General features: G+C 31.0%; 2 protein-coding genes and 1 pseudogene across 2 annotated transcripts; all 3 read left to right on the forward strand.

Moving 5' to 3' along the window:
• The first annotated feature begins 22,672 nt into the window (after positions 1 to 22,672).
• On the forward strand, positions 22,673 to 166,409 carry LOC147063908 (uncharacterized). Its single transcript, XM_085959110.1, has 8 exons — positions 22,673 to 22,709; positions 160,879 to 160,948; positions 161,780 to 161,930; positions 162,739 to 162,828; positions 162,922 to 163,020; positions 163,790 to 164,004; positions 165,439 to 165,541; positions 166,380 to 166,409. The coding sequence occupies exons 1-8, from the start codon at positions 22,673 to 22,675 to the stop codon at positions 166,407 to 166,409; spliced, it is 795 nt and encodes a 264-aa protein (XP_085815236.1).
• A 31,411-nt stretch (positions 166,410 to 197,820) lies between these two features.
• Positions 197,821 to 204,016, forward strand: LOC147063909 (proton channel OtopLc-like; annotated as a pseudogene).
• Positions 204,017 to 207,816: 3,800 nt separating this feature from the next.
• Positions 207,817 to 211,537, forward strand: LOC147063910 (proton channel OtopLc-like). Its single transcript, XM_085959111.1, has 4 exons — positions 207,817 to 207,930; positions 208,639 to 208,791; positions 209,872 to 210,121; positions 211,223 to 211,537. Exons 1-4 carry the CDS (start codon positions 207,893 to 207,895, stop codon positions 211,535 to 211,537), a joined length of 756 nt encoding a protein of 251 aa, XP_085815237.1. The 5' UTR covers positions 207,817 to 207,892.
• Positions 211,538 to 288,358: the final 76,821 nt, after the last annotated feature.

Here is a 288,358-nt window from a genome sequence, read left to right on the forward strand (position 1 = left end):
CTGCTCGACTTCTAAAAAGGTATATTTTTAATTTAAACAACATATTGTATTTTCACATTATAATTGTACACAAATTGCAATAATAATTAGTATACAATTATAATTTCTGAAGTTTAAATAATTAAACTAAATTATTTTTTTTTAAATCAATTTTTTTCGTTATCAGACATTAAATTTTATTATGGAGAAAAGATGAATATCGAAACTAGATATTTTTTTACTACGTGTCAATGCAGCTTCCTTTGAATATTCATTTATATACCTAATCGTTTTATCACTCTAAAATAATGGCGCTTGATTTCGAATGAAGGCTCTATTTGGATGCATGGTGAATAATTCAACATGCAGTTACTAAATGATTATATTGAGTACATTTTTTTGAAAGTTTTAAAATATTTAAAAGGAAAAATTCTTGCGTGTATACAGTAAATACTCAATACATCGTCTTGCAATAAATATATATAACATTATCATTAAAATCACAAATTAATTATATTTAAAATAACACCTTTTATTTTTGACATGTTAAATTCAATTTAACTAAATGTAAAAAGTATGATTTTAATTAAAAATATTTTGTTCATATTTATAGAGTTTAGTAAAATTTAAATAATGATAAAATGAATATCGGTAAATTGTATAAATGTATAAAATAAATTTAAAATATTATCGTTGAGCTTATAATATTTATATCGTATAATTAAATTAAAATCGTATTGTGTACATTAAATTTACTTTAACTAGGTACAAAATTGTTAAGCATATTGCATACGTTATGAATACAACTTTTATTTTAATTCTGAAAATTTTTAATGCTTATTTAGTTTGTAATTTAATTTATTTCCGTATGTACTTTAACTAATTGTTTTAAAAAGAAATTTTAAAAGCAAGATAGCAAGCTTGTTAAATAAATATCACGTAAAATAATAACAGTTTATAAAAGATTTAATATATCGTGGCCTATATACAAAATAAATTGTACCGTTTATAATATTATTCTCGTACTTAAAAAGACTATCATGATGGTATGAAACAAATAAATATTTTGTAGTGAATAGATAACAGTTTTACGTATAAATCGAAATAAATATGTGATGGAAATTAAATTATTTATTAAAAGTCAATTGTGAGCGACTGCATAATTTAGTAGACGTGTAGAATTAAAAAATGTTATTTATTGTCAATTATTCTTATGATTGCTGTCTATCTACTATTAATACGTTAATTACGTATTATAATTTAATAATTTTTGAAACACATAGACATACAAAGATTTATATTCGGTGTTCACAATCCCAGATCACAATTAAACAATAAAAAATTTATTACTTTACTTACAAATTGAAGAGCTAAGTAGAAAAAGGTGCCATCCTATAGTTTTAAGAAAGATGCGTCTAGAAATGTTGATACCCATATACATTTGTATAATTATATAATCAGATCAAAATGATTTTTAATATAATGGTGCCGCAACATACTACCTAAGTATTATCTATCCCCATTTTCTATATAGCTCTTAAATTATGCAATTGAATAATATGACAAACATAAGTATACATAAATACATTTTTTATCAAATAATTCATTTTATTATTATTATGTACAATAAATGAAATTGAATTAACATAGGTATTGATTTGTAAAGTGGTAATGTAAAAATTAATGTATTTTTTTGTAGCATTTCCCAATGTCATGTACCTATATCAAAGATTGCCACAAATTTACAAAAAAAAAATGTACTTAGCTATATTTTCATTGTTGTAATTTTTGATTATTTCATGTAAAGCTCTTAATCTGAACTTTAGCCGATATTTTGTAAATAATTGATTATAAATAATTTTATTATATTCAACAACATTATAATATTGTAAATTTTTGAAAGACAGGTTTAATTAAAACTTTATATTGATTTTAGTATATATACGATAATAACTATGACGCGTAGAAGTTGTGTGTTTTTTAATTCAATATAAACTCAGTTTCACAAAAATGGACCTCAGTCCAGTACGACCCAATAAACGAATCAATTTTAAAATTTTGGGTCAACAAAATTTTGTACGAAATTTATTAACACATCAAGAATAGTTTATTATTAATAAAAATAAACATTTTCAATTAATCAATGACTGAATTGAAAAGATTTGAATATAAAAAAAAGTATACTTATAAGTATAACTAGTATTCTTATGTTATTTGATAAATAAAATTATAAAAATACTCCAAAAATAAATATTACTATGAAATGATTATAAACGTGTTATAGAAACTGATCCCCCATCGTGTAGGCATTTGATGTCGCTTTCTATTGCCTTGTAAATAATTATAATAAAACTCATAATACAAATGTACATAATCATAGAAATTGTATATAAATTTGCAGTTTAAATATATGAACCTGAATAAACTGTTGAAAAAAGTGTTTTAAATTATTTTATTTAACTATTATTTCAACCCTTGTTAACCAGTACCTACAATTTTCTTATATTAGTAAATTACTATTATCATCGAGTGACAAACAAACCTGCTCTACTAAAATCAATGGAAAAAACAATACTCTGAAATTATACTGAACCGGAAGTATAAAATTTTCCACATTGTATTGAATGTGAAAACATAAATAATATATTAAAAGAAATGCTTATTATGGTTGCGTGAAATATAAGATAGGTACTGGAAGAGATTATTCAAGAACCAGCACGCATGAATATGGGGTAGCAACAACATAGAAGAATAATCATTTTCTTCTAGGCTGTGTGCCTAGTGGGAGTAATCACATGGCAAGTAACGCTGGACCGAAGAGAATGACACTTCTACTTTCCCCATTTTCCGATGGTGGAGTGTGAAATGGATACAATGTGTAAATAATTCTTGCTAAACTCGACATAGGAAGCTTTATCGATGGCTTCAGCGCCATATTTTATTAGGAGTTTTTCACCGAATTAGAAAAAAATGTGACAAATTCCACCTATATTTCGCAAGAAGATTCCTAAGATAATCGGTACAAGCTCAGTTGGGAGTCACAGCTTTAGGACTAAATTGTAATTATTTATATTTTTTTAAACCTAATTTATCGAATTAAAAATGTACACTGGTTCAGTAAAACTTATCACTATTTCCTTAATCAATAGACTTTGATATGGCGATCTCTAACTGTTGGTCAGTGAGGAAATGGGATAATAATATATTCCTATTGATAGTTTTTAAATATGTATTCATACAATGATAAGAGTATGTAAGTATGCTTAAAATCACGGGAATAAAAACCTTCGACAACTTTTACGTATTCTAACTAATAGGATCAAGACCAGAAAAGACATAATAGACAGAAAAGCATTGAAATGAAAACACTTAAGTCGGCACACACATCAAAACTCGTCTCGTATGCAAAATGTCGAATATATCAATGTGACGTCATTGTTATTCACAAACCATACGTTGCCAGATGGATCTCCGCAGATTGGTCGAATGTAACTTTTTATTTTGAAAAAATATCTAGTGCTGCTATCAACAAATCGCACACCTAAGAATTGGTCATTCCTACACCGGCTGGCCGGTCTCCGCATTCAAATATAAAATACGTTTCGAAAGGTTACGCGCAAATGTCACTAGATAGATGTGCGTGGTCTTTATATGCAACATTGAAACGACGTTCCTAGAAAATTCGATTTATGACTATGTGGCAGACGAGGCGAGTTTAGATGAGAGAGCCGGCTAAATGTACGGTACACAGAAGTTAAGAATACATACAAAGCTTGAAATGGACCGGAGTGCCGTTCCGGTTCGTGAAATTAGTAAAATTATCGCTTCGACTCGTGGAAAAAAATAGTTTGACCACCTGAGCTAGATAGGCCATATAATAAAAAATCTAACACGTGTATTTTTATACAATACAGATAAAATTTTGGTAACTATGTAAACATCTTCAGAAAATTGTGCAAAAGTGAAAAGGTGCTAGATATATACATAGGGAACAAAATTCCAAAATGCGCAGATAAAAATATGAATGATCTAAGCTTATATTCTACACTTCGCGTTGACCAGATGGCCGTCATTCTCTCGACAGGCCTCCCAAAAAAATAAAAGATATCTTTTTTGCTACTAAGCATTGTAAAACAATGTCGTGAACAATAATATAAGAAGAAGATGCAATTTAACATAATAACAGCTATATTGAAATTATTCAACTTGTATACATGAAAAAAAAACGCCTATTTCAGACGGCGGTTTTTTAAAGACAGGTAAATCTGTGTAAACAATGCTCGGCTCGAGACGTCTTCGCAGTGTTGTGAGCTAATGCTCCGTATTAATGCGACACGCTCGCCCGCTGTGAGGCTTAGCGGATCTTTTCGCTCGCAATCCTCGACGCCTAGTTATGTCGTTGTTCGAGATTGTACCCTCTGCGACTTACTTTAAATGTTTGCACACTTCAGACTGTGTTATTATAGGAGAGATTTATTTCAAGTACGTACTCTAATCGATAAATATTCAGTGATTGCAACTGGATGTGTGATTCTTCTACTTTATTTAATAACTTTGTATATGTATAAATATCAGTTGAGTATTGCAGTAGATTGTATTTGACGTTTATAATATGATTACAAATTATTATTAATTGTTATTGACAAAGTATAATTGGACGGATAATGCAATGTTTTGATGGATATTTGTGTCGCCTTTTGGATTTTTTTTGGTAAATACCTGTTTTATAAATATTATTCATTTGAAAATGTCCCTCTGAGATGGACAAAACCGGTCCAGATTTATTTATTAAAAGTGGAATAAGTACTAAAAAAATTTGCGTTTTATTAATTTAATCAATAATACAATACCTTTCCACTATGAATTCATAGTTAACACAATAAAAGAAATGCCAATAGTAGCTCAATTTCGAAAGCGCTTCAGAGAATAGGTACTATAAGAGCCATTAGTTAAAATTTGTCGTAATTAAGTATGGTATCTTTAGCATAGTGGTCTATGTGCGTGGGTGTGTAACCCGAGAGATGCAGGTTCGATTCCTTCCTGGTTAAGACGGTTTTCAAAAAGATTTTATCTATTGGTTATAATATATTTTCACAGCAGTGTTTTCGAAGTGATGTATGTGCAACAATTCTAATGTTATTTTTTCTTAACTTAACTTAACTTAAATCATGTGAATTATTCGTTGAATAAAATAGTTACTAAGTAATTAAAAACATGGTTTAGTATTATATGTATATTTAAAATCGCAATAGCATGAATTTAAAAGAAAGATAACAATGTTTTATGATATTATGCGGTTATAACATTAGATTATTTTGTAACCTATATATTATGATTTCTTTTAAACATGAACTAAAAATATTTTTTATTTTTTTAATAAAACTTTCGATTTACGAAAATTTACTATTGTAAAAATTTCTTTGCATCTCTTATGCATTTTGGAATGAATCTTCGGTTCCATCAGCATATTGTAAAGTAAACTTGCTCTGATTTTTTATTCAAAGAAATTATAAGTGAGACAATACACATTCTTTTGGGTTCCATGAAAACAGCAAAGTTGAATTCAATACAATAATGACGTTAGTCTGTTGATAAAATATGATTTTTAATTAACCATTAAAACTATATTAAACTCATAACTACCGAATGAGCCAAGAGTTTTCTGTGTCTACAATATAATTTTACTATCTGCTTCCAACTATTAAAGTATAATAAATACCATTCATATTTTTTTGATTTACCCATATGCATACTAAATTTGTCTTATTGTAATATAATTGTTACGATAAAGAATCTGTAAGTACATTTTATTATATATATATTATACTTACATAGTTTTATGGTAAAATATATATTATGGATATAATTTATGCAGGCTATGGAAAGCCCTCCCTTACTCTGAAGCGATGCTACAAAGGCGATCTATGCGTTGCAGGTCTGGCATGGCGAAAGGCGTGAGATTTGGCGATGGATCGAAGGAAGTGACGTAAACTTGTGCTTGCTCTATGCTCTTATACTGCGGTGTGACAGGATGAAGTGAATGAAGTGAATGAAGTGAGGAAATTTATACCATTTTTATCTATTAAAAATACAAATGTTTTCAATATATGTATTTTATTTTATTATTTATACCTATATAAAATTAATTACAATGGTTTTGTTTTCAAAATCATATTTTTCAATTCGAAAAAAATCATTGTGATTTCTGTTACAATCAAAAACTTTTGATGCAAATTTTTATTTCAATTGATCATAAACAATAGTCTAGCTTAAAAATATTATATCATCAATAAAAACTTCAAAACTGAGCGACGATTGTAAAACTTAATTTAAAAGCGTCATTCTATGAAAAACATTCCTCTCTATAATTCCCATAAAAGCTCCTTCATATAATACACAGTCTATATTAACATTTCGAAATGAATAATTTATTTCTCTCTCCTTCCGTGGTACGCTTTGGTCTGATTCTTCTTTTGTGTGTGCTTCAAGCCAAATTGTACGGATTAACTCAATAAAACAGGACTTAAGTGTTATAATTATTACAAGAGGGTTTAGGGAGTTATTTTATACAAAAACTGATTGTTTTTACTTTACTGAATCAGGTTTGCATTATTTGAAAGCTTTAAATTTCAATAATTTTAATTGTGTTCCATAAATTGCGCTTAAATAATTATTTAAATAAGTTACTTAAATTTTAGATAGATATCTACGTCTATTTAAGTCACACGTATGCATTCTCACAATATATTCATACAATTTTGTCAAGCCTACGTATATGTGATTTTTTGTTTCGATTACTACAACACCACTGCCAGAAAAATATTTTTATTAAAATAGAAAAAAATAGTTTTAGTAGGTTTAAAAAATAAACATAGATATTTCATATTATTACGAATAAAATTTAAGTATAAAATTAATATAATTTTATTTCGATATCCGAAAAAGGTCTGAAGTTTTTCTTTGTCTAAATAAATAAAATGACTTTGAAATAATAGAAAAAAAATTGTCATGAACCAAGTGGGTTTTTCTAAATGATTCTCATATTTTTGTTAATAGGGTAGTTTTTTTATATGCCCTAAATAACACAAAAAATAACGTTCTTCTAAATAAAACTATTTTCTTCTTATTGTTCTTGGCATCATCCAATTTTGGCTTTTGACCATATATCACAAATACTACGAATAATATTAGCTTTTAAGTCGTCAATTGTTGCTGATTTATCAGCAATAACCAGTAACTTCACTTATCTTTGCAGAAAACAATCTAGAGGTATTAAATCGCACGACCATGTAGGCCAATAATTATTGACAGGTCCATTTCTCGAATTTAATGTATCGCCAATTTTTAATTTTAATTAATCGATGGTTGCGGTCGTCATATAGCACGCAGTGCCATCCTGTTGAAACCACATCTTGTCAGACAATTTAATGAAAATTTTCAATAAAAAAAATCATTTTCTGGTAACGATCAAATTTTCAGCGTCACCTTAAAAGACGACATTTTTGTATAAAACTCATACCTTTTACAAGTTATTATAAAAAAAAAAGTTACATAACAAAACCTAACGTTGCGTATAGTTTTGTTTTATTCCGTAGTAAAAGAACTCTTTTTCATAGCGCAGGCCTTTACAAATCTTAATTTACTGAAATTTTATTCATCACACAGCCATAATACGGCGGGTTTAATATCCCTAATCAAAACAAAATCGTTGGCATAGAGAAATTTCAGGCTTTTCATAGACACTTCAAATTATTTCAGCGATTAGTAGCCGTTTCGAGCGGGGGTAACTAAATTAGTTTTGGATTGCGTTCGCCTAGGGTGCACCGAAGAAATTGTTTTCTATTTCCGCTATGCTATAGCTATACGATTCCTAAGATTTTTTTATTATGATAAACATTAAGCAAGGTAAGTATAGTAAATTTATTATTACGCCTTTGAAACGTGAGTTTTTCTATTTCTTAGAATGTTTTATTAAGTTAGTTGCTATCATAGACAGTATGTATATTAAAATCCATTAGAATTTAAATTCAAATTCCATCAAGTACCTTCGGTCGAAAGTATTAATAGTATGTATATTAAATAATATTAAACTAATTAATACATTAGTGTCGATCTTGGGTGAATTATATGAATACAGGATCGAAAAGACACTTTTTTTATAGAATTTTCACCATATATGCCACTTACATTTTAGTTACCTATTGCGATTTTTCCAATGTTTATACACTAACTCACTTTCACAATAACTTAATAACAATCAGTTCCATCCGATTTTAAACTACTCACATTTTAAGTCAAACATGTTTTAACACGATTACTGACGATATTCTGATTATTTTATTCAATCATTTTTACAAATAATCAATGAAGATATACAACATTTTGATCTGGGGGCGCGCTCTACTACCAAACCGTTCCATTTCTATAAACATCCAGTCAGTACCTTTATATACATACACCAGTATCACACTCAACTTGATTGACTGCAAGCTATCGACAACAATTGGGTATAAACGTGAGCTCTCAACCTATACCCCATCTCACCATACCATCGATATTATCTTACAACTTTAAATTGCTGCATTGCATACATAGAACAAAATAACGTGTAAATTAAGTCCAGTTACAGGATCATACTAATTGACTCATCGATTTAGGAGACAAACATTCAATCCACCGTAAATAAAATAAATACAATATAATATGTAGGTATATTACATCACCATGTTCGATGCTGATATGCCTCCACAGAGTGGAAGTTGTATTAACAGAATTTTATTTTTACGAGGAATGGATCTTAACCACTTGCTCAACTTATTAGGTCTATACTCTAAATCCAAACACACATTGAAAAACAGCACGTAAATTTTCCAGACTCGGGATTTTAACCCGAAACTCTCAATATTATAGGACGACACGTTACCGCAATACTGATAGAATATGGTTATGCTGTACAATAATAGTATCTATACTCAAAAAATGTTTTCTCTTCGATCCGAATATAGAAAAATAATATAAATTTTAATACATAATATCGTATTTCAATTATGCTACATGACAATTAAAATCCTTGACTTTCTTTAATCGGCCTTTATTTGAATTTTGCGTCACTCACAACTGTGACCTCTTGACAAAGCCTACTATTTCGTGGATTTATATCGAGAAAATATTTTAGTACTAGTATCTCTGGCACACGGTAGATATGGCCTGCCCAGTTCAGCTTCGGGAATTAGAAGTTAAAAAGATGTAAGTAGCATAAATGATTAAAACACTTATTATTGTGATACAATAAAATTCATCATTATACCTGAGTCTCCATTCCATGCCATCACTTACACAAAGTTTGTTGTTTTTAATTTTTTGTTAATTAATAATATGTAATGACGAACTGATTTATAACGGTTTCAGTTCAGTTTTTGAATCATATGGAGAGAACACGTAATATTTCTTATAAAAAACGGATATGTTGAGATAAAAAAATTATCTTGAATTTATTACTTTAATGTCAAAATGTTTATTTTAAAGATTGCAATGTAAACTTAAAAATGCATAATATTAAACATTCTACGTATAGGTATTACGTACATCTTTATACTAAATTATTCAGAATAAAATAAAATATTTTATGTGCAAATACGGAAAACTAATATTATATAGTTTGCGTTACTAAAATATTTTATTCCGGAAAATCTTAAATTCACACATAAATGTCATTTGCGGTGCATTACGCCAGACATGTTTTTCCTTTGGTTTAAGGTGGTTTTACTTCCACTAATTCAAATTCAAATTTTAAAAAAAAACATTAATCTTGTTTTGATATTTGAAGACTGTGAATCATTTTTGTTTTAAAATACAAATTTATTAAATTTAACTGTTTTAACATTTTAGTCGTTTTGGTAATATTATATATAATATCTTCCAGATTGGTGGCAGTTTTGTCATATCATTTTTTTCCACGACTATTCTTCTTTTGATTTCAGCCGTGCACCTTTTTTTGTCAGAAATGCTTAACATAATGTATACAATTATATTCAGTGACCATCTCTTTATCATTCGGCAGCAGACTGTTTATGGTATAGATTATTAAATTTGTGACCATCAGTTTTATCTTGGATAATATTTTTATCGTTACACAAGATAGGGTTATTTTCGATGATAAATATAATATCGTCCGTGTATCTTAAATAGCAACGTTGTTTTTATAATTCTCCAGTGATATTCTCATAGTCTTTGCTATACACATTGAACAGATCTGGAGAAAGGAGACGTCTTTGGTAAAACCTCTTTCCACGAGGGATACAATATGCTAAAACTCTCATAAAAAAAGTATCATTATCACTGAATGAAAACGGAATTGGTGCCGATCATTATTATATTAAGGCTCATTTAGATGAGACACTGCGGATGATCATCCACAGGAAATTGCATTTAGGCATTCACTTTTTGTTCACACGTGTTACCGAAAGTGAAATACTCAATTCATTCCAAAATAACGTCAAATGAAATTGTGGTGTAGGTTAGAATTTAAAAAAAAATGTGATTATTTGTTATATGAATGCAGAAATTTCATTGATAGAAAGAGGGATAAGAAAAAAGAGGCGTTAGTGAATAAAACCAAGGATAATGCGACGTAATATCATGGGGAATGTAATGACAGTACTCAAGGGCGCAGTGCGCATGCGCAAAATCATCCGTAGTGATAAAAAATGATCAAATAGTAGAACCAGTTGATTTTCATTCACTTTTGATTCCGGATGATCACTTTTGATGATTCGTTGATGTCTGTGCGTTTAGACGGGTCACTGGGAATGATTCCTCCGCGATGATCATCAAAAATGAACCATGTTAACGGGAATTTGTATGTGAATTAAGTAGGTACTGATAATTACTATAATGTTTTTTTCGATAGGTATAATTTCCTATGTAGTTTCTGTTGAATTGGTTTTATATTGACTAACATGAAATGAGTTAATCAGAATCTTCAGTCAAATTGCTAGCATACATGACACCATTTTATGAAGATTGCTTAAAGAAAATGCTGGGTGAAGTAATATTTATTTAATATTACAACCGCATATAAGAAAATGAAACCTTTTGAATGTGTCCAAGAAAGTGTGCAGGAGATTTCACGACATCTCTTGCACGATAAAACAAGCTTGTCTCGTAAAAGAAAATATTATCCCTGCAAAGGAATTTGCCCGACGTCGAATCCAGATACTCTCTTCCCTTTGCCAAGTATATAAAACTGTTTCGTATAATAATAAGCTAAGAAAAAACTTTTACCTACCCCATATTTATTTCCTCTAAGCTTATTTTACTGAATGAAAATATGAAATACGAAGTTTTTGAAACTGAAAAATAAATAACTGTAAAAACGTGTAGTAGAATATTATCCTTATTAAATAATATAGAAAGATATGTCTTCTATATTTGTGAAATGTACCCAATTAATAATACATCAAATTTATAACAAATCACGTCCTTTTTATAAAAAAAAACTAAGATGCCAAAATAGTCATTCATTTTATGCATTCCAATTATCATATTGTCACCCGGAACTGAAATATTGTAGTAAGTGATATATTATATTATTAAAATTGAATCAAAATACATACGAAATTAGTATATATATAGTAAATCAAAAGTCCAGATTTACTTAAGCCGATTGCATATCATTATGGTAATGGAACTTCGGAAAGGTGATTTTTTTCCCTGGCAATAAGACAGAAATAGGCACAGAAAAATAAATTCCAAACTTTATTTTTTAAAGGAGACGTCGTTTTTTCTTTTGTATTAAACCAGTATATTTTTATGATTCATTACGATAAAAAATCAATCAAACAATCGGTCATTGATAATGACGTGACGGATGAAGTGATTTTAAATCAAAAACTTTGCTATCGTATCTATACATAAATGATTTAGTTTCACATGTTTGATACCTTGCTAACATGTCTGATACCTTAATATGATATGACTTAATGGTAGACATATTTTAATTCCATTGATATAGTTAATTTCCATTCATCATTTATGGCACTACATACAACCCTTGGTGGGTCTTGGTTTCCTTTAAAAACTTCCTCCATCCTGGACGATCCAACGTCGACACTCTTCAGTTGCTTTGACTGAGCATTTTTAAAAATCTTCCGTGGCGCAGTTCAGCCATCTCAATTTTGACTGTCCAGGTCTTTTGTTGACATGGGAGGTTGTACCTATACATGGCCCAGCAGTCAATTTCCATTACTATAAAAATACAAATATATTTTCCATGTTCTTTGTATAGTTTAAAATTAAAAATTGTTTATTTCATAAATATACTACGTATTTTTTCCAAAGCTATGATAATTTATAATGCAGATTGATTCACAATTTAAATCAAAAGCTCAAAAAACTATAACCTAGTCCTGATGTGATAAAAAAACTAATATTCACCATTCCATTTTAAAAGAATTATACTATATTTACCGCCTTCTATTATTCACCACTGATAACGTTTAGTTAATCAAAAACTACCTTAATCTTGAGATGTTTATAACTCAGTCAAACATCATAGCGTTTTTGTGTATACAAATGTTTCAGAAAAAATGTTGTAATATGAATATAAAACAAGGTTGAAACTAGCATGTAATATAATATATCGTCATAATTATTATAAATACTATATATTTTTTATTCTTTATTATAATAATTACACTTACATAAACGTAATAACAGTGTATAATTTTACATCTTAATAAGCTCAGCTAAGACTTCACAGCTAAATAATAAAAAAAAAACTTTAAATACCTAGCACGGATTGGTAGTTATTCAATTTTACAACTAATTGAATTGAATGAGTAATATTAATGCACCAACTCAAATGTAAACAAAGAAATGGTGAATTAAAATATAAGTTTTTGTCTCTTACTTATTTATGAATATTCATACACTAGATTTTCGTTCATCATCAATAATTTATTTTAATATATATTAATATTATTTTACAATAATTATTTCAGTTATTTATATTCTTTCATATTGTATTGATCACTGTACTAATACAGCACTATTTTCTTCACATAGCAGTTACTGCATCCACACAAGCTATAATCTTACCTGAACATCTTGGGTTTGTATTTTACGTTTTTAATTAAAACTTGACGTTTTCAAAGGACTATGCGCAATGCACTTGCAACGAAAAGAAGCGGTCTTCCGCTGACTTATGCCCAAGGCATATTTTAATTTTGAAAGGATAATATGTAGATTTTATTTACTGTATTATAATATTACTAATAATTTTATTTTATTATTATAGCTATACTACCTACTACTATTTACTAATACAAACAAGGATGAATTAAATTAATTATACATACATACACGTAGATCACTGCTTCTATTTATAATTGAATAAAAGTAATAATTACTAGACTTTGTCTTAATTAACTGACGGTTAAGGCTGGTTCAGATTTGTCGAGTAGTTTAGTCAAGTAGTGGCGAATGATTTAGTTACAACTAAATGACTGAGTAACTGAAAAGTGTCCGAACACAGTACGTTAGTGATTGATGTGTCAAAATGAACAGGGCACAGCATAACAAAGCAAAAATAAATTTTTAACTATTTTTTTATCCAACAAATAATTCTCAAGATTTAAGAATGTAACATTCTTTTATAGAATATTTGATGAATAAATAAAAAATAGTTAACGTTGTGCTCTGCTTTTTTCTATTGGTGTATTATGTATGTATGTTCAAAAAATAAATAAGTAAATAACATCATTTGTAATGGCAATATTAGAAGAATCGGAGGAAGAAATTCTACGACAACTAATTAGCTTGACTAAAGATAACGTATTTAGACTTGTATCGCGGCGTGTTTGGTATTAAGTGAAATGTGGTGGGGGCCGCTACTCGTCCGAAAAATTAGAACAAAATGGATTGACTCGACTAAATGATTTTACTAAATTTCTCGAGTAAATTTGTCTATTAATACACGTTAAGTTACTAAATTACTCTTCACTCGACTATTCCGATCCGGCCATTATTCAGATCATTTGAAAATTATGATGGCATCATAAGAATTACATCACATGTAACACATAATGCAAGGAGTAAATTATTAGACAATACATAAACGTCAATAGTAAAAATAATCAGTCAGTACAAGAATGGTGTTGTTATTATCTCAGCATCTTATTGAAGTTTTGGTAATTATGCTGTATTGATAAACTGTGTCGTATACTTTGCGTTTTGATGCCAATACAGGCTTCGTTATCAGATATCCCCTATTTCACTATATTGTTTCTAGAATGTCATACAATACTTCGCAAGTATGTCACGAGCTTAATTTAAATTAGGTATATGAGACTGGATCCACGAAATAGACACTCTGTTGGTCTTAAATATTCTTCGAGGCCTACAACAGTTAAATCGCCAAAAGCGTGGTAGTAGCCGTAAAGCTTTTCCTATATTATTGATTTTTGCTTCATTTACGACTTTAGATTGTTGTTTTGCGGCTATAAGATTCATATAGTGCATGAAAAGTTACAGCAGGACGGGCTATATACGCACCAAACTGAAATAGCTGGAATGCGCCATAACGTATTGAAGAACGCTCGATGACACCAACTGTAAAGCATCGACGCTGGATCGTCCAGGTTGGAAAAAAGTTTCTTGAGGATGCCAAGACCAGCCATTCTTTAGTGTCATAAATGATGATTTATATTTGAATATTCCATAGAATAAATAAATGCTATTTTTTTAGATATCCTAGCGCCGTTTGTGAATCAAAGTTTTTATTGCTATAACATATATTTCAAATTGCCAAAGCTAGGTAATTAGAGTAAAGTTGACATAATTTTGAAACACTTAGAGAAGGCTTAACTTTTTATTAGAAAATATTCATATATATTTTTTTAATGTGCTTTTCGACCTCACTCGGTAAAGGATGTGTTTTTTTTTATAATTTGATTACAGTAAATGCAAATTGAAAATAATTACTTTAGTTATTTTTGTACGCCTACTTTAATGCTTTCATTAATAATTTTAATGTATAAACAGTAACAATGATGTTTTAAACAGCTATGTGTGTGTTTTTCAATAATTGTTTGTAACATTTTCGAATGCATTATAAATGATTTTATTTTTACCGAATGCATTCGTGCTTATGCAATGTACCTGTAATTATAGTATTAAGGGGCACCAGTCGCCTTCAGGTGTTATTATTTTAATGAAGCACAGTTTTATTATTTTTTTTCAATTGTATAATAGCAAAGTTCTATGATGCATAAAATATTACTGTAGTACATTTACAAAAGGTAATTTTCAATAACTACCATAGTTATAAGAAGGCTTGATAAATATTTATAAAAAATACTTGTTAGCCATTTGCTCAGATAATTAAATCTTTCGTCCTTCAGTGTGTGTTTACCTTTGGTGAGTGTATACGGCGCCTGAAGATGCCGAAAAGCGAAACCCGGGTTGCAAAAAACGACTTAAATGGAATAGTACAAAGCTTGAATCCATTAATAATTAAATCTTTGCTCTGGATCGTAAGTATAAAAACATGTGAATTAACCCGACGCGGGATTTGAACACGTGACCGAAAGCTTCAGTAGAGGATGTCATACTACGTGGATTTAACAATATTACTAAGTATATAATATGCACATGATGATATTTTAGAAGGTGGCAGTATTGAAAAATAACAAATAAAGGAAAACAAAAATAACCTACCTATCTTGAAAATAGTATTCAGTTGTACCAAGAAATATATTGATATTTACAATCTGAAGGGTTGAGCTTTGGGTCACCCCAGATCGAGCAAGGGGGATGCCTATGATCGGCGATGTTGCTTAAGGCTTAAGAATTCTAAGCGGAACAGACGTTGTCAATATATTATATTGTGTTCGAATTATTTTTAAAAGTAAATACGTATTTAGAATAATTTATATAATTATGTTACCTAGATTCAAAACTCACATTTTTCAATCTTCTCATTTTTAGTTAATAATTTCATGTGATTCTTAATGCATCAATATATAATAATATAGCGGTATAAAACATCACTTTGAAGTATGTAATGTAAATCCCATTTCCAAAGATCACTCTTGGGTAAATTCTGCCAAGTTCCTAAATTTCTAACCAACCAGGAATCTCCATATTTTTTCACACTCTCGTAAAGAATTATACATCTTAAGAAGGAGATATAATGAGATATATATTGTATCTACTTTAAAAAAATCAAATCGACAATAGAATTCATCAATATTGATGATATTTCATTACTATTTTGTGAATACGACAAATAGTGCTGTAATGTTTTTTTACATCAAGTAAATTGAATTCAAAATTAAATTCGCGACTATAAATATTTATAATCCAGCACAACTGTTTTTAAAATTCTGAAAGCAGGGTATTAATTGGGATCAATTTGTCTACTATTACTATTCCAATAAGGAAATGATATGTTTTGTGTAAATTATTGGTTTTGGTGTTTGTACCAAAACATTAAAAAAATTACCTTAATATGAAAATAGAAAATAAGTTTTTTTAATCTTGTTTAAAATAAAAAGCTTAAAACTTGTCATTAAAATAATTACAAAATTGAATACTGCTTCACGCATTAATAGGCATGTGACGATCTAAAACGTTCTCATAATAATTAATAGCCTGTCAACTAGAATATTTAAAAAAATGTATTTACTATAATTTCTCAGTCATATTTAGGTTTTACTTAATTTTGCAATTGTGTTTAAGTTACTTTGTCATATTGACCATAATAATATATTTTAAGTCGTTTATGTGGCCACTCACTCATTTATTTTAAAGTTAACCACATTTTGTTATTATTTTCTAAACACTTACATATGTTACGTCATTATCCATATTACATTACATCCTGTAAATTTGTATTTCTATTCTTTTAGGTTTCGAGTTTTGTGCTGACTTACCTACATACTTTGTCGATTTCATGGAGACCAAATAGTCACAAGTATGTCAGTTTTTTTAATAAGGTTTAGTCTTAGATTTAAGTCAACTTTGTCTTGAATCTAACTCAAATTTAAAGCATTACTAATAAATTCAACAAGAAGCTCACTTTTCGCATCATCATACAAGTCAAATTTAACAACGGCATTTTTTTAACCCAATGTTGACACGTCTTTCTCATTCACCTTCAAAATGTTAATGTAGATTTTTTTTAACTCCTTTCATGTTAAATTCTGATCGAAAATAAAACGACGTAGAATAATATATCTGAATATTGGTAGTCCCCCATGTTTAGGGAATCCAATCCCGGGATCCCGAGCTATTTTCGATACCTATGAATCCCGGGATTGATAAACATAATCCCGGGATTTCGGGATTGATTTTTTATCAATTTTTATGGAAAATATAACAGAAAAAATATTTTTAATACAAAATAACTACATTAGAAATAAACTGAGTTTGAATGAAGTTTGATGTGTAGGTTGCCGATTCATTTTATTTTTTCACATATATTATTAAAAATGAGAAAGATTGGTAAAAAAACAATGCTTCGCACTTTTAACAAAGTAATTCCACCATGATATCATACGTTTTACTGCAGTTTTATATTTGGCTGACTAATTAGATTTATGAAGCGGAAAGGCCATAAGTACGCCATGATTATTTGCTTTACTATTTTAAATCTCGCTGATCTATTCATTATGTCTTTACTATCAGAAATAGCAATCTCATATTAAATTCACATTATTATTTATATTACAATATTATTTACTCCATTAAACTTGTGTATTTCCAAGATTTAACGTATACAATATTAACAATAAATGTCTTAAATAGTATAAATTATACTAGATTTATTTTTGACCGATTTTATCAATGTTATTTGTAAATTTAAAAATTTTATATTAACAATGGAAAAAAATCCCAATCCCGGGACCAGTCCCGGGATCCCGGGATTGTCAAATTGTAATCCCGAAATCCCGGGATCAGAATTTTGGCTCGGGATTGGATTCCCTACCCATGTTGTTTTGAGAGTATAGAAACTTTTTTTGTTCCACAATCTGATTTTTCATAGTAAAATAAGTATTCACAAGTATTGTTAGATGCGGAATTTTAACTAAATTTAAGTAACTTTAAAAAATATTAACGACTTATAAGTACCTACCCTGTATCTAAAAATGACAATTACTACATATATAAACATTTTCCACCACTTCTCCGAATTATTAAATAAAATCGAATATTTTTAAAAGTAATAAGTGAAAGTATCAAATATTTTTAACATACATAATTTTGAAAACACTTCAGAGAGAATATAATACGAGGGTGGGTCAATAAGTCCTTAGAAAAGCCGACAGGTGACGCGACTAGTACTGTAAGCGGTTTGTTTTCATGCAGCGGCACTACCGATTCAGTATGCTGCGAAGTTTCAATCAGATTGGTCGGGTTGTTGTGTGTTTCTCGTACATTTAAAAAAAAAATTGCTTGTGGAAAATGGAAAAATGGAAAATGGAGAAAATTGAGTTTAGAGCTGTTATTAAACATTTTAATATAAAAGGGTTAACAGCAAACGAAACAAAAAATGAGTTGGATTTAGTTCACGGCATATCTACTCCTTCACTTGCAACTATTTATAACTGGTTAAATGAATTTAAACGTGGTCGTACATCAACAAAGGATGAACCACGCTCAAGACGTCCTGTAGAGGTGACTACACCAGAAATGATCAATAAAATCCACGATATGGTGTTAAGTGACCGAAGATTAAAGTTGAGTGAGATAATTGAGGTTACAGGGATCTCAAAAGGTAGCGTCATTTCTATTTTACATGACAAATTAGGCATGAAAAATATTTCTGCAAGATGGGTGCCGCGTTTGCTCACAGTCGACAATAAACGCAATAGGGTGGTGGCCTCTAAAGTCCTGTTGTCGCTCATGCAACGCAATCCGGATGAATTTTTTCGACGCTTTGTGACTATAGATGAAACATGGATACACCACTATACTCCCGAGACGAAAGAACAGTCAAAGCAGTGGATTGCGAAGGCAAACCATGTCCAAAGAAGGCGAAAACCGTAAAATCAGCTGGTAAGGTTATGGCTACTGTATTTTGGGATGCACGTGAAATTATTTTCGTTGACTATTTGGAAAAAGGAAAAACAATAACAGGGGATTATTATGCATCTTTATTAGACCAGCTAAAAAACAAAATTGAAGAAAAACGGCCTCATTGAAACAGGAAAAAAATCCTCTTTCATCAGAACAATGCCCGTGTTCACACATGTTTACGATCAATGGCTAAAATTGAAGAATTGAAGTTCGAATTGGTCGACCACCCACCGTATTCGCCAGATTTAGCCCCCAGTGACTTTTTCCTTTTCCCAAATTAAAAAAATGGCTAAGTGGACAACGTTTTTTTTCAAATGAAGAAGTCATCGATCGGACAAATGCTTATTTTGAGGACCTTCCGAAAACTTATTTTTCTGACGGTTTAAAAAAAATTGAGAAACGTCTAACCAAGTGTATTGAGCTCCAAGGAGATTATGTTGAGAAATAAAAAAAAAATACAAAAATAAAAACTGTTTTAATGCTTTTTTCTAAGGAATTATTGACCCACCCTCGTATTATAACTAATAGATAAAATCTTTTTGAAAAAAGTAAGACACCCCGCAGGAATTGAACCTGCATCTCTTGGATATCGCGCCCACGCACATTGACCACAATGCTAAAGGAGTCATACTTAATTACGACAAATTTTTAGTAATGGCTTTTAATACTTTTAATAATCAAAGTAGGAATTACTTGAAATGAGAGATGCAGGTTTGATTTCTGTGGCGTGTTTTACTTTTTCAGAATGATTTTTTTTCTATTGGTTATGATATTTTTTTACAGAAGTGTTTTCAAAATTATGTATGTTCAATAATTAGAATGTTACATTCTTAAATCTTTTGAATTATTCGTTGGATAAAAAAATAGTAAATTATAAAATATTTGTTTAGAAAGGCTTTGAATATCTCTGCTTACAGCTAAGCGTTTCGATCGTCGATCGCGTGCAGAGGCATCGCAATGCCGGGCCGGGCGTCGCGGCGCTCGCTGTGGAGGTGGGAGTAATTTCGTAGTACGATGATTGCACTTTAATGATAGGTGCTACAGACGCCGCCAGTGTAATTTTGTGACGCCAGGTAGTGGCAAACTTAGAGGTCAGAGGTCTGAAATCTCTTTGGTGAGTTTAATAGTTCGTGTAATGGAGGAAATAAAGCAACACATCAATATATTATTTAATAACAAATAACACAATATAATATAAAAGATACTTAATAACAATAATTAGGGCCAATCTTATTTGTTTATTTAAGCAATATCAACTAGTTAAAAATTACATTCTTACAGTTATAAGACACGAAAACTAATTATATCTCTATATATATATATAAATCTCGTGTCACGATGTTTGTGGTCGCACTCCGCCAAAATGGCTCGACCGATTTTTATGATTTTTTTTATGTATATTTGTTAGGTACAATAATAGGTCAACAAGTATATTTCATACCGCTAGGTGATTAGGGTATCTCTATCGAGAAAAAAATTTCTTTTATTTTTTTGAAAATTTCTTTTTGTATTTTTTTTATTATTTTGCATCAAAAAATACTTATAACCCCAAACTTTCACTCTCCTACCCCCACCCTCTCATTTTTTAATCGCGATTTTATTATTTTTGTATGAACAAATTTAACCGTCGTTCGTATTTCAAACAGAATGAAATTATTTACGTTGTTGAATGACAGATGGCGCTACGTCCGAGAAGAATTCAAGAGAAGCGTCACGTCATTTTGACATTTCATTCGGCATATCACAACGCAGTGCGTGCAAAATTTTGTATGATTTATTTTAATTTATCTATTTTTGTGTGCGTGTATTACAGTGCACAATGCCAGCAAGACGCAAGGGGGGTCATTTGGGCCATCGAACGAATAAAGCAACAAACATGCAAAATAGTAGCAGAAAGAACAGACGAACAAATCCAACAAGATAATAAAAACATGCGTGTGAGCATGTCGCAATTGCGTGCATCTCAATCACAAGAGGCACGAGCTGAATAAAATCAACAACGACAATTGTAACGGAGCCAAGTGCGCCGGTTCGTAGTTAACACACGCATAGCAAATGACCGACAATGCCAACAAGTACATCGAACATCTACATCCGCTTCGTTCCTTCGTCTCGCATTCGAGTACGAGCCAGATATTGAATATTCCGCTCATCCGAAAGTGCTGATTGGTGCTATGGACAAAGAATGTCCCCATTGTCATGCTCTCAAATTCAAACATGAGTCAGCCGGGATGTGTTGCGCATCAGGAAAAGTGCAACTACCAGAAATTGAGATACCAGCAAAACCATTGAACGGCTTGCTCATCGGCACGGTTCCAGATTCAAACCTGTTCCTGAAGTCCATTCGCACATTCAATTCATACTTCCAAATGACTTCGTTCGAAGCAACAGAAATAGTTCACAATACTGCGGCAAATGGTCAACAATTCCATTCTACGTTCAAAATCAAAGGCCAAGTATACCACAAAGTAGGCTCATTGCTGCCAATGCCAAACAAACCACATAATTTTTTTACAAATCTACTTCATGGACGGTGAGGACATCAATCGTGTGGATGCACGTTGCGGCTACAATAACCTCAATTCGCCTAATGCCAGGCGCATCGTCGGCAAACTGGACGCCCTATTGAATGAGCATAATGAATTATTGAAATTCTTCAAAGCACACATGCACGAATTGCAAAGTGACAATCACGCTATTGTCATCAATCCTGATAAAACACCAGCTGGAGAGCACGTGCGTCGATTCAATGCGCCTGTTGTTGACGACATTGCTGGAATCATGGTTGGCGACCGCACATCGACGCGAGAAATCGTGATTCGAAGAAGAAACAATAATCTGGAGTTCATCGCTGACACACAAGGGACTGTAGGGACAAGACGGTTATTGCATAAACATTAAACAACGAGATCATATCACAGGTAATTCATTCATTATGAACATCATTACTCATTTTGAATTGAGAAAATGAATGTTTGGTGTTTTTTTGTTTTTATCGGCGGTCATCGTCTACAGCGCTCTATTCCTCTTTCTTTCATAGATCCCATCTCCACACACTTACGATACATTCGTTATTTTTTATTTAACAACCAAAATATTCACTAGAAATAATTTATATGGCAGAACAACGTTTGCCGGGTCAGCTAGTATTATTATAATATACAATATTCCATCAATAATCTGTGTTTAAAGAATATGAATCAATGTCATTTACCTTACACACAATATATTGAATAGTATTAGTTTATATTAATCAAATATTTGATTTTTTTAGTGAATAACCTGATATTCTTTCATATTTATAATAATCCATTTTTCGTAGCGATGTAAATTAAATTAATGTTATTTTCTCTTGTAATATGATATAGAATAAGTTCCATGTGTATATGAAAATATTGTAATAATAACATCAAATAAATTTTCAACTGAATGGAAGGGAAATGACGTATGTTTTGAATAAATCACCTGAATAAATCAGTTCAATCGTCAGGTTCAGCAGCTCTTTTAGTTGAATCCAACAAAACCAAAGAATACGACAGTCTGTTACTTAATTATTTTATCTGCCCCAGGGTTTCGAGAAATTTGAACATAAGGATCCCCTGCTTTAAATTCAATGACTGAGATTGATCGTCGCTTGACTGATAAAACAGGTGAGTGCCGTTCAACTGAATACCTGAGATGGTGAATATGCATAAAAATTCAGAGAGGTAATGCAGTCGCTGTTTTAGGTACTCTTGGGGTATCCAGGGGGCTAAAAGAGGTATTTTATGTACTAAGGGAATCGTAGTATATTAATAGTTCTATAATTATTAGTTTATGGGTTATATTTATTATTTATATCGTTTAAGTATTTCATGTTGAATTCTCTATATAATTCTAAAATGTTTATTTTCTATTCTAATAAATCTATACTATATAATAATATATTATATATAATTATCTCTTAAAAAATACTTTCTGTTACTAATAAAAATATCTCTAAAAATGCGAACGTAGGGATTTCCATGAGTAGATGATTTATATGAAAGGATGCGAAAAAACTGTTTCTGGTTAACAACTTTTGACTGAGGATTTGTGAAGAACTTGGTTTAATAGCAGAGACAAAAAATGACGAGTCTAAGTCTTGATTAAAACAATATTGTGAAATATTTAAAAAAAAATATATATATATATATTTTATTAAGAGTTATCAGAGTTGTTGGTGCCTCTCGTTTCTTTCTAATGGACGTTAAGCCAGTAAATATCATGGGAAGTTGAATTATTTGTGACGTGGTTGTACTAATGTAGCCTAATTTTTTTTAGGCTAAGTGAGAATTTTAATGCAATAAAATGAATGGGAGAGCTTCAAGAATTTATACATAATGTTAAAACAATAAACTAAAAAAAATATTATATTACCCAAGAAAGACCAACGGTATATGTAGCATATGAAGACAATGCATTTCATGGTTTAAGAACCTCAGAGATTGGTACTACTATAATAGCTATTCCAAAAAGCCGATTACATTGTAATAATTATTGCCCTAATTATAGCCTACCTTCGTTAGAGGGTTTCACCAGAAGAAAAAAAATGTTAAAAATAATATGTCTATGAGATTTGATACCACTGTAATAAAGCCAATGGAAAAATTATTACGATCAACTTTCCAACTGAAATATACCCGTATTGTAAATGAACCTAATCGCTACAAATTTCTTCTGCGTGAACACTTTTCAATAACAATCAAAGTTTTGCTGATCTTTTCATTTCAAAGTAATTATTTACATATTAATTCCAGCTTAACATGAATACCAATATTTAGTTCTTGAAACTTAAAAAATGTAATGGTATTTTTTATATTGTTGTAAAAATGTTCAAATAAAACTTAACGTTCAGCAAAGCTAAAAAAATAAATACATCTAATGCCCGGACCTTTTGACAATTTAATATTTTAATCTAGTATAATATAATGATAGCAAAATAATTGTAACATATCGCCATATAATAACATGAGTCCTGACTTAAAATGCCGGGTCTGGCAAAAAAAATATTACATTTTTTTCAATGTGTATTTGGACCTGGACCTAATAGGTTGAGCATGTAGCTAATATTTATGTCTCGTAAAAACATAAATCTATCTATACAACTTCTACTCTGAGGATTGAACATGGTAAAAAAGTAACTATAATCTAATTATGTCAGTTGTTTATTAACTATCAATTTGATGATACTGAAAAACGAAATATTTGACAAGAGTTCAATTGAAATTAACAAAATTAAATCAATCAGAACTCATATTTTTTAATTGATTACAGTTATATTATTATATGATACAGAAATATTTCAAATTTAATCATTTCTTCTTCTTCTTCGATGTGTGCTACAGCTCAAGTCGAGCCCTGGCCTCCTCCACCGCCGTCCTCCAGCCGGAACGGTCCTCCGCACGTCTTTTCCAGTTCCTGATTTTTAGCAGCTGGTTGGCATCTTTTGTAATGTTATCACCCCATCGTATGCATGGCTTTCCCGCTGGCCTTTTTTCCCCTGGGTTTCCTTCGAGGATCTTCGTCGGTATCCGTGACTCAGGAATGCGGTGGACATGGCCTGCCCAGTTTAGCATCTAGAGTTTTATGAAAGTGGAGAGTTTTGAATCTTGGTATAAGCGGTATAGTTCCGTGATGTACCTAATTCTCCACTCCCCGCCATCATTCATGAGTCCATATATTCACCTCAGGATTTTTCTATCAAAGCAGTCCACTATTTCAGCTGCTTTCATATTTGGCGTCCATGACTCGCACCCGTATGCAACGACTGTGCATATGACGGTTTTATAGAGCCGGATCTTACTTTTTCTGTGCACATTTCTGGATTTGAATATGGGCAGCAATGAGAAGTACGATTTATTTGCAGCGGTTATTCGGGGGTTTATTTCTTCCAGTTCCTCGTTCTCTTTTGTAATATTAGAGCCCAGGTATGTAAACCAGTTGACAACCTCAAATTGATGGTTTCCAAAACTGGAACTTTGGCCCAGTCTACTCTGATTTTTTTGGCTTTGTACCATGACTTTAGTTTGGTTTTCATTTACTCTTAAGCCAATCTCTAGTGCGGCCCTTTAGAGGTGGTCAAATTCTTTCTTCACAATCTGTATGGATCTGCCCATCATATTGAGGTCAGTTTAATCATTTACCTTGGGCATTTCTATGGAAACAAAATAGTCTTAAGATGCCACTTAATTTTATATTAAATTACTCTAAAATCCTAGAAAAATAGTTTTACCGAACGTACTGGAACTTACATCTTTCACTTTCTGGTGCTTTATTGTTTGCTCCCGATATATCTATGATGTATGCAACTTATTTTTAATGTAGTTTAAACTGCACCAATTGAAATTCGGAGAGCTTTGAAATAAATTAAATTAAATGTCATTAAACTAATTACAGCTAACTTCTGGCATTAAATTTTATGTTATTAATCATGTTTTTTTACTCATAATTGTAAGTTTTGGTCCTTCTCGGTCCAACTTTTCTTTTAGAGTTTTATCTAATATTTATATTTCTGAAGTTTATCTAAATTACATATTTTCTGTAACATGTAACATTCTTAAATCCTGTGTATATTTAGTAGATATTTAATAAAGAATATTAACAATTACAAACCGATTTTTTTATCTTCAGTAAAAAAATAAGCTTTTGTTATTTTCCAGGAAGAAATATTTTAAATTCTGTTAAATGCCTAAACATGAGTTCATTTTGATGCCGCAGGCTGGGTATGTATTTTTCTTTCATAAAAAAGCAATCAATTGCTCGATAAAAAAAACACTACCAACGTCAAATTACTCTGAATACGGAACATCAACAGCTCGCGTAATTTCATAAGCAATAATTTATTTACGACTAGTAATAAATACTTTCCTTTTATATTCTTTAACAGTAAGATGAAAATATTTCGCTATAATACACGCAATAATAAATTATTTTTCTCCAATATCTCACCCACAAAAATAAATTTATTTATTGACATACCTTTACCTGTAAACTATATCTAAATTAAAGAGCTACAAGTAAAAAATCAACACGCAATAATATTTTAGTTTAGTTTAGGACTGTACGCGTTGGAGTGAATAAATATCTAAGTAACATTTTTTTTTTTGTAATATTATTTGTTATTTTTTTCTTTTAGTGTGTCATAGTAATAAGTTACAGTTAATGTTGGTATAGAAGTAAAATAAATGTAAACCATAAAAGTGAAATGTAGAAAATTTTGTTAATGCTCAACGGTTAAGCTGGATTAATTAATTGACTCTTAATATCGGGGCGTGTGATCGCGCTGTTACGTCGATTTGACTATCAATAAAACATGAATCTATAGAATATCAGTAGAATATAAAATATGTTATATATAAATGCATTGTAAGAGTATGTATTGATAATCAGGGCGCCAAGTGTGATCTAAATATGTACGTCATGAAGAAAAACTGCAGATGTAAAGAAAATACTTGTAATATAGATAGATTAGAATTATTTATTAGAAGATAAAAGACATATTAATCCAATTAAAATAAATTAAAAAAGTAGAGACATGATATTTTCTAATGATGGAGACTCGTGATCCATGTTCATAGAGACAGAGATTTTTAAAAAAATATATATATATAGATAGGTACACATTGATACTCATATGTACGTCCTTCGTCCTTTGATATTAACTGATTCGATTAACGTTCAAAATTAAGCTACGTATTACACTGAATTTAAAATTGGATGCCGTCCGAGCGGGAACCGTCAAGGTAACGTACTGTTTATCAAGGAAATCTATCCAACTGTGAAGTCAGGGTTAAAGTAATCAAATCAAATGGATCTAGCGCCATTTTTCTCTGTCGCCGGTGTTACACTTTGATTTGAAACAGAAAGAATTTCTTGTCTTTGTCAAAACTTCAAAGTGACGAAGGATACATCAGACATTATTATGCTGGTTTTTTTTTCAACCAGGGCTTGAATAATAGTAAGGCCACAAAACTCATTAAAAATATACGCAGTCAACAGATAGACGCAATGGTTACGCAAATTTCAATCGGGCAATAAATGTTTAAAGAAAGTCCAAAAAATGTCAAAGATAATATGGTGCTATCGCAAATTGAAACATATTCTAGGACAAGTATTGAGAAACTATCACTGACATAATATCTCTAAAATGAATGAGCGTTATTAACCAGAATGTAATAAGCATTCATCGCGACAATGCGTACGCTTTTGCAGTTTGACCGCAAAAATTAGACATGAAAAATTAGAAATTAAACTGGAAAGTTCAATCAAGTTTTCTATAATCCCCAAATAGTTATTACCCATTTGGATTACCTATTATCTTTTCAAGTCTATGAAGTATAGAGTAAGAGATAAATGATAAATGTGGTATATAGGTACACTTCGGCAGTGGATAGTTGTTGCAGATGAAAGACGGTAGCAGTTGTTTGTGATGATGGAGGAGGTCCTTAATAGTATTTGTGTAAATTATATTTTAAATAATTGAATGCTATCAAAAATATTGAGTTCAGATTTTAAAAAATAACAATATAAATAATTTAATGTATACCAAAATATATATAAATATTAAAATTATTTTCAAAAACAAATGTTACGATTCTAGTTGAAAAAAACCAGTAAGGGTACCTAAAATAATTATTCTAACAATGAACGTATTACAAAATACACGTGTTATTATATGAAAGTATTTTTAAATTATAACGTAAACCAATTTATTTTCAGATAACAAAGCTTCACAAAGCTTTCGAGTAGCAAAGTAAGAGTTTTGTAATAAAGTTGTTGACATATCCCTCTCTTCAATTTCCCTAATTTTCCTGACGTGCCAAGCAAACATTAAAGGTGATTTTAGTTTTCCATTCGATGGAGGTTCTTGACTGCACAATTGCTATGTTTTATTTTGCCATTAGCGGTAATTTGTTATGATTCGTATCTGCCGCGCAATTTTTGACACGCGTTGCCGAAAATAATGATTCAGTAATCACTCACGAAGGCTTTCTGAGGGTATGTTTCTATTAAACTTTCAAGGAAACTCTCCAACAAAAAGTGTTTTAGATTGTCCTTTATTAAGTTTTTCTGCATCGATATAGTAGTTGTAGAGAACCGGTCTTTTAAGCTGTGAGCAAGAAGCTTCTATAGTGTGACTGAGATTGTGATTTTTTAATAAATTACAAATTATATTCTGTATTTACGTGGCTTATGAAAAATGCAGCCCACGTGTATATAAAATACCGGATGATATACTGGCGAAGCGAGCTATGTACGCAATCTCCGATGGCAAGAGAATACCTGTACGGCCAAAATTGAGATGGCTGGACTGTGCCACGGGAGATTTAAAAATGCTCAGTTAAAACAATACTTGGAGAGTGTCGGCGCAGGATCATCCAGAATGGAGGAATATTTTGAAAGAATCTATTACCCGCCAAGGGTTGTAGTGCCCTAAATGATGATGATGATGATTTAATATTCAATTAAAAAACAATCTTTTTGGTGGGTAACTAAATTGTGTATGCCTTAAAACCTTTTCATTTTTTATCAAATCAAACTTCAGAATCATGAGCATACTGAAAGTCGATTCAATATAAATATACTGACATTGTATACACAGAAATTAATGGAATTTATTCCAATTTTAGGACTCAAATACTTATAAGTTATAAGGAAAAATGTGTGATGTAAAAATGTATGATAGTTATAAAAAAAAAATTATATTTTACTATAAACATCAAAATTAAATATTATGTACTTTTATTTCATTATAAAATTGATTCTTTTGTCCTTTTTTCTTGGAAAAAGGTCTATCAGCTTTTCGTTGCTCACGACAGCTGTCGCGCTTAGAGCCACTGCACCCGTACGGACGCATCACGAAATACTTCCGGAGTGGCAGTACCAGACCAAACTTCTAGCTGCAAGCCCTGCTCCCTGCATCCTCCTTCGCCCACTCGAGCATATTCCATCGAAAACGGTACTACACAAAATCATGAAGGTGCGTCACTTTCTGATATTAGTACTGCGGTGTATGATAATTATTGGATGTATCGGTGCGCAGGCGAGCTTAATACACGCTTAAATAATATTGATATTTTCATATAATTTACATAAGTTTATGTATATTACAATATTAGATTGTTCTCAATTTGCTTGTGGGTGCTACAGTTCCACAGTGCATATGGACGAGCCGCCACTGCTTATAACCCTTGATAAAAATCAGTGTCTAATCATCTGACTTTCAGTTGTATTAAACATTAAAAGTTTTACGACCATATTGTGTTTAAATGTAGACAACGTTATTTTACTTAATGAAATACCTGCCGGCTATAAATCCACATAATATAATTATTTCTGTATTCGTATGTGTGTGTATAAAATATGGGTTACTTTTCGGTAGGTGTATATAGTGCAGGCGTTCGTCACAGTTAGCGAGCAAACTACTCGCAGTATCCTTAACAAAAGCCAATTAAGCACTTTCCTCTTGCGGAATTAGCACTCCGACGCCGACGCTGGAAACGCCACTACGTCCTGTCGAGGACGCCGCTTCAACCGAGACACTACACATAACTGACGGCGTACGTGCCTACTCAATAAATATTTCATTGAAATAAAAAAAATTCAGCGTGAACTTGGTGATTTTTCGTGATAATTAAAATAAGGATTTATTACCTAATTACTTAGGTGCCTACTATTTTTAATACCAAAGCCATGATAATTTTCGATAAGATGGTTATTTTAAAATTCTTAAATAATCTATTACTATTTAAGAATCTATTAATTGAAGTCCCGGTGGGGTTTTTCCGATATAGATCCTATCATGGTCATTGCATTCGAATTCATATATAATACGAAGATCTTGTCGTATGTTTTTACGTAGAGTTTTGTACAGCGTGGAGTATTCGAGATCATTTGCAGCTTGTTGCTCGCTTTTTATACTCCTACACAGCTTCATAAGATCCAATGTTTCCTTTGAAAGTTTTCTTACTCGTTCAACCACAGCAGCAACTGTCTTTTCTGAAGATTCTTTAATGATTTTTGTTATTGCCATGGTGTTTTGTAGGGAGATGGGATCATTTTCAGCCTGGAAGGCCGCTAGCCTGTTCTCCAGCTCTCGTTGGAATTCGACTCTGCTTCTGAAGCTTCTGCGGACTCTGGGCTTCTGCATCAGTTTGGATCTCTCACTTTTGATGTTAAATCGTACTTTACACCTTACCATTCGGTGGTTGCTGCTAGTATTAAATCTGTGAATGACTGTGCAGTCAAGAAAAATATTCTTCTTGTCGGTGAGGATGTAGTCGATTTCGCTGGTTCGTTTTGCTGGGCTTCGCCATGCCTATTTTCGGGAAGGCTTCTTTTTGAAGATTGAATTCATGATGTAAAGATTACGGTTTTCCGAAAACTCCACTTGGATTAAATAGTAAATATTTTAGTTAAACAAGCTAGTTATATTTGAAGCGTAAACTGTAGGTACAAGAGTATGTTACAGTAGTTATGCTACAATACCTATGATACGAGGTCTGAGTCTCAATAGAATGAGATGTTATGCGGAGCGATACAGAGATACTAATAGGCCAGGAACTTATATTCAAGTGAGATGTCCAATGAATTATGATCCGCTATATATTGACGTAATCACAATTAAAATAATATCTTGAAAAGAATATTTAGGAAATAATTATTAAAATTGAGTCAGTTACTCTATATGAAATTTACGTCATTGGATATGGCTGACTCTGTGAAAAAATGGATATTGCAAAAATTACAATTACAGTAAGCTATTAACTGAGTTTGCCATAATTGACCACCACTTGAAATGGGTATTAACGAATTTATAATTGCGGTCAATTATTTAATATCGCCAATCAATATACTGACACGGATTGAGTTGTTTATCTCCATATATATTTTATATACTGTACAGTTATATATTATTAAAACAATATCATATGTTCGTTAACAATACAAATAGTTTCTCATTTATTATGACAAAATGACCAAAAATTATTCTAGGTAATATTATAAACTTAGTATTTTCTTAATTTGTGTTTAATTTTCTTTATAGTTTACGACCCCTCGAAGCTTACTAACTAAGGTGTACACGGTCCGATATTCACACACAAACATGTTCAGTGAAGGCTTGTAGGCAGCCGCGAGGCTTAGGCGGTAGGCCAATGACTCGATTAACCGGAAGTGATGTATCACCTAACTCCTGCCTTTGCATCAATGCACTGCTCTCCGAGACAATTCCGTTATGAGTTTATGATGTTATCTCGCATTTGCACTTGCAACAGTGGCATACCCTATCTTAGTCGTATATAATCAGAGGTGAAACGATCTAATAATAAATGATCAACAATGTCTCATAATATTATGTGGCCTGTAAATAATTCATTATTTAACATACAAAATTTTGAAAATTGTGAGAAATCATTATAATGTATAACCAATATAAAAAAATCCCAGCAGGTATTGAACCTGTGTCTCTCGGGATTCACGCCCACGCACATCGACCACAATGGTATAGGTATCCTATCTAATTGCGACAAATTTTAACTAATGGCTCTTACAATAATCTCTGAAGCGTTTTTCAAGTTGAGTGATTATTGGCAATCGGTTTTTGTATTTTAAATCAAAGTAAGTATTAAATACTTTAATTACTAACCGACGTCACGGATCACTCTTACATTTTTTAGTTTAAGCTTTTATTAAATTTAGCAAAAAAAAAACAGCTAATTACATTATTTTTATTTAGTACTTAGGTATCTACATTATATTTTGTAGGTAAATTATAATATCTTATAACCCCAATATACTTATACAGTTTATTCATAACAAAACATGAAATTCCGAAAATCGTAAAGCCATTAACATTAAGTAATGTTTTCCCGATTTTTTTATTTTTGTAGTTGAAACTGATCGGTTTTCATGTACAGATAGATATATAAAGATAAATATAAAAAATTGAATAATGTATAGTAATAAAAATTATTTTTTTAATATATGTATAACATTTTTCAATGAACGCTCCGCACACTAGGCGCTCGAATGGACGCGTTTGGTCCACACGATATGGCAGACGCCGATGCTCGTGTGATACTAGTGTACGACCGTTTGCATACATTAAACAGAAACGCCATCAATTTTCAGTCTACCTGCGAGAGTTGAAAAGCTTGCGAATGATGCCTTTTCTCATTTTTTCTTTCATTTTCATTTTTTCATTCATTCTTTTGTGTCATTGTGTTTCAAGTAATCGTATAGCATTGAAAGTAATTCATTAAATGAGCTCATACTCATCCTGAAGTAATGAAAGAATTTATCTGGATGTAATTTGTGCTATTCAAAAGTGCAAATTGACTACGTTTCTATCTAGAAATTAGAATTGGATGAGCCCAATATCACCAATGAACTAGACGTCTTTATTTTTGGCGACGTTTTCTTTGTCTTCGTAAAATTAATATTAACGCAAGTGCTAGCAATATAGAATCCATTTGTACACACGTCCTCAATTTTCTCTAATGAATAAACTCAGCTAGTGGTCGCGTTCTGTGGCTATGTATGCAGTAAGGCTTAATAGCCGCACATATCGAATTGAACCCTTTTCCGGAAAAGTATCATACTCCTAAAATTGTTTCGTTTCTTAAGTCATTTGCTGCTGACTAGATAATGATTTTTTTTAATTACCACCTGTAAAATGCACGTTAATTACATCTATCGACCGCTTGTTCATTACGCGCCAGGTGCATCTTCAGTGTCCAAAGTATAAATTTTTTGATAATTAGTAATCACAACATCGTACTCATACATCTTCCGTCGAGATTAAATAATAATTTTGCATTAATTTGAACTAATAATAACGCTATTGTTATAGTCATAACTTGTTTTTAGAGAAAAGCTCACGTATGCGTATTTTGAGTATGTATAACTCGTATATAATAATATATAAGATAAGCTCATAACTCAACTTTACTATTGCCTTGGCATCCATACTCAACTCTCTAATGAAATTTAGTTAATGATGTTACGAGTACCTTACATTTAGTTGTCTCTACGATCATTTACGAACTATACAGACCTAATACATAAGGATGCTAACTCATTCATACAGTGCGTATATCCAATTTATGGCAACTTACTTTTATTCTTCATGTTCTGAACGGTTTTAATTCAATACAATTTTTAAATTATTTATATTGCACTTTTCACGTTAACCACTATTTACTCGGTAAACTCGATTTTTTTTTTAAATAATTTATATTGTTTTTTTTTTTAACTATTTCGTTTTCGATGTGATTACTCCGACATATTGTAGTTAAGATTATATAGAGATATAGGTAGTTAAGTTATATTTATAATGATTTGATAACCAAAATAGTTTTTCACAAAAATAAATATTTGAAATTTAAAATTATTAGTTGTATACTGTTTGTAATATCATTTTGTTTATAGAAAATCTTCAATTAGTAAAAAACCTACTATAAATAGCTTTTTGCAAGTATTCTGAGTTCTGTTTATTATTTATTATAATATTATTCAAACGATGTCCACAGTGTTCTCATTATATAAATAAATAAAATTCAATCATATTTTACTATGCTTTTATGTGTATCTGAGTATGTGTATCTGTATTTGAGTCGTTTTTGTGACCCGGGTTTCGCTTTTCGGCATCTTCAGGCACTGTGTAACGTAAATACACACTGACAACGAATATTATTAACTCTAACTTATACAACAAATCAATACAATAAAATAGGTAAAAACTTTAACACCTAAATATTAAATCAAGGATAAAAAAAATATAAAAAATATAAATACAAATTATGAATACTTGAAGTGTTTGACAAAAACCCGCTACTTTAACAATAATAATACACTCTATAAACGTATAATAAATCTTCAAAAACCCAATAATAAATCATTAGTTTTAATAAACAATAAAAATACTACACTCAAGAGGTGTTAAATCGGCCATTCTGGGAACAATGGTAACGTATTGGGAATTAATGGAGTTAACTAATGAGATATATCTATGATATCAGTATTTAAAAGTTATTAGTTAAACAATTATTATTCAATAATATTCTTACATACCTATGTACTTTTTTATATTGGTAATATTATTGTAAATATAACAAATCCACAAATAAACCCACCTAATATATATATATTTGTATACATACGTATACATACCTATATCCACGTACACACATCAACATACATACATCCACATACATACATGTAAATGTATATATCAATACCATTGACCATTATAGTCTCGCATGTAAACCATCATACAGGATATCGCATTTTTTTAGATATTATTACTGAATCTTTAACGATTCTTTTTATTTTAAACAAAAATATAATTACTGTTAAAAACACATACTTAATGCCTTTCCAAAAAAGTACTTCTTTATATATCCATTTTTTTCTGTATCTACGGGGGAAATATTTTAAAGATTTTAAGCTTGAAATTGCATTTAGTTACTACAGTACTTTACTAAATTCTAAATATCACCAAATAATACGTCATATTATATTATATTACTCGTACACCAATTTTGTCACACTGAATGCCTTACTTGTGTTAAGTACATGAAGGCTTGCAACAGTTCTCATAATTCAAACAATGCGTAAACTGTAACAGCATCATAAATCCATCGAATTACAAAGAAACCTCCAGAAGCGATGTGTACAAGGAGATTATGTTCTACGCATTGAATAGCGCTCCCTTATTCCTATTAACTTAAATTATACAAAATTCGTAGCACATTTGCTTCGAGTGGTGGCGCTAAATCCAGCTCTTGGAAGGATTATGCCAACAATAAATAATCATCCGCAGATTTATGTGACATATTTATCACGGTACTCTACGCCATACTAGCCGTATACAATTCAAAACTCATAATTTCCAAAATTTACACGCCATTAAGTTTCAGCGAGAGCTTTCGAGGCTATTTTGAATCTATTCTCAGCTTAGACAATTTCCCTTGTAGACCGCTCGCGTTAGTCCATCTTCATAACGCGTGTTCTCAAACTTTGCGTAGATAATATCTGTACCTGATTAACTCAAATAAGAATACTGATTGAGCATTTGTGGACTGTAATTTTTTGGTGAAGGATGCTGGCAATTCCGGATATAGGGGATTATCCGGAATTCCCGAGTTTGATGTACAAGAATACCAGGCACTGACTTTTTGATGTGATGAGGGCTGATACTCATTGGCATGGGTCACGGGTCATATACTCACGCACTTGGTAGATGAATTGTCATGTCAATGTCTCACTCTCACTAGTACACGTGGATTGATTTCAATGATGATAATGTTAGTAATAAATGATAATGATGTTTGTATTGAATAATGATGAGGTTGGTATTGAATGATGATCACAGCTTGAGTTAAGGTTCTGATTGTGTTTATTGAGTTTTTTCTAGACGATCGTAGCACTATATCAAGTACACTTACTCGCTGTTGACGAACAACTGCCGGTCATTGCATCATCGTTGTAAGAAGACCCGTGATTGTCATGCCTGGTTGACGAGAATGATTAATGATGGGATTAGGGATTACAATCGGCCCAACCAAATACTTTAAAGAAAAAGCAATAATTTCAATTATTCATTCAGGTGCAAAATTTTATTGAAATTACGGCTATGACTTACAGTGACTAATTTACAAATTATGATATGAATATTAATATTAATATAAGTAGGTTTTAAATATTGAAATTACAGAACATTTACGTAATTAGAATAATTAATTTATTAAATTAGATTTTTACCTTGACAACACTGCCATTCATTCAAAATCGTAATTCAAAATAAATAAATTGAATGCTTTCATGATAAATTAATATTTCAAAATAAACAATACATGTTGACTAATAATTTTACTTTGTTTAGTTCATATTTATAAAACAATCGTTAAAACTATTATTTAGGTATATATATATATATTGACAACGTCGTAATTCTGAATCGAATTATTCAAAAAGTTTCTTTGAGCTTTCAGCATCGCAGGTTTCCGCGCTGAGCTTTCGTCGGTGACAAAACAAGCGTACGCAGATAAAGCAAGACGTCCGGTTCCTCTCGCGAAGCCGCCGGAAACGAATCCATTTAGCCCCGCGAGGAAGCCTTAGGATGGGTGATGCAGCTTTTGACTTGCGCCGCTGTATGGTAACTTGAAAACTTTACTAAAATACTTCGGAATAATTAAGTATAATCATATTAAATATCAAAAGACAATTATAATACATGAACATTTTTTGAATTTGAAAACATTACTATGGTACATTGTAAAATTTATAAAATAAAACACAATATTATAATATTACTTCATTTGATAATCGTGACCACAATAAATTAACAGTTATTACCATTATCCAGATGGTTCCTGGTAACCAATGAAACATTTTGAAAAGGTGTATTAAAATACCATTTTTCTATGGTTATATTGTAATTATAAATTGAAAACTACCCGAAATATAATATAAACAATAGTATTCTAGATAAATGGAAGCTTTATCAAGTCGCATAGAAATATTATAAATACATAATATAAGTAAATAAGTATACCATCTTATATTGTGTTATTAATTTTAGTGATAAAACATACTAATCCCTTACACATTATAACAATAATAACGAAAAATAAAATAATGTTCTGTTAATATAATCAACATTGTAACACCAATATTAATGTGATGTTAACTTTCAATACTTGGAAATACAATGAAACATAATGTAAAAATTAGTCGAAACATCCAGAAAACCGGACTTTACCCAATTCCTCACGCTGTTTGCCTCGTACAAACTGTGAAACAGTACTAAGTACGAATGCCTTATGAGAATTGGATTTATCCTCACATGAATTTAGTGCGAAGGAAACTGTCACTGTACCATGATTAATGAACGGTGCAGGGGAAATACGATTTAAGTCATCAGTGAACGGGGATGCTTTTGTGGATCACGATTTACTTGTTTGAACAGTAGGCGAAGTGGTACTTGTCAAGTCTTAGAATGCGTCCTATAAACGATTTCATGTATATTCTCATTATTTTCAGGACTCTACACAAATTCCATTGAATTCAAATATTTATTAAGGCAATCAACTCGTCATATTCTGCCATCTTCAAACAATTAACATTAACTCTATAGTAAGTGATTAGGATTAGAAGATAAAAATTGTTCTATCGTTTGTGACAAATCCAGCCAATATTTTAATAATGTTATGAAAAAGGATTCAATTGAACAGCTATTTAAATAAATATTATAAAAGACAGTATAAAATACATGAAACACATAATTGAATAGTAATCATGACTGATATCGTCTGCTTAGAAGACGACCCCGTAGCATCTTTTCATGTATATAGATTTTTAAAGAATCAAATGAACATGATGTTATTTATTTTATATTATTGCTATATTTGGTAAGCAGTGAGCAGTCATGTAGAACTTATTAAAAAAAACAGCTTCCCAATTTTGACAACATTGAATAAAAAAGGGGGGACATGGTCAGCGTAGGTCAAAATGAATATTTTGTTCTATTTTCATAGCATGATCCTGGACATACCTTAAACGTTGTAGATAATCTATTTATATAATTTTGAAGCCTTATTATTATTTTTTATATTTATTTTAAACATTTGATGACTGCATAAAGTGTTTTTATTACATAAAATAGTATTCTTTTAAACCTCTCGCTCTAATGTTTTAGAATATAGTCATATTTCAGTACATAGCTGTGCAGTGGTGTTAAGATTTTTTACATTTATTAATTTTTACACGCATTTATAAAACCATCAGTATATAAACTTTATGTAGTCATCAAATGCTTAAAATAAATATAAAGGATAATAAGGCTTCAAAATTATATAAATAGACTAGCTGACCCGGCAAGCGTTGTTCTGCCATATAAATTATTTCTAGTGAATATTTTCGTTGTTAAATAAAAAATAACGAATGTATCGTAAGTGTGTGGGGATGGGATCTATGACAGAAAGAGGAATGGAGCGCTGTAGACGATGACCGCCGATAAAAACAAAAAAAACACCAACCATTCATTTTCTCAATTCAAAATGAGTAATGATGTTCATAATGGATGAATTACCTGTGACAGGATCTCATTGTTTAATGTTTATGCAATATCCGTCTTGTTCCTTTAATTATAAATAATTTAAAATACAATAAATTAGCGGATATTGGAGAGCGTCGTATGAACGGTGTGTGTCAGCGATGAACTCCAGATTATTGTTTCTTCTTCGAATCACGATTTCTCGCGTCAATGTGCAGTCGCCAACCATGATTCCAGCAATGTCGTCAACAACAGGCGCATTGAATCGACACACGTGCTCTCCAGCTGGTGTTTTATCAGGATTGATGACAATATCCTACTTTGTGGTATACTTGGCCTTTGATTTTGAGCGTTGAATGGAATTGTTGACCATTTGCCGCAGTATTGTAAACTATTTCTGTTGCTCCGAACGAAGTCATTTGGAAGCATGAACTGAATGTGCGAATGAACTTGAATTGAATCAGGAACAGGTTTGAATCTGGAACCGTGCCGATGAGCAAGCCGTTCAATGGTTCAGGTGGTATCTCAATTTCTGGTAGTTGCACTTTTCCTGATGCGCAACACATCCCGGCTGACGCTGAGCGCATGACAATGGGGACATTCTTTGTCCATAGCACCAATCAGCACTTTCGGATGAGCGAAATATTCAATATCTGGCTCGTACTCGAATGCGAGACGAAGGAACGAAGCGGATGTAAATGCTCAATGTACTTGTTGGCGTTGTCAGTCATTTGCTCTGTGTGTCTTAACTACGAACCGGCGCGCTTGGCTCCGTTCCAATTGTCGTTCAGCTCGTGCCTCTTGTGATTGAGATGCACGCAATTGCAAAATGCTCACACGCACGTTTTTGTTATCTTGTTGAATTTGTTCGTCTGTTCTTTCTGCTCTACTATTTCACATGTTTGTTGCTTTATTCGTTCGACGGTCCAAACGGCCCCCTTGCGTCTTGCTGGCATTGTGCACTGTAATACACGCACACAAAAATAGATAAATTAAAATAAATCGTACAAAATTTTGCACGCACTGCGTTGTGATATGCCGAATGAAATGTCAAAATGACGCGACGCTTCTCTTGAATTCTTCTCGGACGTAGCGCTATCTGTCATTCAACAACATAAATAATTTCGTTCTGTTTGAAATACGAACGACGGTTAAATATGTTGATACAAAAATAATAAAATCACGATTAAAAAATGGGAGGGTGGGGTTAGGAGAATGAAAATTTGGGGTTATAGGTATTTTTTGATGCCAAATAATAAAAAAAATACAAAAAAAAATTGTCAAAAAAATAAAAGAAAAATTTTTCTGGATAGAGATACCCTAATCACCTAGCGGTATGAAATATACTTGTTGACCTATTCTCATACCTAACAAATATACATAAAAAAAAATCATAAAAATCGGTCGAGCCATTTCGGAGGAGTGCGACCACAAACATCGTGACACGAGATTTTTATATATATAGAGATTATCTACAACGTTTAAGATATGTCCAGGATCATGCTTTGAAAATAGAAAAAAAGCTCCATTATGACCCACGCTGAGCACGTCCGCCCTTAAGACATCTGCATGCATACGTTCTACTTTATCATAAAAATAAAGTAGTTTTTTTTATATAGTTTTTGATAATATTCATAAAAAATAGTAAATTTCCATGACAAGTTATTCTTCTATGTATAATTAATTAATCTTATAAAGCCAGTCATTCTGGCAATATAAAAATAGCAAATAAACAAGTTTTTGTCCTAAATGTTAGCATTTTATCAACCTAGAGTAAAAATTATTTATAATATATTTAACAAGGAATGCTTGTTAGTTATTAACTCAACCCATTAAAGCGATACTACAAATAAAAATATGTTAATTTGATTAAGCTACATGATTTTATCAAGTTACTCACTAATTTAAGGTGGCTGATCAATTCATTACACTACTAAAAATACTCAATTACAAATAGATTATTTAAAAAAAGAAAAATACTAAATAAATAATTCAGATGGCAGTAAAATCTATCATTCCTTCTCTGGAAGAACCGCATGCATTTATCTTGAATTTGATATTAAAATAAAGAGAAGCATTAATCAAAATGTATTTGTGTTTACTGCAGAAACCATCGCTTTGAACAATGCGCTTGATATAGCTCTCAAACACATTAACTAAAATATAATGATTTTCACCGACTTATAGTGCACTCTTTAATTACTTTTTTCAAATTCAAAATTTTACCAAAAACCCAGTTTATATATTATATTTGAGATTATAAAAAGACTTAACATAATTATATAAACAGCAATAACAGAATTACAATCTTTTAGTCACAAGAAATGAGGAAATATAGCAAAAACATCGAAATGAGCATAGATAAACTCCTCATACCGCATACAGACCGTTTTGGATTATTTAAGGAAACAGTTAAAAATATAATATTCTTGATAAGGAAACAATTGTATCAGTTTTATTAATAATTTCTGCATAGCTGATCACCACAGCAATGTCCGATTTATAAGTCAAAGCCAAAGTCTCCTTGAAAATCTATGTAATCAAAATTATCAATTACCATTTAATATTGAGATGCTTATAGCTCAGCCTAACATCAAAGAGTTTTTCTGTATCCAAACTGTTTCTGAAAGAATGTAACCTGCAAGTATAAAATATGGTTGAAACGAACATGATATTTTATCTAGGCAAGAACTCCAAATTATATAAACGTAAGTAGGTATTACAATATTTTAGCTTTAAAAGTGTTCCTACATTTTATATAATTATTTTATTGTTGAAGTTGGCAAAATGTTGGGAACCGTTGATTGACTAGTTGATTCAGCGATATTGAACTATTAAGTTTTTCAATCAAATCAGTATTGTTCAATTCTAAAACTTACCTAAAATATTCTAAGAAACAACGTCTCGTGGCCCAGCTAATCGTTCTTCCAGTCTAGGAAAGAGCCATATTTGCAGTTGGCGTCAAAAGTTTAGCACCATCTGACGTGAAGTTGGATACACTTTGCGGCACAAGTTCGGCGACGGAGGATGTGACGTAAAACAACCCCGTCTCGTAATCTCGTGTCTCGTAGGGGTTCCCCTCTCAAGTGTTTCTGTTTTGCCGATTGGTAATATTGTTTGGCACTTTGGCGCCCGCAATGGAAATAAATCATATTTCGTTCGCGACGATTATTATTATTCAAAGTTATTTTTAATAAATCAATCACGTGCTATATGCTAATTTGTTGTTCAGTTCTAACTGTCTAAACTTATTTGAATTAATATTAACCATACATTATCTTTACATTAAATTTATTTAAATTCAAAAATTCTAAATAATTTATAGAGCGAATCCTTGTTGAGCTGTTAAAACCTCCGATGTAACAAAATTTAAATTTTAAAGAAAAAATATAAAGTTGGTTTTTATAAAAATTTATTTATTTATATTGTTTTATTATTTATTTATATTTGTGTTTATACATAAATGCGAAGATCGACTTTTAATAACTTATCTTAATTACAGTTACCTCGTATTCATTTAGTATTTGTAATACCGCCGATGTACATTAGAGATATTAAGGTTTTATTGACATAATTTATATATACAGATATTATACATCAAAGGATTCTGTAATTAATCAAGTTTTAATTTTGGTGTTATTGTACCATATACTCAAGGATTCCCAAGCCTTTGTGCGCGAGCACTTTTGCGTATGCCCAATGACATCTTTGTCAAATCACTGCTGAACTTTTAATTACCCTTTAATTACCACATTTAAATAACACGATAATTATATCTAATGGTCAAGTACTCCAAACGCGCCAGTCGCGGTGTAAGCACTAAATAAGTTAATAATAGGAATATAGACATACATTCTTAATTATGAAAATTTGATTGAAAAAATCAAATGCCAGAGATCGCACTAATTAAATTGTCATATTTAAATTGGTAAATATAAGAAATATTTTGCATACGCATATAAAAAAAACATATTTAAACATTTTAAATGATATTAAAAACGTCATTAATACAAGATTATTGACTAAGAAATGTATAAAAATATACCAATTATCAAATACCATAGCCATCATCAGGCTGGCATCTAATGATGCTGATAGTGAGTCAAAGCACCTAATAAAGCCTCAGAGAAATCGTGCTGATTTTGGTGAACAGATGTTTTCAATGCATACTCAACGTGTGGTTTTATATATCAGCCTTTCACCACATTTAGAGTGAAGAAGCAACGTTGGACCTGGCTTGGCTATGTGCTACGGTTACGTCAAGACCATGTTAATATGGCCTACCTATTTCTCAAGTCTGGTACATCCATGTGCAGTGGCGCACCCAGGGGGGGGCAGGGGGGCAGGGGGAGGGCAGGGGGGGGGGCAGGGGGCCTTGCCCCCCCCCAAAAACATTGAAATTGAAAGCCAATAGATTAGACAAATAATAACACGGCAAAAAAATGATTTGAAATTCTCCAGCACCCTCTTTAGAAAAATTTCTTAGATATTAATTTCTAACACAAACATGTCGAAACGTGTCGGGTTTTTTTAGAAACTCAATCTCTAATGGAAATGTCAAAAAATTCTCGGTGTCCACCCAAATTCTGGAGTGGTGTACACCAGTGGCGCACCCAGGGGGGGGGCAAGGGGCCCTGGCACCCCCCAAACATGAAAATTATCAGAATGATTTTAAACATTGACATTGAAAGCCAATAAACTATACCTTTGGGCTTAGACAAATAAAAACATGGCAAAAAAATGATTTGTAATAATTCTCCAGCAGCCTTTTTAGAAAAAATTCTTAGATTTTAATTTTTAACACAAAAATTTCGAAACACTAATGTCAGGTTTTTTTAGAAACCCAATACCTAAGGAAACGAAGGGGCTAAATACTATCAGACGATTCTATAGGACGAAACTACGGTATGCTGGCATATCCTAGGAAGACGTTAGAAGACAAGCGAGAAATTGGAATTCTTAGACGAGCCGCGTGATGTGCATATTCTCTACCTGATGTGCGGACATGGGCAAAAAATTAAATAAAGCTTGTTTTCTTAACTGTTATTAATAATAACTGAGCCTTGCGCATTTCGACTTCTTCGATAATTATCGACAAAATGACATTTACACTAGGTATAATATTGTACAGTCTGTAATCATGCTCAATATAAAGTAAATTGATTAAACCACAAAAAATAGTACCCATACAATAAAGATGACTCATACATTCATTCTGACAAATTTCCACAATTAAACCGTTTTTCTACTTATACTCTGCCTAAATAATCGAGCCTCTCTCAAGCGTTCTTCAAACTGAATGTAAGAAGTTTTGATGAATTTTTAAATAAGTGTAAAAATACTGTAATACCCAAATAAACTAATGATACGAGTACCTAATGTGTTATTCATAAATCGTAGAAAATAATATATTTATTAGATTATTGCAACAAAATAAAATAAACCGCTTAATATCGTAAAATGAAAATTATCTGAGTAAACCTGATTATAAATTATTAAAATAATATAATGTCATTTATAATGATATACCTATATGTCGATACGAGTATATAATAAACACTGAGACGTGTACTCTCAAATGAAAATTGTGATTTTGTTGTGTATTTGTCGCGCTTCGCCTTTCGGTATATACAGACAATATGCATACTCACCAATGCTGCCGTCCTAAGCGAAAGAGCGGTATCTCAAAAATGTTAACTTTTGGCTATGAGCAATTATGTAAAGATTCAAACCGCACCACTTTGTAAATTCTTATTCGATGTTTATATGCGATATAATACCTCTTCGCACACTTACCTAACTGCTTATGGGTTAATTTTAATCAAAAATTAAAAACTTAAGCTAATAAATGAATTACGTCGATTTTGCTTAGTAAATTTGGTTTCGAAATAATAGATACGACCTAGGCCTTTATGATATTGTAGGAAAACTAACATTTATTTTCAAAAACTTGCATTCCTTTTACACTTTTTTACAAATAGATGTTTTAAATATCATGTTAATTATATCTAATGGCCAACTAATGCAAACACGCCAGTCGCGTTGTCAGCACTAGTGTTATTTCTTCTAAAATCGTTCTCAGCACACACTACTAACTGTCATTTTGCTTGACAGGAACGTTGGAAACATGATATAATATGAACAATTTTCTTGCATTAGAACTGTCTATTTTCCAAAATTATTTGTTAAGAAACTGCCTCCTTTCTTCAGATATCTTTTCAACGCACTTATGAGCACATTTTTTCATTATCACAACCATTTTTTACTGCATGCATTTCTGCTATTGATTGCAACTTTTGTTTTTTTCGTTCTTTTAAAGACAAATCAAACTTTTCCTCTTTCTAATTAATCCTTTTTTTGTGTAAAGGACATCACTGTTGCGTTCACGTTCACTAACAATTTCACCTGTGCCATTATTCTCATTAATCTCACCCTCATCCAATATTTGTGGAATATCTTCGGTGACAGTGTTATTAGAACTGACAGAATTAACTGGCGCTCAAGTTCTAATAATAATGAAGATTCTTCAACTATAACATCATTATTGAAGATTCTGTTTGATTCGAAGTAGTAGCATTATACATAATCGGAGTAGTAGTAGCAGGACAAACTGGCGGCCTCCCCAAAAATAGTTTCACATTACATCCATGTTGGTCTGAAATAATAAAATCACCTATTATAATACGTGATTTTATTATTTTATTGCTTGGCCTTTATCTAATACAAATACACTATAAATACGGCCATAATATTGAATTATATCGATTAAAACAAATGCTGTCAAGTTACCTTCAAAACACATGTTTTCATCCTAAGGCATTTCCGAAACCATACCCACCCAAATTGTTCTGCATTCTGCTGATCAACATCAGGTTCCGAACATTTAACAGTTTAAACTGTATAAAGAATATAAATGTCGACAAGTGATTGACATAACCTCACATGCATTTTTTCGATAAATTTAAATGCATTGTATTTGAATTAATGTCTTACCTAATTTCTTCGTATTTTCTTGGCACATAATCATCATTTTCATCGCTCTTGAATACATTCTTGATATATTTTTGATAAAAACACGCTTGTAAAACCCACAATAATACACGCCAAAACGTCAAGCCGACAATAATGGCATTGTCGCTAGCGAAATATTGTGAGCTTTGCCGGTCATAATGGTAAGCGAAAAGAGCGTATCTCAGAGATACTACTAAACCGCTTAGGAAATTGAGATACTGCTATTACGTTTAGGATTTCATTGTGATTTTGAGATACGCCATATTTAATTAGCTTATAATACCTATTTAAAAATTAGATGCGGCTATATCGCTTAGAAAAATAGATCGGGAGCCTCCTGAATGTACCTAAGGCAACAAAAACCAGAAAACGCAAAAAAATGAGATACTGCTCTTTCGCTTAGGACGGCAGAATGGCAAACCTATAAATGGTATATAAAACAATAAATTACTTTTTAATATTAACAGAACAAAACATAAATCAATTATTAGAATTTTAATTCAAATTTCATCGACCTCCCTTAGTCAATAACATTATTTTTCTAAAAATGATTTTTGATAAAATTATATTTAAAATCACCGTTTTATTATATAAATATTTCATTTTATAGATATAACCTAATCATTATTGCTATAAAGATAATATAATAAAATAAAGTGTTTTTACATTAAGTATATAATATAAATATGTTATACTTACAACTTCAAAAAATGAATTAAAAGTTACTTAAAACTATTTAACTTGGAAATAATTTAAAACGCCATACTAAACACTGATTTTTAATTATCGTTATTAAATTTAAATAAACATCTTCAACTTATACACACTTAAACCAAGTAATGACAAACAAATGCTCATAACAATAACAAACATTTAAACATTCGATTTCCATCAAAATATCGCTCGTCAATCTTAACTACAGTCATAGCAATTCCACTAGCTTTCAAATTCATAATAAATTCATGGAAAGCTTTCACTCAGGATTGTATTTTACTTCGAATTCTAGTTGAACATTTCAATTTCCTTAATACACAGCTGTTATTAGGTGCGCGTACCTTCGAATAGCTGATAGGATCAACGAAGGGACTTGGTCGGAATCCCTGGCCCCATTAATATTGGACAAAGGGTCCATAAACACATGTCAATAGGGTTTCCTCGATTATCTGATTGAAAAACTTGTAAACACATTATTACTTAACATTTAAAATTGAATATTTCCATTTGATTGTATTATTCACAGCTTTATAATAAAATCAATAAAATATGACAAAAGCATTGTGACATAAATCATTTACTAGGTATAAATAACAACTCTGTGTTATCATTGTTGTAGTTACCTACCTACTGTTATTTATATATTTACCGTAAGTGAAATATTCATTTATATTGAAGTTAATGACCCCACCAAACCACATCCGGCCTTAATTGGGCGTATCACGGAAACCTACGTTTGATTGTGAAGCATCAGTTTTTTTGGGTTCGGTTAAAGCGGATACAGCGGAAAACGCATTTTGAAAATAGCCGATAAACTGGATTATTTGTTAGGTTAACCTAACCCAACCTAACATAACCTAAACTAACCCAAACTAACAAATAATCCAGTTTATCGGCTATTTTCAAAATGCGTTTTCCGCTGTATCCGCTTTAACCGAACAGTACCGTTTTTTTTACTTGGAATGTCTCAGGAGCAGTTACCCAAGACTAAGGTCAACATGCATTCAAATGTGCCTTGACTGAATTTACGTGACTTTAAGTTAAGGTAATGATTCACACATCATTTTTTTTATAACTGCAAATGTCTCAGGAGCAGTTATTTAAGACTGAGGTCGCCATGCACGCAAGTGTGCTTTGACTGAATTTACATCGTTGATACTTGATCAAGAGTTTTCTCAAAGAAAATAAAAATTAAAATGTACAATAACCTTATCAGCGCATCTATTCTATACACAAGACTACTTTCGGCCTTTACGGCAGCTAACTAGGGTAGGAATGTATTGAAATAATAACACTTATTGTAACAATTACAGTAAGTTAGCCATCTGAACTGTCAAAACTGTAAATCTCACTCTAAAAGTTATCGCAGCCAATAGAGGTGTTGTTAAAACATAAGACTTATTGTAACAATTACAACTAACTTATTGTAATTGTTACAATAAGTCCTAATACTTGGATTCTTCCCTACCCTAGATAGCGGCCGAAAGCAGTATTGTCTATAGCAGTGCTCCGCAACCAATGTGTCGTGGCACACAGGTGTGCCGCGAGACGATACTAGGTGTGCCGCGGATCATTGCTAAAAAAATTCAAATAATTTTGTATATTATACAATACTTACTTAATAGCCGAATTTGCGTACATGGCTGGTAATAAATACATTTGAGCACCTGCATGAACTTAATTAAACAATGCAAGGTCATAATGAAAATATATTGACGTGATCTGATAAATTAGAAGGATTTAAGACAAGGATCCCTACAAATGTACCAAAGAACCTACCAGACTACCAATGAAAACAAGCAATTAATTTTGGATCCGTCTCAAATACATTTAACTTTTGTTCAAAAGAAATTTCATCATTACTTTCATACAATCAATATGACTGGATTCGAAACCCTTTTGCAACCAATGCCGAAAATTCCATAGAAGCGCTTATGATATTTTCTGGATTTTGGTTAATAAAGAATATCCACGTATTTCTGACAAGGCCACCAAGCTACTCGTAAGTAACGCTAAAAACTCTTACGTTTATTGTAGCAAGCTCAGGTATCATATTAATTATATATTTTATTGATAATACAAATACATGGGAATATGTACATTTGGTTCATCGTCGTGTATCATGTATATTTAATTATTTATCAAATAAGTATGTAATGTAATTTTAGTGCAGGTCCCCCACATGTTAGGGGGTTCTAGCCTGGGGGCCCAAGCTTAGGGGGGCACGCGGTAGCGTGGCAGGTCAAGAAGATAAGTGAGATAAACACAAAATACAAATTTGCTCTGACTTCGCTGACATTAATATTTTAACTAGGATTATGGGACACATTTTTTTATTTATTTATTTATTTGAAAAAGACACGTTGAGTACATAACAAATTATTAATTCAGGACGTTCACAACATGACATTTAGAATAAAAATTACAAGTAATCAGTTCGGAAAATCAGAAAAAACAAAGTGGAGGAAAAAAAGAAAGCAAAAATAGTTTTATACAAAAGAAATAAAATTTAAAAAAAACAACAATGATTCAAAAAGTACAAATTAAACAATAAAATAGAATTTAAAAAACAGAATATACAATGGATCGCCAAAAATATCTACATCTCTAGGGAGTGCATTGACCAACCGCACAGCCCTCGCTATTGGTGCCTGGTGAGCCTGACATGAGGAAACAGCTTTCACCCAAAATAGGTCATGGCTGCGACCACGCATGTAATTGACGGGTGTGTAAAAATTTAAATTTTCTAGAATATCGGGATTGAAAATGATACCACGTGAGAGCAGGGAAAAATGCTTTAAGAGCAGAAGTGACCTACGAACTTTAAGAGAATGAAAGGCGAGCATGCCTTGAATAAAGTTAGTCGGAAAATACTCGTTTGAGAAGGTGTCAAAAGGAAAATAATTATAAACTTTAAAATTGAGATGACGAAGAAATTTTTTCTGAACACGCTCTAAAACAAGCTTATATGAAACTTCATAAGGACTCCAGATGATGGAGCCATACTCAAGAATACTCCGTACTAACGACACATAGAGTGTACGTAAAACAGTTGGATTCTTGAATGACTTGGCTTGTCTCATGACGAATCCTAGAAGCTTGCTCGCACGCAATGCCGTAGAAGTGATGTGCGAGCGAAATGATAAACGTGAGTCAAACAATATGCCAAGGTCTTTAATTTCTGATTGACGCTTCAGTAATCTATTTGACATATTGTAGTTGAAAATAATTGGAGATCTTGATTTCGAAAAGCTACTACACACACATTTTTCAGTATTAAATTCGAGTTTATTTTTTTTCGCCCAAAATTCAATTGAGTTGAGATTATTTTGTAATATGTGACAATCTAATTCACTGTGAATTGACGCATATAATTTTAAATCGTCTGCAAAGAGTAAAAACTGGATTCCATTTATAACATTGACAATGTCATTAATGAATATAAGAAACATAATTGGACCAAGATTTGATCCTTGGGGAACACCTGAATAAGTTTGAAAGACGTCGGATCTACATCTTACATACTCCACATATTGACAGCGATGCGAAAAGTAAGATTTGAAAAAGTTGATAAAATTTATAGATCCACCTACTGCACTTAATTTGTTAATGAGAATATCATGATCTACCCGATCAAAAGCCTTTGACATATTCGTCATCATACAAGTGCAAAATAGTAAATTGTTCAGGAGAGCCATTTTAACATTTGTAATCAATCTAAAAAATCCTTATATTGCATTCACATTTCTGATTATTTTTGTGGGTGTAGATATGATATTTACTTTTAAAATGAAATTATAATATTTGAAAAAATCACTTTTGTTCTAGCCTTTAAAAATACGAAATGAAGTTGGTCAGTTTTACCACCCATGAATTAATGGAAAAATTGCAGATAGTCACTTTTCATTCTTAGAATACAGGTATTTTTCTTTTAATTGGCTTTATTTTGAGTGCATTCTGAATAGAATGGCGAAAATAGAATACATTTTTTTAATTTTCTATGGAAAATACCTATACCTAGTTGCTTTACATGAAAAAGTACAAAAGTTACAAAAATATAAGTACATTAAAATAAATTAATGTAAAAAAATACTCTGCTTCAGATTGAGAATCCATGTTGGGTTCTTGTGCCCTGTCTGGCATGTCTGGCATGTTATTTTCAGCAAGTTATCTGTACCATCCATGATAATCACGAGGAATTGCTCCAGTATCACACAGCTTTACAAAGTATCTCTTTATTAGTCTGGTTATATTGAGTTCTTCTTTGAATAAGTATTTTAATGGGGGAACAAGTAGTGGCCGACCTCGCCCAAACACTGACAGGTTTTGAACGTCGTCGATATAAGATTATTTTATGGAGAATGTGTCCTGGTCTGACACGCTCATACCGATTTTTCATTATTTTGGCAGCAAGTAATTTAAGATCTTCTTCGATCATATCAGCCCTTTAGTTAGAGCATATGGACACCAGGCGCCTCCAAGAATACCTGTGGCTCGCCAGTCTTCTTGCATTGTTCCAGGTCAAACTAGCATCTCGTAGCTCTGTTGTTTACACTTTATAGATAGTATTTAGCGGCCTTCCATGACGCCGGAATCCGGTTGGCTTAAAGAACGGGCATGCCATGTTGAAATTCTGGTCCAAAGTTGCCTCTTCACTCTCAGGCTACTTAGTGCGATCTTTTATCTCCTCGTTGCTCATAAAGTCCTACCACTGCACACCCAGTATCTGTCGCACACATCTGTTTTCTAAGTTCAGTATACGGTAATACGGTTGCTCTGAGCCTTCTTAAAGTGCCATGATTTGCTAAAGCAGCACCGTCAGAATGCAAGCATCAAATAGGCAGCATTAAATTTGGTTCCTAACTCATTTACTGCATATGGTATCACTATTTTTATTTTTATTTCGTTGGGATTGAGCTGCTCTGAAGATGTTTATGTTTAAACAATGGATAAACAAATAGATTTCAACTCACACCTGAATTGGTTTTGACAAATTTCTACCATTAATTTACTTCTACAGCTCATTTTATGAACGAACTCTACCACTTTACAATGAGAGAAAACTGTTTCGTTTCGTTGTTTTGTTCGAAAACGTTTTGTAAGAAATATATGACTAACTTCACGGAGTTGAGAATACCTACTACAAGGAAAACTGTCACTTGGTCATTTTTTATTGTAAAAGATTACAAAGAGCAATGACCATGTGTCTAATAGTCAATTTTGCTTGGCAAAAAATGTGCCTTAATGCAGATAGTCATTTTGATAAATTCGAGATAGTATGTTTCCAGGCTGAATTTCAGTTGGTCATTTTTTCCAGACAACCATTATGTTAGTAAGATGTCAGATATTCAATAAAACCAATTTCGTAAAAAATGCACTTGGTCACTTTCTCTTGTATAACGACGCTGTATAAATTGCGTCCACTTGACAATTTACGTTCAGTGAATGAGATATGTACTCAGTATACGTCATAAGGTTTGTAACTGTTGATCGAGCTGATCGAAATCCATGCTGAGCGTCAGTCAGTTGACCGTCTACATGTTTATAAATATACCTTTGCAAAATGGACTCAAATAATTTAGCTGGTGCAGATAGAATAGCCACCGGGCGAAAATTTCTTATTTCAGAGCGCGAGGCTTTTTTGTGCACCGGACGAATACGGGTTAGGCTCCAACAATCTGGGAAGACAGAAGTACTTGGGTTGAGATTAAATAAATATAGTAGGGGGTCAGTTAACAACTTATGACAGCCCTTTAAAATCCAAGGGGGGATACCATCAGGACCTACTGAGGATTTTGGATATAGTCGAGAGAAAGCATACACCATGTCAGTCTCATCCAGAAGACCAATATCTAGTACTGGCCAGGAAGATGAAATAATATCCGGGTGAGGTGTGGCCAATATCGAAGGAGCTTTAGAATATACAGACATAAAATATTGAGCGAAACCGTTAGCAGTAGACTGGGAGCCACTCAAAACACTCTCTTCCAGAGACATAGATGATAATTGAGCAGTAGAGTCGCACGTACTTTTAACGTAATCCCAAAATGATTTAGGATCTGACGCTAACTTCCCCCCGATACCATCAATGTATGACTTATACGCAGCACCGATGGAACGATGCACACTCCTACTATTAGGGAATGGGACGATTTGGCACCGCGAACTGGCCTCCGCCGATTGGCTTCCGGTAACTGGCCGCCGGTACAATCGGACGCCGGCCCAATTGGACGCCGACCCAATTCGACGCCGACATAATTGGCCTCCGGGAGGATTGGACGCCGCATAGTTGAATTAAATGCGCAAAGGAATAGACGTACGTTACGATTTGTTGGAGTAAATAAGCAAGCCAGTTTAATATGCTTCTATCTTCTCAGTAGTTGTACCTCATACATTTCGCGCTTGACACATTTTTAATATAGATTGAGAATAATTATTATGCCTTATGATGTTTATTAAGAGAAAATAATTCTTCACTCGCTAAAACTTAAAGATGTGCATAATCAATTAATTTAATGTCTATACATGGGTAGTTATTTATATTTACAACAAATATTAAAAATAATGTTCGATGTTAGAATGAAAATAATATTATATTTCAGCGTTTTATCGACCTAATATTATAATAAAGCTTAAACATGTATATTATTATGCATAAATGCGTATTTTAAGATAGTATGATTGATAAACTACTTAGGTACTGGGTGCCGGACGAAATCCCGAAGGCCAAAATTCCAAATACTGAAATCCCGAATGGCCGAAATTTCGAAAAATAAAAAAATACAAACATCAATAATTGTGCAATTTTTGCAAGAAACACAAAAACCCATTTTTTGTGGAAATATAAAAAAATGTAAAATACAAACATCAATAATTGCGCAATCGTGAGCGCAATTTTTGTAAGAGACAAATCCCATTTTTGCGGAAAATGGGTTTTTCCAATTGCGCAATTTTTTTTCAGGAGAGACCATTTTGTAGAACGAATGGATGTTGTGTCTCTTGCAAAAATTGCACAATTCACGATTGCGCAATTTTTAATGTTTGTATTTTACATTTTTTTTATATTTCCACAAAAAATGGATTTTTGTGTCTCTTGCAAAAATTGCGTAATTATTGATGATTGTATTTTTTTTATTTTTCGGGATTTTGGCCTTCGAGATTTCGTCCGGCACCCAGTTCCTAAGTAGTTTATCAATCAAACTACTGAAACATTTATACTTAGCAGATAATTTACTTAATATTTTGTTTGTAATTTTATACTACGAGATCTTAAAATACGCATTTATGCATAATAATATACATGTTTCAGCTTTATTATAATATTAAGTCGATAAAACGCTGAAATATAATGTTATTTTCATTCTAACATCTAACATTATTTTTAATATTTGTTGTAAATATAAATAAGTACCCATGTATAGACAATAAATTAATTGATTATGCACATCTTAAAGTTTTATCGAGGGAAGAATTATTTTCTTTTAATAAACATCATAAGGCATAATAATTATTCTCAATCTATATTAAAAATGTGTCAAGCGCGAAATGTATAAGGTACAACTACTGAGAAGATAGAAGCATATTAAACTGACTTGCTTATTTACTCCAATAAATCGTAATGTACGTCTATTCCTTTGCTCATTTAATTCAACTGTGCGGCGTCCAATCCTCCCGGAGGCCAATTGGGTCAGCGTCGAATTGGATCGGCGTCCAATTGGGCCGGCGGCCAATTACCGGAGGCCAATCGGCGGAGGCCAGTTCGCGGTGCCAAATCGTCCTAGACCCAATTTATAATTATTGTGTCAATATTGACAAATAATTATTGTTAACCCGACAACTAACCATAAAAGTGGATGTAAAACGTATAATCAATACGATTAATTTAACCCCGAACATTGAAAACCTTAGCAATAGGTAGGGAGCGCCGAAGATTCTGGCCTGGGTTCTATGTTTTGGTGTATAAATTGTTTTACGTGTGGTGTGCTGCGGAATTCTGGGATGACCTTAAGTGTGCCGTGGGTAAGAAAAGGTTGTGGAGCAAGAATAGATGCGCAGGCCCATTTTTACCTGAAATCGGAATGCTGAAGCTTATCAGTAAAAATAAGAGGATACTGGATATATTTGAAAGTAAAATATTAAGATCGATCTACGGAGCTGTATTGCAATAAAAATATCGTGCGACGGCGAATTAATAAACACTTAATATATTCGTTTTGCAATGATCCCTCTGTCATCTCACACGGAAACGTGAGACAATTATTACTGAGTAGGCAATTTCTCGATTTTATGAAAGACAACCAACTACCCAAAAGGCTTATATCTTGATAAATCGGAATAAAAACGAAGGATCAGAAGACTTATACTGTGTATAAAAATACGCAACATATTTAAGACTAAGGCGATGGAGGAAGCTTTCTGCAGATAGAAAGAAAGAGACGCTTCCTGGAAAGGTCCAAGACCCACACTAGGTTGTAGTGCCTGTTATAAATGAATAAAAATATCAATAATATAAACAAAATTATACAGAACTTTACTTCGGTCACAATGTTCACATTACTATTAAATTTGTAATTTGAAAAATGAAATAAAAGTTTATAAAAAAAATCTTTCATCAAAATAATCATTTACTAAATTCACATACATAATTTTAAAACATCTCAGATATATTAATATACTTGTACACACTAGAAAAAATCTTTTCAAACAAATATGTTGCCTGATGAGAGATGAACCCGTATCCACTGGATTTGCACAAATATGCCAGTGGTTTAATTGGTAAAGCACAATAATTGTCATTATCGTATTTTTTCAAAGATTTTTTCTAGTAGATGCTTGCAACAATGTTGCAAAGTAAGCATTTTGGTACCGAACCACCAATGCAAATAATATTAATTAGATATTTTCAAAAAAAAACATTTTTGATTAGTTATAAAATATTTGGAAAACTATATTTTCGAAATAATATGAATTTTAAAATGTATTACTAACACAAAAAAAAACAATTTTAGGAGTTATATTATTGTTTAAAAGCAATTGCCTAATTTGACCAAGTAAAAAATAATTATAAATCGGTATTATTGTAAAAGTATCACATCAAAATAAACAGTAATAATTAGAAGTTAAAAAGAGCTTTTATATACAACGTTTCTAAATTTCCTGTTTAATCATATAAACTTAACTTGAACGATCTAAACGATCAAAAAAAAATGTATTTGATAGAAATAATACTGAAATGTCATTTTTACATTTCATATTGATTTCCATAATAACGCACGTATATACTAATAATTTTGTTGCTAGGACCCTAGAACCCTTGCAACAACAAATTAAACATGCATTGCAAATTAATGCAAAACAAAATTAACTGAAAATGAATTCAATTCTATTTGACGATGGTTAAAAGAATTAAAAAATGCATTGGCATCGCGTTCTGATATATTCCAAAAGTTTCAAATATCTAGCAAGTCGGGAAGTTAATTAAAAATCGATTGCAAGATTTCTACCGAATAAAAAACCACCGGACCACCTAATAAAAACGTTGTAAAAATGTATTACTTACTTAAAATAAAAATTATAACATAATGCTATATATTTACACATAAAACAGTAATATTATATTTTTTACAATTATAATATTATAAACGTACGTAAAATATTATTTTGAATTCTCGACACAGTACGCGGATCCTACAACCAAAATTTAGCGCCATAATAGTTCTCTCGGGATACATGGCGTATGAGCGAAATTCCTAGAAAGAATTTATGAAAATGTTAAAGTTGTGAAAACGTGGCGTTAACTCGAGCGCTATCGACTACTTTCTTTCGTTTTTCACGAGCTCGAGTGCCTCGGCCAATCCTTTTTTATTGAAAGGCTTAACTTTCAGTCTGCCAGCGAAATACACACACTTATTATTATAGCGACGTAGAGAAAGTTGTTGCACTATACTTTTATTTTTATTTTCACTCTCAACTCTATTACTAATTGTTTCACTGAAACTTTTCAAGTTCACCATTAACGTTCTATTAAAACTTTTGTTTTAAAATTGATTAATTCAAAATAAAAGAATGCAACTTCGTTTAATTCGAATTTCGAAAATCATTCATTGTGAGATGGATTTCACAAAATTTATCAAATACTTAAAATATTGAGATGTATATGATAACACAATACTCTTAAATCGAAATCAGCTAAAAAAGTGTTCATCTAGTAACACAAACATATCTTCCAAACAAAAATACACCCAATCCCAATATCGAGGCAATTAAGTTGTCATATGTGGTAGGTATCCTCAGTTTTTTTTCACCAAATACTACAGTCGCTTCGTAATAAAGGGTGCTTTGATCGAAAATAGCTGACTAACCACAAAGTGTCCATACAAGAAGAGGACCACACAGAAATAAACAAAACAAGAGTATAATATAATACAAATAGCTTTCTCGTATTGTGACATCGCAGTTATTTTTAATGCAATGAATGCAAGGAGACCAGGTTGGATGGGCTCTATGTGCGCAACAGGTGTTTGGACCAATATTAGCAACTCTTTCTAATCCATATACATTTATCAGAAAATGTCATTTGCATCCTGTAATTCTCTCTAGATTGATTCAGACTATAATTTACAATGGCTACGTTTATATCATTCGTATTATTAATGGACTAACAGTCTGGTATAAGCCTTGGCCGCCTCCAACAATGTCGTCCATCATCTATTTTTCTTTGCCATGGAGGTTTATTTTTCCTTCGTCCAGCACCTAGATTCATGATCTCCCAGCGTGTCGGTATCTCTCTGGATTTGTCGATCTTAAACGATTCGTCGACGAATGGATGGTCAATAGTCCATCAATTTTATTTTATCCATCAAGTGGAGTCTTTTATATCAAATATACTAATTACGCCATAAAAGAATAAACAATTTGGTTGGTATTTTAATTTGTTAAAGTACTCACTTAGCTAGCGATATACATGACATGTGATCGAATCCGACTAATTTTAAATTGTTTTCGATTTTTTTCAAGCACCATGGAATTATATAAAAAGAAAGGGTTGCAGCCTATTGGACGTTGTTTGATAATGCAAGACAAATTTTAAGTTCTGTATTTAATACTCTAAGGAAAATAAAAAGAAAAGGCAGTAAATTAAGTGCATGGGAAGAAGACAAAGTACATGGATGAATAAGTTAGGAAGCAGTTAGTCGTTGCCCAGGGATACTACCTTAAAAGTGATGATTACCATCATAACAGCCAAGCTTCATCAAAGAGACGTATTGTGATCGCGAGCAATGTGGATAATTATAGCCTAATTTATAATTGAGCCACATTTTAATCTGAAAGATAAATTTCATGTTTCAATGCAATTTTATTTCTTCTTTATTTGTTCAAACAACTTCAATAATTTTGACTTTACTTTTTTGCTACCTATAAAACATGGCAGAGGCCCATATTAAGCTTTGTTTAGAAATGAAAACACATTTTTTTTTTACTTATCGTAACAAAATAGTTCATAGAAATTTTGTTATGATAGTAAATTGCAAATGTGTGCTACGAGACCCGTTTAATATAATGTAGTAATAAGTTTATTATACTTATATTATAACTTTCCATGCATTCAATATATTATTAAGTATTATATAATCGGCCTAATAAATCAAAGTTATACGAGTTATTTATTATTAGAACATACCTAAATTTAACTATTTTTGGTAATTTTCATAAATAATATAAAAACGTAATTTTGTCATTAAACATATTCAAGATTTTTGGATTGGATTTATCCTATGTATATTCAAAACTTTTACTAGTTCTACAATGATTTCACGTCTATGATTGTGCAATAAGTGCAATAGTTAAAATCTAATACTTGAACAAATAAGCTAATAATGATAAAATATTCCATTTTAAAAATTCAGCTATGTGAATTCATTTGAACGTCAAGTGCATATACTTACTTAAAAATGGTGCTTTGAAAAGTATTTTTCTCGACTTAAGTAAAATCGCTGGCAACATAGCAACACCATGTTCCATTAAATTTTGCAGCGTTTTAATATACCGAAAACCTTTTTTATGTTGTGGTTATATATTTGTCATCGGGTTTTGCGGTAGAATTTGTTGTTATGACGTTTTATTTAAATATTTGCTCTCGTATGCAATCATTGATAAAATTTAATAAAAAAGGTTTAACCAATTTACGGAGTTCAACCCCATGATCCGTGACAATATTCAGTCAATATTAGTAACCATTATTTAACATGTATTATTAAAAATATATTAAAATAAATATTTATTAACTTTTTTAACAAAAAAGTTTCACATATAAACAATAGTTAATCAAATAAAAATCATTGAGTGTATTTATATTGAAATGCTCAATCAGTCAAGCATATTGAACAAATCGTGTCCGGAAATTTGTACATATCAAGTTGACCATATCACAGTTTATCGTGAGATATTGTTTCGGAAACCGATGGCCAATATAGCATTAAGATCAAATGTCGTGTCTAAATTTATATAAAAAATACTTCAAAATACATAGGTAGCTAATAAAAACCAAGGGGAAACAGAAGAAAAAAGGTAGACAAGTATATTAGAAACACAATCATGTCGTATAAATTATTTATACAGAATTCTAAATGATTCCAAATTAGGTCCTTGTAAGTGTCAAGTTGTACTTATCAAATTAATGTTTTTATTAAATCTAATAAAATAAGAACATAACTGTCTGCAATACTCCACAAAAAACTCGTCATTTTTTATCTTAAAGCTATAAGTACAGCAATCTCTTTCCTATGTGACAGCTCAGGAAGATGTGTGAAAGAACAAATATTAAATTAAATTCTAATACAAGATTTACAATATTAGTAGACAAAATATAATACTCAATATTGGAAACCAAATACACATAGACTATTAGTGTAATTTTTTTACGGAAATGTTTAAAGTATACATTACCTTAAAAATATGTAAACTATAGCAATAAAATTACTATATCACTCTAAAATCTTAATTATACTTCAAAAAATGTCTAAACAATCTAAATTTGAAAAACTTTACACACAAAAAAATACTATCAACCTACTACTGTCTCAATTTTTCTCACAACAGCCCCAGAGATATTTTACAAGGCTTCTTACATATTATTTCTCTATAGTAGGATATCGTATCTTATAATCTGTTGGATGACACAAGCAACTTCTCCAGATAGTCAAAAATCAAGTATTCTGAACCTGTCCTATTCTTGGTAAAAATTTCATTACTCATTTGAATAAACACTACGTTCCGAACAATACTATATTTCAAAAAATCAAGGATAAAAACCTGATTTTTTAAATCATACTCTAGTTGTTTTTGTAATATTGAGCATATTTTTATTTCAAACTATTAAAATACATTTATATTGTATTCAATACAATTTACAGAAAATTTGATTGTTAAATTTGTATCAAACTCTCCCTAAGCCGCCGGCGGAGTCCCAAAAAGGTATTCAAAAGGTGTGTTAATACTCAACATCACATTGTGGCCAAGACGCACCATATAAGTAGGGACCGGCCGCATAGATATATAAAGCGGTCACTTATACTCATGTGGCAGTACTACTAACACACCCCCCCTTAACATCTGGAAGTGTGTTCTCGCAGAGATAGCGCCGGATGTGGGGTTTATGAAGACATCCAGGCCCTTAAGGGGTGGGTGGAGTGTGCTCTGTCAGATAATGCGTTTATACTGATGGTCTTTGGGTATTTATTAGGCCTTGTCTTCCAGGAGCTTTTTTATCATTTTTTTCATTCCTTATAATATTATTATGTCACTATGTTGCAGTTTTCTCTCACATACTATAAAAATAAGATATACATTTTACTGTATTTTCTATTATATAATAACAATTATGGTTCGGGGGTTTCTAAATATATTATGGAAAAGTTTGATAAAAAAAATATTGATTCAACGTATTTTATCTGAATTGATTTTTAATTTTAAATCACCTAAAAATTGAGGCTTTCAAATAAATGTGTCGATACATCTGCCATGGATGATAATTGTGAAAATTTTTATTCAATGTAAATATAATGCCTCTCGTGGTGCAGTGCGTAAGGCGCTTGCCTTCCACCCAAGAGTTCTGGGTTCGATTCCCGGTCAGGACACAATATTTATGTGTTTTTCTCAAAGCCTGGGTGTTTGTTACTTTAAATTTGTTACGAAAATTACTAACAACCACCTTGTACGAAAAATCAAGGACATGGTTATTGATAATTCTAAAAAATATATAATGGATTGCAAGTTAAATAGTTACCAATTAAAACATATCAATTGTTTTGGAGACAGAAATGTCTCCAAAGCAATTGATATGTTTTTAATAAAAAAAAATATTATGGTCAACTATGAATTATTCAAAATTTTTCACTATATCTCTAAATAATATAGAGAATAATAGTAATTAAAGTTTTTGTTAATAATTATAAGTTTGTCTTTGAATATTAAAAAAAAAATTCTTACTCTTTTAGGATACATATTGATATACTCATTACTAGATCTCTAATGTATCTCCACCTCAGTGTGTTATCATTAATTACTATTTCTACTCATAAGGTTTGAATATAACATTAGAAACATACCTTCAGTTGTAGGACTGTTAATTAATTTTGATGATATTGGACAGGGTGTATATAGATAAATTGATAAAACACGTTAGCTGAAATCCTATAGATGCTAGTTTGACTCGTACCTGACACCATGCTTCTAATATGTGTGATTCTTATATGTGTGACCGAACTATGGATAATTAAAAAAAATATCCATGTTCGCTTCTAAGGCATAAAGTCCACTAAAGCGGACTTGCGGGGCGCTCGCACATATTCTATGTGAATCATCGAAAATACAACGTAATCAAATACGCCAGCACATACTGGATTTGACGACGCATTGTGCCCGCGTGCCCCATGATTCATCGTTTTTTGGCTTCTCAACGATACGAATTAACGAAAATACAACGTAGTTCATTCATTGAACACGGCAAGCAAAATCACGCTCTTCGAAGCGTCGTCGATAGACGGGCAAGAAGCCATTATTTAATAATAGTGAACCCATTGTTTAGTTTGCAGCATGTCCAATATTTCGCTGGTAGAATTATGTCATCGTGAATATTAATTACAAGCCCCGAGAAATAATATAATATTTTTATTGCTTTGTTATGAGAGACGCTGATAATAATAATTATTTTGTGCTTCTTGGGCCCCTTATTACATAGGTGAAGGGTAATGCGCGGGTAGGAGGGGGCCTTCTCAGTAGGGAGCGCACCGAGCGCTTTTTTGGTGGGCTTTATGCCTAAGACATAGCAACATAGAATGGATTCACTTATCAATTTAGCTCCTTTCACTGTATCAAATACACACTTAAATATTTCTCAAACAATATCCGCGTGTTCATATTATTATCTATACAAAGACAATCACTTCACCAAGTTAGCTAACATAGTGTACTAAATACTACCTGAAATAATTACAAGATAAAAAAAACTTGTTATATACAACGTTTTTAAATTTTCTGTTGAATCATATAAACTTGACTTGACTAGCTTAAACGATCAAAAAAATTTGTACTTGATAGAAATAATAATGAAATATCATTTTGACATGTCATATTGATTTTCATAGTAACGCACGTGTATATTAATAATTTAGTTGCTAGGACCCTAGACCCCTAGCAACCAATAATGGTGTCGTAATAACTTTTCATACAAAACAGAATTAACTGATAATGAATGCAATTGTACTTAAAGATGGCTAGAAGTATTAAAAAATGCAATAGTATCGTGTTCCGATATATTCTTAAAGTTTCAAATGTTTAGCTAGTCGGGAAGTTAGTTAAAAATCGATTGCAAGATTTGTACCGGACAAAGAACCACCGGACAAATAAGAATACGAGCTAAGAAAAACGTTGTAATAAAATACTGTGGCCTGAAGATACTTATCTCATCATCGTAAAGTAATCCTGGAATAAATTAACTTTTCTGCTATTTCGTTATACTATCGCAGTATATTTAGGAAAGAATAAAAACTTCCAGGGCCTATTTTTTTAGACCCTACAACTAAATCATATTAATACAACCATCAGAAGAATTGGAACCGTTGATCTTCTTTTAATATCCCATTCAATTTGTCGGGGTAAATTTTTATGTAAGATCTCCCTGATCTCCCCCTTATTCTTGACCCGTCCCTGCCCCCCCCTACGCTCGTTTCACATGTCCCCTCGTTAAATAGATGTCCCTAAGAGTAAAAGATGTAGCACTATTATTTTAACGATGATAAACCACCGGCATTTAACGTTTCGCTTCTATTTTATTTCTGTGTACGCTCTGCCGGGATATTCAGGGGTGGTTATTCTACTAAATAGTTGCTGTTTCACTATATTTATTTACGTCATAATTCACTTGATATGTATTAATCTATCACCAATAAATCGCTATTAGAAGATAAAACAGAGGGTGAACCGAATATACAGATTTTTATAGCGTGATTTTTTTATTTAAGACGTCGCTATACAGTGACGTCCCGTGGGGGTAGGCAAGTAATGCGTTACTTAGGGGCGGCACATTATAAAGGGCGGCAAATAAAGGAACTTATTAAAATATCGTCAGTTTTGATAATAGTGGCGATTTTCCATAAAGCAGACGATGCGATCGCTTTATTTAAAAGTATCGCCATTCTAATTTAAAAATTATTCGCAGCATAAAAAATCCTGACAACATACTTAATAATATATATTAATAACTTAAAACCTATTGTAATACATTTTATAATGATGGTTTATCGTAGAGGCAAAATTGGGTTCCATACTTCCATACTTAAAACCACCATTTTTTGAGAGTGGGATTCGTGGAAATACTCATATTCTCGGTATGTGTTGTGTTTGTGAATTTACATATGTTTGGTTTATTCATCTGTCACATTCACTGCTGACTAGTTAATTACTAATTAATTGCCACATTTAATTATCATGCTAATTAATAGTAGATATCGGGTCTAGGACGATTTGGCACCGGACAACTGGACGCCACGCAATTCGAAATTAAATAGACGATAGGTACTTATAGGTACATTTAAAAAAAAATATTAATATGTATATTTAAATTATTATATTATAATTTAATAGTTGATGAGAATTTAAATATGCAGACGTAAATAATGATTAAGTCATGCATATGTTTAAGTTCCCATGAAAAAAGAGTTTTTTTTATTTTATATAAAGCCTTAGGCATGGTAATTTTCAATCTGGAATAAAAAAAACATTATGTTAAGAGTAAAATGAATTAAAACTACTAAATAGTTTAATATAGAAACTGATAAAAAATTCCTTGTCTACGTTCTGTATACGTGTCTACGACAATGAGGCGTCCAATTGTCCTGGCGTCTAGTTGTCCCATACCCTAGATATCGAATGGTCATCTAATGGCAACACGCCAGTCGCGTTGTCAGCACTAAATGAGTTTTAATATAGCTTAAAATAAATAATATAACAAGTAAGCAGGAAAATCAACAACTTTGCAGATAATTTGGAATTAAAAATTAAAGGGGGTGGCATTATAAGTTTTAATGGCGGTACTTTGCCTATGGATGTCTCTGTCGCTATATCAAAAAAAAACATAACACTAACCAGCTCATCTGTGCTTAATAAACCTTTTTTTAAACAGTTTATTACATTATTGGCAAGCACAGTTATAACGAAAATTTTGAGAGATCCTGATACCGATAAGTAATTAAGGTAATTGATATATAAGATAATATAACTATAATTATTAGTAAACTAATGTAAATTATTATTATCATTCCTAAACTCAACATATCGACCTATCTCCGTTGATATTTTGTGACATTTCACGAAAAGCATTAAGTACATATATAAGTTAACAGACGTTGGGATTCAAACCGGCACCCATTATTCACATAATTGTCATTTAATTTAATTAAATTCCTTTAGATTCGCTTCTTATGGTCGACATCTAACTAAGGCAACTGTGTCACCCTCAACGACTAATTCATAAAACCATTGGAAGAAAAAAGTCTTTATTATCTGTCACCTAGTCACACCAACGAGCCGGAAAACTTCCACGCCCTCGTCGCCTTTTAATTTCATCAATAACCCCCTGTATTTTGACACTTCTACTGGCAATATATATATTTAATAAAAGATTAGGCATAGCTGGTATAAAAATAAATATAAATATGAGCCTCACTTATAATATCAAGAGCCAACCCTGTGACATAATATATTATGGTGGAAGTACATAGCACCAAAGAACTAGGTAGGCACCTACCAAAAAATAAGTTAAAAATATATAAGTATAATATATTCTTTATAACAGCCCAAGAGGCCCAATGACAGTAGTGTAGTGAAACAGTGGTGTATTTAATAATATAAGTGAAACAATCATAAACACCCAGGTTTTGAGAAAATTACATAAATGTATTGTGACCTAACCGGGAATTGAACCCGTAACTCCCGGATCAAAGACCAGAGCTTTACGCACTGTACCACGAAAGTCGTGAGTTAAGGACAGTGTTTAGTAGTGGACCGATCCTGGATGATAATGATGATGACATCAAATTTATTACAATAATTTTCTAAGTTTCAATTAATGTTAATTCAATCAAAAATGTTCGTTATGATGAAGCCCGTCTTCTCTTAAAATAATAATTGTTTAAAAAGTGGGATAAACCGGTGTGTGTACTTATGTACGCGCGTAAGAAGTTATACTTCTTTGGCGTAAGAAAACAAAAACAAAACTTGTGATAACCTAGATTGTTTGACTAGCTCTTAATTATCTCGTTAAATGACATACTCAAGAAAAAAATCGTTTGTTTACGTAAATAATTGCAAATGGCCGACAATAATAAATTCGTTGCCTAGGTAACGGAACAATTCTACTATCAAACTTACGTTTGTATACAGCTAACTGATGTGCAGCTAACTTCATGCTGTCGCGCACTTTCGTAACGGTGTGTGCACGCAGCTCTCGATTTCACTCTCTACGAAACGCCCTAAAAGAAGTAAAACTTCAATAAATAATAATTTACTATTTAATTTAAGAAAATAATAAATTAAAATTATGACCATAAAATCATTATTCCTATTGTAGAAAATTTAGTTGAGCTTTTGCCTCTGGAACGTATTGATTTTTTTTAAATATGTGTTCGACCCGACCACTAATTCAAAATGTATGATTTACAATCATTACCGTAATTTTTTTATAAAATATGTAGTTCATTGTATGGGGGGCATTATTATACTCCGTTAAGAAGTGAAAATAATGATTTACTTTACAAAACACATCTTAAATAAGACATAACAAATTAATTTTTGGGCCAATAAATATTTCTAACACAGAATGTGTTTAACTCATGTGAAGGAACAGTGCCATCTTCCGGGTGATCCGATAAACTAAAACAAACTCCAATCGCAAAAATGACGGCATTCAATATTCAGTTTATTCTTCGTATATCCTTCCCTTTTTCGTTCACGAAATAAACTTATACTATAAACCTTTATTACAACCACATTGAATCACGAACCTATTTGCATACGCTATCTTCCATAATATGTAATAAATCTACTGACAATGAATACATTTTCTATCACTAATTAAAAATATAAATATTATATCAGATTCTATATTTTCATTTAGGCATTAATATAGTTTTATGTACAGTTAACTTGAAAGCATTTTTTTGGACTGATAAAATATAGAAACATTTTACATATTTTTCAATTTATTTCTCAGATACATGCATCCTTCAATACTATGGTTATTGTGTATCAACATTATTTATTTTTAAACATACATAATTTTGAAAACACTTCTGAGAAAATATATTATAACCAATAGAAAAAATCTTTTTTGAAAAAAAATACGACACCCAGCATAAACTGAATCTGCATCTCTCGGGTTAATATATATTCTCAGAAGTGTTTTCAAAATTATGTAGGTATGTTCAATAATTAGAATTTCAGGAACATTCTTAAATAATATTGTGAATTATTCATTGAGTAAAAAATTGTTAAGTAATTCTTATCACTAAAAGTGCATTCACACAGATGTGCTATCGAAGTGCCATTGGTGTAAACATCGAAAACTAAAATATCCGCAAAGAAATATGTAGAAATATTTTTTTAAAATAAGGTCATATAATCAATGGGGGGGGGGTATGTCAAATGCGCGTGTCAAATTATATGGCGTCTCAACATTTTATAGAAGTATACCTATTAACATAAGTATAGTTAAATAAAGCCGTAACCAACGGATATTCACTAGAAAGGATTGAGAAGAGTAGAGGGAGTTAGGGGAGGCTTTCATCCAGCAGTGAATTTAACTCGGCTGATGATGATGATGATAATCAATAAAAAATGAGTAAGTAGATGCTTAGCTTCATACCAGTATATTTTTACAATATCATCGCTTCGTATATTATTGATATATTCCACTTACATGAGGGTGAATTTAAGTGTACGTTGTCTTATAATACTTCATTCTGTGTGTATCCATGTACTTTTATTATTTTATTTTTGTATTATTTACTCATATTACTCTGTATTTTTATTTGAAAATAATTGTAAAAACTTACTTTAATTTGTAATATTCATATTCATTATAATATGGAAAGTAAATAAATAAATTTGAATTATAATGAAACGGATGCGAAATTTAAGCTATATAGATTTTGACTTTCTCTTAGACACGCTATCATAATACAATATCTTAATAGATATGCGATATCTCTTTTTGTCTACATCATAACTATGTAAACGCCACCGACTTGTAATTTTTAATGATCAGTTATTTAAGTAAATTAATTTTAATTTTATGACAGATATTTAAAAAACAACGCCATGCAAGAATAATAATCATAATATTCTGGTTAAGAAAAATACTACAGCAGTTTCGTAGAACTATTCAGAGCTTTGAAAAATAAAATTTATATAATAATCGCAACGCGCACGAGGAGTTGAGGAAAATAAATAAGAAACATTATTATTACTAGGTATATGTAGGTAGGTACTTCATTTTAATAATAACCAGCTGACCCGGCGAACTTCGTTCCGCCTCAGAATCAATAATCTTGTGTTAACTTATTAGCTGAATTAAAATACTCAAAATGAATTAAGTTCAATAAATGTGCAAAAATCAAATCAAAATGAAATAAATTACATAGTTTTGGTTGGCTTAGATTTCGAAGCATGATAACTACCAAGTCAATCTTCAGTTGTAAATTGTGCGGTGGCAAGCCAGGCAGATCCAATGAGTTTAAAAATTCAGTTGGATAGTTGGTTGCTTCGTCTTCGTTTATTACACAGACGATAGATTTGAAAGAATGCATTAGACCAACGATTTGAATTTGAATTGTGAAGTTTAAGTGATCCACATTTTTGTTCTTTGCCGCAAAAATTGCTCGTTCACTCAACCAATTGTGATTTTTGTGGTTAACGATGACGTTCGGGAACACTTTGTTGATGAGGTCGTCCTTCGCTGAGACGAAATTTCAAAAATTCTGCGGAAACAAAATCAATCCATTCGATTCGTTGACAGGAACACGGCAGTTACCGATAGTCAGCAATTACTTAGAGAAATCTTCGGCAGCTGGATCGTTTAGCAATACAACTCGCATGTTTGTTGTCAGCTGAAATTTCTTCACATAGCGCCACAGAGTCTATGATTTGAGGCAAGCGTTCATTTCATCGGCAGCGGTCGATCTTGGAATGACCGGTAGTGTTTGGCGGAAATTGCCAGATAGTAGAATCATTGCGCCACCAAAACATCTTGAGTAATTGCGCAGATTTTTCATAGTTCGATTGAGTGTTGCCAATGCGCATTTGTGCGCCATTGTGCATTCATCCCAGATGATGATTTTACTTGCTACTAAAACTTTGGCCATTGCTGAGTGTTTCGCAATACTGTTTGTCGGTGTTTCAGTCATTTGAAGGTTTAACGGCAATTTCAACGTTGAATGAGCCGTTCGGCATCCTTTTAACAACGTGGCCGCTATCCCAGAAGAAGCAACTGCTACAGAAATTTCGGATCTCGCACGAACAGTGGCAAAAATCAATGACATGAAAAATGTCTTCTCAGTTCCACCAGGCGCATTGAGAAAAAATAAACCACCATTTCCATCATCAATTGCCTTCATTAACGTATCGTACACTTCCTTCTGTTGGGGGTTCAACATTGGTACATTTGATCAAACCGATAGGTTCAATGCATTTCGATTATATTCACGTTCACGTTCCAATTCTCGATTAAAAGCGTCATTCATTCCACGATGTGGCGTTGGCATTCCTAACCTGACTAACAAACTGCCGCACATGAGATAACACATGTCTTCGATCAAAAGCAAAGCCTGGTTATGTATCTCCTCATTCACTTCGAGATCGGGATTCTCTGAACTGACACAAATTCGATGTAAAATTTCATCTGAAATGTAATCCTTGTACTTGTTCCACAGTTTAGGTGGATTTGATGGGAAGCATGTCGAAATAATGATAGCAAATAATCTGCGTATCTGACTTGGAGATCGACACCTCCTACGTAAAGTATTGTAACTTCAAAATCGCAACTTTACAGGAGAGCGGTTTAAAGACACAAAAGCTTGGTGTAAGTCGACCTTTTGAATGTTTTGCACCACATTTGGGATGTTTATTGTCAATCATAAATAGATTTGTTTTGCATTAAAGGATATCTAATATTTTTTGTGGTTTATCAGAAAATGCAGTTACAACACTACACTGCGGAAAAGAATTTCTTCGAAATATTGTATAAAGCACATACAATAGTTTACGACGGAACCTCTTACATGCATTTAATTGTATGTGATACTTATTATAATTTACGTCGTCATGGTATTGGTGAAATATATTGTATATGCTAGATACAATTCTTCACTTAGGATTTTTTGCGTATTTAAAATTATAATTCGGTAATAACAATAAATAAAAGTTATGGTATGGGTCATCAGGTAGGTTGGAAAAAATATTCTCTATATAAAATTGCTTTTATTGTCATTTCATAAAACATAAAATAAATTTAAGACTTTCATGACGTGATAAAAATTAAACATACAGAAAAAAAATAGAGAAGAAACAATTTCAATCAAAAATCCATATCAAGGAAGTATGAAAATATTGAAATAAAATTAAAAGAAAAATTACAATCACTTCAAACCAACGTTCTTACGAATAATTGGTACAATAATTTATCAAATATCAAAGTAAAATCAGACATGGGAATAACAATGGGTGATTAGGTGAAAGGGTGTAAGGCTGGTAAGGTGAAAGACTTCAGGTTAGAATATACGTGAAATTGGAAAAAAAATCATTTTGCAACTATATTTTTAGTTTGGAACTAATTTTCAATTATATGATGCGAAAAAAGAAGCATGCAAAATTTTAACATACAACCAAAAATAGATTTTTTACACTGACATATTAATTATTAAGCTTATTTTGTTTTCATCCTACGAAAACACAATTTGCTATAGGTTTTCACAAATAATGAAATCAATCTTCCTCAGAAACTGCTGGTGGAATTTCAGTGGTAGGTATTAACAGGTATAAAATTACTGAAAAACTCAAGATAACGCTCAGGAATGATTTCACTATTGCACATATCCAGTAAATCATCTGTCTTAGCTTTTGGAATTGGCAATATTTGTGAATAAAGAACCTTTACCGAAAATGAAGTTTGCTGTGCTGTTGCGTGTGCTAGGTGTTACTTTTCACGGCCATGGTCGAGAAGACAGTGCTGGACAAGTCGCACTGTAATTAATCTTAAGCGGATCATTGTGATTTATATTAATTTGTATTAGTCCATATATGATATTTTAATAGAGCTCTGAAATCAAACATATCTACGTAATTGATCTCTACCACATTCTCTGGTTTTCCCTCTTGTTTTGCTCACCCAACTAGACAGTACCCTTCTGGAGGTGCAAACATTTGTTTATTTTTCGAACATCTTTCAATCAGGGCTTGAACGTAGTCCTCTTCATTTTCCGTATGTCCCCTTTCCAAAAATTTGTGCTTTATAATAACATTGTATTTATGGACCACATACAGTCATGTTAAAGTCATAAACAATGCGATTTCTGTTCTGGCCTATCGAGACATTGATGACAACTCGAGTTCTCATTTGCACCTCGTTTGCCTTCAGCCTCCTGCCATATGTATTATGTAGCCACCTTATATGTGAATTGAAAAACTGTGAAATTGAAAACTGATAATTTACGTTTATAATAAAATATACTCAAATTTCCGTGAAGGGTATTCAATACTTTTTGGAAGTCAAAATTCACAGATACAATTTTGCCGTGTGATGATTGAACATCATGTTTATCAAATAATTTTAACTGATGAGAAAGGTTCTTGCCATAAACTAGGAGTTATTCCGTGGATGCTACTCGTACTTGTAAGTTTTTGAAAATATGACATTGGTCATACTAGTCTTTTTAGGGACATAGTGACACAACACAATTTAAAATTTTCATTGTTTATGAATAATTGAGACTGCCTTTCTGTTTGAGCTTTATGTGTGTATGTTATGGGTTTATACCATTCATTATTTATAGTTTAAGCAAAGGGGTAAAATCCAGGTCGCCATCTAAGTAAAGTTTGCTTGATCGCTGTCGAACATAACCTGATTCGACCGGTTGGATGGACTTAACATGGTCGGAAAAACTGGTATTCATATCATCAGTTAATACAACATTGTAATTTTTGTGTCGACTTCGTTGATCAGGTGTTAAAACGCCAGTTTTATTATCCACCTTGACCAAAGCTGTAAATACGAATTGATCACAAATAGAAAATATAGCTAGGAACTTTTTTTGCAGACTTTAACCAGCTCCATGTTATTTTCATTTCGATATTTCGTCAGATGATATTTAATGGTAAAACTTCGCCACAACTGAGTTTCAGTAAAAACTCTGCGTTGCTTTTCATTTATCGCTAATTTAGCAAAATATTACCACTTTTATTTCGATCACCCGTAACCTTAACCATTAAAATTGAGGTTTTTTTTTTTAAACAACATGATTATAAAGCATTATAAATCTCATAGTTTATGGTAACAGTACCTCTTGAGGTGATTTTTCATAAAAATAGCTCTATATTTTATAACATATCCAATTACTTTTACAGTTAATCTTTTCGAGAGAATGTAGTCTGTTTGTATCAGCAACGCTGGCACTAGTCTCATCATCGTCACAAATAATGTCTAAAAGTTCTATTATCATATTTTAATCAGCACCTGGAGGCAGTTGTGACTCTGTAAAAAGCAAAACAACTAAATAAACATGAATTTTTAAAAGTTATCATGCGTATAATATTGTAACTAAAATTGTATGTCGCTGTAGAATATGGTAAGTACTACATACAATTTATTTTACTAAAATAAGCACGACGTAAATTACCATAAGTGATAGATACAATATTTTTTTTCAGTTTTTTCCGACGTAAAATATGGTAAATATTACATACAATAATAGTTACAAGCAAAGAAACGACGTAGACAATGGTAAGTATAACTTACAATACTTTTTGTTGTCGTACGAGAAAAAGATTAAAAATATTAACTTACTTTGAATCCCAAAGTCACAGTTTCCCTGGGTAGAATTTATTTCGTCCATTGTTGTTTTACTATTATTATCCGTTTCTATAATATTATACGCTGTACTATTAATTGTCCCATCTGGCCTAATCACACATTTTTGTGCACGCATAGATTTTCTATCAATTTTTGTATTCTTGACACTAAAGTCCTGTAGGGGCGGGCATATTGCGCAATATTTATTGACATTGTCTAGATCTCTTCATTATGGTATTTAATATTTACCAAACCATACAAAAAATACAATATAACCGAAAGTTCACAGTGATAGCGGTGTGTCACCTCCCGTCCGAAGTGAAGTATCGTAATTAGCAGTAACAATACACCCGCGCGGCAAGTTCTCCGTGCGTTTCCCGCGTATAGTGTTGCTAAATACATTACCATACTTTACGTCGGAAAAAATTCAAGAAATTTGAGATACAATAATATGCAATGCTTGAAAATCGCACTTATAATACGAATTTTGAAATTCTGTAAATGGCATCATATGTAATACATACTATGGATACGAAAAATGAAAAAAAGTGAAAAACACCATTTTGTTAGTTACAATAGTATACGTAGGAGGTGTCGAGATGCAGAAACAATTGCTACAGCGATTTTTATGTCCCAATGAATATTGTTTTCAAGCAAATTGAGCTGTTGACATGCAGCACAAAATGTTGGACACACTACACCATTAACAGTTCGAAGTGATTCAAATTATGTCGGCCCACGAACATTTACCATCAATAACCGAAAGTAGAAGCATTCGTCATTCTTCGGATGAACTGTGTTAATGCGACCAAGAGCATCATTAGAATGCGCATCCAGATGATCAGGAACCGCATCGCCTTGCTTCCGACGTTGAAATTTCTTCGATGAAGCGTTCCAAGTGTAATAACGTGGCATCTCAGAGTAGAACAACGTTCGTGCAAACGGATCGCTTTGACAAATTGAAAAGAAACTGGTCAATGTTGTCGCTGGAGGTGTTACAGCACGTTGAGCAATAATCGATGCAATAAATAAACTCGTTGACCATTCTCCAGATGCTCTGCCAAATGTATAGCAGTGGGATGACGTTCATGAATGGGGAATGAGAAAATACGCCAAATTGCTTCATTGCAGCTCACATATTGACAAAATTGATAGTGCGTGATTTCATCGTTGGTATTAGGAGTTTGAATGCCAAAAACCACAATATCGCTGCCTTTGGTGACATATTTGCAGATGTATTTGATGTACTTTACTGAATTGCAATACTGTTTCTATCGTTTGAAAATCACGATCAAAATCGCTATTTGTCTACAACAAAGTCTTTCGGTATTACCTGAGACTGAACTGAATCAACTGTCAAAAACGCCATGTTCATACTTTCTTTTGTTTGTTTGTTTATTGTTTCTGTCATGTATCAGAATGGCGTTGTATACGGATTTAAATTTTTTGTGATTTTCTTTTGTTTTCGTATGCGCGAGCTCCATTTTTTAAATTCATCGATATCAGTCAAAAGCTGTTAGATACAAAATGTATGAGAAAATGAATTTTTTCTTCATATTTTATTTTTTCTGTGATTTATCCGATGTTTTAATAGTTATTCTGCTATTCGGAGCGGAGACAAATCCAACAAATCAAAGATTATAAAAATTGGTCCAGCCGTTTTTGAGTTATAAATGGTGTAACTAACCCGAATTTGTTTTCTATATATAGATTATGAAAAAGGAGAAACTCCAATACCAAACATGAATTAACCATTTGGCAACTACCTTTTCCACAATATGACTCTACCTTTCTAGGAAGAACGCAGAACTTATACCAGTGGAAAAGATGACGTATTCTTGGGTTAGTTTGTCTATTTGAAGGAAGATCGTTCACATCATTTACAACCATCTGGTGAAATAATCAAAATAACGCGATTTTTTTCCAAGTTCCATCCTCTCTTTTTTATCATTTTGGCCGTCCATGAGACTCCTCACATCCGCCTCTACCACATTTAAATTTGTTTATCTCATATAATATATACCGTTCAAGTCTTTGATGCATATAATACAAATTGGAAAAACAAAAGATATTATCAGGTTTATTTTTTGTTTTCTAATTTAGTTATGGTGTATTTAACATAAATATTTTCTGATCACATATCATAATAATATGTCGTTTGACAGTAAACTAGATAACACGATATTATTAAAACAATATTCATAAAAAATAAAGAGAGGTTGGATACAAAGTTGCATTACAAAAATAAAATACTATTCAACCGATACAATATTATGTAAATAAATTGGTTGAATATTTACTTTTAAAATGTTGTAACATAATTTTTATTTTGTATACATATAGTGAGTTTTGTTTCAATAAATGGATTTACCTTACATACGCTTGCATCGCGAAAAGTATTTTAAACAGCTTCACAGTGCGTTGTCCGGCTTTTACGTTTACATTTTACGACCTTTTCGATGTACGCTTTATGTTTTTCGCTATTTGTTTTAGTTTTTTTAACGAGAGACGACAATAAACTGTCGTGGTTTATGTTTATGGAATCTCGATACGTTTTGCGGATTTACGAGTCGCGTATCAGTTTATTACAATCAATTTCATTTGTGAATTGAAAATTTATTCTTTGCATTCAGATACACTTACTAAATTTCCTTGGGCAGTGAATTCAAGTCAATAAAATATAAAACATTTCTTCTTTAAATCTCCAAATAATATAGACTAAGCAATTAAAAAAAAATGGTAAAACTATAATCAAATGCACTCAAATCAATGATTTCAGTAAATACATTAATCAATCTCCAACAATAAATAATATAAAAATGTATAATTTATATTATGAGAATAAGCTAGATACCGCCATGAAGATGAATGCTCTGTCTGCAATACGCAAATAACGGGAAAAAAAGAAACTTACAATTTGAGACAATATATTGATAATTTTAATTTTAAGTCATTTTATTTAATCAAGTCAAAGATAAACTTAGGAATAAAACAACGTCATTACCACGTTTTTCTTAGCTTATATTCTTGTTTGTCCGGTGTTTGTTTATCCAGTACAAATCTTGTAATCGATTGTTAACAAATTTCCCGAAAATTTGAAACTTTTCGAATATATCGGAACATGATGTCAATGCATTCATTTAATACTTTTAGCCATCTTTAAGTAGAATCGAATTTATTTTCAGTTAATTCTATTTTGTATGAAAAGTTATTTCGGAAAAAATCCGTAATCCAATCCACTATTATTGGTTGCTAAGGGGGTGGTCCTAGCAACTAAATTATTAATATATACCTACGTGCGTTACTATGGAAATCAAAATGACATTTCAGTATTCTATATTTGTTTGTTTGTTGCAAAATAGCAAAAAAAATGATTTGTTGACAATTAACTGCTTTATTTATCCTAAATTATTAATACATAGAATTGTCAAGTTTATATGATTCAACAGAAAATTTAAAAACGTGGTAAGTATATAAAAAGTTCTTTTTATCTTGTAATTATTTATTATTTTATATTGTTATGTTTATCATTATAATTTAGTTTATTTAATTTTTTGAATCCTAATATAACTATTGTATACATATATTATGTGGAGCTAGGTGGTTGATCTTTATAAAAGTGAGTCACGACTCTAAAAATGTTTTAAATTCACGGTCTAGGCATGTAATACTAATTGTGTGTTCAATTACTTAAAAATTAAATTAATACTGTGCTCTGGGATTATTTTATTATAAAATTAATTGATAATATTTTAATAATATACCTATTAATTATTATTACACTTATCATTAGTTAGTTTCACGACTAACGACTACCGTATGCTTAGGTTACTGAATTAAAAAGCATGTATTTTGAATATGGATACCAGAAAAGGACTATACAGCCACATCTCGAATAACAGTGAATCATACGTTTGAATTGTTTTAAAGGCTATAGAGATCTTCATTATACCGACATCTTGTAGTATAATAATTACAAGATAAAAAGAACTTTTTATATAAAACGTTTTTAAATTTTCTGTTGAATCATATAAACTTGACTTGACTAGCTTAAATTAAAATTAAAATTAAAATTTGTACCTAATACTGAATTATCATATTGATTTCCATAGTAACGCACGTATATATTAATATTAATAATTTATTTGCTAGGACCCACTTAGCAACCAATAATAGTTTTACTTTTTACGGATTTCTTACGAAATAACTTTTCATATAAAACAGAATTAACTGAAAATGATTTCACTTATACTTAAAGATGACTAAACGTATTAAAAAAAATGCATTGGCATTGTGTACTGATATATTTTAAAAGTTTAAAATGTCTAGCTAGTCGGGAAGCTAGTTAAAAATCGATTGCAAGATTTGTACGGGACAAATAAGAATACGACCTAATAAAAACGTTGTAAAATACAAGTTATAATAATATATGGCCAGATAGGAAACTCACAGTGCTCATATCCACTCAATTTGTTAGTTCACTAACTAAAATATTAATATAAGTAATCCATTTCACTGACCACCCTCAACAGCACGCATAAAAATATCTGTGAATAATAAATGAACGTAGTTATGCAGAATGTAGTCAGTCCACAATAATGTCGAGCTGAGATAATGGCACTTTAGCAACAACATGGTATTAAAAATACATGTAAAATTCTTAATAGTATTTTATTTCAAGAATATTTTTTTTGCGGCTTGGTTATTTTCAGCAGAACGTAGAGAAAACATTCTCGCATCTAATCTATATCATATCTAATTTTTTTTGTGGACTGGCTACTTTCTGCATAACTATGTCCACATGTAATGTCGTTAATAAATAAATAAATATTTATAAAAAATTTGAAGTTTTTAACATGAAAATGCTACATTTTAGAGACCAACTACAGCATAAACAAATCATCTTATTTTGAGAAAGAGCTTCTTACATATTCATGTTTAAATTTCTTGATACTGATCCCATTTTAAATAATCAAAATATGCAATTAGTTTAATTATGTAATATGTAATTCAGAAAATTTAGTACGGTTCTCTGTGACAATATAACAAGTAAGACTTAATTTATAATACACATTAGATTCTCACCTACATTTACAGTCACATATTAATTCTGCGTCACTCCTAAGTAATGTTAAGTTAAATGAAAACCTTACTTAGACAATATGCTCGCGAGTAATTTATATTCGCACATAATTTGTCGTAAATGTGAGAGCATAGCTTCCTAACCAGTGGACCATGGCAGATCAGTACGCTTTCGTTTATCTGAAAGCTTGCTACAAGATAGTATCCGATACATTCAAATCCAAGTGTCTACTCAATTTCGTGCAATCTATTACAATTTCGCAATGATATCTGTATTAGATTTTTTTTACTCTTCAATTTCTATCTGTAGTATCAACGCACGTGAGATTATTACGTTTAAAATATTTTTATCATGAATTATTACGATAGCTCTTTCAAACATCGAGACAAATAAAAATAAGTATTCTATCAATTGAGAAACATTTATGTCATATTTATCTATTTATTTCTTTCAAAAACAAACTGATACTTGGAGTTCGTATGCAACATTATACTATAAATTATTGTTATAAAATATATTCCTTCCAATTTACAATTATCATACGTTTGAATATTAATTTTTAAATACATCGGTAAATAATTTATAAATGACTAAGAGACTGGGTGATACTTTGGTGTTTTACAAGAGAGCAATTTGAAATTTAACAAATGGTTTCATCATACTAACTACCATACTAAAAAATAGTTTTGCTGTCGGAGTTTTGTAGCCATTCCATACAAGACGTCAGCGACCATCAGAGTTATCCTTTTTTACCGCCTTATACCCGAAACAGTTCGATGGAGCTGCATTAAATTAATACAAATCACATGTTTTTCTTTACTACAGAAACCATTGATTTTCCATAAAATTCTTTACTTTTCTCCTTTCAATCTCTCACGAGTGAAAAAGATATGAAATATGCAATGTAGGTATATTATTAATTTAAGCGTTCTAAAATGTAATGCACCCACGGTGGCCGCGCGGCTTAAGCATTGGAATATAAAGCCGTGGGTCCAAGGATCGAATCCTGGGTCTGGCAAGTACACATATTGATTTTCAATTTGTGTCTGTCAGGGTATGGACCTAATAGGTTGAGCAAGTGGCTGACATCCATTTCTCGTAAAAAACAAATCTGTCAATATAAACCTCCACTCTGTGGAGGCCTATATGATCCTATCAGGATCGGACATGGTCGGATATGGATAAATGTGATGAATAATCTTCAATTTCTAAGTATATATAAATTTATTCCAGTTAAGTTAGGTATGATAGTCATTTTATGCAAACTTGTTTTGTTTATTTATTAATTACAATCCGACGGTCTATTTGTACTAAAACCGGTAAATATTAATAATATTCGGTTATTGAAAAACAATCAATAGAGATCAATAGAAAAAATCTTAGCTGTAACTCAATTTAGAGAGCGCTTATGAGCAAGTAATAATAAGGCATATAGTTAAAATTTATCGCAATTAAGCATGACAGTCATAGCATAGTGGTAGTACACAGGGAGCGAAACCCAAGAGACATAGGTTCGATCCTGCCGGGTGTCTTACATTTTTCGAAAAAGATTTTTTCTATTGGCTATAGTTTCGCATGTGTGTTTTCAAAATTATTTTTGTTCAATAATTAGAATGGTACATTCTTAAATCTTGTGAATTATTCATTGAATAAAAGAAATAGTTAATTATAAATATTCTGTTATATTTTTAGTGATATTTATTTGAAGGTGAACCAATTTAGTAGCCGCTATAAAATTGTAAATTACCGGCACATTTGGAATAATATTGATGATGTTATGATAAACTACGGTTATATTTGCCAGACAAGTTGTGAATATTTAAAGTAATGTGACATAACGCACGAAAGGTTTGGAAACCACTGTGTTAGATGATGACGATAATCGTTTACATGCGCGTATGCTCGCTACGTATGTAGGTATACCCGCCAGCGATTATTTAGAATTTAATTTCGAAATACCTGCACGTTATTCAGTGTTGCAATTAGTTTTATTCTTTCCACCCTGTCGTGCATTTAATTATGACGAGGCAGTATGGAGGAATTCCGTTATCTTCCGCCACCCGCGAGACAACTTCCCAGATTCCAAAAGTTGCGCAATATATCTTACTTATTAATAATTCTGCTTACTTAATGCGAATAGTTGTAATGAATACTTTGTTTCTTGAATGATAAGAAATTTCTATTTTATGGACATGGTAATTAAAAGCATCCACGTTTAAACTACTTGGCAATGTATTTTTTTTTTTCAAAAACAGTACAACCCTCTTTTAAAAAAATCATTTAACTACATATTATGTGATTAGAAGATATATGATAGATACTAAAGCTTTGGACATGAAAATATAAAGGAAAATATTTTTAAATTATGACCGAGAGCAGTTTCGTCCACTTAGAAAAACATTACCAATAATAATTAATATACACTTACACAAATAAGTTTTTGAACATACATAACTTGAAATCACCTTAGATATATACCTAGGTATTAGAAAAAATCACATTTGAAAACAATACCACGACCGACGGGATTTGAACCCATATCGCGTCAATATGCTTTAAAACACAAAAACCGATAGTCAATAATAACGCAATTCGATAAGCATTTCATGTAGGACCTACTAGTTTAAATTGTCAAAATTAAGTGGGAGGCCCGTAACTCAATAATAGCGTAATTGATCAAAGCATAATGTGCGCAATACCAGTGGATATACGGGTTCAAATCCCAAATCTTGTGAATTGTTCGTTGAATAAAAGAAATGCTTTATTATAAATAAAATTTTAATACGTCGTGGCGTATGTTTTTTGTGTAATTTTTTTGTATGCAGTATTGTAACTGTAAAAAACAAACAACTCCATTTTGTCAAAAAATAGTTGAAGCTATTTATTTAATAAGGTCAGAGTAGGAATTATTATAGTGTTACACTCATTAGCCAATGCGCCATAATATACCTACAGTAATAGTGAAAATACAAAGTTTGCAATAACTATAAAATAAATAGTTACGTAAAAAACATGCAATAGCCAACGAATTTGACATAATTACTAATTACAATACATAATATAGGTACCTACTATAAAAGAGTATTAAAGTAAAATTCAAAAATATTAATTAAATAAATTAAAAAATACTAGACGCATTTATATTAATTATTACTAGCAGTATCACCCGGCGCTGCCCGGGAGTGGAATGGCTTAATATTTTAATATTGCATTTCAATATCTTAAAAAGTAGTACATATTCAATTTATTATTTTAAGGCTTTTCTATATAATTTAAATATCCATCCATAATATAAATACCTAATCCATCATTCCAGGGCTTTTCGATATACAATATTTGTGGCTTTTCCATTTGGTGCGAAAATATGTAGATTTTTACTACACCCCACTCTTGATGCCGCTACATACAATTGTCCGTGAGTGAAGCATTCCGATCTAATGTGGCAGCACCGTGTTACCCGCGCCGCTTCGGATCGGTTGGATCCCTACCGATTAGCGATTCTAATAACACAATTATTTGCATCTAACTTTGCCATTCGAGCGATCGAGCTGAAATAAACACCAATATTTTTCAAATGTATACATTCTAGCATCATTTTCAATAAAAAATGGGGGTTGCAACATTAACATCCGCGTTTCAAGGCCTTTTCTCGAAAAAACCGTTAAACTGTTCTTGGGGTAAATCTGAAATTCGAGACCCCAACCATGCACTCCGGCTCGTCGACCTCCGTATACTCTTCAAATTTTGTCAAAATCCGACTAATTGTCCGTGAGTGAAGCATTCCGATCTAATGTGATAGCACACCGTCGCCCGCGCCACGTTTAGCGATTCTATTGACACAATTATTTGGATCTAACTTTGCCATTTGACCTCCGATCGAGCTGAGATAAACGCCAATATTTTTTTTAATGTACACATTTTAGCGACATGTTCAATAAAAATGGAGATTGCAGCATTAAAATCAGCGTTTCAAGGCCCTGTACGCGACGGCATTTTCCGCAAAAACCGTAATAACTGTTCCCGGGGTGCAACGGGTTAAATCTCGATTATATATATAAAATTCGAGACCATCACGCACTTTGGCTTGTCGGCTTTCGTTCATTGTCCAAATTTTGTCGAAATCCGACTGCGCGTTTTTAAGAAAAACCGACACTACGGTACAAAAATTAAAATTTTCGAAATTATACCTAGTATATAGATATCAGCACCGAGAATTGACTGATGCTAATTTATATTAGGTGAGGTTTATTTTCAAATCTTTATTTGTAACCATTTAAAATCACTCTACAATTATATTGTGAGTAAAACGTTGTCATATTGAAGAAATGACTTGAATTAAAAATCTTCATTCGTAGGTACCTACCCATTTAAAATCACTCTCTAATTAAATCATATTTGAATATTTTCCGTTTGAAAATACTACTGATTCAAGAGTTATTATTTATTTCAATATTTTTAAAACTAAAATTATAAAAATATTTTTTAATTTGCTTTTACATTACAATATAAAAAAAATACGAAACAACATTAGCCACGAAAACCTGTAGTAATTCAAAATGGCCTAAAGGCAATCCCATACGCCCGGCGAAACGTACCAATTATAATTAGCCGGGTGAAAATTACGTCCATTTCAGCAGCTACGAGGCGTCATATAAATCACCTTGTGCTTTTGAATCGAATACAACCTTTATTAAACAATTGTTATTACACCATTTTGAGAAGTGTTGTTCAACTTGGAGTAATTTGCGAGCGCAAAACATACTATGTCGACTGCTCTAATAAACATATGTCCCAGCTCTGTCGCGTCTCGTACCTCGATAATTAAACCAGCAACACTTCAAAACATAAATTATTTTTATTAAACGAATTTAGTAACTACGGTTTAACTATTTAAAAAAAGGTTAATATTTTTTTAAGATTAGATATTTTTACAAACCAGAACATATATTTACATATAATATATAGCTATAATCCTGAAAAATACTATCCTCGAAATAGTAGTAAGCATTTAAATAATTAGCAAAACAAACATTATTAATAGGACTATATACGAATATATTCCACTTGATTGAGCTTCATTCAGTAATCTAAAATACATATTCTACCACAATACTTTGATCAATATGTACCAGTGGCAAAGGCTCCATACTAAGCGATTATTTAAAGCCTACCTAGCCTAGCCTAATATTTTTTAATTGCATATTGACATATTTATAATATAATCACTTGATAATTTTATATTCTATAAAAATAATTTAATTTTCCATCAACAGATGTCGTATATGTAGGAATGTATTATACAGATTACAAAACAATCTGCAAAGGTTTTAAAAATATACCACAATGCGCCATCATTTTTGACGTAAATAAATATTGGATTATTTGTCAAGGAATTGTGATATTTTTTCGTATGGACTTTACGTCACGTAACCTCACTCAGTCTATAGAATTGCATAAAATATGGTAGGCTCCTATCGCAGAGCCTAAAACCTTCGAGCATAATATTGTTGTCATTACTGCTCACTTTGTCCATAAATAATAATTATTCTATTATACAGACATTCAACATCGCATCGCAAGAAGATGATTATTGAGAAATAAATGTTTTAGAATGAAGGATTCAAATCGGAATTCAAGACAAGTATTGAAAGACTTCCTACTAAATAGACGGATGTCATCGGAAAACACGTGACTGGATATAATGGAGATAAATATAATAGGGTTAACAGTGGACATCTGTTGGTTAAAAAAGAAGACTTTTTTTAAATATATAATTTGGAATATCTATTTCAGAAACAATCCATAAAATAATGATCGCTCCGAAATTTAATAGCGACTGAGTGTCCGATGTATATTGTATTATTTCGAATTCCGATAACATTGGTGATGTTATTTTGTTATTTTATGTTAACTATATTATATTATAAATGACAACTATGACATTCTGGGCAGCATTGACCAGTGTGTTCCTGACACTATCTTAGAAGTAGAGAGCATCACTTATATATTCTCTCAAGGTGCAGAACCAACCTGCCTCGGGCAATGCCAATTGGGAGGGCGATAACTATATTCAACCAAATTGCTTCGGGTGTTGATATATTCCACTTGCGTGAGGGTGAGTTTGGGTGGACGCTATTTTATAAATTCTTAAAATAGGGCCTCCTTAGCAAACTTGCTGTACTTCTTTGAACTTAATTATACAGATGAATAATTGTATTTTCACTGCTTTTGTATGTTAATAATATATTATAATATTATTATGTTCTCTTTTTATATTATCAGTTTTATCGCTTTTTTTACTTTTTTTCCTTCTTTATATTAATATTTCATGTCATTTTGCGAACGTACTTATAATTTGTAATGTCCGCAATATGTTAAAAAATAAATAAATCGAAATTGAAATTGAAATGTATGTATTAAACAATGTGCATTGCAAACATTATATATATATATATTAGAAATATCAACCAAGCCCAGAGATATATATAACCATCAGTACCGAAGGGTGGAGGTAGGCTGTTAAGATCCGCCATAAATATTGCATATTAAACTTTGTTAGTCATACGTATTTTTTGTTTTTATTGAACAAAGACTACATTTACAGATGGTATTGGTTTGTTTTTAAAAATCAATTAAACCCTGCCTAAGCCAAACCATAATACTTTTGGTATATTTTTTGGGCGATACGACAAATTTGCGAACACTTTTTCATTCATAGGTACGTCTTATTAGTTTTCGTTTAATTAAGAATACGTCATATTACATACATTGTTGGTTCATTTCTTTAAATTCATTAAGCCCTGACTAAACGAAACCATAATGTAGAATTAGAGCATAAATATTCTATCTATAAAATATCCAAAGTCATTTATGATTTAACTGCATGTTTTTAGATATTTTATAGATAGACTAGTATTTATTCACAATTGTCGATTATGGGTTGTTTTTCGCAGGGTTTAATTGAATTTTAAAAACTAACCAACACTATCTGTGAATTGTAGTTTTATTTCAATGAAAATAAATACCTTTGACTGACAAAGTTTAGTGTGCACTATTTATGGCGGATCTTAATAGCCTACCTATACCTTTCGCCACTGATAACTATAATATGTTACTATGTCTTTACGTCAAAATAAAAAGAAGTATCGCACACATTAGATTTAAAAAATATATTAAATTAAGTACGAAAACTCAGACTGTTTCATTTCCTTTGACTGGAAAGTGAAGGTATTCCCACAGCCGAGTATACTGACTCGCCTGGCGCGTGCTTTGGGCTAAATTATTTTCCTCGAAGTTAAAGCTCTATAAATCGTAAATAATTAGACACAACTCTACAAAATTAAGGAAATGGGAAATTCTGGCATGCGATCGTGGAAAAAGGCTTTTAAGGGACCGGTTGCTTTTTTTTATTTATGGCACTTCACGTCCGCCGCGGAAAATATCGCAGCGAGAGTGTTTGCGTTTTGTTCGGTCAATATTTACCGTTATTTGCGGTAGATCAAAGCACAATATTTTCTTTCAGCACTGGATTTGTCGCGGCATATTTGCTGCCAAACTTTCAGCGGATACACTAACATATTATTATTTATTCTAATTTATAATACTGTATTTTTGACATGTAGTTACTTATTCTAACTGGCACTTTATTAAGGCTATAACTCAGTTGAGGCATGGTCTAAAAAGATCGTGGCTATGCGCGGATTCCGGGTCGCGGGTGAAAATGACGCATGCCGAACGAAGTATAATTTGTCATATAAATCCATCATGCGTCCATTTAATGTTCTGTTTATTGTTCTATTATTAACAATAATAATATATTCATTGACATGTTTTCTTTTTCATGTAAATGGGTAACGTTTTTAGTCATCTTTACACGATGTAATAATTAATACCCCCGTCGCCATCACGAAACAAATTGACGTATTCACACATAGACGTTTGCTCTCCAAATGCCAGCGAGTCCAAAATTTCTTCGTGCTTATAGTTAAAAATTATTTGCCGTTTCACTGATGTATCGTCTTAATAATTGAAGCTACTAGAAACAAATGCACAGAACAGCAACTGGAAGTAGATGGTGGCGCTTTTCGTAAGTGGACTTAATTTCTGAAGGTGATCCTGGATGGTGGATTTAGGATATAGGGAGGGGGGTAATTATGTACACGCGAATACTAGGCACTGACCTTAGATGTGGTGATGATGACTGGCGCGCACTGTAGCTAGTTCGGTGTTTACGCACTCACACTGGCAAACTGACGGTGCACTTTTGATGGATGATATATGATTTATATGAATGATGATGATATGTCGTATGAATGATGAAGATGCGACGTTCACTCGAACCGTGTCAGGTTCAGTGCCACGAAGGTCGAACAGATGAGATCTATCTGGGTCACTTTATAGTTGACGCTGTGTTGCTCCTATCATATCAGATAGAGCGCTAGCCCCGTCAGCTGTCTGGTAGTAAGTTTTTGAGTCACGCTGTAAGTAAGAAGCGACCGAAAATTTAACAACTTTCTCACGTCCGCTTGCTGCCTATTTATTGAGATAACTGAATATTGTTTGCAATTACATGCGTATTTGACTCGTAATTGCTAATAAACAGGTTTTGTAACAACACTAATTAAGGGGATTTGAGTAAGGGGAGACTAAGGATGAATGCGACCACAAGTTGGCCCAACCAGTAGACTTTCAGTTATTTTACATACTTGTTCTTATTTTTATTTATTCTTATACAATATTTTAAGCAAAGATAATTAATAATTAAATTATTTTTCATTATTTATTAGAGATTGATTATTTACAGAATTTTAAAATTTAAGATTATTTTTAATTTTCAAAAACAGAATGGAACAACTGGGAGCCAAGACAATTGGACGCCGTACTGTCGAATGGAATAAATAGACGTTTGTTACGATTTTATACAGAAAGTAGACAAGACATTTGAATCAGTTTCTATCTACTACTTAGTATTTTGAATTATTTTTTTTTTTATTGCGGATTGATAATTATTATCATGCCTGAGGCTTTTTATAAAAATAAAAGAACTCTCTTCTAGTTGGACCTTAAACATATGCACAATTAAATCATTATCTACATGTCCATGTTTAAATTCTCACCAAGTATTAAAGAATAATATAATAATTTAAATATAAATAATAATATTATATACTTATAATAATATAGTAATTCACGAACGTCTACTAATTTCCGAAATCCATTCGATTGCATGGCGCCCAGTTGACCCAGCGCCGAATCATCCTAGCTAGACCCCAAAAACCTACATAACAAACTTATTAAAAAACTCCTGAAAAAAGGTCGAACCTCACATCTTTCACAATCCGTGTGAGTGCTCTTGTCCGTCAAGCAACCGATCTGTATAATTATGATTCGTGCGAATAAAGAAACAATAAAGCTCATTTATACAGAACTGATTAATGCATATTAAAAAGGATCGTCAAGAATGAAATACACGTCTTTCACCTACATACTCACCTGGCGAATATTTTTTTATAACTATGGTACATATCTGACTTATTTTCAAATTAAATTATTAATTATTATTATAATCATTTAAATTTTCTTCACAATAATAGCATTTTTAGCTCATGATAATAACACTAGGTGTCATAGGTACGTTAAAACAAAATTTAGAGAAATTTCAATACCATCTAGGAATCAAAATTAATAGTTACCTATTTTTTTATTCAACGAATAATTCACAAGACTTGAGAATATAACAATCTTTTATTTAACATATATAATTTTAAAACACCCTAGTAAATACTGAAACACCTACTAGAAAAATCTTTGACAAAAATACGAAATTAAATATATATATATAATATAGTTATAAGGTTGCAAAATATGATTGTCAATATTAACAAAATTTTAAATAACATCTCAAATGGATAATAAAATTTCTGCGTAATAAATAAATGTATCGTTAGCTTAATTGGTAATGCCTACCTAATGATTAATGGTGATGAATTTGGGCACAAATTCCAACTGGATTTTTTTTTTAAGATTTTCATCTGATATGACGAATATCTTCGGCTATATCCGCTCCTTAGTTGGAGCATATGGACACCACGCGGCGCCTCCAAGAATCCCTGTCGCTCACCAGTCTTATTGCTTCATTCCAGGTCAAACCAACATCCTTTTTATATATAGTATTTAGCAGCCTCCCAGGACGCCGAAATCCGGTCGGCTTAAGAATAGGCAAACCAGGTTGACGTTCTCTTCTGGCATCCGCAGTACGTGGCCTAAGCGTAATGAGAGGCTGCTTGGTGCGCTCCCTTATCTTCTCGTTGCTGCTAAATTCATACCACCCTACCGCACACCCAGTGTCCGTCGCAAACATCTGTTTTTGAAACTCAGTATACGGTTGCTCTGAGCCTTCATAAGGTGCCATGATTCGCTACCGTAAAGCAGCACAGTCAGAATGCAAGCGTCGAATGGGCGGCATTTGGTTTTGATCGAGTAGAATCGTGATGTATATCATCAGCCGGGGTCAATCCACTGCTGGATGAAGGCCTCCCCAAGCTTCTTCCAACTCTCTCGGTCCTGTGTCGTTCTCTGCCACGTATGTCTGCCGAACTTTACCAGTTCGTCAATCCAGCGGCTTTTAGGGAGACCCTGTAGCCGTTTCGTGCCCCTTGGGTACCACTGGATGACGGCATTTGTCCATCGGCCATCCTTTCGACGAGCAATGTGCTCCGCCTATCTCCATTTCAGCTGTTTGGCAACGTCTATTACATCGCGTAGTCCTGTCTGCTTCCTAACCCATTCGTTTCTCTTACGGTCCTTTCGCGCGATGCCCAACATACACCTATCCATGCCTCGCTGTGCGACTCTTAGCCTTTGGACATCTCTTGTGTTGAGGGTCCACTGCAGCCATACGTGAGCACGGGTAGCACACATTGGTTATGTTGAAATATATATTTTTTTAATTTGCACCAAACTATTAATTATGTTAAATATTAAAATGATGAAATCAGTCCAACACCTAAGGTATGTTTCGGTACAAAATATTGACCGACAAAATCGCGTCTATTTTTATGAACTTGGAAACTCAATTACAAAACTGTCCATTGAGCGATCAATTATTCAGTCGGTTTTCAATAGTCATAATTCAACCCTCTGAATGGCCAGTCTGACACGGTAATCAAATAAGGGCACACAGTGACGTCATGTTACCCGCAATAGAGGCGGCGGAAATAATTTTCAAAAAAAAAAGCATTTTCGTTAAGCCGAAAGACTAATTGGAAAAAAACCTGTATATTGCATTATGCCACAGTGGTTTTTTTTATTATTTAATTTTTGCGCTATTGTTACAATTTTTAACCTTATTATGGTCGCATTAATTCTTAATAAATTAGTATAGGTACCCCACAATGGCAAAGGATGGAGGTAGGCTGTTAAGATCCGATATAAATAGTGCATACTAAGCTTTGTGAATTACACATATTTGTTTCCACTAAACTAATACTACAATTTACGACTCTTTGTCTGATCAAACGAGATTCACTTGAATTAATATATTATATTATGTAAAAAATATAACATATATCATATAACACTACCAAACTGTAAAGCAATGAAATAAAACCATGAAAAAAAAATAATAAAACGGTTAAACCATCATTTTAGTGGGGCTTAATAGAAAGTATAATGTGCGCGATTAGTGTTCTAAATTAACTAAAAAAAGCATCCAATTATCGCGATAACATCAGGTCGCTTGCTATATTGTCGACAGACACCAAGAGGTTTCTGCCTTGATGAACTCACGACGAAACCAAAGATCGACAGATTTACATCATTGATCGCAGAATGACTACTATGTCTCCCAAATTTAGGAATGATTAAATAATTAAAATTTTATTAATAATAAATAATTAAGTTTGAAAACACTTCTGAGAAAATATATTATAACCAATAGAAAAAATCTTTTTTAGAAAGTAAGATACCCCACAGGTATCACGCTCACGCACATAGTCCACTATGCTAAAGGAGTCATACTTAATTACGACAAATTTTAACTATTGTCTTTTTAATACACACTGAAGCGCTTTCCAAATTTGGCTACTATTGGCGATCGGCTTAGTATTACTTACTTAGGCAAAGTATTACTTTAATTACTAACCGACGTCGCGGATCACTCCAAGATTTTTTGTTCGATTCCTGCTTAATTACTCTTTTCAAAAAGATTTTTTTCTATTGGTTATAAATTATAATATATTTTCTCACAACTGTTTTAAAAATTATGTATGTTCAATAATTAGAATGTTACATTCTTAAATCTTGTGAATTATTCGTTGACTAAAAAAAATAGTTTATAAAAAATAATTAAGTGTTTGTTATTCCATGTATTTCCACTTAAAAATATAGGTACATTAATTTATAGATAGGCAATTTAAATTTAAAGCTGTGCAAGGTGAACTGCATTAAGGCAACGTCGGTTTAAAACAACGCCATTACCGTTATCAATATACTTAATTGTACATAAAAGAAAACAAGTCTTTAGGGGAAATGTTGATCTCTGCATATATTAGAGATTACCGGTGTTTTACGAGGTAGAGTATAGTGCAGGTGGAAGGAGTACTAGTAAGGTGCGAATACACCGCATGCCTAACTGACACCCAAGACAGATATAAGTCTGCCGAAACGGCTGGAAAATATTTAATTAAATCCAAAGAGAGGCATTGCTATCAAACAAGAGGTAGACGTAGTGAACAGTTTACTTCTCAGGTGCTTTTAACACTTGCACAATCATAGTTGTAAAACATTTATAATATAAAATTACACAGGTTTAGTTTTTGGTCAATAGCAAGTTCGGCTGTAACACCATAAGATTACTGCAAATCAGTGGATGAATAAAATTAATCTAAGTAAAACAATATTTTATAAATTTAATATTACATATTAGCAGCGCTTTTCAGTGGACTGTAATTTGGTTTGATTCTGGATGCTGGGGGGGTTACACATGGTTTCAATCCAAGTACTAACCTTCGATGTTGTGATGTCTGGCACGCTGAAGCTGGTTTCACACAACTAGGATTATCACGGTTCGGTGTATCACTCTCATGGTTACACTGTACTTGCTTGGGATGATGATGGTACTGAGTACTGTACGCGCGGCGATTGACGCTCAAAACTAGTGCAGATAATAACGTCTTGATGTTCTACAGGTAACAGGTATTTACGCTCACATGGATGTAAAATGACTAATTGTCATTTATTTATTATGTATTACAGTGCCTGGATGGCGACAATAATTACGATATCTAGGTAGCGTATATTGGATTGGGTTAGGGATCGGATTAAGATTATAATCGGCCCATACAGTAATATTATACTATTGTTAATTGAAATATGTAAATGCTACAAGAATAGGTAATAATACATTTCATAGTTGTTTAATAATAGTTGTCAAAACATTTAGTGTATCATCAACAGCATATCCTTACAATAACGAAATAAATCGTCAGCATGGTTTGTTTATTCTGAAAATTTCTAACTAATGTAACATTGAAGATAGCAATAATTGCGAGATTAATAATTATATTTATATTATCTTACTTAATAAAAATTAATTTGGATATTTATATCTTCCAATTACGTGCATGTAATTTTATCTAAAATGGATGTTATTAACATATCTTTAATGAACTGTAAAATTCGATGGTAGTGCTAGTTATTGCTTTGAATGAAATTTGGTAAATCGTTTGTATAATATAGTAATTATTGTTGCATATTTAAATATATCGTAATAAATTGCTCGTATGCAATCGAAAATCTTCATTCATGCAAAGAGATTACCATATTGTATTCGAAGATAATAATTATTAACTAACACTACCATAGTAATTCGCATATCTTTGCGATGGCCTGAACGTAGTCGGTCTTGACATCACCTAGGAATTGAATCATGTAATCTTAATTGATAGAACTGCGCTGGAATCTTCACAAATACCTACCATAGAGCTCAGGATTGTAAATCTTCTTCTCCAATTATTGCATCCCTGGAGAATTTTTCTTTTAACAATATTTAGGGCGTGTTCATTTTATCAAGTCAATTTTAAGATTTATAAGACATATATTTATATACTTAAACTTTACAATGAGTTGTCCCATTTCCAACATGTCATAAGCAAAAAATACTTGTTTGAAATTCTATCAGTTACCAAAAATAATAATATGACTTTAGTAAGCAAATCGGTTTCAGCATTTGCTAAACCTGACCTTTTTTTATCAAGCCAAACAGATTCTGGAATTCTAAATTTCACCCACAGGATGTATATGGTGGAGCTTCAGGATACTGACTTTTATTATTTTTGAAGATACAGGATAACTGGCAAACGTCACGAATTCTTGAAATCTCCCCATGATGTCCATAATATGATCCATCTAAGCCAGGGGGGGGCAAACTTTTTGGATGGAGGGCCAAATTCAAGAATTCAAAATGAGCGGCGGGCCGCAAGTAAAATACCATTTTTAGATATACACTATTTATTATCACGAAAAATAAACATTACAAAAAAATTAATGAGAAGAATAAAACTGTTGTACATTTTTTAACATTTTTTTAAAATTCAGGTGTTATTTTGTAGTTGATATTCTCAAAACTGCTTGTAAATGGGCATCGGAGATATTTGATTGTAAAGATTTTTTATCGAGGTTCATGATCGAAAATGTTTGTTCATATATATAGGTTGATCCAAAAATAATGAACATTTTTCTTGCATAATCTTTAAGTTGGTCGAATTTTTCTGAATTAAGGGCATTGTAAAATTTGGAGATTTCTTCACGACGATGCAATTCTCTTAAATCAGTGTCACACTGCAGATCAATAATCTCAAGTTGTAGCTCTGTCGGTACACAATCGATATCTATTGATAATGGATCGCGTACTATTGTTAAACTTGTCTCAATTTTATCGCATATATTTTTTTTCCTTGCAACGCGGAGTTAAAAGTATTTAAATGTGTCACGATGTTCAACGTAGAAAATATTGGTTACATAGTGTGAGACGAGACGCAAGGAAGACGTACTGGGATAATACATTTATGAAACAACAAATTCTTCAAATTTTAATTTATTGTCAATATTTTTTAAAAACTTATAAAAAAGTTATTCGTAATCAGAAGTACAATTAATGATGGCGGGCCACAAAAAAACATTCGGCGGGCCACATGCAGCACGCGGGCCGCAGTTTGCCCTCCCCTGATCTAAGCCCTAAGGAGTAGACAATGAAAAGTAAAAAGAAAAATAACTTGGAATTTTCCTCTGCTATTTATATCTAAAAACTCGATTGACTCGGTTGAAACAGTAAATTGATAAATCATAATTACAATATGGAACTAGGATGACGGTTCATTAAATTCATTAAGTTCATTAATAAATAAAATAAACAATATTACTTTGTTCAAAATATTAAACTTGAACTCTCCTGACAAACGTGCTTCTTGTCTAGTACTAAACAGGTGTAAAGATATATTGAATTAGTCGGATGTTAATACCGTGTATAATCATTAGAGCCATATATTATGCCTCGCTGTACGCAATCTTGTTCCTGCGCCTAATTTATTATTCTTTCCGAATGAAATGTGTTTACTATATTGTTTTTGAAATAGTTAGTGGAAAGTATTTACTCACCGTTGAGACTTTGAAACGTGTACTAAAGTCGCATTATAATACTAAACTTATATTAACTGTACGTGACCTCTAGAGATATAATAACATTATCTATCTTCCTGGCAATTATGACGTCTATAATTAATATACCTACACGACTTTTCTAATATACAAAGCGCGTCAAGTGAAAATATAAGCATAAAATATGAAAATTTATTTTCTTATCTTTCAAAAAAACTGGATACAATAAGTGTAATTTTCTTCGTTTATAAAACTGGTATACCAGCTTAATACCATCAGCTGTTAATTTTATAACAAATTGTTATTTTTTTATCGATAATTTATTGGTTTACGTTCACAGCAAGAGTCTTTTTTCTATAGGCATATAATTTTTAAAATTTCACTTAATTGATGGGAAGAATAGTGCTTTCTAATCGAAAGATCGATCCCTACAGCTGACTTTAATTTGTATAACGTCAGTTGAGTTCGTCATAACGGTTATTTGTCATAGATCGGTGAGATTCACTCACCCAAAAATGTTGTATAGCTAACGTAAAAAAAATCGGTACAAGTCGATTTACAGGAAGCCAGGCGGCAACCGCCCTAATTTTCATAGCCGATTTTGGAAAATTCATGAATTCAAGAATGAAAAATTTACCTTAGTTAACCTATCCTAATCTAATTTAACCTAACCTAACCTTACCTAACAAATAATTCAATATATCGGCTATTTTCAAAATTTGCTTGCCGCTGGCTTCCTGTAAAACGACAAGACCCGAAAATTCATTATAAAAAAAATAGGTTATATATATTCTAATGGATTTAAGTTTTGTACGATTCCATTTGAGTCGTTTTTTGCGACCGGGGTTTCGCCTTTCAACATCTTTAGGCACTGTATACACTCACCAAAAGGCAAACACACACTGACAACGAACCTTTGACCTGCTAAAAATTAGTATATATTTTTTTTAAATATAAGTATATACATATAATATGCGTAGGTACATATTAATTGAGACCTTTCAAACCGGGTTAAGTCGAAACCGACTAACCGACTATCCGCGCATTTTAATATACCCAAAAACCGGCTAACCGGCATAAATTTCGGTAGGTATTTGAATATGCTAACGAAGTGACTAACATTATATTATTATAACAGTATTAGGTGTATACTTTGGGTCCAAACACACATTTAAAAACATGTGAATAATATTCATACATAGTAATTTATAAAATAATGCTAGGAATGCCCCTCATCTGCAGCATGTATGAATCGCATGCCACTGGCATAATATAATAATATCTATATTATAGTGTTTTTATATTTCTAATGGGTATATTATTATATATAATAAACTTATTTAAAAAAAAAAATCGTATTTATTAAAAAATCCTATAAAGGTACTTACAGAAACTTATAGAAATACCAAATTAATAAATTTATTTTTATTTAAAAAAAAAAATCAATATTTTAATCATTAAATTTATGATAGAAATATATCATATTTCAACATGATTTTTTTTTGTTAAACTTGACCGTATAAACCGGTTAATCGGTAACTTACTCCTAAATAAACCGGGTTCTATTTTCCCCCCGATTAATTTGATGCCTAAGAGCGGAATGCAGAAACATTTGTCATAACTAAAATTTCCTTAGCAGAAAACACTATGCAGAAACATTGTCCTTAGTTAAGATCATTTCTATTTAAAATAATACCATATTTAAAAATTCTCTTTCCTATAGTTTAGGTAAATTATTTTATAATTGTTAAACGATGACAAAAATATGACAACTGCATTTCATAAATGCAATAACTATAAATACATATTAATATTTAATTATAATACTCTTATGTTTCCGTTATAAGTCATCACAGGCACCGCAAGATATTTTTTTAACATGGTAACACTAGCGTCAAGTGGCATTTTACCATCTGGCATCTTGTATTTCTGCGGGCTGGCGTATACAAGTAAAATAATATTCTGAAAGTACATTCCAAACGAATTAACACTATCAATATCCATATTGAGATAAATTGTTAAATGAATATGAGTGTATGGACTGTTTTATTGCACGCGAATTTATTTTGACAGCAGCTGTCAGTGGCAAAATGGTAATACTGAAAGAGGCGTGTTCATAACAAAAGTTGTCTATGGTTAAGGATTCCTTAACTCTATACTCATTATAGTCTATAGTTAAGTCATCCGTTTCCGCGACTTATCCTTAGGATCGAAATCTTAGATTGTTCATGCCGCTCTTATAGTATATCGTCAATATACAATTACTAAATTTCACTTTGGCCCTTTACTAAAATTTTAAAATAAAACTCACCTCCACGGAGAAATCTATGCCTACCTTCAAAATAATTATGTATGCTTTATGCAAATCATTTATTTTTGGCAGCATGTATAAATATTAAATTTGTAAGTAACTATTTGAAGGATTAACCACATGAAAAGTATAATTTGAAAAAATATCCAACGACCACCTCAAGAACTAACTGAGTATTGCACCCACTTCAAAAAATTTTGAACATCAATGATCTATATTAAATTACTCACTTTTACAAAGTAATAAAAATATAGAGACCTAATAAATAAATATTTATTCCATTATCGTGAGAGTGATAATATTTCACACTGAGAATAATTCATACTAATACGACGAATTTGTGAAATAAAATACCTCTGGCATCTCTCGCTACACATTATATTGTGCAGATTTTTATCTCTTGAGAAAGTAGCCTCGTGGCGTAAAGTGAATAGAGCTGCACTCTATCAAACTAAGAAGTTTTACCTTTTGGCCCGACTGAAAATGTACAGGTAAAGCTGGAATACTCACCTCGAAGGATAAACACAGGTCGCTACGGTGGCTCTACGCCGGTGGAGCTACGACGAGTAAAAGCTTCATTCACCCACCGTGAAAGTCCGAAACGCGTAGATACAATGAGAGCTTATGTTAAGTAGAAGGGTTACCGTAACTGTACGTTAATGTCACCGGTATAGAGTGGATAGCTTTTAGGTTTGCATGTTTGAGAGTGTGTGGTTTGTATATTTAACAACAACTGCCAATCGAAAGAATATAGAATAGTTAACTAACTCAATATAATATTATATCCTAAAATATATTATGTTGGTTATTAAATGGCTATAAATTTCAGTTTTTACGCTCTTATCTTAAAAACAATATTTTTATGGTGTAATATTAATATTACATTGTTCTTAGCTTGGAATTAGCTTGCAAACTGATTTTAGTAATTAGTAATTAAAATTATAATTGATTTAATTTTTATTCAAGTTCCAACAAATAAGTGGATAGTATTAACAGTAATTACTTTTTTAAAATATAACCCTTCATCAATGAGTGCAGCTTACAATGACATTATTAATGGACGAGTCACTCAGTACAGTAGCTAGCAAGTAAATTCAAACGTAACATTCGCACTGCATAGGTAGACGTCACGCAATATCCATTATGCGATATCACGCATCGGGAATTTATAGCAATATCACCTTTATTGTAATGGCGTTAGAACAGTATTTCTAGTATCAATGTTCTTTTGAGCGAACCCGTTCGAACTGAACCATTCGGCAGACCCGACAAGAAGCTTCGAGAATTTATAGCAATATCACCTTTATTGTAATGGCGTTAGAACAGATTATGCCATTCGGCAGACCCAACAAAAAAGTGTGTTTAATCTTTTTCAAATATTGCAATTTATTAATATTTTAATAAATATATAATACAGCGGAATCTCCACGGAGTAGAGGTTTTATTAGTACTAATTTTCATCCACGATAACCGAGTGGCTTAAGCGTTAGCCTATAGCATCGTGGGTCACAGGCTCGAATCCTGGGTTTGGCAAGTAGGCATACTGTTTTTCAATTTATGTTTGAGTCAGAGTATGGACCTCATAGGTTGGGCATATGGATTGCTATTGGTGAGTGGGCATACCGTCACTGACTTCGCGCTAGAGGATTTCGCGTTTGAATACATTAATGTAATTTTCACAAAGCCTGGATATTTCTGTGTTTGTTTTACCACTACTATATTACCGTCATTAGTATTTTGTTTATGTTTGAAAAGTTGTGCCCTATTCAAATTTTTTTTTTACTAGAAATGTGTTTTTAGTCAACCTTTTGGCTACTTGATTTTAATAAAATACGCGTTAAATCCAACATGTATTTTATTCAAACCACTTCATATGCCCTCTACTTACTATGTCATTGATTAATAAAATCATCATATATACTTTTAAGTACCTACCTTGTTTAATACGAGGGTTTTACATTTTTTTATTGCCGTGAAGTATCGTCTTGATTATTCGAGGGCTTAGTGTCAAACAAAACTATCTACAAAAGTGCAACTTTACAGGAGAGCCAAAATTCGTTATTTTAGATTCTTGTAACTCAACAAGGGAAATGTTTATTTAAAACATAATGCTATTTTTTTATAATTTATTGTATATTGTACATTTATCTTGCTTATGATGATGTTAAAATTTATAGGGATAGTTTAAAAAATATATGAAAACAAGGGTAACTTATGTAGTTAGCGTTAAACTTTACTGACGATTTAATAAGAAATTAAAAAAGATTGACATAACGTTGTTTGACTATCATGTAGCCGTATATGTAAAATAACGTTATCTCAAAAAAAACGCCTTTTCGTAGATAACGTTGTCTGACTTTAAGCACTATATATTATGCTTAGTTGAAGTCTGAAGTGACTACCGACATCTAGTGATGGAATTACATAGCATAAAGTTTACTTTTGACAGTAGATTTTTTTATTATGCTATACTGAATACACAAAGTTTAAGAATGTTAGATTCTTAATTTTATTTTACTTTATTTTGAAAAACCTAAGAAATATTTATTACAGATAGACAAATCAATAAGCTTCAGTACTCAACAGGAAAGTGGACGATATGAGATCTATTCCCAGTCCACCTTTTTTAGGATTCTTCTTATAATTTTATTTCTGATGTTTTTATAAAATATGATTTTTTAAGATAATGTTATGAATTTCCTTGTGTTTTTAGATAATTATCGTCAAATTAGGACACGTATAAGTGTACATTTTCAGTAATTAATTGTGTTATAATATTAATACTATCAACTTGATCAATCTTGATGGAATTTGAATAATAAAATACATTCTAATGGATTTAAGTTGTATACTATTATACCAAAAGGTAAATATTTTGGTAAGTGTACGGAGTGCCTGAAGATGCTGAAAGGCGAAACCCGGGTCGCAAAAACGACTCAAATGGAATAGTACAAAACTTATCCAATAGAATTTAAATTGTGTTGTATTGAATGTTTCCTAATTCTATAAATAGCTGTCACTGAAAGCACTACAGTGTCAGTTCACTACAGCTTTGACATACATAAATACTCAACATTGTGAGCAAAATCTAAAATATGGTAACACCGAGTAAATTCAGACGCAAATTTAGTGATTTACCATTTTCAGTGTCGGCGGTAAAATGAACCACCCGCTTAGGTACCTCCATGAATAAGTAACGAATAAAACAGTGGTGCACTCTAGCGGTAAGTGTGTCTCACTCTGACCTCTAACCTCTCTTTTACCCCTATGCTACCCACACCTCCCCATTTCACTCCACGAAACATCATTCCTCAATCAACAAACCCCGTTTTAGAATGTCTATTAATGAAGCCGGTCTGGTGATAGTTTTGCCTGCTTAATCGCGATGACTGATATTAAAATAGTAACGAGAGGATTAACTATTTAATAAATACGTTAATCCTGTAGTACAATAATGTATGTATTTAATAATGTAATCAAAATAGACGGCGACCAACTGACTATAGGTAATATTAACATTTTTGATAATTCGGATGAGAATTCAGTGCAAAATAACAGAGCTTTGATGAATAATTATTTTCTTTAGAATCAATTAGATACTTCAATCTATCATCTTCTACATAGAATGTTTATCATATTATATGCCTTTCGCAAATCACGCAACTGATTCATCAGATAATTAAAAAGGGGGTCACCGCAGAGTTAAAACCAATCACAAAATCATTAAATCATATTTTTTAAATATGCGCATACTGAGTAGAAAATATTACCCAAAGCATAACAAAATTCCTGCAAGTATTATTTGGAAAATTTTAAATACATTGCCATTTTTTCTCATAATCTCTTAAAGGCCTCTAAATTAGTCACTGCTTTGGGCCTCTACGTATATAATATTAATTTACTGGTCATAGTTAAAGTTTTGTATTCTTCAAATTGAATCATTTTATGCAACTCGGAGTATGATGGACCCAACAGGTTGAGTAAGTGGCTAACATAATCTCTCGTAAAAACAAAAATCTGCAGAACTCCACTCTGTGGAGGTCCATATTATCTTGTTTAGATCGAACATGGTCTATATATAAATATATATAATATATATTATGTACTAGGGATTCCAATCCCGGGATCCCGAGCTATTTTCGATATCTATGAATCCCGGGATTGATAAACATAATCCCGAAACATTTGGGATTAATTTTTTTATCAATTTTTTTGGAAAATAAAATAAAAACGAAAATATAACAGAAAAAATACTTTTATAACAAATAACCACATTAGAAATAAACTGACTTTGAATGAAGTTTGATTTATACCCATGTGTAAGTTGCCGATTCATTTTATTTTTTAACAAAAATTAATAAAAATGAGAAAGATTGGAAAAAAACAATGCTTTGCACTATTAACAAAGTAATTCCACCATAATCTCATATGTTTTACGGCAGTTTCATATTTGGCTGACTAATTAGATTTATGAAGCGGAAAGGCCATCAGTACACCATGATTTGCTTTACTATTTTAAATCTCGCTAACCCATTCATTAAGTATTTACAATTAGAAACAGCAATCTCATATTAAATTCACATTATTATTTGTATTACAATATTATTTACTCCATTAAAGTTATGTATTTCCAAGATTGAACATATACAATATTAACAATAAATGTCTTAAATAGTATAAATTATACTAGATTTATTTTTGACCGATTTTATCAATGTTATTTGTAAATATAAAAATTTTATATTAACAATGGAAAAAATGCCAATCCTGGGACCAGCCCGGGATTGTCAAATTGTAATCCCGAAATCCCGGGATCAGAATTTTGGGTCGGGATTGGATTCCCTAGTATGTACCACATAACTGATCAATAATTAATATAATTCCGATAGGCTATACCCCAATACATTACATTTTGAAGCAGGGTTTTAAATGTGTGAGTGTCGTATGAAAATGAACCACACATTATATACGTGCACTAATGTGTATTGCAACCTTCAATACACCAATATTAAATGAGCGTTATTGCATAAACCGAGAGCAGTTGTCAGTAGTCGACGTATGACGTATTATTGACACGTGTTTAAGTTTATCCCGTATTCTTCCGCACTTGAGATCGGTTGCCAGTTTCTTCACACCCATTAGGTATTTCAGTTCCCATTATTTCTGTGTTCTCTGGTATGTACAGATATACTAGATTTATAGATATATAGAGTTTTAAAAAATCACCTATTTAAATATATTTCAATGTGTCGCAAAAATTGTGTCATTTTATTAGTATATTATTAAATAATGGGAAAAAAATTTCAATATACAAATAGTAAACGGAGTGAATTGGGTATAATTTATACTAATAATTAACGTATACTTAATTATTTTCATGAATTGAAACAAAAAATATATTTTATTTTTAATTTATTGAAAAATAATAATATAAGGCTAGAGTTTATTAAATATGTAGGTATAATTATATTTAATTTATAAAATAAAGTAATTACAAAGATAATTTATTTTAATTTATACCAAAAAGTCGGTTAAATAAATCGTAGCGTCACTGTGGTAGATAATAGGATGACCGTAGCTAGAAACTGACCAATCAACCACACGTATATACAACGTTGTAGTAAATATATTCAACCACTCTAGATATGCATAAAGGAATTCTAAACTGCAGTAGTCTATAAACAAGGTATGCGGATTTATCTTTCGACGATAATGATTCTTCGTGCAATTTCAAAATGTTCATTATAGCTTTTAATATTAAACTAGCAGGCTTCCTGCTAGTCGTATACTCACATTATATTGAGTCATAAATTCGAATTGAATTGAAATAAAATAGAACTTATGTAATTACTTGTTAATTAATTAATGTAAGATGTGATTAACTTAGTCAAATCTATTTTATCTTACAATATGATTTGTGAGGAATGTTATAGTGAAATTTTCCAATTTCATCGTATTGAAGTGATGGAATCAATAATTTTAATTTTAATTTGCCGAGGAAGATAAGATACATCTGACATATTAGTATTTTTCATCAATCTATAAAATATACTTAACAATGCTGTCCTTGGCCACCACAAGGGGGGGGGCTGACAGGGCTCTAGCCTGGGAGCCCGGACTTAAGAGGGGCCCGGCGTGGCAGGTCAACCAGTTAAGTGAAATAAACACACACCACAAATTTGTTCTAATAGTAAAAAAAGTATTGACCGACCTGCGTGGACGCGACACCCGAGAGACGTAGGTTCAATTCCTGCTGGGTGTCGTATTTATTTTCAAACTAGATTTTTTCTATTGTTTATTTATATTTTCTCAAAAGTGTTTTCAAAATTATTTATTTTCAATAAAAAACAATGTTACATTCTTAAATCTTGTGAATTATTAGTTAAATAAAAAAATAGCTAAATACATACATTCATTTTTTCTATTGCGGCACTTAAATTTTATAGTATTTTTCATAGTTGCCATATAAATTTGCATTAACCAAATGAAATAATACTGAAAACAATTTTAATAAAAAGTTTATTCACCCCTTTATCAAAGTGTCTCCTTCCAGGTTTCCACCCTTATCCCCCTCTGCGGAGGTCCTGACGCGGAAGACCGTACAAGAGAAGACCAAAGAGCCGTGTGACAGACAGGATTTCCTTTGGAGATCACGGGATAAGGAGGGACAGGTCTTGGGAAACCCCGCTAATACAGCGATATCACTTGTATTTAAATGAATCTTATAGTATCCACTGCAAGCTTTCAAAATTGACACGCGAATGTTACGAGTACTTCAAATAAAATGCATCGTTTTCTTTATTATTTTAGTATTCAGAATGAATTAAGTAATTAATATTTTTACGTACTTACATGAGATGAAATAAATATTCAAGTGTTTTTTAATAATTATTTTTATAAAAACAAAATGTATGACGATAATTAAATTATAATTGATAACCAATCCGTTAATCTGGGTAGGAATCCGTATAGCCCTAAGTGAAGACATCTCAAATATTAGGTATTACCACTCTCTACCTTAAACCAGTACTGATATTAGGTCTAAATACGTATTATGCAGACATTTTACATAGAGTATAGTTGCTTACTGTTACATATTTTGTGATAGCTGAATGTTTATCTGTGGTGAATCTGTGTGTACTAACTACATTTCCAAAGGGTTCAGTTTAGTATTTTTTCAGACAGCAGAAACAAATTTGTATATAATATCTGATTGTGAAATATTGCACTTTAGTTATATTAAATAATAAAACCAAATATATAGTATAAAAATATCAATACCTTTTTTTTTAATTTTCTTTATAATAAGTGTGGATTTCAAGTATTATTTCTGGTAAAAAAAAGGTTTTGTAACAGGTTTTTTTTTTCAAAAAATGAACGTTAACCATTTACTCAACCTGTTAGTTTCATAATGCTCTGAGTCCAACACACACATTGGAAAAAAACATGTAATTTTTTTGAGAGCCGATATTTAAACCCGAGACCCTGAGTTTACCAATCGGACACGTTAGCGATCGGCTAATCACTATTAAAACAAAAACCCTAAAAATAATAGTTTTTTTCAGTGATCGGCAACGCAGCACGCGTGTACGCTATAAATAGCGCCCGTGTGCGATTTCCGATGCGCCCTCGTTTAGTTTATGATCGACATAGCGATCCTAGTGGTCTAGTGCGCATGACGCTAGCCTTTCATCCGGATGCTTCATGTTCAATTATTTTACTAACTACACTACTGTCATTGCACCTCAAGGCCTATTGTAGTGTTAAAAAATATATATGTACCTACATTAACTATAATGGTTTTTTTATTGCCATTTTTATATTTTGACCGAAAGGTCGATATTCAGTTTTCTGATCAAAATATCAAAGATATCACAATAAAAAAAAACAATTAAAACCATGACACAGACATATTATTTAAATTACTTTTAGTACACGAAGATGTAAAATTTATAAAATATGGCTTATCAGAAGTAAGGCACTTGAGCGATTAAATATTTTGTTATTAAAAATAAAATAATTTATTATAATACAAAAATTAATACTGCTTACGTAGGTATATATAGATTAGCCAATTAACACTGAGTAGAGCAATGAATTAAATGAAACTTTCGATATGTATTGTATTTAAACATCTGTTTACCAATTAAACCGAGTAATTAACAAAACTTAGTTAAATAATATTATATGATATCAAAATATCAGTCAAACGTTAATAACTCTTAAGTGATTTATAAATAATGAGAATCAGTTAAAAATTATACCGATTTACGAGACTCAAAATAAATTTGTGTTGTAAATAAAATTTATATTGACATTTTACCAAAGTGATATATTGCACCCTTGATGATAAAAAGGTTGCCAACCCTTGCTCAATTGACTCTATACCTTAAGTCCAAATCTACGTAAATGTGCGAACCCTTATCATAAATATCCTTGCAGCGATAAAATCAGACATGACAAGCGGCAGATTATAACCCTAATATCACGGAAAGCCATGCGTCACACATTATAGATCAGTTATCTCGTATAAGCGATTTGATGGCTCTCATTCACCGCAATAACTCGCAAATTCCTATCAAAGTTCTATCAGTGCGATATTAATACTCGGTCGTTATCGCACCGCCCGAAGATGTCGCGATTGCCTCGGAATTGCCCGAAAAAAGCAGTCCCTCCGCGCAGGAGTTATGGTGAATTCGGTTTTGATTCAATTACTCGGGACATAAATTTGCAAAGGTTTTTGTTCCTCTCGGCTGCTCCTCTGCCTGGGGGCAGATATAAGTGTCCCGCTAAAGAAGGGAAAAGATAAATCGTTCCACACTGGCGACTCATGGGGACCTTTTAAGCTAGAATCTTTAATGTAATATACACACTATAACATTTTATATCAACACTTTAATATTATAATATTAAATATTTAAAATAATTAACATGTATTTTTAAAAAACATTCTAAATTAATAATTATAGACTAAGAAATCATAGAATCTGAGTTTTTATTAACAGCCTATTCCTTTGAGAGATTCGATTATCATCTATAAATAATTTAAATAATGATAATGCATTTTTAATAATAAATACATCATCGTCATTTATGAAGACTTTTATTTGATTATTTTATGAGCGAAAAGAGAGAAGAGTCTGAAAAAGGGGTTAGGTTTTTGAACACACATAATTTTAAAACATCCCATGTATATACAATTGAAGTTAAATGACAAACCACACCCGCCCCGCACCACATCCGGTCTTAATCGGGCGTATCACAAAACCCTACGTTTGATGTGAAGCATCATTTTTATTTTTATGACTGGGAATGTCTCAGGAGCAGTTACCCAAGACTAAGGTCGTCATGCACTCAAATAATGAACTTTGACTGAATTTATGTGATTTTTAGTTAAGGTACCCATGGGAGTGATGAGGACGTAGGTCGTAGAGGCAATACTAAAAATTGTAGTAAGTAACAAATTAAAGCTCATACAAAACTGCCGAACATTCTAAGTGAAGAGATCTTCACGTTGGCAGTATGACGCCGCAAATTTTCTAAATGTAATAAAATTGTATTTACCAGTAATACATATAATATATACCAGTACACATCTTTAAAAAAAAAACATGATACCTAACGGGACTCGAATCTGTAAGCTGGATACGCGGCAGTGTGTTTTCCAATTAAGCTACTGGCATCCTGCTTAACTTCGACGATTTTAACTAGTAGTCCTTACATGAAATGCTTATAAAAAAATTGTGGGTATATGCAAGAGATGTTTTCAAATTATGTATATTCAATATATTTAATATTATATTCTCAAATTTTGTGAATTATTTATATATATTTTTTTTTTAATATTTATTATAATTTATATTAAAATAAATAGTTTATTTGATTAGTTTTTTGGCAGAACATCATAATATAGTATGCATGGAGCACTGAATCACACTAAAAGAGTGTATTGTTACCATTTTAGCACATATACCTATACGTGTCTATTTTCAAGTTTTTGGCGTAGATAGAATACAAATAGGCAAAAAATTCTACGAAAAATTTAAAACGCATTATTATAGTATATTATACCTATTATACAAAATAAAGGCCGATCAAATTTTATTAAAACAGTGGTGTCATATTTCGTGGGGTTTTTACAAAATTACTAAAGTCCCGGAATCTTGTTATAGAGTAATTGCATTTTAAGTTTGATATCTTCTCTAAAATCAGGCATAATGCTAATTTTTTTGTGCTTTTTGTGCATGTCCTATATATCGGATGACCTTGATTGTTTTCTTGTATACATATTTATATAATATATATATATAATCCGTTGTTAACTACTTTTGGCACCAACCCCACAATATAAGATATTTAATTAGGTAAATAACTAATTAAAACTAAAGTATTTTTGTTGTAGTAGTTAAAAATTGATTATTATTATTTTTTAATTATTAACACAAGATACAAAGTATCATTAATTGGTCTTAATGATACCAAGAATATTAAAACAATATTTTCTTCTCGAGTTTTAATGCAACTATTATAATGATGATCTTTCTCCATTTAATGTTGCCCACCAATCAATGAATATATTTAATGTAGATAACTGTGGAAAAAATACACTATTACACTGATAAGTAATTACGAAAATGTTTCAAGTGTTCGTATATTTTAAAAATAGAGTTTAACCAGCCGATATAACTATTATTTCAAAGTACGCCCATGTCTACCCCTATCACGTTGAGGACTAACGTTCTATACAAATTACGATCATGCGTGGCTGGAATTTAATATTGGACACATAATTTTCCCTAAGAAAACACTTAATGGGCCCGCAATATTTCTAGGTGCAGACTGAATGTTTTTCCTCCTTAAAAATATACCTGCTCTACCTGTGCAGTTAGTATAAATTTGAATACTTAGTATATATAAAACAGTCTTGTTAAATAAATTCAATAGACAATAAACTCAATTAATACTGAATAATATATGAAATGTTAAAGAATGTTAGATTCTTTATTATAAATATTTTTTTAAAATACCTCAGAAATATTAGATAACATTCTAGAAAAAAAGTTGTACCTAATGGGGGTCAAACTCACGTCTTTCTTTTTCTGGGTGAGTACTTTCGCCATTGATTAGTGAAATTTAAAGTAGCTTAGTTAAAACGTGGCTATTAGAAATAATTCACATGATTAATAAACTTATCGATAGCTTGGAAATGAAAGCACTCACCAGAAAAGTGAAAAACTTGACGGCGGCCATCGTGGTCGAGTTACTGCACTCTTAACCGAAGGCTCCGGGTTCGACTCCCGGTGAAGTCATAATAAATTTTGTGGTTATCTCAAAGCATGTGTGTTTATGTGATCGTTTCGCTTCTAACACTGCTGTTTGACTTCACTACCGTCATAGGGCCTCATGACCTATTATAGTATTGAAAACAAAAAAGTTTCTGTCTATCTGATTTGTTTCTATTTTTCTATGTTTTTTCTAATTTTTATGTTTTTAAAAATGATGTATTTTTATTTACTTATAGCTACTGTAACATAAAAATTTATTTTTAATCTATTTAACTAAATTGGAATATCGGACTGCCTGTGTCCATTTTCATTATGTAGTTATAATTTAAAACTATTAGACCAATGTTTATGAAACTTACACGCTTTTAGACTACGTTATTGATGCTCCAAATCCGGGATCTCTATACACAACCTTCTTAATATTAAATGTAGCTTTATTTCTTTTAACTTAAATAACAGTGATTGCTGACGATATCTTGGATGAATCACATAACCAATGTATCGATACTGCATAAGCTGAATATTAACGAGAAACCACATAGCATTCCCCACAAAGCTTTCAGGAGATAAGGAACAATGAAATTGTCCAGAATTTGGTAACAGAGTTTTCATAATTTTCAGACATAAGAGCAGTAACTAGGAATAGGAAATATCTCTGACAAATAATTTAAATATTTACTATTAGTAGTAGGTATAGGGTAGATAAATAAAGCTTCAATTATTGTATTTTTATTCAGATAATCAGTTTAGATAGATATGTTATTTAATTAAATTAACTGCTACATAACTCTTTGCTATCATCACTACAATACGACTAGGTAAGTACTAAAAGTTCAGCATTACCTGTGAGCTTAAAGGCCACGGAGGTAACTGTAAACTATTTTAAACTACAGCAGCTGAAGAACTTAACTAGCCAAGTCGCGAGATGCGAGGCACTAACATTCTTCCGCGAGCCTTTTTCCCTCGCCATTATTGTCTAACAAATTATCCACTTGATATTGTGGTACGTGAGATTATGCGCATAGTATAAAAGAAAACATGCTGTCTATTTCAAGTTAATAGCTTGTCTGCATTATAATAAAAAAAATGTTTCTTTGTATATATTTAAACGTCCTATTATCTATGTTGTATTTTTTATTGAATCATTATTGCAATCTGGTTGTCATATAATTAATTAAATGACTGACAATGTTTCACACACCCAGACTAATTAAATAAAAATCGAATAAAAAATAATTTATTGAGCCATTTTTATTCGCATTTATCCCATCTCCAAATTCCTTGGTATTGTCACAAGACCAGGCAAGTGTGGAGTTACAGTCATAATTCAAGCATAAATGCAAGAGACATTCAGTAAGATCGGCACAGCGGACGCGTGCGGATTTCTAATAGCTTTCCGTCGCTAAGTGATTGACTCAATAATATAGACTGATTCAGAAGTAGTTTGTCAACTTGAGATAGTGTAACCGTCGGATACTTCTGAATACCTGGCAAGCCGTGATACCGGCTCTTATCATTCATACAACCTGCCATCATCATTCATATATCATTAGCATCCATCAACAGTGTACCATCAAGTGCCGCGCACCGGGTAACCCCAACAAATAATACCGCGCGAGTGACAGAGCAACCAGACCACGGAGCCATCATCAACATCATAAAAGGTCAGTGTCTGGCACCCTGTTCAATCGCCCCACCCCTAGATCCGGACTCCACATCATCCCTAAAATTACAGTTCACTTACGAAAAGCGCCACCAATAACGATTTTATTTATGCGAATTCCATGACTGATATACTTGACAAATTGACTGCTTGATCTGCAAATCGGTTAACTCCATTTGGGCAAATGGTTCTGGAATAAGAAAAAACCTAATAATTAATTATCGAGCAGAATTTAACAATTCTATAAATACATTCGGATTTTTTAAATTAAAAATTAGCTATACCTACTGCGAATGAATACTGTATTTAGCTTCCCTTTTATATAATATACTAGCTGAAGTACCCGGCTTCGCACAGGGTCGCTTCGTGGTTATATTTATCTTAGATATTTAAAAAATAATAAGAGGTCATTATTTTTTTAATATTAAAATATCTGTGTTATACAATATGGCAATATGAAAATAATTCTAATAGGAGTAAAGGTCAAACAAAAGACCACTAAATTAAAATCGAATCCAAAATATGCAAACGTTATTAATGTTAATATAATAAATATGTAGTAAAAAAATCTAAATTGCATGGAACAAACAAACAATGAACGTTGTATTTTATATAATACTAATTTAGAAACCTTCGCAGGTGTGCGCACAACAACTGACAAAATTTTCATCGCAATCGGATGAATGTTATAGGAACGCATACGAATAGAAGAAGAAGATGATTTTCTAATTCAGAAATCTTTGTGGGCATGCGCACGACAACTCACCAAAGTTTCATTGCGAATTGAAGAAGAAGGATATGGTTATTCTAATTCAGAAACCTTTGCCAGTTTTAGCACAATTATTGACGAAAGTTTTATTGCAATCGGATGAATGGAATAGAAACGCATACGAATAGAAGAATATAACATAAAAGAAGAAGATGGTTGTACTAATTCAGAAACCTTTGCGGGTGTTACCACAACAACTGACGAAGGTTTCATCGCAATCGGATGAATAGTGTAGGAACCATACGAATAAAAGAAGATATAATGAAGAAGAAGAAGAAGATGGTTGTACTAATTCAGAAACCTTGGCAGGTGTTGGCACAACCACTAACGAAAGTTTTGTCGCAATCGGATGAATGGTATTTATAGGGACCATACAAATAAAAGAAGATAGAATGATGATGAAGAAGAAGAAGAAGAAGAAGATGGTTGTACTTATTCAGAAACCTTTATGGGTGTTACCATAACAACTGACGAAGGTTTCATCGCAATCGGATGAATGGTATAGGAACCATACGAATAATGTATAAAGTATAGGAACCATATGATATAATGAAGAAGAAAATGACGATGGTTGTACTAATTCAGAAACCTTCACAGGTGTTGGCACAACCACTTACGAAAGTTTCACCGCAATCGGATGAATGGTATAGGAACCATACGAATAAAAGAAGATATAATGAAGAAGAAGAAGAAGATGGTTGTACTTATTCAGAAACCTTTGCCGGTTTTAGCACAATTATTGACAAAAGTTTTATTGCAATCGGATGAATGGAATAGAAACGCATACGAATAGAAGAATATAACATAAAAGAAGAAGATGGTTGTACTAATTCAGAAACCTTTGCGGGTGTTACCACAACAACTGACGAAGGTTTCATCGCAATCGGATGAATAGTGTAGGAACCATACGAATAAAAGAAGATAGAATGATGAAGAAGAAGAAGATAGTTGTACTTATTCAGAAACCTTTGCGGGTATTACCACAACAACTGACGAAGGTTTCATCGCAATCGGATGAATGGTACAGGAACCATACGAATAAAAGAAGATATAATGAAGAAGAAGTAAAAGAAGATGGTTTTTCTAATTTAGAAACCTTTGCGGGTGTGTGTACAATAACTGACGAAAGTTTCATCGCAATCGGATGAATGGTATAGGAACGCATACGGGACAGACAGAAAGACAGACAGACAAACAGGCATACAGACAGACAGACATTCATTTTTATATATAAAATATAGCCTATACTCTTCACGAAAGTGCAAGCAATAAGTTCACAAAGTTTTATCGCAATCGGATGAACGGTATGGCAGTGCATACAACACGAACAAACAAACAAACAAACAAACAAAAAAAAAACAAACAAATAAACAAACAAACAAAAAAATATTATTTTTTATATATTAGATAAAGAAAATTTATACAACGAGCGGAGTTGTTCCAATTTAGATATTAGAAATTTGGTATCTGTACTGACTATAATTAGATTATGTACTGACTGACTGTACCTACGTGAAAAATTAAAATTTAATAAATAATATTATATTTGAGATCTAAGTTACATGAATACGATTACAACCACATATTTTATAGGTACCTAATGAAATAGTTAATTTATTGAAAAATACATTTTATTGTATAAGGGAAGAGAAAAAAGACATGGTTATTATGACAAATAATTTCAAAATGTTAACCACAACATAACAAGTTATTGAATATAACATAAATAGTTAATACCATTATTATATCCTAATTCGGAATTGAATTCAAATATAACCATTAAAATATAGAATGTTTTATATTATACTTATCACGCCTTTGTAATGACAAGACGCTTTTGTTATAATTATCACAAAACTTTGACGTTAGTTTCAGACGCCAAGATTCTTGGCGGTTGCAATAGTTTCACCTAAAAATTCCTACCAACGAAACATGTATCCGCATTTATTCCATATTGTTATAGTCATATAAATAAATATGTTCATTGAAATCATTTTAAATATTTTATTACTACGAAATTCTATTATTTTTTTATTTAAAAAATATTTAATTTTTTAAGATAAGCAATATTTCTGTAATCTTCAATGTAACTATTCTATGAATCAACGTGTTGGTAGATGCAATTCCTATTCAGGTGCAGGTGCGGTTTTACCTGCGTCGCCCCAACAACTTTCATAATCTACATCAGCGTGGGAGATGGTACTGCACCTTGTGCATTATGATTAGTGCCTGTGGTTTTGTGGTTGTAATCGTTTTGCACAATAATTATAACGTTCGTAAGACTACTACATATTATGACATCTCAAGTTGCACGCACTGGTTACTTTAGAATTTATAATATGACAATATGAGAGTGACTCAGGAAGGTTTAAAAAAAATTCACTCGTTGATCACTATATTTATGTTCTGTTGATTTTCCAGGGTTGTACCTACTCTATTTTTATTTTATATTTTGTGTTTTGTGTTTTTTTATATGTATGGGAATAAACAACTCAACCCGTATCAGCATATTGATCGGCGATATTAAATATCCATTCCCCGTAGTGTCCAATGATGGCAAACTCAGTAAATAGCTTACTACAATTATTATTTCCGCGATATCCATTTTTCCACATAGTCAGCTATATCCGATGATGCAAACTCCATATAGTAGCTGACACAATCATAATAATTATTTCCTAAATATGCTTTCCAAGATATTATTTTGATTGTGAATACGTCAATATATAGCAAATCATAATTCATAGGAAATGTCACTCGAATATAAGTCCACGGTCTGCTAGTATCTCAGTCTCTGTGTCGCTCCGCACAACATCTCATTCTACCGAGATTCGGACCTCGGAACAGTATCATAAGTATTGTAACATAACTACTGTAACATATTTTTGTAAGGAATGTTTACCCTTCAAATAAAACTCGCTCCTCCATATATCGGAGCAACCACCAAATCTCGACCCCTTCATCCACAACACCATGTCACCCATAAAAGTAACCTACTTTTTTTACGATTAAAATTGAAGACATGAGTAGAAATATAGCCTCATTCAAATCAATTTAAGTAAAAGTTATTACTAACATACACGTTTCAATAAACTCATTATATTATCAGTTATAATAATGTTATGGCAATAATAAATATATAATACTGTTACGATTCTACATTGTATTTTTTAAGTTGGATTGAAAAGCCTTTCGTTTATAGGTTATTTTCCCGCTGACATCCTTAATTGTATTTTATGCAATTCGTATTTTGGAATCTGTAGATTTTTTTTTCAATGAGAAATATTAACTCTTTAGTGCCAGACCCAATTGCTCACGTTCCATATGGATACGCAATTATTGTAGTACAGTTTACTTTGCCTAATTGTTATTTTAAAATAATAATTTGGTTTATAAACGTTAGTTAGTTGAAATAAGTACACTGCTTCAACTGTTTGTCATTTGAATGATCTAGCTGACATAATAAAAGTAATATCAAGTGCAAAGTGGCCATTCATTTTATAATCATAAAATGATGGACTTATGTTAAAGGTAACCGTGGTTTTCTGATTATATTATTTCAAAGAATAATATTTCTGTCATTGAATGCATTATAAACGTGTTCAGTTTCATGATATGTAATTACGAAATGGAATTATTTTTGTTTATGTGGTGTTATTGCATAATGAATTAATGCGTGTCCATATGGACACGCGTGTCACTTAACACTGCAAATTTAAATTATGATTTGTTATCATTATATTTTTTTATAAAATATATTATTCTCATTTTGTCAAATTATTTAGCTTCTGGGATATGTATATTATTGAAGAAAGAGAAATTCTGGTAAATAATGCAGTGAATGCACTTTATGAAGCTAGTGATTATGATAATGTCGACGAATATAATAGTATTATTTAACGAAGTAATTGCCTAGAGGTAATATACAGTCTCGGGCCCCAGGTTTGAATCCCGGATTTGGCAAATTTACATTATTTCGATGTGTATTTGGACCTAGTTCTAGAGTTTGAATTTAATCCAAATGCAAAAGTATTTACTTACATAAACGTGAACTTTACAAATAAAAAATTGAATACGTTGACATCATGATATTAAGCCAAAAAAAGTATTAAAACAATAGTTTTTTTTAATAAATAAATTGACATGGGATATACGACAAATATTATCCTAAACTGTAAAAATGTGAATTTTTGTGTATGAAGTGTCTAAAATTGTAAATTTACAACATACAATTTTTACACCCACGGTGGCCGCGCGGCTTAAGCGTTGGACTATGACGCCGTGGGTCCCAGGTTCGAATCCTGGGTCTGACAAGTACACATATTGTTTTTCAATTTGTGGCTGAGTCAGGGTATGGACCTAATTGGTTGAGCAAGTGGCTGACATCCATTTCTCGTAAAAACAAAATCTATTAATAAAAACCTCTACTCTGTGGAGGCCCATATGATCCTAATAGGATCGGACATGGTTTTAATAATAATAAATAAATTGTTTGAATTATTTACCAACTCAACATTTACAAAATGTATTTCCTTTTATTTATTGATATATAATTTTACTCATAAATAAAAGTTGCAACATCAAGTCTTTACCCAACCGGCCCAAGCCACAGCCCTCAATACCATAGCTGAAAATTACAAACCTTCAGCAATTAAAACACCCGAACGTCGCCGCGCAAAATAAATTATGTTGCGTCGGCGGGCAAAACTTCCGTCCCACGCCATATTAATGCGTTACATTTGCGCGCGCAAGTTCGTCCCACGCCAAAAATACACTCTGATCTGCTTTTCCAAACGCACCTAAAGAAGTAAAACTTAAAACACAAAACAACAAAATGTGCGTATTTGTGACTAAATCAGTAAAGTTCACCATCAGGGTTACGATGGACGTCCTATTTCGTACATTTTTTTCTATGATTTTTTTCTAAAGGGGATTCTTCTGATGTCGTTCCAAATTATGTGTATTAAACTTTAAAGATATAATAAATTGGTACTTATTTACTTCAGAGCAGCAAATTTAAAAAACCCGGGAAAATGTTTGCAACGCAAAGTTTTTCCGTCGATTCCGTTTATTTCGCATTTACGAGTCGTCGCAGACTCAAAATCGCATACGAGTCGAGAAAATATAGGACATGTAAGAGTGAATTCGCGTTTGTTGGTGCATACAATGTCATATCCGTTTTATATGCAAGTTTAACTTCATATCAGCCACAACCACCATGCAAGATTTAACACTACCGTTCCTATATTTCTCTTTTCACTTTGCTGCTGGCGTTAACGACGTCATAAATATTTCGGCGTACTTATTTAGAATCGCATGTCATAAAAATGGACTTTTGCTTTTGTATAGTCAATGTCCGCTACTTAAGTGGATCATTTTGATACCACACATCGCGATCAAGAATCTTTGTCGCTCACCTTTCTTATTGCGTTTTTTTTCAGATCCCATCAGCAAGTGGTAACTACACGGCAGTGGCAAAGACTCCAATTTCATCCCTTATTTAACATTTACTTTGACTCGTATAGATTATAAAATAAAAATGGTAAAAATATAAACAGAATACTACAAATACCTTGAGTTCGTTGATTGTTATTGTATCCGTAAGTAATGCAATTATGACATGAATGACATCTTTAATTACTCTGGAATTATTAAGTCAGTAAATACTTGAAATAAATATATTTTTTTCCGACCATGTCCGATCCTAATATGATCATATGGCCCTCCACATGGTAGAGGTTTGTATTAACAGATTTTGTTTTTTACGAGAAATGAATGTCAGCCACTTGCTCAAGCTATTAGGACCATACTCTGACTCACACACAAATTGAAAAACAATATGAGTACTTTTTTGCCAGATCCAGGATTCGAACCTGAGACCCACGGCGTGATAGTCCAACAAAAAATACAGATTAAGACTTCTGAAATGTATTTATAGTATTTGAAAGAGTCAGATCTAACATTGCATCTTGAACACGTATCTGATGAAAGGCAGTACTCACTTATACTTTTGTTTCTAACAAAATCCATTTTACACACGTACGTGACAAGGTGCCATAATTCGATATCATAAAGCAGCACCGTCAGATTTCAAGCATTGAGGAAGCGATAACTCATTCGCTACTGACCTTTTGATTAATAGTTAATTACCACATTTAAATATCATGCTAATTATGCCTAATGACCACCTGATGAGCAACACACCAGTTGCGGAATTATAACCAACAAGGCGGGCACATCTCAAAAGAATCTATGCAAAATCTTAAAAAGCGCAGATTTCAATAAAATAATTATAAATTATAATTAATATAATATAATTATTTATAATTATATAATTATAAATTATAATTATAATTAAATTATTATTATAATTATAAATAGTACATTTCTTTTGTACAGATAAAAATAAATATTTTTTGTAATACTAATTAATAAAATGTTCAATTCCAAAATAGATTAATATACGATATATTTGCTATGATTGTGTAGCACCTTTGCTGGGTGACAGGTACAGGTGTCGATCATGACTGCAAAATCCGTGCGACTGTGCGACAATGGTGTCCGTCATGTCCAAGGCACGTAAAGGACCTCTTCCATACGGGTTCCTAGTACTTTTTAAAGATTTTTATTGTCAGTTATTAGTGGCACTTAAGTATTTTAATTTGATAACTAACTATCTCGATGGCAAACCATAAATCTGCGGAGAAGTGTAGGCCTCAATTCATGCAGCACTGCACACGGTTTTTGTTGTCGCTACTCTCAGATAGGTCTTCCTATATTAAAATATTCAGTGACCTCTAATAAAGAGTCTAATCGCAGTCTCCCTTCAGATAAGTCGGTTGCGATGTTGTGAGCTAGGCATTTGCTAAATATATTTAAGTATATGAAAATAACGTTATCTGTCCAATGTATCATCAAAATCAACACAATTTATATATTTAATTAACTATTTCTTTTATTCAACGAATGATTCACAAGATTTAAGAATGTACCATTCTAATTATGTATGTTCAATAATTAAAATAGTACATTCTTAAATCTTGTGAATTATTCGTTGAATAAAAGAAATAGTCAATTAAAAATTATTAGCAAGTTCAAGTAAGTTACATCATAAAAATATTGGTGAAAGCCGTGACGTCGGTTAGTAATTAAAGTAGTAGGTACCTACTTTGATTTAATAAACAAAAACCGATTGCCAAAGCTTGATTTCGAAGAGCGCTGATCAACAGGTATTAAAAAGGCCAATAGTTAAAATTTGTCGCAATTAGTACGTCGTCTTGTAGCATAGAGGATAATGCCCTGAGAGATGCTAGTTCGATTCCAGCCGGGTGGCTTACTTTTTTTAAAAAGATTTTTTCTATTGGTTATAATATATTTTCTCAGAAGTGTTTTTCAAAATTGTGTATGTTATATAAATTTAATATTAATATAACATTAAATTTGTAGTTTGTTAATCCAGAGCTTGGTAAGTATTAATTAAATTAATTACATATGTCTTTTTTAATTTTCCGAAGATGATCTGATCGTTATTGAACTTTGCGGATTAAGTATGTCACGGTGTGTTTATTTTAATAATTAATATAAAGTTTTTTACCAACAATTGACGGCTAACACTGTCAAATAATTAATTAATTTGCTACATTGTATTATATTTTACGTAAATGCTTAAGTAGGCATTTGTTTTTTTTTAATGGAAAGAAAATCAAACGCTACACTTTCTATTCAAGTCCATGCAGCTCAATGACATTAATATGGACAACGCACTCATTACAGTAGCTAGCAAGTAAATTCGCGCATGTATAGGTAGACGTCACGCGATTTCCATTATGCGATATCACGCATCGGGAATTTATTTATTGTAATGGCGTTAGAACAGGGTTTCTAGTGTCAATGTTCATTTGAGAAAACCCGTTCGAACCGAACCATTCGGCAGACCCGACAAAAAGCATCGGGAATCTATAGCAATATCACCTTTATTATAATGACGTTAGAACAGATTATGTCATTCGGCAGACCCGACAAAAAAGTGAGTGTCATTTTTTTTCCAGACGCTTCGCCTATATTAATGTCATTGATGCAGGCAGTTATGTATTCATAAGTAGCTCCACTTTTATGAAAAATTATAAAAAAAGTATTTTTAGGCATTGTGAAGGATTGAGTAGATTTAAAGAACTTTTACATGATACTGTTATAATATCGCAATTTATTGTTGCCAACTGAGTCAAAATGTCAAAAATTGCAAATAGCTTTCTTGAAAACAGCTTTCAAGTTTCATATATGCGATATACAATGTATGGAATAGTCCTCGATGCAACAGTTGAGCGATAATTTACTTTTGGTGAACAGTCTTGTTTTCAAAAATATGGATTTTATCTAGACTATGTACTATGATAGTTTTCATTAGAATTTACAAGCTAAGCACTATTCAGCAAATAAAAAAAACTATGATTAAATACGAATTTGAATTTGATACAGATTGGGAAAAAATGTCTAAAATCATCTCCGATATGCTACAACATAAAACATAACAGCTTCTTCTTCTTTTTCTTTGGCCATATCCGCCCATTAATTCTAAAGCCTCCAAGAATCCCTTTCGTTCGCCAGTCTTCTTGCTTCGTTCCAGGTCAAACAAGCATCCCGTAGCTCATAACATAACAGCACATGTACATTATTATAGTTTCAAGTGCCGTTTTATCAATAAGACATATTTTATAAAGAGACTTTCAGGGATGCCGTATTTTGAAATTGTATTTGGTATCTAAAAATACAATAATTTATTTATAATTGTTCACATTGGCTCCTCTATATTTTATTTTATTGTCAACTAAACTTTTTTTAAATCACGGCTAAGAAAAAACAGAATAGTTTCGACTGATTATATTATTGGATGGCTCGGCAAGTATGAACGCAAACTATTTATTTTGTCACAGTTATAGCAAAACCAAAACCATAGACTAAATATAGCAAGTCTCGTTTTTTTGGAAAACAAAAAAATGCCGCTTACAATAAATATATGGCAAACTGAAGAATATGTTTTTATCAACCATAACAATAATTTACGAATACCGACAACAGTCATCGTTATGATTATGATTTTGGTAAAATTATTTGCAGACAATGGGTGAAAAATTGAGAAACAGTATTTCAAGTTTAAAGAAGAAAGACTCCCAGAGTCGACCGAAAAAAATCTCGAAGTACCCCTTGTGCATTACTGTACTACACTCTACAGCCATAAAGGCTTAATTACATTGTCAGACGCGCAGATCCAACCAGATCCAACGATCCACGCCGACCGTCGTGACCAACGTCTTTACACTATTTGCAATTACACGCCACGATTTGATCACGTTGTTCCTTGTTTTTGATTGGTTTAAAATAAACATTATTAAAAATGCAGGTTGACCGAAAACTATTTCTTCGTTAGATTAGTGGCTACACTGAACAGTTTTCCCACGCAATTTTGCACGTGTTCGGATATTTTCGTACGTTCTCGGCAATCTTCGCTTGCTAATGAATGAATGGTGACAGACGGAAATAGAATTTGTTCCAATTTGCTCACGTTTCCGGAAAACGATAGATATTAGATTTTGGCAATCGTGGCAGACAATCGGGCCAGACGCAATCTGCCAATGTAATTTGAGCATAAGAGTGAATGTAAATACCATCATGGAATCTGTATAGCTAGACATTGCTCAGTTGTCGCGGCTAGCAGTAAATAAGCATTACAGCGTGCTTAAGTCCCGCATCTAAAATTTAAATTCGCAGTTCGGGTCTCGAAATTAGCTGAAACTCATACGCGAGTCTGAGGCGAGGCGACACAACCACGTGCTTGGGGATCGCTATGATGAATTATAAAGTAAACTCTTCCCATACCAACAATTAACATAAAAGTTACACAACTCCGCGGCTAACTACCTGAAGCAACGGCTTAACTATCTTGACAACCTCAAACTTCGGTCTTGTTTGTTTAAATTTAAATTAAAAAGATGCCTACAAACAGCTCGCGGAGTTATTTATTATACACGTGTTTTGCTGTATACGCTGAGCTTAAGAATGGAACAAGCATTTAAAAGGATGTAATGTATTATTTTGTACGTCTTGTTTAATGCTTTATGACACCATATAAATTACATTAAATATGAAATTAGCATGTGCATTATAATTATACACTTCAAACTACGAAAGTTAAACAAATAAAATAAATATCAAGGATTAAATTATTAAAATTATGCTTTTGTGCTACAATTTACAATGATTTACAATCGTTTTTATCGTGGCCTGCTGTTGTTAGGGATTGTAAAAGGTACCAAATCAAAATACCATTACCAGTATTCGTGAAATATATTTTGGAAAAATACCAATAAATATAAAAATAAAAATATTTTAAAAATATTAATATTTTATAGCAAACATATTTAAACATAATATGTAAACCTTTAAAAATATGTAAAGGTGAGATGTGGCAGAGACGCTGATGTTTGTTCTGATAAACCTTTTATGTTAATTAATACATTTTGTTCCCACTTTCAATAAAGAATATATCGGTATTGTATAATTATTATAACCGGTATTTCGGTTTCGAAAAATACTGTGATTCCAGTATTGCTATCCCTAGTTATTTCAGTATTACTTTTTTTATATTGTGTCTCGTTATAAGGCTCAATAAAAGTAGTGTATTCGCGGAACATAAATAGGTGTTCCGCGAATTTATCAAAAGAGTACCTCAGTGTGTCAAAATAAGCTATTATTGTTTTACTTTCGTTTACTACGACATATTATGTGAAGCAGGATTTTCATATTATGCTGCAATGAAGTCAAAGTCCAGGAACAGGCTCGACGCTACACCAGATTCAATTTTCTAATAGGTACTGTGTCTGATGTCCAAAATATTTACAATCCAAGGATCTAAAATTATTAGAAATTTCATTCACTTATATTTTTATGCGTTATGTTTTAAAAATAGTTACCAAATATTTTTTTTTTAATTTATTGATCATGTATTTACCTACCTTACAAAACAAACAGGTTTGTTAAAATTTCAGGATTTGCGTAGTGTTCTATCTTAGTGACTGTTTTTAGTAATAGAAGTGAAGCAATCACAAACATACTTTGTAAATATCACATTAATATATTGTGACCTCACCGGAATTGAACCCGGAGCACCCGGATGTAAGGTCATTATTTTACATACAGGACTAAGAAGAACATGAACCCAACAAAATAAACAAATGGATAATGAGGCAGACAAGAGAAAGCGGTGTGATAACGATTGTCAACTTAATTACAAGTGAATGAGCCGGCATGTCGCTCGACAAGTAGACAACCGCTGGATAAATGAAATTGCACAGTGTTACCCTTGGAATATTAAATGACTACATGGCCTCTTAAAAACCCGCTGTATCGACTAACTCACCGAGTTCTATAGATGCACATGGCAACGAAGAACATAATATAAACATAGCTTTATTATTATTGTAGAGTTTTAATTATAATAAATAATATGTGCAAGATATATATTAATAAAGGTACCTGCTCTTTTCAAATTTAAAATGAAGCTAATCCGTTATCTCAGTCTCTAGTCTAGGCTAACGCTACGTGCCTACACTTGACAGGAATTTATATTGGAAAAATATCCCCGGCCCACCAGGCGCACTGAAAAGTAGAAAACGAAATACTTGTTAAAATATTTCAACTTTCTAATAAGTACATAAATTCTGTTATGAAGGAATTTCTCGAAGACAGTTTTATAAGGAATCGTTTTGAAGTGGCAGAAGTAATAGCATTTGCAATTAGTAAACTCACATTTTAAAACATTTAGTTGAACCCGTCTGACTCGCCATCTTTTTACCAACTTTATATTATATTTACTTGAGCTCTATTTGTATATCAACCACTCTTAATCCACTCGGTACTCGATAAAGTAACTGAACTTCTTGCTATGTCTATACTAATCAATCCTTAGTATTTCGATGCCACATACCTCCACTAAACTTGATTATCTGAACGATCACTTTAAGTGGTTTGCCTATGTCCAGTAAGATCCATACGCTTTATATATTAGTCCAACACTTTTGTTTTCTCCCTTACACGTTTTTTTAATGATATGTAATATACTGCCCAGCTAAGTAAAAAGGCAATATTTTTGATTTCAGTAAAATGAGAACCTAAGTTTTAAGCTACATTTTCTCTTATAGTATGTTAAAGTATTGGATTGTTTTGACCTAATTTCAAAATATACAGTACACAGTATATATTTAGAGATTAAGTATGTCAAAACATTACAATATGTTTACATAATTTAAAAGTTCTCATTTCACTTAAGCCACGAACACTTCATTTGTACTTAGCAGGGCAGTAGAATTATACCCACCAATAATTTTAATGTATATTTTTTTATAATCATACGTTATGCTCGACACACATTTTTCTATACCTTGTCATTTTTTTTACAAAAGGTTAACAACCGAGTTATTGAAAGGTTAGTGAACTTTATAATAATTAACATAAAAGTACCTATATTTTTATTGTGTCTAAATAACTACAAATAAATAATTACATTTGGTTTTGTACTACTTAGTTGATAGATTTTTACAAAATAATAGTTTTTGAATGCAGTTTAAGTACATCATGCGACAATTATTAAGAGATGCAACACAAAAGATACTATTGATTAATATACTAAATTGTATGTGAAATATTTAATATAATCATTAATGTAGTTTATTAGAAGATTCTGTGTTCTAAATATTTTTTGAATGTTTGTATTAATATGTTTATTAATCAAAATAAATATGTGAAATCATAATTACTCAATAAAACAACAAGTCCTATCTAGATCCTAGTGACAATATAAAACAACCTACTTCGAGGTGATTATATTAAAATTTAATATTATTTCTCATAGTAGCACTCATTTTCCGACGCTTTTGTATGGAAATAAAAAGACAACACGAAGTAAAGCAGTCTTTCTAATTAAGTATACGTTTCCCGAGAGTTCTGCACTTTATTCTTTTATTCATGAATATTTAAAGTACACTTTCAAGTGTTTGTATTTTTGTTGTTCTTTGCTTTCTATACATTTAGTATTATCTATAGATTCAAAAATAAAAACGGAAACATGTATTGAATACCTTGCTTACAGTTACAAACAAGGCCGTTTTAACCGTTAGGCACAATTAATAGGCACCGTACTGAAGACCTACAATATTTTACTAGAAAAGTAATTTTAAACATTTATTAATTGCCAATTTTAATTTAAAAAAAATATGAATGACGAAAACAACAATAATTAATATCCTTTTTTTATAGACACAGTATTGTATCATTTAAATACTCAATTGAAGAATAAATTATTCTGGTCAATTATTGAACAAAAGATTGTTTTTTTGGATTTTTAATGGACTTTTGAATGAATGAATATAGTATAAATTAATTCATTGAGCAATGGATTGGTTAAACGAATAAATATAGTATAAATTAGTTGATTTTCAATAGATTTTTTGAAGAATGAATATGGTTGAATCGGTTAATTGATCAATGAATTGGACGTATGTATGAATTGATTAATCAATGGATTAAAAGTATTGATTTGGATAATATTATATGAAATAATTTAAACTTCTTAATGTAAACTTAAACTTCTTAATTTAAACTTAAAATTCTTTGTAAACGACAATACGCAAGATCTTTATTAATAATATTCTCATGCAAATAAACAATTACATAATATAATATTATTATTACATCGAGAATGTATGGATTACACATGAAGAATAATTTAATTGTTGAGTGGATTTATATTGGACTGCTTTGGACTAGTTGCTCCTGGTCTTTTCTCTGCCATATACTTTTCTTTTACAAATCGATTTTTTCTTTTGTGTTTTTATATTTATTGTACAATTAAAAAAATATTACTGTTATTAAAATAACTCTTCATTGCAGTTGATTCGCCTAATTTTAGACTGTGGGTCGCTCGTAGAATCTATTTGGCAAACTGTTTCTTTGTGGGAAATTTCGTTCAGTTTCGAATCATTATTTTTATTGCAATTTGCTGAACCGTTATCGCGTTCGATAATAGTTGATCAATATTACACAAAGTCATCATTCAGTTCATCGCTACCACGTAAATTCAGCGACCTTGGTAATTTTATGGCGGTCTTGTGGTCATCTAATTTACATTAGGTGCCACTTAGGGATTGCAATACTGGTATTTAAAAATCGGTAACCCAGTATTTTTCAATAACGAAATACCGGTTTTAAAAGTCAGATAATACCGATACATTCGGTATTAATCAACATAAAAGGCTTACCAGGACTGTACATTTTTGTCGGATTACGCTATGTCTGGTTTACTTCCGTAGTCCTTCATCGTCCTTGGTGACCAGCAATGATACGTGCTATAAAATATTAATATTTTAAAGAGATTTATATATTTATTGGTGGATACTACTGTTTATTCTATATAATTCACGAATACCGGTATTCAATATAAAATACCGAAATACTGACATTTTTATTTTCATTCGGTTTTGCAATGCCTAGTGCCATTGACCATTATTGCATAGCGTGCTCTTATCTGCGTTCTCAACAGAAAGTTTATGTTGTGGTCTTTCCGCGTTATGCCCAGCATAAAGCATCGGTATACCTTTATATACCGCACTGCGCTATTCGGAGTTACTATGCAAGTTACAATAATGAAGACTTAAAAAACGTCTTGCCTAATTGAAGGTATTAAAGTCTATAGGACCTAAGTGCCAAAAATGTGAAACTGAGATATAACAAAAAAAAACCATACATATACGAAAACTTACATTTTTATTTTTACATCGTTACAGAAGAACATTAGAATAATATGATAAGTTTACATAATTCTTAAGATAAAATAAACAAAGAAAGGACAATATTGAAATTTTCTATGTATAGGGGCACATAGACCCTGCCCGTATTTCAATGTATTTATGCGACTAAAATGATGGATCTTATACCCTTCAGAATATCATTAGGCTTGGCATATAGATTGTATTGAAGTTTAAAAAATTGTTATAGAATTTTTTGGTACTTAAACCATATAGAATTTCAACCCTTTAATTTCTAATAATTAGTTGGTTCACAATAATTATGGATCAAGTCCATCAAAATGGATCCTGAAATATTTGGACCTAAAATTAAAACTCCTTTTGTAAAATTCAGGAATGTTTTCACTGTATATACATACCATATTTTGATGGTACATAGATCAATTTAAATAAATAGTCGAAACATATTCAGGCTTTATTAATATTAGCAAATACTTCTTTATACTGCTGAAGAAACTGTCAAATGGACATGATTCACATTCAATTTGATGTCTTATCAATAATAGTATTGTCATTTATGCGGAAAATTTTAGAGCTACGATTTTGATATTAACACGCTATATAGAAATCTGTTTTATCTAGCCACTGAAACAATTTTTTTTTATGAAAATTGGACTTGATCCATAATTATTGTGAGCCACCCAATTATTACTTTTAGTAACGAAAACAAGCTGTATCAATAAATAATACGTTAATATGTAACAGATTAAATTTTAAAAGACATTCTCAACACAGTTTTAAAAAGACGATAATTAAAACACGTCTCATAACTGTAGCCGTAAAAGTTTCTTTTCATTAACCAAAAGCGCAACTTCTTTCCTTAGCAGAATTCTCGAGCCGGTAACATGACGTTTTTAATATCTGCATACCTTCCGACGAAGTTTGGAGACTTCCATAATAAAGCATCGCTTAGTAGTAAAAGTAACTAGCATGGTATGTATGTACCACCACTACCACGGTTTAGTCTTATAAGTAATATTTAGGTCGGCAACGGATTGAAAGCTTGGAAATACGCATTAACAACTTGTATGAAACAGCTGCCCAACTAGAATTACCGACACAACTATGTATTGTAGTGGTAATAGTATGTTCCAAGAAATAAAAGATAAATTATTAGAATTAAGCTTATTCTTTCATCGCCTTGTTTTCTTTAAGTTTTATATTTGCTCTTAGTGACAAGTATTTACATGTTATATTTTGTTTTTCATCCATATAAAATTATAACGCCTGTATACATGCATGGATTTCATCATTATTTATGGCACTACAACCCTTGGTGGGTCTTGGCCTCCTTCAAAAACTTCCTCCATCCTAGACGATCCATCGCCGACACTCTCCAATTGCTTTGACCGAGAAATTTTGAATGTCCTGTGGCACAGTCCAGCCATCTCAGTTTTGGCCGTCTAGTCTTCTTTTGCCATCAGGGGTTACGTACATAGCTCGCCTCGCTGGTATTAACTCTCCGGCATTATATGCACGTGGCCAATCCAGCGTAGTCTCTGCATTTTCATATGCCAAGTAATTCGCGCCCATAAAATGTGTATAGTTCCTCATTATACCCTAACCTCCAAATGCCACCTTCTTGAACAGCCCCAAAGATTCTTCACAAAACTCTCGTCTCAAAGATATCCATATCCGTGTATGGATTTACTTGCACCAATGTGTATTTAAAACTATCGCAATAATAAGTGTTTACATGTAAAAGTGCTGACTGTCTCACCAGCCTCATTTTTCAACAGTAAGCAAGACGCGATGTTATTATTTTATGGTAATATTTGACAGATCGTGAAAATCGTTTAACCCCAAAATGAGTCTGCGCGGTGTAGTTCATTGTTTTACTGGCAAGTTTGCTACTATGGTTCTACTGCGCAGGCGCAAGTATTGCACGGTTTAATTGTTGCGTGAAACTTTAAAAGCTTCTGAACTTTTTTGATTCATGCTTGCAATATTTCAATTTGCACGATAATACGTACTGTCAGCAGTAAATCCATGCAGTGAAAACGCGTTTACGTGATAAAACTCCAGTATAATGATATTGAGTTTATTCGGATTTTTCTAAGAATGCAAAATATATTTCACAAAAAAACAATACAAGCTTATTGCTATTTCGTTCGATTACTCGAAATAAGTAAACACGGTATAGATAAAGGGTACATTTTGTAATCACGTGTACAAAATAAATTTAAATCTATCGGGAGATATTTTTCAAGACAGGGTAAAATATGCAAATTTTTTGAATAATTTGACGTGCTTCTAAAAACAGGCGTTGTTTATCCACACAACCTTTTAAATTCAATCAAAGATTAATCATGGCATTTTTAGCTCCGTGCGGTATCAACAGTGATCACTCGTGAATATTTTTTGAAATAATCAAATAAGTAGGTACCTACATTTAAATACTTTTACTGCTATTTAATATTTTTCATTTGTAAGAATCGTCTTGAAAGTTAAATTATCAATTAACAATCGTAAAATCAAGTATCAAAAAAATGTTCATGGTTTATTTAAATTTTCAATTATTGTCTTTACTATGAATACTTCACACGTTTACCCAATACACTTCATATTATTATGGGGGGACATGCTCGTCGAAGGTCAAAATTGAGTTTTTATTGTATATTCAAACGATGATCCTGGACACTCCTTAAACGTTGTAGATGATCTATTTATATAATTTTGAAGCCTTATTATCCTTTATACTTATTTTAAACATTTGATGACTGCATGAAGTATTTTTGTTATATAAAATAGTATACTTTTAAACCTCTCGCTCTAATGTTTTAGAATATAGTCATATTTCGGTACATAACTGTGCAGTGGTGTTAAGATTTTTTACATGTATTAATTTTTAAACGTATTTATAAAACCATTAGCATAATTTATTACGAGATAATTTTTGTAAAATATTCACGATAAAAAATTATATTGATAATCTCTGTGATCCCAAATTTGACAAGAATTAGGCATTTTATTATTCAAAAAATCGGCAAGATTTACACATTTCAAGATGATTCTAAAGATATTTATTATAAGATATGTCTTTGACCATTCAAGTGTGATAAACATCTTATGAATAATGATTGCTTTATAATAATTATTGACCTAAGAATAAGGTAGTGTTTTTTTGAAATACGCCATTTCTTTTGTCATTCCCCAGTAGTTAAGCTACAACATACGGCCGTAGCCATAAATTGACAAACTATAATTGAAGTAGGGAGTAAAATGATATTGACGCGCGTGTTTGAATATGTACCGTTTAAAAAAAAATTAAAAAAAATTCGGTTAGGTACATGTTCAAATACGCGCGTTAACATCATTTTACTCCCTACTTTAATTATAGTTTGTTATTTTATGGCTACGGCCGTATGTTGAAGCTTAACACTAGGGAATGACAAAAGAAATGGCGTATTTCAAAAAAACACTACCTTATTCTTAGGTCAATAATTATTATAAAGCAATCATTATCCATAAGATTTTTATCACACTTGAATGGTCAAAGACATAGCTTATAATAAATATCTTTAGAATCATCTTCAAATGTGTTAATCTTGCCGATTTTTTGAATAATAAAATGCCTAATTCTTGTCAAATTTGGGATCACAGAGATTATCAAAATAATTTTTTATCGTGAATATTTTACAAAAATTATCTCGTAATAAATTATACTAATGGTTTTATAAATGCGTTTAAAAATTAATAAATGTAAAAAATTTTAACACCACTGCACAGTTCTGTACCGAAATATGACTATATTCTAAAACATTAGAGCGAGAGGTTTAAAAGAATACTATTTTATGTAACAAAAATACTTCATGCAGTCATCAAATGTTTAAAATAATTATAAAGGATAATAAGGCTTCAAAATTATATAAATAGATTATCTACAACGTTTAAGAAGTGTTTAGGATCATGGTTTGAAAATACAATAAAAACTCAATTTTGACCTTCGACGAGCATGTCCCCCCTTAACTACCAACAGTCTTTTTGACGATATTCTTTGCACCCAATGATAAATTAAAAATTACATTAAGACGATACATCAGTGAAACGGCAAATAGTTTTCAACTATAGGCGCGACGAAATTTTGGACTCGCCGGCATTCGGAGAGCGAATGTCGAGGTGTGAATACGTCAATTTGTTTCGTGATGGCGACGGGTGTATTAATTCTTAAATCGTGTAAAGATGACTAAAAACGTTACCCATTTACTTGAAAAAGAAAACATGTCAATGAATATATTATTATTGTTACTAATAGAACATTAAACAGAACATTAAATGGACGCATGTTGGATTTATATGACAAATTATATTTCGTTCGGCATGCGTCATTTTCACCCACGACCCGCAATCCGCACATCGTCTAGCCATGATCTTTTTAGACCATGCCTCAACTGAAGTATAGCCTTAATAGAAAATTTCAACTCCACGTTTAATTATTTTCATACTAATTGAATACGTATAGAAAAGGCATTATCTAAGACGACAATGTATAGATGTCGATTGATTTACGTTAAAAATATATCGTAATTTTTATGCAATACAACAAGATGTATTATGCAATCATACTCGTAACTTTTGATTCAATAAGCGACGGTTGGGTATTCCTTAGTTCAATATCATCTTATTGTTTTATATTTTGGTCGCTTAACAAGGTTACTGTTTTGAAAACCTTTTTTATATTGAAAATAAAGATTTTTAGTGAAGGTATTAATATTCTATTTATACGCTGCTATTCGTTTCAATTTTATTCCGAAAATACGAAACAAAGGTTACAGATATGCCTGTGTAGATACAAAATCTGAATAATATAAATTGTATTTAGAATACAAAAACTCTACCGACGCCTGTGTCAAACAGTCGACGCTCATTTGCGCGCGTCGCGGCGCCCTCTCCCGTTTTTGCCGGCACAGTAGCGGCGGCACAGGAGGGTAAGCAAAAGCATTGCCTCGGCCCATTCATAATTTATTTGTAACAGGCAATTGTAATCTGTTCGGCCCCCCTCGGGCACTGGTTGGAGGCAGGCGGTGCGGGGGTGTAGGGAGATAGGTGTCATAAGTAGATTGTTCATGCCAACGGCGTTAGCAATATGTTTTCGCACGGGGATTCCTTGCCATAAACCCAGTCAGGCCCGCCACTAATATGTGTGCCAAGGAAGTGAAATGAAGTATCTCTATCTAAATAGATTTTTGCTCCGTACCTTCATAAAAGTTTATCACAAAATTGTTAAAAATTTCAATGTTATATTAAAATAAACGATTCATTTATCATCTATATTGAACTTATTACAAATTACTTACTTAGCAAATAAAATCAATCGAATACTTTATTATTACATATCAAAAAGTATGCTCAATCAATAACATATAATAATATATTAGCATGGACTATCAACGAGGAATCTTACAAACGCTTCCGATTTTTTTAAATACTATACTGTTTCTACGAGAACGATCTACGTGATATTATAAGAGGCAACCTTACTATTTATATTCTGATACTAAAGCGCGACAAAGTGAAGTAGATACAAAATTATTTTACATAATTTGGAAAAACTGAGTTACTGACCGAAGGTAGGCCTTATAGATATTATCTAATAACTACTGGGCTTCTATCGCGTTAAGGCCATACATGTTTTTACAATTTTCTTATTCTTAATTTATAAATAATATACAACCCTCACTCCGATAGTTAAAGTTTTTTCTTCCTGTTTCTCAGACTTTCCCAAATTACGTATTTTCAAAGAACAATGATACATTGTGAATCTTGTACAAATTCAGTGTTGAAAAAGAAATAACTCTTTTTGTCGGAAACTCATATCGGAAATCATTCTACATGACTTGACTTAACTCTTCTCGACATTTAACGGCACCCAGGGTCTGTCAGTAAAAACGCTGTAAGATTCTTGGTTCATCCAACTATTCCTCATCCTTTCCTTACTTTGCCCTTATTATATACCACGATGTTCTCCAAGTTGTAATTTTTCCTTCAGACTATAATATGTCCAAAAACGGAAGAATCAGACGCAGGTAAATCAAAAAATATAGAGTCTGTTAATATGTTCGTTGGACCATTTTATCGATTCACCACTGTCTATAACTACACTTGACGTACATCTGGACTCTGTTCTTTACCATTCAAGTCACGGAGACATGACAAGAGTTCTTATTAGATGCACTTTAGCCACTTTGATAATAATGTAGTGTTTTTCTTGTGAATGGGACAATTTGGCTTTGCAAAGAAGTTGACTGTACACCAGGATAATACAATCGTGGACGCCTCCAAAGCAACCTCCTTGCACAAGTTACGGTTTTAATCGGACTTATCATGAGGCTCTACGTTGTAATGTTAATCACCATCAGTTGTTTATGCCTGAAAATGTTTCAGGAGCAGTTACTTAACACTAAGGCTCCTACGTACTTAAGTTTTCATTGGTTGAATTGACGAGACAAACAAAAATCTAATGCAAACCTACTTAATAATCTAAGTGAAGAGACTTTCAGTAAGAACGATGCCGCATATTTTAAAAGCAATTATATTGACCTTTTACCACAATGACAACTGGACAAAAGAGTTCACTGATGGATCATTGTTTTCGTTGGGCCATTCACAAGACTTTCAGCATTCTCCTAGAGAATCACGTCAAAAATTAATAAAAAAAAAATTATATTCTGTACAAGTATCCATTGTTATTAAATATATTGATTTCAAAATAAATATTATACCTAATTAAGTTATAAAAATATATTACATTTATATACACGCATAAGGTCCATATTACTTTGTCGATTACATGCCAAATTTCACCGTCACTTATATTGTAGAACGCTCGTCATCAGCCGGTTAATGGTAATATTGATTCTCCCACACTCACTACCTGAACCACGATGTGGGTAAGTAGAAGCAGTTTGTAATAAGTAACGAGTAATGATTTTGCAAAATGACGTCTTCGGCAATCCAACCAAGACGAGGAACAAATTGATGTGAAGCGCGCTGTCTCCAGTAGTGTTAACTTGTTCGGAGGAAATTTCCCTATTATTAATTTATCGAGATGTGTTCCTGTACCACCCCCTTGCTTGTAAATAAAACAGATTGATGGATAATGCGTATGTCGCTAATTTTGATTGTATATACATTTATTAGTAGCGGTATTAATCATATTTGAATACTGAATAGCTAACTAATAAGTTATCATCATCACCATTAATCCGAGGTAGGTTCTGGCGTCCATAGATAACTCTCTTTCAGTGACGAAGGGTGGAGATAGGCTGTTAATATCCAACATAAATAGTACACACCAAACATTGTCAGTGAACGCAGCCTTCAAGTCTTAGATCCATGAGCCGGTCCACTCGAAAAGTTATTGTACGTGACCTGGCGTATGACAGCGCGCTGCGTGCGTAGCAGGGCGATGGACCACTTTTTCCAAGGGCAGACAAACGCATTTGTTTTTTTCCTAATAAAAGTGGCGCATGGAGATAACCAGATTGACTCAATACCATTGGACTTCTCAGTTCCTAACCAGACACGGTGGTTTTGCCTCCAAGCTTTATCAGCTTGGCCTAATAGAATCTCCGACTTGCTTATGTGGCGAATTTCAGGATGCCGATCACATCCTCTGGGAGTGTCCCCATATGTCGGTTGAAAGGGAAGAGGTTCTCAAGTCAGTTCGACCCTCAGTTGGACCGGTCGGCCATTCCGACTTGGTATCTACGAGGTAAAATTTCTCAGCTTTTAAAAAGTTTGCGGCATTTTACGGCGAGCGAGAAGGTCTTTTCTCATCGAGAATTGACCGTAATACATTATGTCGAAGTAGGGATCATGCACACTCTAGTGCACGTCAACCAAGGTCTTGGGAAGTTGCTCCTGGGACACTTTCGGCACAAAATTGAAGAGCGCCTATCGTTCGTTACGCTTCGGTATACGCGTACATAACGGCTGTGGAGACGTGGCGGGTAGTGGATAGAAAAGCAAGTTAAATTTATTTATGTCCATTGAACTAAGACTGCAATGTGTAGATAGTATTTATTAGTTTTTAAAATTCAATTAAACTCCATATAATTCAAGCCATGGTAGATAATGGTCAAAAAATATTCTTCTATCTGTAAAATATCTAAACTTATGCCATTAAACGATACATAATTTTAGATATTTTATAGATAAAAGGATATTTTTTATTGATTATGGTTTGGTTCAGGTAGAGCTTAATGAAATTTAACAAACTAATCTACACCATCTGTCATATTGTGTGTCCCTAATTCAACGAATACAAATAAGTATGAATGAAAAAATGTGCACTATTTTGTCGGATCGCCCATAACATACCAACACTATTATGGTTTGGATTAGGCAGGGTTGCATTGATTTTTAAAAACTTACCAACACCATCTGTAAATTGTAGTCTTGTTTCGATAAAAACAAATACGTATGATTGACTTAGTTTTATGTGCATTATTTATGTCAAATCTTAACAGCCTACCTTCACCCTTCGCCACTGCTAGGGCCTAGGCTGACGATGATATGCATGGTGATAATATTAGTATAACTCAAAGGTTTATATCTTTCGTACCCAGTATAATTAAATTAATATCCTTTTAAGTTAATCCATTGACATATTCAATACTTCCATTTAGGCCGGCCAATATTACCGTTGATGTTTTTTGTGTAATAGCACCTGTCCTGATCCATTTCCCTCTGATTAGCGACGGACAAAACATCGAGAGCGTCGACAGCTTCAAGTACCATTTTGCAGAAAGAGCTCGCTATCCGAATGGGAATAGCTGGAGCAACATTTAACTCGATGCGGAATGTCTGGGACTCACGATTGTACTCGGTCAAAACCAAATGCCGCCTATTAGACGCTTGCATTCTGACGGTGCTGCTTTACGGTAGCGAATCATGGCACCTTACGAAGGCTCAGAGCAACCGTATACTGAGCTACGAAAACAGATGTTTTCGACGAATATTGGGTGTATGGTGATATGACTTTAGGAGCAACGAGGAGATAAGAGAACGCACCAAGCAGCCTCTCATCACGCTGAAAGTGAAGAGGCGACGTTGGACCTGGCTCGGCCATGTGCTGCGGATGCCAGAAGAGAACTTCAACCTGGCTTGCCTGTTCTTCAAGCTGACCGGATTCCGGCGTCCTGGAAGGCCGCTGAATACAATCTACACAGTGTATACGGTGGAGCTACGGGATGCTGGTTTGACCTGGAACGAAGCAAAAAGACTGGCGAGCGACAGGGATTCTTGAAGGCGCCGCATGGTGTCCATATGCTCCAGTTAAGGGGCGGATATGGCAAAAGAAAAGAAAGAATATTTTACTAGTCTTTTTATTATTATGTTGTGTACATATGACATTCTCCGTCGTCTTCATTAATCCTCATAATTATTAATTATTTTACAAATTATTTTGTGGAATTTATTAAAATTTATATTATAGGTACTATATGCCTTTATGTATGAATTGCTTCAAATTGTATATTGATTTTTTTTATAAACGATAATAGTAGCATGTGAACTATTCCAGTTCCCGTACGAATACCGAAGCTAAGCAACATTGTGAGATACGCTAGTTATGTTCAAATGAGATATTATTTCAATTAAACTGCGTGCCATCTACACGGGCTAAAAGCTTGAATTATATCTGATTGGCATGGTGTGATATATTCACAGCCGAGGATGTAATAACTGTACGGCTGTAAAACTAAATTTTTGAAGACAACAGCAAAACACTTCAAAATAAAAATAATAATACCAACTAAGTAAACTCATGATTCCTTACGTCTAACAATGCCTTACCCCTGAAATTTGCTTAATAAATATTCTTATTATTAATTACTTACTAAATTCCATAATCCAATATTCATAAGCAGGCGGCTCTCGTGGTGCAGTGGGTAAGGGGCTGGCCTTCCACCCGAGAGTTCTGGGTTCGATTCCCGGTCATGACAAAGACATTTATGTGTTTTTCTCAAAGCCTGGGTGTTTGTGATTGTTCAAAATTACTAACAACCACCTTGTACGAAAAAGCAAGGACATGGTTATTAATAATTCTAAAAAAAAAAATATATTCATAAGCTTATCGAAAACTATTACCCATAGTAACATTGAAGACAATTAAAAAGTATTGTTTTTCACCAGAGATTACTCTTAATGATACGAACTGGAGTATATGATTTATTTAATGTTTAATTTATATAATATAGGCGGAGCTACGGGATGGATGCTGGTATGACCTGAATAACGTCTATTCTATACACAATACTGCTTTTCGGCATCTACGGCAGCTATCTAGGGTAGGTTTGTATCGAAATATTAGCACTTATTTTAACAATTACAATAAATGAGTTGTATTTGTTACAAAAAGTGCTATGTTTTAACAACACCTCTCTTGGTTAACCTCTGTGTTAACTTTAGAACGAGATATTTGACTGTTTAGACGGCCAACTTATTGTAACAATTATAATACCTCAGTACATAAATATGATAAAGTATTTATCACTTTAGCGGTCGATAAGTATAGAATAGGCCCACTCGAATGATGCAAGAAGACTGACTAATGGACAGGGAATCTTAGCGATGCCGCGTGCTGTCCATTTGCTTCAACAAAGGGGCGGATATGGCCGAAGATAATTTTTAATAGTTATAGTTTACAAATGGGTAATTAAATTAATTATAGGTACCAGTGAAACAACCCTGGGATTTCGATCGTCAGTGTGGTTAACATATCTTGGACTATTTAATGTATTGAATACTAGATTAAATACTTGAGTATATGCTTCATAACTTTGCACTTCGGCTCTAGGACGAAAATTCTAAAAATACTTTTCTTTACATATATTATCTATTTATTTTATTATTACTACATATTATATTAATACAAGTGAATATCATTTGATCTAATTTCATACGAGGTAATCAAGCAAAGAGGCATATCAGTGTAGTAAAAAGTGCAAACGTATTCCCTACTCTACTACTCCATTGAGTATAATACGTCTGGCAAAGTATATACTAAATATTTTAGAACAATATCCTGCGAATAGTTAACAATTATTCCTCGTTACTTTGTTGTTAATAATATAACCTTTACTTTTTCATTATGGTATTCATTGTGGACTGTGTGGAGTACATGGATATTAGTGTAAATTAATTTTATTTTTAATGTTTTTTTGCGTATTCAATATCGAAATAATTACCTACTCTGTATTTAAAAAACGTTTTTTACACCATTTCAACACGCCAAGGAATATGATTTTTTAAAACAACATAAAAAACGTTATAATTATATTATATCCGCTCCTGACTTAAAAAGTAATAAATAATAATTCAGATTGACCTTTTAACTTATAATGTAATTTATTTTGGAAAAAAAATCATTTCCACAAACAAATAATTAAAAAAAATCGCAATAAACATAAATTTCCGGCGGAGGCTCTATTCTAAAATCCCCATTGAATTGTATGGGTGCGCAGGTACTTGAGCGGTAAATAACAACGCCACTCCACTCTTCGAAACCTCAGCTACCATTCTTCCTGTTCTTCCGCGCATTAGAGGCGTCTCAGGGGCGTCGCGGCGTCGCTGTGCTACCCCCGAAGCCTCGCATACAGCCTATTCTACACCGTATAGTACCTCATCTCCGTAAAGGTAGCGTACAGTATTAGATCCAGGAAATTCAAAGCCTCTAACAGTTTTAATAATTATATTTACATTTTTCAAACTGGATTACTAAGTTAATAATGGTTTTTGTTATAAATTTTATTATAATATAGGATGGAAGATATACATTGTATGATACTGTATAATATTATGATGCAGTTAACCTATTTTATACCAATATTCGTCATTATCATCATCATCAGCCAGGGTCTGCTAGTTCTTCACTGCCACGTAGGTACGTCCACCGAACATTATAGGGCGTCCCTTGGGTATCACCGAATGATGTAATTTGTCCATTAGTTGTCCACTCGTAAAGCAACATTTCTAGTTCATTGCAATTTCACCTGCTTAGCGACCTCTATCACATCGCATACTTTTATCTACTTTCTTATCCATTGGTTTATTTTGTAGTCTTTTCGTGCTATGCTCAACATGCACCTTTTCATGCCACGTTGTGCTACTCATATTTTTTGGATTTTTCTTTCATTAAAAATCCATTTTTCAGACGCATACGTAAGCGTTGGTAGCACACATTGAGTGAACACTTTACGCTTAAGACACAATTGGAAATCACTTTTGAAGATACCTACTATTTAGTCGCCCAAAAGCATTCCATGCCAGTTTGGTTCTGCGACCAATCTGTATAATATTATTATTATATTCCATGATGTTAACCTTGATACGAATATTAAGGTTAATTTATTTTTGAGAAAAAAAATCTGATTACCTGTGTTGAATATGTATTATTATTAAATATTTTTGTCGCTTATGTATTACTTTTCTTATTAATATTATATTACAACGTTTTTATTAGATCTTATTCTTATTTGTCCGGTGGTTTTTTATCCGGTACAAATCTTCCAATCGATTTTTGAAACTCTTAGAATATATCAGAACACGATGCCAATGCATTTTTTAATACTTTCAGCCATTTTTAAGTAGAATTGAATTCATTTTCAGTTAATTCTGGTTTGTATAAAAAGAGTTATTTCGACACCATTATTAGCTGCTAGGGGTCTGGGGTCCTAGCAACTAAATAATTAATATATACGTGCGTTACTATGGAAATCAATATGACATGTCAAAATGACATTTTAGTATTATTTCTATCAAGTAGATTTTTTTTAATCGCTTAAGCTAGTAAGTCAAGTTTATATGATTCAACAAAAAAAGATTTTTATCTTGTAATTATTTTTTCATACTTGTATAATAGTACTATATAATTTTATTTATTGCATATTTTGTATTTTCACTGTGTATTGCTGAGCATTAAAAAATCACTGTTATGTCTTTAACTCTGCTTTTGGTTATTAAATAAATAAATAGTAGCTTGAAACAGTTGTCATTAGTTTATTACGAAGGCTCATATAATATCTCATATTTACCATAATATGAGGTATTTAACTGTTACAAAAATAAGAGATTATTTTGTAAAAATTATCAGTATTTCAGCCTAGGTAGTAGAGCGGTCGTATTGTATAAATATGAAGCCGTGGATCGCGAGTACAACCGCGTAGCCGTTCAAAAAATGCATGTTATTTTCAATGTTTATTAATTGGTCCATCGCATGGACCCAATAAGTTAAATGAGTGAGTGGCTGACAATTATTTTACGTAAAAGGTATATTGATACAACCATCACCATGTTATGGAGTAATTATTGCAATGTGAGAGTTTGACATGCCCTACAAAATTAGGCATAATGCTAATTTCTTTGTGCTTTATGTGCACAAAGCATGTGCATTTATATCGGATGGCTTCGATTTTGTTTCTAACTTACATATTTATATATAGACACATCATCTCTTGTTACCTCTAAATAACTAAATTATCGACCTACCAACTTTTGGCAGCAACACCACGATATGATCGAACATGGTAATTTACTTTTTTTTACTTAAATCCAACATTAAATACATTACAAATTTAAAATAATATAAAATTTTCTCTAAATAATAAAAGTCTTTCCTCAATTTATTATAATATATTGTGCAAAACTGATATTTTTTATTATAATATGTTAGAATTTGAACATTTAATTTTTCCCCGTAAACCGAGAACATATTAAACTGGAATGATGGTGTAATTTATTTAACTAAGGGATAAAGTATGCCTGAATATTTTGTTTTTTAATATTAAAACAACTCTCTGTTTTCATTAATATTGTTCGATCATCGCTGTTGGGAGTCATGATGTGGTGGATGAAGACGCCGAGATTTGGTGGTTGCTCCGATGGATGGAGAAGCGAGTTTTATTTGCAGCGTAAACAGTCGGGTACAAGAGTATGTTACAGTAGTTATGTTACAATACTTATGATACTGTTCCGAGGTCCGAATCTTAGTAGTATGAGATGTTGTACGGAGCAATATGGAGACTGAGATACTAACAGACCGGGAACTTATATTCGAGTGACATGTCTAATGAATCCGCTATTTATTGGTGTACTCACAATCGAAATAATATCTTGAAAAGAATATTTAGGTAATAATTATTATAATTGATTCAGCTACTATATAGAGTTTGCGTCATCGGATATCTAACTATGTGGAAAAATGGATATCGTGGAAATAATCATTTTTGTCAGCTATTTACTGAGTTTGCCATAATTGGACACAACGGGGAATGGAAATTATGAATTTGTAATTTTGGTCAATATTATTTAATATCGCCGATCAATATGCTGTCACTGATTGAGTTGCTTATCCCCATAATATTATCCAAAAAATTCTCCATCGATAAATCATTTGAATGCATGCAATTATTTATTCTTTTTTGGTTGGTGTTTGCGTAGATAATCAGTAGGTAGTAGTGCAATCTTGATATTTCCGTAATTATGAGTACTATTTCTGTTTACAAAACGTAATTATTTGACGGCTGCTGACTGTAATAGTACATTACTATGAATAATTATTACTATGTATAATAATATGACGCTGAATATATACGCCAGTCGTCTGTATTTATGGTATACAATGAAAGTACTTTTTCATATTTTTTCCAATGAAAAATAATAAAATCGATCTTTAGCTCATTTGGCATGTTCGATTTACTAATACAGTGTATAACGTGTAATCTAGGGTAGTATAACAGTAAAATGCGCCACTGCTCGCGAGGTCCCCCTTCAGGAAATGGCGGGTAAAATTTACAATTAGGCTTAATTCTGGGGTTAACGCAGAACCGGAAATGTGGCTCCCGCGCCGACGCCGACGCCCGATCCGAACAACCGACGCCCGATAAATTATTTCCGGCGAAACGGTAAGATAAGATTATCGAAACGGCGCGCGGGAATACTTCCCGCCTTTATTGATACTTCGCATTTACAGCCGTAGTTTTAAGTGTTTATTTTTAAACGGAGATCGTTTGCATTTATTTTTGCCTATGAACCGATTCTTTATTTGTCCGTTTCCGGAATATAAAAAGCTTCCCAATATCTGCTGTCAGATAAAACAAATGAGCATAACCGATATCTGTGGCGAAATTATCTGGCATTTAGTTTTGCATAGCGGGGAAAGGATCAGGGCCCATTTTTAATACTAATATAATATTATATTCAAAAGTTAAATAATATATTCAATATGGAATTTTTATTTGTAAAAATACCACACAGACCCCAGTATATATCTGAAAGACATAATATCGAGGGTATAGTGGTATAGTATTGTATAGTATTTTTTTTCTTTATTTGGAAGCAATTGAGCTCTTCCCTGAATGGAAGGCTATTCTGCTTTACAATGGTTTACAAAAGTATACATACATTTTTTTTAACGACAGGAATAAATAGTTACATTATTAATGATACAGAATTACATTTTTGTTACACTATACACTAGACATTTACGTTACATTTTTGGAGAAATTCATGTACAATTTTCATAACTGAAATATTTGGTTTTGCCAGGAACGAATTAATCGTAAAAGGAGGGTATAACCTGCATTTTCCCAACTTATTCAATAACACTTCTCTCTCCTGGTCATAGGCATCACATTGCCAGACAATGTGGTTAAGATCTTGAGTGGGATGTCCACACTGACACTGAGGGCTATCTACCACTTTAATTTTGTACAATGATTCGTTGAGACTGTAATGCCCTGTCCTGCTATTGTCACTATTACATCTCGCTTTATTTTACAATGTTTACTAAACCAAGTTTTAGGAGATCTACTATAAAAGTTTTGATAGTAGTGTGTTCCCTTTTCTTTCCCAAGATTTTCTAAATATTTACCGTTATTTTCGCTCATTGTTTGTTTAAACTGGGCTTAAATATCTGTGTATGGAATTCTTATATTTTCTGATGGGTATTGTACAGATTTTTTTGCCAAATGATCAGCAATTTCATTGCCATTAATTCCTTTATGTGCTGGAATCCAGTATATCTGTATATTTGTACCGTGTTCGTTACTATTGCTAAATTTGTAAATGTTGGTTCTAATATTAAGAATGTAGTCATTAGTTTTGATGCTGAAATTTGGATTTTCGGGCGAGTGAATCAGACTTAAGGAGTCAGTGAAAATGTTGATATTTTTATTTTTGTAATTAAGTGCAATTTTAGTGGCTTCGCATAAGGCTAAGCACTCTGCTGTATAGATGGAAGTGAATCTGTGGACACTTTTGGTAACCGACGTGTTGGATTGGGGGAAGAACACTGCTACACCTACTGAAGGTGAATCGAGAATTTTGCTTCCTATAGTAAAGTATAAAGCCAAAAACAACAACTAACTTTACGCTTTCTGGCGCTAGGGATTTTAATTTATTGTAGGTCCACACAATCAGTAAGTCACTTATTGTTTTTGGCGTCTTGACTATGCTTGGTAGTCGTTTTATTGACATCGCCTTATAGGGTATCCATCGAAATAAGCCAAACCGAATCGTTTATCACCCTCCAAACTTACGCTGTTTCCGTTTACAACCATTTACTAACTAGTCGAGCGTTCATGGAGCTGCTGCGAAGCTGTATACAGAAATGGCTTCGTGTTCCATAATGCTCCATTCAAATAACGGTGTTTGTACATGCACGTCTATCTTAATAAAGCAGTCATGGTTGAATAAAATGAAGCACCAATTATAAGATCAATTGTAAAACAAATAATACCATTAGACAATAATCAAAATAATTCACTGAATCATAATGAAATACGAAAGTAAACAAGTACATATGACAATTATCAACAAACGCGGGCTGTCAGTTGCAATCTGTCAAACATCGACTCTGGCAAATTTTGCAATCGGTTCGCTGAACTTATGGTAGAGGAGCTTTCTGTGCTCGGATTCGGCCAGATGTTTATATACAAAATCTTCATGAATGTAATTATACGTTTCGCACGCCATCTGGCGTAAAATCGCATTCGAAAATAATGGGTGGATGGGGTATTATTATTGTTTATTCAGAATACATCGATCGTTTGACATTTTGTTGTTACGTCGTTTTGGTAGTTCATGCTTTGTTATAATTCTATTTTTTTCATTAATACTGTCAAAAATAACTATATTTCAGTATACAATGTATCAATCAAGGTCGAAAAGAATCATTTCTCTATGCGAGCAACAAAATAAAAATTTTAAAAATGTAGAAGGTACGTCACTCCATTTCAATATAACCTCAAAATGACTCGTATTTTTCATTTAATTATTTTTGTAGTGTACTACGTTGTATTTACCAGTAATACCGTGTAAAATGTATGCTTTATTTTCAGATGGTGTATAAAATAATGATGTCGATGTTAATCGTATCGCAAAAGAACAAAATAAAAACTTCGATGAGACTTATGAAACAAGTGTGGAGAATCATACTTGCCAAGCAGAAGCAGGTTGGTAAAATTCTAAATTCTAACTTCTAAATGCAAAATTCGAAATTCGAAATTCAAAAATTAAAATTCACAATACGAAATTCAGATTTCAGAATTCCAAATTCTAAATATGAAATTTCCAATTCTAAATAAATTCCAAATTCAAAATTCAAAAGAATTTAAGAATTAAGAATTTTATATTTAGAAGTTAAAATTAAGAATATATCATTTTGTATTAATTTTGAATTTAGAATTTTAAGGTTTGAATTACGAATATGGAAATTTGAATTTTGAATCTTGAATTTTGTATTCGAAATTTTGAATTTCGAATTTAGAATTAGCAATTTCATATTTAGAATTTAGAAGTTAGAATAATATAACATTTTGTATTAATTTTTAAATTAGAATTTTGAGGTTTAAATTTCGAATATGGAATTTCGAATTTTGTATTTTGAATTTTGAATTTTGAATTTTTAATTTTGAATTTTGAATTTCGAATTTCGAATAAAGAATTAGGAATTTTATATTCAGAATTTAGAAGTTAGAATTAAGAATATAACATTATGTATTTATTTTGAATTTTGAGGATTGAATTTCGAATATGGAATTTTGAATTTCGAATTTCGGATTTTTAACTTGTAATTTTGAATTTTTTATTTTGAATTTTGAATTTCGAATTAAGATATAGGAATTTCATATTCAGAATTAAGAAGAAAGAATAAAGAATATAACATTTTGTATTATCTTTAAATTTATAATTTTGAGGTTTGAATTTCGAATATGGAATTTTGAATTTTGAATTCGAATTTTGAATTTTGAATTTCGAATTTTGTAGTTTGAATTTTGAAATTCGAATTAAGAATTAGAAATTTCATATTCAGAATTTAGAAGTTAGAATTAAGAATATAACTTTTCGTGTCAATTTCGATTTTAGAATTTTGAGTTTGAATTAAGAATATAACATTTTGTATTAATTTTCAATATAATTTTGAATTTTGAATTTTGAATTTCGAATTTTGAATTTATAATTTTGAGGTTTGAATTTCAAATTTCAAATTAGTTTGAATTAAGAATATAACATTTCGTATCAATTTCGATTTTAGAATTTTGAGGTTTGAATTTCGATTATGGAATTTTGAATTTTGAATATGGAATTTTGAATTTTGAATTTCGAATTTTGAATTTTGAATTTTGAATTTTGAATTTTGAATTTTGAATTTTGAATTTTGAATTTTGAATTTTGAATTTTGAATTTCGAATTTTGAATTTATAATTTTGAGGTTTGAATTTCAAATTTCAAATTTTGAATTTTGAACTATGAATTTAGAAGTTTGAATTAAGAATATAACATTTCGTATCAATTTCGATTTTAGAATTTTGAGGTTTGAATTTCGATTATAGAATTTTGAATTTTGAATATGGAATTTTGAATTTCGAATTTCGAATTTTGAATTTTGAATTTTGTATTTTGAATTTTGAATTTCGAATTAAGAATTAGGAATTTCATATTCAGAATGTAGAAGTTTGAATTCAGAATATAACTATTTTGTATTAATTTTGAATTTAGATTTTTGGGGTTTTAATTTCGAATTTTGAATTTTGAAATTTGAATTTCGAATAAATTAGGTAGGTATATTAATTAGATAATGGTAGAATCTCTTGATTTGATTTTTATTAATACTAACCTTTCATAAAAATATTTAAATTATTTTTAAATATCGAATATCCATAAAATATAAAGCAAAATAAATAATCAATTTCTAAAATCCTGTATCATGCTACTTAACTGCAACATATTTATATTCACCATTCTTTTAGCTCCAAACTCAAGTTGCAAAAGACAATAAGTTGCCTTTTTGTTAATAAATTCAAATAAATAATTATTATTACATTAAACATAACTAGATAATCTATTAATCCTATTCTTATATGATCAATAAACTTCATAAATTGCTTAGTTCGCTAATAATGCCAAGATATAAATATTTATAGGAGTAGGAATGTATTGATTTTGGAAAAAGTCGATTATCTCAGCACAAGGTTTTTTGACTTATCGCCTTTTGCCACTATAACCACGATATAATATGACGTATTCGGCAAATATTTTTATCTCGGATCCAGTATGTCTAATAATGGTTAATACTAGGCTGATATCAAAATAAAAATAACAATAAAAAACATTGCTTTATCGAAATTGCAATCGATTTGTTATAACAAAAATCTCTTAATTTATGTATCTCAGAAATTTCAATGGTATAAACAATAAAATGACAGACAGCTGATAAAAGCTCTATGTACGGCAAAACGGATAAACGACTTCATCATCAGCAGACCCCATATTTGCCGCTTGCCCATGTTATCCTCTAAATTGTCGAGCTTTTAGTCTGCACATTAGATAACCTTAAGAAACTTAAAGTATTTTGTTAGATTGTATATTGAAGGTGACGAACAAGAGCTTTCTTAAAATTAATATACTTACCAAATCCAGTCTGCCACGAAGTTTCCACTGATATATGTGATAATGTTGAGAAAGGTCAAACCAAGCCGAGGATAAGGCTGCTGTCTGAAGGCTATACCATTCGGAGTACGATCATTAGTCATAGGTTTCATAAAAATAAAAATTCGCAAAATTTAAATAATAAGTTTAATCAAAAAATATGTAACTTATGGGTATAATTACATTATCCTAACACATTTTTTATTTATTTATTAAGGAAAACAAACAGCTACATTCATTGGCGGCTTAATCCGGAAAAAACCTAGCAGGTCAATTTTGAATATATTATTTTAATTTGCCTTTTCGTTGTATACTGAAAAGACGTATTGCAAATTGACTTTTTATACATTATAGAATAAGTGCTAGAAATTGTTATAGGTCGGTACCTACTAACCCTTCAAAAAATGTCCGTTTTTCATAACGCCAACCCATCGTTAACCGAAATTGCACACAACGCGTTATAATTTTTTGTAAATCAGGTCCACTTTTCTTTCTTTGCTTTTTGAAAAATCATCAATCACACGATTATAAAAATTGTCTATTTTTCCCACATATTTTTTTTCAATACTGAGCATTGCAAGAGCGGTCAGTCTATCCTGGCCCTATTGCGTAGAAAGGTTTTTATTCTTTTGAGAGTGGAAAAACATCTTTCACTTTCAACTGTTGTCATTGGTATGACGCAAATAAATTGGAGAACTTTGATCGACTCGGAAAATGTTTCGTTGAAATTATTGCTGAGTAAAAAATGTAGTTTTACCAAATTACAATACAAAAAACAGTTTTACCAAATTTACTTGACGTGTGGGAAAATTATTTTTAAAATCAGTGTAATTTTCTTTATTGAACAAATCGGATATAATGAGATGATCGTTGGATGCAAATCGTGCTTCCATTTCCATTATAATTGTATCACAGACTTCAATTGCTACTGCGTGCGTACTAACTGCTTCGCAAAAATGTTATAAATCACCAAAAACTCCTTATATATTATTAAAATAACCAAAGGCATTCGTCAAAACCTGTCAACGAATCCGAACCGCATACACAGTTGCGTCTTGAGACCAATTATCTAGTCAGTGTTATCATTCTGTTTCATTTAATTAGGTGAAAAAATCTTTTGTCTCACACTCGGGCATTGCCGATATTACAGTAATTCACGCACCGTTACAAGCTTCGATCTCGTATTTTGTGTTATATCGATCTCTGTCTTATGTATGAGAAACGAGAGAGAAAATTTTATAAAAATATTCAATTTGGGTCAATTTTCAGACTGCCGGCGAACACAATATTTTTGTTCGGGGAATTATCGCCCAAACAAAAAAAGCCCAATAGACTGGGTTGACACAATATCGCGCGCCCTATAATTTCAAATCCACCGATTATTATTAATATTATTATATATGACATTGCACATATTATTAATATTATTATGTCGATTGTAATGCCGGGTCCACACCGAAAACAAGTCGCGCGACAACTCGTTAAATTTTACGATAAGCATGATAATTATCGTAAAATTTCTTAAGCAAGTATGATAATTATCGTAAAATTTAACGAGTTGTCGCGCGACTTGTTGCCGGTGTGGCCGCACTTTTAGGTATTTATTTTGGCAGGTCAATGACCGAATGACCTATAGAGGGAGCCGCCAGTGGCTACATTGATTATAAATATATTAAGTATATAAAAAAGGATTAGAGATATTGATAGAGTATACGCTTTATGACCTTGTATTTTTTTGCATTTTTAACTACACTGATACGCCTCTGCCTGATTACCTACTTCGCATAAAATTAAATCAGATAGAAAATGATATTCACTAATATTAACATAATATTATGTAGTAATAAATAAATAAATTGATAATAGATATATAAAAAATATTATATATTACTTACATTATTTTCATCTTAGAGCCGGAGTGTAGAGTTATTAAGTGGCAACTCTACCAGCAAAGTTTCCATAATATATAAATTATTATACTACTTATAGAAAAGCCGAACAAGATATAAAGTAAGAAAAACATAAAATATAAAAAGAAATTAGATAAGAAAAATATCGAATAATTATGGACGAAATTGTAACATTTTTATAATACGATATATATAATTATTTATATATCAGTGGCAAAGGGTGAAGGTAGGCTGTTAAGATCCGACATAAATTGTAGACACTATCAAACGTATTTATTTTCATTGAACGATTGAACAAAGTCTACAATGTATAAATAGTGTTTGTTAGTTTGGTAGATAATAGCCAAAAAATATTCGTTTATCTATAAAATATATAAAATTATGCCATTAAACCATACATAATATAAAATATTTTATATACTTTTAGAAGAATATGTATTATCCATTATGGTTTGGTTAGACAGAGCTTAATGAATTTTAAAAAACTAACCACCACCACTAATATTATGTATTCTTAATTCGACGAAAACAATGACTGAAAATTATGCACTATTTTTGTCGAATCGCCTACGCAAACTATTATGTTTTGGTTTAGGCAGGGTTTAATTGAATTTTAAAGATTAACACACACCATCTACAAAATGTATTCTAAGTTCAATGAAAACAAATAAGTATTTGTTTTACAAAGTTTAGTGTTCACTATGTATGTCGAATCTTAATAGCTATCCTTCGCCACTGATATACCTATAATAAATATATACATATTAATATGTGTGTTAAAAATTATTGAAATTTATGCACATGAGTAATCTAAGATATAACATAAAAAGAGAATAATAATGAAAAGAAAAGATAATATACAATATTTGAAATTCGATTAGTGTCAAATAATTATACAAAATTTGGGAGAACTTTTAAATGAAGCAGGCGAATTGTCGTATACCTATACGATATTGACTTTGACCCAAATCCATTTTTCCACAAAAATGGTTTTTTGTCTCTCTTGTAAAATTTGCGCAATTCAAGATAAGTGTTAAGATTTCACAATTATTACTACTTGTATTTTTTTTATTTTTCGGGATTTAGCCTTTCGGGATTTCGACCCAAACTCCCCAAATCCATCTATTATGACGTATGGCAAAACAAATGTGTCTTTCCTAATAATTAAATTCCTTCGCGTTAAATAAATAAAGCTGTGAGAACAGTGGAACGAAAAAAGAATTTTAGAGAATATTTAAATAGATTAGTTTGCTGAAAACAACGTTTTGTCGTGATTATTATGTCATTAGACAATGGTGAATATTTTATTTGATGTAGGTATATATATTTTAATAACAATATCTTACTCCGCAATAAAACTTATAGCGATTATTAAATTATTTATTTATGATTTTATTTAATTTTAGGAAAATATTTATGTCAACTAAAATTAAAAAAACTCTTTTTATTCGCAGTAATGAAAAAACCCTATTAAGTATATGAAATGTAAAAAATATAAAACGTCCAATTTTTAAAGTAGTATTTTAAAGTGCCTATGATACGTTCATTCAGTGTTCAATTGAATGAAGAATTTGCGTACGACCCAAATAACAATTTGGCTGGCCTATTTTAACCCCTCATTTACGAATTGATTCTTAAATATAATTAATTTTCTTATAGCATTACATTAGTATATTTATTCAGACGTAGAATTTTATATTATTAGTCATTTTATCTTTGAATAATATAATTTTACTATATTGCATTGTAATGCTCCAGCATCATAGCATAGGGCAAAAAAAAGACTTCGCGTTTACCTTCTCTTCAGTTTACACCTCCTGCCATGTCAGATCTGCAACTCAAAGATCGTCCTTATGACAACCATGCACTTGGAGATTAGTCACAACGATAGAATCCATCTGAATGCTATCTATAATGTCTGTTGATATTCTCATTATACATTTATCCACGATTAAACTGAAGAAAGGTCATTTTTTAGTAAAATATTGTAATATATAACATCAATACGTTTTTTTCTGAATAGAGCTGAGATTTTTGACTACTAACTAATATTATTATTATTAATACTAATATTAATTACTAAGTAATATAATAAACAGAGTAATTACCTATTATTATTTTGCCTGCACCCTTGAGGTGACTGATACCTCTCCTCTACCTACCAGACGCACCTAGCGGAAAAATACAAAGCTTGCAATTTGAGATATTTTTTGATAATTTACAATTTCAACTGTATTAATTATTAAATATATAGGTATCTGAAAACATTAAAAAGAAAAATATTTTTTATTTTAAGTCAAAGATAAACTTACAATTAAAAAAATGAGGATCCCATCTTATTATTACATATTATTTTATGCTCATATTTATTATTAAAATTTAGTTTATTAAGTTTTCTATAATGTCATTAAGAGATTTTTGACTAATTCATGGTTTTAATATTTTTTTATGTATTTTAAATAATATCGATTTTTCTAAAAAAATATATAAATATGTATAACTTGAAATCCTTTTTATTGAAGACTTCACCTTGATATAATATAATATGTTGGTTTTATTCGTTGCCTTATATACTGTTAGAAAATGTATTAAAACGCAACATTAGGTTATTATTAGTTGTATACAATAATCTAGTTAAATATAAAAATTATATAAGCCCAGTGTGCATTTAATGAGGCAAGTTTTACTCCAAGACAGAGTGTAATATTATTGATATCCACAGAATATAAAGTTGTATGAAAGACAGATTTTTGTATATAAAATGGATGTTAATAATTAATAAGTTAATAATTTCAAACAAATATTTAACCTAGGCCTTAGGCCTTCAATATTATGTTTCCTTAGTTTGTAACACTTCATTTAAACTGAATTTTAACCAGCATCCAGCATGTATGTATGGCACGTTTTGCATTCTGCAGCATTCTGGATCGGAACCGTTTCTTCGTGTCAAGCCTATCAGGCACCGTTAGCGAGTGGTGCAAGATTAGTAAATGCGCTCCCTAAAGACATAGACATTTCCAATGATGTACTTTGCATTTTATTTCTGAAACTATATTTTTCTGTATTAAATTGTACTTCTGTATTAAGTATGTTTTGATTTTTTTGTTTTGTTGTTATTATTATTGTTGTTATTATATATTTTTTTCTATATTATCTTCTTCTCTCTTCTGAGAGAGAATGTTTGACTTATAATGTAAATCTCATATTGTGCACGTCTTGAATTTAGATTTGGTATGTCCAAAATGTTTTGTATTCTTAAATAAATAATTAAATAAATAAATGTATAAGTAGGTATTTTATACTTCATCGCACTTACGGCTTCCTTTACCAAAGATCCTTATATTATTATCTCGAGTGCGCTATTATACCATGGGTCGTACAAACATTTGATAAACAACAAATTAATAACAATATGGATTTGATCCGACCGCGAAATTCAAACTGGCAATCTAATGTAAAAAAAAACTCTATTGATTACGTTCATGCTTAGTTCATACTATTACAATAGTAATATAAAAGTCGAGACGCTATTGTGGGGTTGAATCATTTCCCAAACTTAAAACCTTAATACTTTTGTTTATTTTAATTTCCTTTTGCGCAGTGATCTCGCAGAAGGGCTTAAGGGGAGTTTGCGTTGCTCGGCTGTTTCGATTACTGAAATAACCGACTCCACTTCTTGGCCGGCAAAAGAAATGAAATTATTTAAAGAAGCAGAAAATGAGAAACGGTTCAATCGGCAGGGGCGGTACAATTGCTTGGGAGGCCCTCGGATGATTTTATCATAAATGAAGTCATACAAATAATTATACTTTAGTCGTTTAATGAACACAAAAATAGATGCAATGTTAAATTATTATTAAACACTATTAAAAGTATATACAAAAATTATAAATTAGATACAAGGAAGTACATTAGCTAAATAGTAGACTTTTTTTTAATAATTTTTAAAACAATGCCGGTGGCGAAGGGTGGAGGTAGGCTGTTAAGATCCGACATAAATAGTGCACACTAAACATTGTCAGGCCATGCCATAGTAAATAATAGTAAAAAAATATTCGTTTATAGATATATATAATATTTGTTATTGAACTGAATTAAAAAAAAAACTAACCAACACCATCTGTAAAATGTATTCTTAATTCAACGAAAACAAATAAGTATGACTAAAAAAGTGTGTACTATTTTTGTCGGATCACCCATAGCATACTTAAATTATTATGGTCTGAATTCTAATTCCATCAAGTACCTTCGGTCGATAGTATTAATATTATTATGGTCTGGTTCAGGCATGGTTTAATTGAATTTTGAAAGTTATCCAACACCATCTGCCAATTGAATTCTAAGTTCAATGAAAATAGATAAATACCTGTTACAAAGTTTATTTTGCACCATTTAGGTATGTCGAATCTTAACAGTCTACCCCCACTCCTCGCTAGTGAACAATGCCCACCTTTACTCATCCTCGCGTATGTGGAATATGTCAACATCGGAAGCGGTTTGGTTGAATAGAGTTATTGTCCTCCCAATTGGCATTACCAATGGCAGGTTAGTTCTGCACATTGAGAGGACAAACAACACTGATCATGAAACTATCGACATAACATAAACTGATCAGTGCACATATAATGCATATATTCAGTTTTTACCAAAATTGAGTTACAACTGTAAAAAGATATTATTTATCCGCAGAGTGTATTTGAATAGATAATATTTTCTCATAATTGGACACAAATATCGTCGCTGTAGGATTGGTTTATCGAATAGACCAAACACAATTTCATAATCCTATATTTAAAAACGTGGAGATATTTCAATTGTTGTTTTTACATCATATTAATGATGTATTCAGTACCATAACAAAGTAATTTAAAGAAAAGGATGGTTCTGGTCCATTTAGATACAAAAAAACATTCTGCATTAAAAGGATATTCGATACAGAAATGGATATTCGATAAATCAATCCTATAGTGACCAACTATGTCTATTTTATCTTCGATTTTCAACTTATCCCCTCCACGGAGTGGAGGTTTGTATTAACAGATTTTGTTTTTAAGAGAAATAGATGACAGCCACTTGCTCAACCTATTAGGGACTCAGACACAAATTGAAAAATAACATGTGTACTTGCCAGACACAGGATTCGAACCTGGGACCCACGACGCTATAGGCCGACACTTAAGCCACGCAGCCATGGTGGGAGATACTCACAACATACAAAACTGGAATTGTACGATATTATTTCACATTGTCATTTTTTTTTAATTGATTGTAACTCTCATCCGACTCTGTAAACTGGGCAGCGGTAGAATGTTTATGCTGGCTGAATTAAAGAAGAAAATTGCTTTATTCATCATTCAATATTACAACATAAGATTCAAAGAATACTTTTCTTGTTAATAGAATAAAGAAATATCATGAAACTTAAAGTGCGGCCACACCGGCAACAAGTCGCGCGACAACTCGTTAAATTTTACGATAATTATCATTATTGCTTAAGAAATTTTCATGATAATGACGATAATTATCATGCTTATCGTAAAATTTAACGAGTTGTCGCGCGACTTATTTTCGGTGTGGACCCGGCATTATGTTCGGCCAATAGTAGAAATTGCGTTCTTATAAGATGTGTTTCATGGTGTAAACTGGTTTCTCTTTAATACTTTATTCGGTTTTTCTTTTAATTTGAATAACTATAATAATATGCATAGTGTTTATTTTTAGATATATTATTTACATAACGTCAACATTCTATGCACAAGGCCTTTAGTCTTCAAGCAATCTGTTTTGTTATTTACATGTTTTTTTTCGGAGGAAATCGTCTTTGAGTTTTTATTAGTTATGCCAGATATAAGCGTGCTATATACCCCGTTTTTACGTGTATGGATTTACTGCTGACAGTACGTATTATCGCTGCCATAACAAGAAAATACACGTGTAAACACGTATTATCGTGTAGGTTGCAAGATTGCATGCATGTATCAAAAAAGTTTAGAAGCACAGAAAAATTCTGAGTTCCCTGTTTAGACGCTTCTGAATTTTCACGCAATAATTGGTACTTTCATGGCGGTGTGCATGCGCCATAGTGGCGAACCTGCCGGAAGAAATACGAACTACACCGCACAAAATATTTTGACGTCTACCGATTATTTACGAATTTGTGCGAACCTGTCTGAATCTGTCAAATAGCACCATACGATGACAACATAGCGTCTCACTTACGCTTGAAAAATGAGATTAGAGAGCCAAGTCAGCACTTTTACGTGTAAACAGTTATAATCGCGATAGTTTAAAATACATACTATAGTTGCAAGTAAATCCATGCAAGTATACAGGCGCTATTATTATATTATTGAAAATATTAATGTGAAAAGACTCTTAATACATTGTTAAAATAAAAGAAAGCAATCTTGTGTAATAAATTAAGCTCCTTACTTTAATTCGCAAATTGACAATAGCAGGTAAGCACGCTTTTTAAATGGCAGCCGGCAGAGGTCGTTTTCTTCCGTTCTCTACATTAAAATTACAGCGGCTAGGTTTTTTTATTCTTTCTTACCGTCGACTTTTATTTTTATTTTCCTTCATTTCAAAGGAATATCTCACGTCCGTCCGTCCATTAGGTCGTTGGCGCCGCACAATCATACAGCAGAATAACCATTTTTACAAATCCTAATAACATCATTTTTTTGAAGTTATACTTCTTTTGGGGCGTTTGGTAGAGAGTTAAATTGATAGCTGCGCGACAGTACGAAGTTAGCTGCGAATTAGTCAGCTGTATACAAACGTTAGTTTGATAGTAGAATTGTTCCGTTGCCTAGGCAACAAATTTATTATTGTCGGCCATTTGCAATTCCTTACGTAAACAAACGATTAAACGCCAGAGTGACAGTTGTTACTTTAAAAATAAAAACAACGAGAAATAATTATATAATTTAGTAATATAAATTAAAGTGTATATAAATAAGCCAACGGCGCTCCAATAAGCGGCTCCTTTTCTTGAGTGTGTTTTTTAACAAGATAATTAAGAGCTAGTCGAAGAATCTAGGTTATCACAAGTTTTGTTTTTGTTTTGTTACGCCAAAGAAGTATAACTTTAAACGCGCGTACATAAGTACACACACCGGTTTTTTTTTATTCAAGCCTGCATTTTAAATAGAGCATTATATCATGGATAACTTCCTGTTAGGTACTCACCAAGCCTATTCTTACGAATTCTGAAACTGACATTTGGAAAACGAGATGGAGTGACAGTGTCGAGTTGGATTTAACGACCTTAGCATCTTATATTGGAGGGAATCTGCTTTGCACAGATCTGCATGGAGGCAGATACTCAGGGCTCGAAATGGACTGAAATGCACCGGAGCGCCGTTCCGGTTCATAAAATTCCCAAAATTATCGCTCCGTCTCGTGTACATATTAATTTGACCGTCTGAGCGAAATATTTCATGTAATAAAATAAATCTAACACACTCATTTTTTAATACATATACAATTAGATAACAATATTAATATTTTCGTAAAATTATCGAGCGCTCCGGTTCGTAAAAAATTTCATTTCGAGCGCTGCAGGTACGTGAAGACGCCAAGATCCATTTAGGGCTGTAGCGCCAGGAAGAAGAAAAAGATTTTCCATGACGTGCACCCCCAGGTATTTAAAACTGTCAACACTCTCGTTATTTTTCCCGTCAGGAGCAAATTTGGATCGGGATAGGATCCGTTACACAATAAGTTGATTTTCTTCGCATTTATTTTAAACCGACGAGAGACGAATTGTATGCAGTCTGTCGATTGTCTCTTGAACGCCTTCGAATGAGTTGTCGGAATAGACATTGTCATCAGTGTACTCCGGTCACAGCTTCACCGTGTGGGTAATATATATGCCACGGTGGTATAACGTCGAATAGGATGACACAATGACACAAAAGGAGCAAGAACACGACCCTATCCTCTCCACTAACTATTCTATGGCAGCGTCACCAACTATTATAGCACTGCGTTTACTACAATCATTCAGGAATTTTAATATTGCAACAATCTTGGGAGGATCCAGTATTCTCCCAATATTCTCCAGAGAGAATATCAGTCTGGGGCGATGTAATCGATAAAGCAGTAAGCTAATAAATTGCTCAGAAGCTCTGCCATAAAAGACTTCGAATGTTCTGAATTCGATACACACAATATGATCGTTCGGTAAGAAACCGACCTGGATTTTTCACAAAGACGTACATTACCGGGTCACTTAATAATAATACATGCTTATAACTACTGATATTCAGCCACATGGCCTGTTATAGAGTTTAACATTATTTGAAATTAAATGAAAAGAAAAAAACAAAAAAAAAACTATTAGTTTTTAAGATTGATAATTTAACGAAATTGACTAAATCGAAAACAGCGAAGGGTTTAAAAATTATGCTTATTACTGTTTTAGGTTGGTCTCGTTGTAAATATCCCAATGTGCGCTGTTCATAAATGTACGCCTTTTAAACGACCTTATTCCTTCTTCTTGTGATTATAACAATCAAGCCTGCGAGAAAAACTTTTCTGTCGTGACAAAAAATTGCCTTGCGACCACTTGTGAAGCGTCACAATGTTTTTTTTATTATGACTGTCTCTTTTTTTCGACCACTCCTGTGAAACATAAATTCTAATAAGATCTTTATAATAATGTTTTGCTTTTTTGAGCATTAGATACAAGATAAAAAAAACCCTTAATGCTGTTAAAAAATTAGAATACTTATTCCAGGGTACCTACCGTATGTGTAGAGGAAATTATCTTAAAATATAACCTTCGATTAATTTCCAAAGAATAATCTTGATACCAGAGACGATGTAACATATCATCCATAAAATAATGGCGCAATATAAATAAAAAGGATTTCAAGTTATACCTACACATTTATATTTTTATGAAAATCGATGTTTTTTTTTAAATAAATATAAAAATATTAAAACGATGAATTAGTCAAAAATCTAAACGACGAAAAATTGAAAACTTAATAAACTAACTTTTAATAATAAATATGACCATAAAATATAATGTAATAATAAGATGTGACCCTGCAATGAATTCACATTTTTTTACAATTGTAATTTTATCTTTAAATTTAAAAAAAAAAAAAACTTTTTAATGTTTTCAGATACATATTTATTAATTAATACAGTTAAAGTTGTAAATTATCAAAAAAAATCTCAATTTGCAAGCTTCGTATTTTTCCGCTAGGTTATCTGTTGGCATGCCTCTCCCCCTTAAGGGGGGACATGCTCGTCGAAGGTCAAAATTCAGTTTTTATTGTATTTTCAAACCATGATCCTGGACACTCCTTAAACGTTGTAGATAATCTATTTATATAATTTTGAAGCCTTATTATCCTTTATAGTAATTTTAAACATTTGATGACTGCATAAAGTATTTTTGTTACATAAAATAGTATTCTTTTAAACCTCTCGCTCTAATGTTTTAGAATATAGTCATATTTCGGTACATAACTGTGCAGTGGTGTTAAAATTTTTTACGTTTATTAATTTTTAAACGCATTTATGAAACCATTAGTATAATTTATTACGAGATAATTTTTGTAAAATACTCACGATAAAAAATTATATTGATAATCTCTGTGATCCCAAATTTGACAAGAATTAGGCATTTTATTATTCAAAAAATCGGCAAAATTAACACATTTGAAGATGATTCTAAAGATATTTATTATAAGCTATGTCTTTGACCATTCAAGTGTGATAAACATATTATGAATATTAATTGCTTTATAATAATTATTGACCTAAGAATAAGGTAGTGTTTTTTTGAAATACGCCATTTCTTTTGTCATTCCCCAGTGGTTAAGCTACAACATACGGCCGTAACCGTAAATTGACAAACTATAATTGAAGTAGGGAGTAAAATGATATTAACGCGCGTGTTTGAACATGTACCGTTTAAAAAAAAATAAAAAACAATTCGGTTAGGTACATGTTCAAGCACGCGCGTTAACATAATTTTACTCCCTACTTTAATTACAGTTTGTCAATTTATGGCTACGGCCGTATGTTGTAGCTTAACCACTAGGGAATGACAAAAGAAATGGCGTATTTCAAAAAAACACTACCTTATTCTTATGTCAATACTTATTATAAAGCAATCATTATTCATAAGATGTTTATCACACTTGAATGGTCAAGGACATAGCTTATAATAAGTATCTTTAGAATCATCTTCAAATGTGGTAATCTTGCCGATTTTTTGAATAATAAAATGCCTAATTCTTGTCAAATTTGGGATCACAGAGATTATCAATGTAATTTTTTATCGTGAATATTTTACAAAAATTATCTCATAATAAATTATGCTAATAGTTTTATAAATGCGTTTAAAAATTAATAAATGTAAAAAATCTTAACACCACTGCACAGTTATGTACCGAAATATGACTATATTCTAAAACATTAGAGCGAGAGGTTTAAAAGAATACTATTTTATGTAACAAAAATACTTTATGCAGTCATCAAATGTTTAAAATTACTATAAAGGATAATAAGGCTTCAAAATTATATAAATAGATTATCTACAACGTTTAAGGAGTGTCCAGGATCATGGTTTGAAAATACAATAAAAACTGAATTTTGACCTTCGACGAGCATGTCCCCCCTTAATAAGTGTGTCTACGCGTGGCTTTACTAACGTTATTTTTGTTGTCCTTAGTTTCACAATAATAAGTAGAAAAAGTTTTTTAACACAAGTTGGTACCTACCTCTGGCCCCAAAGGGGGGACTGACAGGGCTCTAGCCTGGTGGCCCGGGCTCAGGGAGCCCATCGTAATGGGTCGATCTGATAAGTGAGATAAACACACATCACAGAGTTACCCTAATGGGGAAAAAGTCACCTGTGGCGTTATTTTACTTAAAGAGCATTATTTTTTGTCTAGTTTCGTGATGCAATTTTTGATTATTGTATGTCGATATTCGACAACTCTATAATTCAAGTGGATTGATTCAACAATTAATTAATTTTACCAGAAACAACATTTAGAAAATGATTCTTTGTAGAGCGCCCTAATGTCTTTAACCCTAGCGAGACCGCCAAAGATTCTGGCCTAGGGGCCCGCTTCAAAATGTGGGGGCCATGACCTACCTACATAATATTCTAAGTGACGGCTTTCCATGAAGCAGTTGTGGTGGTCACTTCTTCAGAAAACACCAAAATCTGTAATTTTTTTCCGAATTCGAGTTTAACCAATAACAATTTCGACATTCTGTGGAGGTTTGCAAGGGGCCTGTAAAGCCGTCAGTGCTTCCTGCCGATAACCGACTAAAACCACCACTGGTAGTTCCTAGTAAACATAATCGCAAATGTTTGTAAAGTGTACAGACACATTGCTAGTTTGCAAGACCGCCGAAGCGGGAACGAATGGAGGGAGGCTTGTCGTAGGAAAAGAACAAAAAACTTTTTTAATACATTATAAAGTTGGCGCGCGTCACAGACTACGGGGAATTTAATGTACAGCCGACGGACGCGAGTTTTTTTCCAAATCACCACCGGCCGGACGATTCGCTACAAGGGAAATCCCTAAAACTATTTTCTTTCATTCGGCCGTATTTCTTTTGTTTTTGTTGTTTTTAATTTCAGGCTGTTAGAAAAGGGTAAGATTTGTCGGTACTTACGTACTAACAAAACTAGCTACCAACTTTCGTATAACTCTGTAAAATTGCCAATACCTTTCCAATCACCCAGTAACCATAACCATGTGGGTAAGTTGGTTTCTTCCCGATATTAACTTATTTAAGGGGGAGTCTAGTAACCAGGGACATCTAGTGACGGAATTACTAAGCATACAATTTAACAGAAATTACTCAAAATTTGCATTTTTCACATTTATCTCAAATATGTTTTTATTTACTCAATAGGTACCTTATCTAAAAACATTGTAAAGAAATAATACATGACATTTCTTAACTAGCGGAAAAATTGTAAGTTTTCAATGTGGTGTTCTATCTAATTAATATGAAAACGAAAAAATATTATATAAAACTATGAATAAAAATATTATTCAATAACTATTTCAAATTTTAATAAGTAACAAATATTTTTTTTAATAATAATATACTTAGGTGATTTCGGAAATAGAAAATTTTTCCTACACTAACCATTGGCGTTATCAAAACCATTATTATGTGAAAGGGGATCCTTATACCAGCAAAGGCACCTAGCGGAAAAATACGAAGCTTTTAATTTGAGACATTTTTTTGATAATTTACAATTTCAACTGTGTATCTGAAAACATTCAAAAAAATATTTTTTTTTAGTCAAAGATAAAGAGAATTCGTCAAAAATCTACACGATGAAAAATTGAAAACTTAATAAACTAAATTTTAGTAATAAATATGACCATAAAATATAATGTAATAATAACGTAACTGTGTACATACCTACATATTATATAACTAATTCACAACAATAATTGTAAGTTTATCTTTGACTAAAAAAAAAGTATTTTTCTTTTTAATGTTTTCAGATACATATTTATTAATTAGTACAGTTGAAATTGTAAATTATCAAAAAAATGTCTCAATTTACAAGCTTCGTATTTTTCCGCTAGGTGCCTCTGTTGGTATAAGGATCCCCTTAAGATGCATTAAAGTGCGGGTAGTTGAGACAAATTAATTTTAGTATTATTTTCATGAAGATTGCCGAGACTATGTCTACCTACCAGTGGTGAAGGGTGGAGGTAGGCTGTTAAGATCCTAAATAAATAGTGCACACTAAACTTTGTCAGTCAAACGTATTTGTTTTCATTAAACTACCACTACAATGTGTAGATAGTGTTTGTTAGTTTTTAAAATGCAACTAAAGACTACATAAGCCAAGCCATAATAGATAATTAATAGTCAAAAATATTCGTTTATCTATAAAAAAATCTAAAATTATGCCTTATGCTTAAACCATGCATCATTTTAGGTATTTTACAGATAGAAGAATATTTTTTATCGATTATGGTTTGGATAGGCAGGGCTTAATGAAAAAAAACTAACTATCACTATCTGTAATTAATATGTATTCTTAATTCAACAAAAACAAATAATTATGACTGAAAAACTATGCACTTTGTTTGATCACTACCACATTATGGTTTTGTTCACGTAAGATTTAAATGATTTAATTGAATTTTAAAAACTAACCAGCACCATCTGCAAATTATATTCTTAGTTAAATGAAAACAAATAAACATGACAGACAAAAAAATTTGTGCACTATTTATGGTCTACCTCCACCTTTTGCCAGTGGTACCTACTATAAATGCCCAGATTATGCAATCTATATTTCTGACATTACTCAAATGAAAAGTAGGTAGATAGGTACATAATATTATACTCGATTATGGTTACCAACCTACATACATACATAAAGGTTGATCCAATAGGCCTTCTGACTTTATTTAAATACATAATACTTACGTTACTAGGATTTAGGCATATCGTAAAAGGAGTTTATATTATACTATATTATTAAAAATAACTTTTCATTTAAATATTAGTACCATCTGTCAACTTAGTATGAAGTCATGACAATAAAGTTTTTCTCAGACTCAAACCATAATCTGCAGAAGAAAAGTAGAAAAAAGCAGAAATCTATCACCGTAATATTATAATATAAACTTACACAGTAAATAGTAACAGTAAAAATATAAACTAATTTTATACCACACAATATAATAAAAATGAAGAAAATGATGAAGGCCCGGGTTATCCGCTTAGTCGTTAGTGGTTAGCATAGATTAATATAATTTTGCAGTTAGAATGTCAACTACTGACAACACTGTTTCTACTTTCTACCAATAATCGACTGCTGTTAAAACAATATTAAGTTTATAATGAAGCTTGAAAAAACTGGTAGATAATTGATATTCAGTAGCATTCAATTTAACAAACTATCTTTGATAACAATATTGGTGATTATACTCGCAGTTATTTTCGTAGTTTAAAGTTGCTCCCATGCCACGATAGATGTCATCAAAAAACATAAAAAAGTAAAAGATACTACTAAAAATCATGCTCACAAGTTTAAAACCATAATATTGTTGAATGATTATTTGTAAATAATATTTAGGGATATCGTAATTGATATCTTAAATGCCCATAGCAACTATGTTTTGTTTGATCAATAGTTTACTTCCCTATTACCTACCTTAAATTCAGTAGTCACAATAACACAACATGTAAACATTATTTTATTGTAGTCTACATAAAGTAGTACTTACACAAAGATTTATGTAGCTTACAATTTTTATAAACAATGCAGAAATCTACTAAACTGCTGAAGAACACTTCATTCAAAACAGAATATGATAAATTGGTAAGCAAGCATACAATTCTCTTTTATTGTCTTTTTGATAAAATATTAATCTAAATAGAATGTTAAATTTTGTTTGATGTATTTGCTGCCCTGCTCAGTAAAAAGACAGTGTTTTTGGTTATAATGAAATGAGAACCCAAGTTATAAGCTCTACCTCTTTTATTATGTAATTTTTTTCGATTGTTTTGACATAATCTCCTAATAGACAGAAAAGAATCCAATAATTTTAGATAATATAAGAGAAAGGGTAGTTTAAAACTTGGGTTCTCATTTCACTAAAACTAAAAACACTGTCTTTTCACTTAGAAAGGCAGTATGACACTAATTATATTTTGGAATATGCATTATTATAGCCAATAGAAGTAGAAAGTGAAAATATATCAAAAATATTACCGAATCACCTGTACAAAAGTGTTGCAAGAATTGTTGGACTGGATGAAAATATCAAGGAAAAACTCGCACTAAAGAAGGTATATTTTTATAATCATTGAAGTCTTAAACAAATAAATTACTTTTTATGAATGATTTATAGCGCATATGTGCATGGATTTACTTGCAACAAAAGTCTGTATTTTAAACTATTGCAATAATAACTGTTTACATGTAAAAATGCTGACAGTCTCTCCAATCTCATTCTTCAAGCGTAAGCAAGACGCGATGTTGTCATTATATGGTGCTATTTACAGAAAGTCCGACAGGTTCGTAGATAAATTGATAGACGTCAAAATATTTTGTGCGGTGTAGTTCGTATTTCTTCCGACAGGTTCGCCACAATCGTTCTACTACGCATGCACACCACCATGCAAGTACCAAGTATTGCGTGAAAATTCAGAAGCTTCTGAACTTTTTTGATCCATGCATGCAATCTTGCAACTTGCTCAATAATATGTATTCACATGTGCATTTTCTTGTTATGGCCGTGATAATACGTATTATCAGCAGTAAATCCGTGCACGTGTAAACAGGGTATTACTCAATCAGAATAATACACAATGAATTGAATAGGATTCGTGGTTGTAATAAAGATTTTTGATCTTGAGAATTCTCGTTAGATAATGAGAAATATTGATTCTCGTTTCTAGAGATTTTTTTCAAAAATTTTGAGATTACAATTATTTCTTGAGAAATTAACATCAATGAGAATATAATAAATTCTTGAAATTCAGAAGTTCAGATTGAATTTTCACGACTTCGGTTTCAGATGAATTTTTTTTCGAAGAAATACTTACACAACCCCGGTTACCTTCTAACAATCGTATCTTACTCTTTGTCCCGGAGCAGAGAATGCACGAGATGAAGTAGAAAAGTTGTTGTCTATATCTGTATATATACTTTAATAATTGATTGATTTGGGTGACCTATTTTAATAATTGAAACAAGTATTCAAAACAGTAGAAAATTAATAAACATTTTTATCATATTATATTACAATATACATCATATAAAAGATCATAACTTTGCATACCATAATGGTTTTTAAAATAGTGGGAGATGCTACAAATATTTCCATATTTTCATCATGAAGTATTTTTAGCGGAAGAATTACAAAAAGCTTTACAAAGGTATTCGATACCTCTCACATGCTCTCCAAGCTGCCACTACAGAGAAGGAACCTAGTGAAGAGTATGACAGTGATACTCCTGTTGAACCACCATCTCCAAGGTATGTTGATGACTGCAGGCTGTATGAGATCTATTTCATTTCTTTTACAATCCTAATATTCTCCTCTCCGAAACTTTGAATTATGCATTAAAAACAAAGCTAGACACCAACAACTATGATAACTTGAGATGCGGTACTTTAAAATAGCTTGTAATGCACCTGCAATCTATATCGCAACACTATCCTCAAGTTATGGTATATAAATAGGTACCCTTTTTCTATAATGTTGGTGTATTACACACACTATTGCACGTGCATAATGCGTGCTTCATTTTCGTAGGACACTCACACATTCAAAAGCCTGCTTCACCATGCGGCGTATTGAATATTGCCTATCGGTATTCTATTTATTATCTGTTCTGTGGCAATATGTCTAAATTATAGTAAAACCTTGGTTATCCAAAACATGACTATATCCGAATTTCTTTGTGACCATTAGTTTCGTCTTAAATAATAAGGTACAATTTAAAATATATATTTTTCTGATTTGTCTTTTACTAATAAGTTATATAATTAGTATAAAATGTGAATTTTACTATTAAAAAGGTTTATTCTGCAATTACAATGTGGTTTAGGTAGGAACTTTGGTTTTACTATTTTTTCATCCAGATTTATCATTATCAGGAATATCTTCATTTCTAATTAATCTGGATAATCGAGGTACTACTTTGTATTACTGGCAAGAGTTACAGCCGGTTTACGAATTTATTCCATCAGACCTCAGACCATTTGTCACATAACCTTAATTAATGCAGATATTTTTCAGACGTAAACAGAAAATTATTATTTATTGTGATCATTGTTTTAATAATTGACAAATTTTAATTAAAGGATTAAGTCCAAGAAACCTGTTGTGAATCCATATTTGACATTTCTACAAAAAACAGAGCGTGAGCAAGTTACATGGAAATCCAAATATCTCCCACCCGAAACAGAAAACGAGAAAGGACTAATACGCAGAGCCGAAGACATCACAAATCGAGTAATTTACTTTTCTACAAAAACTTACATATTTTTGCTGTAATATGACAGATTGTTGGTTGTACTTGTTAAAATAATAGCCCGGCTGGGTAAATGTGCCACAGAGGTGAACATGAGATTTTACAACTTTCGTTTTAGACCAAACCAAACCTAACCTAACCTAACCTAACCTAACCTAACCTAACATAACCTAACCTACTCCAACCTAATATTACCTCATATAATCTTAGTTTGTGATAATGGTGTATCAAAATGTATGAATATTTCAAATTTTCAATTAACGATTATTGGATCGAAAAGCCGATGCGCCGACAGAAAGGGGGATTTATTATAATTGTCTACATGGAATAAACTGTGTTCGTAAAAAAAATTATAAAAGCTCGTGTCCACCTCTCCAGTCCAGTAGTTTAGTCGAGTTGTGTGTAATTTAGTAACCAAACATGTATGAACAGACAAATTTACTCGAGTATTTTAGTAAAATCATTTATTGTTGTTTGATTTAATAAAACACAATTTTTTCGTAGTACTTATTCCACTTTTAATCAATAAATTAGGACCAGTTTCGTCCGCCATTTTCAAAATGCCCCTCTGAGCCGGATGAAACCGGTCCTAATTTATTGATTAAAAGTGGAACAAGTACTACAAAAAAAATGCGTTTTATTAAATAAAACAACAATAAATGATTTCACTAAAATACTTGAGTAAATTTGTCTGTTCATACATGTTTAGATACTAAATTACACGCAACTCGACTAATCCGAACCGGTCTTTACAGAATAACTATCGTATACCTACCTAATTCTTTATAGATTTGTTCAGAATTCTCCACATACATGAATGAGTTGGGTGGTTATGATTCACCTTTATTTAAACAAGAGGCAGTCAAGGAATTATTTCAGGTGAAAACCTTCTTATTTTTCATTTCCCATAGTAATAGGTACTGTTATTATTCATAAAAGTTTACTCCTTTTTAATATAACTTTATTTTTTAGATAGAGTTTAATAACCATGCCACAGATAGTCTCCGAGTTCTACCTGGTGAGATGGCTTCGATACCTGCAAGGATTGCCAACTTCTCCAAAACTCCAAAGGTATACTTTCGGCGTTATCCATAAATGATGTTGCACAATTTTTGGCTCCTCTTGACCCCCAATCGCCTCAATATTTCATCATAAATTCATTTACCCCCTATTAAAATTATTCCAAATCTTTGAACTCTCCATTATTCGTTGAAATTTATTGATTTCAGTGCGATAGTCTCAAAAAATATTTTATTCTCACATATTTTTTTGGTATATTTTGTGGCATCACATTTTCCACAACCCTCTAACCCACACATAAGTTATCACAGTAGGGAAGAGTGGAGATATCCAACATAAAGTGGTGCACACTTAACTTTGTTATATTTAAGTAGGTATTCGTTTATAAAAAATATTCTTCTATCTATAAAATCTTTAAAATTATAAATGATTTAATGGCATAATTTCACAAAATGAATGCTATTAGGTATAGATAGAAGAATATTTTTTGTCTTTTACCTATTATGGTTTGATCTAGGCAGGGTTTAATTGGAATTTAAAATCTAACCGATACCATCTGCAAATTGTATTCTATACACGTCATACATTTAATCATTTTATTGTGACAATTATTTGTATCATTTCAAACAATCGATTTCTGTAAATTTGAACTAAAATATATGATAAAACTTCTATCAAGAAGTAACATAGAGTAATATAAAAAACAGTGCCATCTGTTAACTATTCGTTGTACTTTTTCCACACTGGAACACAGAAGTTAATACTGAGATGTATTGCAATGAAAAAAGCATAAATCTTATTCTAATTTTTATTGTTTCAGCTATCATACGAAAAGACACTTAAACGATGTGTTCAAAGGGATGTTGAAGCCGAGTTGAAAGCCAATTTTAAACATTCTTTTGGAAAACAACTGTCAAAAACTCAGCAATGGCAAGCACCCAGGAATAATACTAAAAAGTATTGGATTGTGAGTGACAAGCTCCCAAAGGACATCACAACAATGGAAACCATTTGGGGAGGCATTACGAAGTTAAAGTACGGACATTATCAATATTCACCATAAAATTAAAATAATCAGGTTGTAAACCATTTATTTGTCGTGTCCGGAAACTTATACGTATTCAGTTCGCCGTATTATACTTCCCCGTGAAATGTTGTATCGGAAATATATGGCCGTATAGTAAAGACCGTTCAACGTCTTTGGGTCGTATAGTATTGACATAAAATTCATGTCTAAATAAAACACGGTTCTTGTTGGTTTACACTTTACAGGAAGCCAGCAGCAAACAAATTTTGAAAATAGTCGATATACTGGATTATTTTTATTAGGTTAGGTTAGGTTAAGTAAGTTTTTCATTCTTGAATTCATGAATTTTTTCAAAATCAGCTATGGAAATTGAATTGATGTTCATATTTAATCTTATATAGTTGGAGATCGTATAGTATACGGTCAGCTCTTTCCGATAAGAAAGCTCACGGCGAACTGTGCCATGGTGAAATGTTTTATGTACAATTTACATGAAACCTTTATTTGTAGGTCTCCTTATTATCATTATTTCAAACGGCGATTGATCATATACCTAATAGTAATAATTACAGTTAAATAATTACAGGTAGGCTCCTTATCAGTGTCAAAGATTCGATACTAAGCAATTGTTAACCATTAAAATGTAATTCTTACAACCTACTAGTCAATTATTGCAACGAATAGCATGAATTGTCATATAATCATAACCCCTAGTAGGTATTAATTGTATAAACATGGGTGATTAGTGACACACGTGGTAGAGCTTCATTGATCGATATACATTTATCTTATGTAACAAAATAATACTAATTACATTCTTCAATATTAAAAATTTGTATCTAGGCATACAACATGACGTCAAAACAAAAATAATTCTGACAGCAGTCAAACTAAAGAATTAAAATCGAATCCAAAATATGCAAACTTTATCTCGATCTGTCGTGAAAATTCTAAAGAATATTTCATGTCTATTCTGAATTTATGATAGAAGATTGATTTGCTTGGCATTACTATAAACATCACATAATATGAAAGGTGTATTTTCAAAATGAACTTATTCCACTACTAGACGAAAATGAGTTATGAATGCCAGAATTAAGCTAATAGCATGCTATTCAGTAGAAAAATCAACTTCAAAATTGGTGTTAATAACAAAAGTAACTTATTCCAATATAAAAACATATTATGTAACATCAACAAGGTAAACAGTTTTTTCGCTTTGCAAATACACTTATAGCAGTTTGAAAATACACTCTTCATAATAATTATGTATACACATATTATTTTGTATTATTTTTTATATTACATTTATAATTGTCAATTCTTTACCTTTCATACAACAGGCAGTCTTTCGCGCTAGTTTTTAATGTATTGTGTCATAATAATAATATATTATGTATATTGATTGATACTATTCTTTGACAATATTTAACATGTTACAGGTCGGTTCAAGACTTCTGCAAATGGATGATTGATCACCCGGAGTTTGATCAGCCAAAATATTTGAAGAAAAACAGATTATTCGAATCAAAAATATTGCAAAAAGTTTCTGAAAAACATAAATTTGATATAAGCAATCAGTTGCCAAAGATCAGTATTGACAAAATTGTAATTACAAAAGGTGATCGAAAGATGTCAGTGCCACCCGATGATATTAAAATGATTTATCCATAAGTTTTGCACTAATGAATAAGAATAAAATTTTAAGCATCATTTTAACGTAGCGAATAACATTATATTAATAATTATAGTATTTATAAAAACCTAGAAGTAGGGAAAGTTTTGTATACATAATTGTAGATATGAACACTTTGAAATTATTGAATATAATTATGATTTATGAAGCCCGCTGAATCAAGAATAATTGGACAATGCAGAGAGACGAATTCAAGAAGTCTCACATGGCTTTATCAAGTGCTCCTGCCTTGGAATTGTAGTGAGAATGATATGATGCTATGTATTTTCGATTCTTCTATATGAAGTGAAGACGTGGACCCCCGCAGACACAATGATCAGAAAACAAAACTAAAAGTTTTGGAAATATAGAGCTCCATATCATCTAAAAGGATAATTCTATGAATACCAAGGTAATGTAAAAGATACTAGCATATTTTGGTTACGTCATGATATAATGGGAAGAAAGTTGTCAACTTCAGCATTTTATTATTCCGGGGAAGATTTCCAGTAATCGTGGAGGACCTTGTAGAAAATGAATGTTCTGGATTAAAAATCCCAGAGTCTGGTTTGGGCTTATGACTCCATCCATATTTGGATCAGTGACAGACTGTGAATAGATTGCCAATATCATCGAAGACAACTTGATAATATGTAATTCTATTATTAAAAAAATATTAATAATTCTTTATGTTTATTATTTTTTTAGAAGGATAACAAATCAAGCCAAAACATTTAAATTATATACGGTTGCTATGAAAATAATAACAATATTTAGGGCTATACATCCCGGTTTCACAAATTGGTCTCAGCGTCTCGGCTGTTTGGCATTTTGTCCTGGCTGTTGTTCCGCGTATGAATGATTGTCAATGTTGTTAAAATATATACATATTTTTGTGGGTCCAATTATTCAAATATTTTCAAGAGCAACACATAGATGTACCTACCCAAACTAGTAAAAGTTATTCAATACGTCATGTTATGTCTACCAGGAAAGTCCGCAGCTTTGGAGCGTTTTTTCTCGATCATGAAACACACTTGGTCGGATGACCAAGGTCCGACTGGTACAATAAATAAATAAAATAATTTAAATATCTGCCGCAGCAGACCTTCCACATTTCTTCTTTTGTACATGTTTTTAATAATAAAACAATGTTCAGCGGTTAAATTTGTTTCTTTGTCCTATCTCCCGTTCCTGTTCCGGTTTAGAGTTTCATAATTATGGTAAACCTAAGTATATACTAACTCCATGGGATATAATATTCTGATATGATATAATAGAAATAAAATACTTATATGTATCTCATCATTAAATGCAGTTACATGTTTGTATCTTTTTTCATACATAACAGCGCCTGTACACGTGCATGGTATTACTGTCGGCAATAGTGCTTATTTTAAAATATCGTGACAATAACTGTTTACACGTAAATGTGCTGACTGTCTCTCCAATCTCATTCTTCAAAAGTAAGCGAGATGCGTTGTTGTCATTTTATAGTAAGTACTATTTTGACAGGACGTATTGAAAATCGGTTAACCTCAAAATGATTAGTACGTTTTTTACCGGCAGGTTCGCCATTATCGTTCTACTGCGCAGGCGCAGATCTTGCTTAGGCATAAAAAATCAGAACAATTAAGAAGCTTCCACAGGTCTTATTTGATTCATGCACGCAATCTTGCCAACTGCAGGATACTACATTTTCTTACTGTGCACAGTAAATCCATGCACATGTAAACGGAGTATCAATCAGTATACCTTAATGCGTCAATTACATTGAGCTACTTTACGAGCTGTTTGTTGGCGAATTTAAAAACGGGCAATTCAACTACTGCGATTGTGATGATGACACACAAAACTTTCCATTCGCTGAGAAGCCACAAGCTAACGACTATTTTGAAAGAACGTAGTTCGTTTTTTACCGGGAGGATGCTACTGCACTCTACTGCGCAGACGCAGTAGGCCCACACACCGGCGTGTAGTGTGTAAAGTTGACCGGCTTTCAACTTTTCTCGGTAGATTGTTTAAAATCTGCTTGTTAGGTTGTTCGATGATGACACTGGGCGACTTTACAGGCAGATTGTAAATTCGCCAACAAACAGCTCGTAAAGTAGCTCAATATAATCGACGCATTAGATAATATTTTTATGTGGTGATGTGAAAACTGTTCATAATTATTTTTTTCTATAATCGTAATATGTCACTTGAACTAGTTTAATCCTCGGCAACTCATAATATGAATAATAATTATTCAATTACATATTACTTGTCCATTTTCTTCCTAAAAATAGACAATAGAAAATAATATTATTAATATGAGTATTATTTTAAATTAAGAATTTTTCTTTCAAATTATAGACTCTATCTTTTGTTTCACACAAACATTCTTATTATAGACAATTTCATTAAAAGACAAAAGGCAACAAATTTTCTTCATTCATTTAATGGATTTAATAATTATTGTATTCTGTTTTGAAACCATATTTATGTAATCTCAGTCATTTTATCAACTCAATAATGGAAAGTGATCACTCTGATTTATCTCAAAGTATATCAGAAAACTCTGATGATGATGAATGCTGGGAACTGTATGTCAACAAACCGAAATCACCTGGCACAAGGTAAATTATGTATATCTAGTACTAGAATATAGGTAAATACTTAAATATATATATAATTATTAGTATGTATTAATGGGTCAATGTGGACTCCAGCCACCTCCAAAATTGATCTCCGCCATCTCCTCTCAATTGCCTTGAAACACCAATCTATCACACCGAGAGTTTGGTGGTGATTTTCTATTCAATCTAGCCACCAGAGTGGTAATATTCACACCATTGACTTTTCGACGATAATATATTATTTTTCATCTTTTCTGGATATTCTAGATTCCCACCCTGCTGGGTGTCATATTTTTCACAACGATTTTTTTCTATTGGTTATATATTTCTCAGAAGTGGTTTCAAATTATGTATATTCAATAAAAGAATGTTTCTTTCTTAAATCTTGTGAATTATTTGTTGAATAAATAACTAGCTTACTTTATTATCGCATACTGTCACGTGATGTCACAGTAAGCTGCCGCTACGGGAAAAAGATGTGTAATGTCATTTTTCTTAGTGTTTAAAAGACTGGTGCTCCTATCTCGTAGCACATTTTGAACCTATGAAAATAATTGTCAGTTAGTAAAATCTGCCGAAATCATCAGAACAGCAATGAGGTCAACTCATGCGTACCGCACTGCGTCAACACCCGCATGACTTAATGCACGTTTTTTTATCATTTTCTACATGCCTACACATTTTCGACTCGTATCAAAAACGCATTTTTTGTTTTCAGCTGTCGGCACTATGTATTTTCTATAAGAATGTTGTCTATTATCTATAGTCTGCAGGTTGGGTTATGTTCAAAATATTATCTATGTATGCAATATCGCAAGTAATTTTAACCTAGGTATGTACGCATACGTAGAAACTGTAAACACGTAGAAAACTAATTAAAATTAACATGAATAATGAAGAATAATTCAAAATACTAAAACATTAGAGTTGGCACTCTCCATCATTGAATTTATAGAAATGGTAATCGTTCAAAATATTCTACGGAATGACGAAACCATACACTAAATTTGTCGCCGTGACAGAATGACAGTACGCAACGTGCATCATTATGTATTTGAAACATTACTTTGATGCCTAGTTACTCAAATTCATTCACGTCTTCAAGATAGGAATCTTCATACATTAGAGGAATTCGGTTTTGTGTTTAGCCTGTAGAAATATTTATATTACTATGTTGTTAAATTATTACTAATTTAATTTTTATTTCCATTACAGCCCGAGAAACCGAGCCAAAGCTACTCCCTACTTGAACTTTTTTAATAAACGCAATAAAGAAAGAGACATGATACACTGGCCATCAAAATATTTGCCAGAACTGTCAAAAGTTTATAACGAGCTGCCTTTAGATCAAAAAGGACGTATTCGAATAGACAATGTAATATTTAATTATTCTATAATATTAATAATCAATCATATTATATTTGTACATTCATTCATAGGTGAAATGACGTATTCTGGTATCTAAAAAGGTTTTATAAAATTAGACATTAGAGACATTTAAAGGCGAAATTACGAGATCTACAGTTAAATACAATTTACTGAAGAATTAATTACCTTTGAGACGACATACCTAACTGGACGATGCAATATATTTTTTTACAAGATTCTTCGAATTACTAAATGTATGATCGACTGGTCGATCTCGAGGCAAAATTTGGTCGATCTCAATTATGTGAATTTTGAAAATAATAGTGATTTCCATATGTTTTTACAGTTATACAGTTTCTTATCATCACGTTTAATAATTATGAATAAAAATAATGTCCAAAGTTTAGCTCAAACCATCATAATGATTTTCCAATGAATGTGGGGAATTTCGAATTACAGTTGATTTAATTGTAAAATGACGTTTCGTTGACGGTTACATGTAAATTATACATAAAACATTAATTTCACCATGGCACAGTTCGCCGTGAGCTTTATTATCGGATGACGGATACCATACGGTCTACAATTTTATTAGATTCAACATGGACATTAATTCAATTTTCATAGCTGATTTTGGCAAAATTCATGAATTCAAGAATGAAAACCCAACCTAACCTAACCTAACCTACCAAATAATCCAGTATTTCGACTATTTTCAAAATTTGTTTGCTGCTGGCTCCATGTAAAAAGTAAACCAACAAGAACCGTGTTTTATTTAGAAATGAATTTTATGTCAGTACTATACGACCCAAAGAGGTTGGACGGTCTTTAATAAACGACCATATATTTCTGATACAACATTTCGCGGTGAATTGTGATATGGTGAACTGCATACGTAGAAGGTTCCGGACACGTAATATGTTGACACAATTGAAATCTTAATATGATAAATGAAAAGTACTGAATCCAGAAAAATATTCATATTTAAAGGACGTCTATCTTCGAATTTTAACATGTTTTGGATGTACATATTTATGAGAATCCTCATTTTCTTGGATGAACTTTATTAATGTTTGAGACTATCACAGTTGTTTGTTATTGTAATAGATTTTTGGGTTTTCACCGGGTGTTCTTCCTCCTTCTTTTCTCAAAGTCAAGGGCTCGTTGCAGAGGTTATTCGCAACCAATAATAGCCTCTGCGATGAGCAACTTCATCAACACGTCATTATCTCTTGAGAATGGCATAAATAAAATGGAATACATCCACATATCGAACATGATAACTGTTTGCGTTTTGCAACAAGTAATTGTATTACAAGCTAAATTATTTGAAGATCATATAGGTACACAATGTAAAATGTCTCACTAATTATACAAATTAACAAATATTTTTATATATGAAGGTTTATTATTCTTTCCTTCTTCCCCATATCTATAAAAATACGAAAATATTAAAATTATTTTGTTTTTGCAGATATTTAACGATATCTTGCCTTTTAAAATGATTATTTAAAAATTCTTATAAGAGAAGTCGATCGCTATGAAAATTAAGATAAAAAGTAACTCCCAACCTCAAAAAGATAGAAGATCCATTTATATTGTTATAAAACTATCCCAAAAATATTAAAAACTATCAAAAATAGATATAAAAAACAAAGTAAAAGTTTTTTGTTACATTACAATAATAATACTACCAAAAATTAAATAATTTAAAAAAACATTCTATCTGATGGAGACAACTTACTAAATTTTAATTTAACAGTAAGTTGTAATGGTACTAGTACAATTAATTATTATTAGTAGTTGTCAAATTGTAACTTAATTTTGAAAATTATTTGCAATTATATTGTTACAAAATACAATAATGTTGTTACCGCAACTGTTCAAAAATTTCTTTATCTTTACAGATAGCAAAAAAGTTTGCAACATTTTGGGCCAGCTTAGGTGAAAAAAGCAGTCCAGAAATTATTGAGACATATACAAAAATTGTCAAGGATCTTTTTACGGTATGTTCGCAGTATTTTCATATGACAATAAAAGCTAAATTAAATATTTATACAAAATTTTCAATTTTCAATATGACAATACTGGCTTTCACTATTATATTATTATTATCTTATCATTTTATTGAAACCATTCAATCCAATATGTGATTGAGTCAGTGGTATTATACCATAGAAACTACCAGTGGCGCACCCAGGGGGGGGCAAGGGGCCTTGACCCCCCCCAAAAACATTAAAATTGAAAGCCAATAGATCAGACAAATAAAAACACGGCAAAAAATGATTTGAAATTCTCCAGCACCCTCTTTAGAAAAATTTCTTAGATTTTAATTTCTAACATAAAAATTTCGAAACACTAATGTCGGGTTTTTTTTAAAACTCAATCTCTAATGGAAATTTCAAAAAATTCGCGGTGTCCACCCGAATTCCGGAGTGGTTTACACCAGTGGCGCACCCAGAAGGGGGCAAGGGGCCCTGGCACCCCCCAAACATGAAAATTATCAGAATGATTTTTTAAACATTGACATCGAAAGCCAATAAAACACGGCAAAAAAATGATTTGTAATAATTCTTCAGCACCATTTTTAGAAAAAAATTCTTAGATTTTAATTTCTAGCACAAAAATTTCGAAACATTAATGTTTGTAATGTAATTTTAGAGTGGTGTAGGTCATGGCTGGGGAGGGCTGACAGGGATCCAGCCTGGGGGCCCAGGCTGTGGGGGGCCCGGCGTGTCGGCTTGAACAGATAAGTGAGATAAACACACATCATAAATTAGCTTTATTAGTAAAAAAAGTCGCCTGCGGCGCTATTACACTTCATGGCCATGAACATTTTCAATTACTTATATAATTGTGCAATATATTTTTTGATTATTATGTGTCCGATACTCGACAGCTCCATTATTAAAGTAGATGTATTAAAAACCGCCAATAATTCACTGTATAAGTACCCTTAATTTGAACTAAAACACATTTTGAAAAACGTTAATGTAGTGTTTCACATTGCATTTAATCTTAGCGGTAGGTAGGGGGCCCGCCAAATATCCTAGCATGAGGGCCCGTTTTAGGATGTGGGGACCATGGTGTAGGTACACCGAGTGCAATAGACAAAAGACCGATAAACGAGAAATTAAGCTGTGAAGAAGAAAAAGAGTATATGGGACTAATTTACATTCTCCTCCTTGCCCCCCCCCCCAATATTAAATCCTGGGTGCGCCACTGGAAACTACAATAATGATATTATTGTAATCTCCCTAATGACATGAGATATTAAAATTTAGCGACATCCATTAGATATATTTATAGAAACTTCCATCACACTACAAAATACTACCAAATACAAAATATTTCTGATTGATTCTATAAGGATGCTTCTTTTTATAACTAAACCTTTAAATAACTTCTCTATTTTGAGGAAGTTTATCCAAAGTACCTAGGCTAAAATATTTTTGGAACAAAAATGACTTATTTTTTTAATAAAAGTGTTATAAATAAAATAATTAGTCGGTTTCTCAACCCATCTTAGTAGGTAATAGTATACAAATTTTATCCACAGATGCTCCTTTTTTTAATCAACGAATTAAGACTATTGAACATAATCATATTATTATTACTGGGAACTTTTAATTAATTAATTACAATAATAATAATTGTTAAATGAAATAATTTTAATTGTGTTTTTTTGTGATAATATGAATAATTAATTATTATTCCTACATATTATAGGTTGATATTGACCAGCATGCAGTCGCTTGTTCTCTGTGTGTAATTATGAAAGAAATGCTTTGTGTACCCGAAAATGTCGCATCTACCACATATAATAAGGTAAAAATATAAAACAATGAACCCCTCTCATAGGTCATATATTGAGAGCTAATGACCATTATATTAAGGTTTAGTGTAATAGGTATTAGAGATATCTAATGTCAGAATTACAAGACATGACATTAAATACAATTTGCTGTAGAATACTTGTCACAATGTTAGAGAATAAAATAAAAATTACTTGATGAAACGAATCGCCGGCAGAAAGATTAAATAATATAAACAAAACGCACACGATGGCTGAGCAGCTTACCCGTATAATTTCGTGGTTCTCCCAGGTTCGAATCCTGGGTCTGGCACATAATTTTTTTCATATACATATTTATTAAAATTAATACAGTTGAAATATTTGTAAATTATAAAAAAGATGTGTCAAACTGTAAGCTTCTTATTTTTTACCATTAATAAATATTTTAACGTTAAACCTTAAAATTTTTAAAAATTCATTTCGTATAAAATGTACATTATTTGTTGAAAATCCAACATAACATAAAGATTTTCGAACCGACTTTCAGTATGGTCACAACATGTACCGAAGATTGATTCGATATAACTGAAATATCCGTTAATGTAATAAATATCATCATATTATGTTGATTTCTTTTATTTTGTTAACTGTCAATTTATGGTGGAACTGCATTGTATTGTTGTTTTAATTTAATAAAACGCATTTTTTTTGTAGTAGGTACTTATTCCACTTTTAATCAATATATTAGGACCGGTTTCGTCGGCCTCAGAGGGACATTTTCAAATGTCCCTCTGACGAAACCGGTCCTAATTTATTGATTAAAAGTGGAATAGGTACTAAAAAAAATGCGTAAAAAACAATATTATGTTGTTTTAATTTAATAGTAAGTCCATAGTAAATCCATACTAGTTATTGCAGTCCCCCAGTAAATCCATACCATTTATTGCAAACAATAGAGTAAAATTAGCACAGTAGTTTTTAATCAATATTTTTAATTTAAAAAAAATTTTATTACTCTTTTTATTATATTTTTTAAAATGAATTGAAAACACTTTTAATGGTTTTTTTAAGTATTGCAATGCATGTATTACAATTCTGTCACCAGATGTCCGTACTACATATTATTAAAATACTTCTTATATCAATAAAATAAAAATACTTGGAGTATGTATGTAATCACGCAAATAATACTTTAATAATGATTTTGTGATGAAAGGCGTCGATAGTCTCCACCGTAAAGCGCCAAATAAGACGGGACATTGCAATGGAAAAGGGAAAGATTTCAACCATGGCCTTTGGTAGATCTCTACCTCCCAAAGATATGGTCTATCCACCTGTAAATCGCACAAAAGAAACTTGGATTGACTTAAAACACGTACCCACTGATGTTCAAGATATGTCTATTGTATGGGAAGGCATCGCCGGATTGAAGTAAGATTTTGATTAAAATCTACTATATTTTTAAAATGTATTATTCTTTCTGTCACTTGTCATGGTAGTACTGTTTGGGAAAAAAAATTTGCCCTATTATACTTGATCCGATTTAGGACGACAGTAGTTAGCTAAATTAAACATGCTGACACGTCTCAACATTTCTCACACTCAATGGCCAATCAGAATTTAATACAGTAACACGTGATATCTAAATTTATTATTTTAATTTGAATGACTTTTATTTGATTATTTGTAGTATTCGTGTGCTATGTTCTGATAATGTCTACAATAGGGATTGCAATACCGGTATTTCAAAACCGGTATTCCAATATTTATCAGTACCGAAATGCCGGTTTTAAAAATACAAAATACCGGAATTTTCGGTATTAAGAAAACACATTCGTTTACGTTTTTGAAAATGAATTATAAGTTATGTGCTGCTAAAATCCAAATATATTGAGTGAATTCAACAGAGATGAAAAAATAATAAAACAAATTTCATCAAATTTTTACAAATTATCATAATATTATTTCGAAATAGAAAACATCCGTGACGAAAATGTTCAATTATTCTATGACTGTACAAGGGTTGAATTTAAGAAGCTTTTCCTGCAGCCGGACTTATTTGCACTTGATGAACTTTTGAGGGGTTTAATTAAAATTATCAATAGATATATTCAAATTATTTGTAAAAAATCACTAGTTCTACAATTATGATCAATACATTATTTTTAAATGTCAACATAATAAATGTAGATAATATGTAGGTTTTTGCTATCAAATTATATTTTTAAAAGATTTTAATAGCTATATTTATTGATAAGCTTCTTCTTCTATTTTTTTAATGTTTAAGAAATACCAGTATTAATACCGGTATTCAATAAGAAATACCGAAAAAACGGTATTGACATTTTCTTTCGGTATTGCAATCCCTAGTCTACAATTAATATTAAAATACAGTGTCGTGAAATTATAGTTAAGCTACGTGGTTGACTGATGATACATAATGTGTCAAAGATAATAATATTATGTGCATCAAAAGATAGGCAGAGCAAATCTGAATTAGCTACCTGACGTCTTACAGCGGATTTGATTGATTATTAATAGTATCTACTCTCATGGTTATTTGTAGGTACATTTCATGTGCACTTTTTTTGGTAAAATCAACGTGACAGGTATGATAACTGAAATTATAACAATGATAACCAACTAAAATAAAATACCTGAGACTCTAAGTCAGTCTAACCTAACCTGTGATAAATTTCCCCTTCCCAATACAATTTTTCTTCTATTATATGGATGTATGGATGTTAAGCCTAGAGATATTACGGAGAGTTCAAGCTTTCAAGATGTGGCTGTATAGATATTGTATCCTTAAAACTCAATGGACTGATATGGTGACAAATGTTGACAAACCAGAAAACTTCGGTAGTACCTCGGCCACATTATGATGGATCAACAATTTAGGAAAGATCAACGGTAAACGTACCCATTCGGTGCGGACCAGTTAATTACTATTTAATTACCACATTTAATTAAAATGCTAATAGTATCTAATGGCAACGAACCCACGGACATGTGGACATACGGGATGGATAGCAGATAAAAAAGGAAAGATCACTGTGTGACGGTGGAGCACCTCTGATAAGAGATGGCTTGGGAGAAAAGGAATATCTTTTTTACAATCAATCATTCTTTTACATATAATTAGGTATTGGTGACCACTATTGGAACCACTCAGCTACATGGTTACATGTTAGCGGTCGGCATGTAATGAAAACTTGACCGGCAACAGCACGCGTCATGTTGAGTGGAAGAAAGATGACGCGATCCAGCCACGAATGCTTGGTTGGTCGACGCATGCGCAGTTCGCAGTAGTATCCCAAAGCGGAGGCTTATTTTTCTGGTGATGCAGTGCGCGCTAATCTTGCAAAGCTTGTAACTCCGTGAAATATCATAGTAGATTCTTGATGTCGGTGAACAAACTTTTCTTGGACTCAGTAGGTGGTAAACACAAAAATTAATTTAATATATTAAAATAAAAATTAAATAAATCTCGTAAATAATGTCATTTTAAATGATTTTAATGTGACATTTTCATGAAATATTGAAGTTTCCCAACAACTGGATCGGCCATGTAGTTTTCAGTATTATAGTCTTATTATGGCCAAAGTTATTAGAAACCCTCTGATTTCAAAGTTTCCGTTCCGGTTCTATAAATATACCTACTAACCTACTTACACCTACGTTGAGTATCTATCTATCTAGTAAAAAGTATTAGACATACTTACTATTATTTTCAAAATAATATTTTTATCAAATAAAACATAATATGGGCACTGCAATATTTATAAACAGCACTCGAATTGAAAAAAATTACCAACTGGAGCACTAGATAATTTTTCGAAAATATTAACATGGGTTTTTGGGTTAATGGGGTTTTTGTTATGTGGCCTGCTTAGCTCAGACGGTGAAAATAATTATTCCACGAAACGGAGCAATAATTTCGTATATTTCATGAATCGAAGCTAAGCTCCGGTGCGCTCCGACCATATTGAGCCCTCATTTGTAGGGTTACATGTAAGTTGTACGTATGCAGTTCATCGTGGGACACTTATTCGTGCGCCGCAGTACGTGAAACATGAGTTCGTATAACATTTTATCAAATGACGAGTTGTTCGTTGAACATTTCACCATGGAATATATTTGTACGTATCTTACAAAATGCGGCGATAGTTTGCAAATAGTACTGTTCCAATTAGATCAACCCTAACCTAACCTAACCTAGTAAAGATATCTCCACATGTTGTAGCATACGTACAAATATACTCCACAGTGAAATGTTCAACGAAGAACTCGTCATTTGATTATATGTTACACGAACTCATGTTTCACGTACTGCGGCGCACGAATTAGTGTCCTGCGGTGAACTGTTTACGTACAAATTTCCGGATACGGATTTGTAAGTATTCAAGCATATTAGTACAACAAAAACTCTGAATATGTTTATAGGATAATTGACTAAACTGAGTTCAATGAGTAAACGACGACCAAAACAATAGAATACTAATATTGCAAAATTAAAAACAAAAAGATTGGGACCTCCAGAACCATGACATTTAAAAAAAATCTGGTTTCGTCTTCGTTGCATACGTCTCTGAAAACCCTTCAATATCTTCATGTCAAAGATATTATACAGCTTTATCCCATACGTTTTTAATAAGGCCTATCATTCTGATTTGTCGAGTAATATGGGTTTGATTAGGGTTGTGTATATCTTTGTTTTAATCTTCTTTGAGAAGAATGTTGATCTGAAGTGTATCTCTAAAATCTAAATCTTAGAAGGAATATTTTTCCAGACCAATAATTCTTCCATTAAGGTACCTACTTCTTGCGTTATGTCATTTTGTGGCGCAATGCTTGATCTCAGATGTATGAATTCTTATTGACTTCTTCTTTATTAGATATTATACTAACAACTTTCGCAAATTCATAGACATTGATCGTTAGTAGTGAGCTTGTATAAGCCTACCTCGTAGATATATATTTTGTTTTTTGCTTGATTGATCTGGAGACAATATTTCCTTGGCAGCTATTAATAGTAGGTACTGTACGTAAATTCATATTTTAGGTCTGTTTCAATCTTGGCGCTGTATCTATATTATCGTGAACATATCCAAAGGGTTGCATTTCAGTAATATATTCTACGTGGAAATATATTCAGGGACTTGGGAAGAGGAGGGAAAACTATTTATAATTAATATAAAATTGGAGAAAATAATTGCAAGATAAAAAGAACTTTTTATATACAACGTTTTTAAATTTTCTGTTGAATCATATAAAGTTGACTTGACTAGCTTACACGATCAAAAAATTTGTACTTGATATAAATAATACTGAAATGTCATATTGATTTCCATAGTAACGCACGTATATATTATTAATTTAGTTGCTAGGACCCACTTAGCAACCTATCATAGTTTTACTTTTTACGGATTTCTTCCGAAATAACTTTTCATACAAAACAGAATTTACTGAAAATGAAATCAATTCTACTTAAAGATGGCTAAAAGTATTAAAAAATGCATTGGCATCGTGTTCTGATATATTCTAAAAGTTTCAAATGTCTAGCTAGTCGGAAAGTTAGTTAAAAATCGATTGCAAGATTTGTACCGGACAAACAACCACCGTAAAAATAAGAATACGAGCTAAGAAAAACGTTGTAATAAAAAATCTGTATGTCCGTTTGTTCAGTTATAACTCAAAAACTACCGAATCAAAATACTTGTGACATTTTGATACCACTTTGGTAGACGTTTAGTAAAAAATCATTTCGATTATTGATGTATTAAAAAAACTTTTTGAAAATAACACACTTATGTACTGCCAACAATATAAGGTGAGACAGAATAAATTAAACGAATCTGTCTACTTCTCTTTCCATATTTCCCGCGAATAACTAGGTACATAATAATATTATGTGCTTGAATAAATTATTAGGTACCTATTAACGGTTTTCAATGTATGTTTGATTTAGAGCAATGATCCAATGGGCTGAATACATGGTCGACGAAATCCATCTCTATGACGCTCCTATTCGAAATTCAAAAAGCTATCACCCATCCATCACAATTAAAAAAAAATAATACATATAATTTTTCAAGAACAAAACGAATACAAAAACAAATTATTTGTTCAGGTATGTTTGTTCATAGTATTTCGTTTAATGTACCTATCATGAATGGTATTGTAAAGTGAAGATCAAAACTGAAATTCACATGAGTTGGTATGGGGGAGGGGGGCGGCTATGCAGATTGTACGCACCTAGATGAAACCTTTTTTTTTGAAAATGTCTTCTTTAAAACAAAAGTTTTATGTTTAGTGCATCTTTTTTCTATAATATTACATACTATGGCAGATAATGCATTTTTTACACGTAGGTACCTACTGACGTGGTGGACTTTTGGATAATTACAATGTATTTATCGTAAAAAGTCTGTTAATATAATTTTTATTTTATGAAGTTCCATATTATGATTCACTACCTACTGGTGAAAATAGTCCTTTATTTATTTTTTACTAGTAAATAATACATAACAACCAAGAAAACAATACAAAATTCCTTTGTATAGATATTATACCACATGGTAAAAATCTCTTACTGGGCAAAATATTAATTTGTTTTTTTTCTCTTTAATCCAACCCGTAACTCTGTAACGACTAATTTTAGCTTTAAATTACGTCTATAACTTATTTATTCACTTTTTGGTAACTAAAGGTGGCTTAAAAACTTATAGCCATGTTGGAGAGATTGTCACAACATTTCGTCTGTATTCATTCCAGATTATAATATCTTGAGGAATTTACTAAGTCCGTAGTTAGGTGCTTGACTTTTCATTATTCCCCAGCGTTTATTAGCTCTTTTTTAAAATTCAAGATCAACATAAATCAATAGTTGTGGTTATATAAATGGTTTATATAATTTAGATTAGCGCTACGCATAGAAAAACTTAGTGAGTTTGTCTTAAATCTCGTTAACTAGTTAGTAATCCAACGTCATCAATAAATTATTTTACCATTAGGTACCAAGGAAAACTTTTTTCGTATCTATAAACAAGTATTAAGATGTTGAATATGAATACAATCATTATCCATGACATATACTTAAATGTTTTTCATACTTTGCAAACAGTTTTTTTTATTAATCACTGTAATCTATATGCACGTAGATTTTTTTAGCGCACATTGCAAATGCAGGATCACATTTCACATTTTATATTGAAATTGTTTTTATTTAATTTTAAATTAAGATAAAATAGAAGCCATTACCCCTATTCATTATTTGGGTAGTTTCTAAACTCTCTTGGCACATGACCTAAACATTTTTTTTTTGATCCTAGTGTTTTTGACAAAGTATGAATTATTTGCTTGCATTTACTGTACAATAATACTTATAATATATGACGGTTCTTGCTGTTTGGATTGATTTCGAGATTTACATGGTCAAATCAGTTTCTGATTATTATTTGTTATTATGTTTTTAAAATTTAAACAATAATAAGCTGATCTTGATTTAACTTATTTTTTAATCGTACCTATCGATTATATTTACAAGGATATCTCTTACTTTAGAAACTTAATGATTTATTAGTCTGCATTAAAAGTATTTTTTTGAAAACTTGTTTTTATTAAATATGTACCTACCTATGTTATATAATTATTTACTTAATAATTAGTTCTACCATCCTTACATTTTAGTGAGCATAAGCTCACTATGCTAAATACATACCTACATACATAATTAAATAACCATATTATTATATTTGGATATACCTATATAAACGGGTAAAGATTATTACGACAATATATTATGTTATACAGCTCATTAATTTTTTGATTATTTCTTTGTTTGTAATATCCAGATCGACTAAGGACTATCACAAATGGCTAACCACATATACTGATAAAGGTCGTGTTCAAAGGTATTTACCGAAATATCAATCGAAGGAGGCAAAGACTGCCTACACGAATTACAGACTATCTGCAACGCTACCGGAAGTCCTTAGCCTACCAAATTTGAAGACGTCCTCGAAGAAAAAAACAGCATTCAATATTGAGAAAACCTTCAACCTTATTTAAGTGCATATTAATAATTATGCTGTGCCTAATCCATAATGTGCTTATTTTTAACATATAATTAATTATTATAACAGTAAATAAACGGGTAAAATTATTATATATTTTCTCATTAACAGTACCCAAAACTTACTATTTTTTAAGTAAAAAAAACAAAATACGTTAATAATGTTTTCAAGAAATTCAAAATACTTAACTGTATTAAAAATACTTTCATTTGATATTCACCACATCGAATATTAAATTATAAATGCAAATTTATATAAAGTAATTCCTCCAGTAAAGTTGAAAATGAGCAATATTCTTTTTGGGAGTCATTTTCGCTATAGGTATTTTGCTGATGATCGTAACATCTGCTGTCTGGAACAGCTCCGTTGCCAACAACCTTCTTTCATCTCCATTTCTGTAGTCATTGGTAGAAAGAAGCCGTGTAATCTCCCAATCGATTAATCTTGACGGAATCCTTCTTCCACTGACTTCGTATATGACTATCATCCTCTCAAAATAATCTCTGCTTATGCGGACAAGTAAATAATAGAGACAAACAAAACCTACTCCGTAATACACCTCGTTCAAATCTAGCGTATTCCTAGGTGCAAACGGCGAAAAGACGCATCTACAGTTGTTTAAGCCTAGGAATGTCTAAGAATAATCTTTTCCAATATTTAATTTCTTTATCTATCTGAGCCAGAACAAGGCTTTTAAATATAAAGAACATGAAGAAGAATAGAAAATAAAGAGTAAAAAATCGTCGAGTAAACTAAAAGATAATATTATTTTCTTGCTTACGGTTTGGTACATTTTTTTAATCTAGTAAACTACGCCTACAGTCAATACACCAATAGCCTTACATGATAAATCGCATCTACGTATTTTCACCTACAAACTACTCACCACATAATTTGACTCCCAGCTATCTAGAACTATTTTTTGTTCTGAGTTTTGATCAAGCGATTAGGAAGTCAAACGGGCGGTAAGGACCTAGTTTTTAGAGCAATAGATTTTTTCAATACGGCTAACAACATTGCATGCGTAATGGATAAATTTCATTTAAGTGTTATATTAAAGAAAAATAAATCGTTTTAATATCGAAGTCGCTTTCATTCTGACGTAGATAATAATATAATAATGAACGCCCCTCGGAAATATATCGGTTACAAGCCTTATCGATGCATTATCACGGTGGTGACAGCAGGTACCTACATATTAATATTCAATTAGTTTCCACTAACAGTTATTGTGATGAAGACACGGTACTGAGCAGAGGCTTCTTGTGGGGGTAGGCAGATCATGTATTTCATAGACGCGTAACATTATAAGGACAGCGAAGGAAGGAACATATTATATAAATGTTTTGAGAACAATGGAGATTTTACATGAAGAAAACGATGCTGTCGCTTCACTATAAAGTTTAATAGGTACCTACCTATCGACATCTCAGTTTAAAAATAATCGAAGAATAACTAGTATTATAATAAGGGTGCCTCCAAACCTGTCAGCGCCACAGACTTCTACGTACCTTAAACCACAACTGTTTGAGAGCAGGTTTTGCGAAAATTATCTAATTCTCCGTAGACGGTGTGTGTAAATTTAAAATTAATGGTTGGGTTTTGAAGTATTTGTCTATATAAACTTAAAAATATGTGGCCGAAAATAAATATTAAAATATGTAAGTAGGTACCTAACGAATTTTTAGATAATTTATGAAACTAAAAAAGAAAGGAGGCGACATTTTAACCCTTGTCCAAGGACGTAACTGGTACTGAGATAGTTTCGGTACCTTGACAAAAAATAGAAAATACATATTATAGCAATATGATGTATTATTCTTAAACAGGTACCTAATTAAATTGTAAGGTGGAAAATAGCAACACTCTATACAATTATGGTTTGTGTAGATGCAACTGAGCACATAGCAGCACTTTGGATATAACTGTAGACAAAAAAATGAGAAGTAAAGTTAATAAGTATAATATATTCAGTTTATTTATAATATCACTCAATATTATTTGTCTAAATATTCTAAATCCACTGTTTAAGAGTAAGGTTATGTCGCAATTTATATAGGTACCTATTTATAAAACGAAAGCCATTTGATTTTTAAATATTTTCATGTATTTTTTGAAATAATTCAACGTTTTCATATGCCAATGCAAAATTATTTCGAGATATTTCTCATAGCCAGTCGATAGAGCTTGACGTAACTCAATAAGGCCGCTAAGCGTTATGTATTTATTAATCAGTTTTATTTCTTCCTTTTTAATATAATATCTATAATTAATATTAATTAATAATATATTGTCTTATGTCGTTATGACAGCAATAATTCTAGAGGTCACCTTCACAAGCCTGTCTGAGTAAACCAGTACGATAGTACTAACAGCTAGATGGGTGAAATTTCAATAGATTTTGATTTTTAAACGCTATTCTAAGAAATACAAAAAATCACATACATTTCATACCTATAGTTATTTATAGACTCATATAAAAACATGATACAATTTTGATGAGCTTTGCTTACGACGTGTGTTAAAAGTGGGAATAAATTAAATTAACACGTAAGTTTTCAAAAAATGGCAACTAAAAAATCAGAGAATCAAAAGATCGAAGCTAAGGGAAATCATTGGTAATTCGGTCGAAGATAATTATTTATCAAAATTGTACCAAGCTGCACCAATGTTGACTAGAAGGTTGTGGTAGTTATATTCAAAAGTTAGTTTATCTAAATTCAGTTTAATTTTAATACATTGCCCAAACATTTGTATACATTTAATAAAAAGTACTCTCGAGTTACAGTAAATTGGTGAAAAACCCAATTGGTAGTTTAAAAATGGACCCAAAGTAGAGTTAACATACAATAATTAGAACATTAAAATAAAATTGCCGTATGTAACAACTTCCAAATCTCAAATTTGGCATGGTTTCTCAAATGTTATGCTTGCACGTGTATGCTTATTCAAATTAAAATAAATAAAACTCATTTAACAGATTCAAAATAACTGTAATAAATTGATTCTTGCAAATTTTGTGGTACTAGTAATATAATATTTTTATGTTATAACATAAAACATTGTGCGTGTCTGTTTGTTTCATATTTGCGGCCTAACCTAACCCAACTGAAAATACAATAGAAGCCCAGGATCACGATGGGTTTGTCGTAATGAGTTTTTTATTGTATAAACACGGTATTAATAATTTCATTTGTTTTTTCTACTAGATTATCTGTATTTCTATACTTCCGGATGAATATCTCTCCTCATTCTGCTCTTCCTGGAAACTCTTTATATTGTATATTTATAAATCGTTTATGGAGAAATTTCTTGTGCTACCTGAGCCGTGAGGAGTTAAAAGGGTTCACAGATGGTTGCACTACACTGCTCTTGGTAACGAAATGAGAGACCACTCGGGCAATGGTGGCAATATCGAAATGTGCACAATTGATTTTTTTTTCATACAATCGACCCCTTCCCGGCACCCATACGGAGCGCTTTAATTCCGACTAACCTGTTTTATTTGATTGGATTACATTTTGCTATTTTCTCGTCCCTTTGAATGTGATCCCAAGCAATATTCACAAAGTTTAAAAAAATACATACATACCTCGATTCAACTCTGTTCATTTAACTTTAACTAAGCAAAATGTATCTCTCTATTGAGTCACTCGCCTTACAACAGCTGTTTTTACTTGCAATTTAGGTGACGAAGTGTCGTTGGGAATTTTTTTTTATATTCTATTATTGAGTTATTCTTTTGCCTTTTGTTTCGTGCGTTAAATTAATTCAGTTAGTGTCGTGACTGAGTTATGGTGCGGTGCCCTAGTGAACAAATTTTAAATGTTTTTACACCACCAGAAAACTACACATAATTACTGACGTAGCTGGAAGTAAGGTACGTAGGTGACATAAGTATAAATAAGAGATACGCGTACATAGATCATTCTACCAAATGACAATATATATCTTAAATCTTGAATAATACTATACAATCTATACATATAGAGGTACATATTATAATTTTATAAATTTTAACTTATATTGCATTTCACTGTGAATCTTAAACAGTAAATGCCCAATAATTTGTGCCACAAAGCTTTTTTTCTTATATTTATATCCATATATACAGATAAATGATCGGTTCCAATTTTAGGTAATAAAATGTTAAGTTGTGAGAATTTGTTCGAAATGAGAAAAGGCATTAAATTTTAGAGATCCTTCAGAGTTAAATATCGACCGAATAGTGTTGTCGTCACATTTTATTATTCAGGTGTTCATGACTTGTTATTGTTCTTCATCCGGTTCAAATTGTTTCATGCTCTTTTTTTCTTCTTTATGCGCACAAAATTTTTTATTGGTCATATATTTAAAGAAAAATTAGCCGTTAATCAAAATTCTGCCATTAGTATGGCCGTTATAGCAGAAAGCGGCTGTATATAGAAGTATAAGTGAAAAAAATTGTCTACACCACATGCTTGTGAGAGATATTATGACTATAATCATTTTGATATTATTTAAAACAACTGCCAGAAGTACTAGCTGTCATCGACTTATGAGCACACGTCGTCGTAAGAAAAGATTGTGCAGGGGGGACATGCTCGTCGAAGGTCAAAATTGAGTTTTTATTGTATTTTCAAACCATGATCCTGGACACTCCTTAAACGTTGTAGATAATCTATTTATATAATTTTGAAGCCTTATTATCCTTTATAGTTATTTTAAACATTTGATGACTGCATAAAGTATTTTTGTTACATAAAATAGTATTCTTTTAAACCTCTCGCTCTAATGTTTTAGAATATAGTCATATTTCGGTACATAACTGTGCAGTGGTGTTAAGATTTTTTACATTTATTAATTTTTATTGATTATTTGTGTTTTTTTGTTAGTGTATTATATTGATTAAGATTATTAATTTGTTAATCGATTTTATATCAGTAATATTGGCTGAAATGAGTGTTTACATTTTTTTTTTCATAAAAAATAACAATTTTTAACTGCATATTTCTTCGGTTTTAGTGCATATTTTAATAATTTGAAGTGCATACGTGCATGCATAATATAATCATGTTTTTTGTTGTATATAAATCCGCTCCCTAGTGATATTACTAAACGATTTAAAAAAAATACATTATTTATAAGTAAACAAACCATATTGTCTTACTTATAAATATGCGGCAGATAAAGTAAGGAAAATTAATAATATCATTTTTGTCAGCATATGTTGTAAAAATAGTTTTTTTTCGACTGCGCCGCTGAAAAACATCGCTTACCCAATTTTTTATTAATAGTGCGTATCAAATATCTACGAACTTTTATTTCATTTGTTCGTCTAAGGTAGTTCGCTAGGTAAAATAGACATAGGTATATATAACATAGAAACTCGAAATATTTTATATGGTTTATATATATGGAATAGAATGTTGGACATCCCTGCGATTGTATGGCATTGCAGTTTACTTTCGGACCAATTTAATGGGACAAATTCTTATTTACTGCTGGGGATAGATTTTGTTTTCAATGCAACGTTTTTTCTTACCGCGTCTTTTGTGCCATTTTTTTTAATTTCATCTACGTAGGCATTTGATTACTAATTTGCTTTATTATATAAAATTCTTATATTTATTTTCACTGTCTGATAACATTAGTTACTTATTAACATTATTGGACAAAAATTTTCATTTCTGCACTAAACTTTGTCGATTTTCGATTAATCAATAAGTACCACATTATTTTATTAGGGACCGAATGATAAATAGAGTATTATCCACAATTCCCAAATAGAATAATATATATTCTGTGCATTTCATTATTTAACGTAAGTAATTTCTTTTTATTGTATTTTAATTTTAATCTCTCAAGTAAAGAAATTCATCTAATTATGTTATGAAATATAATATCAGAACCAAATATATTAAGCATTAGAATAATCTGTAAGAAGCTCTCGAACCATTTGATAGTCCCACAATTTAAATCCTACTAAAACACAGTATTTTTGTATACTCGTAAATAAAATATTGATGTTAAAACAGTACTCCTGCATCATTTAGCAGGTATCACAGCGAGAGTTTGAACATTTTTTCAACAACGGTTCTCCGCTAATGGGATTAACATCGCGGGTTAGCCTAATGGACGCTCACATTGCCGTACTAATGCAGTTATTGATGCGTCTGTGCAACAAACAATGACGTAGATACTGTTTTATATAAGCTTTCTGGTCACATATATTTTTCACTACCATCGACACACAAGAATTAATTAATCAATTTTGTGTGTGTGTTACGTTAAATATATTATCATATATTTAAATTGAGCATTTTTATGTTTACAATTATGCAGGTAAATCAATTTTAACCATTTTTCTTCTTGGTCGTACACTCATGGTTGAGGATCATTACCATTTTCTAATTTTGCCATCTTTTGAGCGACCAAGACTTTCTATCCTTCGCGATCTTCCGCTTCTCTCAGAGCAGAGTGAATGGTGCCCCTAGTCAGCTCTTTCACTTGGTCGCTCCAGCGTGCAAACGCTCTTCCTCTGCTACGCCTTCCCTAGAAGCTACTCAAAATCACCAGTCTCTCCAGGTTGTCCGGTCCGCGCCGGAAAATATGTCCAAAAAACTGCTGAATTCTTCTCAGACATATTGTCGAGAGCCGTTCCTTTATCTGCAGTATATGGATGATTTACTGGTTCGTCATGTGCTCCGTCCTAGAAATACGAAGCATTCAGCGCCAACACCACATCTCAAAGGCATCAATTGCTTTCCGCTCCTTTGCCTTCAGAGTCCATGACTATTACTAGAGCTATGTTATGGCGTACTTTATTTTATATAAATGTCAGTAATAATGAAGAATGAATTTTCTCAGTACAATGACCTCGTATGCAGTCAATAACATTATAACAGCATAGTAAAAACACCGTCAACGTATCATTTAGTAGTAAACGACAGTGTGAAAAGGTGCCTATTACTCGAGCGAGAGTTCAGGATTATGTCGTTATTTACTATACATATCGATGAATTCAGCTATCCTCTCCACGACCTAGCTTATATTAATAAGTATTACGTATTCCATTTGGAATTTTGCCACATTTTTCTGATATTAATACCGTTTATGATTAAAATATGTCTAAGCACTTATATATAATTCATACTCATTAGAATAAAATAAACAGTATTAATTTCAGAAAACAATGAAGAAATTCAGATTGGATAGGTACGTCGATAATATTATCAATGAAAAATATATTGAATTATAACTAATTATATCTGAGTTTCCTAACCAGTAACAGAATCATTGTGTGTAACAGAATCTACATAGCCCAATGTTACTCGGTTTGGTACCATACAATAATAAGTTTAGTGGAATAACATTTGCATTTAATTTTCACTGAGCTTCGAAGCTCTTTTTAGGGCTAAAATGAACTTTTTAAAGGTAATATTATAGCCAATACGTGCTTACTACTTTAATACATCATTACCATACACAAATTTAGGTATTCGGAAAAAAGATAAGGTGATTTTTTTATCAGTGTTGATAAAATTATTGCAATTTACAGATAAGTATACATAATTCAAATATTATCACATGATGTTATTGATTGTTTAATAAAATCACCAAAAACTAGTTTGATAATCCCCCGACCATGTCCGATCCTAATAGGATCATATATGCCTCCACAGAGTAGAGGTTTGTATTAACAGATTTTGTTTTTTTACGAGAAATGGATGTCAGCCACTCGCTCAACCTATTAAATCCATACCCTGACTCACACACAAATTGAAAAACAATATGTGTACTTGCCAGACCCAGGATTCGAACCTGGGACCCACGGCGTTATAGTCCAACGCTTAAGCCGCGCGGCCACCGTGGGCGTGATAATACTGGATAATATAAATTAAATAACTACATACAATACATGTATACTTATTATTAAATCATTCTTTTTAAGAAATCGTAAATAGTTCCTTTTACCCTTATGTTAAAAATTAATTTTAATTAATCTGAATACATATATTTTATTATAGCTATTTTTGTATTATTTGTATTCATAATATGGTCGAAAACGTTTTTCGTTCCTGAGCAGAACATCAGTAAGTTCATCTGACCGTTTTATAATGATACGCATATATTATGTACCTTAAGTACACCTACAACTAATTGCAAGACAATTTCATTACAGGTGCGCCTTGCCTCGTTAGTGTCTTTTACATTTTGTTATTTAAAAGATGTATTCTGCATACAGAGTGAAGTTATGCAGACAGTGATGACCAGGCCAGGATGGTGCTTCAGGTTGCTGTTCAGCACAGGAACTTCTTGGGAAATAACATATCGTACGATTTTGCTGGGAAATTGTCGCCATTACATAGTAAGACTGATGATTTTAATAAGATTATTATAAATACGAATCGGAAATATTCTGACATCAAATACATACAAATAATGATCCTCTATTTTGTTGTATGGTAAAAATCTCTCTTTTTCCGACAGTTATGATGCTAATGTGTATAACGGAGTGAGTTGATATTTACAAGTTGCACGAGTGACTAACATACGATCCAAGGCCCATGTTAGATTTTAGGGTCAATAATAAATGAATAATACAAACTTTGAAATCATCTCATGGATATACCTACCCACTAGAAATAATCCATTGTAAGAAAAAAAAAAAGACGATACCCGACGGGACTTGAACCTGTAACGTGATAACCTGTATTATGATGGTAGAAATAATTGAACATACATAAATTGAAAACATCTCATGCAAAACACTCATAAGAAAAAAAATTTTTTTACAAAACAAGTTCTTACATAAAATGCTTGATTTAATATACAAAAATCGATTGTCAGCATTGTAACGCAATTTGATATGCATTTCATGTAAGAACTACTAGTTAATATAGTCGTAATTAAGTAGGATATCCGTAGCTTAATTGTAAAAGCACACTGGCGCGAATCCGGTGGTTACAGGTTCAAGTCGCGTCGGGTGCCGTATTAAAAAAAAAAAGGTTTTTTCTATAGAATATATGCATGAGATTTTTTCAAATTATGTGTGTTCAATATAAAGAATGTTACATTCTCAAATTTTGTGAATTATCCGTTGAATAAAAGAAATAGTTTTTTGGATGGTAAAAATATTTTATATTAACAGAGGAGATTAAGACAGTCATCGGCATCGCATATGAAGATGACAAGTAGCAAGATATAAGTCCGTATAGACTTGAAATATTATATTCGCTGTACAGTGGTCCATTTTTTGCAAAGGTCGGCAATAATTAGTAGCGTGCAATACAATATTTGAAATTCTCCAAGGCACATAATAATATATGTAGATACATTTGTTTTGGCTGCTTAAATGCGCAGTATTGCGCAAGCGCATATCTTTATTAGATTTATTATGAAAAGTACAGGAGACCGTAACTTTCTAACATAATTTACGAGATTTAATGGAAATTATATGATGAAATCTTAAGTCCGATTTTGCCGCCAAGAAAAATCCTGCAAACACCACGTTGCCGACCACTGCTGAGTATATTGTATGATAGTAATAATATTATATGAATTGTGATTGCGTTGGGCAGGTTTGTCTCAAGAAGATAATATACCTAACTGACAAATAAAAATAAATATATATCTCTAATTATTAGACCGTAAAGGAAAGTATAGTTTATTTTGGATATTTTATATATTATCAAAAAAAATGTGAATCTAAAACTCTGTTGAAATGCTTGTGGACTCTTACAGACCAAGACGATAAAACTAAAGTATATTACGTCAAATTAATCTTTAAACACCTCAGATATTTATACCTCCTATAAAAAATCTTTGAAAAATATACAACGCCCGACGGGACTATCCACTGGATTCGTCAGTGTGATATACTATTTAACGATTTTTCTAATAAATATATTATATATGAGCTGTTTTCAAATTATGTATAAATATATTAATTGAGCGTAGTTATACGCGAAGCAGCCAGTCCACACAAACCTCAAACAGAGATATAAGCACTTTTATGTAAAGTGTGTTTCTTTAAATCCACAAAGCCTCTGTATACTGTTTATACCTTTTTAATGATACATATTATATACATAGATTTTGTGTAAGAGATAAAAGCATAAAATCTATGAAATTTTGGTGTTTTAGCAGTCCAGGCTGTTTTGTCCAAAACGGGTTTTTTAGAATGTTCATTCTTGATGCAGCTAACTCTTATTTTTGTAAGAAAAAGCGTTATTTTTGCATCTATTTTCTTTTAAAAAAACCTAAGTTATTCAAGTATTATGGGAATTTCAAAGTTCTGAAAATAATTCTAAAAACTTGTAAATTATACATTAATATTAAGCTGTATATTCTATATATTGTATATATATTACATTATATATAATAAAATGAAAAACAAATAATGTAATTGAGAAAATAATGTTTATTAATTGAATGTAGAAAAACACACCTTACAGTCAGGATTTTAATAATTAGGTAAATACATAATATTATCATGTGGCTGCTTTTTGCAGATCGAATTTGGCATATTTTTAGAACGCATTTATATGACATTTTATATGACAGCAGCTTGGCTGATTTCTGCAGAATGTAAAACAAACGTCTGAGATTATGGAAATTACAATAACTCATTTTTTCAAAATTGTGGCATGGCTGCTTTGTGTATAACTACGCTCAATTTTCCATCTTTATTATCGTATAATGAGCTTCTTCAAATTCTTTGATGTCAACCATTAAGTCTTTGATTTTTAAAAAAGAACATTAGAATTAGGTAAAAATATTTAATAATGTAGCATTCTTTATTGATCCTGTATATAAATTTTAATTTAATTTGACCACTATTCGAATTGATTAATTATATAAGTAAAACAATATTATAATGTATTTTTTTGATTTTGCATTATTTCATCGTCTTTGATTGGGTATATTTTCTTTCTAAGTGGATCATTTGACTATCATTATATATACGTGAACCTCTTAGCTGGGATAGACTTCTTGTCAATATTATGTTTTGCCGAATTTCAAACAATTGGTATACCCGGTAATTTAAACAACAACAATTCTCACTGAGTACTTACTTATTTAAGAATGTTGGTTCGACGAATAGGTAATTCTATATTCGATTTTACCAAAAGAATTTCTGATACGCTTCACTGAACTCTATTATTTCATTGTTTCACGGCTATTCATTGTGTAATAACATCGACAAACTAAAAATAATGTCGTAGCGATAAAAATAAACATTTCAATTTGTATTCACAAACTATTCTATAATACTACAGGGCATATAAATAATTAATTATTACTACTAACAATTTATTTATATTCTATATTGAATTGTTAAGTTTTAAGAATATCGCATTTTTTTGTTTAAAAGGCATAATTTGGAAAAGCATCCAACCCCGTTATTAGAAAAATAAAATAGGACAGGGGTGAGATTCGAACACATGGCTTCCACTTGCCAGATAAGGACCCTCACTACTAAGCTACAGACTCACAGACTCAAGTACTAACCTTGTAGATATTACCTAACAACTACGCATCTGAGGTATTTTCATTACATCGTTAACGCGTAGGTGTATGCATGTTTTTTAAAATGTATATTTATTTAAATCTTACCAATATTCAGTAGTAAATAAATAATAATTAAACAAGGAGTTGTTTTCAGTAAAAAATAAAGTTTCAGTTAAATTTCAGGGATATCAAATCCAAATTTGGAGTAGAAATAAAATTGTAGTTAATAAATAATATGTGCAAAGTATTTTCTTGATTTAGTAACTTATCGATAAGAGTTTTCGTCTGGTAAGTGACAGACATGGTTTTAAATCCCACTCGGTCCACGTTTTTTTGTAAAATTTTATTATAAAACATATGTATTTTGAGAGATCTTCTTCAACTCAAAAAATGACTAGCGAAGAACGGAAATAGACTAGTAAACTTCAACATAAATTGTGTACACTAAACTTTGTCAGTGAAACGTAGGTATTTATTTTAATTTAATTAAGACTACAATATGTTTATAGTATTTGTTAGTTTTCAAAAGTCTAATTAAAACCTGCCTAATCGAAGCCGTATTATGTCATTAAACCATACATAATTTAAGATATTTTATGGATAGAAGAATATTTTTATCTATTATGGTTTGATTTAGGCAGGTTTTAATTAATTTAAAAACTAACCAGTACCATCTGTAATAGTATGCATTCTTAATTCGACAAAAACAAATAAGTATGCATTATTTTTGTAGGATTGCCCATAGCATACCTAGTCGATTATAGTTTTGTCTAGGCAGGATTTAATTGAATTAAAAAAAAAACTTACCAGCACCATCTGCAAATAATTGTATTCTTAGTTCAATGAAAACAAATATGTAGTACTGAGAAAGTTTAGTGTGCACTATTAATTATTAATGCACGAATCTTAACAGCCTACCTCTAAATGATATATGTACTTATTTGAAATATATTTTCCGCTAATAGGTACAGTTAAAATATTTTTTTACTAGCTCTAACAATATTATTAGATACAGACTTAAATTAAATTATAATTGCCAATATTCTTTGTAATATTTTTGCTAATACAATAAAATTATGTTTTACTTTGATGATATTATGTAGATATAACGAAATAATAACTATTATTTGTTGCTTTGGCAACACAAGTCTTTCTGGAATCCCTCAATTCAAATTTAATTCGAGAATTCACAATAGACGCGCAAGAAATATATCGTTTTAATTTAATCAAATTATAGTTAGAAGCATGTGCAAAAGAAACGTTTCAGAAGAATGACGATTTCACGGCTAGACATTGTGTAACATCATCTCTGCTGCCAACCAAATTATTATTTCAATCACAAATCAGCAAAGGCTTTCACTCTTACAATAATTGCCATACTGAATCAATTGCCATGATACAAATAAAATGAATAGCTGTAGCACTACGATTTTTATTATTATTGTCAAAAAACTGTCAAATAATTTTTTTGTTTTTGATAATTTTCTATTCTACTTTCATTCACAAGATTATTCTGTAAGAAGCAGGCACGATTATTAACACCGAAGTGTGGCATACCAACAAAGGTATCATATAAACATATAATTCGATCTCTTAATTAACTACTTTATAATTAATTTATATTAGATTAAAATTTGTAAATTTAAGATAATTGTAGACCACAAGTAATTGTAAACCACAAGGTAGACCTAGAGGCCGCTGGATCGATGAAATGATAAAGTTCTGCGGAAGTACGTGGCAACGCAATGCACAGGACCGAGAGAAGTGGAAGCAACTTGAAGAGGCCTTCATCCAGCAGTGGATGGATTCAGGCTGATGATGAAGATAATTGTACTTAGTTGTGACGTGTTTTTTAATTGATTTATTTGGCACTGTATCTACATTTAGGTTATTAAATGTGAGTATTAATTTTAGTTTAGTGTTTCCTCTCAGGATAATATAACATAAAAAGGCAATAACACAACTGTAAGAAAAATAATTACTATTATTACATTTTTTAAATATATATTTTTTAATTTCAGCTATCAGCGATGTCAAATATAAAAATTTTCACCCGGGAAAAATTCGACGAAGCATTACTAAACCCTCTTATTCCTCACACTATGATCTGCCATCACCAAAGTCACCAGGTCAGTATTTTTACCACGTTTTTATTAGCTCATATTCTTGTTTGTCCAGTTCAAATTTTTTCTTGTTTGTCCAAGATTTGTAAAAAGTAAAACACTATTATTGGTTGCTAAGGGGGTCTTAGCAACTTTATTATTACTATATACGTGCGTTACTATGGAAATCAATATGAAATGTCAAAATAACACTTCAGTATTCTATATTTATTCAGTATTTCTATCAAGTACAAAAAAAGTATTTATTAATACATAGAATTGTCAAGTATATTATATGATTCAACAGAAAATTTAAAAACGTGGTATATAAAAAGTTATTTTTATCTTGTAATTATTTTCTTTAACGTCGTTCGGCTGCCATCGGCCGTCTGATTGGAGTAGTTTGGATGACGTGGCCCAGCATACGTAAGCAATTGGTATCTTGAACTGAAGGAGGATATAATATACTGTAATTTAGACAATCCGCTGAATTAGGGCAGCTCCGCTTAACCCCACCTATCGCGATGAGAATAATATAATTTATATAACTCGTATTTCGTTAATATAATAATTGTGTATTTTTAGGAATACTGTTATCAATAATTGATTTATAATATCGACTTTTGACGTTTGATAAACAGCATGTCCGTTTTAACTTAATTAAATCATTAAGTTAAGTTACACAGAAAACAAAACTGAGCCTTTTGACAAAGCTGTCTGATACAATAATTATTCATCAATAACCGAATAAAATTAATTTTTATTTTTCATAAAATTCGATGTTTTTTTTAATTAAAAAAAAAAACATTCAAACTACCATTAATTGACAAAAATATGTGAGCATCATAAGAAAACTTATTAAAAAAACATTAAATAATTGATAGATTTGTTTAAAAAAAAACCACATGGAACAATACGTAAAAGTCGAACCCTGATTTTTACTAGCTTTTTCTAAATTGTCGCTTTCTCTTTGAAATAAAAAATATTTTTTATTCTTCTTGTTGGATTTTGATGAATTGATTAAAATTGTTTAAAACACTACAATATAACAATAAATTTCTAAGCCTCTTAACTTAATATAGACAATTAATTTTATGCTGGTTCTACATATTGGCATATTCATGATTTCCAAGCGATTAACAATTCTCACTAAGTTTAGAAAAATATACAAATTTTAGATATTTTTCACCAAAATTATCAAACAGACTGTGATAAATGTATGTTCATGTCCCATTCGGTATATTATTTTTTTCTTTAGTATATGTAGATATATTTTTGATATTATATTTTATTACTATTTTTTAGATTATATACCTACCTATATTTTTCTTATATAAATTGCTTCCAGATTATTAGAGTGGAAAATTGGTTTATAAGTTGCAACAGCTAGTGTAATAACTGTAATTTGACCCTAAGGTACTCCAAAATCAGTCTTAGTCATGACAAAGGTTCTCATACTGGATGCAAATCCGACTTAAGGCCGACCAGTATTTCTTAAATAACCTCATAATAATTACTTATGCACACACTAACGTCTCCTGTTTTATAAACCACCAAATGTAAATTAAATAAATAGGTAGTCTTGAATTAGAACCATGTGTATTGAGTTCATGTTTTTTCCTCGAATGATTGAAAATTATTAGACCAATTTTGACTTCAGACTCTACTAATTGTAGAAAAAACCTACCTAGTACTCTTTACGATTCTCCAGATATTGATATTTTATACGCAATAAGCTTTCAATATTACTAAAATATATAAGTAAGTATCTATGGTATTTTTAATAAACTTAGTGCCATGAATACAAGTAATTTGTCAAATGTCATATTTAATGTCCTTCAAATGTATGCTTGTCTGTCTATTCTTAAATAATTGAAAAACTACTGAACTTATTTTTATGAAACCTGCACAGCATAAACTATACATTACATTTTAAGAGTTCATACTGTTATCTCAAAAGGTTTCGAAGTCACAATATAAAACTTTTACAAAATTACGCTGTATGTTAGCACCAATGACATTATTAATGGACGACGCACTCAGTACAGTAGCTAGCAAGTAAATACACTCATAACGACATTCGTACGTGCATAGGTAGACGTCACGCTAATGGTTAGCACTGATCAGCGGTGATGTGGCGTTTGGATAGGGAGTGCATGCCCACAACAAACCGTTGTCAATTGCGCTTTGTAATACTGACAAGACAGAGAAGGGTGTAATTGGCTTAGGGAGGCCTTAATCCAGTAGTGGATTGATTCAGGCCGATGTTGATGACTATGATAGTGTAAATTGTATAATAATTACTTAAAACTATTACCTTTATAATCCTTATTCATTTTTGTATCGAATTATACTTTTCTTTTCAAAATGATATGAATATACCTACCAGTACCAATTAATCGTTTACTCGACAATTTGGTTGCAAGTTGCAATACAAATCATCATGTTTTATTAACCTCTTTAATTCAGTAAGTTCAATTCAAGCCATTCGATTCTTTAATCACAATAATTAACCTTACAAACATATTTTTTCCAGTTAACGGATATCGAATAAATTCTACCCCAGCATCAAACATAGATACGCGATCTGTAAGCGGAGGCAGTGGTCAGGCAGCCACGAGTAAAGACGGCATTTCCATCGAATCTCTACGTACAAATCCACCAACTACAGATCCTCTGCAAAAAATCAAAATGTTTAGGTGGGTAAACTATGTGTTTAAATAATTTATTTTATATTTTATGTTTATTTTTTTTCATTATTTATTACTGGTTCGCTTTAAAGGATTTTGTATTTACATTTTAATACAATGTGTAAAAGTGTTAGTGTAAATAGTCGTTTCGGGTTTTGCTCCATTAGCAGACTATAAAAATATTATTTTTCATATAGAAACAGGAGTGACGAGTTCTTTTATTTTGCATTGGCTTTACAACAACCATGCAAATTTAATGCAAACACTCATTTGACAACAAGACATATAGGTATAATATGTCAGACACAGGATTCACGTATTTAGAGATGAACGTTATACCACTACACCACCGCAAGCATTTAACCCTTAATTGCATGGTGTTGCATTTGAGCAACATACTGCAATTTTTTTAAATAAAGTATAATGTGCCTACACAATAAATTGTGTAAATGAAATTTTATTTAAAAAAATCGCAGTTCTCTACAGAACATGACAAAGTGTGCTGATAAAATAGCTATAGTTTTTATCCACATATGCCACTATTAATTTATAATAATATTAAACATTCAATGTGATCGATTATAAAAGTACTATGTTATTAAATCAAAGGGTTGCCATCGTGCATTTAACGGTTAATGAATATTATGGCATAACTCAAATTACTTGAATTTTTTTTTTAATTTTATTTTGCAGGTTAAATCTAACAACGATTTTAAGCTGTATCTATGCGGTATTCATATTCACCATCGGGTTGATTATTTTCATATTCGATATTTTTATCAATACAGAAATTGCTGAGGTAAATATGAAACTTTTCATTTAACTTTTAATCACATATTGTCATTACCATGGAAAAACATCTGAAAGGGTAGTTTGATTGATTTATGTAGCGTTTTTCTTGTTCATATACGAGTATAATGTGACATTGCATTCCGCTTTCTCGTATCACTGGTTACGATAAGAGGTTTAACGAATTAGCATTAAAGAGCTTTCGTATAATACATTTAAATACGTTACTTTAAAGCTGTGGACACTGTCAACTGCTGTAAAATTCTTGCTGGAAAAACATTGAAGGGGAAAAAATAAAAAGGAAAAATCATCTATACCTAATACTTTATCTACATAATTTAATAACATTTAGGCCTAATTTAGTCCGCTTTCCAACCTTTTTTGTTTAGAAAAACCTATATTTTATAAAATCTCTGGAAATCCTAAGTTATTTTACTCCTTTTAATATTACCTGTCATATGGGCAAATAAATACATAAAATCACTTTACTTGTTATTTACTCGTAGGGCAGTTACGACTAATTTGTAATTTGACATAACCGACAGATTTTGGAATAGTTCATAAATGTCATGGAGGCAGCAGCGAGCTCAACGAATACTCTAGCATTTGCACAAGTTTGATGCAGTGTGAGAAAACATCAAAATATATAAACAGAATAATAAATGAATGCATTCCACAACGTTTTGCAAACGCATGTGGTAGTGGTTAATAATTATTTTTGCGTGTTTTCTTATTTGTCATAAACAAACATTGATTAAGTATTATACTCTTATCACGCGAATGTCTTATTAAGTAATTAAGCTTAACTTTCATAATACTTTATTATGGAATTAATATTACACGGTACAACGTTAATATAATTTTGTAATCAATTAAAAAAAATGTTGGTTAGTAGTTCTTCGCAATAACATTGCAAAACCCCTGCTTGGAATCATTAGCTTAGCGGGACACTATCAGCTGATGACATTAAATTCCCCCTTTAAACGGATGAAACCGGACCTGATTGTTATTAAATTAATTGTGGATTAAAAGGGGGGTATTGTGTTGCGAGGAACGTCTGATAATATTATAGAAAGCAGTAAAATTACTCATAATTTAATATGTTTTAATGAATGTAAAATAATTATTTTTAGATTCTAATGGATTCAAGCTCTGTACTATTCCATTTGAGTCGTTTTTTGCGACCCGGGTTTCGCCTTTCGGCATCTTCAGGCGTCGTGTACACGTTTGCGAAACCCGGGTCGCAAAAAACGACTTAAATGGAATAGTACAGAGCTTGAATCCATTAGAATTTAAATTCAAATTCCATCAAGTACCTTCGGTCGAAAGTATTAAAATTATTTTTAGAATTCAAAAATAAACTTAAAATTGAATGAAACTGTTTTACAGTATGTATTTGTTGAAGACTTTCATCATACTATAGCATAATAGTTTGTCGTTATGTTTTATCAATAAAATATTTTAATAAGGTGTCTAAGTGTTAGAAAGATTTTTGTATTTATATTAATAATGCATTTTATAAATTAAGTAAAAATCATTTTTTTTCAAAAACTACCTTAGATATTCAAGAGAACTCATAATTAAACTATGTTTTACATGGATATAATTGTTATTTAATAATATAATGAAAGCTTTCAATGTTATAATATTATGTTACAAATAATGCCAATACGGAACGGTGTATTAAACATTGGATAAACTATGTGTAATAATATAGGTAATTTCAAAATAATTATGCCGTTGATTCCGGAATCAAAAATTATTTTTCTAATCATCATTTTAACTTGAAGGTAATATATTTTTTAGATTTACTGTTTGTATTTGGTGAGTATGGGATTTATCTACATAATGTATCTGTTTGTGGATATCAAATTATACATAAACAAAGCCAAAAAGCATCACAAAGAAAAAAGAAAGCACGAGGAAGCTTACGACGCTATGATGAGGCAAACTGAAGTAAGCTCTATCATATTATTGTATTTAAAATTTAATTGATACTTTGTATAATAAAAGTTAACAACTGACTGTCTTGGCCATTGGTAAAGTATATGTTTGATACCTTTACACTCCGGCTCTAGGATGAAAATAATGTAATTCTAAAAAATACTTATTTTTACATTTATTACCTACGTATTTATTTATTAATATATTAATATAAGTGAATGTCATTTTATCTAATTTTATGCGATGTAATCAGGCAAAGATGCATATCAGTGTAGTAAAAAGTGCAAAGTTATAAAACATAATATACTATAGTATCACAACACGATCCGTAATGAATAACGTTAAAAGAGTATTCTTACAAATACTGCCGTTGTTTCAGATTTTATAATGTTTATTAGTAAGTTGAGTGCAAGCATTACAATTCTTTGATGTTTTTTGTTTTCTACATAGGTCGGCATTATACCGGCCTAATGATTATATTATTTAGTCAAAATTTTAGATGGTAAAAACTGCACCACTTAGATGCAGATGATGAAATAGATTTATTACGTCAAAGGGGGCCTTAAAATAGTTCATAGTAGTCATACAAACATTTAATTATACCACAATCATAAACTTATGTTTATTGCTCACAAAAATATTAGATATTACAAAAATGAAATAAAAACAAATGTTATAGATCTAAATAAATAAAACTGTTCGAATTTATGGCATTTCAAAATGCCTCAATCCTCCATGTCCCTAAACCTGCTACTGGCACCTCTTGATATCATATTTACTAGATTTTTCCTGTTATATTTAATAAAATTTTAATGTTAGCCATGTTTATTTTTGACATTATTGCAGATAGAAACATTAGACGACCCACTCTCAATGGTCGTTTCAATGAAAGACAATAACTTTCAACAGTCATCGGCGTCACTGGAGTTACCATCGCCAGTGACACCTCTGGAGCATCCGTATTGTTTCAGTCAAGGCAGACATGCCGGCAGCTTTTACCTTAAACTTGGCGCCGCGGGTAATTATATCTTTATGCAACTTAGAAAATGAAATACTTGCTTATTATAATTTAATTAGTTACCTATAATGTTTTCAGTCAAAGTTATAATAAGTAAATATTATTAAATAAACGTGTATCGTATATTATGAATATCAGTAACGACGAGTCTATTAGAAGGAAGTAATATTATATGAGTAATAGTAAATAAATGAATTTTTAAAACCTGACTTGTTTGGGTTATTGATTAATTTACTATTGTAAGCTGATAATAATGATCATTTTATATTTTCTTGAGAAACAGTCACCGTTTTGATAATTAATTATCCGGTAGATAGCTCTGTCAACCTCTTCTCACAGAAAAATGTATTTTCATATACATACATATATAATAATATGTTGGTTTCGTAATAACAGCTGTAATATTATATTAGATATAGGTATCGCTGTGTTTTAAAACATAGAAATTTTATGATCTACCTAACTATGTTTCTACTAATGTGACATTATGATAAATGCTCGTATGTCATTGGTATTTTTTTTCAATGTAAACGATAAATAATAGTTATCAAACAATATTATTTCACCTGTCATTCTAAATAATTTCTTCAGATTGGTTACGATAATAACTGTAAGACATATTTATATTATTGACAATATTTTTAATTAATACTATTTTCAGGCTTTTGCTTAGGTCACTTAGTCCACTCAGCTCTGCTACTAAGTGTTCAAGTTGTTTACTTGAATTCAGCTAATTGTGGAAGCACGGCCATATTAGCTCTTGATGTTATATATCCAATCTACTCTTTCTGTCAACTTTTTTTCATATTCAAATACTCGAATGTCATCATTTTAAAATGCAAGGTAAAAACAAGTATCTACTTTATTTTTAATACTTTTATACAAAACCAGGGACGGATTTCAAGTTGCATTTCGGGTTTTTTAACCAATCTGTTTATATAATAATTAAATTATGTATTAAACATCACAAACTATGATCAAAATTGTTGAATTATATTGACAAACTTTGAACGGCTCGGAAAGTGATAAAATATAATAAACATAAAACCAAAAATTACTGCGTATGATTTCATCCAACAGTTTAAAAAATCTGTGATTATTATCATACATTGACCTATGTTTACATTTTTAATATGACCTCACCAAACCATCAATATACTTAAAAATAATCAATACATCCTCTCACTATTAAAATATCTTTATCTGAACAGATTTGGTATATAAATGCACGTGTATTTACCTAACAGTATGTATAAGCTTTATTATATAAGTATATTAACTTGAACAGATTTTTGTGTTTACAATATTATAAAAATCGAGAATCTGTTTAAAAAAGGCTGAGGTTACCATGATAATTGTACTCCAGAACAATCTAGACGTAATAGTATGTATGAATATTTTTTAGGAAATCGGGCGCTTTGCTCTCATGCATTGTATTGCCAGCAGTCTTTGCTTTTGGATATGGACTATTATTAGAGAAACCATGGATTCTTTGAATGTGTATGCCAAAAAGAATGAACACAAGGAAATGAATGGTGAGTATATTTTTCCTTGTTTATAAATCAATCCAACACAATTTTACAAGTTTAATATTTAAATTAATAAATTCTTTTCAATATTCGTAAAATATATAAATATATATATATGTTGATTTTTTGAAGAATTTAGCTGAATTAATACTTATTATTAGTTTTAATAATTATTAATTATACATATTTTATATATCTAGTTAAATAAACATACCCCTAAAACTGATTTCATATAAATTAATGAAAAAACGTCGAATCGAAAGACGGGTGATATAGTGAGCTAAAAGGCCACCCCTTGGGTCGGCCGCCTGTATCCGCCGTACATATTGCAAATAAAGACGTGCACCCCTGCCACAGCCTATGGCCACCACAATATGCTTTTAGATTCTATCCATCCATCCAACAATACAAAATATAAACCGAATCTCATTTTTAATACAAGTCATTCTTCGAATATTATTTTAAAATTATATACATCAATAAAATAATATAAAAATGAAACAGTTCTTGACACTTACTTGCATAGGTATTGCAATACGGGTATTTCAAAACCGGTATACCAGTATTTTTCGATACTGAAATACCGGTTTTAAAAATCAGACAATACCGATATAATATTCGGTATTCAAAGAGGAAATAAGTATTAATTAGCATAAAAGGTTTAACTTTTTAGGCATATTTGAAATAGCGGTTAAATACTATTCGTTTGTATAATCATTAATAATCTCAGTCCTAGTGCCGAATATTTCATATTCTTATAATAATATTACCAATTATTATAATGGACTTGCCCGTGCCTAATTTTTTTAATGTTTATCTAATAAAAAGTACCTAGCTTATACAATTATGGAGAAATTTAATTTTGTTGAACAAAAAGGTGTGTAACATTGTGCTTGGTTTTATCTCTTACAGGATAAAGGCAAAGAAATTTCTATGCTTAAAAATTGCAATAAACTACTACAACATTAGGTGAAATTACCAATTAATTTTCAGGTCACATACAGATCTACTATAAGAACACTTCATAATGTAAATTTATTGAAAGGAAGAAGAAAGTGCCAATAGTAAAGTTCAACTATTAAGTAATTTTTTGTAAACATTAGCATATTGCATTTACATGTTTTTAAGGGTTTACATAAGATGTGTACCTATTCAGATATTTTTGCTATAAAATATTAATATTTTAAAGAGTTTTTATATGCCTACACATTTATTGGTAAATATTTATTTTCCATATATTTCACGAATATCGGTATTAATACTTAAATCCAATGAGATACCCACGATGGCCGCATAGCTTAAGCATCGGCATATAGCGTCATGGGTCCCAGGTTCGAATCCTGGGTCTGGCAAGTACACATACTTATATGTTTTTCAATTTTTGTATGAGTCAGAGAATATGGATCTAATTGGTAGAGCAAGTGGCCAACATCCATTTCTCGTAAAAACAAAATCTTTTAATATAAACCTCTACTCTGTGCAAGCCCATATGATCTTATTAGTATCGAAATATTGGTATTGATATTTTAATTCCGTATTTCAATCCCTAATTCTGCAGAAGAGTTTACTAATCATAATATTAAAGTAAAAAATATTCTAAATCTAATAGTGGGTGTATTTTACAATATAATAATACCTTCAATATGCTTTGCAATATGCTTTGAAAATTCACCTTCATGTATAATAATATATAACATTTAATATAACTGGAATTTAGTACAGACTGTAATAATGCATTGAAAAATAAAATAATATCTACATACCAAAAATACTATTTTTAGCGTCTAGAATGTTACAAGCAGATTTCCAAACAGAGTTCAAACCATTGGCACTCGCTCTGACTTCGTATAGAATCCCCGGCTCCCATCACCTGCGGCACTTGTTCAACGTAAGTTCGATAGTTGAGGACAACTGCTCCACCCAGCATGGCTTTGACGTCATTTTTAATGACTTCTCTCCGTACTTGTATCCCTTTACAATTGAGTACAGTATTCTGATCGGTGAGTTGCATCTGGAAATAATTACTATCCACTATATCCTGTACATTAAAATATTTTAACCGCGGATTTAAATTGCTTTATTAAAAAACGTTTTATGCAATACCATCAATATTCTATCATGACAACATTATAGTTATATATTATTTATTATTATAAATCCTGGGGCACACAATAACTCGTGGGATTGTGAATGATTAAATTGAATGACCACTTTTCAAATAGTTTCTAGATAATTTTGGGATCGACTTTTTTATTTGAAATAAAAAAATAAACAAAAAATATTATTATATTATATTTCTTGATATTTTTGTCGTCAGGGAGTTGTAATACACCAAACTTTTGTTAGATTTTAAAAATATTACTTAATCCTGTATGGTCAATATTCGGAAACTTTGATTACCGCGACATGCATGCTAAGCATAACGCAAAAGAACAAAAACTAAATGATTGGCTTAGTTGATAAACTATATTATGTGTATATGAAGTAATTCGCTAGAGATACAGCTGTACTTTATGTCTAACTCTGTAGCTATGGTCCAATGTATTTATTCTTTGTCAATTATATATATTACTTGCTGATCCGGCAAACGTTGTTCTGCCATATAAATTATTTCTAGTGAATATTTTGGTTGTTAAATAAAAAATAACGAATGTATCGTAAGTGTGTAGGGTTGGGATCTATGACAGAAAGAGGAATGGAGCGCTGTAGACGATGACCGCCGATAAAAACAAAAAAACACCAACCATTTATTTTCTCAATTCAAAATGAGTAATGATATTCATAATGAATGAAAAACCTATGATAGGATCTCGTTGTTTAATGTTTATGCAATAACCGTCTTGTCCCTTGTAGAAAATTAGCGGATATTAGAGAGCGTCGTATGAATGGTGTGTGTCAGCGATGAACTCCATATTATTGTTTATTCTTCGAATCACGATTTTTTGCGTCGATGTGCGGTTGCCAACCATGATTCCAGCAATGTCGTCAACAACAGGCGCATTGAATCGACGCACGTGCTCTCCAGCTGGTGTTTTATCAGGATTGATGACAATAGCGTGATTGTCGCTTTGCAATTCGTGCATGTGTGCTTTGAAGAATTTCAATAATTTATTGTGCTCATTCAATAGGGCGTCCAGTTTGCCGACGATGCACCTGGCATTAGGCAAATTGAGGTTACTGTAGCCGCAACGTGCATCCACACGATTGATGTCCTCACCGCCCATGAAGTAGATTTGTAAAAATTTATGTGGTTCGTTTGGCATTGGCAGCAATGAGCCTACTTTGTGGTATACTTGGCCTTTGATTTTGAACGTAGAATAGAAGAATTGTTGACCATTTGCCGCAGTATTGTGAACTATTTCTGTTGCTCCGAACGAAGCCATTTGGAAGTATGAATTGAATGTGCGAATGGACTTCAGGGACAGGTTTGAATCTGGAACCGTGCCGATGAGCAAGCCATTCAATGGTTCTGGTAGTATCTCAATTTCTGGTAGTTGCACTTTTCCTGATGCGCAACACATCCCGGCTGACTCGTGTTTGAATTTGAACGCATAACAATGGGGACATTCTTTGTCCATAGCACCAATCAGCACTGTCGGATGAGCGGAATATTCAATATCTGGCTCGTACTCGAATGCGAGACGAAGGAACGAAGCGGATGTAAATGTTAGATGTACTTGTTGGCGTTGTCGGTCATTTGCTCTGCGTGTGTTAACTAGGAACTGGCGTGCTTGGCTCCGTTCCAATTGTCGTTGTTGATTTCGTTCAGCTCGTGCCTCTTGTGATTGAGATGTACGCAATTGCGACATGCTCACACGCACGTTTTTGTTATCTTGTTGGATTTGTTCATCTGTTCTTTCTGCTCTACTATTTTGCATTTTTGTTGCTTTATTCGTTCGACGGCCCAAATGGCCCCCCTTGCGTCTTGCTGGTATTGTGCACTGTAATACATGCACACAAAAATAGATAAATTAAAATAAATCGTACAAAATTTTGCACGTTCTGCGTTGTGATATGCCGAATGAAATGTCAAAATGACGTGACGCTTCTCTTGAATTCTTCTCAGGCGTAGCGCCATCTGTCATTCAACAACATAAATAATTTCGTTCTGTTTGAAATACGAACGACGGTTAAATTTGTTCATACAAAAATAATAAAATCGCGATTAAAAAATGGGAGAGTGGGGGTAGGAGAGTAAAAATTTGGGGTTATAGGTATTTTTTGATGCAAAATAATAAAAAAATACAAAAAGAAATTTTCAAAAAAATAAAAGAAAATTTTTTCTAGATAGAGATAACCTAATCACATAGCGGTATGAAATATACTTGTTGACCTATTCTCATACCTAACAAATATACATTAAAAAAAATCATAAAAATCGGTCTAGCCGTTTCGGAGGAGTGCGACCACAAACATCGTGACACGAGATTTTTATATATATATAGAGATATTAAAATAATAAAACCTTAAAATATCTAAAAAAAATGGATTCCTAAAGACCTGTTCAATTAGAGTGTAATTTAAATTTTCATCAAGTATGTTCAGTCAAAAGTTCAATAATTATTCAACATGTAATTGTTTTAAGGCTGTTATATTAATATGTATATAAATGATTAATAAATTAAACAATATAAGTGCCTAAAGGAAAACTCTAATGTCAATATAATGAGTTTATGGTTTTGAATGTTTCCCCAATAGTTGGCATATTTTTCATTCTTTGGCAAAATATTGGAACATGTCCCAAAGAAGACGACAATGATTCTCACACTATAGAACACGAGAAGGAAGATTGGATGAGTTATAAATCATCTTGGGAATCCAGAGAATGCAAGTGAGTATGAACATATTATAATACTATATTCTGTAGATATTCTAAGCCATCTTATAAAATAAACTTTTTGTAAATAAACAAAATGTAAAAACTAAGAAATTAGATAAAAAAAATATTAATAAATTCGTATAATTATGTACTTAGGAACCAGAACGACTTTATGGTTATAAGAATTTTGGGTTGACCATGAAAAATATTGGCTAGAGAAAAAAGATTAACATTGATAATAATAGCAGTTTAGTTGACAATTCCAACTGATATTATTGTGTTACACTAATTTGTATTGCGTTTATTTGCAGAACATATTATTTTCCTATCAATATTTTTCAAGGAGATTGCACGAACTCTTGTTAGCGATTGCAACACAATTTTAGTATATTTGAATTGGTAGAAAAATAATATTCTTTGCTTTGACAGTATCGAATCCCCCATTTGAATATAAATGAAATTAAAATGGCCATCTACTATCAATTTTTGCTTAAGTTAGATATTTACGTGGGCGTATTTAATTGTTATATGTAATTTTACGTAATTTTTTCAAACTAAATAATGATTTATTATAATCTAAAAATTACATAATATTAAGTTGTTTTATCACATTCTCATTGTAAGAAATTCCTAAAGCAGTATTTTTATTAATTTTTCTTCGTCCTTACTTCAATAATAGTAAATAAAAGTTGTCCATCATCAATATTTCAATATTTCAAGAGTTCCTACTGCAATGGACGACAACGGGTTGGTGAGCAACCTGGTGATACACGTGGACTGCCACTCTTCAAACAAAGGACTCTTCTGTGGACTGTTTGTGCTCGTCCTCACGCTCGTCAGCGTTATCATCTGCTTCATCGCCATCACCAGCGAGTAACTAGAACGAAATATTAACAAAACTGTTCAATATTCACTGCTGTCTATCTATATATTTCAGAAATTAGTAATCTATGAAAAACAAATAAATTTTTATAATATTGAAAAGGAAGCAATATTCGCTATATTGAATAATTAAATCAAAATAGATTTAAAATTTAATCGATGACACTATTATTTAGGAATCATTTTTAACTACTTTGGTTTTGTCTTTTGGCATCTTCAGGCCATAAAACAAGTCGATAAAAAAGATTCTTATGGAACAGTAGAAAACTTTCATCGATTATAATTTAAATTCAATAATATCAATTACCATTTGAAATAATATAAATGGAAAGTGTCACCTATGAATAAAACGTGAAACTATTGTGTAAGCATACTTTTTCAACTTTTGCAGAGAACTGCAACTTTTTAAATAAAATTTATTCCACACAAAACTATTTAATTAATATTAGTATAGTTTGATTCAAAATTGCAACGCCAAATACTTATGGGTTAATTGAAATGGCTTTGTTTTTCACTACAATTACTATTTAGACGCTTTTAATAGTTCTTACGAATTTTAATAAAACTCACATATTTTCAATATATTAAAATACTTAACCTGGGTAAACCCCAGACAAACATATTAAAATAAAAAAAAAATAAAAAATAATCCGTCGACTGAGAGGAATTTGAATACACATTCGAGGCTATAACCACTAGCTAACGACGTTCTTTCTAAAAAAATCTCCAAATACCTACAGCTACTTTATGTTTTTTTTTTTAATTATGTTAATATTAACCCATAGCTTACGAGCCGCACAAAATTGTGTTTTTGCTAATTACTTTTCAAATGCAATATAACACGTCAATTTACAAAATTAATTAAAAGGGCCCGTAAGCATTGTGTTAAGTTAGGAAATATTCATTAGTAAATTTATTTCATAGAGAGCATCTGAATACTCACGCATTTGTGTAACATTTCTTGTAGATACACGTGAATAATTTAAATAGTATAGGTTTATAGTTATATCCAAATAATTTTGTTCAATAATGTATCAATAACATTAAAATCGATAATGCATGCATTTTTAGCGATTTCGTCGAGATCGGCGTATTAATGAAAGACACATCAGAGCTGGCCCTGCATATCGTCATGCTGGTGGCTGCAGTTGTAGCGTACGGCCAAATCAAAAGACTTGACGTCAACAAGCATCCCGTCTCATTTTTGGATGACCTTCTCCTGTTCATCTGCATACCTGCCTTCTTCATGGAAGCCACATTCACCCTTATCCCTTCAGTCATTTACGGAAATTATCTCAAGTTTTCGGTTGTCATAGTTGTTGTAAGTACCTAATGCATATTATTTTAAACAATTTTATCGATAACTTGTGTAGATGAATGATATTAATATTGAATTAAGTTCAGGTAAATAGTGTAGGTGTATATTACAATATAAGTTTAACAATTTTTAAATGCATGCGTTCGTTAATTTTCATGACTTAAAATACATAGTGGATTCTATATAACGTGAATTATGTTTATATGAAAAAAAAATATTGGTTTCACCTAATATTAGAATCTATTTAAACGATAATCTGATATTAACTCATTTTAAAATAAAATACTTCAAGTAATTCTGCAGTAGCTATTTTGTGTTACACATTTTTATTGATTTATAAGTTTTTAAACTTTACGACTTGAGTGTATTTTAATAATAAATTTATTCAAGAATTACATGTATAATTAATGGCAAATCATTTAAATGTTCTAATGTTATTGTCTAACTCTTCATTTACAAAATCAGCTTAATAACAAATTATGCGATACGTGTCTTAATATTATGAATAAACAGCAAAAAAATTAGTTAATAAAATTATACCGGTTCATAATAATTACTTTTCTTATAAATACAAAACCATACAACGACATTAAAACTATTCACCGTATATAACATACACGTTATATAACACCGATTCTGTGGACCATAATATTATTTATTAAGTGGAAAGCTCATACAATGATATACGTTACAAACTAAGTACCTGTTACTTCAAATTCGTTCAAACACTATTATATACATGACATGTGTACACAGTTTTTTCTTCTTCAAATCAATTTTAAACTAATATAAATAAGTGGTACAGTTCGGTTATGAGGAATACAGCGGAAAACACATTTTGAAAATACCCGATATACTGGATTATTTGTTAGTTTGGGTTAGTTTAGGTTAGGTTAGGTTGGGTTAGGTAAGGTTAGGTTAGGTTAAACTAACAAATAATTCAGTATATCGGCTATTTTCAAAATGTGTTTGCCCCTATATTCCTCATAACCGAACTGTACCAAATAAAATAATATGTCAATAAAATTGGGTTTCGTGCGATGTAGTGGTTATTATTCTAAAATACTATATTGAATAATGTAACAATCATATAAACCATTTCAGGTCCTCCAAGTTTTGGTTCAAACTCCACTGATAACTGACTCGCAGAGGAGGTGCAGCAACTCGCGGCAACTTCAGCGAGCAAAACCAGGCCGGGAATTGATAACCTTCCTGGTTGTCAGCAACGTCGCCACGTGGATCTTCGAAACGTTTTCCGTAAAGAATGCGGATATGAATGATGACCGCTATGATTTTTATGGAAAAGTGCTATGGACAATTCTTGGACATGTTTCCACTCCACTTTGTATGTTCTATAGGTTTCACTCGAGTGTCTGTCTCGCTGATGTTTGGAAAGGGGCCTATCAACCGGGGCGTTAAGAATGTTGCGTTGCGTCACAATATAGAGACAATACATTACAAGGACATAGAACAAATAATTTTAATCAATGAAAAATTTCACATTATTAAATCCTATGTAGATAATTTTACTCCTTGCCTTGAATAAAAAAATATTATTTTATTTATTAATTTACAAAATAACCAAAGGTTTTCTCATGTATAAAAATCACTATGTTATGTTATATTATCATATTAAGTAATTTGATCAATATTTTTAAAGAAATTTAAGTTATACTAAACTACACCCGATCCTTAAGGATATCATGGGACCCTATATTTCATGTGAAGCATCAATAATTTTGAATGACTGGTAATGTCTCAAAAACAGTTATAAAATATTGAGGTCACGATGCATTCAAGTGTGCTTTGACTGAGTTTAAATTTACATGTTTAATAAAATGTATACGTGGAAGATTAAGACACGGAAAACTAAGAAAAATGAAAAAAATAAATATAATAATAAAAACATAGCTAATGCAGAACTGACGAAAATTCTATTTGAAGAGATCTTTACTTTATTTCAAGAGATCTCACGGTTTTTAAATACAATAAATTTGGCCTTTGTTTGGTTTGGACCCACTTCGAGCATCTTTTCTATTTACATACGCATTTCAGGACATTCCCAGAGGATGTGGTCTGCATTCTGTATTGCTTTGCCACATGGACATATTGGTCAGGTGGACATGAAGTTGGAATGCAAAAGACAGACAAATCATTATCGGCATCACTGACTCAGTCCACTCCTGGATAAATACCTATCCACTCCTCTTGGTCTAGTTGTATGCGTTGCCACATACTTCTTCAGAATTTAAATATACCATAGAACCAATAGAATATACATATATTTTTCAGACATCTTGTATCACTTGGATAACACTAAGTAAATAGATGTTTTCCTGTGATTGTATTTTCCGTCAAGTTATGTATGTTCATTTTCATTGAAAGTTTTTGGCAAACTCGTGTATTCTCGTTTGTCGCCTTATCTATTATATTTTTTTTCGTAAAGTTTCTGAATCTTTCTTTTACTGTGGATACGTATTTTCCATGCATATACTATTACGGGGAGTACACACTGGTTAAATACAGAAAATTTTGACACAATCTTGTATATATTATGAAAGATGTGCACAATATAACATAATGTTTTATTTTTTAAAAATTTATAGATATAAGAACATGGTTATCAGTATTTTTTTAAAAAATGACAATGTAATACAATAATCATTTAGATAATTTGCCATCCACCACGCTGCAGAGAATTGATCATTATACTAATGCGATGGGTAACAGGTTCGAATCCTGTAATATAAGTAAACTTCACAAACTATTATTGGATTCACACCGTAGACACGATACTATAATGTCGCGCCAGCTCCCTAGTCTCCGGTTCTTTTTGTACTAAACGTTGTAGGGTGACGAAGGGTCGTCACAGCAACGGAGTCTTAAGTGGCTGTATCATAAAGTTGCAGAGTGTTGCACTCTCATGTCACATCCGGGACACATGTCCAAGACACGTAAAGCGTCTCTTCGTGATTACATACATCACCAATATACACAATTTCAGTTAATTAAATAACCATAGAATTATTTACATAAAACATAAACTACTTTGAAATACGTGACAACAAAACACTGCTAGAAAAATAAACTGACATCAAATTTAAATAGGATTCAAAAAAAAATAGTTGTCCACTTTTTATTTTATTTTTACTATTTGTTCTCGTATGATAAATAGTTATTGTTAAATATTAAGATTCAATGATCAAAAAATAATAGAGGTACCTTCATAGTTTATATACATGCATATAACAATAAAAAAAATATAATAATTAATTTTAGTAGGGAATAAAATGTTTAAATAATATATTATGTAGAATAAAAATATTAATATATAATATTGTTAATAAAAGTTAAGTTTGTCGATTTTTGTATATAAATTTGTTATCAATGTTTTCGTTGATTGAATATTAATCCCAATACGTTGGAGCATTTTAATTAACTTTATACCTATGGATATACTTGTATACAAAAGCTTTTAAATTTGTTATTGTTTGTTATTGAATTGTGAATTTTGTAAATAAATTCAGTTTTTATCAGGTTATTAAATCTGCAGCACGTTCCTTTTTGTTTCATTCCCAATCATGTCTGTGAAAATATTCGAAAATTTTAACAATGTTTTAATATCTATTAGTTAGACCAAAGATTCTCAACCTTTTTGGTCCGGCCGAGCGCTTGATGCATTTGATGAAATCACAGAAAATATCTACATGTCTTACACATATTACGGTATAAATGAGTAAATTTCGAAAGAGACACGTACACAGTTATAAGTGAGAAACCTAGGAAAAGTGCTGCATTTAAGCAAATTTACAATTTTTGGTTTAAAGCTTATTTTATGTAAATTAATTAGGAATCCATGCATTATAATTTATTACTGTATGTGGGTTTTTTAAATAAGCTATCCAAAAATAGTTATAAGAAGTTGGCGCCCCAGGCTGCAAATTCGACGTCTCCACGGAATCTACATTCAAAATTTGTATTATTTGAATTACTTCCTGACCCTAAGCAACGATTGCCAATCGTGTATGGTACATCTCTGCCGGAAGGGTGAGTAAAGATCAAGTAATGATTTTTGAAAAAAATATTTAAACATGGCCCACGTTAAGCCTTTTTATTCTTCTACCAAAAAGGCTTTAAGTAACTTTTTATGCATTTTTCCGCGGAACGCCGGTTAGGCATCATTGAGACAGTCAATTAAGTAACATATTATGAAATTAACCAAGTCTTCTTTAAAATGTAAAATATAAATAAACCTTAAATGATATTTAATAACTTGTTATAAAGTCAATTACCCACGGTGGCCGCGCGGCTAAAGCGTTGAACTATAACGCCGTAGGTGGGACCTACGAATCTTGGGTCTCGCAAGTACACATTATTTTTCAATTTGTGTGAGTCAGTGTATGGACCTAATAGGCTGTGGCTGACATCCATTTCTCTTAAAAAACAAAATCTGTTATTACAAACCTCTACTCTGTGGAGGCCCATATGATCATATTAAGATCGGACATGGTCAAAAAAAAAGTCAATAAAGGTTTTACTTATTTAGTTGTGTTTTACACTAGCCAATATCTGACGTAGATAATATTATATTTATACAAATATGGCTGGGGAAAGTCATTCTAGTATACGTAGCACTGAGGTAATAAATGATAATATTCACCATTCAATTGGTTAGAACTATATATTATATTTTATCGTGTTTTTTTTTTTGTTATAAAAACAAATTCATCCCTATGTGTATAACGTAAGCGCGTGTATGTTAAAAATAAAAGACAAAATATTTGTTATCTAAAATTTTGGGTAGGTAAAAATCTTTAAATCAAATTCAGTGATCACTATTTATAACCTAGTCTAGAATTTGAAAACATTAACAGTTATCATGGAGAATATTATGAAAGAAAGATATTTTGTATTAATTAAAAATAAAACACAATTTGTAGTAGTGATTCCACTTATTTTAATAATAATCAGGACCGGCTTCGTCCACTTCAAAGAGACATTAACTGGTACATAATATACATTAATACAGGTTTGATATACCATAAAGCAATTAAATTGACGTATTTATAAATATTCTGTACTATTTGCAACGCTCTTTTGAATCGGATAAAACCGATCCTTAATAAGTATTAATTATTTACAATTTTTAACAAATATTATATTTTCGTTATTTAGTTTTTTTCCCTAATAATACGTTACTGAGGTAAACAGAAACAATTAATAGGGGAAACAAAGCATTGGACGACAAAAATGAATTTTCCCAATTTTGTTAAGTTTTTAATTAAGGGCAGATAAATATTTTAAATAATTCAATTTGATAAAATAGAATTTCATTGACACCGTATACGCAATAAGCTCAATTTAGTTTTCCGGGAAAATGTTTTTCCGAGGCAATATTTGAAGAATGCCTGTGCGTGGGCGATAGAGCGAGGCATTTTGTTGACGAAATTGCAACCAGTTAAATCACAATTGCACTTTACTTTTTCATTTACGTTTTAAATACTTTAATGGAAAAATTTCAATCACCTGCCTCAACAAAACAAATAATATGACTCCAAACTATTTTTGTAGTTTTTCTTATTTCAAACGAAAAAACTGACAAACAAGATTTTTTTAAATAATAAGTCTCGCTGTTGTACAACTTGTCTACTAGTCGCGAAATGATACACATTAGACGGCCGACACAATTCATGATTGGTCATAATAGTTCAAATAATAATTTTTGATGTACTAAATTTAATTTAAACGTATTTTTTTTATCGTCACTTTCATACTAGGACATACCTGGAGTGCAAACATAGTGTTTTTAATAAGTTTTATGTAATAAGTTTACGATAAACAAAAAAAAATGGCACAGAAATAATACGTATCACCGCTTGACAGACTTTCTCCGACTGCGTACGCAATAGAAAATATTGCAGCAACATTTCAATAAAATATTAATGTCTAATATAACGATCTAAAAGACCTCATATTTGGAGTACTAAACCACCCGCAAAATTTTCTACTTGTATACCATTATGTAACCGTATTTTATATATTTTTTTAAATGTATTCCAAAAAAAAAATATTATCGCGAACAGTTAAATATTATATTCAATTGAAAATTATATTGTAGAGCATTATTAAATTATATAGAGAAACAATAATATTAATAAAAGATTAAAACAAAATAACTTACAAAAAGTGTAAAATTGAAAGATATAAGTACATTTTAATACACAATTTAGTACACAATAATAATTATAAGTCAAAACTGTGCGATATTTTAGCGTGACAAAAAAACATTAAATGTTGCAGATTTTAGCTTATCTTTTTATATTTTAGAGCAGATTGTAATATATGCGTGTTACACGTAGTATAAATATCTCTAAAAAATCTGTGTGATTTCAGTATATAATATAATACCTATATAAAATAAAATTAATCATTGATTCTTTAATAAAATGCCCACTGATATCAAAATACAAATTTACTTGTCAATACTATCTACAGCAGACCTGCACAATTCTTTTAAAAGTTTTAATAAGTCTATATACCTACTCTACAAAGAAATACAATTACGTACGTACTTCTTTAAAATTGACTTTACGTGGGTAAATTGATTTTCATGATTCTTTTCAAGGCATCCTTTTATATTACATTTCACATTACTCTAATAGCCGGGATTACAGAATCCGCTAAGGTTCTTAGCTCAGCTTAGGTCTGATCAAACCGAAGAAGTTGTATGGGCCACATATTGTAAGAAGAACGTTATCTACTGATAAACAGGGATGCGCATTTGATATAGCAATACTATTGAACTATTTACGCCTGTTTTTTAATCGATATTGCAGTAATATCGTAACATATATATTATATTTTATTGTAACACGGTGGTGTAGAATGAAACTTTTTTGTTATAAACGACATAAAAAAATGGTGTGTGTACTTATGTACGCGCTTTAGAAGTTATACACAAAACTTGTGATATACTAGATTCTTTGACTAGCTCTTAATTATCTTGTTAAATAACACACTCAAGAAAAAGGACCGCTTATTGGAACGCCGTTGGTTTATTTCTATACACTTTAACTTATATTACTAAATTATAAAATGCTTTCTCGTTTTTTTTTATTTTTAAAGTACTAACTGTCACTCTGACGTTTAATCGTTTGTTTACGTAATGAATTGCAAATGACCGACAATAATAAATTCGCTGCCTAGGCAACGGAACAATTCTAAACTATAATATTATATTGTATAATCGTCACGATTGCAGTATCATACTGTGGCGTAAAGGTAGTGCGTTTGGCTGATAACCGAACAATCGGTGTTTCGAATCCAATCGAGTGCGTTTTTTTTCGTGTGAAAAAATAAATTATGTGTTACATGCCAAAAATACACTGATCTGATTTCCCAAACGCGCCAAAAGAAGTATAACTTCAAAAAATGATTAGTACAGTCGTCATGGTTTGATATTACCTCATACTTCCCTCCAAACCAACCAGCCCGCACCACACTGCGTTTCAATCGAGCGTATCATAAGGCCCTATATTTAGATGTGAAGCAACAGCAATTGTTTACGCCTGGGAATGTCACAGGAGCATATACCCAAGACTGAGATCGCCATGCTCTCAAGTGAGCTTTAACTGAGTTTACTGAAAGACGTAATTTAATAAAAAGTGCCATGGGAGAGAAAAGCACGGAGACTTAAAAGAAATTAATTATTTTAATGATATATAAGATACATAAAACACTTTCTACGGCATCATAATCACTGGTGTTGAACCACCTCTGGATACAGCACCACTGCTTCTTTCACTATTCTCTGTACATAGTTTTTCTTTCGTGCATACTTTCTTGAAGGCGTCCGTGCATATCCACGGTTGTACATACATGGCAGGTGGCGGTAGAAACTTAGGTAGTTCGTCAATTCGTCTAGATTTTGACTACCCGCGTAGTGTATTTAGAATATAGTACTATATAATTGCATATGTCAAGCGGTCATTATCAAACCTATAGTGCTACTGGTCGCCTGAATAATTTCTTCAAAAGTTTAATGGTCTCGTCTTGTGACTATAACGCAACGTGTTCAACTAATCTCTGTCTCCAGTTTCATCAATAGGAGCATGCGACCTACATGGACCCTTAGTAAAACAGAGGTCCATAAATGTAGAGTACCACAGCGTGTTATAAAAATCTATATGATATACATTACATGCAATAACAAAAAACGTAGTAATTAAACAAACAATAATTAATGTATGCGATATTATTACGCTTGCTTAAACCTTAAAATCAAAAACGATATGACACATAGATTTTTAAAATGCTGGATAGATCTAGTCATTCAGTACCAAAAAAGAAAGGCAGACCTAAAGGTCGCTAAAACGATGAGATATTTAAGTTATATATAACTATATTTTAACGCAACATAGAATATCAAGAGTAAAGGCATTAGTTTAGAAAGACATTTGTTCAGCAGTGAATCTATCTAGTTATAATTGTTATGACTCTACTTTACGCAATTATATTTAATATAGATTATTTGTTTGTTTTGCTTGACTTGTAAATAATTAATTATTAATGATATAGTTTTTCAACTTTGTTACCGATATCGCTTCGTTATTTTCAAAACTAATAAAGGCCAGATTTTTACTCCATCCTTGATACCACATCTCTAACTGTTAGTAGTCTTAGTAAGTTCTTTACTGAAGTGTTTACAGTTCGTACTGTACAGGTTAGTATATAGGAAACATTTCACTAAAAGCTGCAACTAGCTAACTACAGTAAACTTAACATTTGTTAAGAGTATCTGATTACATCGTCTAGTTTAGTTGGATAAGATATCAAGTTTTTAAGAGTACAATATAGCATTATGTTCATCTAAATTTACATTTATTTTTATCCATTTTCTATAACTTTAACTTAAATTAATCTTTGTATTATTATAACTGTAATTTTAAATTTAATAATACATTTCGAAATCTTAATAATATATTTAATTTATGAAGCAATTAGTGAATATTATCGTATTTTTTAAATTTCTATCAATCATTTTGTATACCTACAGAACAAACTGTTATGAATCATAATATCATGTACGTAAAATATGTCAGGATTGTAAGTAATATTACAATAATTGTTGACCTTTTACTTTATCAATGTCTTTCTTTGTACCACTCTATTATACCTAGATATTAAGTGTGAACATCAGTGAAATGCAATAAATTGTAAGATTTAGAGACATTTTTTTGCATATCAATCATCTAATCTAATGAATAAAACAAAATAAGAATATTAAAAAAAATAGTGTTTAAATTTTGAGTTGAGATGTGAAATGTTAAACCATTATTTTAAAAGCTACATACAAAAACAATAATAGTTTACATCAAAATATTTATGAAATAAATGTGATAGTTGTATTTTTTATATTAAATTATATATAATTATTTATACTTATAGCTTTTTTCGGTTTTTGGTTCAATTAGAAATAATATTAATTTAAATATAACGACAATACGTTTTTTATGCGCATGTTGGAAAAATGTAGGGTAATTACGCAGTCAGAAGAAGTCCAAAAAAATAGCATGTATATCTGTGGTTATATTTTTTATACGTTTAATACTTTGAACGCTGAAGACGCACTTGGCGCGTAATGACCAGGCGGCCGATCGATGTAATAAACGTGCATTTTAAAGGTGGTAATTAAAAAATCATTATCTAGTCAGCAGTAAATGAGTTCAAAAACTTACAGTAATCTTCAACACTATTATTAAAAACACTATGTTTGCACTCGCAATAGTGGTATCCGCACAAAAGTATCGATAAATACTAGAGGTACGCTTAATTTTGATTTAATACACCAAAAATGATTATCTATATTCCGGGTAGAGCCTTTGGTGCTTTTCAAATAATAAATCACGGTGGCAAAGTTGCCATTTGATATAAGTGACGTTGGTTCAAAAAATAAAGGATTCTCTCATTTCAGTGTTATAAACTAGAGATCCCAGAGATTCTTTTTAGTTTTATATTCATATATTTAGTGTCTATACAAGCAGGTTATCTTCAAACCCTTTGCATGAATCACCACTGCCTTGCGCTACAAAGAGTTTTTCAGGGTTTTTGCAAGGTAATTTCATAGGCCCTGACCGAATTAAAATTAGCAATACCCGATGCTGGTAGACAAATTGTTTTTAATAATGCATTTTTCTCAGTCAGTATAAATTTCCTTTGGCCTAGCATCAAGTAGAGTAGTTTGCAGTGGCAAAAAGTAAGTTTTAAGCTTTGTCAGTCACACGTATTATTGTTTTCATTGAATTAATACTACAGTTTACAGATGGTATTCGTTAGTTTTTAAAATTTAATCAAACCCTGTGAAAACTAAGCAATAATGATAAAAGTAAAAAAAATACTCTTCTGTGTATAAAATAACTAAAATTATGCAATTAAATTATACATGATTTTGGATAATTTATAGATAGAAGAATATTTTTTTATCGATTATGGTTTGTTATACACGAATTACAAAAAAACTAATCAACGTGTGTAATATTATGTGTTCATAATTTAACGAAAACAAATAAGTATTTGCACTATTTCATACCACAACTACAATGTTTTGGTTTAGGCAGGGCTTAATTGATTTTTAAAAACTAATCAACGTTATCTGTAAATTATAGTCCTTAGTTCAATCAAATCAAATACGTATGACTAACAAAGTTTAATGTGCACTATTTATGGCGGATCTTAACAGACTACATCCACCCTTTGGTGGTAAAACTGGTAGTTTGCATGCCAACGTCCTTAAAGAAACCTCGATAGTAAATGCGAGGTATCTATAAAAGTATCTAAAAATGACTTACCCCTCATATAAATGAAATATTATGATAGTAAATAACATTTTATTTTAAAAAAAATCACAATATATCGGAAACCCTCATGAAATAAAACTAGTGTTTTGTAATAATATAACAGTTATAAATAACTATGTGGGTTATATTAAAATGCATTTAATGGTAGCATTTAAAATGTGAATAAAATTTGTATTCAATAACGCTGTCGAAACAATCAGACCGGTGAGTTCACCGGATGTATAAAGAATTCATCATTCAACAATGATCTATATTTCAATGTAATACATACTAGAAAACAATAAATTATTACAATACAATGTGTAATATATTACTATGATGTAAAAATTAAATAAGTATTACATTTCTGTACGTTGAAATAATAAATTGTGAATCGTGCTTGGATACAATTTTATCGTTCATTTGTTAATCGATAAAACATATTGTTTTTTATAAAAATGTTCTAATAATATAATAATACATTGACCTATTAAAGGACACCCGCCCACGGTATCACGAGACTCAACGTTTGGAAGTGAATCATCATTTTTTTTTGACTGGGAATGTCTCAGGACCAGATACCCAAGACTGAAGTCGCCATGCACTTAAAAGTGTTTTGACTGAATGTACATGTCTTTAACTTATGAGTAGTACCTATGGGTATAGGAGAGTGGAGCACGTAGTATATATTATATAATACAATAAAAACCGTAGTAAAGCTGATCAATCTAAAAGCCCAAGATGGAGGAGTAGATAAATATCTGCTTCTGAACACGTCGAGGACCCTTATCGAAAATTCACATAATGTTTTTTAACGTGTATTCACATCCAGATCATTTTTAAATTCAGATGCTAAATATTATATTATTTACTATTATTTACCCAGTGGCAAAGACTCCATACTAGCCTATTGTGTATAGCCTACCTTATTAAGAAAAATATTTTTTAATTGTATATTAACGAATTTAAATAATAACTTGATTATTTTATATTTTACAAAAATAATTTAATTTGCCAAAGAAATCAGGCAGAACAATATACAGAACAAACAAACAAATATACAGAACGATCTGTTAAATGTTATAAAAATACAACAGCGCTCTCTTCAACTCTTGTATGTATTGGATTATTGTACGATGAATATCAGATTTTTTTATATGGACTTTACCTCACGGACCTCAGCCCCGTCTACCGTAATTTATACAATACGAAAGGCTCGAGAGGCGAAGCCTAAAACCTTTTCGCATAATATTATTATGCAACATAATTAATAATAACATAATTTAATTACATATAAATATAGATATATAGATGTTTGATATATTTTTTTGTTTCGCTCAATTTTATTACCATCAGCAAGCTATTGAAATTTCATCAATGTAGTGTGTCGTTGTCATTTGTGTGTACCTATTCATCGGTAGTAATATCGTATTATCTTCTTATTTCCCGTCAGTATAATTGACAAGTGTGCTCTTTTTCTCATATCTTCATAGCCTACCGCTTTCCAAAAGTCACCATTTGCCACTGCTATTACCTATTACACATTCAATATGTTCATAGCATGACTTGAAGAAAAAATCTCAGATAAAATATTATAAATACACAAAATGATTAAGATACTTTCTTATTGAGCGAGGTAAATATACCCTACATTAAAACTGTTTGCTAACTAACCGTCACCTAAATGGAAAATAATATTATGTCGATCCAAATATTTTGGTAAATAGTAATACAGTTAACTCTTTATTTTATTACTCTGTATCAAGTTAGTTTTTTGTAAACGTGCATTTTGACAAATCCTTTTTTATCGCAAATATTCAGCTCCCCCAAACAAATGTTCTTCACATTAAAATTGAAAAAACAATAAAATGATTTTTCATGTTAATGTACATGTGTAAATGTATATTAAAACTAACAAAATTGCTGGTAAAAATATAAGCACTCAATTATTGATTTACAATTTCACTACATACCTATTACATTGTAACCAGATTTTTTTATAGTATACTGTGACGTTATGTTTTTGTATGTTACGTTGTATCATTCTTTGCCGAATAATGTTGTATATCTGATAGACCCAAATTATAAAATTTGCAATCGACCCAAAGACAAAATTTCGTCCATCATATTTGTTGATTTCTACAACATTTAATATTATATAACATTCTTAACTTTTAACTAACTAGTGGTATTGCTAATAAGTGTATATATATACTATCATCACTATTCTAACATATCACTTAACATCAAAAAGAGCTGAATATAATAAATATATCACCTATATCACTTTACGTATTCTGGCGGTTAATTATGGAAAAAAGTTAACCCTCTGAACTGTCAAAAGGTGATATATTTTAACACCTCCTCTCTTGGCTGTGCTAATTTTGAGAATGAGACAGAGTATAATATATTTTACATATGTATTAAGAATTGAGACGCAAGATCCGACTGTTTTGTTTTTTGCTGCAATCGCAATGACATGACTAATATTTGTAGCTTATGTTGATATGTCTGGTGTGTCAATACAAAATTCTTGTGTTCGTCTCATTACCGACAAGATGGCGCTGATTCGGCTTTATCCGCTTATGTTTATTCTTATCCCTTTGGGTTCGGCAGCACGAATATATTCAAATTCGACCGACATGTCTACCAACCTAAATTTTTGCCGTATTACGAATTAGAGATATCCGCCGCTAACCGCTTAGTTTAAAGTATACCTTCCGTGCTAATTTGGAAGAATGAAAATAACGGAAACGTCCTAAAGTGATAACCGTTAAGAATAGACATACAGCAGATTAAATCATTAGAGTCGCCACTGAACAATTTATATTTTATCCAATATTCAAGTAGGTAACTAAAAATGTTATCTATCAACGTATTGTATTCTGTAATGTGTTATACTTGAGGCTGATAACATATCAGTATCTCTCCGGACATGTAAGAAAATTAAAAATATTAAAGTAAAAATATCGACTCCAGACTATTGGACTTCTTAGCTTGTAGGCTTAGAAGACGATCACGTTGCCTTTTCCGCCAAGTTTTATCAACATGACCTGATGAAATTCGACACACGTTTATCACTTAAATAAGAAATAGCTTATATAAGGATATACTTCAGTTGAGGCATGATCTAAAAAGATCGTGGCTAGGCGATGCGCGAATTGTGCAAATGACGCGTGCCGAACGAAATAAAATTTGTCATAAAAATCCAACATGCGTCCATTTAATTTTATGTTTATTGTTATATTTCTAATAATAATAGTATATTCATTGACATGTTTTCTTTTTTAAGTACTTACGTAAAGTTTTTTAGTCATCTTTACATGATTTAAGAATATTTTCATCTGACGCCATGACAAAACAAATCGACGTGCGGACACCTCTCTGTCAATCTCCGATTGGCGACTAGTGAGAAATTTCGTCGCACCTACTGTTGAAAATTATTTGCCGTTTCGCTGAAGTACTCTCTGAAAGCTTTTTTAATCAATACATTAAATCAGATCGCCTCTTCTTTTTATCGTATAACATCAAAGATTTTGTTTTACATCTTCACTAGTAAATATTTCATATGGAAGCAACAAAATATTACACTTTTTATAGACGATCGTGAATATTTCATAAATCGTGTGCATCAGTCTTTATGGAGTTTTATAAAGCAACTCATGTGTGCTGACACGTTGGCGTATTCTTTGTCAATGAGGAGATATGGTTGAGTTATTTCAGTCGCAGCCGCCTGATTATTTCCTATTTTATACAACCGACCATTCGACACAATAAAAAAAACCTACTCTCCGGTTGACTCTCGCAAATTATACATTTTCGTGCAATATTTAGATTATCAAAGCAATTTTAACTTTGTATCATAAAATTATATATCTCTACTAATTTCAGTACTAGTACTAAAATATTATTCCATTTTTGTAATCTCTTCGTAATGACATTTTTGTTTATTATTCGAAAGGTCGACAAAAAAAAATTATAACATTATATTATTCACAATGCATATTACAATATGTATATGTAATATATTTCGTCGCCTTAGTAAAACAGTTTGATAACATGATATACACATACACTAAATATTACTAAATTTGATTAATTATTAATTCATTGTCTATATTCAGGGATTCCATTTTTATTCTCGGACTTTTAAAGCATTTTGTATAATCTTTACTAGACTCATACTTATAAATTTATAGATGGGTAAATTGCAAAATATTCATATACAGCAATAGTACTTTTAATCTGACTAAAAATCCTGCCTCTTACTACGTTTTTTTTCAAATTATATATAAATTAATTTTACAATTTCTAAACCATTATAAGTAAATAAATATTATATAAACGATAATAAACATAACGACCGTGATTTTTTTTTAAGTTGGATATTTTCAAATTGTTACTGGGAATTACTGCAGTATAATAATACAATCATTAAATAATTCAATAAGAACCGTTTAAATATAAATTACACTCAATGTTTCAATTCTAAAACTAGACCTACTTAGTGAAAACCAAACTTATATTTTGAGATATCTTGTTTTTGTTGACTGCTTTCACTTTTACAAGTTAACTGAATATTGCTACTGTGATTGGAAAAAAGGTTTTAAAATACTAATGCCAAATACTAACAAGCGATTCCTAAGCTAGGAAATATAGTATTAATAGATTCTTATAAACCGCTATAAACTAAATGAATGACAACATTAAGCTGATGTGCATATATCGTGTATGGTATGGTATTCGCCTCTCAAAATTCAGTACTATCACACGTTCCACACCATAGATTACGCGTATATTTCTGTCTTGGTTCCAGGGTAAAATGTATTGGTTCATTGTATGCACGTAGTCAATTTCATGGTTGCATAGCTCATAATAGAGGACGTAAACGCAAGTCACACGCCCTGCGTCCGACGACCAGCCATATCACCTCCCAATTATTACTGCTTTTGGACGCAGAAATTTTACTATCATCTATCGATAAGAGATTTTGTAGACTTTTCACTGTGGCAAAAACTCGATTCTGCGATATTTAATAATAATTTTACGTTCACTTTGACTTACAAATATTAGATTTTTCTAAATATGCTAAATCTACGTTCACTAGTGAATGTAAAAATGCTGTAAAATAAGATTCCTATATTATTACCATATACAAAGTATTTTGGTGTATTATTCCATTGACAAGTAAGCACTTTGTAAAGGTGAGAAAGATTCAACAAAATTGAATTGGAAAGAATTGAACTTTTGTCGCTCACAACAGCCGAATACGCTTTATAATGTCGTGAATCCTAGGTCTGACAAATACACATAATCTTTTTCAAATTGTGTTTGGAGTCAGTCCAGTCAAGTGACCAATATCCATTTCTCGTAAAAACAAAAAAATGTTAATCTCCACTCCGTGGAGCCCCATATGATCATAATATTAGGATCGGACATGGTCAAACAAAAGAAGAAGACCTTCAAAAAATATTAATAAGTATATAAAACTGTCATAAACTATATTATATATCAAATACGAAACGGAAAATATTGCAATTTCTTCAAAATTAGGATTCGATTAAAAAACTCAAATTGAATATTTCAGCGAATATAATCTTTGAATACAATTTTGTTTAATTTTATGAAATTTGAAGATATAACTAATACATAATGTTGACAAAAATTATAATATAGTAAAAATAAGTTCTATGGCCTTGGACATCTGATGTACCAAATGTGGCTTTATTTTCAATTTTAAGACGTCGACGTGTACCTACAACAATAGTCTTGTATGGCAATAATATATTTTATGAGGTTATTAAATGTTAATTTCTAAGATGAGGATAGATTAGGTATCATAAAGAATATCTAGGCTAAACTTGCAGACAGTTTCGCCCTTCACATAGAAATCTGGCCCTTAATAATGAATACCGCACTTTAATATATTTTGTAGGTATATTAAGTATAACATATTGGGTATATTATAACAGATCACATAAATTTAATTATGATTACCATCACACAATATAATAATAGTGCCAGCGCATCTTTTCCATAAACAAGGCGGCTATCGGCGGCTATCGAGGGTAGTTTATCATATTTATGCATTGAGGCAGTTAATTGTTACCATAAGTTAACCGTCTGAAGTGTCAAAAAGTGCTATGTTTTAACATCACCTCTCTTGGCTGTCTTAACTTTTAGAGCGAGATAGTTAAAGTCCCTCCACCAAACCCGCCCCGTACCACCCTCGGTCTTAATCGAGAGTATCACGGGACCCATCAATTGGTGATGTGAAGCATCTAAGAATTGGCCTGGAAGTGTCCTGGGAGAAGATGCAGATAGTTTCGACAGTTTAGACGGCTAACTTATTGTAACAATTATAATATGTCAATACATAAATATGATAAACTACCCTCGATGTCCGCCGATAGCAGCCTAGTACATAGAATAGATTTGTTTGAACCCCTATTTTTTAAAACGTTCAGTTCTATCTCAATCAAAAATCGGAACCTACGTCATATCTTGACACCCTAAAAATATAATGTGTTCAAATTTGGAATTTGACATTATTTTATTCATATATCTTTATGTTCATTTTGTTTCCGATTGTCAATCAAACAGAAGCTTTCAACTGTTTTTTTACTGGATTTATATTATCTGAGCACTAACGTATTGATCTGATATAATCACATTGAAACTCTTATCTAATTAACATGTAAATATAATATAAACTAAGACTATCTTTTACGTTTCAATATTTCCCCGTTTAAACTTCACTAATCTTATTAATCTATTACCAAAGATCGCGTATAAATATGACTTCGTTACATCAACTCCATCATCTTTAGATGCCAATATACTTCATCGAATACCTTCCTCACTCTTAGCACGAGTATATCACCATTATTTAACGGTGATAGGTTATGTCTCAACCTCATATAGCGGCTCTTAGCGTTGAATGCATACCGCAATAACTCAATTATGGCAATCAGTAACCATCCTTACAGTATCTACCCGAGCCTATCAATTCCTTGTCAAAGCATTTACTAAATATACCTGACACTTCTCTAAGTGCATTGTTCATGTAGGTATGTACAAATAATTACATTTTGATATTTCTAAGACTTCTCGATCAAATATTTATCATATGCATACGGTAATAGGGTGCTTGCAGTTACATTAGCCCATCAATGTTAGAAAAATAATCTATTACTTTATTTAGGAAGGTACCTACACGTTTCGTTATAATAGTAAGTTTTTAGCTTATTTTTAAAACTAACAATATTTTGTACGTAAATAAGTGACTACTAGGGATTGCAATACCAGTATTTCAAAACCGGTATTCAATTATTTATCGATACCAAAATACCGGTTTCAATAATTCTAAATATCAGTATTTTCGATAATAAAAAAGTATCTTACACATTTATGTTTTTCAAAAATGAATTTGATGTTGTTTTTCATTACCACTACATACTATAATGTATATTCAATTTAGTGTATAAGATTTATGCTGCCAAAACTCAAATACATTGACTGAAACCAACAAAAGTTAAATAATAAAAAAACATAATCCCTCAAATATATACTTATAGAATCGTCGCGATGAACGATTCATGACAAATATTTTCAATTATTCTATAACTATTTATTCAACGTTGATAGTCAGTACATCCAACAAAATTTATTTTTTTAATGTTGAATTTGAGGGAGATTTTTATGTACCCGGACTTATAGTATTTGTAAAAATTAGCACTTCTAAAATATTTGGATCTACATTCTATCTATACATATAAACGTCAACGTACCAAATGTAGGTAGGTCCTTTAGGTAGCTATAAAATAGTGTTTCAAATAAATTTTAATAGCTATAATTATTGGTAGGTACCTACTTCTTTTTTTATATGTTTTGAAAAATACCGGTTTTTTGTTAACAAATACTGATATACTGAAATACCAGTACTGATATATTCTTTCGGTATTGCAATCCCAGTTACTACGAATTATGCAACAAGCTTCATTTCTTTTCGTTATAGAATACAATATTATTTCTTATTATTTCAAATATTTTAAATAAGTAAAAAATGTATATGTTATAAAATAGTTGCTTACTCAGAGCTATAATAGCTATATAAATATCAGAAAACAATGTAGATCGAGCAGTATTCTTGTATTAGTATTTCATATGAAATGTTATTTATAAGAATATTATATATTTTTGAAGCTGTTTTATGTATTTTCAACATAATAACAATTTTAAATATGTGTATTCAGTATTAGATGAAACTGATTGTTTCCAAATAACGCAAGATATTCCTCGACGTAAAAAAAGCTTTATAATATGTTTCGGTATATTTTATTTTTCTTACGTATTTTTCCTCGATTTTGATTTAGTTTTGAAAGAAACATACTAAAAGCTTCTTTTTACAACAAAACTATCCCATGTATCGCGTATAACCCTTTGATACTTTGATTATGCAGCTACGCGATGGCTTATAAGAGAAGAGCTTTATTTAAACTGAAAATATTCAAGTTTTCATTGGACTTATCACGAAACAACTGAGAAGATGAATAAAAAAGTCTTTTTTATATGCCGTCTTCTATCGAACACGGTCATTGTGTAGAATACATTTTTAGTAGAAAACCATATTTTGATTTACGTCCGGGGTAGTCAAATACTTATTTTTCTCGCACTGCTTAAGGCGATACCTCTACCTACCAGAGGCACTTAGAAGAAAAATGCGAAACTTACAATTTGAGACATTTTTTTGATAATTTACAATTTCAACTGTGATCATCCTCCTCTTGAGGGGAATCAGTACCACACTGGCCGGTGTCCCTCTGACACCGCCGCAGAGATACGAGGACATACCTTACAGGAACAGTGTAAGCGAACTAGTCTACAAGACCGCATTTGCGGCATGGCAGTCAAGGTGGACGGATTCCTCCAAGGGGCGGTACGTTTTTTCCAGACGTATTGTGCAGGCACCAAACGCGGAGACTTCAACCGTCGCACTGGACCTGCACTGGAAGACCAACCTTCATGACCAACAAGACGCTGAACACGTCCTCTGGGATTTTCTGTTTATGGGATCCGAACGAGCGGAGCTGTTTGCCAAGGTCCGTCCTCAAACTGACCCAATTGGCCACGCGGACCTGATTTCAACAGAGGCCAATTTTGCGGCATTTGAAAAATTTGCAGCGTAGTATGGGGAGCGGGATAATCCCGACTCCTTCGTAGAATCAGACAAAAATCTTGAGCATCAGTACGCGGGTAAATAGGGCGCATCACGCCATCACTTTCTTTCTAGAGTCCGTCTTAATCACCAAGGTGCATGGTTGCAAATAATCGGTCCCGTGCGGCTCCGTTCAGGACGAAATGTGAGCAATTAAAATATTCATTATGTCGCAATACAGCGCTGTGGAAGGCGGCCGTGCATAATCCACGGCTGTACAGACACGGCGGGTGTATTGTATTAATTAATAATTATATATGTAGGTATCTGAAAACTTAAGTCAAAGATAAACTTACAATTTAAAAAAAAAATGTTATAAAATGTAAATTTGTCAAAGAACCATATCTTCTTATTACATATATTATGTTATAGTCTTATGTATTATTAAAATTTAGTTTGTTAAGTTTTCTATGTTATGTCGTAGAGATTTTTAACTAATTCATATTTTTTTTATTTTTTACATTTATTTTAAAAACATCGATTTTTATAAAAATATACATGTGTATAACTTGAAATCCTTTTTATTTATATGAAATCTTATTTTGTGCTCCAATATTGAAGCTCGATCTGTTACCTCTTTGACAAAACATTTGAATGTCAGTACTAATTCAATATGTTTAATATCGCCAACATATTTAATGGCTACATCCTATTCGAAATAAGAGTAAATTTAATTTAGTTAAAAGTAAAAGTCATTGAACATCGTGAGTTGGTAGAACAGTGAATATCCAAAAAATCTACATCTGCCCACGACTTACCTGTTAAATAGATAATATTTTCATGAAATAGGGGAAGACACCTCTTTTTCCCTTACACTACAAAAAAGAGACAAAAGTTTGAACATTTTAATGCCTGCATTATTTACATAGTTTGTTTTTATTTTCTAGATTTAAAAAAATGTTTGTATCTTATCGTGGAGATTTAGTGCTTATTTAAAGGAGATTCATGATAGGTTATAATAAAATAAGTTATCAATTAGTATTTTCCATACATAACTATTGGAAGACATAAAACCAGCATTTGATATATTAATAAAAAAAACTTTCTTAGGCTTTTTCCATATGGCGCGTGTCTCGCCGCGAGTTCATGTAGACACTTCAATGAAGTCACCTGTACCTCAACCTTGCGCGACAGTCGTCACGGCGCAAGTGCTTGTGGGCGGCTCAATGAGGTCACATGTACCCGGAATGTGCGCGAATCAAAACGCATCATGTGGACAAGGCCTTAGCAAAGACAAAAATAGACTATTTTATATCAGCGGAATAAGCATGCAATTACTGTGATTGGGTATACATCAGGAAAACTCAACGAGACTTTAATATTATAGTCAATAAAGATATTAGATGCCTAAAATGTAACAATATTTTAAAATTTTAAAGCCACTTAATTGAAAATGATAATAACTTTTATAGATACAATAATTTCAAATTCCTTCGCTGTACGAATAAAGAATGTTTAAGGGGGATCCTATATGCCAACAGAGAACCTAGCGAAAAAATACGAAGCTTGCAATTTGAGGTTTTTTTTTGATAATTTACAATTTCAACTGTATTAATTAATAAATATGTATCTGAAAACATTAATATTGTAAAAAACATGTAATAAAATGTGAATTGGTTGCAGGATCACATCTTATTATTACATTATATTTTATGGTCATATTTATTATTAAAATTTAGTTCATTAGGTTTTCAATTTTTTGACGTTTAGATTTTTGACTAATCATCGTTTTAATATTTTTTATATTTATTTAAAAAAAAAAAGATTTTTATAAAAATGCAAATGTGTATAACTTGAAATCTTTTTTATTTATATCAAATCAAGCTTCAATATTGGGACCATACCTGAAATAAAACAATAATTATGACACTACATAAAATAAATTATTAATTTTGGTACTCATTTTTGAAAGAGGTTATCTAGTGAACGCAACATATATTGTAGAAAATGTGATAAATACTTATTGCTAATCCAATTTATCATCAATATTTCCATGTTCTAGAATCTAGAATGTCGTAATTAAACATGATGACGTGTCTACCTTTCTGTATAGTTTTTTTTTAAACAGATAGTCAATTATATAGAAAGTACAGTGATGATATTCTAGTTCCATATATACTTGTTCATATTTTCTGCGAATAAGACAAGTGTCTAATTGTTTGTTGAAAAGGTATTAATTAAAATAAAAGTTCACCTCTCATGGATGGTTTCATATTGCTATTAGTGTTTGCGTTCACTACTTGAGGAATGCAATTAAGAGGCAATCAGCCGGTAATTGATATTGTGGCATCTTCCTGAAAGGGAAAATATTTTCAAGGAAAAGTCAGAGAGGAAAAGATTGTTTTAAGTGCTCTATTAGCAAGACATATTTTTGTTTGTAAGCAAAGTCAACGCTGTTGGCTCATAAGTTATGGAATACCTGTGTAAGTACAAAATATTATATTACCGATCGTGTATAACCAATTACTATTTAAATAATGGTTGTCGAAAGAAATAACATACTTACATTAAATGAACTCTCTCTTTTACCCATGACTTGAGAGTTGGAAACATTCAGTTATAAGTTTTGATAATTAGTTATTTTATTGTCATACTGGATATGAATTACACCCATAAACAGCAACATGATATTAAATAACTCGGAAATCATACAATTAACACACTTTGTTTTAAAATCGTTATAATAGAGTCAACAAATAAACTTCAATAAGTCAAATAAGTTATTAACTATTTAAATAACTGAAAATAGATATTTTAATCCATTTACCATTATACTGTGAGTAATTCGTGATGTATACTCGTATATCTGTGGCCATTGGCTAATTTAAGGTGTGTAAAACTGATACTTTCCATTAAATGAGTTTGAACCATTAATCTCTATCTCTAACTAAATTTAAACTGAGAATATAAAATACATGTTGATGTATTAAAAGATCGCAGCTAGACGTTTTTTCATTACGTATTTATACGATGTTTTGTGATCGTTTATCTAAATATTCAAATAATATTTTTTATATTCTTTTAGACCTAGAGCAAGTACTCAAGCTCACATCTTGTCACAACTATTATAAATTCACGCATACAATACATATCTAAGATATTATTGGCAATTCATCATCTTAGTGATCGAGTTAAAAGAACCATTTTGTTCTTTTGCTTCATTCAAAATAAATTTCTACAAAGCTACACACATACCACTCAAAATTACCATATTTGCATATATCGCCTCTTCTTTTTTGTCATTCTCTAGTAACCTGCTTACTTACACCAACTGTTTTTTTTTGTTTTTTATATTCATTAAATAGTTCATAAGATTTGGGAATGTAACATTCTTTATTGAACATATATAATTTGAAAACATTTTAAATATTTACCCGCTAGAAAAAAATCTTTAGAAAAAATATGACGTTCGACGGGATTCCAACATGGATTCACTGGATTTGCAACAATATGCTTTACGAATTGAACCACGTGCATCTTATCTGAGGTACTTTAAAATTCATCACTGTATGTGATTCTGAATAACTGTATTAACTGTATGATTTAATAATACCTGGTTGCGCTTTTCATAGTGGACTGTAAATTGAATTTTGTGGAATGATTGTGATGGTGGACGTGGATGCTGGGGGGGTGGTTTATTCCAGGCACTAACATTATAGTTGTAGAGGCTGGCTCCATGATCGTGGCTTTGTGATCACTCGCGCGGTATTATTTGTTGGATTACCCGGTGAGTGGCACTTGACGGTACACGTTTGATGAATGATATTATAAATAACATTGATGAATGACAGGAGTCGGTATCACGGCTTGCCAGCTGGTGTTCACAATTATCGCTTGGACGATGGTTATACTATATCAAATTGACCCGGCCGTGATCTACAAATAACCTTTGAATCAGTCTGTATGCGCTTTGAATTACTCGCGACGGTATAGCTGTAATAAACCTAGAACGCGCCCGCTGTCTTGAAGCAACTAAAGGTAACAGCATGTAACTGAATGTTTTTCAATCCCGGTCGATTAATAACCCCTAACTGCTGGTCGCTTGGACTTGCTACAATAACTGGAGATTTGTGGTAGGAGGACAATATAGGGATGAAAGCGACTATAATTGGCCCAACCAATACTTTATCAGTTCGCCTGTTATTAGGATATTCATTAAAGTATTTTTACAACGTTTTTCTTAGGTCGTATTTTTATTTGTCCGGTAGTTGTTTGTCCGGCACGAATGTTGCAATCCATTTTAACTAACTTCCCAACTAGCTAGACATTTGAAACTTTTATAATATTTCAGAACGCGATGCCAATGCATTTTTAAATACTTTTAGCCATCTTCAAGTAGAATTGAATTCATTTTTAGTTAATTCTGTTTTATATGAAAAGTTATTTTGATACCATTATTGGTCCTAGCAACGAGATTATTAAATAATATACTTGCATTACTATGGAAATCAATATGAAATGACATTTCATTATTCAGTGTTTCTATCAAATACAATTTTTTTTGATCGTTTAAGCAAATCAAGTCAAGTTTACATGATTCAACAGAAAATTCAAAAACGTTGTATATAAAAAGTTCTTTTTATATTGTAATTATTTTATTTTATCTTCATTAATATTGGCTTAGTTAGCTGGCATTAACAAACATTTCATAAAATCCCAGAATGACACTCATTAACTGAGTACTACATAATAAATAATATTCGTGCATATATTTAACATATATGTACTTATATTATATTTATCAAAACTTTTCATATACCTATCGATTAAGTTTGTCTATCCATGTGACCATTTTTCTAAATATCCGTGATACTTTTTCAACCAAAACGAAATAATTGTGTAACAAATATTTGTATTCCGGTACGTAGGTACAATCATTATGAATTTATAGGTGTGCCACTGTAACTCATATGAATCCACTGCATACATTCACGATCAGATGTATTCACATATATAATACAACAGTCACTACATACATCGATTTCCTTTACATAAAATAACTAATTTGTTCGCCCAACCCATCCATGGCAGCGGAACGACAAAAACTATAATGGTTTAATATGGCCATACCAGATTTGTGTTCAGTCTGACTACAATACATGCTCGGATACCACGGTATTCATGGAACTTACCTGTACACATAAATTCTACACTGCAATATAGTGACTTGATACTTGCAGAAGTTTCAGTTGATACAGCAAACGAAGTTTAATATGAGAAACTCTGAGTTATATTATTTGAAAGTGACCAAGGCAAAGTTTATTAACGTAATATTGTTAAATATACAGTGTCCAGAGTTATTCAGCCATTGAAATTAAGGTAAGAGCCATTTTTAATATAATTATATGCACATTACATTCAACAACTCCAGAACGAATATTTAATGATTTTAATATTTTTATTCCAAAAAGTAACATGAATGATTTTTGAAATTTTTATCCGAATATATTAATCAAATCAAAAATCGATTATATAACTAAGATAAAATTTAAAAAAAACCCTCAGTCACGTAGTTATTATAAAATATCTGTAACAAAGACAATATATTACGTAGAACAATGGATAAAGTACTCACCTTTCAAGATACATTATTTATTTGAATCCCAAATTTTTAAGATTTTTTTTATTTATTAAGGAAACAAACAGTTACATATTTATTACAAAATTTTTAAATATAATAATGAAAAGTTATTGCAACCAGCAAAGTTTCCATGTATACATTATAATAATATAGTTAAGCCTAACAAGATAGAGAGTAATAATAACATAAATATAAAGAAATTACATAAGCAAATTACATGAGAAAAATGAAGAAGAATAATGAGTAATTAAACTATATACAAAAAAAAGTAACATAATATATATATATATATATATATATATATATATATATATAGATTTATCTTATAAATAGGTAAATTTCTGAACCTTAAAAAATTATGAATTTTCAATTAAATAAATTCTTTATTTTTAAAAAATATATATTGTTATGTTTCCTTAATACTTCATCTATAGTAAATTTTGATAGAAAAATGAATAAAAATCCGCTCTTGGTATATTATAAATAACTATAGAAAAGTTAATAATACAATATTTAACAAAAGTAGATACATTATAATAATAATTTCCTTTTAATAATCATTTCTATTAATAAACGATTTATTTTGTATCACTTTTGCATTTCTCAAAGAACTTTATACTTATTTATTTATATAGAAACGTTCACAAAGTAAATAAATATATGAGAGATAATAAAAATGTTTTCACATACATATAAGCGAGGATTTCCAAAAAAAAGATAGCTAGCCTCTCGGAAAATATTTAACCGGAAATGTGTGAGGGAGGACCGGGAAAATTGAAGTGTAGTGCGGTAATTGTATTAAGTGACCCGCAAGGGAATGATTTTCCACTAACGACAGTCCGGTGTGGGTTTTCTTATAATGTCTGAAAGAAAATGCTAGCAAGAAAGATAACTCGTCGAGTGGCATTAATCAATATTAACACAAATTATTGACGTATTAATAACAGAAAGAGATAACTTTTTCTAACATTTTAAATATATTTATGTAATAGCTGCAAGCTTTTGTTAGAAAATCTAGTGTTTCTAGAGTCATAAATATCTAATGATTTTTATCGATTGTAATGATTTGTGTAATAATTAGTTTTGTATATATATTTTTTCCTAGACCTGAATACGTTTATTTATTTTGGTATATATACCAAAATACCGTAGCCACAGTATTTTTTTAAGTAAACAACATAAATCAGTTCACACAATATGTAAGTATTTTAATCACTAACAAAAATTGTGAAATCATTATTCCACAGTCATTAATAGATAAATAGGTTATTAGTACATTTTCAATATTAGGTATATTAGTTTTTAAATGAAACATTATTAATTCATTTTCATTTTTTTACATATTTTGGATATTACAAATTATAAGTACCTATAAGACGTTCACAACATGACATGCAACATAATTATAAAGAAAAAAAAATGGGAATAAAAACGATACAAATGAAAATATAAAAAGAGAACATAATATAAACATACAAAAGTAGTGAAAATACAATTACGCATATATATATAAGTTCAAAGAAGTACACCGAGTTTGCTTAGGAGACCCTTTTTTAAGAATTTATAAAATAGCGTCAACCTAAACTCACCCTCACGCAAGTGGAATATATCAACACCCGAAGCAATTTGGTTGAACATAGTAATCGCCCTCCCAATTGGTATTATTACCGGCAGGTTGGTTCTGCACCTTGGGAGAATAAACAACTGATGCTCTCTATTTTTAAGATAGTTATCAGGTAAAGTATCATGTTAATCATATTATGTTTTTAAACATTGGCAAGCACTAATTATATAATATAATAATATCTTCAACAATAATTTTTTTTGTAATTATATCCTAATATAAACTTTCAAACTGACAAAATCAATTTCGGGCAAATCGGATATTTTTGATAATGCCCATATCATCCCTGAGCACATATGTGAATATTATTTAAACTAGAGAAAATGTAAATAAACCAAATGCTCTTAAATGCAAGATGTAACCCACCTGGACATAAGACATTTTAAGGCTTCATCGAGCATAGTACAAAACTCAATTGACCAAAGAACGACAAGCGAGTGCGCCCTACTCAGAAATCTTATGTTCCTACGTTCAATCTATTTTCTCAATTCAGTAGACAAGGTAACAAATAGAGATATATGTATGTTGCTTTCTTAAGAGAAAGACTAGGAAACGTGTTGCTTAGCTGATAGCACTTAAAAATGTAATGGAAGATATTTAAATGTATAAGAATTACAACAATAAATTAGCAAGAAACTTTTAGAAAAAACCAACTCGTACTTTTAATAACTTTTGGATTTCTATTTAATAGCATACCCAATGCAATGAGATAAAATTCAAATTTAGTTTACTTTATATCTATTCTGTACTTAAACCATCTAAAGCCTGCAACTTTTTGTTTACGTCAGGATTTCATAGTAAGTTTTTATGTCGCGGGGCGTTTTAAATAAATCTTAACTTCGGTGCACGATTCCCGGTCATGACAAAAACATTTATGTGTTTTTCTCAAAGCCTGGGTGTTTGTGATTGTTCAAAATTACTAACAACCATCTTGTACGAAAAAGCAAGGACATGGTTATTAAGTATTCTAAAAAAAAAAAACTTCGGTGCACGCTCACGATGACCGAGCGACTAATGCGTCGGCTTATAATATTCTGAGTCCCATGTTCGAATCCTGGTCCAGGCAAATACACATATTGTTCTTCAAATTCCATTGATGGATGAAGGCCTCTTCAAGCTGATAGCTTAATTGGTTGATCCAACGGTCTCTAAATACCTTTAGTTTTAGGAAGTTTTATATCACTTGGGTACCTTTGAATATCTTCATGACTATTTACGTATTAAGTTCTTATCAAACTCTATTCCATCGTATTACCTTGTTTGCTGCCTCATCCATATATTCCATTTTTGTCATTAGGCGTTTTGCCTGACATGCATCTCTTCATATTGCACTATGCTTTTACTGACGATTCATATTTTGCACGCATATTTGAAAAAGGGATATACGAATTGGTTGAATACCTACTTTTAATTTTAAGCACAGTGAGAGGTAACTTTGTAATAAATTTTACAGATTACCAAAAGTTCTTTAGATCATTTTTGTTATGCATGTGGCAACCTCACTTAGTGGAAAACATAATTATATCGGTAGATATAGAGTTGATAGTATTGTAGGGATATCGAATTATAAATTAAATATCTATTTTTCGTGGTATCAAATTATATGACTGCAATAATCAATTCCCAGCTACTCGTATGTCTATTGACGCAAACGCCATTTATTCGCTGACTCAATCCGACCGTATAGTCCCGCACAACATCTTATTGTACCAAGATGCGGACTTCGGACCGTTATCATAAGTACTTTAATATAACTACTGTAATATATTATTGTACCGACCATTACGCCGCAAATAAAACTCGTTCCTGCATCCATCTTCGACTTCTTAATCATCATCCTCAACACCATAACCTACGACACATCGACGACTCCCCCAGTGGTAATTTACATATCGTTGGTAACTCACATCGAACCTTACAGTATTATAGATACTCTACATACGTATAATAAATTATTTGTTACAACTACGTATTAAATTCATATTAAAATAACAGTTTCCTAGTACATTAATTATTTCATATACAAACATCAGGTTTTGAAAAGAGAAAAAAAATATATAATGGTTATTTTTAATATTAGTATTCGTTAGTACTACAACAAAAATATATTTACAGATTAAAGAAGGATTTCACATAATTCACTTAAAAACTTTAAAAGTTTTAAACAGATTTAATATTGAGCATTCAATAAACATGAAATATATTATTCATATCTAAATGATATACCGAGCTGTTATATACCAATATTCATTTTATATAACGTATTCTTAGGGTGGAAAATCTTTTTCTCCAAAATCTCTCACCGATGTAAAATGTTACCATAAATATAACACATAATGTGTATAGTGGAAAGCACACAATGGTTTTGAAAAACAACATCAATTCATCCTTCACTGATTTGACGTAACCGCTTTTCACGGTGTTTGCTTTTCCTTGACCGGGTCAAGAAGGCTGTCCAGGCGGAGGGATGGGGCGTCAGTAAAAATCCCTCACTTGCGAATGTTCGAATCTCAGCGTCCGAATGACGTTGCGACGCCCGGAAATTGGAGTAAGTATCTTGAGCGATAATGAACCCCTGCAGTCAAACTTTGAGCTTCAGTGCAATTTTCAAAATCGTTCATTTTACAAAGTGATAAACGTTAAATTTAATTCTCAGTGAGCTTCGAAATCAAAAGATATATTATTTAATATTCTCTCACGATTTCTTTTCTTGAAGTTTTTGAAAAGATTATTTATATATACAATAAAAAATACTATGTATGAACAACAATGGTTTGATTCTAAAATCCATTGTAACTATTATGTAAAGAAATACTCAATTAAATGAAATCAGCTTTTCATTAAATGAATAATCGTATTTACTAGAGTGTTCGTTACCAGTGTGTATTTATTTGCCTTTGGTGAGTATGACGATGAAGTTTGAAGATGCCGAAAGACGAAACATGGGTCGCAAAAAACGACTCAAATGGAATAGTACAAAACTTAAATCCATTAGAATTTAAATTCAAATTCCATCAAGTACCTTCGGTCGATAGTAATAATATTAGAATAATCGTAGGCTTTGTGTATTTTTTTAGGTTGTAATAAAAAATACTTGAATGGTTAACATATCAATTCACTAGTAGATAAAAATCTTTCTAAACTGATTACCTATATTTCTTTTGGTCTCATATATTTTCTTAACATAATTTAACTAATAACATAACATAGCTGAATTAAGAAAATATCCTTGATTCATCAACTGTTATGTCTAACTTTTGTCCAGCGAGTATAATCATGTAGGTATCACAACATATATGATATAACTGCTATAATTGTATGTGATACAAATCAATTTAGTGAGCGTTTCTCTTTAATTATCACTCATCTTTATATTGCTTATTATATTTACAACACTGAAGAAATATTTAGTTAATAATATTATGGTGTATCCAAAAGGGATGACAGAGTAAAAGTTTCGACTTTGCGGAAAGTGTTTAAATAATATCAAATAAAATAGATAATCAATATTTTTTAAAGAATATTGCTTGATTAAGTTGTAGTTTCAATGACAATTTTATGTGATTTAAGAGCTGATGTTGCACATCTCTCTTTTGTCTCAGGATATAGTTTCTGGAGCCACTATTTGTGGCGAAAAACTACATTAACCTTAAAACACTCTTTCAATGTCTGAACAAATTGAATCAATAGACGCGATTCCCAATATCTTCGCGTGGCAGAAGATTCCATCCGCAGCTCGCCTGTGCACTCTATCCGACCACTCAAATTTGATTTATTGGCTTATCCAAGAGACTCGCATTATTGGCAATACACAACATACTTGGAGGCTCTTCTCCCGCTGTATTTGTTTCGCAAATAACTCAACCCTTCTGAGTATTCCAATAATGAACGCAATTGCTACAGACAAGCACGTAATCTGTGTTCATCTTTTGTAATTACAAAATTAGGTGTAGCCTGTAATTAAAACATTAAATTTTCAGACGAGAGGATTTGATGAATGAATTAGTAAAATTTAAACCGTTCACTGATTTTTTAAACATATTCTGGATAAAAACTTATCGCTACATACTAGGTAATAAGATAAGTATTAGTAAAATGTACATATAATATACCTACCCTAATATTAGATAACTGGACTTATAATAATGATATTACTTAAGTCTTACATACGAAAAAGATTTACAATTAAAGTTTTAAAAATAATGTGATTAAGTGGTTATTATTTAAATTAATTATTGAATAATCATTCAATAAAATAATGTATTAGCTGAAATTTACAATTAAATATTGTTTTTAATTAATTGTTTATTATTGATTTATTTAATAAAACGCAAAAAATTTTAGTACCTACTTTTTCCATTTTTATTATTTAATAAATTTGGGCCGGTTTTGTCCGCCTCAGAGGGACATTTTCAACTGAATAATATTTATAAAACATGTATTTACCAAAAAAAAATCATAAAGGCGACACAAATAATCTACCAATACATAGAATTATCCGGCCAATAGTACTTTATCACTAACAATTAAATTAAAACTAATGAGTTTGGATATTAATATTTCTTATTAGGTAGGTATATCATTTATGACACTACACAAAATATTCTAAAATTATTAACAATACACAAAACCAGCAAAAAGCATTTACAATAATTTCAATATATATTTCAATAAATAATAAAAGTAGAATAAGTACTAATTTTTTTACGTTTTATTAAATTAATCAATAATACAATGCAGTTCCACCATCAATTAATTGACAGTTAACACATTAAAAGAAATTAATTGTTCGTATAAAATTAATACTCAATAGCACTATGACATTCATTTCAAGACTACGGCCAATATCTCTCAAAAATCTAAATTAGGCGAGCTATAAATACAAACTCCATTGCTCCCGATGTGACATTTACGTATTTTATTCTAATTCCTGTCATGCATAAAACCAGTAGTTAATATAATCCTTTGTCGAAAGCTTTCCAGGGGGATGACTATTGGCAAACGAGCATAAACATCCCCTACCCTCGCTCGCTCTGTATTGAATTATTATTCTGACGAACATTGACGAACCGGCGATTATCAATGATATGATTTGTGTTTTAGCGTTAAACCCCTTGTGAAAATATCCGGGTCGGAAGAGCTTGTAATTTCTCTTGTCAAACAAAATATTTGTTTGATGCCTTTACAACGTCGACACAGTTATTCCCTAGTATTTACATTAATTCGTTTAATATACTATTATTATAGTTTGAAAGTCAAATATCGCAGTCAATTTCGGAATTCTACTTTTGTGAAATCTATATATTAACTTTGTTGTTAATGCATATTTTTGATTTACAATAAAGTCATAATAAATGCAGTAGAGAAATCGTCAACATTTTTTATACATATGACACTATAATTATAATAAATTCATAGTACCATATTCAAAGGTTGATGCGCCATACAAAAAATCAACACTTTATTATCTATTGAAAAAATAGAATGTCATGCATTTCAGGTGCCTTTGAGTGGGTCTACTCAGTCGTGAAATCGTCTTTTATAACCTACATGTAAATTCTGTAGAATTTTAACGACATAATTATTACTGTTTATAATAAAACAAAGATAATATTTTTTTTATTTTAACAATTAAATAAACTAAAATATGTAAGTAAGTATTCAGCTAGTATAATTTAATAATGGTCAGTAAAAGTTTCGCCAGCTAAGAAATACATTGATAAATAATATTAATATCAATAATTAAAAAATTACTTGACATACAACAGTTATTTTATTTTTGTTTTATGCTTCCTATGTAGAGGTTGTTATCGAGAAATCTCTCATCGATAATTATCAAGAAATATTCAGAAGAGGTCAATCGAAAATCTCGAAAAATGAAATTTCCAAAATTTTGAGAATTCTCATTTCTCGAAAAATCATCAATGATACTCTCCAGAATTTGAAAGATTGTTACTAGGTAAAATAACAAATAATTTAAAAAAAAATGAGACATTAATGGTAAAAAAAGCTCTTTACTTGATTCTGAACGGAATATCTTAAATTTCCCGCTGATTTTGTTTTGATCAAAAGAGCTTATTTTTTTTGATTCGACAAAAAGAGGTAATTTGATTATAATATTGATGTTTCGTGAAAACATATTATATTCTTATATTCAAGTATTCTAGAATCTGGTGAAATGAAAAAAGGTGATAAATTAAAAGCTCTATGTAACTAATATTTGGCACATACATATTATGAAAGTAGAAAAATATCTAGAAAAAAATTTAGATACCGAATAAGCTATGAACGCACATTTATCGCAATTATAAAATTATTGATACAATAAGTACTATGCGTTTGAGATTACCATATATTAATTTTTAAATCATCGTGTTAATAATACTAATTTTGATTAGTAGACGGCGTCTGGATCTACTAAAAAAATAATTTTAACGTACATGAATTAACAAAAAAAAAATATTTTATTTAATAAATAATAGATATGTTTAAGTACTTTTACAACATTTTTTATTGAAATTATTTAATACAGCTACCAAATTTTCATTAAAAAAATTATACGTACTGAAAGTTGATTTTTTTTAAATATTTTTTATGTGAAAGTCACTATTAATAATTACTTAAAATGATACCCACAAGAAAAAGGTTGAATAATCTCGTAAATATTCGCAGTCTCAGCAATTATTTTTATAACACAAAACATCCCTAAATAAACCTTTTCGCATCCAATAAATAAGCCTTTTGAATCGAATTAGGCTTACCAATAATACCTAATAATTCATACAAATTCACCCGATCATTCATTCACATCAAATTAACTCATATCAAACAGTTTATGTTTGAAATTGCTACCACACATCATCGAGGAGCGACATGATGCTCGTGTCCTTTTCGTATCGGGATAAGTAAAAATATCGAACATCGTTTGAAACGGTGCGGTTGAACAAGTAAGCTTTGTAGCCGATGTCTACATTATAAAATATGTAGGTACCTACATTCTGTAATTTATGGTATTTTCAAAATTGGTTATTACATTTACAAGTCAAGTTATTTCTTTTAGTCAATCCAAACTATTGAAATAATGAAAATTTACTTCTGCGGTTTATTTTCGTGGTATATATAGATAAATTAAAATTGTAAACTCATTTTATTAAATGTCAGTCAGGCACTAAATTGAACAAAAATCACAGAATTAATTTGTATACAGAACTGGATCATTTTACAACAGTGTCCGTAAGTCCTCCAGAATATCTGAAAAATCTTATAATTTTGGTACCTACTTAAAATCACCGCTCGTATTTGTGAAACTATCACCTATCATGTATAAATATGCTTGATTTTCTTTTAGTATTTCTATTTTATTTGTCTCAACCTTTTTCGATAAGTCAAGAATCTCATTTTCAATTTCTCGATAAATCTCGAGACAAAAATAATATACTCTCAAAACATCAATATAAATGTATTATTTTGACATAATATATACAAAATGTATTAAATTAAATCAATCATTTAAATGATAAACTATTAATTTATATTTAAATGCATTTTTTATCAATTTAAATTAAATTAAATATATATTTCTCACAGAAATGAAAACATAATTAAGTTAAAACCGTTTCAAGTCGTAATGTCAATTGATTATCTTCTGCTCGAATGAATGATTATCTATTGATTAGTATTACGTTTAATCTTAATATTTTTTATTCAATATAGAACATATATATTGCTAAGGATTTAAAAAACTCATAAAAAATTGGTCTAACTAATTTTACCGGAGATTTTTTCGGATATGTTCGCTTTTGAGGTTTTTTAAAATTACGTATCATATAATTGAATACATCACACTTACTCATATACATAACTTGTAACGTTAAATAATTTAATATGACATCTACATTTATTATATAATAGGTTGACAGCCAAATTATATCCACTATTGGATGAAATCATGTCTTATATATTTCAATTTATTCGATTTAAAGCTTTTTGACGTCACTTATTCATCGATCATATAAAGGACTTTTTGAATACCACCGTTAAAGCGAATTTTATGTGTAATGAGACCATTATACATTAATTTATTTTGTGATCTTTTACGTTATACCCAACTTGCATCTTTTCATCTAACGTTACACTACTCTCATGTTTTTTATATTGCTCTGAATGTGGTATGATATAATTACAAATGTATATAAATTAAAATCTTAATTACACTGAAAATGTGTCATAAAAGGACGTTAATGTATTCAAATAAAATATGTTATGGGGCTTTTTAACGTTTTCTCTGCCCTATCCTTCCGCCTGCTTTCGTAAAAAAAACTCCATTAAAATTCTTCTACGTCGACATAATCATAACTCACTCTGCCTGATCACCAATATAGTGTAATAGTAGCACATCTGATATACGAAAACCTATTTAAAGTTAAAACATCATTTTTTTAAATGTGCCAGATATGTCATTCGAAAAGATTTCACGTTATATTTTTGCATAGAAACAAGACGTATCTATCTTACTTGAATAGTATTAACTGTCAGTTCTTGGTAGACAATATTATATTAACATAAAACATATAATGTAGTAGATTAAGTAGTGTACATATTTCAATAAATATTAAATGATTAGTTAATAAATTGAGCTAATTTAGATATATATTCTGAGAAGATAATATGTATATAATTTTTTTTGAATTATTTTTGAAGAAAGATATTTTTTTATAATATTTTATATTAGTTTCGTACAATCAACAAATATTCTTCGTCAGATGGTACGACAGCTATCTTCTACTACCTTTTCCAACCGAAATGATTCTTTACACCCCTTCTCTAGTCTTCGACATTGATAATGTCTCTTACGTCGCTCTTCAAACATTCCTCCAATTATAACCATGGTCTCACGACGTCTAAATTATTTCTTTAAATACTGCGGTGCATGGTTGTTGCATCTAACCCGCGTAGGTTAATTTTTATTATGTAATACACAAACATCTTTTCATTCAGATACGTTTATAGAGTCATAGAATGTGGTTTGGCATGCTGGTTAATGCGGTACAACTTATTATTCACACCCCACCAATCAATAAATAGAGGGTTTTTATATCGACCGTATAATATTTACCATTAAGATTTCGATTAGTGCAGCTTCTTTCGCAGTTTATGCCTACATATCGTAAATAATTCTGGTTTTAGAATAAGTATTAACTAATTGTTAAATTGTTAGTATAAATTAGCTGTAAAATTTGTTTTTGTAAGCAGACCACACTCTATTGCGATTCATTTATAATACTAAATATGGAATCTAGTTGTCAAATAGATATACTTTAAGTGAACTAACACATCAGCATGTTTACTTGAGACACTAGCTTGAACAATTTTATTTTATAAATATACTGTTCTTTCCTAACAGAAACACTGTTTCAATACCGGTTACAGTCATGTGAATTGTACGTAAAACATTTCACCGTGACACAGTTTGCCGTGAGCTTTCTTATCGGAAAGATTTTCTAATTTTATTAGACTCAATATGAACATTAATTTAATTTTCAAAGATGATAATGGCAATTAAATTCATGAATTCAAGAATGAAAACCTAACCTGACCTAACAAATAATCCAGTATGTCGGCTATTTTCAAAATTTCTTTGCTTCTGGCTTCCTGTAAAGTGTAAACCGAGAATAACCGTGTTTTATTTAGACATGAATTTTATATTTGTACTATACGACCCAAAGAGGTTGGATGGTCTTTAATATACGGCCATATATTTCCGATACAAAATTTCACGGTGAAGTAATACGGCGAACTGCATACGTGCAAGAATCCAGACACGCTCAATACCATCACTTGAATTCGTTTTATTATACTTATATGTAGTAAATAAATACCTTGTCAAAAGATGACTGTTGGATTATATTATAAAGAAACAGTTAACGATATTAAATTGGAACAAGCTCTAAATATTTGTGTTTTATTTTAATTAATAAAAGCTTACTCTGCTAACTGCGTCTCACCTTAACTAATTACATAGATATATCTTACTGGCAAAGGTATGTACAGGTGTTGGGACCAACAACACTGTACCGTGGATCAAAGGCCTGGCCATCCAAGCGGAAAATTGGGCCGGCCCAATGAATATTATGCAACCCTCCAACGGTTTACCTTACACTTTAAAGTGCTTGTATGAGTGCTACTTACTATGAAAACATACTACATACATAGTTACCTAATAATTTGTCGATATTTTCATAGTATATGTTATTATTGATTATATGCAAACATTGTAGCTAGACATTCTAGGATGTTGCTCAAATCCGATGATTTAAATCGTAACGTAATAATTTTTGTCAATTTAATCGAAATCCTGAGAATTCCAGGTATAAAAATTGTTGAAATAATTGACGCATGTTGACACCAAAATTTTAGTCTGCCAAAATCACTCCAGCAGTGCTATTCTTAACAGTTAACACGTTTCCATTAATTTTATTTAGTCCAAATTAACACAGAAGCAATTCGATACACAAGATTTTATCTACAATAATTACTAATTCGTAATATGGCGAAAATTTAAGTTGATATACCTTTCGTGTGAAATATATCTCTTCTTTACGGAGCTCGGTCGAATTCGGGTATGTTCGTGCAGACTTTTCTTATAGTTTTTTTGACCCGAATCCCAAAAACATAAACATCAAGCAAGAATTATTGCACATAATCTACAATTTTATTAGCCATGTCAACCGGACACAGATATGTTGCTGCGATGCCACGGTAAGAAAATACATTTTTTTTTCGTGTATATTACATTGAATGTGCCAAAAATAACACATTATTTTTCAAAACAGTCACATCTCGCATGTCAATTCTCAATATTTAGTTGACGTACTCTATTTCGCTCTAAAAGTTAACATAGGGCCAAGAGTGGCTTGTCAAAAGATAGCATGTTTGACAGTTAACTCCATGTGATAATTAACTGCCTGAATACATAAAGTGATAAACGTGATATATTTATCAAATTTGGGTGTTGAGTAATATGTTAGAATAGCCTCGCATATTGTTTATATTCTTCTGTAATACACAGATGAAAAAATGATCTCTATATGTATTTTAATAAGACTCAATTTCCACACTGCGTTAATTTGTCTACGTCGACTATAATTGTTACTTTCATTTAAAATAAATGAAAATAATAACAATTTATTTGATACTTTTATAGATAATTGTCATAAAAACATAAATTTTATTTACATATAAATTAAAGTCTATGATTGGTGATTTATAAAGATTTTCTATTTTTTTAAATTACCTAATATTTTCTGTTTAGATAATATCGTATGGAATGATTGTAGATAATATATCAATTGTTCAGATAATATGTACGTTATCAATTTTATTTATGTTGGAAAAACATTGTATTAATTGTATTAAATAATGATTACAATATAAAAAGAACTTTTTATATACAACGTTTTTAAATTTTCTGTTGAATCATATAAACTTGACTTGACTAGCTTAAACGATCAAAAAAATTTTTACTTGATAGAAATAATACTGAAATGTCAGTTTGACATGTCATATTGATTTCCATAGTAACGCACGTATATATTAATAATTTAGTTGCTAGGACCCTAGACCCCTAGCAACTAATAATGGTGTCGAAATAACTTTTCATACAACTCAGAAATAACTAAAAATGAATCCAATTCTACCTAAAGATGGCTAAAAGTATTATTAAATGCATTGGCATCGTGTTCTGATATATTCTAAAAGTTTCAAATGTCTAGCTAGTCGGGAAGTTAGTTAAAAATCGATTGCAAGATTTGTACCGGACAAAGAACCACCGGACAAATAAGAATACGAGCTAAGAAAAATGTTGTAATAAAAATCAATAATACTAAGTACCTATAGAATTTTACTTTACATTATCATTTTACTTCTGCGAGTATATTAAAAATTGAAAGTCTTAGACCTTCACAACACGATATGAAGACTTTAAAGAAGAATACGTAACACGGTGCAAATAGTGATATTATTTTCTTCTTGTTTGTTGTTTTATTGCTGTAGGTGTAGAGCATGCTTGTCATGCCTAGGATTTTGTGTTTGATTCTTCTCCAATTATCTCTGGTCTCTTAGCTAAGAGAATTACCAAGAAAGCAGTCGATCTAGCATCGAAGTACGTCTTTTTACGCTATCGAGTCACCTTTTTATTTGCAAATAATTCAATAGTAGTTCGTCGCAGATAATGGTTTTTTATAGATTAAGCATACATTTTTGGTATTGTTTGACTTTCAATACCATCTTAAAACAATTTAACGTTTTTTGATAGACTGTTTTGATGGTTTCTGTTTCTGCATATAGACCGTGTAGAAAAGATTAAGGTTTGTTGTTTTATTGGGCAGTACATATATATCTACGTATTTACCAATAACATAATATATATAAGATTGTTAGTAGTAATAAACATAAAAACGGAGAAGAAAATAAAATTATAACATTTTAATATACTTTTATAATATTGAAACAGATATCTTATTCACAGAGCTAATCGATAATAATTGAAACTATTAAGCCGACCAATGTAAATATTAATTTGAATATTATATCTACATACATAATTTGAAAATACTTCTGTGAAATATATAACTACTAGAAAAAAACTTTTGAAAAATCCAGCAGGACTCCTGTGTCCATATGCCTGTCCATTAAGCTATACGTGTCTTATTTAATTGCGACGAAGTCAACTTTTAAGTAAGTGTTTACAATACTCACTGATTCGTTTTCTAAATTGCGTTACTGTTTATTAATATTACTATTATTTAGTGTTTTCAAATTGTGTATGTTCAATAATAGATTAGTTACATTCTTAAATATTGAATATACATAATTTTGAAAACACTCGTGAGAAAATATAGCCAATAGAAAAAATCTTTTTTGAAAAAAGTAAGACACCCGGCAGGAATCAAATCTGCGTCTTTTGAGTATCGCGCCCTGTGCATTACCACTATGTTGCAACTTTCATGCTTAATTGCGACAAATTTAAACCATTGGCCTTTTTAATACCTGCTCATAAACGCTCTCCTAAGCTCTTATGAGTGTTTTCAAAATTATGTATGTTCAATAATTGTGATGGTACATTTTTAAAATCTTGTGAATTATTCGTTGAATAAAAGAAATAGTTAATTAAAATTCTTTTGTGAATAATTCATTGAATAAAAAAATACTTTATGAAATATTATAGTGACGCATGAAAAATAAATAGATACCTGTTCAAAGTACAAGTCGTTACCTCAGAGTTAATTAGTTACCGCTTAGACGCTCGTTCCAGATCGTCCAATACTTACGAGAAAATGTCAGAAAAATCGGGAAAATACAGCTTCAGCGAGAAAAGCTCCACCAAAGAAAAGTCACCCACTCCCACAGTGCAAGCTACGTTGACTGATTTGGAAAAACTTGCGCGAAAATTTTCCTAGTAACAATTTTCTCCAAGTAGTTACTCATTAAAAGTTTTTGGATTGGATTGCGAGTCCCTTTGGTATATTTTCACGTATTTAGTGCAATATTGTGATATGTTACTTTTACTATGTTAACGATATTAAATTTGATGCATTCGTTTTTGGTGCTGGATTTATTTTATGAAACTACAATGCTATTAGTTCGATAATCAGTCTGCGGTAGAAACTCGATGCAAGTTTTCAATTACCAAATAAATAGCACACCGTTTTACCTACCACCAGGTAAATTAAATATTTTACAATATCGTTCTCTGCATTTTCCACTGTTGAATAAAGTATTAATTTTCCATTTTAATTAATTAGATATTGAAGTACTGCTAAAATTTAAAATTTAATTTATTTGAACTGGTTTTAGCATATTCGTGAAAATTCTTCTTTCATTAATACTACAGCTCAAATCAAGTCTGGTCGTTCTCAATTATTCTCCTCATTTTCATCATCACAGTGGAGCCGTGATCTTCTCAAATTTTGTTTTCCAACTGAATATGCTGATGGTTTTCCACAAAATATGCAAGTTTCTTGGGTGCATTTCGACATTATGTATCTTTACATTGTGCTTTATCTAGACTTTCCCTTCATGCTTGATATCGTAATATCAGTTCGCATATAAATACGTAATATTTACTCTACTGTGTAAATTGTTTCATGCATGTACGAATTGAAGACTTTAATTGAATTGAATTGAATTGAAGACTTGAATTTTCTCAGTATTAGTAGCCTTCTTATTGCCGAAAGAAAGTATCTAATTACTTTGACTAATTTCTACATCAAAGTTTTTTTTCATCAAAGAATTATTTTTATATTATTTAAGGCTAAGTTAAGCCTTGGTGAAAGAGGCTCAACCATGGCGTATAAATGCAACCAACACATTGATAATATGGGTGTTTTATTTAAGACACATATTATTTTGATATTTGGAGATAGGGATTCATAAGGTACAAAGTACTATGCATATATAGATCAGTTATATATGTGTATATTTTTTAAGTTTTCTTCTAGATTATCGAAACAAACCCTGTCCACCCGAAGATTTATTATCTCATTTTTTTCATTGAATTTTCATATTCCTAACAAATAAATTGTAGCTCTGCAATATTCAGGCTACCCAATCGCGTAACGGATGTAATATTTTATGATACTACGTATCGTAAAAATTAAGATATTTGATGGCATTATAAACTTCGATATATTTTTCATGAATTATAAAATATTTGTGGATGTCTTAAATAGGTTTAACATATAATTATTTTTTTTAATTAAAATTTCGTAGATCTTTGTTTCTCTAAGCCATTATATTTTTAGCGGTAATTACGAATTTTTTTATTTATTTCATATTTACTCTTATTTATAATTAGATACTTTGTATGTAACCATTTAATATGGCGCATATTCCACACACTTTAATGCAATACTATTATTCTAAATAAATATAAATAAAATTACTTTAAAATACTATAGTTATTTAAATATCGTGCAATTATACAATTTTATTCATTGCCCCAGTTAAAACTTAGTTGAAGTGTGGTTTATTAATTTTGAGTTAATGAAGATTCAATTTAAGTCCAAATATATGCAAAGTTAATGTATACAACTAATTGTAATTCCAGCAAGCTCATTTTCTAAATTGGTATACATCACAGAACAGATAATAAATAGAATTCCGATAGGCTATATATACCAATACAGTAAATTTTGACGCAGGGTTTTGAATGTATGAGTGTCCTACAAAAATGAACCACGCATTATAGACGTGCAATAGTGTGTGTAATACACCAATATTAAATGAGCGTCAATGCATAAACCGAGAACAGTTGTCAGTATTGGACGTATGACGTATTCTTGACACGTATTTAAATTTATCTCATATTCTTCCTTACTCGAGATCGGTTGCCTGCTTCTCCTTACCCGTTAGATATTTCAGTTCCCATTATTTCTGAGTTCCCTGGTATATATACTTATACTTACTGAAAACTATATACATTTGTGACTGGCGGCAATCTAAACAGTCATCATTCTCATATGGCAAGTTATAACAGGGTAAATTATAAACAGTTCTAATAAATATACAATATGAATATGTAGGTACTAATTTTATTTATGGTTATAGTTCATCTATAATTTATTATGTAATTTGTCTGTACAACAAGAAATAGCAAGGAATCTTTTGTTTTAGCTGCAAGCTTTTTACTACCCTTAAAGCGAAAATCTGTAACTTAAATATTGGCTACAAACTAATCGCGGACACCCTTACAGGTATAAAAGAGACTAACCAACACTTTCACAATCTCAGACAAGATGAGTCGCAACCCAGGTCGGCTATTAAGGGTTAAACAACCCTTATTTTCTCCATCGTCGCGATAGATTTATGCTCTTAGGTGAAAAGACAGAAGTTTGCAAGTATCAATATCCTGAACTATTTCAACTTAATATAATAATTATGCGTTGGAGAAATAATGAAAAGGAACAATTTTGTTTGAAAAGAACTCTATTAAATTTTTCTTTTTATTGATGTTTAAAATTTTTCGACTGGTTGGTTTTTTTTTCAAATTATAAAATTTTGAGTATACCTCAAATACATTGAGCGATTAGCTATAAGCCATTACTCATAATAAAATAGGTTTTTAGATAACCCAGATGATCCGCTTTGGCATGAAAATGGTAATTTACTTAGCTATATATTATATTATTATTTTTCTACTATGTAATGATCTCTTGACTGAGTATGATAATTCAGTTGATTTAAGTTTCTTATCATAGAAAATTTGCTAATTAAGCTTTAGAGCAACTCGAAATATACCCATTCTTTCAAGAATAAATCATCTTCATCGATGAAGCTCATTTTTTGGTTAAGTAGCCTTCGTAAATAAGCAAAATTGTCGCATTTAGAGTACTAATAAAAACCCAAATTCTATTCTTGAAATACCTTTACATACACACAAATTTACAGTTTGGTATAGTTTATAATCTAGAGGTGTAATTGAACCATATTTTTTGAAAACGAAAATAGCAATACAGTTTCTATCAATGGAAACAGAAACATATATACCATTTTTTTCTGGAATGAATTAGATGATTTTGATATGGACGATATATGTGTCCAACAATACCTCATAACACAATCAACTTATTAAGAGAAAAGTTAACTACATATTATAGTATTTCCTATTTTTTGATAACACAATATAATACAGATACAGAGACCTTCTCCGCGGTTTAATTCTACCCCTCTCAGCATTCAGTGGTACGCAGACTCTGTATTAGTGGAAAACCCATGGCAATCTTTATTTGGTCCATCAGACCGAAGGGAAGATAATAATGAAAAAAAATATCGTAATTTAAACTTATTTATAAGAACAGAAACATTATCAGAACGGTCTAAATATGTCTTGTAAGATATTATGTCTTCCCAATGACAAAGCCGTAAAATAGGTACTAGAGGTATATGTTGAAAGTTTTGTAGGCGGCTGACAGAATAAATGAGTCCTTCATTAGATAGATAACTTAATCTAGATATAGTTTTCTCGGTTTTTTAATGTCAGGCTCTCCTTTCTCTTAGTTATACAGTCCGGTGCAACTTCGTCTCGGGACAGAATGAGCACTTAAAATCACTTCTTTCAGACACGTTTATAGCGTCATAGAAGGCACCCGTGCATATCCATGGCTATACATACATGACGGGTGGTAGAGGGAACCTAGGCAGTCATACAACTCCGCAGAGAGAATGAAAGGTTAATATAATTAGTATTTGATGTTTTTGACAGTCAGAGAGGATGGACAAAGTGTTTACCTCTTGATATTATGTATTTATGAGTCGCAGTTGTTAAACAAGTAAATTTAATACTATAGCGTTGATAGAGTATTGCAATTCCCTGTTCACGAGTAATGAAGATTTGAGGAAAATCGACGTAGCATTATTGCCTGTAGGATAAATTTATGCGTTCGCGGGTAAAAAATAAAATAGAATTTTCATCCTGTATATTTTTCCTTATCAGCTTTTCTGTGTCTTAAAATATAAAGCTTTCCTTGTTTAGTGACTTCAAATAAAAGTCATAAACGCCCTACTGCTCGTGTCATCTTTTCAAAAGAAAATTATAATCGAGGGTTCTCTTTTCCGTCTTCATTATCTTTTGATATCGCAACCTTATTTTTATTTTGTATCCGAATATATTTTTAATATATATATAAATACCGTTATTAGGATTATAATAATTAATTACATGCAAAAAAAGAAAAATATTTGTAACATAGAATGGAAAATTACATATTTACGTTTTTTTCTGGTGCTGTCTTCTGTCGAAAGTTATTATTATTTCAATTTAAAAAAACTTATATTTATCTATCTTAACATATCAATAAAGCCAAAGATGTTGAGCTACTTGCAGAAGTTGTGTAGCCAAGAGAGTCTTATCCCTGCTACCCTTTATAATATGTCCCTGCATCATAATCTGAATTAAATCATACGAGCTAGTTGTAGAATATTTATTTAGCATATTGTTTCATTTTACAACCTTCGTATTGGTAGTTTTATCAGCCCAAGAAATCTTCATGGTATATCGTTACGATTCTGATGGTCCGTTTCTTTACTCTCTAGGCTTTGACTGGTACCGACATAATGTAGAATCGAGTTCTCAAACTTATGTCTTGATTGAGGAAGATTAGTTTCATTGTTTCAAACATACTTATATTTATGTTAGTTGTGTTGATTTGTAGTAACTGTGTTTATTTATATTTTAAAAATGATGTCTGAATTATAATGTTCTTCGTGACATTAGAACAAATTTACTTGTTGTGGTTTTTAAACGGTTTTTAATTTTTTGTTAAATATTTGATATAATATTTTTACAGCTATTTCGGACATTTAACGGTGTTTTTCTATAATCCATAATGAACATCAACGTAAACAACTCGTTTATTGTAGCATTTACAAAATTTTTGTTTCAAAATCATTATAATACAGTTTTATCAAGTAAACGTCAGTTGAAGTAATAAATATGTTTTTGTTAATTTTCTAAACGAAGTGTAGTAGGTCCGACATGATGAGAGGCGCAAGGCGTGACGTAACCTTTTATTTTCCGTATACTCTGATGCTGGAGCAATACAAAATGAATTAAGTAAGCATAAAAGGTAACTAAACTTATTCTATATTCATATTTTGATCTCTTTATCAGGATAAGATAAGAATATTCTAACTTAATTTCTACTAACATTTAAATAAAACTAATACAGTTAGTAATGAAAACTTCACTTGGTTGGATGCATAGTATTAATAGATGACAAATTATCATCGATGACGCACTGGAAGATGGATTTGAAGTAGAAAAAGACCTCTAGACAATCAGTGTGTCCACTGAAGTCCACTGAACTGTACTATAAAGTAGAGAAGACTATGATAGACTATAATGCCAATAGTTATATGTATTGTTTATAAAACCTGCTACCCCATTATAAATTTAAATTTTGTTATTTTAAAAAAATAAAAGACGAATATTTCTAGTAAATTTTATTTCTTAGTTAAAGATATTAGCCATTTCCCTCGATTCATTGCGAATTCATAATTGCTAAATTAATACAATTTCGGCGAACAATTTTCAATTAATATCAACCAATTTCATTGTGCTTGATAATTATATTTTATCACTCGCCCCCTCTTAAATGTCGCTTCCGCTACGAAATTAATATTAAGTGACCTCAAAACGCCACCCTTCTCGTAAAACGTTCGTCTTAAATAATTGCGAACGTTTAAACCGAACGTTCCACCAAAAAAAAAAGTTAAACCTCTACTATAGTCTCTACTATTAAGCCGTAAGTGCAGGTTCGATTGTCGCATGCATTTATGCAGGATACGTCATATTTTTATGATTTTCCATAATGACGTGTTTTCAATAATCAACATTCACCATTCTAAAATCTTGTGTATGTTCAGTATTAAATAAAAAATAGTAAAATTTAATTAATAAAGATTTAAGTATATGATATTTGATATTATGTATGCAGTGTAAATCGTTACTGATTATTATAATAAATGTATTTAATCAGTCAAATCAAATCAAATCAAATCAATCGATTGTGATCATACTGAAATTAAATTTGATATGAAAAAAAGATTTTATGTTATACACATTTTTATCTTTAATATAAAATTTAAAATACAATAAAACGATAAAAGACATTTCAAAAGAAAGCTATAAAATTTAATTAAAATTTTAAAAATTCAAAACTATTTTCTATAGATAAGAGAAAACTTCTTCTTCTTCGATGGCGCTACAGCTCAAGTCGAGCCCTGGCCTCCTCCACCGCCGTCCTCCAGCCGGAACGGTCCTCCGCACGTCTTTTCCAGTTCCTGATTTTCAGCAGCTGGTTGGCATCTTTTGTAATGTTATCACCCCATCGTGTGCGTGGCTTTCCCACTGGCCTTTTCCCCCCTGGGTTTCCTTCGAGGATCTTCTTCGGTATCCGTGACTCAGGCATGAGCTGGACATGGCCTGCCCAGTTTAGCCTCTGAAGTTTTATGAATGTGGAGAGTTTTGAATCTTGGTATAAGCGGTATAGTTTCGTGTTGTACCTAATTCTCCACTCCCCACCATCATTCATGGGTCAAGAAAACTTCTAGAGTATACATTTTATAAATTTGCACTGTTTTTCACTTTGTTCTACACTGATACGCCTCTTTGTCTGATTATCTACCTCGCATAAAATTAGATCAAAATGATATTCACTTGTATTAATATGTAGTGATAATTAAATAAATATATAATAGAGCCAGAGTGCAAAGTTATGAAACATATACTCTACCTAGCCATTATTTTTTCAATAAACATACCTATAAAATAAAATTTGATTGGATTATTTAAAGAATTTACATTATTATAAAGTTTTTTATCGTACACTACTCTTCAACTTAAAAAATAGTGTTTTTAGATACGCGAATAATTAAAATACTTGTAAATGTAAATTATCAATAAATATTTCAAATTTCAAAATTTGTATTATTTCTGGTAGGCTGGGCAATCTGAGCTTTTACCTTAATATAAAAAAGAATCTGTTGAAAATTGTATTATCGAATATAAATAAAAGACCATATTGCTTTGTTTTCAAATATTATGAATTCAAATATTCAAAAACAAAAAAACACCAAAATACATAATTTATAACATTTTTCTAAAATTATTACCATGCTCAGGACGTACATTATTAAAATATCATGTTTTTTTATTGAAATGGCCATATATTGACTATTTTGATGATTTCGAGATAATATACGATATTCTACTTTGTATATTATTCCAAATTCAAAAGTGTTCTATTATTTAAATCTGTTACGATAGTTTTCAGTGCTTCCATATTTCCACGATTATAAATATTATAATCTCAAAGAATTTGAAGTGTCAAAAGTATGTAGTGCAATGGTATGATTCTATTTGTAAATATTGTGTATTTTCTGAACTAGTATAATATTAGGTATACTAACGGTGTACTTGACTATGTATAATATTTGCCAGTGTTTGCCGGTGCGACCGCCTCCAAAGACAAAATTTTAAATTGCATCTTCCGTAGTGACGGCGATAGGGAGAAGGCCTTTTCTACCATCTACCCTTGAGTGCAACTCTTTCTACACCCTAACAAGAGGCGGTTTCGATTTAATTATATTATAATATAATGTACTTAATATATTATTATCTAATATAAGATTGATGCCTTTAATATATCTACCAAAACGCGAGCATGATAAGGATTCCATGTAAGAAAAGAGTAATTAAGTAAAGCTCATTCTCAGTGGAAACATCAAAGATCTAAGCGTAAGAAGTACGTGGTCTACACGATGGTCAAATCAAGTAAAGGACGCTATGGTATTCTCAACACCATTATCTATACACACGATGGTGTGCACGATTTATTGGAGATACATTTAAAAGTATTCACAAACATGTGTAGTGAGGAATACGAAAACGAAGAAGTGTCCCAAATTAAAACAAATCAACAGCGAGTAGACATCAGAGCAGATTACATCACAAATAATGTTATACTATGACTTTAGGAGTAATGAGGAGATAAGAGAACGCATCAAGCAGCCTTGTATCATGCTAGGAGTGAAGTGGCGATGTTTGACCTGGCTCGGCCATGTGCTGCAGATGTCAGAAGAGAACTTCAACCTGGCTTGTCTGTTTTTCAAGCCAATCAAAATTCGGCATCCTATACGGCTGTTAAATACTGTATACGGCGGAACTATACGATGCTGGTATGACTTGGAATGATGCAAGAATACTGGCGATCGACAGAGATTCTTGGAGGCGCCGTGTGGTGTCCACATGCTCCAACTAATATGGCGTATATGACCAAAGAATAAGAATGTTATTCTCGCCAAATCTATAATATGGAGAGTTATGCTACTAGTAATATCTAGTGACCAAATTACGAAACATTTAATTTAAATACATTAAAAAAAAGTAAACTGTTGTAAAATGAGCGTTCGTTGAAAAGTTTCAGCGAAATGTTACTTATGCTACGCTTGTTATTTATAAATACAATTATTATCACAGAGTATCTTTAATCAAAATTTAGTTATACTTATGACGAAATTATGCTGAATTTTTTTTTATTCAACGAATAAATAATTCACAAGATTTAAGAATGTAGCATTCTTTTTATTTATTGTTTTATTATTTATTATTATATCTTGGAGTGATCCATGACGTCGGTTAGTAATTATAAATAATACCTGCCTTAATTTAAAATACAAAAGCCGATTACCGATAGTAACTCAATTTAGAAAGCGCTTCAGAGAGTATTAATTTACTGTAAGTAGTTAAAATTTGTCACAATTAGATAGGATGCATAATATAGCATTGTGGTAGATGCGCGTGGGCGCAGGACACAGGTTTGCTCCTTCTGAGTGTCGTATTTTTGTCAAAAAATATTTTTTCTATTGGTTATATAATATTATTGTCTCAGAAGTGTTATTATTGAATTATTTATTAACCCATCATTAATACAAATTCGTCATACAATAGGGCAGGGCTATTTTTGCATTTTAGTATCCGAATCTATCAAAAAATCATTAGATTGTCTTATAAAAATTCTATATAACTCCTTAGTTAGAAGCAGACTTGAGAGTGGGTCTATCGTTTGAGCTCCGTATCAGTTGAAGTAGAGTAAGTCCAGAAGAAATTTTTCAAACTCCTTTACTTTCGTCTGTACGGATATTATCCGTGGCTCTATCCGACTGACTTTCTCTTAGGTATGCTTACATACTGTAGCTTATAATTTAGAAGGTATCTTTATTTAGCTACATATTTTTTCCGACTTATACGCGGCGTAAATGGAAACTCTGCCATCATTGGTGGTGTTGGCTTATTTATTAGACGTTTTTGATAATTACCTTAAGAATCGAGTTCATCCGTTGTTTGTTCTCACAAGGTGCAGAACTAACCTGCCATTAGTAATGCCAATTGGGAGGGCAATAACCATGTTTAATGAAATCGCTTCGGATATTGATATATTTCACTTACGTGAGGTGAATTTAGGTGGACGTTGTTTTATAAGTTTTTAAGATAGGGTCCATCAATAGTTCACTTTGTGTGCTTCCATCTACTTTTATTTTTGTTATTTTATTTTATTTATTTTATTACTTATTTATTGTATTATTAACTCACATTGCTCTGTATTTTTATTTGAAAATTTGTTAACACTTATTTTATGTCATGTCGTGAATGCTTTATATTTATAATTTGTTATGTTCATTATATGTAAAATAAATAAATTTGAATTAAAATTTATTGCTACACAAGAATGAAATTGCATTTACAACAATGATTCTTTGGATTAGTTGTACCTAGCGTAAATGCATTTTTTGTCTATACGTGTGTAGTATTGTGCAACGTGCATGCGGTTCAGTTTGGTACACAATATCATAGTACAAAAAATCATATTTTTTTAAATTACTACATTATCTGATTCGCGTCTGTATCAGGTTTCTGTTCAAATAGGGAGTAGCCAATCACCCTCGACGCGGAAAGACAGAGACAACTCCGTCGTCGACTAATTCTCAGGTACTTTTGAGTGAGGCTATTAAAGACCTTTTTCTCAAACACACGCTCCCGCACGTAACTCTATTATGTATGCATAATATTACTGAATAAATAAATCTATAAATGATTTTGACTATGAGGTCATTTTTAAATTAAAAATGAAAATAGTTCGATTTTCAAATTTTAATAGTATTTCGACCAAAAAATAATTCTTTTTTTGTCCTTTCGATCATGTCCGATCCTAATAGGATCATATGGGCCTCCACAGAGTGGAGGTTTGTATTAAAAGATCTTCTTTTTACGAGAAATGGATGTCAGCCACTTGCTCAACCTATTAAGTCCATACTCTGGCTCATACACAAATTTAAAAACAATATCTGTACTTGCCAGACCCAGGATTCAAACCCGAGACCCACGACGCTACGCTATTGGCCGACACTTAAGCGGCGCGGCCATCGTGGGCCGGTAAATAATATAATGATAAAATCGCAATTCTTGGATATGGTTGGAAATCTACTGAACAGTTCTGATTATTATCTTAATACTTAAATATTTTATACAAAATCGGAGAAAAACTATAGGTAGCGTAACTTCCACTACTTTAAATTATGCAATCATTTTGCATTGCACATTTATTTTTATTATTTTTGCGTGCATATGTAAACATTATAAGTATCTCAACACAATTTCAGATTCACTCTTTACTATAAATTATTAATGTATGGCAGTACAACCCTCGGTGGGTCGTGATCTCTTTCAAAAACTTACTCCATCCTGGACGATCCAGTGCCGACACCCTCCACTTGCTTTGACCGATCATTCTTAAATCTCCTGCGGCGCAGTCTAGCCATCTCAATTTCGGCCGTCCAGGTCTTCTGTTACTTTCTGGGGTTGCATACACAGCCCGTCTTGCTGGTATATCCTCCAGCATTATATACATGTTGCCGATACAGCACAGTCTCTACATTTTCATATGCTTTGTGATCTTTTTGCCCCTTTTTATAAATTATTAATAGATTATATTGTTTTATTAATTACTTTATATTATATTTCGAACCATTTCAAACGCAAAACAAGTTTGACTTGTAATGGTACTCCCTAAGAGAGGACAAATTAATATATCAATAATTATTGTAGCTAACTTACCTGCAAAATAAACCATCATTTTATAAAATACTTAAATGAACAACAATGACATATAGCATACGTATATAATAGCAAGTCATAAAAAGGTTATACGTAATAATTTGTAGTCATTAAGTTTTGTAATATAAAGGTTATAAAATTCTCTCTAGTTATAACGCGATTATTTCAAAATAAATATACATATATATAATTTATTTGTGGTCATAAATATTATTTTACTATTAATATCTGTACCCTCAAACTTTCGTTGACTATGCTTAACTTAACCTAATCTTTTGAAAATATCCGTTGTATATTAATTATAAGTAACTGATATTTTTACTAAAAAACATGTGTGAAAAACTACAGAAAAATAAGATTATAACATACATAATATTGAATTATTTATTATTTCTAATTTAAATTACAGTTTTCAAATTATTATTATTTTTTTACATATGGTGAAAATTACAAATTGTAATTGTAAGACGTTCACAACATGACATTTAAAAAACAAAGAGATAGTATTTAACAGTGTAAAGAAGAAATAAATATATACAGATCACAGAAATAGAATATAAAGTAAAGTGAAAGGTACAAAAATTATAAATTATAAAGTATGGAAGCATACCGATTGAGCTAAGTGGACCCTATTTTAAGAATTTATAAAACAACGCCCACCTATACTCATCCTCACGTAGGTGGAATATATCAACATCCGAAGCGATTTGGTTTATCAGAGTTATTGCCCTCCCAATTGGCATCACCAATGGGAGATTAGCTCTGCTTCTTGGGAGAATAAACAACTAATCAAACAAGTAGTAAAAATAGATACTTATATTAATTGTATTTATATGAATATTTGTTATTCAAAGTTCAAAATATCATATGAAAATAACATATTATATTATTTTTTTAATCTAAACAACATACTAATGTAAGCTTTTTATTACAACTTGATTAAAGTTATTTTCGATGTCAATTATGTTCCTGAAGACCATCAAAAGAACAAGTACGTGGTGGCTATTCTCACTTGCAGAACAATGCGAAATCCGCGCAATGATCCCCACATAGGCCAGCTATTGTAGACAGTTGGACTCTGCCCATTCAATAAAGTCAATAGTCCACTCCAATCATAATTGTACCTATTGCCACTTTCAGGTGGGCAATATTATCGTCCGTACACGTGCCCAACTGCCAACCCATTGTGGTCAGTGCTTGCTCATACAAATGGCGTACCTTAAATGGAAAAATTAATTTTTGATATCTCTCGGTTTATTTTTTGTAATACAGAAATATTTTCGTGAGCACATATTAATATATATCAACTATTTTAAATAATCGTCTGGCATAATATTACAATACTTGGTCGAAAGTCAAGAACAATCAAAGTTTACTGATAATACTATCTGTTTATTTGGCAATTACTCAAAACTTAAACCGATATTAATGACACATACATAGCTTTTGTACTACATTTTGTTGGAACCGATTTAGTTAAATTTTAGTTAGGTGTGGTTATTATTGAAAAATGTCATTGAAAACTGACTAAAAATACTACAATAATAAACAAAAAATTACAATACGATTTAAATGGCGTACTGCACTATATTTAATACAGTGCAACACGAAGGGTGGAGGTAGGTTATTAAGATCCGACAGAAATAGTGCTCATTAAACTTTCTCAGTCATACGTATTTTTTTCTAAGACTGCAATATACAAACACTGTTGATTATTTTTTTTAACTCTATTAAACCCTGCCTAAACCAAACCATAATAATTTTGGTATGTTGTTGGCGATTTGCCAAAAATAGTGCACACTTTTTCAGTCATACTTATTTGTTATCGTTGAATTGTATATACATATTATTACAAATGGTGTTGGTTAGTTTTTTTAATTCATTAAGCCCTGGATATGCTAAGCCATAATAAATAAAAAATATATTTTTCTATCTATAAAATATCCAAAATTTTATATGATTTAATGGCATAATTTTAAATATTTTATAGATAGATGAATATTTTTTCGACTATTTTTTATTATGGCTTGGTTTACGCAGGGTTTAATTGAATTTTAAAAACTAACCTACACAATCTACACATTGTAGTCTTAGTTCAATGAAAACAAATAGGTATGACTGAGAAAGATTAGTGTGCACTATATGTGTCGAATATTAATAGCCTACTTCCACCCTTCTCCACTGCGGAATATCAATCGCAATCTAATACTAATAATCACTAGTGGCATCAAAAAATAAATTGAATGTGGAACAAAGTAATCTAGTACGCGATTGAATTAACAATGATTTAAGCAATTAAAGCAGCCAAGAATCTGTCCAATTAGAAGAATCAGTGATTACCATCCTCAGTAATGAGGAAAAGAATGTGACGACAGTTACATCATAATAATTTTATTTCTCTTATAAATGACAAACTGTTGTCACATGAATACAATATATAACGACGAAGTGCTTAATGTAATATTATGAATAATAAATATTTTATGTTATGATATATTTACCCACTCTCTGATGAATTCAAAGGTTCCAAGTATTACCTTTTAATACGCAGTAAAACTCAATTTATTTATTATCAACGATAAGAAAACCTTTCGTTATCTGTACTAAAATCCTTTAAGATTACTGGAATCCTCCGATTAGAACATTACGATTATCGTAGACATCTGGGCTCTACGCCGTAGCAAATACGTTATCCGATGTATAGATGGGTCGATTGCGTAGAGATGCCCATTTAAAAGCTTTGCACGTATCATAATCACGTAGGCTAAACCAAACAAAGGATACTGCCTTATGAAAAGAATTTAGACAATTTAAAATTTTTAAATCTAGACCCTTCACAATATTCAATCTGTATTTGTTATTAATGAGACATAAAGTTTGTTTTATTACTAAACTCATATTAACTTCACTCGGGCTCTCGTGTGTATTTATATATAAAATATAACGTAAATTATCACATTCTATCATAAGTAAAGTATAAGGGCTTCCACATAATAGAGGTTTTGGGTAATGTACATTAATCATATTCTTAACCTACTAGGTCCATACTCTGGATTCAAATACACATTGAAAAACAACATTTAAATTTTACCACACCCAGAATTCGAACCCGAGACACTACGACCACTAATTAACACTCAGTCATTGCGAGCGAGATATATACTTTAATCTGTGAACGGATTTTCACCTATTTTCCATATATACCAAAATACTTTATTCAATGCATATGTCCTGATGTAGTGACAATATATTCTATTAACATTTGGGAGTGGTTCGGTGTTAAAAACATTAGGTCCCTATGCAATGTTCTCCCAAAAACTTATTATAGCAATAAATCGATCTGAAACCTTCACCGATCGATTTCTCATGGTCAGTTGGCCATGTTTGATAAATTATAAATTAAATAAAAATTGCACAATCTCATATTATATTATTCATGCAATACGCAAAAAAAAATCTTTCATATCGATTATATCTTGATGGTGGATGACGCTAACACAATCAGATTATCAAAGCTTTGAAATTAAAACTCCTCTTTGGCCTTCGGAAATTTCGCAAAATACCCACTGTACAACTCGCAGTTATCCATGCGCTACACGTGTTCTACCTACCAAAGTCGTTCAATCAATGTGATGTTTTAGTCTTGTATTGACAACTTCTGTAATATTTAACTCAATTACTTACCTTCAATTTCTTTAGTCAACGTATTTTAATCTAGGAATTATTTATCAACTGTTTATTATTCAGCCCTCCTAAGTAAAAAAGGCGTATCTCATTTTTTTTCTTCGGGTTTTGGGAATCTTAGGAATATTTTGGAGGCATAAGAGGAGCACTCAGAAGAATGATATGGTGGGGGTCCATTTGGACAAATTATCCATAAAAATTTATTAATCAATTTAATTAGGGATTCAAATGTTATAATGAGATACGCCTTTTTGGCTGAGGAGGGCAGTATTCTTTCTTTTATTCTTATTTCAACCATTTCCGATCCTAATCGGATCATATGGGCCCCCATATAGTGGATTATTTATATATAATAGTTATGTATATTAAATACATGATAAATATAATGGTTACATTGAAATAAAACTAAAAATATAATCTTTCAGTGATCATAAAAAGGTAGATGCGATAAAAAAAATGATTAAACTGACGATCACGTGGTAAAACCTTTATTATGCTGGTACAAAACATAGTATTTTCTTATAACGTTTTAAGTTTATATATAGGTAATGAACCGTACTTGTATTTTAAGCCCAAAACTATGATATTAACATTATGAAGGTAATTATTTTATACTATGACAATATTAATTCTCATTAGTTACATTGTATTATTTACGTATGTCAAATACGCCTCGTAAGTGTGTTACACAGTACATATATTTACAGGCCAAACTGCGTCTGAACAAGTGGATTAGGATTTGAAATTAGAGCTTTATACGTCCTATAGGCGCCGGTGGGGTGGGCGATTTAGTTAAATCTTGGGCATTTTACCTGAGTTTGAGCTCCCATTTTAAATTGAAAGTTCGTGGAAGCTTTCAGAAGTGAAAAAATAAGCTTTTACATAATGTATCCTAAATTATAATGACGTACTTACATTAAACACTTTCATATACATTTTCATGAAAATACTATTATTATGTAAAATTGTTAATAGTTAGATACAATTATTTTAGTTTTATCATATAATTAGTATGTTTTTTTATATATTTTAATAATATGTATACGTTCTCACTCGCAGGATTTACTTTTACATATCGAAAATCATTAATAACTTCCAAAATTCAAAAAAAATATCAACTTCTAATAGTTTTGCCCATTTATGCGGACATTATCAAGACCGTAACATTCATTTGGATAGTCATAAATAAATAGATCCAATCGTTATTATGTTATATCAATATTGATTTACTTTATTTTCTTTTATTTTGTTAACTGTCAATTCATGGTGGAACTGCATTATATTGTTGTTTGATTTTACAAAACGCATTTTTTATAGTACTTATTCCACTTTAATAAATAAATTTGGACCGGAAAATTTATTTGTTAAAGTGGAATAAGTACTACAAAATAAAAATTCTTTATTAAATCAGACAACGATTTACTTTATAATTTATTATATTCTCATAATTTATAATATACGTGTAATAAGAGTTTTATTTAGTCAACGTTATAATTAATAATAATGTTAATTCTTGATTTCATAAATATATATTTATAAAAATGATGTGTTGTGAGGTTTTACAATTTTATCCTTTTCTAATTTAACATGGGTACAATATTTTTTTATACAATTAATTTAAAATACGAATGTTGTACATTATAGAACCAAAAAATTGAACGCAATTATTAAAGAAGATATTGAAAACATTTTACCTATTATGACGTCATTATGGGCGTTATTAAAATATATATTAATCAATGAGAATATTATAATAAACTTGAATATGTAACGTTATGATCTTTGTATCCGTCGTGCGGTAATATCTTATGTCCATACAAACATTAGTTACGATTACAGGTTCAATAATTTTACATTACCTAATTAAAAATAAGGGATGGTGATAGTTTTGCTTTAATTTGTAAGAGTTGAGATAGTAAATAAATACAGGCATTATATTAAGAAAATTCTAATATTTAAATTAGTTTTACATGCCAATGAATCATTTATTATAGTTTTCGCCACTGCGACCAATATTATAAACGTCTGAACTTATAGTATCGTAATTATTTGCTAACAATATATTATACTCTGTAAATAATAACTGGTATGTATATATTACAATACTTAGGTACTTACATATTATTATAATCATAACAACAAACTAAGTGTAAATTATTCATAAAACCTATTCGAAAACACTCACCGCGTACATATAGTTACATAAAATCAGGCGTAATTATATTCATACATGAGTCGGATAAAATTTATAAGCAAACGCGTATTTGAGAAACCAAACCCTTCAAATAATTTTGTCAACATTTCAAATCTCTCTCCCACCATCGGTACAAGCACTAACAGTTCGTATCACAAAACTACATAACTGATAATAATATTAATGTATTTTCATAATACAAATTTATATAAGTGAATAAACTGATGGATATAATGTACTTTTCGGGAGTTAATTATAAAAAAAACTTTAACATTTTTTTTATTTCGTTTTTACTGAATATATTATATTATGTAAGATAGTAAGTTTAAATTATTTTAATCGAAAATAGAGTATTTTTAAATATTTCAGAAACCCTCACCTTTTCGAATAATTTCTAGAAAAAATCAAACTGTAAGTAACTTAGGTAGCGTAGTTTTTTGAAAGAATGATAAATAATAGATTAATGTTGTTTTTTTAAAAAAATATTGTTAATTTTACATATTACTTTTTTTACTGTTAAATTTATTTTAAATTAATTTACTTGCTCTTTTTTACAATGTAGTTAGTTATGTTATTAACCTTCTCTATGCCTCACGATATTATTTATACCTACCTGACAGGCCGCAGAGTTGTAACGAAACAAATTGAGTGTAGAGCGAAACTTTTACTACAATCGCTGTAATACCGATATATTGTGGCTTAGTATTTCATATTTTTTCAAACAGATATCACTGTGGGTTTTTTTTTTTAAATTATGTAAATCAATCGACGATGGCTAGTAATTTAAGTTTAAAGTCGGACAAGATAACTTGCGAAATTTATATGTGCGGCTTGTCGATCACAGCGTCATAGAGCGAAATAACTCGCTGAAGGAATGTAACCGGTTAATAGAGATATTAAGATTTGCATTGATATAGTAATAAACTAATGTTATGTTAGGTGAATAAACAAAGCTTCGAAAGATGTTAGTAGGAATCCGACTTTATTATATAATTATTTATTACATATATCTACTTTTAAATAATATATATTGCACGAATTGTCCATGGTTCATACATCCGGTCTTCACCTGTTCTCTTCTTCGTAGAGCGGGTTTCTGATTTTGATCCTTCGCTTAATGAGTGACCACCCGGGGTTTGGTTCCCGCCACAAACGGGGGTGGCTGATACCCCACCCCATCTTTTGTCTACCGGAAACAGTGGCATGCAGTATCTGTTTTATATTTTCGTGATTTTAATTAACTTTATTATAATATCCGCTGTCAGCATTTAACCTACGTCTGCAACATTTTATCGAATGAAACCAATGACTGCCTATACCAATACACAGTTTGTTATGATAAAAAAATACAATAAACTGATTGGTTTTCGACGATATTTAAAAAAAATGTAATCGTTAGATTAGTTAGAATAACATATTTCTTACTAAAAATAAATCAGGTTAATTTTTAAATTATTTTAATAATTAGTCACTATATCTAGTTTAATCAATTGATACATATATTTAGAAAAACCTAGTATATAAGTCTACTTAAGATCAAAATCTATTAGAAAAATACTTACATATTATATGTTTTATATATCATTAATCATTACACACGGCCATAATATGATTCATCATACACCATTATATCATAATGGTCTATAATTCTCAATACCCACCAAAAGTGTACGATTTTGTGTATACTCGTTATTATATTATTTATTTTATTTCAACAAAAATTTGATTGGCTAATACAAATACATAATTGTATTGGTTGAATTAAAAAACACATAACGGTAGAAAAAGTATACTAATGTAAAAACCAACCATTTTTGAGTTTTAGTTAAAATATTGAATTAACCCGAATTAAATCGGTATTTGAAAATTAATAGTTAATTAATAGTCTCTATTACGAAATTATTTTGAGTTTCAATGTAGCATAATAAAATTCATTCTGCTTCTAAGCTTCGTTTTGCAATATTATTAATATATATTTATCATACAACGACACACAATGACAACGCGTCATGTTATTAAATTATTTTCAATTTTCATTTCAATTCTTGCTGTAATATGCTGTGAGTGCGATCTTATATTTTAAATGAGCACGTTTGTTTAGAGTCAAGTAGTTAATACAAATAAAAATGAATATAAAACTAAAATCAAAAAAGAATAGGAATCGCAGGAAGTACAATAAATTTGGAAATGTCTAAACCTATGCATCTTGGTAGATACCTGGTCTTTCGTATATGTATTCCTCTGAAACTCAGACAGTAAAGACAAGATGCATTTAATACTGTTGGAAATAGACATCGAGAGCTTACTTAACAGTAAAATGGACAAGACAGACTTTCTCGGTTTACCTGGTTTCCAGTTATTTTTGTTCACATAGCTCAAAACAAGGGTGACAATTTTTGGGGGGGAAAACTCGTGATATTTAGTTAGTAGCAGTGCTTGGTATTATGCTAAAGACAGAGAAGAAGGGCGCACTCCAAATTCAGAGAAAATGTTTTATCTACGACCCATCTGTTTATTTAAAAAATTTTATATTACCAATATACCAGATAATCGAAGTTCTTAAAAATATATTTACAATAAACGTGAATCTGGCAGCCACTTTCGGGAAATCCAAATTTACGATTCTTCAGACGCTTAAAATTAATAGACTACCTGACGTCTTTTCGGCTTTGTCCGGTTTTTCTTAATGAACATACTCAAAATGGTAAATTAGTTTTTAAAAAGAGAAACAATAGGTTATCAAGATTCAAATTTTGAGTTACAGAAATATATTTACATATATATGGTCTATCTGAGATATAATAAGTTTTCAGCTCAAAGATACGTCACTGCTTGTGGGTGTAAATCACTATGAGCGTTGAGCGAGAAACACCGCGCACGATATTAAAAGATGAGGTATTCGTAGTCCTAATCCTAGTGGTTGATTATGAAATTGATTATATTTTGTGGGGTAGTATGTAGTATAAGAAACTACGAGAAAAACGAATTAGTTTATGATGAGAAAGCTGAATATTTTTACGCATTTTAGCAGAACATATAAAAATTAACTGTAATAATGATTACCTACAAAAATATTTAGTTTTTAATTTACTAAACAGTTTACGAAATTGTATTACAAAGTGATAAATGTATTTAAATATATTTAAAATATCGTATATTACAGCAACTTTACTGGATATTAATATGTAGGAATATAATTTTTAATTACTATCCAAATAAATTATTCATATTATATACTTAGTACCAAAACAAATAATTATATAAAATTACAGTTTCAATATAGCTATTATTACTATAATATTATGTTGATAGATAACTAATTACGAGTATATAAGATTTTTTCTTCTTATTTTTTTAGTGCACATTCGTATTTTTATGAAATTATGGACATAGACTTTTCGATATGGACGGAGCCAGAATATACGCATTTCAGCATCGCTTATGTTATTGCCAAAGCTTGAATTTTCCAACTCATCGGAAAACTTTGTAGCTGCCTTCATAATATATCAATACCATTATTACTATCATGTATTTAATTAATTTATAATATACCAATATCAACAGCAACCAACATTATTCTTTGTCGTTTATATACATATTATAATATATAGGTATACACAGAGCCTGAAAATTATGAAAAGCGAAAACCATGTCGGTAAAATCGATTCATATATATTACTACAAAAAATGGACCAAGAAGAATTAAAATATATTTTCGATCGATTGCCTTCAGTTAAAAGTAATTATTTCCTACACAATCATAGGCGTTTTAAATTATATTACACCGCTATATTTCACTTAAACGTAAATTATCAAATGTTGGTATCAAATATTATCAAAAACACAAGAAAGCATTACCTCCATTTCGCGTACATACATAATTAATATTTGATATGTAGGCCTCAAGTATCTATGCCATAAGAGTGACCCAAAGAGGGATTTAGGGTAGTATGACCTAACACCCTTAAATACGGTTTACATAAAGTGAGGCTTTGTTGTTGAAAGCATTAAATGAAAATGACGATTTCTACTATACGTATTTGATAATGCACACTAATACATAACATTAATTAATTAATGAGTAAATTATAGACCGTTGTTAAAATACAACTGCAACATCAAATAATAAATATAATTTTATTGCAATTTGACATTTTAATTTCTTCAACTGATATTTTAACGATGTATCTACATATTATTTGCTTATTTCTATATTGTACTTGAAAATATACAAAAATCTTTGGGTTATGTATCAAGATGAGTGTTAAACAATCTATTAAAACAACAACAAAAAATGCTAAGTGAACGAGTCAGATCAAGGTAGTATCATTAGATTGGGACTATTGCTCTTATTAGCCACTCTGCCTTTTATCACTAAGTGAAAAGTAATTAAACACAGGTTAACTTTATGATACATTATTTCCTCTCTCAAATATAACATAATGTGCATTGTTATCAGTGCTCGAAATTGAAAATTTTACGAACAGGAACGCTCAATAATTTTTCAAAAATGTGCAATATTAGATATAATATCTGTAATATAAAAAAATCTCAGTTTTACATAATGTACTTTATAAAACATTTTCATCATTACTTTCGCCCGAATCAGTTGTTTGTAACATAAAAAATATATAATAATATAAGTTTACAGAATCATTTACTAAAAAATACATAATTTATAATAATAATAATTATACAAATGTAAATACCCAAATGTAAGTATATGAATCTAATTGGAGTAGGAAACATAAAAATACATGAAATAATGGACAAACCAATACAATTTTCCATTTGTTTCGTCAGTAGTTTGAATAAAAACATGTAACTAAGTGTAGATGGAAACATGAGTGAAGATACCTTATCGTTATTGATTTTTGGGTTTTCTCCACGTGTACTTCTTCCTTCTTTCCTCGATATCATATAATATCTCTTGATAATGGCCTATGCAACAAGCCCGAAATGTCGAGGAAAGAAGAAAAAATTACAGACTATGAAAACCCAAAAATCAATTACCATGACGAACAACCGTGAAAATCCCAAACAGAAGATAGGTACATTGGTTAAACCAAGATACATGCTACTTCATTTAAAGCTCTGATTTTTAGTAAGTACCTAAATTGGAAATATTTTGATTACACTATTTTTAATGACATCAAAATCCACCATGTACGAAAAACCAAGAGCTTATATATCATAATAAATTAATTTAATAAAATTAAGTACTTAATGAATACACAAGTTTTACGAATGTAGCATTCTTTATTAAATATGCATAATTTTAAACAATCTCAGACTTGTAGATTAGAAAAAGTATTAAAAGATTTACACCATGTGGGCATGTGGGATAATTTATTCTAATAGATTTTTGATGTTGTTGAAATTATTAATTATTACGTAAGTAAATATTTTCATATAGTTTTCCAATTGGATTCTATTTTATTTATTTTATTTCGTCAACATCTATCGCATGAGTTTTCACAATGTACCTATTATTTTCCTAATTCAATCCATATGTTATATTATATTATATAATATAATATATGGGTACATATTTTTTGAGATTATATGAATTGAAATTAGAAAAATATACCTGCAATACTCTCAGTCATGGAACACGAGAAGATGGTAGTAAAAACCCCCACTGATGTTCCTAAACAAAATGCCGCCCCAATTTTTCTACAGTATTTTAAATCTCCTTATTTTTTTATTGTTTGATCAAACATAAGCTGATCGTCAATTTCTGCATGGCTGTTCAAAGTAAAGGAAGATTTCCAACCTTATGGATTCGGGGAACCATTATCTGATTGGCATATATTTACTTCGATTTTTTTTTTTTTATAGAATTATTAATAACCATGTCCTTGCTTTTTCGTACAAGGTGGTTGTTAGTAATTTTGAACAATCACAAACACCCAGGCTTTGCGAAAAACACATAAATGTTTTTGTCATGACCGGGAATCGAACCCAGGAACTCTCGGGTGGAAGGCGAGCGCCTTACCCACTGCACCACGAGAGCCGCCTGGCTTGATGAATGAAATAGACAGGCGATAACAGATATGTGAATTACCATTTTCACCTTACTATGTGGGGCAAATGGCAGTGGCAAAGACTCCATACTAGGCGATTATTTAAAGCCTACCTTCTTAAGAAAAATATTTTTTAATTGCATATTGAAATATTTATATACTTAATCACTTCATTATTTTATGTTATATAAAAATAATTTATTTTGCCAACGAGAGATGTCGTATATGTAGGAATGTATTACAGTATTACACAGTTTACAAAACAACTGCAAAGGTATTAAAAAATATACCACAGCGCGCCGTAAATAAATAATAAACGCCGCGACGTCTCGACGTAAATAAATCTCCGATTATGTGTGAATTAATTCTGAATTTTTTTCGTATGGACTTTACGTCTCGTAACCTCAGCAAGTCTGCTGATTTGTACGAAATAAGGTAAGCTCCTATCGCAGAGCCTAAAACATTCGCGCATAATAATGTTGTCACGACTGCGCACTTTGTCCAAAATCATTAATAATTAGATAATTAAAAAAAATATTTCAACGGCGTTTAATCGAATATTAATAAAGTATAGATTGTTTTCATAAATAAAAATAAATTTTATCTAATGATTTTTGATAGGTATACATGTTTTGAAAAATACGTAATTTAAGCACATCGCTTATTTTTATGTCGTCAATGAGTTTTTTAAGTTTCATTGAATTAGTGTGTCGTTGTCATTTACTAGTGTGTACCTATTCATATGTAGTAAATATCGTACTATTCTCGTAAATATACCTGACAAGTGTGCTCTTTTTATCAGATCTCCACAGCCTACCTCTTTCCAAAAGTCACCCTTCGCCACTGGCAAACGGACCCCTACAAATTGGACATTACGTTAAAAAAAATATCATGAAATCATCAGTCATTCACCGAAACTATTAGGTACTTACAGTAAAATATTCAAAAAATACTCATTGTCTCACCCGTTTGATCGAATTCACGACCTACGACTCTAGGGGGGTGTTTTACAAACCTTAAGCTACCGTGGGTTTAATAAGTTTAGAAGAGAAAGAGTTTCATGTGATTATTTTTTCATAAACGGTGGTGCGCATTTTTCACTAAATAAATCGTTAAAAATAAGCTTAAATGATAATTTCGTGCTATATACGAGTACCTATATCATATCCACTTTTTTTAAATAATATAGTATTTAACTAATTTGTTTTAATATTAGTTCCTGATGAAAAGACATGACATTGGTAAAAAAACAACAAGAACAATTTTTATATTTAAAGTTCCTACTTACAATTTTTAATATAACACCAATACCAGTTTCATCACACACATTTAAAAATTTTGTTCAAATTTAAAAGCCAAAATCCTCTGAAACATATACATTGCTGATAGATTGTTGATCTGCTCGTTTTTCCACTGAAAAGAATCGATTATGAGTCAACAAAGCAGATCATCATTATAATATACAGATTATAATTTTATTTTATAATATATAAAATTGCATAGATCATGAAAGTAGATAGATTTTAAATTTAGTTATATTTTCTACTAATATTCTTGTATTTAAATGTCACCAGTTTGAGTTTCAATTTATATTTAATCTCCCGTCGACATGAATAAATTTCAAAATTAAAATGACCGGATATTCGTGGGCATACAATCCTACACATTTAAATTCAAGCAATTTCGAATGGACTTTTTGGGACTTAATTCATTGTTGTAGGGAATGAAGTGAATAGAGAATGACGTTTACGCGGATACATATATAATATGTTACAGAAATATGTCTACATTCATAAGATTTCATTCAAATGTTTAAAAATTTAACATTTCTTAGTATTTACGTAGACTGTATGGAGGGAGGTATTACAATAAGCTTTTTAAAGTGAAACTTCTTCAACTCTGACAGCGTAAAATTGCATGGAAGAAAAAAACATATTACCAAAATTATACAAGACATGACTATATAAGAAGGACTGCTTGATACGTATATTATGAAACAATGTTCGTTTTGGGTAAAATAATTTGAAAATAATATAGAACAGTAGTTGAAACAAATGAAATGAATTTTTCTGTCAGATAAATGAAATATTAATAACACAAATTCTCATATTATACACTATGGTAAAAAGCCTTTTTCAGTGCTGATTCTACATCAAATTATATTTCAATTAATATTTTACAATTATCAGATTAATATTATAATTTTTATTAGAGAGAATCGATAGGGTATTACGTTTAATATGTTGATATTATACGTATCAAATAAGCTGATATAACCAGTATAAACATTAAATATTCCCTCTGTATGCGAGCCCAAGACGCTTTTAAGACGACGCTCCAAGACAAACACTTGTTATTGAATATTCACCCCGCAGGTTTCTCAGAACGTACGAGAATAAATTTCGATCACACAATAATTCCACGGGAATTGTCAATCACAGTTCGCGAATACATTATTATTCGTTATATTTAGCAGAATCGCATTTAAATAATGATTAAAGCGGATATTATGAGCGGAGCTCGCGAACATCGAAGGAACAGGAAGTGTTCGACACACACGAGAGGATGTTGACATTTCTCACGATTAAATATTAACATAAAAACCAAAAAAAAAACTTAGAACCCAACGCATAAAATGTTTACGTTATGTCAAATTATTAAATTATGATACTATTGCATTATAATATGGAATTCAACAAAAACAACCAATGACATGGGAACGCTGATTTCCTCAATCAAAATCGTTACACATTTTTGAAGTTATTCTTCTTTTGGGGTGAGAGTGAAATTGCTGCGCGCGCACACCTTTATGACAGTATGAATGCGAATGAACTGCGAATCAGTCAGCTGTATACAAATGCAAGTTTGATAGTAGAATTTTGTTCCGTTTCCTAAGCAACGAATTTATTATTGTCGGCCATTTGCAATTCCTTACGTAATCAAACGATTAAAGGTCAGAGTGACAGTTGTTACTTTTAACATAAAAACAACAAGATAATCGAAGAATCTAGGTTATCACAAGTTTTGTTTTTGTTTTGTTACGCCAAAAAAGTAACGCGCGTACATATTATTTAAATATTTTTTTACTGACGTATTGAATTGAATAGTATAAAAACTACACAATATAAAGTAAATAGTCTTAAATTAATAGTTCAAATAAACTGATTAAATAATTTAATGGTTCCTTCATCAGTGATTAATTGAATACACGAAGCGTAGATGTAGGTACAGGTATCCTAAGTATTTTAGGACAATATTAATTACTGAATTGCAAGTATACAACACTACTAAGTTGACGCATGCGTACACTTATAATAAGTATGTTAATCTTTTTGTTAGTTACTAATCTACTCAGAAAAATTTTGTTCTGTCGAAAATAAAATAACCTTAAAATCTACATATTTATTCGATTTTCGTTTATAACACGTAATTACATCATTATAGACAGCTATACTCTTTTTTTCAACATTCGTCGCCTGTGGAGCTACGTATTTCTGTGTGTGCATTTTTGTTTCAGAAACACAAAAATAAGGGAACCGGGTTACCTTCTCGGTATGGTTATAAGAAGGTACCATTCTCGACTATGAAAAAATATGGAACACATGTTAAAGAATACGTTATTTTTAATATATATATTTGCATCATATTATGCATTAAAATTTATATTTGCATTCAATATTGGTAATGTTTAACGGCATTTCGGAGTCTTTTTATTACTTGATTTTCAATACATGACTGTCATTAAGCTATAAACCAAAACTGAATTCAAAGTTTTGATGGCGACTGGATTTTGCAGTTATATTTTATTAGTCTGTTCTGTGGTTAATTCTTGTCAATAAATTATTTATCCGAAAATCGGCTGAGGATATGAAAAGCAAAGCATATGAATTAATTTTCACCACATGGCATAAATAAACTACGTAATTTCTATCTTTCCTATACCCAGTGCCCTCCCTCTTCTTAAATTAAAAATTAGCCCTGAAGCTAATAATATGATAACTTAAATATGTCCTGGGGTTGGTGAGCGTGTTATAGCTTTCTAAAATAGTAAAAATACTTCTACAGAATTAATTATGAAGTACAAATTCTCATTAAAAATATAAAATGAAATAGTACAGCTGATTAAAATCAAAGCCTTGGTATAACTTTTCCATTTTTTGATACAATGTGTTCCACTTTTTGGAGTTGTCTTATTCTTAAGAGGTTCGTTTGCACGCTTTCTTTCGCAATAGTCGTGCAGCTGATTATTGCATAATTGAGTATACGAGAGTCAATAATCAATACAAAACATTATATCATATAATAGCTAAATTTAGTTTTAATAATGTATGAGTGTGTCATCCGTTTTGCCCCAATAGTATTGGTAAGTTGTAAGTTGTTGGGAATTTTCGTCGACATTTGAGAGAGTTGTTCTTTTTTTCAGGGGCCATCAGTGAGATTTACTATATCTACGAATTATTGTTTCTGATAAAGAGTGTGATGAAATCTTACGATGTATGGCATGGTTCTTGCGGAAGAGGGGAAGACGAAAGTTGTATTGTGGTGGGTGCCACAGGGGGGCGCGACTATAAACTCGGTTTGTTTATTGACAGCGTAAAGTTTGGCGCGTCGTTTAGTACGCCGGTACTTTAAAAAACGACCAAGTACGGAATCGGGTTTCAAAGTGTTATCGTAGCATTTTGATTTAGTACGCAGACCATATATTAACATAATATATATATTGTATCATTCGATCGATACATTATTTCATTCAGAGAATATATCAATTTTATTGTAATCGATGATTTTTATATAATTACCAAACCATCTTTATTTAATAAACTTTTTTTATTCGATGAATAATTCACAAGGTTTAATAATGTAACATTCTTTATTAAATATGTATAATTTGAAAACATCTCTTGCATATATATACCATAAAAAATCATTGTATCTGCTGGATTCGCGCCAGTATGCTTTTCTAAGTAAGCTACGGGCATATTGGTTAATTACGACGACTTTAACTAGAAGTTGTTACCTAAAATGCTTATCGAATTGCGATTTCAAATTATTTATATTCAATATATAGAATATTACTTTCTCAAATCTTGTGCCTTTTCTTTATTAAACATACATAGTTTGAAAACATCTGGGATAAATATATAAGTACTTACTTAAACAAAAAAATACGACACTCACTGGGATTCGACCCCATGTCATGTGACCGCTAAACTACGTGTGTCCTATCAAATCGTGAGAAAATTTACTGTCGGTTCTTAAAATTCTCAATTTCAACAATAAAACAAAACAAAAGTCGACACAATATGTAGTTAAACTCATTATTCTATTGATCGTATTTAAATCAAAGTATTTACCCCAATAATTAATGTCAGGACCTCTCCAAATTTTTATACTTACGTACTTTTACTTGCTAATAATTTTACTATTCTTTTATAACAGGTAATAAGATTTTTTCTAGTAGTTATTTTATATTTCTCACATGTATTTTCAAATAATGTAATATCTTTATTTAGATGTACAATCACGTAAAAGCACAAATAATAAAACAGCAAAATATTGCATACTCTATATAGGGGTTAGCAAATATTTGACACAGAAGAGCCATATAATAATACTAGAAGTATAACTATTTAGATTTTTTCAAAAGCCACACATAATGTATATTTATATGGGGGCTATGACAGCATGAAGAAGCTGAACATAATTAACATCTTAAATTGTAAAATAAGAAGAGACGGATCACTCGCACCCTCGACTGGTAAATCAAGAATGTAACTCATTAGTAGCATAGACATAAACATTTTCAATGATGTACTCTGCATTTTGTTTTTGAAACTTTATTTTTCTGTATAAAATAGTATGTTTTTTGTTTAAAATTTTTATTTTTCTGTATTAAATTGTACTTAAGTATGTTTGATTTTATTTTATTTTTTGTTATTATGTTTTTATTCTATATTCTCTTCATCTCTCTTGTGAGGGTAATATTTGTTAAAATGTAAATCTCATGTTGTGTACGTCTTGAATTTAGATTTATTGTGTCCACAATGTTTTGTATTCTTAAATAAATAATTTTAAAAAAAATCTGCTCAACAAAGTACATGGAAACCTGAATGTTTGCATAGCATACAATACTTGAAGAATACTACCACGATCCTTAATACCAAATCCAATAATCTCTCTTGAAAGGTTTATAGTGTGTAAATTCGTGTAAGACAGTTTAGTACGACAGTAAGACCAGTATATCAATTTTTTAACTGATCATATACCTAATGTGGGATTGCTATTCCAACTGATCATCGTAAATTGTCGTGTCTACAATAGGTCTTTTAGATTTAAAACACCTGACTTATGTTGTCAAATCAAATTTTATTTTTATTTGTACAGATTTTCATATTCAGTACCACGTTTTTCCTCATTAACTTCAGCAATTACATTCCAATAGCAAACCTTCAATAAGCAATATCAAGTGATGAAAAAGATATTGATTGACATTGGAGTTGAGTTAATTTATAACAAAATATTTACTTTAAAATTCAATAATTATTGTATAAAAATTCACAGAAAAGACTTTCTCATGCTTAAAACAGCTATAATATATTATAATAAATAAGTAAAGTAATTAAAAACAGATATGTACATTTTTTCAAATCGTACTATATAAATAATATTTTTTATTTCTACGTTACCGGTACGCAAAACGTTTCTCTTATTTTCAGTGGTCCGCAAGTGTGAAAAGGCTGAGAAAGATTGCTCAAGACTACTCTCGGCATATTTTAGTGCTAAAAAAATGATATAATATTATATTAATATGAATTTCAAATTCTAATATTAAGCGTTATAATTAGGGACTGCAATACCGAATAAATATATAAACATCAGTATTTAGGTATTTCTTATTGAATACCGGTATAAATACCAGTATATCTACTGGTTGATACTAATAAGTCCTATAGGACATAGTCCATAAGGAAAATTTCTCTCAAATTCAAAGCTTAGCAAAAGAAAAATTATTGTAAATATTTACTTCTTTGAAAATATGAATTCATCGCGACATTTCTATAAGTATATTTGAGGGATTGTGTTTTATTTTTATTTAACTTTTCTTGGTTCCAGTCAATATATTTGCGTTTTTGAATTCCATTAATTTTTTTAAAACATGTACGTGTGTGATTTCTTTATACCGAAAATACCGGTATTTTGGTTTTATGATACCGATTTTTCGGTATCGATAAATAATTGAATACCGGTATTGAAATCCATAGTTATAATTATTGCGTTACTGCACTTACTTTAACAAGCTCTCTCTGTCTTGTCATCTAAGTAAATTAATTATTAACTCAAGTTATATTTAGTTAGGTACCTTACAATCGATATAAACTTAATAATACATATATTTTACGGCAAATCAACGTCATTAGGCGTACCTATCTTATTATATACAAACAATATAACATTAACTCTATCAAATTTCACATAAATAATAAAATTGAATGTAAATTATTATACCATGAAAGATAATTATACCTAATTAATGTAATGTTATCTCAATTCATTACACGACCTGTTCTGAAAGTTTTGTCAAGAATGAACTCAAATTAATATCATAAATATATTTTATAAGCTATTCGATCAAATTTCAAATATAATACTAAGATATTTTATTAAATTATCGTGGAACATCACTCATATGTCATAAACATAAATAAGTAACTACTTAAATAAATTGTAAATCAGTTCTAACTTAATCATATAAAATTCCGTAGAGTGGAGGTTATATTAAAAATAATTGAATGATTTTATTACTGTCAAACAGTGTTAAAATTGTGAACTAACAAGCCCCTCCTGTGCAGTTAATCGTACTTCCGTTTCAAATGAGGAACACCCTTAAATTTATCATTTCATTTTACGCTTCCGTGGTGTACCGGATCTATCAATTTACGTAATCTGATGCTTGTTCGTAATAAAACTATATATATATATAAAACGATCAGGAGTGATATTAAAATTATTATTAGTATATTGCGAAGAAGAAAAGAAGTTGCATCTAAAAAGATGATACATTATTTAAATACGCGTTGCCGCCCATGACAGGTACGTCACTGAGAAGTCTTCCATATGCGACTACAGTGACTTCCTGTTATCGACTAGATCTTATTTTCGGATACTATAAACACACATTGAAAAATAATAAGGATTTTTTTTTTGACCGAGAAGTCAAACCCACGATCCATAGCAAATAGACAATCACACGATAGTTTCAAATCTCACTTGGTCTAATAGATTTTCTGAGATTTTTTAAATCGGTATATTTACGGGTAAATTATATTTTATTGACATCTCTTATTTTAAATGTTTATAAGAATGGGTTTAATAAAACAAAATGCTCTACTTAAAGTGGATCTCGTTACTAATTTTATTGTATAATTTAGCGTTGACAGCTGTCACCTTAATGCTTTTTTCGGAAGCATAATTTTTCATTTTAAATCGTAAAACGCCAAAAGCAAAATCACCCCAGTCCGCAGCGGCGGCCAGTTAGAAAGCCGCTGCTATTAAAATGGCGACTACAAAGTGAATCACGATGAACCTACATGATGAGAGAGGATATAAAAATAACAGAAAATAAAAAGCGCCAGGCGAAAATCTCGCGTCTTATCATCTTTTCTTGTGCATTCGCGTTCCAGATTAAGAGATCCGACCGGATTCGAGAACGATCGGCTATTTTCGGAAGCTCTCGGTCTGACATGCGCGTCAGGGAAGTTTTCTGGAGCTAGGCTTGCCTAGGGCGAGCACCCTCCCCTATCTGCTAGACGAGTTAGCGCCCAGAGTCCAGTTGAAGAACAACTTTTGGCTACGGGTGACGTGTCATCAGCTGTTTCCCCTACTTGAAATTTTCGACTCTGATCATCTCTGCCGTTCTGCACATGTAAGTTTTAAATATTTTACTTCATTATGTTTTTCATTTTCATTGGGTACGCAATTATTTTTCGTTTTATTCGTCTGTAAAGAATTTTTATTCAGTAGCGTCGAACAAAGCATATGGGAAACTTTATGGAAAGTCGTAAAAAGTTTTTATGTTTATGTATTGAATATAACATGCATATTGTGTGCGCTTTTACGATATCGTTACAATATATCTATCAATATAAAATGTTTATGGAACATCTATATATATAAATGTTCAGTAAATTCATAATTATGTTTTAAAATAATTTTAAATCCCCTAAATAATTCATTTTCCACTGTGAAAACTTTCTTCACGTCTAAGTTATAAAAAAATACATATACATCCATATACCTCTGATATAATTGCATTTTAAATCTATTATTCGGCTAAATAACTATAAAAAGTTTAATATTAACCTTTTATGAAGAGATTTTTTAAAGAACTAAAGAAAATTCTTTTTAACGTTTCTTGATTTGAAATATATAACCATAATAAGTTATGGTCATTTTTTGTCAGTATATTATTATGTATGATGTTCGTTTTTGTTTCGTATATTAATTACTAATTATGTGTTTCTCTTTTCGATAAATTTTATAATCAGACATTTTCATACATTAGTAAAATATTTATATTAATAAACGGCGGTAATTTGATGACAAATTAATCATTATATGTGTCAGAAAAAAATATAAGAAACCACCGTATATCAAAATAAATATAATTGGCATTCCTTTTCATTCCATTTACTATTTTTTTCAATTATATATAGGTTTTGATTACAATTTTTGTATTGTTTTTTGCATATAAATATATTTCGTTTTTAGCTCAGTAAATATTCTTGGAAAAAAATACAAAAACCATATTAATAACTATGGAATTAAAAATCTCTGATATTTATTTTTTATTCAATTTAGATTACTGGAATGCATATAAAATATTTTTATATCAAATGACAATATTGCTTCATAATACCGACCATCTCCTATCGTAATGGGATCATAATATATTGGCCTCCATGGAGTGGAGGTTTATATTAACAGATTTTGTTTTTACGAGAAATGGATGTCAGCCACTTGCTCAACCTATTAGGTCCATATTCTGACTCATACACAGATTTAAAAACATAATGTGTACTTGCCAGACCCAAGATTCAAATCTGGGACCTGGGAGAATAACCACTGTATATCAAAATAAATATAATTAACATTCTATTTACTTTTTTTACATTATATATAGGTTTTGATCCGTATTTTTTTTTGCATTTAAATATATTTCGTTTTTATATGGTATAGAGACATATTTTTTAGCTTGGTAAATATTCGTAGAAAAAAATTCAAAAACCACATTAATAACTGTGTTCTCTTTTTTCATTTATTAGACCACTGAAAATGTATCCGAAACATTTTATATTCAAGAAAATAAAATTTATATCTTATTAATAAATTACAAAATTTCTCTCCACGGTATCATTATTACAAACACAATTTGATAATCCATAAACAATACATCCCGGCGTGTATTCATTCTTTCAAGTTGTCTGGACAATTTTGTAATATATTTGATTTTTCATTTCAATCTACAAGACGAATTTATTTGAAATTTGTCAATATAAATGTAATCCAAAGGTTAGTGGAAAGCCCTCAATTTTGGCTTGTCAATATCATCGTCGCAAGACATTTTAAATCCACTTCGTCGTGGAAGCCAATAAATTATGTACACAACCTTACCAAAAACAAATATAGGCTTTTACTGAATGTAATATTACTACAGAGAGTCCTTTATAAAATATACAAGCACAGCCTTCTGGCAATATTCAATACTATTAATAATTTCTTTTTCAATGTATTATTATCATTATATAACTTTCATAATACTGAAAACTTGTACATAAATTTTGTATATCTATCATAACTAAAATATGAAACTTTAATCAATCTCTCTCATTAAAATCAACTGATATGTCGTATTTGTAACTACTACTGTAACTATATACCAAATAATATATGTTTTGATTGACTAAATGATAGATTACAAAGCTTTGTCAAATTATGCTAAAGCTCACAGTTAAATAATGTTTGTTTAATTACAATCGTATTACTTTCTAAAAAAAACTCTTATGTCAATATTATGGTTAAAAATTCACAATAGTTATCGATCCACCATAAGTTTATTGAATGGGTACATGAAATAATTCATTTTAGTGATGTTTATATTAATATTATTTACATATACAATGTTTATTTTGCCTCAGCTTTCAATTTAAATTGTGACCAACTGAATTGTGACCAACAATGAAAATCAACACATAATAATTCTTCAGACGTTGTTTATTTACACATCTAGTTACAGTTAGTATTGTAAATACGTTTTATTTTATTCCGTTTCACTGTTGACGTTTCAAGTTTTTTAACATTAGAATATTACGAATTATATTTATCAAAGTGCATGTTTAAGATAACATTAAATTTAAATTAACGTTTTAATAACAACGTATATAATGCACTCACTATATGTTTACACACGATAACGCAGTTGGTAGATCGCCCCGTTTTTGACTGTGGGTCCGATCCCGATGCTGATAAGAATACATGTATTTTTTATGTTTTATTCAATATTTCGATTCAGTATAAGGACCCAAATGGATTATATTAATAGTTTACAGCTATTCCTCGTCGAAAAGTAAATTAATATACTTTCACTTACTTTAATAATGACTATAAATACTCTGCTAAAGATTATAGATTGATTCTTCTTTATTGTTTAAATGAATATTTAAGAAACAACAGTATACGATTACTATTAGAATAAATTAGTAGCAATAAACACTTTCCATACTATAATTAATTTTTCTTGTTAACTTTTGCAAAATAAATACTGGAATAGTCTGGAATAGTAGAATAGAATAGTAATAGTAGAATAGTAGTGAAAATACAAAATACATTATTTCAAATAACCTCAGAAACAAACATTTTAAAGTTTTGCAGCGAATCGGCATTTTTTTTAATAATTTATACTACCAAGTATTTATTGTCCATGCAAAAATTTTGATATTATTTTATTATGTGTTTTAAAATTCCATCAATAGTCTTTTAATTTTTAAATCAAGATAATGATAATAATAAATATAATTCATAATATATGCCGTGAGGATATTTTCTAATTTGAAACAATATTCATATTTTAAGATTCTTAAATATCAGATAACATAATGTTTTTTCAATGAAGAATATTATTTTGTTTTACAATTTTTTTTTCATCTTGAATGATTTTTTTTTTTTGATAAATTATTATTTATAAGTAAATTATTATAAGTACGTTTTTAAGTAAAACATATATTTATACGCTTTTCCTAGAGTTACTTTTTCATATAATAAATCGCTGTTAGTCATTAGCTCAACTTTTATCTCTGCTCTGAATTAAACTGACATGCATGACAAACAACTAGTATATATTCGAGATCTAAGATTCGTACCCTTGACCAACGGTGTCAGAGGCTCTGCCACTACTCGTTAATATGTCTCGTCTATTGCAGTCTAGTCTAGTTTACTCTTTTTAATTCAAAACGTTTTCAGTTGACAGATTGTATAAGTATAACTAACTGTCACTGCGAAGTTGTCACGGGAGCCAGCGGAATAATGTCACGATATTTTTTTTGTTTCTATGGCCATGTATCACGTCACGCTACAGGTGAAAAATCACATGCAATGTTTACAGATTAATATCACTAGAGATATAATTTTATTTTTAAAAAAATCGCTGAAATGAATATCTGGCTGATTGAGAGGCGGAGATTTTTATGGCTTAAATAGTGAATAAACGCAATGATATCGTCAACAGCAATTAATTGTTATACGTAATCTTTTAAACAAAATATATAGTATAATAATTTTAAAGTGACTTTCAATTCAAATAAAAAAATTGAATACAATTTAATAGCAATATTTTTACTGTAGTAGAAAGTGTGTATATCTAGTTAAAATATCATTAAAAATCATTACATAATTTTAGACAAACTTTGACAAATGAGGAACCAATTAAAACGTCTGATTATAAGATAAAGAATCCTTGTGAAATGTAACTATTCAAATCTTTTTCGAATAAATTTCTGGAATGCTTTTGATGTGAATAATTTGAATAAATGCTGGCAAGCAAATTTGGTAAAAAAATATTTCGTAATACAAAATTAATTGCAGCTAATTTAAACGACTCGATTCAGCTTAAATTTCAAATGAGTATGCTCTGTCTAGCTATGAATTTTTCTTCAACATCTCTAAGATAAATAATAAACCTAATACTTTTAATATATATCGAGCACTTGGGTACTTCTACCTATGAGAGCAAATGTAAGGCGGTGTTAGACTTGCTATTTAGTAGTATCTATTAAATGTCATGCTTCGCAAACAATTCCCTATTACTTCAATGAAGCAACGTTTAATTTTATTTTAAATATATGCACGTTTATATGTATGTATGTATTGCAAACATTTGTGATCGATTTTTCAGTGGAAATAATATCATCACCTCAACATAACTCAACTATAACTAGATAACTCTGATTTGGTCATTGTTGGGAAAATAAAATTTAAGCTTTACTTGATGTACATAAATCTAGGCTATAATTATTATTTAAATAAAAATGGAAAATTATGCTTGTGTAATTGAATAATGTTCAATTGTATGAAATATATTGTAGGTGTATTATTTTATTTATTATATGAATTTATAGTTTAAAAGTTATCTAATATTTTCAAACACAAAATTGAAATAGTTCCCATTAACTTTTTACTTATCTAGTTATATCATTTTGTAGATAAGAAAATGTAGAATCATATTCAATAGCTATCGTAAAAACTGTGAAGATTAAGTTATCTAGTTGTATTATTGAGGTGACGATATTATTCAAAATTTGAATACCTATCTAATATGCCACAAATGTCTTTGAAATGATTTTAATATATTAAGAACAATGATGATTGTTGCGGCGGTGGTGGGAAATTGTTAGAAAAAACTTTGTCCAAAATAAGTAACCTAAAAAAGAACGCAGAAACTAATTAAATTAACAAGACAACGGAATAGATGAATGAGACGCAAATCTTATTAGATAAGACTTTATATTTGAAAATTCATGTCTTAAAATTGCTTTTTGTAGCGCTCCGAGAGATCTCATAAAATAATTATTCGAAACCAATTCCGTTTTTCTTTTATTATTTTTTTTTTGTTTATTAATGTAGTAAAAAAAATCTTTTTTACGCATTTATCCCTCTAGGGTTTTTACGAGGCATCGAGGATAAACTAATTATTTCTTTGCAGAATATATCACAATACAATATTAATATTATTATACCTGCTGAATTAATTGTTATAACATTTTCATATTTTTAAATTCTATTTTGTTTGGTACATAATATTCCATTCATTTAAAGTAAATTGAAAGAGATACAGGTTTATTTCAATACTACCAATCT

This window comes from Rhyacophila brunnea, unplaced genomic scaffold (assembly GCF_057557595.1).
Source record: "Rhyacophila brunnea isolate RB1 unplaced genomic scaffold, BYU_Rbru_1.0 scaffold_8, whole genome shotgun sequence".
Taxonomy (NCBI): Eukaryota; Metazoa; Arthropoda; class Insecta; order Trichoptera; family Rhyacophilidae; genus Rhyacophila; species Rhyacophila brunnea.

Coding starts and splice junctions, on each gene's coding strand:
- LOC147063908 (XM_085959110.1), top strand. CDS start 22,673: ATGACTGAGATTGATCGTCGCTTGACTGATAAAACAG. Junction 22,710..160,878: donor TCGCTTGACTGATAAAACAG/GTGAGTGCCGTT, acceptor ATGCTCTCCAAG/CTGCCACTACAGAGAAGGAA. Junction 161,931..162,738: donor CCGAAGACATCACAAATCGA/GTAATTTACTTT, acceptor AATTCTTTATAG/ATTTGTTCAGAATTCTCCAC.
- LOC147063910 (XM_085959111.1), top strand. CDS start 207,893: ATGAGTTATAAATCATCTTGGGAATCCAGAGAATGCAA. Junction 207,931..208,638: donor TGGGAATCCAGAGAATGCAA/GTGAGTATGAAC, acceptor CAATATTTCAAG/AGTTCCTACTGCAATGGACG. Junction 208,792..209,871: donor TTCATCGCCATCACCAGCGA/GTAACTAGAACG, acceptor ATGCATTTTTAG/CGATTTCGTCGAGATCGGCG.